General features: G+C 41.2%; 3 protein-coding genes across 17 annotated transcripts in view; all 3 read right to left on the bottom strand.

The window, feature by feature from the left end:
* Window positions 1–46,929: 46,929 nt before the first annotated feature.
* HSD3B7 (hydroxy-delta-5-steroid dehydrogenase, 3 beta- and steroid delta-isomerase 7) lies at window positions 46,930–168,092 on the bottom strand. 11 transcript variants are annotated; one of them, XM_058183506.1, is made up of 10 exons: window positions 167,683–167,932; window positions 146,603–146,677; window positions 146,324–146,482; window positions 127,277–127,475; window positions 104,171–104,335; window positions 82,679–82,822; window positions 71,478–71,586; window positions 66,476–66,575; window positions 65,231–65,393; window positions 62,255–63,478 (listed from the first exon to the last, which is right to left on the bottom strand). In XM_058183506.1, the coding sequence occupies exons 5-10, from the start codon at window positions 104,328–104,330 to the stop codon at window positions 63,054–63,056; spliced, it is 1,101 nt and encodes a 366-aa protein (XP_058039489.1). In that variant the 5' UTR covers window positions 104,331–104,335; window positions 127,277–127,475; window positions 146,324–146,482; window positions 146,603–146,677; window positions 167,683–167,932; the 3' UTR covers window positions 62,255–63,053. The 11 variants fall into 11 exon arrangements, with proteins under 11 accessions (XP_058039492.1, XP_058039489.1, XP_058039487.1 ...); XM_058183504.1 differs by lacking the exon at window positions 127,277–127,475; XM_058183507.1 differs by lacking the exons at window positions 127,277–127,475; window positions 146,324–146,482 and adding an exon at window positions 136,314–136,347.
* An 8,346-nt stretch (window positions 168,093–176,438) lies between these two features.
* SETD1A (SET domain containing 1A, histone lysine methyltransferase) lies at window positions 176,439–208,467 on the bottom strand. Of its 3 annotated transcripts, none has more exons than XM_058183486.1 (20): window positions 208,195–208,467; window positions 206,350–206,484; window positions 204,907–205,059; window positions 202,079–202,174; window positions 200,465–200,735; window positions 200,243–200,349; window positions 199,560–199,780; window positions 198,362–199,400; window positions 196,689–197,603; window positions 195,917–196,093; window positions 194,846–194,933; window positions 194,290–194,423; window positions 192,845–192,917; window positions 191,829–192,104; window positions 187,898–189,364; window positions 185,406–185,575; window positions 184,062–184,172; window positions 183,258–183,377; window positions 181,576–181,713; window positions 176,439–181,076 (listed from the first exon to the last, which is right to left on the bottom strand). In XM_058183486.1, exons 3-20 carry the CDS (start codon window positions 205,042–205,044, stop codon window positions 180,903–180,905), a joined length of 5,715 nt encoding a protein of 1,904 aa, XP_058039469.1. In that variant the 5' UTR covers window positions 205,045–205,059; window positions 206,350–206,484; window positions 208,195–208,467; the 3' UTR covers window positions 176,439–180,902. The 3 variants fall into 3 exon arrangements, with proteins under 3 accessions (XP_058039469.1, XP_058039468.1, XP_058039470.1); XM_058183485.1 differs by having other exon boundaries at window positions 208,205–208,467; XM_058183487.1 differs by lacking the exons at window positions 200,465–200,735; window positions 202,079–202,174; window positions 204,907–205,059; window positions 206,350–206,484; window positions 208,195–208,467 and having other exon boundaries at window positions 200,172–200,303.
* A 20,721-nt stretch (window positions 208,468–229,188) lies between these two features.
* Window positions 229,189–252,159, bottom strand: part of ORAI3 (ORAI calcium release-activated calcium modulator 3) — a 23,754-nt gene continuing 783 nt past the window's right edge. The window contains exons 1-3 of one of the 3 annotated variants that reach the window (XM_058183519.1): window positions 243,816–244,637; window positions 236,012–236,436; window positions 229,189–233,086 (exon numbers count right to left, since the gene is read on the bottom strand). In XM_058183519.1, coding sequence (XP_058039502.1) covers window positions 232,517–233,086; window positions 236,012–236,122 — 681 coding nt within the window. In that variant the 5' untranslated portion in view covers window positions 236,123–236,436; window positions 243,816–244,637 and the 3' untranslated portion in view covers window positions 229,189–232,516. Of the gene's footprint in view, window positions 233,087–236,011; window positions 236,437–243,815; window positions 244,638–252,159 lie in introns of those variants that run through there. The other 2 variants (XR_009155131.1, XM_058183518.1) reach the window with 2 other exon arrangements.

Raw genomic sequence — 252,159 nt, 5'->3', positions numbered from 1 at the left:
AATGCGAAATACTTTAGTACTCACGCTGGTATATCAAGCACTAGCTTAGGGCCACAACCTAGTACATTCCCCGCTCCCAATCATTTAAATGTCACATAGCAGTAGTGAATTGCTCAGATCACCAGTCCTTGCGGAGAGAAAAGAAAGGGTTATCCATACCATCAACCAATGCTGATCTTTCTCTTTCCATAAATTAAATGGGAAAAACCATGTGCTGGTGTTCCTAAGGGCAATACAGCACATGATTTCCAAGAAGAGGTGTTTTGTTTTGTTTTTAAAATTCAGACTTTTCAGAAATGTCAACGTTTTCATTCGTAGGTACCTGGAAAAAAAATTGAGTCAGTTCTCAGGGCATAGTCTACTCATCTGCTGCACCCTCCTCCATATGCAGATTTTGCTGCCCTAGTATAACCAGCCTCATCTCCTTGGCAGAAATCTGCATTAGCTCCAGAGCTAGCTAAGCATGAAGGGACCAACTCAGTTCCTCAGATATCAAGGGATGCCATCATCCTTGAGAACTCTTGTGACTCAATTTCCCAGGCGCTCTCAGTGATGGCTCCCGTGATACACAAGGTGGAATGCAACTCTAGGAGACTGACACAGCCACGTTTTCCCCAAAGAGCGTGCTTGAGCACCATTTGCAAGATTTAGCAGATAGATAAAAAAAAAAAAAGATGACTATGGTGTCCGTCCCGACGTGGTACTGTTAAGCAATACTGCAACCATCTGGTTTATTATGACGGAAGGAATGGAAATTTCAGCAGTTCAGCACCAAGTCCTCAGGATAGCAAAGCATGACTTACAATTTTATCAGAACTCTAGAGACTCATATATTTAAATGTTCAGTGATCATGGCACCCAGTCGATCCATGGACATACTAGTATAAAATTCTGAACTTCTGCTAGTTCAGAATAGTGTTGCAAGGCCGTATTGTCCTTGTTCCAGCCTTTGCACCTAGGGGCCAAGGAATAATTTGTTTCTCTGCTATTCGATTAATCAAGGAATTAAACAGAAATTAAATCCATTTTTTTAAACACCAATAGAAGGGTGGGATGAACAAGGTCAGATTAGGACTGGGAGGAGGGTGATAGAATTGGCATTTAGGGTATTCTGTTAGCATGCCAGAAGGAATTATGATCCGGGCTTCCTATTATTTTAGGAAGAAAGGGTTTTCCATGTGAGGATTCTTATGAACCTCACAGGAAGGTTGGGTGTCTTCTGCCCTCTCGAATAGACCCAACTGAATTGTCCCCTCTGCCTTTAATCTTTAAAAAAATGTATATATTAGGGTCAACCATATGACTAACTTCAGATCCATTTTGGTTTCTCAAGGACCAAAAGAAGTAGCTTCAGGCTACGATACACCTTCAGAAATATGAAAAGTGCAAGAACAACTTACAACTTTATGTTTTGGGTTTTTCTATTATTATTATTTTTTTTAAAAAACTTCTTTGCACATTAAGAAGTATAGGTTTTGCCTTCAGCTAATTTGCTCCTACTTGGAGCAATTCATTCTCTAGAGGCCCTATATCATTTGGTATTTTCGAGACTACCATTAATTCCAGAGTAACTGCAAAATAGGTCAGGCCTCTTGGGGTTCTGATGCCAACAATGAACAGTTTGGGAAAACTCTTTGTTTTCTGATAACTCACTAAACTTGACAGTGTATGATTGCTATGTGTTCTTTCATAAACCGAGAGACTGAGGAAGGCCTGCGGCCTCTGTTGTTTTCACAGCAAAATATGATGCCCACAAATGTAAACGAGTGATCCATTGATTCCACACCTTGTAGATAGCTCCCAATAAATCATCCAGAAGGTGCTGCTTCATACATTATGACAACTGCTTGGCACCATTAGGAACCATTCCTGGAAGCCTGAGTGCTGCCACCATTTTTCTTTTATTTTTACTGTGTTTTTGCCTCTGTGTGTGTGTGTGTGTGTGTGTGTGTGTGTGTGTGTGTGTGTGTATGCCTTCACAGTCTTTACATCTAACCAAATGAGGTAATATTAACACTTCCACTTTCCAAGATGGATAAGAAGGAATGCATGCTTGCTTCAGGCAGGCAGGCAGAGGAGGGAGGGAGGAAGGAAGGAAGGAAGGAAGGAAGGAAAGAAGGAAGGAAGGAAGGAAAGAAGGAAGGAAGGAAGGAAGGAAGGAGAGAAGGGGGAGGGGAAATGAAGGAAAAAAGAAAAAGGAAGGAAGGGGAAAGGGAAAGGAAGGAAAAGGAAGGAAGGAAAGAAAGGAAAGAAAGGAAAGGAGCGAGGGAGGGAGGAGAGAGAGAGGAATCTGTTTTCTTCAAGGTGGTCTCCCCGCCTCCCGTCCCCATATGCTAGTTTTCTATGGATTTTTTCTTCTTCTTTTCACTATCTCTCACTTCTTTCCCAAATTGGTACAGTCCATAAAGTATTTTGCCCTTTGAATCAACTAAATGCCAAAGTTGGCTCTTAACTCCAAATACATCTGCTTATCAGCACAGGTTTAAAATCTGTTGTGCCTATTTCTCCACCCATCCCCACCCATGTAGCCTTCCTTTTTCATACATGTAGCATCATTAGCTCCGCAAGCAGCTCTTCTATGCAAGCAACCTATTGGGGCAGCCTTCTCCTGACCTGAGGCCACCGGTTTGGGAATGGACTGTGCCATGGGATTTTGCTGCCTGTGGAAAACGTGAGCCCTTGCTTGTTTTTTCCTTCATGAAAACAAGAACAGTTGTGACTTCCAGCTAGGAAAAGGGGATCTTGGACCATCTTCTTGTGCTCCTACAAAATGTAGATGATGCAGGAACAGACCCAAAGCCCATCCACATCCGAAAGCAAGTCCATATGCATCTCAAATTCATATGCACCTCAAAGCACCCTGCATAATACAAACACACACATTAACTCAACATATTAATCAACTATTACTAATTATGCTATGCCATTGGGCTTCACCCCAAACAAAAAACAAAGTCGGGTATGTTTATCCAAAGGAGCCTCTGTGCTTTAACCCAGTCCCCCACAAGAAATTTTCCTCTATTACTGGAACTGGAGTTTCCAAACTTGGCAATTTTAAGACTTGTGGACCAACTCCCAGAATTCCCCAGCCAGCATGGGTTCAACTCTGTAGTTGAGTATCCTAAAGTGACTCTCCCCAACCTGGTGCTCTCCAAACACACTTTAATTCCCAGAATATCCGATTTTGGACTACACTGCATGGCGTTACGAGATGCTGAAGTTCAATATGGCTTGAAGGCTGCATATACAGTTAGGCTTTATAGAGTGAATGACTGTGAAAGAAGCAATCAATCAAAGGGAACGCAACTAACCCTTGCTGAGTAGTCTGCAGTGGTAGGAAATGATGTCTCTTCCCACTGGCCAAAGGCATTACTGCAGTAATTTATTGTGCCCCTTTGTAACATTTAGTGAAAAGAGATATTTGTCATACCAGGATGATACAAGGCGTGATGCAGATTTGCCAGCAACCTTAACATCGGTATAACTATGCAGTTATTTCATGGAGCATGCTCATTCCTCTCTTTATAAACACCTAGAGTCATTCTTAAATTGTTTAGCGATGACTTAAATATCAGTCATTTCCAGACTGAAATGTAAGGAGTTTCTGTATTTTCAATGCAATATGTCCACAGTCACCACCAGCTATTGTATAATATAAGCAGTGGATGTGTTGCAGAATTGTCATTTTGAAATTTCTATGTAACAACAAAACAATCATGCTATGACAATCATAGCAGCTTGGAGATTTGTTTATACAGAATATTCCATTTCTTTAGGATCTTGTAGGGCAATTCCAGTGCATGCTGTTTTCTTACATTTGTAAAGTTTTCTTGGATTGTAGCTAAGAATGAGGAAGACCTAGCATGAATTGTCCAGCATGAATTACTGTTCTGGACAAGTGTCCTTGCTGGGTAGGTAATTCTACAGAACTTCAGTGTTGGCAGTCTAAATAAACTCAGTGCAGAGATGAGGCTGAAATTACTTATTTTTAGTATAAGATTGATTAGGCAGAGAAAAACTGAGGCTATTAAAACACACAGAGACCCCATGAACAGCTACTTTGAAGTTTGGTTACAGAGTGCCCATTAAGTAATTTCTAACATCACATTAAGGTGTTCCTAGTTCTGAATGTGATTTTTTTGAGGAATTTGTGAACAGTAATCAAAAACATAACCCAGCTAAGTCAAAAGAGATTTCATCTTCACTGGATGTCTCTTTCTTAGGGAAGCTTGGGGAAGCTTGTTTCATGGGTCAGTTGGCTCTTCTCAAACTGACCCTTAAATTGACACACAGAGTCCAGCAAAAGAGCTTATCTTTTTTTATTCACTTCAATCAAGACATTGCATTTCCTATAGACAATGACAGGGCATTCCTATTTAATAGACACCTCCCAAATATTTCCTAGCTAGTTAGAAGACTGATGCTACTGGCCCCTAAAACTTTTTTACTATGAAAAAAAATGAAAAATGAAGGCCTTCAAATCTAAAATCAGAGTTGGTGATGAACTAGCAAGGAAGACTTGCAGAAAACCCTCTTGGGTATGGAAGGTCACCTTTAGCAAGCTATGGTTCCAGGCTAGTTAAGAGAGCAGAATGAAGTCTTAGAGCAGGGATCTCCAAACATGGCAACTTTTAAGACTTATGGAGTTCAACTCCCAGAATTCCCCAGTCAGCATGGCTGGCTGAGGAATTTAGGAGTTGAAATCCATAAGTCTTAAAGTTGCCAAATTTGGAGACTTCTGTCTTAGAGGGACATTGGCCAGCTATTCCATAGAAATTCTTCTCCAATTCTATTGTGATTGAACTTTGCTCTTCCCATCCTAAAATCCATCCTTGAAATGTGGCCGTTCCAAATCTTTTCCAAAAGTTTCCTATTGTTGATACCCTAAGCATAAGGCCCTGTTTACATAACTCACCCTTTTCTCCCGTGGTGGTGCCTGACAGTTTCTCTACTCCAAAACTCTCCATTTGCTATTTCTGCTGCCATCTTTAATTCTGACTTTGCAAAATCAGTGAAGGCGTGTTTATGTGTGCCTGCTTGCAGGTTCTACATATGTGATAAGGAATACATGTAGGTTACATATATTCAGTGTGGATATGTATCAGGGCTCGTATATAAATGAACTGGTAGCGATGTAGATATGAATACATAAACACACAGATCAAGTTAGTTTCCTGTCTCTGCTGCTGGCTTTGCTCATGGCATGGTGGCAAATGCATTTTGCCCCCCTCACCCTAAAGTAAAGTCAGTTCACTGCAGCTGAGATTGCAGAAAAGCTACCCCCTAATTTTGGTTTGGAAGACCCCAAATCATTTACATTATCCTTGTTAATTATCCTTCCTTGTATAGGAAGAGCTTTTTAAAAAGCCACTGAAACAGTTTCTCTGCAGGGATCCTTTCATAAACTGCAGATCTCATTTGCTGCCAGGCTTTCCCTCTGAACTTGGACCCGATCCTTATATCTGAATAAATTTGCCACAAAAGAAGTCCGCAAAGCTGTCTCTTCCAAAAAGTGTTTGGAACACTGTTTTAAGGGTCATGTATAATTGGCAATGAAACCTATTGAAAACAAGCCAGAAATAAAGTGCATAGGTGTGAAAATAAGGGGACTTTACATAAACATGTTTTGAAGAAGTGGGGGAGGGTATTTCACTCCCTCTCTATCCTGCCTTAAACTACTCAGTGGGTGATTAGAAAATGCTAAAACATAATAAATACATTCTAAGATACCTGGATATCATGCACTTGTAATATTAACCATTGTGTTGAAAACAGATTTTAGAAGGAAAGCTGATTATAATGGGCTGGATCATCATTATTTTGAAAAATGTGGCTGCCTACTTGCCAGTTAAATCCTCTACCATATACTACCATGCCCAGAATTTTCAGGTGTGAATGCAAGCCTGGGTATTGAATTATTTCACCTAATGGAAAATCAGATTAAGATGGCCCTCCTCAGAGCCAAACCCCTCTTTGAATAACTGCTTAGAAACCCATTACCCAAATCTTTGGGCTCATGTGCCATATCTTTCATTGAATTATGCTGCTTTAGATTAGAGGCAGGGGATCAGACTTCAGAACTGGGGATCCTGTTTTACAGACTTCACTCACATTAATCATATGTGTGAACAGAACACCTCCTGGAAGATAACACTATATTCAAGCATGTATTCAGTCAGCTCTCCCTTTGCAACCGAAGTGGTACATTGCCATCCCTCATGAGTCCAGTGTTTTTCAGACTTGGCGACTTTAAGAAGTATGGACTTCAACTCCCAGAATTCCCCAGCCAGTGGGGAATTCTGGGAGTTGAAGTCCACACTTCTTAAAGTGGCCAGGTTTCAAAAACACTGGTTTACAAAATCAGTCTGATATGTAATAAATTTATCAGTCAAATTCATAACAAAGTTAAAAATGTGAATCCCTGTAAATCCTGGGAAATAGGACCAGAGTACACTGTGTGGCAAATGTCTGTTCTGTGTTGTTGGCATGAGTCAGTATGCCTACTTGCATATGTGGTCCCGTTGATGCCTATGTGTAGCTTTTAATGTGCCTAAATATTATGCAATCTAACTGTCTTTGTATGCATGTGTGACTAGCTCGTTGGTTCTCAGAGTGTGAGACAAGTCTAAATGAATGGTTGCTGGGACAGATGGATCCCCTCTGGGGTGCCTCTCACTCTTTTTTCCAATTGGGTTGGAAGATCCAAAGACCTACCCACATTTCTGGTTTTTCCTTTGGAAAAATTCCCATTGCTTTAATGAATCTGCAGTTGGACAACCGGTCTCTGGTATCAATTGATAGACCTATATTTATCTATGTTATATCTTGGAGAACTGCAAGATAATGCTTATTTATATACTGGTATACGCACGAGTTTGATCTGCAGCAGACTAGTAAAATGCAATGGGCATTTAGGGGCCTATTTCTGTCTTTCACAATTATGAGCAGAAGGCAAGACTCAAACACTTACTACACCAGTGGTCTCCAAAGTGATTTAGTTATAAATTATAACTTAATTTTAAAGTTGGTCTGTTTTAGAAATAAATCAGTCTGATGGGACACATATACGCTATTGTAAATTCAGAACCTACACTATATCAGTATATTAAGATGTAGGTAGTAGTGTATAGATTGAACAAGAGTGCTGTATTAAGGTGAGTAATATGCCATTCATCTTTATTTGAGAATATGTGTCTGTGTTTGCATTCAAACACACACATGTAGATATAATTAAGGAAGCACACAGACACCTGGGATATAATTTAGCTCATATATATACACACATATTGCTACTTTCTTAAAATGTGACCTGTAATTACCCTCAACCAAGAGAAATACATGGTTCGTGGGGTGGACTTATTCATGTCTGGCTGGACAGTAAGAGACATAGTCGAGATACGACTTCTTCTCAAAGGCTACCATCTGTGAACTGACTATTTTTCCACATTGTTTTGAAAAGCGTTATTTTTAAATGATGCCTTAGACACTTTCAGGAGGTATCCGTAGGTTCAGATCCATCTTTCCATTTGCCATGAAGTGTTTTTGTTTTATTAATTGTTTCGTATTAACTTTGGGGATATCTTGGAGGGGGGTAACTGCAGCAATGACTTCAGAACCATTCAGCTTTGTGATTTTCTTTTCTTTTCTTTTGTGTGTGTATATATGTACATACTTTTCTTATTTTTCTTTTTTATAAAGTCTTCATTCCGTCATCTCTGCATAAGAGATCAAACTCCAGAAAAGAAAGAACAAAAAAAACTTAGATTTTTTGATCTTTTTTACAAAACGTATCCAATATTACACACAAACCAACAAAAGCAACTCTTCTGAAAAAAAAAGTTAACTGCATCGCAAAGACGAAAGACAAATCCTACAAATATGTTGAAATCCCCTCAACTCTCCATTTTGGGTATTGATCTGTGTATTGTTTCAATGTAGGCGGTTTATTGTAGTCTGTGGTGTATTTGCTAAAACAACAACTTTTCACAAAATTTTCTTTATTAAAAATCATTCTTTTTTTTAAAATTGACATATCTTTCTTTTCCCTTACTCTTCCATTCCCCTTCAGTTATTATTATTTTTTTGCTCAAGTTTACAATATTAAGAAGAAAAAAACCCAAACAAAATGGGGGAACAAACTCAAGCATATTTTTTTCATCTTATCACGTAACCTATTTTATGGACAGAAATATATATATATATATAATTATTTTATCAATAAAGTTCTCTTTCTTGTTCCCCCTTATCTAAAAATCACATAGTGATAGCTTTTAGTTTTGGATCAAGGGAGTTTAACAAAGCAAAAGTTCTTTTAAGGAACTTTGTTCATTTCAAAGTAACTTTACCCTTAGCCTATGTTTTGCACAAGTCAAAAATTAGCAGGACACTTTCTGTAGATGAAGCCACTCTGCATCTCTTCTTCTCTGGAGATTTCCGCTCTGGAAGCAAAAATAACCCCCATTCTTTAAATGGTGAATAACTGGCTTAGTGCTGCGATGAATTATCTGGAGCACTAGAGTCACATGTAGCTCCAATTGCATTCTGAAGTTCCTCTGAAAGTATTGCTGAAAATTGTTTAGTGCAATTTCCCGTCTTTCTTTAACAGAAAAGGCATACAAACCCTACTGTAATCCTGTTAAGCTTAACAGAGTTGGAAAAACCAAGATATTCCCCAAACTGACCAAAATTTTGCTAATTGCCCTGCACATCCCAGTACCTAAGCATCTCAAAAATATTAAATGTAGCCCCGGGGCCCAAGAAAAATTCCCACTCCCTGATTTAATAAGATCTATTGATCTTGCCAATAGGAACTGATTCACCAGCTGAGAGCAGGGTGTTCCACAGGAAGCAGTCCATATTTATGCTGACATTCTATAAAATGGTCAAGAGGGTGGCTCTAAATTTTTTAAACCAAGATGCTTATAGCAGCCTCTGATGGAGTAAGCATTGCCTGACTTTCTTTCTGAAATCAAAAGTAGGATGAAGTTTGACTCCAAAGTCCATTCTTATTTAAGCATGCCTTTGGAGATGCTCAGCACTGATACACATCGTGACACATCACTCCTAATACGGCTCTCCAGTCCTTAATGAATTTGTCCCATCAATATGAGAGAAAACTTTATTGCAAACTATGTGACTTTCCAGGAGGCAGTGAAAAGAAAACAGCTGTGATACTTAATCTGGAATAAAGCTACCAGAGACATGGTTTCTCTTGCGTAACTGTAGATGTATAACAGAATAGTATTAATCTGACATGATTAGTGTCCTCCTCTCGCTCATTAGCAAATTTGAGGTTCTCTGACAAAACTCTGAAAAGCAGCTAAAAAAGTGATGGGTACCCTGGTAAATACCATCTGCCTAAAATGATCTCAGGAGTTTCTTCTGTCCGCTTTAAATATAAACCTTCCAATTCATGAGTGAGGGAATATGTTTCTCTGGTAACTGTGTGGCCTACATACTCATTCATTAATGTTCCTATTTGCCAGTCCTTCCTGGGAGCATTTGTTTGAAGTCTCCCTTTCGATGGCTGTCTAGACATCTCAGATGGTGGCTTTTTGAAGAGGTCAGCCCTTACCCCTTTTGTAGAACTAGGGTAACATTGTCACTCTCTGACGCAAGCCAAGATTCAGCCTTAATTTTGGAACACCCTTTTCCCAGCCAAGAAAGGTGGATAACATCACACAGAAAAAGCTTCATCTACAGAAGAATTAACCCAGGAAAACCAGACAGAGATAGGGTAAATGTTTCTCAAGCTGGGTAACTTTTAAGAGATGTGGACGTCAACTCCCAGAATTCTGCAGCCAGCTTTGCTTGAAGTCCACAAGTCTTAAAGTGGCCAAGAGTGAGAAACACTGGGGTAATGGATATAACATAAGATATAACATGTAATTTATTAACCCATTAAAAACATTGTGGTCAACTAAAATTAATGCCCCAAATGATGAGACAGCAGCTTTAAAAGCTCCCTCCCCCCCAATTTAATGTAAATATTTATGGACAAAATAATCCAATGCAGTGTAAAACTCATACACTTAACAGAGATGAAAACCCAAATATGCATCTCTTGTAACATGTGAATAGATAGTTGCTTCCTTGATTTAGGAATGACGTGAAACTTGAAAGCGGGCAGTTGTGATCAAAGAGCATCTTTCCAAATCAGAAGTTGTAATTAAATTCCAGCTGTCTCTGAAATATAATTAAAAACAGAGGGTTGGAACTGGTTAAAAAATAAAATCTTAAAATAGTTCCATTGATAATAATCTAAATACGTTTCACTCTAGACCAGAAAAAAAAATCAAGTTTCTGCCTTCTTGCGTTCTTTTTTTTTTTTGCATCCAGAAGACCTCCCTCAATCCAAAGAAAAGAGGGATTTTCCCTTTTTAAAAAAGAGAAATATATATTCATCTCCTAGTTAAAATATTTTCTCTCTCCTCATCCCTCTTTTCCTCTCATTTGATGCTTTTAAGAAACAGAAGGGCTTGAGGCCCTCGAGTGCACAGAGATTTGTGGGGATATTTAACTTGAAAGATGGAATCTGGATTTAAAACTCGTAGCAAGACCCTTTGCAAAAGCGCTTGGCCAAAGTCAGCCTTGTTTAGAAACCAGTTTAGCCACAGGATTCCAGAGAAAGCGAGAGAAAGAAATGTGTGTTGTTTAGCCTGGATCCCATTGATATATATGGATGCAGCATAAGAACATAAGAGTGTTTGGACAAGGCATGTGCCAATCAATCTAGCAATGGATATAGTTTAAAAAGTGTATCTCTCCTTTACGCAAAAAGTAGGCTTGTAGTACACAAATAACGTAAGAACATAAATTATCTTACTATTATGTGAGGAATGTATCAATATATCCTGGATAGACAGACAAATCTATTACCAAACTATTTCAGGATCTCCCAATCTGAACCAGAAGAAAGATCTGCCACATTTCCTCAAACAGCTTTATATTTTTAAATGACAAAAAGGGGTGTGTGTGTCATATGAGCATCATGAGCATCGTGAGTTTTAAAAGGCTTCCCTGGTAGTCTTTTAAAACATTAACTGTCTCTTGTAATCCAAGCATCTTTCAAGGAGAGAATCCTCTGGGCATTTCAAGATGACTAGATCTTTAGTTTGCCCCATTTTCTAGATAGAAGTATGTTTTTTTCCCCATGTTTTGCTTAATCACAAATTCCTATTCTGACTTTCAACTGGTTTTGGATTAGCTTCTTGCTTTCTGTGCAAAGCATCCTGGGGAATGTAGTTTGATGTGGCACGGATCATGCTGAAAACTACCCATTAGAGAATCCGGTTCCTTTTTGTAGGGCTAAAGTTTGAAAAATGTCTCTGTAGTTGGAAGGAACAGCCTTCCATTTGCAATGTACATCTGAGGCAAAAAGAAAGAAAACCCAAGTTTTTAAACAGGGCTGATCTAGCTTTAAAGGGTAAGCGCTTTTGCAATAAACAGAATATCCATGTTCAAAACACAGGACTTTTAGAGATCTAATCAGGTATATGTGTGCTGATGCCAGCGAATGTGAACCACGTGGTAGTGGTACTACGCAATGCGGGCACAGAACTTGTCTCTGTCCAGCCTACCCTTGCCTGGGTCATAAGTGAGGTTGGCATGTGGCAGAAGTTTTAATGCTGAATTTAATCCAAGTTAGATTGCCGCATGAATCTTAGCAGCATTTGGGGCCCAAATATGTAAAGGAAACATTTCCCCACCTCTCCTTTTTCTCCTCTTCCTCCTCCTCTTTTTCAAGATTTTTTCCCCCCTTTCACTTTTTAGTTCCTTCCCTCCCTCCGTGTGTAAATACCAGCTGCTGTGTGTAACGGGTGATTTCTTCCTTCTTCTTTCTCCTCCTTCCCCCTGTTTTTTGTGGAAAAAAAAACACTTGTGTTTGTTTTGTTCTGAATGCGCTTTAACTGGCTGACTTCGGAAGGTCTGAGTGTTTTTCCCCCGGCTGGGGAATTTTTCTTTCTGAATTCGTTTGTATAGCAATTTATTAATTTTCTCATTTTAAAAAAAGTATTTATTATTATTGTTTTTTAAGAAAAGGTCTGTTCCATTTTTTCTTTCTGAAAGGTAACTCTTCGTTTCTGGATTTATTTTTTCAATGTCTGTCCATATGTGCTTAGTTAAAGCCAGTGACTAAATGCTAAATCTTTCCAAATGCTCGATGGCTTGCACGCTCTCTTGCCAACACAAGTTGGTCTAATAAAAAGGTATCACCTTTTGTCTCTCTCTGTTTGTGTGTTGAACCAACCATCTGTATTTTTCTCTCCCTTCCCTCTCACTTGCGCTTATCCTCCTTCTGAAGGTTGTAACATAATTAAATGTTTAATGCTGAAGTTTTTTGGTTGAAATCTGGGAAAACAAGAAGAAGTAGGAGAATTTCTCACTCTCATCTCCTTCCCTTCTACAGTGGGGTAAATTAACAACGTTTTCACCCTTAATGTGTCCTGTGATCTTTATAAGGAGAGGAGCCAGCAATTTCTTTCCCCATAGGGCCATTTAAAAAGCATGATTTCACTTTCTTAATAGAATATAGAATTCTTTATTGGCCAAGTGTGATTGGACACACAAGGAATTTGTCTTGATGCATATGCTCTTGGTGTACATAAAAGAAAAGATACATTTGTCAAGAATCATAAGGTACAACACTTAATGATAGTCATAGGGAATCAATCAATATAAATCTTAAGGATACCAGCAACAAGGTTACAGTTATACAGTCATAAGTGGGAGGAGATGGGCGATTGGAACGATGAGAAGATTAATAGTAATGCTATTTAAGAATTAAGATAAATTCTCAATCCTTAAAGGAAACTTCAGCTTTACTTTTCATTTTTCTTATCATTTTCTTTTGCTTTCTTCTAAAGAATTCAAAGCAATACACCTTTAGTCTCTCCCTTCTTTTATCCTCAGAAACGGAGCGAGATAAATGGACCTGAGTGCTAACTGCTTCCCTAAAAATTTTCCTTGCAGGCTTGTGCAAAATATTTCAAAATCACCCTGTTTTGGGTTCAGTGCCTTTTTTGTGAACTTCTTCAGGCTGTTTCAATCAGTTTGAAAGTCTTCTGAGCTTCAACTATCACAAATTGAAGGAAACGGGTTCTGCTGAGGTTGTGAGGGAATGAAAGCAAATACCTGAAGCAAGTCTGTCAAACTAACAAGCCCCTTAAACTCAAGTAAGATTTTTGCTTAGGCATTTGCAAATGCTGGCTCACAAAGTATCTTTGAAATCAGCAAAGGTTCTTTTTAGATGGAAACCAGAACGTAATTAATCACAAAAAAGTAATCGTATTGACCTCAACCTTATTCTCCTTATCTCTTTATAAACAAAAAAACCTAACCCCTATTCTGATGGTCATTTGGCATCATTATTGGTCAGCATTTATTATGAGCATATAAAAGGTGGTTTGTGCCCATCTTTGGTGGACTTTCCCTAGCATTGCTTGAATAACCTTGGCTCAAGCAGATCGTGGGGTCTCCACTTGTAAATTGGGTCTAGGTGAATTTTTCACTTTCCTTTGAAACCATCCCCAAATGACAGAGACATCTCATTTTGAAAGTGAATTGTTTGGAACTCAAAACAGGGTATTCCAAGTTTGAAACAGTTTGATTTAAAAAAAAGGAAAAAAGCTACATGTGTGAAAATTAGACACAGTAAGCCTGAATTCAACCTTTCCGCTCCCAACCCAAGTGAAGTGACCTCCAGATGTTTTGGTTTTATCTGACAAAGTCCAGCACATTTGGAGGGCACCAAGTTGAAGAAAACCACACCATATTTTGCAAGTGTCTTTCAGTTTTCTCTTACAGGCATGATGATATTTTATTTTTACTATTTTTCATAAAGATAATCTTTGATATAATTAATTGGATGAAAGGGTCAGGTAAATAGCCAAGTTCTGTAATTTAACTGGAGTTTCAATAACAATACAAAAGAAACATAAAGGCAAGGACTCCCAAGCCAAAGCAGCCCATGGGATAGAACTGGTTAAGGTTTGCACTGGGCAGTTCGGTGATGCAAAGAAGAGGCTGGCATTTTGGATGCTGCAATTTAGAGGTAGCTGCTCAGGAGCGTATGCAGTGAAGAGAAGAAAGAACATCAGGATGGAGGAAGAAAGATTGGAGTATAATGGAGCCTAGAAAGTCGGTGAGATGCCTGGTATCCTTTTCAAATGCTATGGAAAATGTTGACTTGGAAAAGTAGAACAACGTAATGGTTTGTTCCATTTGTGGAACAACATAATAGAATAGAATAGAATAGAATTTTTATTGGCCAAGTGTGATTGGACACACAAGGAATTTGTCTTGGTGCATATGCTCTCAGTGTACATAAAAGAAAAGATACGTTCATCAAGGTACAACATTTACAACACAATTGATGATCAATATATCAATGTAAATCATAAGGATTGCCAGCAACAAGTTATAGTCATACAGTCATAAGTGGAAAGAGATTGGTGATAGGAACTATAAAGCCTTGTTCCAACATAAAGCCAGAAAGGAAATTACCCCTGGTCCCAGGAAACAGTAACTGAGGAATCTCATAGAGGCTTCCTTTGAGGAAAAGCTATTAGAGGCAGCTCCGAGGCCTTCTCCAGAAAAAAAATATATCCAGTCCCATCTTCAAACAACAATAAATCCTCCAGAGAAGGTCTTGACATGCTGGTCATTTTCATTACAATGTCTGGCCTAAAAGTAAGAGTTACTTCTGGAGTACAGCTTCCTCATTATAGACTATTACTTGGTGACTGTTCAAAGTTATGATGGACTTCCCCAGAGTTACTTACAAACAGTTTTAGACTGCACACACATCCTTGTGGTCAAGTGATTAACATTTTGTGTGCTTAGCAATCAGCTTGCATTTATAGTTGTGTTCAACATCCCACAGTTCGATGTGCTTTACCCATTTCTGCTTTTTATTTCCAGTTTCCAGAAAAATGCCCATTGGTGAAAATGGGCTCATTTAATGACTGCAGAGTTCATTCAACAACCATGGCATTTGCTTAACAACTGCTGCAAAAAAGGTGTAAAATTAGATGAAGTCAAGTGGTGACCTCCTTAGTGACAGTCACGGTTTATGACCATAATTCAGGGCTCAATTGTTGTCATAAATGAAGAACTCTCTGCAACTCACACTGTGTCTCCCTTTTTTTAAAAAAAAAAAGTTTTTATTTTCCATTATAATTCCAATAATTTAACCAGTGTATAGTACAATCACTTATCCAACAATCGATCCTATACTCTAATTATGCTCAATCAGGCCTGCTCAGCCGCCACACCTTTCCTTAGTCCTTTCCACCCTTCTCTAGCTTCTTCTATTTTCCCCATCCTTCTTCCTCCTCGCTTTCCTACTTCCTTTCCTCCTTCCCACTTCTCACTTCCATCCTTTCTAACTCTCCCTCTTCCCCTCCTTCTCCTCGTCCTATCCTTTCTTCCCCCTCCCTTCTTTCCTACCTACCTACCTACCTACTTTCTTCCTTTTTTCTATTACTGTCTCCCTACCCTTTCCCTTCTAGAGTGGTTGCTGAGCAGCCTCGACTTTACACCATTCCAACTTATTTAGTTCTACAATTATTCCTATACAATGGCAATTAGTCAATTTATAATCTTCCCCCTCCCCCCCACCCCGCATTTCCCTTCCCACCTCCCCCACCCCGAGACTTCCCAGAACAGAATACAGGGTATAATATCTAACAAACATAATCTAAGATAAAACATAAAACATAATCCTCAATCATTTCACACCTTCACACTATCAATTCCCTTCATTCTTAAACATACTGATACAAAACAAATCCTAACTTCACTCAAAAACTAATTGGTATTTTTTAATCTGATACTTATTTTGAATATAATCAATCCACTTTCTCCATTCCAAAATATATTTTTCTTGTGTATAATCTTTCAAGTAGGCAGAAATTTTTGCCATTTCTGCTAAATTTGATACTTTACTAGTCCATTCTCCAATTGTAGGTAAGTCTTCTTTTTTCCAATATTGTGCAATCAGTAGTCTCGCAGCAGTTATTAAGTTCAAAATCAATTTAGTCTCTATAACAGTACAATCTGGAATTATTCCTCATAAAAAGAACTGTGGAACAAACTTGATCTTCTTTTTCAAAATGTTCTGCACAATCCACCATATTTTAATCCAAAAAGCTTTAAGTTTTTTGCAAGTCCACCATATATGATAATAAGTAGCATCCTCACAATCACATCTCCAACATTTTGCTTTCACATTTGGATACATACACGACAGTTTTTTCGGATCTAAATGCTATCTAAAAAACATTTTATAAAAATTTTCTCTTTTGTGCTTCCGTAGATTTAACATTCCTCACCCAAGTTTTTCCCCATGTTTCTAACATTATAGGTTGTTGAAAATTTTGTGCCCATCTTACCGTACAATCTTTGACCAACTCCATTTCTGAATCAATTTCTACCAATACATTATATAATCTCTTTATATGCTGTTGACCTTGATCTTTTATTTGTTTTACCAAGTTATCATCACTTTGCCTAATACCAATTTTCTGATCTATTTTCCATCTAGATTGCAATTGTCCATACTGGAACCATGTATAATTTCTCCCTTCATCCCTCAATTTCTTCCTAGATTTTAACTGTCATTCCCCTTTTTCTATAGTCAAAAGCTCTTTGTAAGTGATAACCTCCATTTTTTGTAATATATTTATATTCTCTATCATATGTCTGGGGATAGTCCATATTGGTATCTTTCCATCTAACTTATATTGATATTTTTTCCAAACCCTCAGCAAAGCACTTCTGACCATATTATTCTTAAATGTCTTATCAATTTTCTTGTCATATATTACATATGCATGCCATCCATATAACAAACCATAACCTTCTATATTCAAAACCCTTTCCTCTGTTAAATTAATCCAATCAGAAATTAAAGATAAAGCGACTGCTTCATAATACAATTTCAAATTAGGCATTTTTAAACCCCCTCTTTCCCTGACGTCTTGCATTATTTTTAATTTTATTCTCGTTTTTTACCCTTCTATACAAAATTACTAATCCCTTTTTGACATTCCTGTAAATTTGCATCTTTCTTCAATATTGGGATCATTTGAAACAAAAATAAAAATCTAGGCAAAACATTCATTTTTATAGCTGCCACTCTTCCCAACAGTGATAATTGTAACTTCTTCCAATTCTCCATTTCTTTAATTACTTTCCGCCACAATACCTCATAGTTATTTTTACATAATTTCACATTCGATGCTGTAATATATACTCCTAAGTATTTAACCTTTTTAACTACTTCATATCCAGTTATTCTTTCTAGTTCTTTTTTTTTGGTGTGTATTCATATTTTTAATTATCATTTTTGTCTTCTGTTGATTCACTTTAAACCCAGATACCTTACTATAATTGTCTCCTTTAAATATATAGCTGAGTGTATTAGTTGAGATAAAGTAACAACCAGGTCATCTGCAAACGCTCTTAATTTATAAACTTGATTTTTAATTCTAATTCTTTTTATTCGATCTAAACCACGTATATTGCTCAATAATATTTCCAAAGTTAAAATAAATAATAACGGTGACAAAGGACATCCTTATCTAGTCCCTTTCTCAATCTTAAAAGATTCTGTTAATCCACCATTTACTATTATTTGTGCTGTTTGCTTTTGATATATAGCCTTAATTGCTTGAATAAAATAATCCCCAAATTGCATTTTTTCCATTACTTTAAATAAGAACTGCCAATCCAATCTATTGAAAGCTTTTTCCGCATCCAAAAAAAAGAATGCTGCTGGGACCTGGCTGTTTCTTTCCAAATATTCAAGTAAATTTATAATTTGTCTCATATTATGTCTCATCTGCCTTCCCTTGATAAATTCTGTTTGATCATTGTGTATTATTTGAGTCATCAATGGCATCAATCTATTCGCTAATATCTTAGCAAATATCTTATAATCAGTATTTAAAAGCGATATTGGCCTATAATTCTCTGGTTTAATACCATCTCGATCTTCTTTAGGTATTAATGAAATAAAAGCTGTCCTCCATGAGGGAGGGACTTCTTCTCCCCTTTGTATTCTATTAAATAACTCTTTAAGTGGTTCAATCATCTCATTTTGTAAATTTTTATAATAAGTAGTTGTTAAGCCATGTGTACCTGGTGCTTTGTTCACTTTAAACTGCTTATTGCAAACAATTTCCTCTGAAGTAATTAATTGATTCAACTCTTCCCTTTGATCTACTGTAATTTCAAAAATACCTTGGTCTTGTAAGTACCTATCTATATCTTTATCATTAATCACATCTCTAGCATATAACTTAGTATAAAATTCTAAAAAGGCTTTTTTAATCAAATTTTGCTGATATACTTCCTTACCTCTATATTCTATTTTATCAATTATACGTTGTTTCTGTTTCTTCCTTAGTAAATATGCTAACTACCTTCCAGGCTTATTGGCATTATTAAACAATTTATGCTTTACATATTGTAAGTTAGTTGCCACCTGATCTTCCATCAACATATTAAATTAACCTCTTAATATATTCATTGACTGTTTTATTTTTCTGTCTCCTGGATTACATACCAATAACTACTCCTTCCTTTTAATTTCCTTTTCTAATTCCTTTCGCTTTTTCTGCAATCTATTTCTATATTTATTATTCATATCCAATAAAATTCCCCTCATATAAGCCTTACTTGCATCCCAAACTATCTCTATAGGTGTCCCCTTATCCATATTCAAAGAAAAAAATTCCTTCATTTGGATTTTACATTCATTTACATTTTGTTCATATTTAAACAAATTCTCATTCATCCTCTATGACCTCCTGGCCTCCTTTTCCCGATCAAGTTCAATCCAAACTGGACTATGATCAGACAAGTTCTGGAACAAATTTTAGTCTTTTTCACTCTGAAAAACAAATCATTAGTGATTAAAATAAAATTGATCCTAAAAAATGATTGATGTTTATCCGAAAAAAAAGTAAAATCTCTCTCTTCCTCATTACATTCTCGCCATACATCTCTCAATTCTAAATCTTCTGTCATATCAAAGAAGGCCTTTGGCAATTTAACACAACTTGAAATATTTCAAGACTTCTTTTATCTTTCTGGATATCCATCACTCCATTCCAATCACCCATTAATATATGAGTTTTATAGTCCCAAAATGTTATTCTTTTGTGTAAAAACTTATAAAACTTCTCTTATTGTTGATTTGGCGCATAAACTCCTATATACTATTAAAAGTATATTTCTCCCCTCCAATAAAAGTTCAATGGCAATATATCTTCCTTGATTATCTGCCTCAATTAATGTTGCAGTTAAATTATTCTTTATATAAACAACTAGTCCATTCTTCTTTTCTGTAGCAGAGGCAACAAAATGTTTTCCCAACCTTGAATTTATCAAATATTTCTGATCTAGTATTCTAATATGTGTTTCTTGTAAGCATACTATGTTATTTTTAAATTGCTTCAAATAATGAAATGTCTTTCTTCTCTTTTGTGGTGAGTTTAAACCATTAACATTCCATGGTAAAAGTCTAATTGCCATTATCAGCAATCGGAAACTTTTGAAGCACCAGCTGCAAACCATATTTTTCTTTGGGCCTTGCTCCTCCCACTATTTCCGTCTTAGTAGTTGTAAATTGAGCCTGTTGGGCCTTTTCTTCTTGTTCTTTACATTTAACGGCTGCTCTTGTCAATCTTTGCTCTCTTGGAATCTCTGATCCCGTCTTAGAGGCATCCAGCACTTGTAAAAGATCTTCTTCCATCACTATCACTTCTTTTTCCTTGATTTCACCTTCCTTTCTCCTACCATCCGAAGATGGTGGACTTCCAACCTTGAGCACATAAGCATAAAACTCTTGTGCCTTGCCAACTGTATTAAGACGATGTGCTTTCCCTTCATAATAAACTATTATACTAGTTGGAATATCCCATCTGTACTCAATCTGACATTTTTTAAATTCATTCACCAAGAAAGCAAATTCCTTCTTGCCTCTCAGCATTTTTGAGGGAATTTCCTTTAGTATTAAGATTTCTTGACCAGCCGCTTGAACCTTTTCTCCTTTAAAAGAAGCTTGTAAAATCTCATTTCTCACTGTTCTAGTAGTAAAATAAATAACAATGTCTCTCGGAGGATTTCTTTGTCTTGCTATCCTGGAATTCACACGATAAATTTTATCAATTTGAAAATTGATAAAATTCGCCACATCTGCTGGGTGAACTGCCAAAATCTCTGCAAAGGCCTCAGAAAATTTTTTCCTTAAATTCTCTTGTTTATTTTCTTTTAGACCCCGTATTCTTAAAGCAAATTCCATAGCTCTGTATTGTACCAACACAATTTCATCATCTACTTTATCCATTTTACTTTGAGCTTCCTCCATCTTATTTTCCAATTTTAAATTAACTTTCTTTATTTCTTCTACTTCCTCCTCCAATAAAATCACATTTGATGCCAAACCCTGTACAGCTGACATCAAACCTTCTTTGACTTCTTTATTTCCAATTTGGATTTCTAACATCTGATTTTTCATCTCTGACATTTCATCTGTAATTAATTTAAGCTTTTCTTCTATCAGAGAGGTTTGCAAATTCATAGCATCATTAAGGGATTCAATCATAAAGTCTTTCAAATTATCCTGTAGTGCTTCCAAATTTAGTGATTTTGTATCTGCTGTGTGTGCTGGAGAAACACCTGGTGTAGATGTTCCTGAGGTTTTTGTTACAGTTGTCTTTAATTGTTTTGCTGCCATCTCCTAAAAAGTTTCTCTTTAACTTAATATTACTTATAAATCTTCTAAGTCTTTTAAAAAAACAGTCTCAATATCTCATCCCCCTTCTTGTTACAATGTTAAAAAGTCTCCAACAATTCTTCAGCAATACACAGCAAACAGTAAGAGTTCTGACACTTTTGTTTTCAGCTCGTTAGCTCATTAAGGACCAGTCGTCATTTTCACTTTAAAATCAGCTCCAAAACTTAAGGTAAAATAACAGGGAATTGATTTTTGTTACTTGCTTTTATAGTTAGAGTTCTCCGTTTCTGTTCAGTCCAGTATTTTCTTCTATAAGCTAAAGTCGGTCACGGCGTTGGTCACGGCAATTAAATCCGCCGAAGCAGGAAAAAATCCTCGGATCTGGAGCGCTTCGGAATTCTGAGGGAGCTTAACCTTTCGAACCCACTGGTATCTTCCAGAAGTTCTGGGGAAGCTCTGCCTCTGCCCCTATCACTCTTCTCCTCTTCTTCACCCGAAGAAGAGGATTTAAGAACCGCTGGGCAGCCAATTGTCGCTGTCCTAGTGGTTCAACACAATCCAGAGGTTGGCAATCTAAAAGATTGCCACCATTGCCAGCGGAGCCAACCGGAAGTCTCACACTGTGTCTCTCATTACAGATGTGTGTGTGTGTGTGTGTGTTGTGTTTGATACTATAGCTAAACAACACCCCTTTTTCCTACCAATTTTTACTTCCACTTTTCTTTTTCATCTCTTCTTTCTCATTCACTGGTTTTCTACTTAGCAGAATGGAAACTGGATTTCTAAGAATTTGACCGGTGGTCAAATTCAGCGATGGCTTCATTTCATCATTCAAATACCCTTTTTTTATCAGTACATTTGAGGGGTCAAAAAAGTGATTTGATCCTCTAATTCACTTTGCTGGCTTTAAAACATCCTTGCTTGATCTTGAAATAATAAACCTATTATTAGATATTATTGAATCTATAACACTTGGATGGGAGATCCTGGATCCCATAGTTGTAAACTAGACTGGGATTAAAAAGGCACCCCAGGAGAGCAATCACCTCTATAATGTTCTAAGAAGAAACAGAATCATAGGGTTGGAAGGGACCTTTGAGGTCTTCTACTCCAACCCACTTCCCAGGACGGGAGAACTTACACCATCCCAGACAAATGGTTGTCCAATATTTTCTTGAAACTCCAGCGATGGAGCACCCACAACTCTGGGAAGCAAGCTGTTTCATTGATTAATTGTTCTAACTATCAGAAAATTTCTCCTTCATTCTGAGTTGGATCTCTATTTAAAGAACTTGTCCCGTTGCTTCTTATCCTACCCTCAGATGTCTCCTGCTCTCTGTGACAGCCCCTCAAGTCCTGAAAAACAGCTATCATGTTCCCCTAATCCTTCTCTTTGTTAGGCTAGACATACCTGGTTCTCTAAACTGTTCAACCTAGTTTTTAGTCTCCAGACTATTTGTCATCTTTGCTGCCTTTTAGAATATCATAATATTGTAATATTATATAGTCGGTGTTGAGATTGACTTAGAGGAGTCTACTTTTAATCTGATCAAAAGTTTTAAAAAAATCTCATCTTTGTTACATATAGATCACAACTAGCAAATTCTTAAATAATAGCTAAGGATTAATTGCCCCAAGGAAGATGGGCCTTAAATACACACCACCCTGATTACCTGTATAATTCTGTTTTCTGCCAATCCTGGTTCCTAAATTTTGCTATGCAAATACAATATTCTTCTCTGGTCGCCGTCCATGATACTGATTTCATAAGGAACTCCAAGTCTTTATAGTTCCAAGTTTTCTGTATAATAATTAACATAAGTTACAATACTGATAATAGCAATAGCGCTTAGACTTATATACTGCTTCACAGTGCTTTACAGCCCCCTCTAAGCGATTTACAGAGTGAGGATCTTGCCCCCAGCAGTCTGGGTCCTCATTTTACCAACTTCAGAAAATTGGAAGGCTTGAGCCAGTGAGACCCGAACTGCCAAATTGCTGACAGCTGGCAGTCAGCAGAAGTAGCCTACAGTACTGCATTCTAACCACTGCACCACTACAGTTTGCCATTCACAACTATAACTGGGACCAGAATTTCAACTGCTAAGTAAAGTGGTTGTTTAAGTGAGTCATACCTGATCTTTTTTGCCATGGTTGTTGAGCAAATCATTGCAGTTGTTAAGTGAATCACATGGATGTTAAGTGAATCTGGCTTCCCCCATTTGAAAGCTGACTGGGAAAGTTGCAATTGGCTGCAGCCATCATAAATACATGCCGGCTACCAAGCTTCTGAATATTGATCACATGACTGTGGGGATGCAGCAATAGTCGTAAGTGGAGGACCACTTGTAAGTCACATTTTTCATTGCCATTGCAACTTTGAATGGCTGCTAAATAAATGGATGTAAGTATCTAGACAAGCCTTGCAGGGTCTTGGCCACTTCACCATTTGGGCGTATTATATTGGTTAAAGTACAGCATCCAAACCGATTTAATAACAGAGTTGAGTATATTTAGGAAGGAATTTTTAACTTAAATGCTCACAGAAGGCAACCTTTATGAATATTTGAAGAGCTCATTCTATCCACAAATTATCCTCCTCACAAGTTTTTAGGGCTTAGTCCCAGATTAACCATAAAATGTATTTTTTGCTTTTATTTCTTAATATGTTGGGGATGTGGGAGGAGAATATGTGCATATTTCAATTAAAATAAAATAAAAACTTAAAAACATCTATGTGTGTTGGTGGATATGGGTAGAATAACAGATTGTCAACTTTCCTTCTCTGCCACAGGAAAACAAATAAAAATAGCAAATATAAAAGGGGTTAAAACATTTCTAAAATGGAACTGCCAACCTTGGTGGTTTTCTTAATTGTTTCCTTGCTTTAGTGACCTCCCATTCCCCGATTCTGGCATTCACACATTCTCCCTCCGATCCAAGCACCCTCAGGCACAAGAATCTCATTCCTCCTTGAATTGCAATGGCAGCTCTTTCTTGACATCCACACCACACAAAATGCAGCTTCCATTCATTTCAGACAAGTGGAAAGCCCATATGATGAGAGATCTACCCTGCATCTGGAAGACAACCGTGACTTGATGTAAACCCAGTTACTTTCTGGCTAGCATAGGAGTGTCACTGATAGCACAATTCAGTGAATTCCCATTACAGCCCTCCTGTAGTAGAATTGCCAATAGTTGGCAGACTAGGCTTGACCGATTAGGAATCTAATCGGATTGCCCACTAATCGGGTGGGGCAGATAATCCTGGATTGTGAATGGGAAATCTTGTTATTCTGATCTCATTTCAGATGTTTGTAACAGCTGGATGAGGTCTAGGCAGTGCCTTGCCATCTCTGCAGGGGATTTGAACCTTGGCCTTTATCTCCTTAGTTGCTTGATGACATGTTCTGTTGCCTTTATGCTTGCAAAGCTGCCAATTTCATTCCTCCCTTTAATATTTCTTTAGGCCTGAAAGAGACGCATAATACACTGAAAGCTGAAAAGCGGCACTTTTCCCTTGTAAATAAAGGCAGTAATCCACAATTTTCCACAATTACATTGTTAGCTGGCATAAATGGCAGAGGGGACGTGTTGAGAGAGAAGGCAAGGAGGAAGTCAAATCCCTTGCTAAGATCTGGCTTCTTACATTTCCAATTCTGTATTTTACAGACAGTCCCAATTGTGAACTGCTTTGTTGCTACGGCTTCTTTTTAATATAATTCAGAAATTATTTCCATGTGGCTTCTATGAACTAAAATTCAGACCCAGTTTTGCATGCATTCCTTCCCCATCCCCATCTACCCATGCAGAAATTTCCAGAATCGGTTTTCTGAAATACTTAATTTTGGGGGCATTATCTTTGCAGTAAATAACTGTATTTTTGCACACTAATTCCTGATTTTCTTTAAAAAAAATAATTGGAGAACTGGATTGTATTTTAGCAGTAAACCACTTAGAACCGGTTTGCAGTTATCTGGAAGGGAAAACATTAGGAAAAAAAATTGGTAAATTAAACATATATAAGGGTTGGTTTGACTGAAAGGCTTTTTTTTAATGGATTTCAATTAAATTACAGAAAGATTTTGGAATCTGACTGTTTACCATGTTTTTCAGATTTCATTAATGATTGTTGCAGCCTTGTTTCCAGGATGTGTTTCACTGAGTCATTTAATGTATAAGTGGGAACGTCAACAAGTAGGAAATTGATTCAGCTAACCCATAAAGAATTAGATTTAGGCCTAAATAGCCCCAATAATACAAAGGGTTAAAACTAACTATATTGTCAATCAACAAGGAATTAAATTTAGGCCTAAATAGCCCCAATCATACACAGGGTTAAAACTAACTATATTGTCAATCAACAAGGAATTAGATTTAGGCCTAAATAGCCCCAATTGTCCATAGGGTTAAAACTACATTGGCCAGCTGTGTCATGGGAAACATGAAGTTAACCTAGATGGAGATGGAGATGAAGTCCAAGAAAGACCTATCTAGGCACTCCATCTCCATAGTTACTTGGGCTTCCCATCTCTTCCCTGCACCCTATCCCCATAACTGCAAGGAGCAGGTTTTCATGCTGTGAAAAAGAAACACCATATCTGGCAATGTGTGCCTTCTACTCAAGGCTCAGAAAAAAGACTAACAGTAAGACAGAGATGATAGTCAGAAATGATAGATAGACAGATAGATAGATAGATAGATAGATAGATAGATAGATAGATAGATAGATAGGGGGGAAAAGAGAGAAATGCCCCTTCAGTCTTCCACCCCAGTTAGTTAATTATTCCAGTTCCCCAAAGTGGTGTATTTCTAAAATATCATAATCTGGCAAAATCCTGTTGAATGTTAGGGGCCCTAATGCTATCCTCGGCATTTCTAACCATCATGTTGTCAAATCTTGAATAGACATCTTTTTAAAAAAATTCTCATCGAAATAGCACATTTTCTCAGAAGATAAATACATCAGCAGTGATTTTTCTTCTACCAATGGCCTTGCTTTGATTCTTCACTATTCCCTTCTGGGTTGAAATCCACCTAAACCCAAATGAAAATGGAGATGAGGAAGTGTGTTATCAGTGAGAAGATTTTTCCCAAGAAGGCCACCTTGTGGGCAGTTCTTTAAAGAGTCACGTCTCACCCACACAGACGCACACACTGGACATTCTGACCTGCCAGCTCTCCCATCATAAGCAGGCGGTGCTCTGTCTGTTCTCATCTATTTTGACTTAAATATAGTTTAAAAATATTCTTCCTTCCCCCTTCCTTGCGGGCTGTTTTATATTTTATTTTTAGCTCTTAAGGTCTGGAAAGCTGTTTTTGTTTGGATTTTTTTTCTTTTTTCTTTTTGCAATGCAGTGATTTACTGCCCTCTGCTGGTCAGGAGCAGTCAATTAAATACAGTATGCAAAAATGATGTTTTTGTGCATTAGTTTCTCTCTGGGGATGGGTGAGCAGAAGGAACCGTCTTCAAAATAAGCCCTGCATTTTTAATCTTTTACTTGCGTAAATTACTTGGAGTGGCTTTGAAAAGAAGAAATAGCAACATTCTAGGGGAAAGCACCAAGGCGAAGTAACTCTTGCATATGTTCAGGTCTATGATCCAACAGACCTAGACCCATTGCAGACCTCATTACAGGTAATCCTTGACTTACAACAGTTCATTTAGTGACCATTCAATGTTACAACAGCACACAAAAATGTGACTTATGAGCATTTTTCATACTTATGACTGCTGCAGCATTTCCATGGTGACTTGATCACAATTTGGATGTTTGGCAACTGACTCATATTTATGACGGTTGCAGCATTCTGGGGTCATGTGATCCCTTTTTGCGACCTTCTGACAAACAAAGTCAATCGGAAACCAGAGTCACATAAAAACCGGGTTATTAACATTAACAACTGCAGGGATTCACTTAATAAATATGGCAAGAAAAGTTGTAAAAAGGGGCAAAACTCACATAACAAATTTCTTGCTTAGCAACATAAATTCTGGGCTCAATTGTGGATGTAAGTCGAAGTATTTGAATGGATGACCACAAAGAAATCCCAAGCCTAAACTTTCTTGACTAGTTTCAAAAATTGAAAAAAGTTGAAACAGGAAGTTTATCCCACATTTGGCCAGTACATTGCAGGTTCCTCCTAGAGCCGTGATGGTGAACCTATGGCACGTGTGCCAAAAGTAGCCCACAGAGCCATCTCTCCAGGTACGCAAGCTGTCACCTGTTGCTCTTCCAGGTTCTGGCGCACCAGCCAGCTGGTCTTCACGCACACGAGAGCACTGGAAACTGGAAGAGCAGTCGCCCGGTGAGCATGTGCATGCTGGGCAGCTGTTCTGGTTTCTGACACGCGCATGCGCATCAGCCACCTGGTGTTCCGATTTCTGGCATGCATGCATTCATAAAGACCAGCTGAACAGTGCGCATGTGCATGCCAGAAACTGAAAGATCATCTTCCTGGTGCACGCATGCGCACCAGGCAACTGCTCTTCTGGTTTCCGGCGTGCACATACACACCCGCCAGCTGGTCTTCACACGTGCATGCATGCCAGAAACTGGAAGAAACGGACCGTACGTGTGTGCCAAAAACCAGAAGAGCAGCTGGCCAGCATGCGCGCCAGGTGGCTGCTCTTCCAGTTTTTGGCACATGTGCACGTGTGTGCTCCCGATTTGGCACGCGGTGCCGAAAAGATTCGCCAACCCTGTCCTAGAGTAATAGGATAAAAGCAACAATGTAGAGAACCAGTTTGGTGTTATGGTTAAGGGTCCATGCTAGAAAGCAGGAGGCCATGATTTCTAGTCCTGCCTTAGCCATGAGAGCCAGCTGGGTGACTTTGGGCCAGTCACTCTCTGTCAACCCTATCCATCTCACAGAGTTGTTGTTGTGGGGAAAATAGGAGGAAGAAGGTATGTTGGATATATTTCCTGCCTTGAGTTATTTGTAAAGATAATAAATGTGCGATACAAATAAATAAGATAATAATATTGACTCACAAAATAGACTCTAAAATAGATGTTCTGATTTGCATAGAAAAACATTTGTGTGCTTGGAGTAAACAGGCACTGGTGGTGCTTATATTAGCCAGCTTATATTACAATTGGCAACCATTATATTTTTACATTAGCAGGGGAGATTTCACAAGGCACTGATGTAATAAGCATTTATCTATGTCCAGGTAGTCCTTGACTTACAACAGTTTGTATAATGATTGTTCAAGTTACAAGTGACTTATGGCCATTTTTCAGCTATGACCTTTGCAAGCATTCCCATGATCATGTAGTCAAAATTCAGATGTTTGGCAACTGGAACATAAGCAACTGGAACACAGTTGCTGTCTCCCAAGGTCATGTGATCACCTTTTGTGACCTTCAAAAGCAAAGTCAATGGGGAAGCTGGATTCACTTAACAACCGGAATGCTATCTTATCATCTGCAGCAATTCACTTAACCACTGTGTCAAGAAAAGTCATAAAATGGGACAAAATTCAATTAACAAAATGCTTGACTTAACAACAGAAATTTGGGACTCAATTGTGGTTGTACATTGAGGATTGCCTTTACACTACTATTTTTGTCCCAGGCTATAGGACTGGTGAAACAGTCAATATTTTATATTTTGCTCTTTTTTTTTAAATCAGTCCATTTATGAAATACTGCTCTCTCTTTCTCTCTCCCTCCCCCCCTCTCTCCTTCTTCCTCCCTCCTTCCCCCCTTTTTTTCTTTTTTCATTCAATTGGTCCCTTGCGGGGGTGGGGAATCTACCACTGGGAAAATGCTGGAGCGACAGGAGACCTGATGGTAGCTATTGGGGTGGGGAATACTAAGAAGGAAGGATGGGGGAAAGAACATCTCTCTTGTGGCTGTATGCAGGGGTGAAATTCAGCAGGTTCTGACAGGTTCTGGAGAATCAGTAGCAGAAATTTTGAATAGTTCGGAGAACTGGCAAATACCACCTCTGGCTGGCCTCAAAATGGGTGGGAGTGGAGATTTTACAATATCCTTCCTCCAGGAGTGGGGAGGAAATGGAGATTTTGCAGTGTCCTTCCCCTGCCACCCCCACCAAGCCACGCCCACAGAACCGGTAATAAAAAAATTGAATTCCACCCAATCTCTTCTTGAATGCCTCCAGTAATGAAGTTCCCACAACTTCTGAAGGCAAACTGTTCCATTGGTTGATTGTTCTCACTGTCAGAAAATTTCTCCTTATTTCCAGGTTAAATCTCCCCTTGTTCAGTTTCCATCCATTATTCCTTGTCTGGCCTAGTTTGGAAAATAGCTTGACCCTTTCCTCTCTATGACAGCCTCTCAAATATTGGAAGACTGCTATCATGTCTCCCCGGTCGTTCTCTTCACTACACTAGCCATGTCCACTTCCTGTAACCATTCTTCATATGTTTTAGTCTCCAGTCCCCTAATCATTCTGGTTGCTCTTCTCTGCACTTTTTCTGAGTCTCAACATCTTTTTTATAGTGTGATAATCAAATGGATGCAGTACTCTAGGTGTGGTCTTACTAAGGCTGGTATATGCCTGTACATGTGTGTAATGTGCATTTGTGCCCATGGATTTGCTCGTACAGGAGGACATAACAGGGAAGTAAGCAAATCTCACCCATCTTTCTGGCAAGGACATTATGAAAGGGTTGAAAAGCGCATTTCTTCCTGTCAATTCTCCCTCAACATAAACAGAGAATTCTCTGTTCTCTGCACTGGAATCCAGTAATATCTTTGAAGCTAGAGGGAGAGAACTTTTCTTGGACTAAGCACAAGAGCTGATGTGAAATCAACAAGAGTTTGCTAGCTTCCTCTTCTGGTGGAAGTGCCAGCCAGAACAGTGATTCCCACCCGTCCACTGATGGCTGACGGCTTCTCATGAATGAACAACTCCTCCATCGAGAAAGAGTGGAACTGGATGTTTTCAAAGGTCACTTCCAGCTATATGATTATTATGATTGTCAGAGGTTGTAAACGAAAAGTACTTTTTCCCCCCCAAGGAATGAAAGTGAGGAAATGAAAGTGATTGGCACTCGTTTTCCCAGCAAGGGTGGGAAGAGTAGAGCAGAAGATAAGAAGCCGCTGTAGATTTTCTACTAGTTAAATACAGCAACAGATTGTTAACAGAGGGTATTGAAGGTTAACTTTGGTGGTTTACCCATTAACGGCTTACTTTTTACATAGAGTAGTAATAGCAATAGCACTTAGATTTATATACCGCTTCATAGCGCTTTACAGCTCTCCCTAAGCAGTTTACATGGTCAGCATATTGCCCTCCCCCCTCAACAATCTGAGTCCTCATTTTACCAATCTCGGAAGGATGGAAGTCTGAGTTAGCCTTGAACCAGTCAGGATCAAACTTCTGGCAGAATTAGCCTGTAATACCGCATTCTAACCACCGAGCCACCATGGCTCTGTAGTACAACCATCTATCTATCTCGATATCTCTCTACTTCTTTAGTAGATACAGGCCAAGTCAGTTCTAAAGAGATGTAGAAGTTTATAAATTGTGGGCTTGCTTTGCAAGGAGGAGAAACTAACATTATTGTAGTATAGTTATCAGTAATCAACCAGGGGGATAATATGTGTTTTTGATTTTTGTCCTTTTAAATGCATATTTTTATTTTATGTATATTTTTATATCAATTTTTGCTTTCTTTTTGTCTGTAACTTTTTTGGAGGTTGGGTTTTTTTTAGGGAATTTGTATTTTAACTTTCTAAATAATAAAATAAAATAAATAATAAAAAAATGAAATATAATAGAAATAAAAGAATCAGGGGACCACAGCCATGAGGTGCCTTGGTAAGAATATGCAGGGTTCATTTTGTTGCCATCCAGAGAGTGATTTCTTAAGCACACTTCCTTTCCAGATAATATCAGCCTGGGAAGCAAACAGCTTAATGTTCCCTTGCAAAATATCCATAAGGACGTTCTGCAAGGGATTGCAATTTATATCTTAACTATCAGTGAAAAGTATTGATTGACTAAAGCCATGGCAGTAAAAATGTATGGGTCCGTCTAGGAATGGTCAGGGTATTTGAGAATTTGCAGCCTGGAAGATAAAGAGGAGTAGAGATACCGGTAATCCTCAACTCCAGACCACAACTGGAATTGGAACTTCCATCATAAGTCATAAGTCAAGTCATACCTGATTTTATGATCATTTTTACAGCGATCATTAACCATGATTCACATGGTTGTTAAGTGAATCCAGCTTTCCCAATGGGTGTTTTTGGCCAGAAATGATTAAAAAAAAGGTCGCAAATTGCAAACACATAACTGTAGAACAACCTGTCGCAAATGCAAGACTATTGCCAAATGTCCAAATTATAATCGTGACCATGGATGCAAGCGTTGTAAATACAAGTACAGGTTGTAAGTCATTTTTCCCCATTTTTTTCAACCATCATTGAAGGTTCAATGATGGACTACCTGTACATAGTAAAGAGCATGAAATAGATAATTAAATACAAAAAATAATAGCAGGTGTCTAGTATGCATGGAAGTTAAGGGAAGGAGGAAGGACAATAAATCTGAAGGTAGAGTGGAGCTGACAAATACATGCAGGGAAGTGAATATGGAGGCATAATTATAACTGATATGGCTAAAATGTCAGGATTTGTTTAATCTGATTTGTTAGCATGTAGGAAAGTGGAAATCCATTGGGCATGTTTTCTGTCAGTGAATAGTAACGATGGAATAACTAGGGATGAATTTGAAGAAAAAAGCCCAGAATAAATGTGATTCAAGTGGAAGATTTATCCTGTTTGGTGACATAAATTAGTGGTGAGAATGTGACATAAGAATACAAAAAAATAATAATAATAATAGTGACCAACAATTCAAGAATCCAAGAATGAACAAAAATGACAATTATGTGGATAGGATCTGCTCAGGAAAGTAAAAAATCCATTCTGACTATGTGGTTGAAGCAGGAAGGAGTGAGAGTGGAATGTCCCTAAGAAAAAAAAATGTACAAGTTCTGCATGAAAAATAAATGAATTACAGAATAACGGATGGAAACCTATCAAGAAAAGATCCAACCTAGAATTTAAGGAGAAATTTCCAGACAGTGAAAAGAATTAACCAGTGGAATGGTTTACATATTTCCAGATGTTGTGGGTACTCCATCACTGAAGGTTTTAAGAAGAGATTGGACAGTCATTTGTCTGGAATGGTACAGGTTCTCCTGCTTGAGCAGGGGGGTTGGATTAGAAGACCTCCAAGGTGCTTTCCAATTCAGTTATTCTGTTAAAAGAAAGGATGTGGACACTCCATTGATGTCAGAGGGATGAGTCTTGGTTGGTGAGCACCATTACCAAACTGAAGGAAATTAGAGCTTTCCGTCTCAGACCTCTGCATCTGTACAACCTTTTAGTTCCTTTTTCGGGAGGAATGGATGAGTTGAGCTTAGCTTTGGGAAGAATATGGGGAAACTTTTCTGCCCAGTCCAACAGTGCCAGTTAGTCTTTGGCCTTGCATTTCCCAAGCAATCCCTGCTCTAATTCCCCTTGCTGGCTGGGGAATTCTGGGTGTTGAAGTCCACCCATTTTAAAGTCACCAAGTTTGAAAAACACAACTGTAGGTCATCATTCAGTACATGTCAAGGAAATCTTGTCTTACCCCAGCTATTTCTGGGCAAGAGGTGACAAGGAACCAGATTTCCAGAGACTGAGATTTCAAACGGATGACAACCGAGCTGTCAAGCAATAGGAGAAGGGTTACACTTAGAAATGAAGCTATCCTGCCAGTTTGTTTCCCAATCTGTAACCTCTGTCTTCTGCTCACTTCTTGGAGAGGAAGGACTTAAAACATGCCCTCCAGATAAACCTGGGAATTTTTTTTCATATCAGTCTTGACCAGAATTCTTTGAAATTGATTACAGGATGACCCATTCTTCTCTTCAGCTTTCATCAAGCTTATCTCCCTGCATGAAAAAAGCACTATTATGGGAGGCATGGCCAGTGTCGCAGGCAAAACGGTTGCAACCCTGATGTCTCCGAGGTTTGCGCCAATATCCCCCCGCCCAGGGAGTCAATCTGAAATTTGGATCGGACCATAGCTGCCTCGAAGGGGCAGTGAAGAGTGGGGGAGCTGCCGGAGCGAACGGGGAGATGGCAAACTCCCCATAGCTCCGGATCTTTCCCCCCAACCCAGCGGGGAGGAATGCAGCGCCATAGTCCATCATGGCAGCTGCACCACAGCCACGGCAGCCACAAGAGCAGGCAGGAGGAAGAAGCATCAAGAAACAAATTGTTGAAGTCAGGTGAGTGATGATCTCATGAAGAAAAAAAAGAATTTAAAATAGGCACAAGCTTTGGGGAGAACTTGTAGATTGGCGGTTAATTGAATAACAAGTGAAAGTGAAAGTCAATTTGGAAAATACACATTTGGGAAGTGAAAGAGAGAAGATAGGGCTTGGAATGGAAGCAGAGCCCCATTTAAATAAAGAAAAGGAAAATAAAACTTTTTCTAACTAAATAATGGTTTGGAGATTCTTGGAAGTCTTAACAGATTATATTGAAAACTAAAGAAATTGGAGAAAAAAGTAAAAGAAACTATTGAACTGTTTTATATGCAAATATCTCGAATCCCTCTGTTTTAAATTTATGGAATATTAAAGATATCAATAGGACATAAGAATATGGAAGATAAATAAATACAATTAAGGAAAATCTTGGAAAATTGACCTCCATGTACCAAAGCATTTGAGAACAAAGGAACTTTGTCACCAAAATGGCTATTTATTATTTGTGAGCTGTAATTGTTTCAAAAGGAGACATCTAGAGGCAGAGGAAGATAGCTAGAGGATTGGTGTTGCTGGGACTACACAATAACTTTAGAAGAGAGTTTCAGATGGCGTGTATTTGAACTATAGAAATTGAATTCCCTATTTAAACAAGAATCCAGAGGCAAAGAAAGTATGCAAGAATGGAATAGCAGACTATTCTCCATGGAGAAAGTTCTGTGGGTGTGGGTACACAACATTTTTTTGAAAGGAACTTATGGCTGCCTTTATAATTAGAGGTAGAGGAAAATAGCAAGAGTTGAATAGCTTTCTTGTGACTATTCCCATGAGGATTGATGTCGTTGGGACTACAAACAGTTTTAGAAGAGATTTCTAGATGGTGTGTCTTTGGATTATTGATTTAAGTGGAGAATTCCTTACTTAAAAAGAACTCAGAGGCAAAGAAAGAAAGTAAGAATGGAATAGTGGACTATTCCCACAGAGAAGGCGCCGCTGATGTAGACACACATTTTTTTGAAAGGAACTAATGGCTGCTTTTAGAGTTATGTTAAGAAATTTATTTTAGAAAATGTTAATATCTATATTAAAATATGAGTGACAACTATGATAAAAATAATTGAGGTTCTGGGAAATGGAGGGAAAAATACTAGAATAAATTGGGATAAGAGGGAAATGAGTCTTATTATATTGAGGAAAAAATTCTCTTTTTTTGTTCTTACAAATAAGTAAGGTAATGAAAGGATTTGATAAAACTTCTAAGGAAACAGTTAATATTTTGGGGGAATAACGGGGGGAAATAATTAGTGACTACCCTTGAAAATGTTAATTTTTTTGTTTGATATTCAAATGAATTAGATGGAAAATTTTAAATATATGTTATTGATTCAGAGGCAGAGGAAGACGAAGGGAAGAATGAAATTGTCTATGTGATCTCTGGGCAGTTTTAAGAAAGAGATTTTAGATAGGATGACCTCTGATTAGTAATGTAGATATAAAGCTGAGAGTGGTGAAATTTTAAAATGTAAATAGAATTTATTAATGATGTTGAAGGGAATTAAGCACAGGGACTAGACTTCATTTAGAATAGAATAGAATAGAATAGAATAGAATAGAATAGAATAGAATAGAATAGAATAGAATAGAATAGAATAGAATAGAATTTTTTTATTGGCCAAGTGTGATTGGACACACAAGGAATTTGTCTTGGTGCATATGCTCTCAGTGTACGTAAAAGAAAAGATATGTTCATCAAAGTACAACATTTACAACACAATTGATGGTCAATATATCAATATAAATCATAAGGATTGCCAGCAACAAAGTTATAGTCATAAGTGGAAAGAGCTTGGTGAGGGAATGATGAAAAGATTAATAGTAGTGCAGATTTAGTAAATAGTTTGACAGTGTTGAGGGAATTATTTGTTTAGCAGAGTGATGGTTTTTGGGAAAAAACTGTTCTTGTGTCTAGTTGTTCTGGTGGGCAGTGCTCTATAACATCGTTTTGAGGGTAGAAGTTGAAACAGTTTATGTCCTGGATGTGAGGGATCTGTAAATATTTTCACTGCCCTCTTCTTGATTCGTGCAGTATACAGGTCCTCAGTGGAAGGCAGGTTGGTAGCAATTATTTTTTCTGCAGTTCTAATTATCCTCTGAAGTCTGTGTCTTTCTTGTTGAGTTGTAGAACCGAACCAGACAGTTATAGAGGTAAAAATGACAGACTCAATAATTCCTCTATAGAACTGAATCAGCAACTCCTTGGGCAGTTTGAGCTTACTGAGTTGGCGCAGAAAGAACAGTCTTTGTTGTGCTTTTTTGATGATGTTTTTGATGTTAGCTGTCCATTTTAGATCTTGCAATATGATAGAACCTAGAAATTTAAAGGTTTCTACTATTGATACTGTGTTGTCTAGTATTGTGAGAGGTGGAAGTATGGAAGGGTTTCTCCTAAAGTCTACCACCATTTCTACGGTTTTGAGTGTGTTCAGTTCAGATTGTTTTGGTTGCACCACAAGGCTAGTCGTTCGACCTCTCGTCTATATGCGGATTCGTCATTGTCTCAAATGAGACCAATCACTGTTGTGTCATCTGTGTCATTATTTAAATATTTTCCCAAATGGTTTGAATTTGATTTACCTTTATAATCAGATTGTGTGCAAATAAATAATTGAATTTAAAGAAGAAGAAGGAAAATGCATTGTATTAGACTATAACTTAGGTGGAACTTGATATGTTTAAAGATGTACCTGACCAATAATTTGTTCACAATGATTAAAAAAAAAAATTGGCAAAAAAACCCCCACTATTATGTTTTTTAATTTATTTTGTTTGAAAGCCACAAGCCCGATTGACCTTTGCTCTGTAGTTCAGAAGCCTTTTTGGTTCAGGCAATTTCATCTGGGTCAGAAGAAAAGCTGGTGGAGTCGCAGTCATGGTCTTGGGAGACTTGAGCCTGTTGGAGTTTTCTTAGTGACACACCTACTCTCTCCACTTTGCCAATGAAGCACATGGAACAGTCTCATTTTAATCTTTTTTTTTATAAAAAAGTTTTATTTTTACAATCTTATCAAATAATTCATCCAATGTACAGTTATATACAATTAGTCGGGCCTGCCCAGTCACCACCCCCCTTTTTAACCTTCTTCCCTCTTCTACCTTCTTTTACTTTCCAAACCTTCCTCTCCTTCTCTTATCTACCTCCTCTCCTCCCTCCACCCTACACTCTTCTCCCTCTTCTACCCCTCTTCCTTCCTCTTCTCCTCTTTCCTACCTCCTACTCTCTCTTTTTTCCCTCCCCACCGTTCTAAAATGGCAACTGGTCAGACCCGACCCTACATTAATTATACTTATACATCTTCAATAATCCCTGTACATTCACCATCACTCCATCTTCTACCCTCAACCCCCCAATTCCCTTCCCCTTTACCCCCCACCCCCCACCCCGACTTCCCAGAACAAAATGCAGGGTATCAAAACTAACAATCATAATCTAAAATAATTCCTAAATTATAATCTCTAGTCTCTCCACGCTTATTCACACTCTCAATTCCCCTCTCCTTCAAAAATATATCTAATACAAATTATTTCCTAAATTTACTCATATGCTATTTGATATTTTTTTATCTGATACTTATTTTGAATATAATCAATCCACATTTTCCATTCTAAAATATATTTTTCTTGTGTATAGTCTTTCAAGTAAGCAGAGATTTTTGCCATTTCTGCCAGATTTGATACTTTAAGAGTCCATTCTTCAATTGTAGGTAATTCTTCTTTCTTCCAATATTGAGCAATCAAAAGTCTTGCGGCTGTTATTAAGTTCAGAATCAATTTAGTCTCTATAGCTGTACAATCCATAATTATTCCTAGTAAAAAGAACTGCGGGATAAACTTAATCTTCTTTTTCAAAATATTCTGCATAATCCACCATACTTTAATCCAAAATGCTTTAACTTTTTTGCAAGTCCACCATATATGATAATAAGTAGCATCTTCACAATCACATCTCCAGCATTTAACCTGTACATTAGGATACATACATGACAATTTTTTGGGGTCTAAATGCCATCTATAAAACATCTTATAAAAATTTTCTCTCATATTTTGCGCTTAACCTACTCTCTCCACTTTGCCAATGAAGCACATGGAACAGTCTCATTTTAATCTTGTGTGAAGTTGTTCTCTAGACATCCAGAATCTCACATCTTACTAACTGTTGCTTATTATGACATTCTATAAACTGTTATTCAATGCCATCCTTTACTGTTTGCAAAATGGTCAAAAACAAGGCCGAAGAAACCCCCGAGCCAATCCATAGCATTAAGTCATCATGAACTGGGTTGGTGGTGCATATCCAAGCCGTTGCAGCTTGTAAAGTATAATATATAAAATCAGCCCATTCTGATTTATTCATTTATAATTCCAGTCTCTGCGTCTATTTGCTTTTTTTAAAAAGGGGAAGGCTAACAAAAATGGTATAGGTTGTTCTCAATTACAACCATTTCTTTGGTGACCATTGCAAGTACAAGAGAATTGAAAAAAGTGATTCATGACCATTTTCATAATTACAACTGTTGCAGCATCCCTAGGGTCAAATATCAGTAACAAAGTTGGAAGGATCTTGGAGGTCATCTAGTCCAACCCCCTGCTCATGCAGGAGACCTGTATTAGGGATTTGAACAGTGGTGAAATCCAATTTTTTTTACTACCTGTTCTGTGGGCATGGCTTGGTGGGTGTGGTGTGGCTTGGTGGGCATGGCAGGGGAAGGATACTGCAAAATCTCCATTCTCTCCCCACTCTGGAACCAGCCAGAGGTGGAATTTGTCAGTTCTTCAAACTGCTCAAAATTTCCGCTACTGGTTTTCCAGAACGTGTCAGTACCTGCTGGTTTTCATCCCTGGATTTGAACGCCAAGCTGCCAACCTTTCTGATCTACAAGCTCCGTGTCTTAGCCACTGAGCCACCTAGTCAAATCAAAATATGGATGGTTGGCAACTGGCAGGTATTTATGTTGCAGTGTCCTGGGTCATATGATGACCTTTTGTGACCTTCTGACAAGCAAAGTCAATGGGGAAGCTAGATTCACTTAACAACCATGTTACTAATTTAACAAGTGCCATGATTCTCTTACCAACTGTGGCAATGGTTGTAAAATGGGGTAAAATTCACTGTCTTGCTTAGCAATGGAAATTTTGTGCTCAATTGTGGTCGTAAATTGAGGATTACCTGTAGAAACGACTGGGGCAACATCAGTTTATCGAGCATAAATAAAATATATATAACATGGAATTTGGCTACGTATAACTTTCTAGCCCTCATACTTTTGAAAGTAATGTTGAAGTTCTGCTTGTACTGGGTTTTAAATAATGTTGTGTACCCTCACAAGTGGTTATTTGGGGCAATTCCCACATTATATTGTATGGGGAGAAGTTTCTCCCGCAATGGATGATTTAACATCTTGTTTGGCAGATCAGCCTGTTCTTGAGTTGGGAAACTTTTTCAAGAGGCAACTGGATTTTCTTTTCACCCAAAAGTCCAGTTGCCTCTTGAAAAAGTACCTTTGGGGCATCTTCCATAGACATTGAGTTGAAAACTTTTTGAAACCTGCATTTTATGCATGGACACATGATCTGTATATATTCTGAGCAGAAAGAGCCAACAGGTTTTGTGAAATTTACTTCTAAGTTAACAGATGCAGGAGAGAACATTATAGCTTCAACCCAAGGAAAAGTTAACAAGTTACCAACAGCCTGAGTTCATATGATCTAGAAACTGGACTGTTGTATTTAATTTAAACTAGTGAGGCAGAAGGCCGTTTTTTTCCAGGCTAAATTTTGCAAAAGAGCCCAGATATGTCTCATAGGCCCTTCTAACTAGTCATGCCAAAATGTCAAGGATTCCCAAGGAATGGGTGGAGAGGAGAAAAAAACATATGGTGACCACATCTGTTGTAACATTTCACCATTGAGACATCTTACTTGATTGCCATCCAAAGGTGACTCTCATTTATTGGGTTACGCCTTATTGACAGCCCACTTGATATTTGTTAGCCTTTGTTGTCAAGCCAACACTGTAGGTGTCAGGATATGACTGTTCCCTTCGGTCAAGTTGACCAAGACACATCAAACATCTTCAAGATCTCACTACTTTGTAAACAAAGTTAGGGAAACTAAACAGTTAGGGTGTCAAGGTTCCAGAAATACCTCTTCTGCGTTCAGAAAAAAGACTCAGAAGCATTCTTTCTTTTTCTCAGAGTCCTTTACTAGCATGAGGAGACTGGCACACGATGAGTGCAATTCCCAAAACTGAAGTTCCGGATTCGTTTCCCCAGTTATACAAACCCCAATAGTCCCACCCCCCTGACCCCTCGGATGATCACACGGTCCCACGTTCTTCCAGTTCATTCGAGTAACTTCTTGCCACTCTTCCTACAGACGTGAACGCCATCCGACCTTGACCCGTTGAAGAATGCTACCCTATCCCTCAACCCCCCCTCCTCCCCTCAGGATAAAAATGTGGCAGCGTCTGGAAACCTAAAGTTTAATATGGTTTCCAGGCCTGACAGGCGTCCCCTCTTGGAAAAGAAACTATATCCTAGGAAAGAAAAACAAGGAGCCGATAAAGAAAAATGCCAATGATCCACAATTCCCTTCTACCCCCCCCTCCCCCCTCCAAGAGGTTTCTTAGGTTTGTCAGGGAAAGTGTCGTGAAATTGTTTAATTAAATCGTCCGCATTCACTTTCCAACTTTTGACCCAAGTAGATTCAGATAATGGGTATCCCTTCCAGTGGACTAAGTATTGTAATTGACCTCTGTAGAGTCTAGAGTCAAGAATTTTCTTGATTTCATAGTGGGTTTCACCTTGGATTATCAAGGGGGGTGGGGGAGCGGTAGGGTGAGGCCTTAGGCGGGATTGTCTAGCAGGTTTTAGTAAGCTGGTATGGAATACTGGGTGTATTCTTCCCAACATGCGTGGGAGTTTGAGTTGGACAGTAATGGGATTAATAATTTTTACAATGGGGAAAGGACCCAAAAATTTTGGACCGAATTTCCTGCTGGGTATTCTTAATCTTAGATACTTAGTAGACAAAAAGACTTGATCTCCAATGCGAAAAGGGGGTTGAAGGGAACGGTGTTTGTCAGCTTGGGCTTTGTAATTCCGAGCTGTCACAGCTAAAGCCTTTTTTGTATTTTCCCAACCTTTTTTTAATGAGTTCATCCAGTCCGTTAGGGAGAATGAAGTGGGGGGTTGTACGGGGAGTTCAGGCATTGGAACGAAGTCCATGCCGCTGGTTACTTGAAAAGGGGTTAACCCCGTGCTGGTGTGTACCGCATTATTATATGCAACCTCTGCAAATGGTAACAAGTCGGACCAGTTTTCTTGTTGGTAATTCACATAACATCGTATGTATTGTTCCACCATGGCATTAAGTTTTTCAGCCGCTCCGTTAGTTTCTGGATGGAAACCAGAACTAAGTCCTTGAGACGACCCAATGGACCGTAGGAACTCTCTCCAGAACTTGGCTGTGAATTGAACACCCCTGTCGGATATTATCCTTTTAGGAACTCCATGCAGCCTGTAGATGTGTTTGAGGAAGAGCTTTGCTAATTTTTTAGCCGATGGCAATCCGTTGCACGCAGTGAAATGGGCCTGTTTAGAGAACAAGTCCACTACGGTCCATATCACTGTATTTCCTCCACTAGGTGGGAGTTCAACAATAAAATCCATGGCAATCTCTTCCCATGGCCGGGTGGGTTCGGCTACGGGTTGTAGGAGTCCAGGGGGTTTCCCTGGTCTGGACTTCATGGTGGCGCAGGTAGCACAGCTCCTAACGTAGTCTTCAACATCTGATTTCATTTTCGGCCACCAGAATTGTCTTCTGGCCAAGTGGAGAGTTTTTAAAAATCCAAAGTGACCTCCTAGGCGAGAGTCGTGGCTTCTGTGTAGTATTGGCAACCGCATAGCGACGGGGACATAAATTTTGGTGCCCTTCCAGGGTATCCCATCCCTTAAGGTGAGGTCTGGCGAGTTATCCTTAAACCAAGCATCGTCAGTGAGTGCTGATTTTAAGTCTGCTAGCAGTTTATTTGGTGGGATGCTAGTAGTGTGGGGTGGTCGCGGTCGAGTGAGTACTTGGTTGGCTGGTTCGGTATCGGGGATCATCGCATGAATCACCTCTTCGTGTTGGCTGTCGAATTGTGGTTTCCTAGATAGAGCGTCAGCCAGTAGATTTTGGTCGCCTGGGATGTATTTGAGGGTGAAGTGGAGGCGTTTGAAAAACTGAGCCCATCGAACTTGTTTGGGAGAAAGCTTTCGGGGTTTTTTTAAGTATTCGAGGTTTTTGTGGTCAGTCCATACCTCGAATGGTTCTTTTGCCCCTTCAAGGAAGTGTCTCCAGGAGAGGAGTGCCCAACGTACCGCAAAGGCTTCCTTTTCCCAAACTGCCCACCCGCGTTCAGTGTCCGTCAATTTTTTAGACACGTATGCGCAGGGCATAAGGTTGTTCTCGGTATCCCGTTGTAATAAGACAGCGGCTATTGCTACATCACTTGCATCAGCTTGGACCACAAAAGGTTTATTTGGATCTGGGTGTTGAAGAATTGGTTCCATCGAGAAAAGGCGTTTTAGATGTTCAAAGGAACGTTGGCAGTCCATCGTCCAAGGGAGCGGTTGGTTAGGTTTGGGTTTGGTGGGTGATGGCCCAGTTTTTAGTAAATCTGTCAATGGTAGAGCTACCTCTGCGAAAGAAGGAATGAATTTGCGGTAAAAATTTGCGAATCCCAAGAAACTTTGAAGTTGCTTACGTGTGCGTGGCGGTTGCCAATCCAGCACTGCTTTTACTTTGCCCGGGTCCATTTCGATACCTTTGTTCGATATCCGGTAACCTAGGTAGTCCAGGGATTCCTTATGGAATTCGCATTTGGAAAGTTTGACATATAGCTTGGCGGCTAGGAGCTTTTTAAGAACTTGTCTGACCAATTTGATGTGTTGTTCCATATTGTCTGAGTAGATAAGAATGTCATCTAAGTAGACAAGAACCCCATTGTAGAGATGGGGGTGCAGGGTTTCATTAATTAGTTGCATAAAAACAGCTGGAGCCCCTTGGAGGCCAAAGGGCATGACACGGTATTGGAAACTACCCAAGGGGCAATTGAAAGCCGTCTTCCATTCATCACCTTCCTTGATACGGACACGGTAATAGGCTTCCCTTAAATCCAATCTGGTGAAAATTTTTCCTTTTGATAGGTGGTTCAGCAAGTCGTGCATAAGTGGCAACGGGTAGGTGTTCTGTATGCAAATCGCATTGATATTTTTGAAGTCAATACATAATCTAAGCGAACCATCTTTCTTTTGTTTAAATAGCACAGGCGCAGCTACAGGTGATTTTGCTGGTTCAATGAACCCTCTGGCTAGGTTAGTGTCAACGTATTTTCTTAGTTCAGACATTTCTGCTGGCGTCATTGAGTACATTTTGGGTTTTGGTAATTTTGCCCCTGGGTGTAATTCAATTGCGCAATCAGTTTGCCGGTGGGGGGGTAAGAGGTTACATTCATCCTCGCTAAAAACATCCGATAAATCCATGTATGCTTTAGGGATGCGGGGTTCTTTAGGAGATGGCTTGGACATGGTGGTTGTTGGTTCCATCTGGTGGTCATTTTGGGTAAGGTTTTTCTTCGTTGGCGGGGGGGGAATTTGGTCTAAGGGTCCGAAGGTCCATATAATTTTCCTGAATCCATCCTCCCATTTAATTGTGGGTTCCCATTTGTCCAACCAAGCTAAACCCAGGATGATGGATTCTGACATTTTAGGAATTACTATGAATCTTATCAGTTCATGATCGGCACCAATTTCTAAGCGAACCAGTTGTGTGACTCGGGTTGCTGGAACGCCACCAATCAAGGTTCCATCTACCTGGTGGAATTTAATTGGGTGCTTCAAGGGAAATGTTTTTATACGGAGTTGGGCGACTGTGGAGGTTGAAATCAGGCATCTGGTGCATCCTGTGTCCACAATAGCGTCTAAAAGTTTTTTGGGCCCTCTCCCTGGAATTATTAAGTTTACTTTGATGGCAAAAGGAGGAATAGGTGCACTAACCATTGGGTCGTTTTTTGGTTGGGTTGAGTCGTCGGCAGGCGAATTGGATGATGGAGGGTCAGTGAGGAGGTTTGTGGATTGCCTCGCGAAGCGACTGGTATTAGGATTCTTTCGAGGGGGGTTGCGTGGTCGGGTAGCAGTTGGTGGTCGATACTGTGGGAGGGGTGTTGGGGCTAGGCAAACTGACGCCCGATGACCTAGTTTGCCACAACGGTAGCATTTGATTATTGTTGAAGGTTGAAAGGTGGAGGGTGTGGTTGGTTTGGAGGGGGAGGATCTTGTAGGTGGTCTTTGTGAAGCTGCAGTTGGTGATTGGCTTTGGAGGGGGTTGAATTCTCTGTCCAGAGCAATGGACACGTTGTACCAGGCATTCAGTTGTTCTGGGATTCCTCTGGTGGAGCAGGCTTTTCTGATGTTTTGATCAATGGCGTCTTTGAAGTAATGAAGAACAATGGCTTCTGGCCAATGTCTAAGATTACCAGCAACTCTTCTGAAATCCCATACAAATTGTTTGAGTGGCTTGTTACCTTGTTTCATTGTTTTTAAGGTGGTTTCACATTCTGCAGTTAGGTCATTATCTTGAAACCGGTTGCGAAGCAGTGTCATAAATTCGTGAACATTATTCAGTTCTGGTGCATGTTCATTGTATAGCTGTGCTATCCACTCTGAAGCTAGCCCCACATTCATTCCATCTGAGATGGCGTTGATTAGGCTTCTTTCTGATGGGTATAGATGTGTATATTGTTCAGCGTAAGCCTCAATTCTGCTGAGAAAGTAAGCCAGGTGGTGTGGATTCCCAACAAAGGTTGGTTTGAAAGGGGGAGGGGTTGGTGGGGGGGTTCAGGGGGGTTTAGCTGGCCTGCTTGTTGCTGGAGAGGGTATTGCGGGGGTGGGGCCGCTGCTGTTGTGGCTGGCTGTTGGCCTGCAAAGGGGGGTGGAATTCCCCCTGGTTGCTGGGAAGGAAATCCTTGAAACGCTTCAGCAGTTGAAACAAGGCTCACAGGAAAGGGAGGGGCGGAACTAGCTGGTTGCCATTGATACTGAATCCACCCTTGTCCCGGATAAAAAGCCCACCCAGGTGGGATAGAAGCTGCTGGCGGCAGCGTAGGCCTCTGCTGGCGGGAAAGATCAATTGGAGGAGGGAGGTGCGATCCCCCCCAAGCTTCTGGTGCTGCTTGAATTTCCTGCCATTTGAAGGAGGGAGGGGGGGTTCTCCTGCGTTCATCGGAACGGCTTCGAGCTTCAGTAATTTGTCTCTCTCTGGTAGGAGGGAAGGTGAATCTAGGCTGAGCCAAAGGCTCTCGAGGTCTCACCTCCAGCCGCTCAAAAGTTTCAGGGAGGTCTAATAGAGACTGGGATTTCAGGGGGTTTCTCAGGTCCCATTCCAGGGACTCTCCCGATTCTCCAGGTCTTATTGCCCTCCAGTGAGGTTGAGAAGAGGGAGGGGGCTCTCCATTCCCCCCCGGGGAAATGTTTTCTCCCAACTGGCAGCTCACCCATGAATCAGAGTCCTTGGGGCGTGCTCCAAACGGACAAGCAGGTTTTTCCTTTTCGGGGCTTCGGGTCCTGTCGTCAGATGGGAAATAGGCGATTTCTACTAAATTGTTAGAATCCAGTTTCGTGGCTCCTTCTACGCTTTCAATTTGCTGCTTTTCCATCTTCACTGGGTCTTTGCACCGCTGTGGAGGTTGCGGAGACTGGGGCCCAGCACCCCTCTGAGAGGAGGAGAGGGTACCGTTAGCAAAAGAAAGTTTTGTGGAGTTTTGGGAATAATGTCAAGGTTCCAGAAATACCTCTTCTGCGTTCAGAAAAAAGACTCAGAAGCATTCTTTCTTTTTCTCAGAGTCCTTTACTAGCATGAGGAGACTGGCACACGATGAGTGCAATTCCCAAAACTGAAGTTCCGGATTCGTTTCCCCAGTTATACAAACCCCAATAGTCCCACCCCCCTGACCCCTCGGATGATCACACGGTCCCACGTTCTTCCAGTTCATTCGAGTAACTTCTTGCCACTCTTCCTGCAGACGTGAACGCCATCCGACCTTGACCCGTTGAAGAATGCTACCCTATCCCTCAACCCCCCCTCCTCCCCTCAGGATAAAAATGTGGCAGCGTCTGGAAACCTAAAGTTAAATATGGTTTCCAGGCCTGACATAGGGAAGAGTGTGTCCAGGTCACAATGGCCTTCCCATCCTGGCCTCTGTGTCCTGAGAGTTCTTTCCCCAAAGCTCCATAAAAATGGATTCTCTGACCAGGTCCTTCAGAGGCTCCCAAATTATAAGAGAAGATAGAACATAGAATCATGTTGGATTGGAAGGGACCTTGGAGCTCCTCTAATCTAACTCTCTGCTCAAGGAGGAGATCCTATACTGTTCCTGAAAATGGCCGTCCAGTCTCATCTTGAAAAATCGCTGGTGATGGAGCAACCACAACTTCTGGTGATGGTGATGGAGCAACCACAACTTCTGGAGACAAGCCGTTTGACTGATTAATTGTACTCACTGTCAGGAAATTTCTCCTTCATTTTAGGTTGGCTCTATCTTTAATCATCTTCCACCTGTTGCTTCTTGCCCTGTCCTCAGGTGCTTTGGACAATATTTTGACTCCCTTTTCTTTGTGATAGCCCTTCAAGTACTGGAAGCCTCCTATTATATCACTCCTAGACCTTTCTGGTTTCATTAAGGCAGTATAAAGCAGTACTATCACTTCACATGACTTTGAAATTATCCCTCTGTGGATGCAACCTAGGACTGCATTAGCTTTTTGGGCAGCTGCAGCACATTTCTGGCTCATACTGAAGTGGTGGTCTACCAGGACACCTAGATACCTCACACAATTGCTGCTGCTGAGCCAGGTACCACCTATTCTATATCTGTGTATTTTTTTTTCTTGCCCATGTATTCGACCTTATATTTTTCACCACTGAATTGCATTTTGTTGGATGGGGCCCAGAGTTCAAGTCGTTGTCAATGTGTCAGATGAGGCAAAGATTGCCCTTAGCACACCATTCCCCCTTCCTATTCTGTGAATAACAGAGTTGGAAGGGACTTTGGAGGTCTTCTAGTCCAATCCCCTGTTCAAGCAGGAGACCCTATACCATTCCAGACAAGTGGCTAACCAGTCTCTTCTTAAAAGCCCCCAGCACCCACAACTTCTGAAGGCAAGCCATTCCACTGATCAATTATTCTCACGATTGAGAAATTCTCCTTTGTTCTAGGTTTGTTCTCTCCTTGATAAATTTCCATCTATTGCTTCTTGTCATTTGTTTAGGTGCTTTGGGAAATTGTTCCTCTCTTATCTGTGGCAGCCCATCAGATATTGGAACACCACTATCATATCAGCCCTAATCCTTCTTTTCTCTAGACTAGACTAACCCAATTCATGCATCCATTCATGTTTGACTTCCAGTCCCCTAATCCTCTTCATTGCTCTTTTCTGCACTCTTTCCAGAAAAGTGCAACAAAGAGCAGTCAGAAGAGAACGTCAATTACTATTAGAAAAACAGCTGGGACTGGTCAATGGCGTGGCCTCATTCAACTGGCCATTCTCGGACATCCATCCGATTCAGAATTAGATGAGTTATTTTGTAACCAGAAAGCCATAAAATGACCTTCCAGCTTGTGAAATAGCCCCCAGATTATTGGAAAAGAGAAAACTCCCAGAAATGTCTTTTCCAGCAAGGGAAAAAAAGAAAATTGGTATATTGTAATAACTCAAATAATACTGGCTGCCCTTTGGGGATGAACAAAGCCAGCAGTTGAAGTCAGCTACCTCACTTCGGCAGCTGGTAGAGCTGGATTTCTCTGCAGTGCCCTGAAGTGAGGGAAATGGACAAGGTCTTGGAAAACAGGATGTTTGTACTACAGTTGAAAGAAGGAAAACAAAATTAAAATGGAAAATACAGACAACAGGATTTATGGCATCAGAAAAAAGAATTGTCACAGACCTTTCTTGCATCTGAAAATCATTCACCATAAGATCTCAATTTTTTTTGCCTGCTGAAAAAAATATAAAAATTAGAGAGCTTGTGAGTTCAGAAATCAAGTTGGATTATCAATTTATGGAATCACAAGGTTTGTGCTATTTATGGGCATCCTGCTTTACATTTAGAAAAATGTAGAAACCTTTTCCTTTTCTCCAGGGAATTTTGGCAGATAACATTCTAGGAGAAAGCGTACCTAAGATTTGTTAAGATAAATCACTACACCCTCCCACAGTTCCTAATTTCCAGAACATTTTAGTGCAACATGTCCCAATTAAAGCCAAGGCATGCTTCTAAAAACTCCATTCTGTGTTGGTTATTATGTATTATTTACCACATGATGAGAACATAACAAAGAGAAGTAAACATCAATTGTGTTGTAAATGTTGTACCTTGATGAACGTATCTTTTCTTTTATGTACACTGAGAGCATATGCACCAAGACAAATTCCTTGTGTGTCCAATCACACTTGGCCAATAAAAAATTCTATTCTATTCTATTCTATTCTATTCTATTCTATTCTATTCTATTCTATTCTATTCTATTCTATTCTATTCTAAACACATGCACACAATTCGCGTAGTTATATACAAAGCTATAGGGGTATGGAAGTGGCCTCATAACTGGATGTCCAGTTCAGTCATCCAGACGGTCCTCTCTGGCCTTGCTTCATGCAGATATTTTAGGGAATCAGACATCATGGGCAGTCTTGCACAATATGTTTAATAGTTTGCATATCAGCACCACAGTCACAGCAGAGGGAATCTTTTCAGCCACATTAATTCAGGGCAGAGGCAATTCTTCCAGTTTCACATCTAATTCAGTTTCATCCAGACAGAGCAAGGCAGGTTTAAATTGGCTGGTTTGATACAGGGATCACTAATAGCCAAGCCACAACAAGGTAACTTGGACCATTCTTCTCTCCAAGCATTCTTAGGGGTCATTATTCACCTTGAATGGTATGTCCAGTTCTGGGCATATGACATTAAAGAAGGAATCAGGCATTCTGGAACAGCTTCAGAGAATGCTAAAAGAAAATACCAGCCTAGAAAATGTTACAGAGATTGAAGAATCTGGAAAATGCTGAATTTTGAAAAAATAAATAAATCCAGGGCAGTGGACATTCCAAATACATGAAACATGTTTCACAGAAGACAAAACCTCTGTCTTTCCAGAGTTCAAGAGTTGGAACAATTAATATAAGTTACAGAAAACACCTTCGAACTAAATGCTTGGAAATATTTTTTTTAATAAGATATGTTCAATGGTAAGATGTGTTCAATCAGAGGCTGGATAATCACCTGTGGGAGATGCTTTAATTAAGATTCCTGCATGAAGAACATGGTTGACTTTCATGGCCTCCCACATCTATATTTCTGAAAACTTACCTTTAATTTGTGCTTTGAGGTGTTGTGCAAACATTCAACTAACCCATCACATTTGAACCTAGCAGGTGTGGTTATGTCCTGATTTATGGAAACTCAGCACAAATAATGGGTTAGGGCAACTGGTAAACAAGACACTAGTGTTTATTTAAACCCAGTGGACAACGAATTCTGAGATTTTGGCTTGGAGGCCTTTTGACCTCTGTAAACCCAGAAAGAGTTCTGGCTTTTTCTTTCTCCTAAACCTTACAAAATTATTATTCCTAGAACTGCTCAGACATGCAGATCTCTCTTTTGGCAGCTATTGCAGGAATGGCCTCCCAAATTCTGTATTGTTTGTGGTCAGATATATTTTTATTTTGAAATACTCCCCCCTCTGACTCACAGGGCAAAGAGAGGCCAAGGACACAGCCACCCTCGAGTTCTAAAGCTTGACCAAATGTTAGAATGATTGTTTGCTTCTTTCACAACTAGCAGTGATGTAGGGATTTAATGGTGCCTTTGATTTTTATCATCTTTTTATTTACAAGTTCAAGGCAGTGTATGTGAGATAGCCAGGGCAGGACCAAGAGAGATTGCCCCAAAGTAACAGAATAACAGAATAATAGAGTTGGAAGGAGCCGTGGAGGTCTTCTAGGCTAACCCTTTGTTTTGCAGATTATCAAGCAGGAAACCAGTGTCATTTCAGACAAATGGTTGTCCAGTCCCTTCTTAAAAGTCTCCAGTGTTGGAGCATCCACACTTCTGGAAGCAAGCAGTCCCACAGATTGTTCTTCCTGTTGGGAAATTTCTCCTTAGTTCTAAATTGGGTCTCTCTCTGATTAGTTTTCATCCATAGCTTTTTGTTCTGCCTTCAAGAGCAGGACAAGAATCAATGGATGGAATTAATCAAGGGGGGAAACAACCTACAACTAAGGAGAAATTTCCTGACAGTTAGAACAATTAATCAGTGGAACAACTTGCCTTCAGAAGTTGTGAATGCTCCAACACTGGAAATTTTTAAAAAGAGATTGAACAACATTTATCTGAAATTGGGTGGATCCAGGTGAGAGGTCGGAGAGCTGTCTTGTTGAGACTGTTTGGGATGAGTTTGACCCTGTGGCTCCCGAGGACATGGACAGGTTATTGGGGATGTTAAATGCCACCACATGTTTACTGGACCCGTGCCCCTCCTGGTTGGTGCTGGCCACACAGGAGGTGACACGAGGCTGGCTCCAGGGGATTACGAATGCTTCTTTGCTGGAGGGGGTCTTCCCTGCTGCCTTGAAAGAGGCGGTGGTGAGACCTCTCCTCAAGAAGCCCTCCCTGGACCCAGCTGTTTTAGGTAATTATCGTCTGGTCTCCAACCTTCACTTTGTGGCGACAGTTGTAGAGAGTGTGATGGCACGTCAGTTACCCCAGTACCTGGATGAAACTGTCTATCTAGATCCCTTCCAGTCCGGCTTTCGGCCCGGATACAGCACGGAGACGGCATTGGTCACGTTGGTTGATGATCTCTGGAGGGCCAGGGATAGGGGCTGTTCCTCTGCCTTGGTCCTATTAGACCTCTCAGCGGCTTTTGATACCATCGACCATGGTATCCTGCTGCACCGGTTGGAGGGATTGGGAGTGGGAGGCACCGTTTATCGGTGGTTCTCCTCCTATCTCTCTGACCGGTCGCAGACGGTGTTGACGGGAGGGCAGAGGTCGACTCCGAAGCACCTCACTTGTGGGGTGCCGCAGGGGTTGATTCTCTCGCCTCTCCTATTCAACATCTATATGAAGCCGCTGGGTGAGATCATCAGTGGTTTCGGTGTGAGTTACCAACTGTACGCTGATGATACTCAGCTGTACTTTTCCACACCGGGCCAACCCAACGAAGCTGTCGAAGTGCTGTCCCGGTGCCTGGAGGCCGTACAGGTCTGGATGGGGAGAAACAGGCTCGAGCTCAATCCCTCCAAGACAGAGTGGCTGTGGATGCCGGCACCTTGGTACAGTCAGCTGCAATTGCGGCTGACTGTTGGGGGCGAGTCATTGGCCCCAATGGAAAGGGTGCGCAACTTGGGTGTTCTCCTGGATGGACGGCTGTCTTTTGAAGACCATTTGACGGCCGTCTCCAGGAGAGCCTTTTACCAGGTTCACCTGGTTCGCCAGTTGCGCTCCTTCCTGGACCGGGATGCCCTATGAACGGTCACTCATGCTCTCATGACATCTCGCCTGGATTACTGCAATGGTCTCTACATGGGGCTTCCCTTGAGGAGCACCCGGAGGCTCCAGTTAGTCCAGAATGCGGCTGCGCGGGTGATAGAGGGAGCTCCTCGTGGCTCCCATGTGACACCACTCCTGCGCAGACTGCACTGGCTGCCTGTGGCCTTCCGGGTGCACTTCAAGGTTTTGGTAACCATCTTCAAAGCGCTCCATGGCTTAGGGCCGGGCTACTTACGGGACTGTCTACTGCCACCGATTGCCTCCCACCGACCCGTGCGCTCTCACACGGAGGGACTCCTTAGGGTGCCGTCCGCCAGGCAGTGCCGACTGGCGACACCCAGGGGAAGGGCCTTCTCTGTGGGGGCTCCCACCCTCTGGAATGAACTTCCCCCAGGACTCCGTCAACTTCCTGACCTTCGAACCTTCCGCCGCGAGCTTAAAACACATCTATTTATCTGTGCAGGACTGGACTAGAATTTTAATTTTAAATTTAATTTTAATGGGGTTTTTACCATTTTAATTGTAATTTTAAATTTTGGCCTATTTAAATAAGTTTTTTAATTTAGTGTTTTATCTTGTATTATATTTGTATTTTTATCGGACTGTAAACCGCCCTGAGTCCTTCGGGAGATAGGGCGGTATAAAAATTTGATTAAATAAATAAATAAAATTAAAATGGTATAGAGTTTCCTGCCTGAGCAGGGGGTTGGACTAGAAGACCTCCAAAGTCCCTTCCAACAAAGTTATTTTATTCTAATCTAGTCTAGTGCTGAAGTACCTGAGATTGAGAAAAACTGCTGCAAAGGTTGACCTCTTGATGTTACAGACATACATCAGTGTGTGTAAAATATTTTCAACATGTATGTATTATGGCGGGAGAATAAAGTCTCCATTATGTATATGATGTTTGCATGCTTGCACGTACACTGATTATATTACCTTGTGGTTTGTATATACATTGAGAGCTTACACACCAGAGACAAATTCCTTGTGTGTCCAATCACACTTGATCAATAAAGTATTTTGTTCTGTTCTCTTCTGTTTGCTGGCTGTTCACACAACTCCACAAGTTCAGAACTTTTTTTTTAAACTGAAACCCCAGATTTTCAAAAAAAAAATCTCTCTTTTTCCAGATTCTCTTCACTTTCTCCACAGGTTCTTTGCAGATTATCAGCCTAATTTAATTCCCAAACTTTGTCGCCAACCAATTATCCTTAAACACAATTTACCTTTGGGTTGTTCCTCGGAACTGAATTTTTTGCAAGTTTTTGACAAGCTTGTCTGAGTCAGTTGGCACGGAGCTGGAGAATAACGGAGCTGGAGAATATATGCCTCAATCTCGTTTGCTTGTTGTTGCACAGGAATGCAGCTCCAAGGAGATGGCCTTTGTTTGGTTTTTTTACCATTACAATTGGGTTGGTAGTTTGTATCTTGTTAATATGGGAGTAGCTGGGAGGTAGAAAGATCGCATCATCTTATGCCTGGAACAGCACAAACCCCTGGGACTGAGCAGCAATAAAACTCCATAGTTTTATTCAAAGTTCATTTAAAATTCAAGGAAGCCTTTGCTGACTTGTACACAGTGGTGGGATTCAGCCGGTTCAGGCCAGTTTGGGTGAACTAGTTGTTAAATTGCTGTCCCTTCCCCTTCCCACCTTCCAGAGTCCCCATGCACCTCGTTTTGACTCCCAGGTAAGTGCAGGCCCAAAATGAGGCGTGGAGGGTGCAGGAGGCTGAATGATGCCTGTCACACACCCCTGGCCACACCCACCCAACCAGTCGTTAGAGCGGAGAACCGGTTGTTAAATTATTTGAATGAAACCACTTGTACAGGTAGTCCTTCAACATAAAACAGTTCATTTAGTGACTGTTCAAACTTAAAACAACACTGCAAAGAATGATTTATGACTGTTTTTCCACACTTATGACCTTTGCAGCAGCCGCATGGTTGTATGCTCAGAATTCAGACACTTGGCAACTGACTCGTATTTATGACCTTAGTTTGCAGTGTCCCTTAGTTTACAATCACTTTTTGCGACCTTCTGACCAGCAAAGTCGATGGGGAAGCCAGATTCACTGAACAACTAGGCTACTAACTTAACAACCGCAGTGATTCACTTAACAATGGTGGCAAGGAAGGTTGTAAAATGAGACAAAGCTCACTTCACAAATGTCTCACTTAGAAACATAAATTTCAGACTCAGTTGTGGTCATAAGTTGAGGACTACCTGTATAGCTTGCCTAGTATCCCACAGCTACTGTCACTCTGATTGGTGCATGCCAACCTTCCTCATTTATCAGATGGAAGACTCAAATGTAGGAAGTTGCCACTGGCACTTACGTAATATCTGCTCAACACTGATTCCAAATGGAAAGCCAAATAGAGTGTTGAATGTCCAGTCATAAGAAGATATATAAATGACCCTATGAAAAGGTGCCAGGCTTTGAACTACCACGCCAGCAATAAATAATCCTGGATAGGATTCATACCAGGGGTGAAATCCAAAATTTTTCCCTACCAATTCTGTGGGCGTGGCTTGATGGGCGTGGCAAGGGAAGGATACTCAAAATCTCCATTTCCTCCCCTCCTGAGGGAAGGATACTGCAAACTCTCCATTCCCACCCCACTCGGGGGCCAGTCAGAGGTGGTATTTGCCGGTTCTCCGAACTACTCAAAATTTCCGCTACCGGTTCTCCAGAACCTGTCAGAATCTGCTGGATTTCACCCCTGATTCACACCTCATACAGCATCTGCTGGGAGTCTCCATATGAATGGAGCATAGTATCCTCCCCTCAGTATGACTGTGGGATCCCACATCAAACTGTAGATTACATCATGACCATCTGTAAGCTGAGGGCATATACCGATCCAATATCTGATTATTTTTCGTATAAATGACGCTGAGCTTTAATAGTTATATGATAGACATTGGTATCTGAATATAGATCTTTTTTAACATTCATATTTTCTCTCGCCTCTTCTGTTCAACATCTATATGAAGCCGCTGGGTGAGATCATCCGTGGTTTTGGGGTGAGTTGTCATCTATACGCTGATGATACTCAGCTCTATATTTCCACCCCTAACCACCCCAACGAGGCTGTTGAAGTGATGTCCTAGTGCCTGGAGGCCGTACGGGTCTGGATGGGGAGGAACAGACTCAGACTCAATCCCACCAAGACCGAGTGGCTGTGGATGCCGGCGGCCCGGTACAGTCAGCTAATTCCATCGCTGACCATTGGGGGCGAGCTATTGGCCCCCACGGAAAGGGCTCGCAATCTGGGTGTCCTCCTGGATGTACGGCTGTCTTTAGAAGATCATATGACGGCCGTCGCCAGGGGAGCTTTTCATCAGGTTCGCCTGATATGCCAGTTACGCCCCTTTCTGGATCAGGCTTCCTTATGCACGGTTGCTCATGCCCTTGTTACATCCCGCCTGGACTACTGCAGTGCTGTTGTGTCTTGCCCGCTCTCACCGCAGCTGGGGTCTGCTTATCTGCTTCCAAACGCTGAAGAATGTCCTCCCGGCCCCAGCCCTGGCTCCATGCCCAGACAGGCTGAAGAAGAGCAAGTATCTCCAGCCCCCAGCTCTGGCTCCATGCCCAGGCAAACGGAGCAACTAGACCCCTCCCCCTCCTCCACAGCATGTGAGCCTGAGGAAGGTCAATTACCAACAGCTGCAATTGGAGTGACTCTCGCGTCAGAAGACTTGATAGGCGGAGGCAACAGAAGGAAGGGAGGGGCAGGCCTGGATAAGTGCTGAGTCATGGAGCCACACCCCATGGCCTATATAAAGGATCTGCTTTTTGGCATTCTCTGAGTCAGGCAAAGTCTAAACATATCTTGCTGAAGTCACTTTCTGGTCTCCTGCCTGCCCTGAGGACTTTGCTAGGACTTTGGCAGAGCTGCAGAGGCACACCTGATTCGGATTTCCCTGACCCGGCCGTCACCGGAGGAGTGGGACATGACAAGTGCTCTCTACATGGGGCTCCCCTTGAAGGGTACCCGGAGACTCCAACTGGTCCAGAATGCGGCTGCGCGGGTGATAGAGGGAGCACTTTATGGCTCCCGTGTAACACCCTCCTGCGCAGTCTGCACTGGCTCCCGGTGGTCTTCCGGGTTCACTTCAAGGTACTTGTTATCACCTTTAAAGCGCTCCATGGCTTAGGGCCGGGATATTTACGGGACCGCCTACTGCCACCAGTAGCCTCTCACCGACCAGTGCGCTCTCACAGAGAGGGCCTCCTCCGGATACCGTCAGCTAAAACAATGTCGGCTGGCGACCTCCAGGGGGAGGGCCTTCTCTGTGGGGGCTCCTACCCTCTGGAACGAGCTCCCTCTGGGGCTTCGTCAACTCCCCGACCTCAGGACCTTCCGCCGCGAGCTGAAGACGTTGTTTCGAAGAGCAGGACTAGCGTAAACATAGTTTTAAATTGGGGTTTTAAATCAGGGGTTTTAAACGGGGTTTTAAATTTGTATTTAAAAGTTTTAGGCCATCAATTGAATACGTTTTCTATTTTTAAGCTGTTTTATTATTTCATTTTCATTTCATTTATTAGATTTCTAGACCGCCCTTCTCCCGAAGGACTCAGGGCGGTGTACAGCCAAAATAAAACATAAACCATATACAATTAAAAATGAATTAAGAAATTTATTATACAGATGGCCGAGAAATTAAAATATTTAAAAATTTAAAAAAACCCAATTTAAAACATAGATAGAATTTAAAATTTAAATCTAGGCAATTTAAAAAGAAAAAGCCTTAAGCCAGCCCCGCGCGAATGAACAGATGTGTTTTCAATTCGTGGCGAAAGGTCCGAAGGTCAGGTATTTGGCGTAAACCAGGGGGAAGCTCGTTGCAGAGAGTAGGAGCTCCCACAGAGAAGGATCTTCCCCTGGGGGCCGCCAGCCGACATTGTTTGGCGGACGGCACCCTGAGAAGTCCCTCTCTGTGTGAGCGTACGGGTCGGTGGGAGGCATGGGGTAACAGCAGGCGGTCCCGTAAGTATCCAGGCCCCAAGCCATGGAGCGCTTTGAAGGTGGTAACCAAAACCTTGAAATGCACCCGAAAGGCAACAGGTAGCCAGTGCAGTCTGCGCAGGAGAAGTGTTACATGGGAGCTACGTGGAACTCCCTCTATCACCCGCGCAGCTGCGTTCTGGACCAACTGAAGCCTCCGAGTGCATCTCAAGGGGAGCCCCATGTAGAGAGCATTGCAATAATCCAGGCGAGAGGTAACGAGAGCATGAGTGACTGTGCATAAGGCATCCCGATCGAGGAAGGGACGCAACTGGCGAACCAGGCGAACCTGGTAAAAGGCTTTCCTGGAGACGGTCGTCAAATGATCTTCAAACGACAGCCGTGCATCCAGGAGAACACCCAAGTTGCGCACCCTTTCCCTTGGGGCCAATAACTTGCCCCCGACACTCAGCAGCGGCTGCAGCTGACTGTATCGGGGTGCCAGCATCCACAGCCACTCCGTCTTGGAGGGATTGAGCTTGAGCCTGTTCCTCCCCATCCAGACCCGTACGGCTTCCAAACACCAGGACAGCACTTCGACAGCTTCATTGGGGTGGCCCGGGGTGGAAAAGTACAGCTAAGTGTCATCAGCGTACAGCTGATATCTCACCCCGAAGCCACTGATGATCTCACCCAACGGCTTCATATAGATGTTGAACAGGAGGGGCGAAAGAATTGACCCCTGCGGCACCCCACAAGTAAGGTGCTCGCGGTCGACCTCTGCCCCCCTGTCAACACCGTCTGCGACCGGTCAGAGAGATAGGAGGAGAACCACCGATAAACGGTGCCTCCCACTCCCAACCCCCCCATCCGGCGCAGCAAGATACCATGGTCGATGGTATCAAAAGCCGCTGAGAGATCTAACAAGACCAGAGCATAGGAATAACCCCTGTTTCTGGCCCTCCAGAGATCATCCACCAACGCGACCAAAGCTGTCTCCGTGCTATATCCGGGTCGGAAGCCGAACTGGAACGGGTCTAGATAGACAGCTTCATCCAGGTATTGGAGTAGCTGCCACGCCACAGCACTCTCTACAACCTTCGCAATAAAGCAAAGGTTGGAGACTGGACGGTAATTACCTAAAATAGCTGGGACCAGGGAAGGCTTCTTGAGGAGGGGTCTCACCACCGCCTCCTTCAAGGTGGTAGGGAAAACCCCCTCCAACAGAGAAGCGTTGATAATCCCCTGGAGCCAGCCTCATGTCACTTCCTGTGAGGCCAGCACCAGCCAGGAAGGGCACGGGTCCAGTAAACATGTAGTGGCGTGCAGCCTCCCCAACAACCTGTCCACGTTCTCGGGGGCCACAGGGTCAAACTCATCCCAAACAATCTCCACAAGACGCGCCTCCGCCCTCTCATCCGGATCATCCCAATTTCGGTCCAAGCCATCCCGGAGCTGAACGATTTTGTCGTATAGATAACCACTAAACTCCTCGGCACATCCCTACAACGGGTCATCCCGCCCCTCCTGATGAAGGAGAGAGCGGGTCACCCGAAACAGGGCGGCCGGGTGGTTATCTGCCGACGCAATGAGGGTGGAAGCGTAGGAACGCTTCGCCTCCCTCATTGCCACTAGGTAGGTCTTAGAATAAGACCTAACCAGTGTTCGGTCAGCTTCGGAACGGCTGGACCTCCAAACACTCTCTAGGCGTCTTCTCCGGCGTTTCAGCTCCCTCAGCCCCTCGGAAAACCAGGGGGCCGGCCGAGATCTGCGCCAGGTCAGAGGCCGCAAGAGCACAACATGGTCCAAAGCTCCAGCCGCGGCCCGTTCCCAGGCCACAACTAGTTCTTCAGCCGTGCCGTGGGCCAGGTCCTCAGGAAACGGCCCAAGCTCCATCAGGGACCTCTCCGGGTCAATCAGGCGCCTGGGACGGAACCAATGTATTGGTTCCGTCTCCCTGCGGTGGTGGGTAGCGGTCCGAAAGTCCAGGCGAAGGAGAAAATGATCTGACCATGACACCAGTTTTGTTTCTAACACATCTAATTCCAGATCATTTAACCACTGTCCAGAGATATAAATTAGATCCAGTGTGCCTCCCCCAGTGTCCGTAGGGCCATCAATTACTTGAATCAGGTCCAAGGCCATCATGGAAGCCTGGAACTCCCGAGCCGCCGTCGATGACAAGCCGGTTGATGGCAGGTTAAAGTCCCCCATGACTATAAGTCTGGGGGTCTCAACCGCCACCCCGGCGAGCACCTCCAGCAACTTGGGCAGGGCTGTAGTCACGCAGCAAGGAGCCAGGTACGCGATCAACAAGCCCAACTGGTTCCTATGGCCCCACTTCACAAAGAGAGATTCACAGCCGGCAATCTGAGGTACAGTGGCTTCCCTCAGCTCTAGACTTTCCCTAATAACAACCGCTACCCCACCCCCACCCCTATCTTGGGCTCTCGGTTGATGAAATGCTCGGAAACCCGGAGGGCACAGCTCCACAAGGGGCACCCCCCCTCTGGACCCAACCAGGTCTCCGTAATGCCCATGAGGTCCGCGGCTTTCCCCTGAATAAGATCATAAATCAGGGGGGCCTTATTTACCACGGACCGAGCATTACATAACATCAACCGGTGACCCATGCTCTGAGGACCATGACCGCCCGGGGAACGGGTGAAGACTGAGGGGCCGGAGTGCAGGATCGCTTTGAGACAGCGAGCCCGTGCTCCCAACACTCAATATGGCCCCCCACTTCCGCCATATCTGCCTCTCCCACTTACCGTACAGATTGAACAACTCCCTACTCCTGTAACGAACCCCTCCCCCTCTGCCTTCGGACCAGATGGCGTAGTGCCGCGAACAAGCACGGGGGCTGGACCCCTCCCCGACGGGTTATTCCCCCCACCCGTCGTGTCCCTCCCCCCCCTTAAAAAACCCCTCTTTAAAAACCTATTTAAAAAACCCCCAAAATTCTTCTTCGCCTCATGCCATCTCTCTGGGTCCCAAGACCCTTCATTAAGGTAGGCTCTCGATAACCTGGAGGGCCATTCCTGCGAGGCGGGGGAACCTTGCAGTTGTAATAAATCAGTGGACGAATATCTCATGGAAGAATATCAATTTAGACAGCAAAAAGTGTACATCCCAGACTGGCATAGATGTTAAACAAATTCTGAAGTCCATCAAGACCCGTAGTAAGATGGTAAACAATGTGGGCAGATGCAGTCTCCCGTAGGCTACTAGCTTTCAAAATAGCCCCCGGGTCAGAGCCCCCATAAACATCGGGTCTTGGAAATGTAGACCACCATATTGTCTGCTTCACTCCTGTCCTCATCATAGACGGAGAAAGGGAGGCTAAAATGCAAACCCACAATCCGTCGAATTCCGGGGGACCAAAACCGTCCCGAGTCCAGATGATCCAGGAGACAACCAAAGGGACCGGGGGTCCGGCCAAGTCTAATGGCCTCCCCCTCAGGGGATGGTACAATAATATCCTCTTCAGTTGCCGACCGCCTAGATAGAAAAGCCTCCCTCGGAATCCCGGGTTAACTCCCTCCTGGGGAAGGGGCTCATGCTGCTCAGTGGTCAGATGGAACACCACACATCTCAGAACCGCCAATGTTGTCAATGCCGTCCGTGCCGCCGCCGTTCCTAAGGCCGCCATTAATACTGCTGGGCCCATGCTAAATTCATGCCCCAGCGTGCCGCCGTTGAAATAGGCCAGGCCGCCAATGTGCCGCTGATGGAGGACATGGCCAAAAATCATGCCGCTGATGACGATTGCGGCAGAGGCAAAGCCTGAACGAAAGTCAGCTAGAGGGGGGGGGAGAAATGGCCGATGTTCGGGCCCTTGAGAATTCCGACCTGAACAGCCCACCACGCCGCCGCTGATGTTACATGCGACTGGGAATCAAGGTAGGCCAGTCTGGAACGGCTTCCCCGCCCCAAAATGGCCACCGCCATCCGCTGCTCACTCAATGTGCCGCCGATGGAAAACGCGGCCAAAATCATGCCGCTGGTGACAATTGCGGCAGAGGCAAAAGCCTGTCCAAGAATCAGCTGGGCGGGGGGAGAAACAGCCGATGTTCGGGCCCTTGAAGATTCCGACCCGAACGGCCCATCACGCCGCCGTTGATGTTGCAAACGGCCGGGATCAGGTTAGGCCAGTCCGGAACGGCTTCCCCACCCGCTCACCCAGAAACTCCAGCCCCGCTCTCAGCAGCCGAGAACCCACTGAGGCCCAAAGACCTCGCTCTCGGTTGCTGGGATGATAGTCAACCCGGGATCGAAGTCCACGCAGCCCGGCGGGCGGCCAAACGGCATCTTGGCTGGAACGCCTAGCCGCTGTCGCCACGAAGATTAAATCGCCATCGCCATTACGCACATGCGCAGAAGAATTATATGTTTTCTGTTGTTTTTATTGGCTGTGAACCGCCCTGAGTCCTTCGGAAGAAGGGCGGTATACAAATATAATAAATAAATAAATATTTTATTGTGCTCTTTGATCTAGGTGAAATGTTAATATATATTGCAAGTCCATGTATGATATGCCATAAGCTAAATAAATATCACACAGCTTGGCTGGTTAAACCTAGCTTTGGTTTTGAAGAGGTACTAACATGGACAGATGAAATTCAGACAATGAATTTCCACCACCAGAGACCTGCACAGCTTCTTTTCTCCTTTGGCAGCAGGATCCATCGCAATTTCATTGTGACCTGGAATATCTTAGTTGATCTAGATCAGGGGTGTCAAACTCAAGGTGAGGTGCTTAGATCTGGCCCATGGGGTCACCCTGGAAACACCAAAGGATTGGCCCATGGTGCCTCTGCCAGTGAAAACGGCACTCGGAAGGGCCGCGGGCACCCCTCCCGAGTTCTGTTTTCACTGGTAAGAGGGTTGCAGAAGGCCATTACAGCTGAAAATGTAGCTTGCATTTATAGGGCCGCAGGCAGTCCTCCCAAACTCTATTTTTGCTGGCAGAACGCTCAGGCTGCCACAGGCACCCCCAACACGAGTGATGTCAAGCAGGCCATGCCCACCTTGGCCACGCCCACCCTGACCCCCCCCAAGGTCAAACACAACCTTGATGCAGCCCTCAATGAAATTGAGTTTGATACCTCTGATCTAGATTGTCAAGTCAAATGTGGCTTGCTACACTTGATTGTGGTCAGCTGGGCTCTTTCTGATTTGATCTGATCTGATCTGATCTGAATTGGTTCCCTGTTCCACCCATCAGTGTAGGATCTCAGCATCTGCTCAGCTTTGGACACTGTTTTCCCTTTTTCCAAAGAGTGACAAAGTTGTTTTATTTTCACCTTCTACTCAACTGTTTGTTAAACTATCCCTGATGGCAGGTTGCTGGCCATCATCTCAAATTCAGGGAATGTTCAAATGAACTTTTGCTTTGCCAAACATGTAACATTTGTCAAAATATGGAAGTTCCTTTAGGTCTTGGGCCTGTCTGGTTCTTGGAACTTAGAAGGAACTTCTCACTTTAGTGCCCAGTTCAGGTCTAGAAGGGGAGCTGCACATATATATCCAGAGCTGGATTCAAAAGGAGACTTAGTAGGCTTATACTGGGAAAGATCAAGAGGACAAAGTAACAGGCAAGCATGAAATTTGAACTGTAAGCCGCCCAGATTCCTTGATTAAGATGGGCAGCTATAGAAATTGAATAAATAAAATAAAGTGCTCTAGAACTTTGTATCAAGCAACTTGCTTTAAAAGGAGTAGGAGATTAGGGGATGATAGTTACAATCTGGAGGCTGTATTTAAATACTGGCTATCATAGGTTAAGCCATTCTGTGGAGTTCTTGTGCTTTACTGAGGCTCCTTAAGAAGCAAATGCAGCTGACATATGTGAATTCAGTCACTAAACCGCAGTTTAACTAGGCTTGTTTAATCAACAAACCATAGCCCACAACAAACTATGGCTTAGTGGCTTAAGGGGCTGTGGAGGGGAGCAGCACCTGTGTTCAGCACTTGGGATAATTTCAGGTTGCATCCAGGGCTCTCTTATAAGAGGTATAAAGTGAAAAGACGAACAATACTGCAGTTGCCTTGCTGTTTTTTTGAACTACCCATCCATAGCTATTCCCATGGAAATGAAACATGTAGCTTTCTTCATAGACAGAAGCCAAAAAACAGAGAAATTCATTGTTATGGAAGAAAGCTAAAAATAACTATAGATGATATACATGGTTTAAAAAAAAAACAACACTTCACGGCATCCAATCTTCAACAAAATAAATAAACTTGTAGGTGAAGCCCCAAAAGTGCTTTTTCAAGAGGCAACTGGACTTTATGGGTTTTCTTTGAAGACAATTCGCTTCTTATCCAAGCAGCTTCAGCTTTTCAGCTGAAAAAGCTTCTTGAATAAGAAGCCAAACATCTTCAAAGAAAAACCAGAAAGTCCAGTTGCCTCTTGAAAAAGCACGTTTGGGACAACCATGACCTGGATGACTGAGAATCTGCAGATTTCCAAGTGAAGGGCCTAAGTATTGGTTATACAGCAACAGATTTTACTCAAGGCCAATAATTCCCATTATCCACTGCTTCCAGCATGTCCCACTCAGATATGTCCCCTCAGGCTCTGTCTCGTGATCCACCATTTCCCTCTTCCTTAGTTTTTAAACTTCTCAAGACATCAGAAAAGATAACTCTAGCTCTCATGAGAATATATTTATTTGCTTGTTTAACTTAATTGTTGGCCATCAAGGAGGCTTTCCAGTCATACATTTCTATTGCACAAGTCATGTTAGATAATTGTGGCTTCTTAGTCTCCTTTCATACTTAAGAGTCTATCAGCTTACTCAGATAACTAGTGACTAGTTAGATTACATCAAAAACATGAACCTTACTGCACTTAGAGGTCATTGAGGTAGGAAGAAAAACATGGAACTGGTCTGTAGTGACATGGAATGGATCAACAATCCATCTTTCAAAGCTAAGGAATGGTAGAAGATGAGCTGGACATTACTGCCTTCCGGATAATCTTTGGAGCATGCAACACCAATAGACACACTGGTATAGAAGTAAGAAATTGATCCAGGTAGGTTGGAATGTGTGACATGATGGAATTATCATCAAAAGTCATTTGGGACTTTGGCTGGAAAAAAAAAGCCCTTGCCCAGTTGAGAATGAAACACTGATGCACTCAGCCAAAATCTAAAACATATTTCTTTGGTATTTGACATTTCCACCTGGGGAAACAGGGTCCACCCATTCTTGCAAAGCTGTAGGCCTGCTTCCAAAGGTCACCTAGGGGCAAAGGTAGCTACTGTACAAATATCTAATATCAACATATCAATACAAATATCTAACATCACTGTTTTAAACCAGTGAACATAAGGCCATAGTTTAATATTGTCCTGAGCTTAGCACATCTGAAATCCAGGAGCTTTCCAGTCCCCAACTGGGTTTCCTCTAAAGCATCACTCCATTCATGTTGACCTGTCTTGCTGGGACCTACTTCTCCACTTGCTTCTCTGCTGCGACCTCTTGGAGCCACCTGATTGTGCGATTCCGGCTCTCTTCCCAGGAGAAACAAGGTTTGTATCCAAAGTGTTTCAGGGCCTTGTCGGTCTTTACAGTGAAGGTAGTGCTGGCCACAACCAGGGTGTAGGGGTTGAGGATGGGGGCATACACACAGAAGGGCTTCAGGAGCCACTGCAGGATAGCATTGAGCAGAGCTATCAGATAAAGGACAAAGAACGGCAGCAGGGGATGGGACCCCAAGAGGCGGAAGCCACATGGCCTCAAGAACTCCATGTTAAAGTCCTCATAGCTCTTGTAAGGAGAGTTGTCATAGCAAAAATAAACTTGGCCCCCGATTGTTGAGGGGTCATCTTGGATTTTCTGAGCCACCAGGAGATGCATCCAAGCCACATTGCCTACAGAAGGGGCAAGTCAGGAGACCAGAAATATTACCAAGCGAGAGACATTTCACTAGCCAACAGTCACTTTTGTGAAAATACAGAGATAACACGGAGACACAATAATGCAACACTGTTTACTCAAGCCAACACAGCAGGGATAAGACCTCAAATGTATTTCTAAAATAGTGCTTCATACAATCTGCAAATTAAGTCTTAACACAAGATCCGATCACACAACACACTGAAATAGGGATTGTCTTTGCTTGTGCGTGTGTGGAAGTGTTTGTGCGTGTGTGTATACAGTTGTGTTTGGGTTGTTGCTGTTTTTTGAGAAATTTAGAATAATCAGTGGAATAACTTGCCTGCAGAAGTTGTGGAAGCTCCAAAACCGGAGGTTTTTAAGACGAGATTGGGCAACTATTTGTCTGGAGTGGCCTAGGGTCTCCTGCTTGAACACGGGGTTGGACTAGAAGACCTCCAAGGTCCCTTCCAACTCCATTATTCTGTTATTTCCCAGTTCATACTAGGGATGGGGATTTTGGGGAAAGGGTTAGGATAGGGTATCAAATTTGTGTCATCACGGTGTCATGTGACATATTGTGATCCCCCCCCCTTTGCTAAACAGGGCATGGCTGTGGCCAGCATGTGATGCATCCAGCCTGCAGGCTGCGAGTTTGACAGCCCTGGGTTAGGCCTTTTGGTTATACAGGAATGGAGATAGCAAATAAATCCAGCAGCTAAACTGAAGTAGTTTCCTTTTTTAAAAAAAATATTTTACAACATGAGTTTTCAAATTTCCTGTCCGAATCTCTGAGGAAGTCATAAGTAACTGATGTGGGCTACACACTTTAAAAAAATAATTGAAATCTGATCAGGCAGACAAAATGCAAACAATGTCATGACTCACTGCAAACTTTGCTCCTTTTTTTTCTTGCAAAAGGAAGGTGGTTGCTGGCTTGGAAAGTTTGAGAAATGCAACAAGAAATACTAAGGTATGAATTTGATTTTCATCTATCCTAAATAATCTAAACATTTTTAATTCATGGGGGAGAAAAGTTTGCATACATTCATTTTTTTCCTTTAAGGGCCCAGGGTATCCCAAATTTTGAGAACCTGAATAACATGTCAAATTAATATGAATCCATATCAGGCTTGTTTCTTGGGTTTGAAATTTATATCCAAGAGTTTTGACCACCAAATGGTAATTCTGAGATATACTTAAAAGCAGAGTAGGGCAATGGTTCTTAAGAAGTCTTAAGAAGAAATATAATATCTGCAGTTTAGGGTTGAATTGTGGGGTTCCTGGTGCTCTCTGAGCTTGGTTGTTTGCTTTCAGACATTTCATTACCTGATTAGATAATATCATCATTGCAAAGGAATGCAGAGTTTCCTCCCTGTTTATTTACAGGAGTTTGCCCTGCCAGTGTTAGTGGAGGTGTGACATCTGAGAAACAATCAAGTAGAAAATAGTACCCTAATCAAGGAACTACCAAGGAAAAAAAATACACACTACCAACAAAGGCAGGGAAAATTACTGCATATAAACAGGGAGCAAACTCCACCTTCCCTGGCATTGATGATATTACCTAGTAGGATAATGAAATGTCTGCAAGCAAACAGCCAAGCTCAGAGGGCACTAAGGACTTCACAGTTCTTAAGAAGTTCAGAACTTGATATACATACATACAGGAACATGCCCAAGAAGAGTAAAAGTATCTAAATAAAAGAAGGAGGGTTAAAAATGCACCAGGCACCATCATAACTTACCTACATAGACCCTGCCATGCTCCACAGAGGCTGGGATGGCCCGGATCATGTACTTCTTTGTCTTTAACCCTTTCTCATAAAACTCCTTCATCAGCAGATGGTTCTCCCCATAGATGCCCGTTGGACGAAGGGCACAAGTAACTAGCTGCTTCCCGTTCGGCATCTGCAGAAAAAAAATATTTTCTGTTGCTGATTGGCACATCTGAGCATGTTGTGGGTAGACAACCCACCATCAAGGGAAAGTTGGAAGTTGGTGGTGAAGTGTTTATCTAGGTGTTAGTTTACTGGACCTTCATCCCAGGTTTCCCTGGAGATTCAAACAAGGGATCTATCCATCCTTCCTTGTGGCTTCTCCTAACAACAAGCATGTGAGATAGGTTGGGCCAATGGAGAGGAACACCAAGGCCCAAAATCACTTCTCCTGTGAAGTTTCATAGCTGAAAGCGGACTACACCTGGGCTTCTCCAATTGAACTCCATTAAAAGCTCAACAAGGTAGATTGCGCTGAGGCAATATATGGGCCAGGGTCACCCAATGAAATTCCATCATTGAGGATGGATTTGAATCTGGGCCTTCCTTCACCACTTAATCAAAACAACAGCATTAGACCAAGGGGTCTAGGGTTCAAAGCCCACAAAAATGACTAGGGGAAAAGAACAAAGGGAAGGCAGTGTAACAGCACTATACAGCATTCTACGCTAAGACAACTAGACATTTTCTTCCCTTGTGCCCTCACTCTGCTGAACACCTAATTCTCACAGCTGACAAAATAGAATGACTACTAAGTGTGTGAGGTTTTTTGCCTGGTGTGTATGTATATGAACTCATAGGGTGTGGCTGCAGGATTATTATTTATCCCTTTTATTATTTTTACTTCCTCCTTATTGGCTGTACACTTCAGTATTATTATTATACTGTGTTGTTTGGCAAGTATGCTAAGTGCTTCTGCACCAGAGACGAATTCCTTGTGTATCTAATCACACTTGGCCAAATAAATAAACCATATAAGTATATACATAGGAACAGCTGCTTCAAATAGTTTCCTCCACCCCTGTACTCTGCAGATAACATGACCTGCTCTGCACAGATCAATCCACAGTCACCACACACTGTCTGAATCTTTTGCAGAGTGCCAGTTTCAAGGAAATCACTACAGGCAGACAGGGTTTGAGATAGAAAGATGCCAAGAAGCATGGGTCAGTTAATTAGAAGACATTCAAACTCCTCTCTCAAGTTCTAGCTTACCAGTTGCCCATTGGCTTTGATGACCAGACCCTCTGCCTTGGCTTTGCTAAGTGGGTAAGGATGGTGGTGGATGGCCTCATATGTCATGTCCTCATTGCCCCTGCAAACAAGGAAGAAAGCATCACAGGCTATCAAAACCCTGTGCTTGCAATAGGTGAGACCAAGAGAAGTTAACCAGGTTACAGTTAACAGTTCTGTGTCTTAAATACACTTTAGCACCATTCATTTAAATCCAGTGCAATTGCTACAGTGGCTGCTGCCCCCTGCATTACAGAGGAGAGGATAACACTCCTGAACCCTTAGATCAGCGGTTCTCAACCTGGGGGTTGGGACCCCCTTGGGGGTCGAATGACGATTTGCCAGGGGTTGCCTAAGAGCATCGGAAATATGGGAAGTATACTTGCGAGTTGAAGAATCGTGCTCCAATGGTTGACTTCATAAGCCAGCTGCAGGTTCTTAAAATCGCTAGCCGAATTCGGCTTCAGGCGTGATCAATTAAAAAAGAGAGAAATCTTTGCTCTGATGTCTCCCTCTCAAGCCAGCTGCAATCACTCCCAATCACTAGCCTAATCTGGCTTCAGGCGCAATAAACTTAAAAGGGAAGAAGTCTCCGCTTTAATGCCTCCGTCCTCAAGGCAATCGCAAGCAGTTCAGATCGCTAGCCAATATGGCTTCAGGAGCGATAAATTCAAAACGAAAATAATTTTACGGTTGGGGGTCGCCACATCATGGGGAATTGTATTAAAGGGGTCGCAGCACTATAAAGGTTGAGAACCACTGCCTTAGATGATATGGGGAAGAAAAGAGGAGGTGAAGTCTGTTGCTTCTCTTGACTCCCCCATGACGGAAAGTGTTGTATCTAATAGGTTTTTCCTATATGCATCCATTAAAAGTACAAGTACACAGGCAATCCTCGACTTATGACCACAATTGAGCTCCAAATTTCTATCGCATAAGCAAGACGGTTGTTAGGCGAGTGTTGCCCCATTTTACAACCTTTCTTGCAACAGCTGTTAATCACTGCCGCTGTTAAGTTAGTAAGATGGTTGTATAGTGAATCTGGATACCCCACTGATTTTGGTTGTCAGAAGGTCATGAAAGGCCATATTGACACAAATCAATCTAACTTTTGCTTCTGTTAAAGAAGCTGCTTGTACTATTTTGCTATGGTTGGGAATCATCTGTTAGGAATTCATTCTGTAAGAGAATTGTATTCTTTTCTATCTGGTTTCTCGCTTCTGCAATTTGTTTCAGAGCTAGGCACATCCTTGGAGACAGTTCCCAGGAACAATGCTGCTCCATCGATGGGGTGGGGGGCGCTGCCTAGGAGCCCAAACGTACAAGGACAAGGGATACTCTGTAAGTTAGCAAAGCATGGACAGAGACAGAGTCCTGAACAAAGAAAGATCACGTTGGTGACGAACCTTTGTCTGATTGGATAAACTTTGTTTCTATCGGCAAAAAATATATATAATACTCTGAGCCACTCTTGCAGTGTGTGTCTGTGTTTTGGAAATAGTATCTCCCAGGCTTTTTATTTTGGCCAAAGAATAAAAAGCTGATATTTTTTGCAGGCCTCGTTTCGAGTCCCACTCTCTTTGGCATTTCAGTAGCTCAGGAAATATCTGGGACTTTACAGTCGCAAAAGGGTATCACCATGACCTCGGGAATCTGCAACCGTCATAAATATGAACCAGTTGTCAAGCATCCAAATTTTGATCACGTGTGACCCTGGGAATTCTGCAATGGTCATAATAAGCATGAAAAACGGCCATAAGTCATTTTTTTCAGCGCCATTATAACGGAATGATTGAAGATCCCTTTCACCCTGCAGTGAAAATTTTTCAAATTTGCAAGCCTTGGGGTGACTAAGCTTCTAACCACGAACAACAGTCAACTTTTCCTACTTGTTAGAAGGAGAGCAGAGCCATTGGCCCACACCCATAGAGAGCGTTAGGCCTTTAAAATTCCTTCCTGGCTTGTCTCCACGGTGACTGTTAGTAACTGTATCCCTGTTGCTAGGAGAACCCAGGGAAACCCTTGATTAGGGCCAAAACATGTGGGTCTAAATCAGGGGAACTCCCTGTTATTTACAGCCAACACTGAAACTCAAGTTAACTCTTGAGAGGTTTGCTTCTATTTAAAAAAATATGCATGTCTAGGCCCTTCAATAGCTAAACAGTGTGAGAAGACTCAAAAGAATAAGAAACTCCAAAGTTGACCAAATTAAAACAGAATAGTAGGATTGAAAGGGATCTTGGTCACCTTCTAGTCTAGCGATTCTCAACCATTGGGGGTCGAATGACAATTTGCCAGGGGTCGCCTAAGACCATCAATGTTGTGTTCGGCTGGAGAACACATGACCAGTAACCAGCAGTTGATTGGTTAACTGCTGATGCTATAGCCGGCAGGAGAATTAAGGAGCTCCTATTGGCTGAGCTGTTGACAGCTCCAATATAAAAGGGCTGTCAGTTTAGAGCTTGCTCGCTTGCTCACCTCAGTTAATTGTTTGTAGTTAATAAAAGAACTGTTAATGGTTCTCCTGCGTTGCCTCACTTCTTGCTGTTGTTTTGCAAATACAACACTGGTGACGAGGATTTTGTTAGCGGAGATCGCAGGGGAACAAAGCCATTCATGAGAGCTAGCCAGAGAGCAGAGCCAAGGCAACAAGACATTGAGGACTAAATTGCCTAAATACTAAATACAACAATCAGAATATGAATTAAAAAAGAGAGAAATCTTTGCTCTGATGTCTCCCTCTCAAGCCAGCTGCAATCATTCCCAATCGCTAGCCTAATCTGGCTTCAAGCGCGATAAACTTAATAGGAGAGGAGTCTCCACTTTAATGCCTCTGTCCTCAAGGCAATCGCAAGCAGTTCAGATCGCTAGCCAATACGGCTTCAGGTGCGATAAATTCAAAAAAACAGTTTGCCGCTTTTTTTCCCCTTCTGCGGCTGCTGAGGCATGTTGAGATCGCTGCCTAAAAAAAATAATTTTACGGTTGGGGTCGCCACATCGTGGGGAATTGTATTAAAGGGGTCGCAGCACTATAAAGGTTGAGAACCACTGTTCTAGTCCATCCCAAGGGAAATTCAAAGAAATTATATTTTTCTTGTTTTTTCTTCGAAGATGTTTCGCTTCTCATCCAAGAAGCTTCTTCAGCTCTGACTAGATGGTGGGGAATGGAAGGATTTATACTCCTTGCAGACAGCTGATCATTTGCATTCTTTTTAGAGAATAGTTGAGGCCACTTGGAAGTTTTTTTGTGTCCTCAGGGTCACCTGAGTAGTGCAAATGGGTGTGTAGCCTTCTTGGAACTGCTGCAAGGACTGTGTTGTAGAGCTGTGCTTTCTGAAAGATGTTTTTCACTGCTCTGTGTTCCTTCACTGTTGAACACAGGCGCAGGCTGTCGGGGATGAGTCTGTGTTGTCAGTTTGAGGTGCAAACAACAGAGAAAAACAACCTACAGAAAGCAGAACTTCACAACACAGTCCTTTCAGCTGTTCCAAGAAGGCTCCACCCACATGTGCATTACTCAGGTGACCCTTAGGACACAGACAAGCCTCCAAGTCAGCGGTTCTCAACCTGTGGGTCGGGACCCCATTGGGGGTCGAATGACGATTTGCCAGGGGTTGCCTAAGACCATCGGAAATATGGGAAGTATACTTGCGAGTCGAAGAATCGTGCTCCATTGGTTGACTACACAAGCCAGCTGCAGGCTCTTCAAATCGCTAGCCGAATTCGGCTTCAAGCGCAATGAATTAAAAAAGAGAGAAATCTTTGCTCTGATGTCTTCCTCTTAAGCCAGCTGCAATCACTCCCAATCGCTAGCCTAATCTGGCTTCAGGCGCAATAAACTTAATAGGGGAGGAGTCTCCGCTTTATTGCCTCCGTCCTCAAGGCAATCACAAGCAGTTCAGATCGCTAGCCAATACAGCTTCAGGCGTGATAAATTCAAAATGAAAATAATTTTACGGTTGGGGTCGCCACATCGTGGGGAATTGTATTAAAGGGGTCGTCACATCGTGGGGAATTGTATTAAAGGGGTCGCAGCACTATAAAGGTTGAGAACCACTGCTCCAAGTGGTATCAACAACTCTATAAAGAATGCAAATGACCAGCTGTCTGCAAAGCAGGAGTGAAATGCTCCCGTTTCGGATTGGATCAGCTGATCCAGTAGCGATGATGGCAGGTGGTTCGGAGAACCGGTAGCAAAAATCCCTGCCCCCCTGCCCATGCCCACCCAATTGCCCAGTCGCCTGCTTGCCGCTTGCTGCTTCTTTTAAAAAATGCTTTTAAAAGTAAAAAAAAAGAGGGTCTGACGATCACACCTGAGCTATGCGATCATCGGAGCCTTTTTTTTTACTTTTAAAAGAATTTTTTTTACAACCTATTCGATTGAATAGATTGTAAAGAAATGCTTTTAAAAGGTTAAAAAAAGGCTCTGATGATTACAGCTGAGCTGCCTGATTATCAGCCTATTAAAAGCAATTTAAAATGCTTTTAAAAGTTAAAAAAAAGCTCACACGCCACAGCTGATCATTCTCTCCTCATGCTGTTCTACTTACTCCATGCCTCCTTTTGGTGTGCACTGCGCACGCATGCACCTTGCATTTGCTGTGTAGTAAGATGCTGTACATGTGTGCACAGCGCACATGTACAGCCAGCGAAACCGTAGTAAACGGTTTCAGATTTCACCACTGCTGCAAAGAATACAAATCCTTCCATTCCCCACCATCCAGTCAGAGCTGAAGAAGCCTCTTGGATGAAAAGCGAAACGTCTTCAAAGAAAAAATGAGAAAGTTCAGTCTCCTCCAGAAAAAGCACCTTTGGTGACTGAGAATCTCTATAGACAATAGAAATTGTAAAAAAACTCCTCAGTTCTCTTGGTCTATTGGAGCGCTATATTATTATTATTATTATTATTATTATTATTATTATTAGTAGTAGTAGTAGTAGTAGTAGTAGTAGTAGTAGTAGTATAAAAATAAGCAATTCATACCTGTAGAAAGGATTGCCTTTTATGTTAGGTCCTACAACCTCCATGCTGCTGGTGTAAATCAGATATTGGGTTCCTTGAGTGACACAGGCCTCAATTATGTTTTTGGTTCCTAGTGGGAAAAAGAAGGGGTGAGGAGGAGAAACAATACGAAACTTGGCTGTCCACCACAGCCCTCGCCTGCTGGAAAAGAAACAGCTCTGCCAGGAATAAAAAAGGAGCAATGAAATCTGTGGGGTTTTCATTGCGTAGGAACCAATTCCCATAATAAGCAGGCAGAGCACTATTGCAACTTTGGTCACTAAATGAACTGCTGTGAAGCCAAGGACTACCTATACTGCCTTTGGTGATTGAACGCCATTCTACCCACCACCGTGTGTCTGAGTTTCCTTGAGTAATATTAAAGGTGATTTGCAAAGCAAAATGAAAATGAAGCCATACCAATTTGCAGACTACCTGCTTGCCAGGATCCTACAATTTGTGATTGTGTAACTCCGGCTTCTGCATCCGAGACAAATTCCTTGTGTGTCCAGTCACACTTGGCCAATAAATTATTCTATTCTATTCTATTCTATTCTATTCTATTCTATTCTATTCTATTCTATTCTATTCTACTCTACTCTACTCTACTCTACTCTACTCTACTCTATTCTATTCTATTCCATTATTTGCAGCCGATATCTTGGAAGGAAGTAACTGGGGAAGTCAAAATTATTTTGTAAATGCCAGGATTCCTTTGCTCAAGTAGCCCTTTTTTGTTTTGCAAATCAAGCCATTTCCTACACATTTGTCTCATATCGGACATTGGGAATGATTCAGCTAACGAAAAGGCATATTGTTGTAATTCAACATATCCATCGCTGAGAGTGGTTGCACACCCCACCTCTGCTGTGGTCCTGAGAAAAGAAACAAGCCGCCAGGGCTGCCTGGAATGACAAGGTCAGCCTGTGAATTTTCCCATGCCACGATTGTATGACAAGGATGCAAGCTATCTGCCAGGCCCTGTGTGTCTTTAGACTGCAGGCATGAATGATAACAGGAAAAGATTTGGAAGGGATTTGTGGCAAAACCCAAGTTTGTGAACCACAAGAAGCCTGAAGCTGGGACTTCCAGACGGCCCTTAGGAGACGTGTGGGACTCAGAGGCTATATTCACGCTAGGTTACGGAAAACAACAGCTATCTTTCAAATTTGGCAGTATAATGATAACTTGATCCAGTCTAAGCCTCTGAAGAGATAATAACAGGACGTGGTCAGGTGGTCCAACCAATTATGAAAGCTATTTAGTATTCCTATGATCTATTCTTCTAACCCTGATCCTACTCTTTCAGGGAATAAGTGATCTCGGGTTAAAGAAGTGTTTACATTTTTGGTCAATTATCTTTTTTTTTGGGGGGGGGTCTCTTTCGTCCTCCAAGTTACTAATTCTGTGTGTATTATGGTAGGTCTCTCGGCTATTTCAAAACACTCTTTGACTCAGTTCAGAAGTTAGAGCAATTCTGTCTTAGACCATGTAAATATAGCACTGCCATGTAAGAATAGATTGGATCATGCATTGCTTAGTCTTAATTAGTAGGTTGTCATAAGCAAATTGTCAGTGTCAGAAAAAACAGGTGTTAAGTCAATCACTGCAGTTGTTAAATTAATAAAACAGTTGTTAAGTCAATCACTGCAGTTGTTAAATTAATAAAACAGTTGTTAAGTCAATCACTGGAGGAAGGGCTCTCCTTTTCTGGCTTGCAAATGAAAGTCTCTTGTTTGTAACAGATTAACCCAGAGAAGGAGAATTTTGTCCCTTTTGTGACCTTTCTTGCCACAGTTGTTAAGTCAATCACTGGAGGAAGGGCTCTCCTTTTTCTGGCTTGCAAATGAAAGTCTCTTGTTTGTAACAGATTAACCCAGAGAAGGAGAATTTTATAGGGGTTGAAAACTATTCTCTTTAAATGACTTTGCTATTAAAACCATCTTGGACTTATCCAAAATGTTTGGCGTTTTGAAATAAACTGGCTTTCAGATCAAGTGAGTGTCAAAAGTCAAATCTCAACCCAAGATATCCTGACATACTGCATTCATTCATTTATTTGTTCATTCTAGGAAACATTTTCGAGCAGAGCTTCCTTGAATATAGATCGTAACAATTAAAGAGAGACAATAAGAGTATTGAAAATGAAAATGAAGCCATACCAATTTGCAGACTACCTGCTTGCCAGGATCCTACAATTTGTGATTGTGTAACTCCGGCTTCTGCATCCGAGACAAATTCCTTGTGTGTCCAGTCACACTTGGCCAATAAATTATTCTATTCTATTCCATTATTTGCAGCCGATATCTTGGAAGGAAGTAACTGGGGAAGTCAAAGTTATTTTGTAAATGCCAGGATTCCTTTGCTCAAGTAGCCCTTTTTTGTTTTGCAAATCAAGCCATTTCCTACACATTTGTCTCATATCGGACATTGGGAATGATTCAGCTAACGAAAAGGCATATTGTTGTAATTCAACATATCCATCGCTGAGAGTGGTTGCACACCCCACCTCTGCTGTGGTCCTGAGAAAAGAAACAAGCCGCCAGGGCTGCCTGGAATGACAAGGTCAGCCTGTGAATTTTCCCATGCCACGATTGTATGACAAGGATGCAAGCTATCTGCCAGGCCCTGTGTGTCTTTAGACTGCAGGCATGAATGATAACAGGAAAAGATTTGGAAGGGATTTGTGGCAAAACCCAAGTTTGTGAACCACAAGAAGCCTGAAGCTGGGACTTCCAGACGGCCCTTAGGAGACGTGTGGGACTCAGAGGCTATATTCACACTAGGTTACGGAAAACAACAGCTATCTTTCAAATTTGGCAGTATAATGATAACTTGATCCAGTCTAAGCCTCTGAAGAGATAATAACAGGACGTGGTCAGGTGATCCAACCAATTATGAAAGCTATTTAGTATTCCTATGATCTATTCTTCTAACCCTGATCCTACTCTTTCAGGGAATAAGTGATCTCGGGTTAAAGAAGTGTTTACATTTTTGGTCAATTATCTTTTTTTGGGGGGGGTGTCTCTTTCGTCCTCCAAGTTACTAATTCTGTGTGTATTATGGTAGGTCTCTCGGCTATTTCAAAACACTCTTTGACTCAGTTCAGAAGTTAGAGCAATTCTGTCTTAGACCATGTAAATATAGCACTGCCATGTAAGAATAGATTGGATCATGCATTGCTTAGTCTTAATTAGTAGGTTGTCATAAGCAAATTGTCAGTGTCAGAAAAAACAGGTGTTAGGCCTGACTTCTGGAACGATAAACCAGCTACAGCAGTTATGTTTGCAGCACACAGCTAGAGGGGTTGGCTGGTTTGTGGTTCAGGGTGTCATGAGAAGACAGACAACCAGGATTACAGCACTCCCTTTCTAGCATCTCTGGAAGGGCTTTTTAATGTTGGCAACTTTAAGATGTGTGGATTTCAACTCCCAGAATTCCCTAGTCAGCATGCTAGTTCAGGAATTCTGGGAGCTGAAGTTTACACATCTTAAAATTGCCAAGACTGAGAAACACTGATCTATGGATTTGCTAAGGGAAAGTGTGGGGAAGGGAGGGACACAATTTTTTTGAGACAAAAATTAGGTTTGTCATGGAAACAAAATAGAATCATCTAAACAATTGAATTTTAGGTGGGCTTCCTTTTATTAAAAAAAAACAATAGGAGACTGTTATGTATCTTTAAATATTTTGGCGGGAAACAAGCACGTTGCTGATTGGTTGAAGCCGCCGGTTAAACAGTATATAAGGAGAGGTTTTTCCCCAGCCAGGTTGCTGGGTTCACCCTATATTAAAGAGCTGTTGTCACTACCCTGGTCTCCAGCCTCGTTACTTCCCGAACTTAACAGAGACTGACAGGTGTCAATCACTGGAGGAAGGGCTCTCCTTTTTCTGGCTTGCAAATGAAAGTCTCTTGTTTGTAACAGATTAACCCAGAGAAGGAGAATTTTATAGGGGTTGAAAACTATTCTCTTTAAATGACTTTGCTATTAAAACCATCTTGGACTTATCCAAAATGTTTGGCGTTTTGAAATAAACTGGCTTTCAGATCAAGTGAGTGTCAAAAGTCAAATCTCAACCCAAGATATCCTGACATACTGCATTCATTCATTTATTTGTTCATTCTAGGAAACATTTTCGAGCAGAGCTTCCTTGAATATAGATCGTAACAATTAAAGAGAGACAATAAGAGTATTGAAAATGAAAATTAATGCATTTTTTCTACGACGACTTCTCATGCTTGTTTGATGGGATTTTAATATGCTATTACAGGTAGTCGTCAAGTTGTGACCACAGTTGAGCCCAACATTTCTGTTGCTAAGTGAGATAAGGAGAATTTTGTCCCTTTTTGTGACCTTTCTTGCCACAGTTGTTAAGTCAATCACTGCAGTTGTTAAATTAATAAAACAGTTGTTAAATGATTCTGGCTTCCCCATTGACTTTGCTCGTCAGAAGGTCGCAGAAGGTCATCACATGATCCCAGGGAATGCTGCAAAGGTCGAAAGAGTGAAAAATGGTCATAAGCCACTTTTTTCAGTGCTGTTGTAAGTTCGAATGATCACTAAATGAACTGTTGTAAATCAAGGACTACCTATATAGTTCAACATAAGTTGGAAAATAATTTCAACTTGAAGGCCTCCTGGTAGGATTATAGGAGGGCCTAGGCCACATTTTAACACAGTTTTCCTACCTAAGTCTTCAGATTGTATGAACTTCAACTCCCAATAATCTTTAAAACTAGAACTCAGGAAAAGCCTAATGGAAATTCACTCTGAACAGTTTAGCTGTGATCCTACCTCACGGGGTCATTGTGAAAACAAGAAAATGTGTGTGTTTAAAATATAATAAATAGAACAGCAGAGTATTTCTCCTCTAAAGACCTCTCAATTCTGCTTTCCAACAGGTTGTTTCTTTTGAAAATTGAGCATTCATCATCCTGACAACTGAGCCTGTTAGTTGATTCCAGACTATTGTTGCAAAAGTCTAAATGGAAAACAACAAAATGCTTCTTGGATCATCCTTTTCTTTGCTTGTTTGATGGGATTTTAATATGCTATTACAGGTAGTCGTCAAGTTGTGACCACAGTTGAGCCCAACATTTCTGTTGCTAAGTGAGATAAGGAGAATTTTGTCCCTTTTGTGAACTTTTTTGTCAAAGTAGTTAAGTCAATCACTGCAGTTGTTAAATGATTCTGGCTTCCCCATTGACTTTGCTCGTCAGAAGGTCGCAGAAGGTCATCACATGATCCCAGGGAATGCTGCAAAGGTCGAAAGAGTGAAAAATAGTCATAAGCCACTTTTTTCAGTGCTGTTGTAAGTTCGAATGATCACTAAATGAACTGTTGTAAATCAAGGACTACCTATATAGTTCAACATAAATTGGAAAATAATTTCAACTTGAAGGCCTCCTGGTAGGATTATAGGAGGGCCTAGGCCACATTTTAACACAGTTTTCCTACCTAAGTCTTCAGATTGTATGAACTTCAACTCCCAATAATCTTTAAAACTAGTGGATTCGAAGAAGGGATTTGGGGAGATTTAAAACTAGAACTCAGGAAAAGCCTAATGGAAATTCACTCTGAACAGTTTAGCTGTGATCCTACCTCACGGGGTCATTGTGAAAACAAGAAAATGTGTGTGTTTAAAATATAATAAATAGAACAGCAGAGCATTTCTCCTCTAAAGACCTCTCAATTCTGCTTTCCAACAGGTTGTTTCTTTTGAAAATTGAGCATTCATCATCCTGACAACTGAGCCTGTTAGTTGATTCCAGATTATTGTTGCAAAAGTCTAAATGGAAAACAACAAAATGCTTCTTGGATCATCCTTTTCTTTGCTTGTTTGATCCACCCTGGGACATTAATCATGCAAACAAAAGAATAAAGATGCCTCATATGTGGATTTTGTTATTTTTGCTCCTGACTCATCCTAGGCACAATCTTTAAAAGTGAAATGTCTCTCTTAAAAGCCCCTGAAGCTTCTCCCAAATGCTCAGCAGGATCATTGCGTTGGGGCTCCGGAGGCAAGCCAAATTAGCTCCAGAAAGGGCAGGAAAATAGGCAAGGATCTTGGAGGCTGGCACACAACAAAAGGCGAGGGCGGAAGCCTGTGGCATTCCAGCTGGGGCCTGGGTGGAGAGATGAGCAACTTTCTTTGAGGTCAGGAGAATGCCAAAAATAAAATCAAGCAAAATAATACAAAACTAGAAGATATATTTCAAATACAATTTTAATTTCATTCAATTCCATTTTTTGTTCTGTTCTATTCTGTTCTGTCCCATCCTGTTCTATCCCATCCTGTCCCACCCCATCCCACGATGTACAATTTAACATTTGTATCAACACTGAATATCACTAGGGGTGGGCTTCAAAAATTTTAGCAAGGGTTCTCTGCCCGCCTGCTGAGTGGGTGTGGCCATGGTGGGCATGGAATAGTCAGCCTCCTGCACCAGGGGGCAGGCAGTTTGCCCTCCCCGGGCTCTGGAGGCTTTCCTCGAGCCTCTGGAAGGGTGAAAATGGCCTCCCCAGGCTTCGAACCTCCAGTATGCCCATTTTTTGCCCTCCCCGAGCCTCCGCGCAACCCTGCACTTATCTGCATCCAAAACAGGCCGCGTGGAGGGGTGGGGTGGGATGGGTGGGGCCATACAGGAGTGGGATTTGGGGGTTCTCCGAACTGCACAGAATCTTAGCTAGAGGTTCTCCCAAACCCCTGCAACCCCCAGCAGCCCACCCCTGAATATCACTAATATGATTATACCCCGTACACCAATTTGGAAGAGGAATTATCATTTCAGTGGAAAAAATTTGGTGAGGAAGACTGAACTCAAAGCTTCTGCCCTTCTCCTCTACCAGGTTTTCATCAGTTCTGATTCTTGGGCTTCCTAGAAGACCCTTCCCCAGCCCTACCCGGCACCCAAGGAACTGAAGAAGACACCTCTGTTCTCATAGAGTAGTTAAGCAATATTTCCAGCTACAAACTATAATTCTTCCAGGCCTGTATAAATATTTTGTTCTTGGAAATGTTGATCACATTGGTTGCACAAACAACTTCTACAGCTTTCATCTCATTTTCTTTTCCCATCACGTTCAATGAGCCATTCTGGTTGTTTATTCCATTCTACATGGAATAAATCTCATGCTATCATCATCAAAAAATATTTTAATAAAAGCAAATGGAATTATTTCAAGAGAATTGTTTCAGTGGCTAAGACACTGAGCTTGTTGATCAGAAAGGTCAGCAGTTTGGTGGTTCAAATCCCTACTACAGGTCTGTGTGAGCAGAGAGTTTGACTAGATTACCTCCAAGGTCCCTTCCAACTCTGTTACTATTTCCTGCATTTTCTTGTCTAACATCCAGGAGTGAAATCCAGATTCTGGAGAATCGGTAGCAGAAATTTTGAGTAGTTCGGAGAACCGGAAAATACCAGAGTGGGGTGGGAATGGAGATTTTGCAGTATCCCTCCCCTGCCATCCCACGCCCACCAAGCCATGCCCACAGAACCGGTAAAGAAATTTGGATTTCACCACTGCTAACATCACATGCATAAAAATCAGCCTAAGGCCATGAAATCCTTTTTAAAAACCCATTCCTTCTCTTGGTGGAACCAAAAACTTTATTCATTTATTTTAAAAATAGCAAGCGAATCAGAAAATGGAATTATCTTCCTCAACCAGAAAGTGCTAGAAGAGGTATGAAAGTAAGATTTACCCTTCTGGGAAATTTCAAAATGAGGGTGAGATTATGCATCAAATGTTTCCATATGGAAATATTCTGCAATTTGGGACAACTGTTGAATTTTGGAGAAAGCAGGGATGGAAGCTTTTATCCCAGATAACATTTTGGGAATGCACAAAGTTGTATGCATCTGCTACAATTGGCGGATCTGAGGATCTTTGAATTTTGAGAAGATGGAAAGATAGCTCTTCTTAAATAACTGCCAAAAGGACTTGCATGTTTCCAAATTGGTGCCACAGAAGACACCGCCTCTTAAAAATGTGCTATCGATTGGGGTACCATTATCAAGGTTGCAAAAATACAGATCAACACTAGATGGCAGCAGAGAAATGCAGAAAAAATCCAACTCTGCTGCTTTCTAGTGACTGACGGGATTTTCCCAGCTATAACCCCACGTGAAGTAACCTAAACCAGTGTTTTTCAACCTCACAAACTTTAAGAGGAGTGGATTAATTCCCATAATAACCCTGGCAGCATGCCTATCCGTTTCGGATGGCTGTCACCTCAATCTCATCCTATTAATATTGTCAGGCAGCTTTGTTGCTTTGGATACAATGAGAAGCAGTTTGTGTGTGTGGTGTGCCTTCAAATCAGTGTTAATTCCTAGTGACTGCCTGGATAAGATCCCTAAAGTTTTCTTGGCAAGGTTTCAGAAGTAGCTCACCATTGCCTCCTTCCTAGGGCTGAGAGAGAATGATTGGCTCAGAGTCCCCCAACTCTAGCCAGAACTAAAACTCACAGTCTCCTAGTGTCTAGCCTTATACTTTTAATCATTACACCACACTGGCTCTCATGAAGCTTACAGGTAATCCTCAACTTACAACAGTTCATTTAATGACCATTCAAAGTTACATCAGCACTGAAAAAAGTGACATACGACCATTTACCAGAGGTGGGATTCAAATAATTTAACAACCAGTTCTCTGCCCTAATGATTTCTTCCAACAACCAGTTCACCAAACTGCTCAGAAAGTTAACAACCGGTTCCCCAGAAGTGGTGCGAACTGGCTTGAATCCCACCACTGCCATTTACAACCGTTGTACCACCAGCATGGTCACAAGATCAAAATTCAGATGCTTGGCAACTGATTCATGTTTATGACCGCTGCAGTGTCCTGGGATCATGTGATCTCCTTTTGCAAACTTCTGACAAGCAAAGTCAATGGGGAAGCCGGATTCGCTTCACAACGTTGTTACTAACTTAGGCAAAAAAAGTCATAAACTGGGCTTAAAACTCACTTGGCAACTTAGCAACAGAACCGTTGGGCTCAATTGTGGTCATAAGTCGAGAACTTCCTGAATATATCCAAGTGAAAATCCACCTTCAAATACCATAGATTTCAAAGTATCTATGAGAATAGTTGTTTCAGTCCACTTCCCCACCATTTCTCAGGCTAAAAAGCCATGGATGTTATATCATGTCATGTCCCCATATTCAAGGTTTTAAGAAAATAATCAGTGGGTTGGTTCTCTGGCACATCTACTCCAGAAATCTATTCTCGCAGGGGACAGACCAGTGGAGAAATCCTCTGTGGATTGACACTAATTTGTTGCCCCCGCATGCGTGCTGTGTGCATCAAATGCACTGTGTGCGTGCATGCACAGTGCGTGCCAAAAGCACGCTGCCTGCGCATGCACCCAAATGCGCACTTCGCACAGAAAAAGAAGCCTTTTCTAAGGTAAATAGAACAGCGGGGGGGGGGAGCTGTGCTATGAGATTTAGATTTGCTAGAAAGCAGGATTTCCTGCTTTCCTGCAAATATCAATCGCTTGGCAGAGCTGATTGTCAGAAATACCAGTTCCGATGAACCAGTAGTTTTTTTTAACTACCGCTTCACCTAAACCGGTAGCTTTTTTTATCACTACCGGTTCACTCGAATCGGTGCAAACCAGTAGCATTTTACCCCTGGGACAAATTGTAGAAGGAAGCCTATCAATCTCCCAGCAGTGGGTTTTCAGGGGCAGTCCAATCAATGAGTCATTGATCTACTTGATTTCCATTAATTGCTCCAGCCTTCTTGGGAATCTAACCTAGTTGATCGCCAACACCCCATCTCAAAGCAGCCAATTCTCAAGTTGAATTAGACACTGTATAAAAAAAGAAAAGGGGGAAAAAAGACCGTCCTTTTGGCTGTCTCCATTCTTCTAGTATTCAGTTTCACCCAGTGGTGGGTTGCTACCGGTTCGCCCTGAATCAAATGAACTGCGGCAGCAGGAGGCTCCACCCACCCACCCGGACATCTCTGCACATGCGCAGAAGCGCTGCACGTGTGTGTGAGTACCCGCATGCCCGCAAACAAACCAGTAGCAACCAAAATTGAAACCCACTATTGGTTTCACCTCTGGTTCTAACAAAATTTTTACTTGATTTGCCTATTGCTTCCTGGGGATCAAAAAGAGAGAGTGTGTGTTTTTCTGGAGTGACTTGACCACTTATGAGACAGATCTGTCCAGCAGCCACATTAGCAGCTGAGCACTTTTCTTTTCTTTTTTATCAGGGTTTGAATTGTCTATAATTGTACTTTAAGTTGTACTGTTTTAGATTTACCGTGGCCTAATTTTTATCCATTATTTTATTAGATTTTATTGTATATATGCTTATATTCAAATTGTGCCGTATGGTTGGTGTTATTATAAATCACTCAGGGAACTTTGGTTACTGAATGGGCTAAATAGACAGACAGAGTTACCTGTAGACTTTAAAAGTAAGTGCTATCATGGATGTAGCAAGTAGTCTAATTCCTGTTGTTCTAATTCAGGATTCGGGCAACCAAAGAGTTCCTTTCTTATCTTAGCGTTACACTAAGAAGTATATTCTGGGTTCAGAAAAATTGCAAACAAATGACTCAGAAAAACTACAAATGATTTTTCAGATTCATTAATGCTGCCACATCATTCTACACCCCTTCTGACCACAGATGAAAGAGATAAATTAGAAAAAGCAAAAACATTTTTGGGAAGCCAATTCTTTTTATTTTTAAAAGCTGGGATTCAACTAAAAAGGATCATGTTTGGCCTAAGCCTTGGAATATACACCCAAGTTCCTCCAGAAGTTTCTACTAAATTAGACATGTTTGATGTGACAGATGGAATAAACAACCCAACATATAACATCCCCTTAATCAAATCTAAACATAAAAAAGACTTTCTCTGCTTCCATCTGCTTTGTGGAGTGGAATCTTCCCCACAGGCTTAAAAAAGCACAGCATTGAAGGTTCCATTCCACAAAATGGAGGTGTGCGTGAATGGATGCAACAATGACAAAATTCCATCAACCTCTATAAGGTAAGCAGATCCAGCAGCAAAAAATGTTTTTCCTTCTGCAATTAATTTCTGTGCACCTGCCACACCCTTGCTGCTGGGACAAATTCCACAAACTCAGAAGGGGCATCTTGATCTGATTTGCGCTGTGTAGATAAACATTTGAAGGTTTTCCCGTCAAAACTTACCTTGCACATTAACTGCCATGATCTTCTTGGGTGGGACTCTGCCCCAGACGTCCACCAGACCAGCCGTGTGAATGACCACATGGGCGCCTTGGACTGCTGGCTTCACATCTTCTGGTTTGCTGATGTCTCCTTGGATAAGATTCACTTTAATTTTCAAGAGCAAAATGGAGAGAAAGAGATAAATTAACTTTTTTAATTAGAGAAAAGACAAAATCCACATCAATGGGTGACTAGAAGCTTGAGGAATTTTTGCGTGAAAATGAAAAGAAAAATGAAGTTGTGATGTATGGCTTTGATGATTAGACTAGATAGATTATAGAAAATAGAATATTATGAAATAACTTTAGAGACAGGGGTTAAAATACAATTGTTCCTAAAACTGCTGTGAAGAATATCAGAAGCCACTTCTCTTTATCTTTATCTTTTCTTTTTCTTAAATATTCTGGCCCTTTTTGCTTTTTGTTTTCTTCCTTTTTTCTATTTTCTTCTGTATTTTATATTAATTTGGAAAGAGAATGAATGGATGGATGGATGGATGGATGGATGGATGGATGGATGGATGGATGGATGGATGAATGAATGAATGAGGTTTTTAAGTGACACCCAGAAGCCTGCAGCACTGTACCAACAGAGAATAAGACATAGAAGCGAGAAACACACAATGGAATAAAACAGATACAGTATTGTTGACTCATTCTCTTCCTTTCCCCAGGCAAGATCAAATGGGCAGAAGAGAAACAAGAAGACATCAAGAATAGAGCAACAGTTCCAACTTGGGAGGTTGGAATATGAATGGTGGTTGAAAATAGCAATTGAAAAACCTTGCCAGAACTCTTCCATCTAAGAGTATGTGTAGGAGCCTCTGTTCTGCCCTTCTATCATTTACATCCTCTTCTAAGGGGGGGGAGGAGATGGAGAGCACCAAAAGTAACTCTAAACTACCAGAAAGTTCATTGAGGGAGCAATATTTGGCTGCAACGTCTTTTAATGTCAGTGTTTTTCAAATGGGTTTTAATGTTATTTTTAATTTGTTATGCCTCTCAGGGTCATTTGTTAAGATGAAAGGAATCTCCAGGAAGGGAGGAAGGGAGGGGAGATGGGAGTGAGAAAAAGGGAAGGAAGGAGGAAGGGAGGGGAGATGGGAGTGAGAAAAAGGGAAGGAAGGAGGAAGGGAGGGGAGATGGGAGTGAGAAAAAGGGAGGGAGGGAAGGAGGGAGGGAGGAGAATTAGGGAGGGAGGGAAGGGGCTGAAAATGAGAAAAGAGGAGGGAGGGAGAGAAGGAAAGTGGGAATGAGAAAAAGGGAGGAAGGAAGGAAGAATTAGGGAGGGAGGGAGGAAGATTGATAAATGTAGTGTCGGCCAAATACTGACCTATTAAAGCAAGTGCTTGATAGGATTGGATCCAGAAACTTGAGGAGGAAGACTATTAAAAAGGGAAGCATTGATAACTCTTCCAAACCATTATTTGTTACTGAGAATAGAATAGAATAGAATAGAATAGAATAGAATAGAATAGAATAGAATAGAATAGAATAGAATAGAAACTTTATTGTCACTTTAAATCAGTGGTGGGATTCAAATAATTTAACAACCGGTTCTCTGCCCTAATGATTTCTTCCAACAGTTCACCAAACTGCTCAGAAAGTTAACAACCGGTTTTCCTGAAGTGGTGGGAACTGGCTGAATCCCACCACTGCTTTAAATGTACACTAGATCAGGGTTTGACAGCATCATTTATTTTAGAGAGTTCACTTGGTTACTTCTGACTTTGCTCTCAATGGATTTCCCTTGGAATCCCTAGAGAGCTCACTTGGTTACTTCTGACTTTGCTCTCAATGGATTTCTCTTAGAATCCCTACGGGAAAACCATCCTCAGAATGAGGGGCATATGTCTCAGGGGAACTACAAGGCAATTAGCAGGCGTGCAGAAAAAAAGATAAATTGTCTATATTTATTATTTAATCTTAAAAAAGAATGAAAAAAATAAGCTTTATTTATAGCATAACAGGAGGTACAAAATATCCAATGGGTATGTTTTAGAATGTAGATAATCTTTTAGTAGCATCGTACAGGTATACTATATAATTTCTAAATAAATACACATAGCATATTAAAGCCCCTTTATTGCTCAGGGTAAGATGATCAAAAAAAGTTTGGAGACCCCCAGTTTAGAAAACTTAGGCAACTTTCAGTCGTTTTTCCTGCTTGGAAGAAAATGAAATACAGATAGTCCTCGATTTATGACCAGAATTGGGACCAGCAGTTGTTAAGTAAGTCACGGCAAATTTTACAACCTTTTCTAGCCATGGTTGTTAAACTCAGTTAAGTGAATTGTATGGTCATTACGCAAATCTGGCTCCCCCTCTTGACTTTGTTTGTCGGAAGCTGGCTGGGAAGGTCGCGAATGGTGATCATGTGATTCTGGGATGCCGTAACCATGAGAGACACATGCCAATTGCCAAGCAACTGAATTTTGATCAGGTGATCATAGGGATGCTGCAATGGTTGTGTGAGTACCGGTCATAAGTCACTTTTTTCAGTGCCGTTGTGACCTTGAACCAGAGATGGTATTCAGCAGGTTCTGACCAGTTCTGGAGAACCGGTAGCAGAAATTTTGAGTAGTTCGGAGAATCGGTAAATACCACCTCTGACTGGCCTCTCCCCATCTATTCTCTGCCTCCCAAGTCCCAGGTGATTGGGAGGAAATGGGGATTTTGCAGTATCCTTCCCCTGGAGTGGGGAGGGAATGGAGATTTTACAATATCCTTCCCCTGCCACGTCCACCAAGCCACGCCCACAGAACGGGTAGTCAAAAAAATTGAATTCTATCACTGTCTTGAATGGTCGTTAAATGAATGGTTGTAAGTCAAGGACTACCTATATTCAAAAATTCAGATCATGGTATGGAGTCCTGAAGGGAAGGTGAATAATGGGAATAAAACCCCTTTGCAGTTTAGCAAAACCAGGCCCTCGATTCTCCTATTTCCTCTTTCCTTATCAAGCACCTCTGTACATATTCTCAGCAAACAATTGTAATTATGAACTATTTCAACAGCTTCAATTAATCCTAGTCACAAACTATGTTAACCACCATGCTCTGGAAGAGATTGTGCTTCAAGAGGAAGGAACAGATACCAGCAGGGCGATAGAACAGGTGTTTCCTCCCTAAAACAGCATTGCCTTTGGGTTGTATAGAAGTGGGGAGGGCGAAGCAAGAACTGTGCGGTGGGATGAGAACTCCAGGCAATACCATCCATAAACTACACAATACAATTTTGTAACTCTGGATGACAACATGATACAATTCTAGGGTGCTCTGCTGGAGACTATGTAGCAGTTAGCACTTGTTCTGAGAGAGATTAGCAATTGGGGCCCAGAATGCCCAAACTTCCCTCTTTCCTATTCACTTCCTTTCCTTTTATGTTATGTCTTCTGACATCTTTACAAGTAGTCCTTGATTTACAATCACAATTGAGCCCCAAATTTCTGTTATTAAGTGAGACAATCTGTTAAGTGAGTTTTTGTTCCATTTTGCGATCTTTCTTTCTTTTTTAGAATAGAATAGAATTCTTTATTGGCCAAATGTGATTGGACACACAAGGAATTTGTCTTGGTGCATATGCTCTCAGTGTACATAAAAAGAGAAAATACATTCATCAAGAATCACAGGGCACGATGCCCAGTGACAGTTATATGGTACAATAGGCAATCAAATCATACTAGGAAACAATCCATATCAATATAAATCGCAATGATACAAGCAACAAAGTTACACTCATGCAGTCACAAGTGGAAGGAAATGGGAATGATGAGAAAACCAATAGCAATAGTAATACAGACTAATGTGAATAGTTTGACAATGTTGAGGGAATTATTTGTTTAGCAGAGCGATGGCGTTCAGGAAGAAACTGTTCTTGTGTCTAGTTGTTCTGGTGTGCAGTGCTCTGTAGTGTCGTTTTGAGGGTAGGAGTTGAAACAGTTTATATCCAGGATGCGAGGGGTCTGTAAATATTTTCACAGCCCTCTTTTTGACTCGTACAGTATACAGGTCCTCAATGGAAAACAGGTTGGTAGTAATTGTTTTTTCTGCCATGGTTGTCACGTGAATCACTTCCAGCTATTTATTTATTTATTTATTTATTTTGTCACAACATCATATAAAAAGATTATATAGTATATAAACATATATATGAGTAAATATTGGGAGGTATAAGCATCTATATATATATAGGAAGAAGAAAAGAAAAACAATAGGACAGGAACAGTAGGCACGTTTGTGCGCTTATGCACGCCCCTTATGGTCCTCTTAGGAATGGGGTGAGGTCAATAGTAGAAAGTTTTTGGTTAAAGCTTTTAGGATTATGGGAAGAGACCACAGAGTCAGGTAAAGTATTCCAAGCACTGATGATTCTGTTACAGAAGTCATATTTTCTGCAATCTAGATTAAAGCGGTTAACATTAAGTTTAAATCTGTTGATTGCTCTTGTATTATTGCAGTTAAAGCTGAAGTAGTCTTTAACAGGAAGGACATTACAATAGATGATTCTATGAGTTAAACTTAGGTCTTGTCGAAGGCAACGGAGTTCCAAGTTTTCTAAGCCTAGGATTTCAAGTCTGGTGGGATAAGGTATTTTGTTGTTTTCAGAGGAATGGAGAACTCTTCTTGTGAAATATTTCTGGACTCGTTCAATTGTATTGATGTCAGAGATGTGGTGAGGATTCCAAACAGGCGAGCTGTATTCTAGAATTGGTCTAGCAAATGTTTTGTATGCTCTGGTTAGTAGTGTAGTGTTTTTGGAAAAGAAGCTACACAAGATTAGGTTTACAACTCTTAGAGCCTTTTTTGCTATGTAGTTACAGTGGGCTTTGGCACTTAGATCATTTGACATGAAAACTCCAAGCTCTTTAACGGGGTGGGGGTCATCTGTAAGGTAATGTCCATCAAGTATGTACTTAGTGTTTGGGTTCTTTTTTCCAATATGTAAGACTGAGCATTTGCTGGTTGAGATTTGGAGTTGCCAAGTTTTAGACCAAGTGGTTAGATGATCAAGGTCTTTTTGGATGATAGATGCATTGTCTATGGTGTTAAATAGTTTGACATCGTCAGCATCGTCTTTGCTGACGATGTCAAACTATTTACTTGTGATATGGTCACAAAGATCATTAATGTATAGTATGAAGAGTTTGGTCCAAGGACGCTGCCTTGAGGAACGCCACTCTTGACAGGTACAGGATTTAATAGAGCATTGCCAATTTTGACCACTTCTTGTCTGTTAGACAGAAAAGCAGATATCCATTTGTGAAGGGGTCCTGAAATGCCATAGGATTTTAGTTTTAGGAGAAGTTTATCGTATACTACTGAGTCAAAAGCTTTGCAGAAGTCTATGTAGATTGCATCTATTGTTTTGCCTTGATCAAGATTTGTAGTCCATATGTTTTTACAGTGAAGAAGTTGTAAGTTGCATGATAATTTTTTCCTGAAACCAAATTGTTTGTTGGAGAGTAGGTTGTTAATTTCTAAGTGTGAGGTAATGGATTGGTTGATGATTGATTCCATGACTTTGCAGGTGACGCAGCACAGAGAGATCGGTCTGTAATTTTCAACTAAGCTGGGGTGTCCTTTCTTGAAGATAGGGATGACTGTGGCTAGTGACCAAAGTTTGGGAAGGGAACTGGTAGTGAAAGCTTTGTCAAAGATTATACTTAGGGGTTCTGCTATATTAGTGGAAAGTTTTTTTAAGAAGTATGCGCATAGTCCATCAGGTCCAATAGATAGCGATGGTTTCAAGTTATGAAGAGCTTTTTCAATGTTATCTTCTGTGAAATCTATATGGGTTAAGTCATCATATTCAATGCTGGTGCGTTTGTGGAATGTCGGATATGTGTTATTGCTGTTAACAAAAACTGAGCCAAAGAAAATGTTGAAGAGGTTAGCTTTAACTGTTTCGTCATTATATATAGAATCTTTTAGTGGTGAGATGGATCTTGAGTTTTTAAGTTTATTGTTAACAAAATTATAAAAGGCACGATTGGAGTTTGTGCGCAGAAGGTCCTCTTCTTGCTTGGTGTGGTAATTTGTGCATTCAGTTTTTATTTGGTTGCATATATTTTTGTAGCGGTTTTTGAAATTTGCTACATAGCCTTTTTTGTTTCTTTTCCAGAGGAATTTTTTTTTGATTGAAGCTTTTTTATTGATATGTTTGCTTAGTAGTTTGCTTTTCCTGGTCATGGTGGTCATTTGTGGTACATATAGTTTAATGACTTTATTGATTTCAAGTAGGAAAACTCTATAGTGGTCTTCAGCGGTTGTGCAGGTTGCAAACAGATTTTGCCAGTCTAAAAATGAAAGATGGTTGTTTATAAGATCGTAGTTGGCTTTTTTGAAGTTGTAGCTGGGAATACTATTGTTATTGAAATCTAAGTATGGACGTATATTGAGACGAAAATCAATCATGCAGTGGTCACTGTTGGAAAAAGGTTCTTTAATTTCTAGTCTATAAATTGAGTTGGAGTTGTTGCAGAAGATGAGATCAAGGCAGTTGTTGAGCTGTTTAGTTAGAAACTTGGTTGTTAACTGAATCTGGCTTCCCCATTGACTTTGTTTGTGAGAAGATCACAAAGGGGGATCACATGACCCTGGAATACTGCAACTGTCATAAATAGGAGTCAGTTGCTGCAATGGTTGTAAATGTGAAAAATGGTCATAAGTCACTTTTTTCAGTGCTGTTGTAACTTTGAATTGAACTGTTTAAGTCAAGAACTACCAGTATATTAAAGAGAGGACTACCTTACTATGTAAGCTGCTCAGGCTAAGAAGTATGGCATAAATTTTGGACATAAGCAAAAAGCAAAACTATTTTAATCAAATTATCTTTGTATCTTTCCCAGGCCTGCCTTAAATCCCTTTTTGCAACACCACTTGCATTTGATATTCACCAATACCCCAAGTTTTAGAGGAGAAATGTGGGGAACTTTTAAACTCAGTTTGGTGTAATGGTATGTGGGAGAGGCCTTGGAAGAATGGGTGGAGGGACGCTATCAAGGAAGCAATCAGATAAGAAACAGCATAGCCAGCAGCAAGATAGTGGACAAGGAACAAGGGCCTCTGATGGCTCAGACTGCTAAGACAGTCTGTTATTAACAGCAGCTGCTTGCAATTAATGCAGGTTCAAGTCCCACCAGGCCCAAGGTTGACTCAGCCTTCCATCCTTTATAAGGTAGGTAAAGTGAGGACCCAGATTGTTGGGGGCAATAAGTTGACTTTGTATATAATATACAAATGGATGAAGACTATTGCTTGACATAGTGTAAGCTGCCCTGAGTCTTCAGAGAAGGGCGGGATATAAATGCAAATAAAAAAAAACCAAGGAAACACCCTCCCTAATTTCTCAGGATGTAAAGGAGGGGGGCGGATTATACTTTCATTTTTGCAACACTCTGTCAATGTAGCTTTACAATAAATAGAATACAGGTAGTCCTTGACTTATGACCATAACAGAGTCCCAAATTTAGGTTGTTACGTGGGAAATTTATTGAGTGAGTTTTGCCCCATTTTTACCACTCTCCTTGACACATTTGTTAAATGAACCCCTGCAGTTGTTTAAGTTAGTCACATGGTTGTTAAGCAAATCCGACTTTCCCAAATGACTTTGCTTGTTAGAAGGTCGCAAAAAGGGGACCGCAAGACCTCCCCAAGCCCCTCCCCTGGGGACACTGTGACCGTCAGAAATGTGAACTTTTAAACTCAGTTTGGTGTAATGGTATGTGGGAGAGGCCTTGGAAGAATGGGTGGAGAGACGCTATCAAGGAAGCAATCAGATAAGAAACAGCATAGCCAGCAGCAAGATAGTGGACAAGGAACAAGGGCCTCTGATGGCTCAGACTGCTAAGACAGTCTGTTATTAACAGCAGCTGCTTGCAATTAATGCAGGTTCAAGTCCCACCAGGCCCAAGGTTGACTCAGCCTTCCATCCTTTATAAGGTAGGTAAAGTGAGGACCCAGATTGTTGGGGGCAATAAGTTGACTTTGTATATAATATACAAATGGATGAAGACTATTGCTTGACATAGTGTAAGCTGCCCTGAGTCTTCAGAGAAGGGCGGGATATAAATGCAAATAAAAAAAAACCAAGGAAACACCCTCCCTAATTTCTCAGGATGTAAAGGAGGGGGGCGGATTATACTTTCATTTTTGCAACACTCTGTCAATGTAGCTTTACAATAAATAGAATACAGGTAGTCCTTGACTTATGACCATAACAGAGTCCCAAATTTAGGTTGTTACGTGGGAAATTTATTGAGTGAGTTTTGCCCCATTTTTACCACTCTCCTTGACACATTTGTTAAATGAACCCCTGCAGTTGTTTAAGTTAGTCACATGGTTGTTAAGCAAATCCGACTTTCCCAAATGACTTTGCTTGTTAGAAGGTCGCAAAAAGGGGACCGCAAGACCTCCCCAAGCCCCTCCCCTGGGGACACTGTGACCGTCAGAAATGTGAACCGGTTGTCAAGCATCCAAATGCAAATCACACGATCATGGGGATGCTGCATTGTTAAGTGTGAAAAATAGTCTTAAACCCCCTTTTTCCTCCCTAGTCCCATTGTAACTTTGAATGGGCACTAAATGAACTGTTGTAAGTCAAGGGTGATCTGTAAATGAATAGAATTAGCTCCTCTGATTGTGTGATTGTGATTCCTATCTGGCTAATCCTGTGAGAGCAACATTAATTTTGCAGCTTGTGTTGCAACAACACTGCTGCCAAATGCTTGGCTGGCAACAGAGTCTCTTGAGCATTAGGAGCCTGAAATTCTTCTCATTGGAAGAGAGTGGATTAATTGCAAGATTGATATGGGCCTCTTAATCAAAAAGCCAAGCTTCATCCTAAATCTGATGAACTAGATCTAAGAACAAAAGAACAAAGTTAACAAGCATAGCCTGAACTGTAGTACTAAGCAATTACCTGCAAATTGGATATGGATAAATGTTTAATTATTGTGTACTAGCTGGATCCCTGTGCTTCCTACAAAACTATATGATCTGGCTTGATAAATCGACACTTACAGCTTGACTCCTCCCCTATCCTATACCCTTCTCTCCCTCAGCCTTGCCCCACAGAAATGTCTCCTATGCTATCCCATTTTCTCCAGAGTTATTTTCAAGTTGGGAGGGAGAGTAGAGCATCTAACTAATTAGCATCCAAGCATGTTATAATAATATAGGAAATACTAATGCTCTGATGGTCATTTTGAAAAATCCTTTCTTAGTGAGCACCTAGAAGCCAAGAAGAACATACATGGCAAATTTCAAGTTTGTAGGCTTTACGGTTCTAGAGATTTCATGATTAATGCATGAGTGGTTTTAGCTTTTATATATATAGATTTGGAAGAACAATCTTTTACCAATCTTTTAGTTCACTGACCTGACTTGTTTTGGAAATGAACTGGTTGCAATACAGATAGTCCTCAACTTACAGCCATAATTACCACTGCCATGATGGTTGTATACAGGGTAATCATGTGATCAATCCAATTTTGTGGCCTTTTCTTGCAGAAGCCGTTAAGCATGGCAATTATAAGGTGAACACCACACATGGCAATTATAAGGCAAATGCCCTAGTGGTTAAGCAAACTCATTGCTCAACATGGACGGGTTTTTGCTGGAAATTGGAAATAAACCCTGGATTCTGACAAAAAAATATGACTCATTTTCAGTCATGTGATTACAGGACACGGCAAATAGCCATAAATATGGCCTGGCTGCAGTGTGTTCAAAATGTAGTCATATGACCACGAGGGGCATCCAGCTGTCAGAACTTTGGAACCAGGTCATAAGTAGTTTTTGGTGAGTCCATCGTAAGTTCAAACGGGTGCTAAATGACCGTCATAAGTGGAGGACTACTTGTAGAATCCTAAAACGGGAAAAAAAACTAGTGCAGAAAATTCTGGTTGCAGTCTGTGTATGAACGGGCTATGAGGATTTCTTAAACCCTGTTATAATCAAGGTCATGTATTTATTACCTCCCTCTGACAGGTAAGTGACTTAAAATTTTGTTTACCCACCATTTTAAATTGGAAAGAGACAAGGGAAGAATGTAGATTAAAAGTCTCCAAACGCTTCCCATGATTAAAATATGATTAGCTTTTGTCCCTTGGAAGATTGCATGGGACATATTTCTGGAGATTTTCAGTCATCCAGGACATGGTTGTCCCAAAGGTGCTTTTTTTTTTTAAAGAGGCAACTGAACTTTCTGTTTTTTCTTTGAAGATGTTTCGCTTCTCATCCAAGAAGCTTCTTCACCGCTTCTATTCTCCATCATCCACTCAAAGCTGAAGAAGCTTCTTGGATGAGAAGCGAAACGTCTTAACAGAAAAACTAGAAAGTCCAGTTCCCTCTTAAAAAAGCATTTTGTAAAAAGTTTTTTATTTTTTCTTTCCTTATACACATATTGTAAATGTACATTTTCTTATTCAAAATATTAAAAAAGGAAAAGAAAAAGCATTTTGGGACAGTCATGACCTGGATGACTAAGAATCTCCATAGACATTCACATAACATTGTTCACTCCAGTGCTATCCTGTGCTGAATTTGTACAATGTGCAAAAAAATAGTAGCAGCAGTAATAATAGTAGCAGATGTACAGGTAGTCCTCGACTTACAACAGTTCATTTAGTGACCATTCAAAGTTACAAAAAAAAAGTAACTTATGACCGTTTTTCACACTTACGACCATTGCAGCATCCCCACGACCACATGATCAAAATTCAGCAGCTTGGCAACTGACTCATATATTTATGACGATTGCAGTATCCCCAGGTCACTAAACAGGATCCTCTTTTGTGTCTCTCTGACAAGCAAAGTAAATGGGGAAACCAGATTCACTTAACAATCCTGGCATTACATTAACAACTGAAATGATTAACTTAACAACTGTGGCAACAAAGGTTGTAAAATGGGGCAAAAAAGAACAAATGTCTCACTTAACAACAGAAATTTTGGGCTCAGTTGTGGTCCTAAGCCGAGGACTGCTTGTAGTGATAATAGCTCGTAGTTGCTAGTCTTGCAGGTGGCTCAAGACTGATGAATTTTCAGGGCAGAAATTCAGATCCCGCTGATGTTTAACAGAAAGAAAATTCTGGTGGGGCTTTGAGGTGACAAAGTGGCCAGGGGAACAGGAAAACAAAAATCAAAACAAAACAAAACAAAATCTCCCTGGATTTTATGGAGATTTATCAGGTTCAGAAAATAATTCACTCTTCCTCTTCCATTGCGTAGAACGGAAACCTTCTGATGCCCTCCCAGGAAATCCTGCCGTGACAGCACGCTCTCAACATCTGCCAAGAACCCAGCTGTCAGGGTTTTTCCATGGCTATTCCTGAAAACAGGTCTGTTCCATGGATCTGTTTCATTTTCCGTCCACCCATCTTCTAGGCCCTCAGTTCAGAGAGGGCCTCGCACTTGTTTCTTTTTCTCCAGATGGACAGAAGCTACACTTCCACCTTTATATACCTCTGGGGTCCTGGGGTTTTCAAAAACACAGTCTTGAACACAGACTCATGATGGCAAACCTATGGCACGCGTGCCGGAAGTGCATAAAAGAGCCATCTCTCCGGGCGCACGAGCTTTTGCCCATTGATCTACTGGGTTCCAGTGCGCTGGCCAGCTGGTCTTTACATGTGTGGAAGCACCGGAAATGGAAGAGCAGCCACTCAGTGCACATGTGCACGCCGGGAAGGTAATCTTCCGGTTTCCGGTGCACGCATGCACCCCGGCCAACTGGTCTGCTGCACGCACATGCCGGAAACTGGAAGATTATCTTTCCAGCACACACATGCACACTGGATGGCTGCTCTTCCAGTTTCCTGCATGTATGCACATGCGTGTGTGCATGCGCTCCCATTTCAGCACTCAGTGCCAAAATGGTTCACCAACATTGCTATAGGCCACCCAACCAAAAGGAGGAAATAGATGAACTTTTTGCTAAACAGCTAACTAAGGTATGTAGGAAGCACATCACAATAGTAATGGGGAATTTTAACTATCCTGATATCAACAGGGAAACAAACTCTGCACCAAGTGGAAGATCCAACAGGTTCCTAACAACCCTAGCAGACAACTTCGTTTCCCGAAACGAAAGGGAACAAGGACATCAGCCATGGTGGACTTAATTCTCACTAACAGAGATGAAATGATAGAAGGTGTTGAAGCTACAGGAACCTTGGAGGGAAGTATGCAGTGGGGCACCCCAAGGCTCTGTTTTAGGCCCAGCACCCTTCAACATCTTCATCAATGACTTGGACAAGGGGATAGATGGGGAACTCATCAAATTTGCAGATGACACCAAGATAGCAGGAATAGACCAACACTCCAGAAGATATAGAAGGATCTTGACAGATTTGAACATTAGGTGCTATATCTAACAAAATGAAATTCATTGGTGAAAAAAGTAAGGTTCTACTTTTAGGCAGGAAAAACAAAATGCACAGGTACCGGATATGTGGTATCTTCCTCAACAGAAGTAACTGTGAGAGGGATCTTGGAGTCCTAATGGACAACCATTTAGATATGAGCCAGCAGTCTGCAGCAGCTGCCAAAAAAAGCCAATACAGTTCTAGGCTGCATAAATAGAGTGATAGAATCAAGATCATGTGAAGTGTTAATACCACTTTATAATGCCTTGGTAAGGCCACACTTGGAATACGGCATCCAGTTTTGGTTGCCATGATGTAAAAAAGATGTTGAGACTCTAGAAAGAGTGCAGAAAAGAGCAGCAAAGATAATTTGGGGACTGGAGGCTAAAACATACAAATGGTTGCAGGAATCGAGTATGCCTAGTTTTATGAAAAGAAGGACTAGGGGAGACATGATAGCAGTGTTCCATTATCTCAGGAGATGCCGCAAAGAAGAGAGAGTCAAGCTATTCTCCAAAGCATCTTAGGGTAGAACAAGAAGCAATGGGTGGAAACTAATCAAGGAGAGAAGCAACTTAGAACTAAGGAGAAATTTCAGTTAATCAGTGGAACAACTTGCCTCCAGAAGTTGTGAATGCTCCAACACAGGAAGTTTTTAAGAAAATATTGGATAACCTTTTGTCTGAAGTGGTGTAGGGTTTCCTGCCTAAGCAGGGGGCTGGACTAGAAGACCTACAAGGTCCCTTCCAACTCTGTTATTCTGTTTTCTGTTTTTCTGGTAGCCCTCAAGACAAGCTTGATTTCTAGATGCACCCTAGCTCATTACATAGATAGTCCTTGACTTATGACTGCAATTGTGACCAGAATTTCTGTTGTTAAGGCTGTTGTTAAGTAAGTCAGGCCTGATTTTATGACCCTTTTTGTCATGGTTCACAGCAGCTGTTAAATCACTTATGCTGTCATTAAGCGAATCTGGCTTCTACCATTGACTTTTTTTATCAGAAGCTTGCTGGGAAGGTTGCAAATGACCATTATATGACCCAGTTCTATTGTGTTCAGTCTCTTTCCTTCATAGTCTGGTCATTTAAAAAAGCATAGGAACGTTCTCTGATAATGGACAGTTAAATTAACCTTTTTCCATCTTCAGATCCTTCCTGACATTGTCTTGTTCACCTTAGCTTAGTTAGCTTGGTTTGGATCTGCTAGCCAAGCTATAAGAACATGTAATCTGGTTGAACAATGGAATATGAAATAAGCCATCTTTAAGAATAATCTCACATCCTTTTTTTATTCCCTGAATTACCTTCACTTTCTCTTTTCAATGACCTGCCATGAACCCCTCAATGACAGCTGGATTTATAGTGAAACCTAAACAAGTCACTACTTTCTGGAAATGCTTCAAGTGCTCCTCCCAACTGGCCCTAATAGCTATTAGGTCCTCTACAGTTCATACCATCTTCCATAACCTGGTAGGACCTAGATGTTTTAGAAGCATTTAGGTGAAGAACCCTTATTAAGCTGTTTTAAGTTGAGAATTAACTGTATTCCTGGGCTAATTGTCTGGTTGTAAGTAACCTCCCTCTGGAAATGGATGACTGGATGGATAGATGATAGCTGAAGGGAGGAAGGGATGGTAGATAGATAGATGATAGATAGACAGACAGATGATAGATAGATAGATAGATAGATAGATAGATAGATAGATAGATAGATAGATAGATAGATAGATAGATAGATAGATAGATAGATAGATAGACAGATGATAGATAGATAGATAGATAGATAGATAGATAGATAGATAGATAGATAGATAGATAGAAGAGAGACAGAGATATGATGGATGGATAAATAGATTGATAGCTGGAGGATAGCTGGCTGGATAGATAGATGGACGTGGGGGAGCAGGCAGGCAAATAGAGATAGATACATAGATATTTATTTATTTATTTATTTTATTTATTTGTCACAACAGTATATATAAGTATAAGCATGAAATAACAATATGATATATAAGCATATATATAAGCATAAGCATAAAACTATAGAGATATAGATACAAGAGAGACAGAGACAGACAGACATAGAAAGACACATAGATAGGCAGACACATTGATAGACAAGTCTTTCACTTATGTATAATTGTTTTTACAATCTCTAGGCCTCATTTTGCCCACTTGTAAAAGAACTAAATCCTACAGACATTTGGAGTGCTAAGTCCATCTGTCCCAAGGTTTACGTCCTGCTGTATTACATTATTACATTAAAGGTAATTACATTATTGTAATCACTGTATTACATTACATGTACATCTCTGTAGAGAACCACAGAGAAATAAGGCAGAGATGACACTTCCAAGGATATCTGATTTCAGCCTAGTTCAGGTTTGTTCTAACATCATTCAGGGGGCTAAAAGGGGGAGTGAAGGGGAAATCAGTTTTTGTTACTACAGCTGATATTAATAACAGAATTCTGGTTAGAGTCTGTTTCCTGACCTGGCCTACCTTGAAGGGTTGCAATCTGCATTCTTTCCAAGCATGTTTGAATTTTGATTCATCCCCCAATTAAACCATCAAACCAAGGACTGAAGCCCAGTGTTATGAGCTTCAACTTTTCAATTATTGCGAAGAATGTCACATAACAGTACGAAGCATCCTTCAATGGCCAAAAGAAATGACACACAATGGGTTGCATGATCAGCTGGTCAGCATTCACAAGCCTCTGGGGCAGGGGTCCCCTACCTTGGCAACTTTAAGCCTGGAGGTCTTCAACTCCCAGAATTCCCCAGCCAACTCCGGGGCATGCGCCTATTGAGTGTGTTTATAAGCCAACTGTTTGCAGAGAAAGAGATGGTATCTAATGATGATATATTACAGTGTAGAATTTAAATTAAAGGCTACAGCATTGAATATTGACCCAAAAGACTTCAGTGGCTTTCCTGTGCTGCAATTTCTTTATTCAACTGTTTTCATCTTGCAAAGTTGATGGAGTTTAATGGGCTTCACTTCCTAGAATCAAAGTTAAATACATTTTTCAGGCTGAGTATGACTTGTCTTGGACTGAGACCAAGCTGGTTTGCAGCAAAATCAGAAGAGGAAAGGGTCTAAATGTGAGTTCACGCCATCTCAGCCGAAGCCAATCCTATTGGGCGTTGATCCTAGGCAGTAATCTTATGAAAAAATTGTATTGTCCATATTTTCCCTTCTTCCCGTTTATCATCTCTCTACAGAGTTGCTAGCTACTGAAGGCGGTTTGCACTTTGCCAAAAATACTTTTTCGAAAAGGGATGCAGGCCAGGCGTGTGTCTGAGAGCAAACTACAACCATCTGCTTTTCAGCTCTGACTCTTCTCTACTTCTTCTCTCATACGCACATATATATTTGCCGCTGGCTTGGCTTTGTGTTTCTTCTATCACAAAGGTCCTAACGAGGGCAAAGCACTTCCTTGCGTGACCGAACCCTCTTAATATACTTTAGAGCAGTATCTCATCTCAGGATATCATTGTGCTTTTAACAGCTGGTCAGCAGCTGTGAGGTTGTCAGAGGGCAATTCAGTGATAAAAATAAGCCATATTATTTCGCTGTTTTTATGGAAGACATCACCTTCTGGACATCACCTTCTGGACTGGGTGATGTCCCAAACTTCCATGACTGAAGACCGGAGTTTTTCCATTGTCAATTCATCTTAACTATAAACCCAATGTTGTTTCTTTTCTTTTTTTATTATTCACAAATCAAGAGTTAGAGTTATAAGCATGCTTATTCTGAATAGGACATAAAGTTCCACCATAAGAATTTTAAAATAGTTATATTGTCTCAGGCTAAGACTCCTCTTGGTCAAGAAAGCCAACAGGGGCTTGGTTTGTCGCAACAATCTTTCCAAGGTTACCATTTTCTAAATATAAAATTTGTTTTAAAATATGCCCCAACGTGCCAATTTCAGCTGTGCCAAAGTGATTCAAAGGTCAGCCATTGAGGAAGAAATGAATTATTGGCTGCCAGTATGCATTTTTTATTTTTTTTATTTTTTTAGACAAACATAAATATAAGATTTCTTTTAAAATATGCCCCAACGTGACAATTTCAGATGTGCCAAAGTGATTCAAAGGTCAGCCATTGAGGAAAAAATGAATTATTGGCTGCCAGTATGCATTTTTATGTCTACAAGCTACAAATCATATATACAGACTTTACTGGTAAGCTTATTTTTGAAGAGACTGCTTGAAGACAGAGAAAAATGAAACCAGCTGCCTTTTTTAAAAAAAAGAAAAAAAGAGGATCTTTGTATCTGAAGATGCCAGCGTCATTTAAAGAACAGGATCTCATCCAAAGACTTAAAAGAAAATTAGCATTGTTGGGTTGATAGACTGTAAAACATACTGTATTTTTCGGTGTATAAGAGCACTTTCCCCCCCAAAAATGTGGGTGGAAAAGTCTGTGCATCTTATACAGCGAATATTGCTGAAGCCCTGCCCACCTGCTGGCCCCCACCCTTCAGCTTCTGCCTCCTAGCAGTTTACCTCCTTGCAGCAAACAGCAAACAGAAAACAGCCTGATCAGCTTCAGCACAGCCTGATTTAGCACTAGCAGCTGATTGGCAGTTGGATCGACCTCAGCTGTTCTAGGCTGCAGGCATCGCTCCCGCCTGTTGCCTCTGTGCACCCCATTTTCAGCCTCTGTACGCCCCATTTTTAGCCTCCACGTGTCCTCCACGCAAGGATGGGTGGTGGCGATCCCCGCCACCTGGAACGGGCCAAAAATGGGACATGCAGAGGCCGAAAATGGGACAGCAGAGGCTGAAAATGGAGCACCCAGAGACAGCTATAGGTGGCAGCAGCGATGGGCGGTGACAGTGGCAATGTCTGCAGCCTGAACAGCTGATAAGGCAGTATTTGGGAGGCCGATCCAACTACCAATCAGCTGCTTGTGCTAAATCAGGCTGTGCTGAAGCTGACCAGCCTGTTTGCTGTTTGCTGCAAGGAGGTAAATTGCTGGGAGGCAGAGGCAGATTTTCCCCCCCTTGTTTTCCTCCCCAAAAGCTAGGTGCATCTTATACTTCAGAGTGTCTTATAGTCCGAAAAATATGGTACATTCATCACCAAAAGTGGTGGGAATAATATTTTATTTTTCCACTTATATAAAAGCTTACAATTTAACCTCTGTAAGAGAATCTGGAAGAATAAGATAGAACAACAACTTCTCAAAGGCTAGATTACCTTTTTAAAGCAAATTCTATTTTAATAGCTATATTTTTATAGTTTTTATTGGCCAGTTTTTATATAGTTTTTATTTTTTTTAGCCAGATTGATTTACTGCTGAATTTTTTATTAAGTTATTTTTACTGAAGGTTGTTTTAATGTTGTTTTTCCCTTTGGACTCTGCCCTGGGCTCTTTCCGAAGAACAAATGGTATAAATATAAAACTAATAATGCTAACAAGTAATAACTTGGAAATAAAAGAAAATGACCTAAAACACATTCTCCACACTGCCAAGCATTGGCAAGTAATATTTAACCAGCAATTTGGGGTACAAAGTTTTTCAAGGACCCGGATTTTGATTCAAATGTTCTATGAGTTCACAAATTTCATTTGCTTCTTAAAATCATTAGAAATGAAGAGTCTAAATAAATCCCACACAAAATATTTTTTTTAAAAAAAATGCCTCCCCTGTAATGCTGTCATCCCTTTAATGCTTATCACACCCATGCCAGGGATATTGGGATGGAGAGACTTTTTTGTACTGGACAGCGGTTTGCAGAAGGGATCCTAGATAAAATTATTGTTTTGTTTCATGGAGAAGTGCCTCCTATAATTGTTAGAGAGCCAGTTTAGTCTAGTGGTTATGGCACCAGACTAGAACGTGAGTTCAAGTCCTGCCTCAGCTATGGAAGCCAGCTGGATGATTGGGCCAATCACTCTCCCTCAACCCAACTCACCTCATAAGGTTATTGTTGTGGGGAACATAGGAGGAGGAAAGTGTGTTAGATATGTTTGCCACCTTGAGTTATTTGTAAAAATAATAAGGGCAGGATATAAATAAATGGTGTTGGAGAAAATTCTTGAGAGTCCCTCAGAATGAAATGTGATCAAATCAGTCGATCCTGAAGGAAATCAACTCTTTTTTTTTTTTTTATTCAAAAAGTTTTACAAAATTTTTTTTCCCCCTTTCCCCCCCTCCTCCCCCCTCCCTTCGCAACCCCCCTCTCCCCCCCGACTTCCCGGAACGAGCACAAGGTATAGTTAAAAATAAAACAAACATATGCTAAAAAATTTTCATCCCAACTTAGTTGTACCCCTACAATCATCAATTCCTAACTTCCCCCAAAAGCAATCAAAAATAATACATCATAATCATTCAAAAACAGTCTGATAACTCTTAGTCTGATATCTACGTTGAATATAGTCAATCCATTTTTCCATTCCTTTAAGTATCTTTCTTGCGTATTGTCTTTCAAAAGGCTGATATCTTCGCCATCTCAGCCAAATTGGCAACTTTCAATATCCATTCTTCTATTGTTGGTACTTCTTTTTTCTTCCAATATTGTCCTATTAGTAATCTTGCTGCAGTTATTAGATTTAAAATCAATTTAGTCTCAATTACTGTACAATCCGTAATAATTCCCAACAAGAAAAATTGCGGCAGGAACTTTATCTTCTTTTTCAGAACATTTTGTAAAATCCACCAAATTTTTATCCAAAAGGCCTTTATGTCCTTACAAGTCCACCAAATGTGAAAATATGTAGCGTCATCACAATTACATCTCCAACATTTTGCTTGCATTTCTGGATACATACACGAAAATTTTTAGGATCTAGATGCCATCTATAAAACATTTTATAAAAATTTTCCCTCAGATTCTGTGCCTGCGTGAATTTAACATTTCTAACCCAAATTTTTTCCCACGTTTCCAATAATATTGGCTCCTGAAAATTTTGTGCCCACTTTATCATACAGTCTTTTACCAAGTCCCTTTCAGAATCTATTTCAAGTAACACATTATACAATCTCTTTATATGCTCCTGAGACTGATTTCTAATTTGCTTTACCAAATTTCCCTCGTTCTGCTCTATACCAATTTTCTGATCTCCCTTCCATCTAGCACGTAGTTGCTCATATTGAAACCAAGTATAATTTTTCCCTTCCTCTCTTAATACTTGCAGAGATTTTAACTGCAAATTACCTCTTTCAGTATACAAAAGATCTTTATATGTAATCATTTCCTGATTCTGTTCTATGTTTATATTTTCTACTGTATGTCTAGGACTTGCCCATATAGGAACCTTATAATTTAGTTTATAAGAGTATTTTTCCAAACACGCAGAAGGGCATTTCTTAGCACATGATTTTTAAAGGCCTTATCCACTTTTTGTCATAAATTAAATATGCATGCCATCCATATAGCAAATCATAACCTTCTATATTCAAAATTCTGTCCTCTGTTAAATTAAACCAATCACTTATTGCAGAGAGAGCAGCTGCTTCATAATATAATTTAAAATTAGGCATTTTAAACCTCCCTTTCCGAGAATCTTGAATTATTTTCATTTTAACCCTAGCTTTTTACCTTCCCATATAAATTTGTTAATTCCCTTCTGCCATTCCTCAAGATTCTTATCTTTCTTAATTATTGGTATCATCTGAAAGAGGAATAAAAATCTAGGTAAAACATTCATTTTACTAGCAGCAATTCTCCCCAGCAAAGATAATTGCAATTTTTCCAAACAATCAACTCCTTCTGAACTTTTGCCATAAAACCTCATAGTTATTCTTATACAATTTCACATTTGATGACGTAATATAAACCCTAAGTACTTAACCTTCTTTACAATTTCAAATCCTGTTACTTCCTCTAGTTTTTCTTTCTGTTGTCTGGCCATATTTTTATTATCACTTTTGTCTTTTCTGATTTACCTTAAACCCTGAGACATTCCCATATTGATCAATTATTTCCAACAAAGATTTACTAGAATTTATAGGGTTTGTTAAAGTAATCACCAAATCATCTGCAAAAGCTCTTAACTTATATTCATACTGTCTAACTCTAATTCCCTCTATCTCCTTTACTTCTCGTATTTTATCCAATAATGGTTCTAGAGTTAAAATAAACAATAATGGTGATAAAGGACATCCCTGTCTTGTTCCTTTCGCAATCTTAAAAGGTTCTGTTAAGCTACCATTGATTATAATCTGTGCTGTTTGCTCTCCATAAATTGCCTTAATTATTCTTAAAAAACCATCTCCAAATTGAAGGAAATCAACTCTTGAGTGTCCTTTGGAAGGACAGATACTGAAGTTCAAATACTTTGGCTGCCAAATTAGAAGACTCATTGGAAAAGACCCTGCTGTTAGGAAAGATGGAAGGCCAAAGGAGAAGAGAAGGGGTGAGATATTTAAATAGTGTCATTAATGCAATGAACATGAAGACAGTGGAGGGCAGGGAAGCCTGGCATGCTCTGGTCCATGGGGCAGTGGTGAAATCCTCCCTGGTTTGCCACCGGTTCCCTGCCTGCTTATGCACAGTGTGTGCCAAATGCATGCTGTGCATGCACAATGTGTGCCAAACGCATGTATGCACATGCACACTGCACGCCAAACACGCGCTTCATGCGGAAAAAGGAGGCTTGGGAAAGTAAGTAAAACAGCAAGGGGGAGGCAACAGCTGTGCCGAGCAATTTAGATTTTCTAGAAATTAGTATTTCCTGCTTTCTAGTGAATTTAAATTGTGTGGCACAGCTGGAAATACTGGTTCGGATGAACCGATAGCTTTTTTTTTACTATTGGTTCACTCAAACTTTTATCACTACCGGTTCGCTCAAACTGGTGCGAACCAGTAGCATTTCACTGCTGCCATGGGGTCGCAATGAGTCAGACATGTCTTAGCAACTGCACAAACAAAGAACATGGAGATATAATAAGTGGAGTTTCAGTCCCAAACTCAGAAACAGAGCTGGAGATGCAAATGAACAATCCTTCAGAGAACAGGGGAACAACTCAAGAGATATAATGATGATTTAATCCAAGTGAGCACATACCAATGACCAGGTATGCGCACTTTCCTTGTGCCTAGAAAAAAAAGGACTGACTCACCTCTGTCCCAGCTGCGCATACTTTGATCCAGATGCAAGTCAAAGACCCGTATTTCGGAAAGTTTGGGTTCTTGTTCCAGAAGCATTTCAACCAGATGTTTTCCCAGGAAACCACAGCCTCCTGTGACCAGATAGATCTGGTTTTTGCTAGCCAACCTCATCTGTGCTGGAAAGGGAGAATCAAAAAGCACACTTAAATCAGGACTACAAGAAGTCAGGATGAGTGGAAGTAGCAAACCAACAAAAGCAGAAATAGTATATTTCCTAGTCGGTGATTAAGAACATGAGATCAAGAGCAACTGTAAGAACTACACGTGTAACATATGGGAAAAAGGAAGGACCCAGAGACAATACTCCAGACAGAAGGGTGGGGGGAAGGAATTAAAAAAAAAAAAAGAACCACTGGAATGCATCTGTTCTTTCCCACCATTTCTAGGTAATTCACTGACTTTCCAAGGGCATTTTCCAAGTAGAAAGGCAGTGAACCAATAGTCATGGATCATCGCTGTCTTTCATGCGATTGCTCCTAGAGATTGTTGGCATCACTGCTGTGTACCAAAAGGACAATGGCTTTACCAGAAGGAAAATAACTTTGTCCAAGTTCTCAAATGTGGAGTATTTTTTCTAAATTGTTTGTTTTGGAACTCCTGAATGTAGGCTATAGCAGGGAGGGAAAATGGATTTGAATCAGTTCTTAGCTATAGTTTCAATTGGGAAACTGTGACCGTCCTAGACCAAGCCAAGTTCCAAAATACTAGGGAATTTCTAGAAGCCTGGCACTGGCTATCAATAGGCAAACATGAATACCACCTATAGACTGTGCAAAAGAGATAATAAGTCAAAAGGGAGAACAAAGAGACCTCAGCACCTCTCCACCAGCATTCAACATCCAGATGAGCATAGATTAACATTAGACCAACAATCAAGTAAACAATACCCCAATCAAGAAACTGTTGGCCAAACAAGCCAACAGTAAACAGCCCAGCCAAAGAACCTCTAAGACCATTCCAGGGCAAACCACCACTAAAATATAAACTGAGAGCAAACCCCACTCCTTACCAGCACTGATGATGTTACCTAGTCTGGGTAATGAAACGTCTGCAAAAAAAAATCAACCAAGCTCAGAGAGAACCAAGAACTCCATGAATCAACCCTAATTGCAGGGTGTGTGTGCTTCTCTAATTATTGCTGAATTTATAAGCCAGGAAACTTACTAGAATGCCTCCATTTACAGTCAAGGGCTATGTGACTTTGTGCTTGAGACATAACCAAAAGAAATATTAGACTGCCTACAATGACAATAACTCTACAACTCATTTGTAGCCAGCTATTGTTCTGGGTTATTAGTCTACATATACAGGCATTTCTTGACTCACAATCATTCATTTAGTGATTGTTCAAAGTTACAATGGCATTGAAAAAAAAGGACATTACCAATTTTCATATTTACAATCATTGCAACATCCCCAGTCATGTGATCAAAATTTGGGCGCTTGGCAACTGGCATGTATTTAATATAGCTGTGATCACTATCTTCTCAGTCAGCTTCTGACAAGCGAAATTAATGAGGGAAATCCAGATTCACTTAACAACTGCAGATTCACTTAACAACAGTGGCAGGAAGATCATAAAATGGGGGCAAAACTCATATTTAACTGCCTTTCTTAACAATATAAATTTTGGGCTCAATTCTGATTGAAAGTCAAGGACTAACTAACTATACCTTAGTTTAAAAGACCAAAGAAGAGGACTTTGAAGAAGTTTAGATTAATTTGCCTGCGTTCTGTCTTTTTTCTTTAATTTTTATCTCTTATCATCTTATCAACGGTTCAGAGAACACATTTTTTCCTCCTAGTTGCGAAAAACCCCTCCAAAAACTTCTCCACAATATCTTAGTTTGCTCTGGATGTTGAAAAATATACATTATAAATAAAAGGATGCTGACAGATAAAACTTTCTGGTCAATGCTAATGCTATGCAAAAAGGAAGAATGCAGGAGTGAAATCCAGCAGGTTCTGACAGGTTCTGGAGAACCGGTAGTGGAAATTTTGAGCAGTTCGGAGAACCAGCAAATATGGTCCCAGAGTGGGGTGGGAATGGAGATTTTGTAATATCCTTCCCCCAGGAGTCAGGAGGGAATGGGGATTTTATAGTATCCTTCCCCTGCCACCCCCACTAAGCCACACCATGCCACCAAGCCATGCCCACAGAACAAAAATTTGGATTTCACCACTGGAAGAATGGTAATTCAAAATTGTTCTGTTTTGAATGTTGGACCACAAACAAGATGCTACAGCAGTTTTTTCTCAACAGCAGCCAATTTAAGATGTGTGAACTTCAACTTCCAGAATCCCCCCCACCCCCCGTTATCATGGTCAACAAGAAGAGAAGCCAGATCTCTAAAAATACACCTGTCTTCTCCAATTCACTACCTTTCAGATATAACCATCTGAGAAAAGATGCTAGCTAAGAGCCGGGGGGGGGGGGGATTCAGACAAGCAGGCTGTAAACAAAACACAAAACCAGATTTCCCTTCACCAAAACCAGTCCGCTAACATTCCCCTTTTAACAAGTGCAAAAAAAGGAAAAAGAGGCCCAAATAAACCACTGATATTTCTGGTATTCAGATCAACATGGGTGGCGCTTCTTTAACCTCGGGTTCCGGCTGCTTTCTGGAGAATCACGATCCAGGATGTCCACAGAGAGATCTTTGGGCTGAACATACCATGGAAGGATCACTTTAACAGGAAGGAATGCAAGCAGTTTAGCCAAACTTTAGACTGTACTTGCCAAGTGGAACCTCCCAGTCTTTTCCCAAGTATTGGATGCTCTGAGTTAATTGAAACACCAAACCCAACTATTTCTTTGCTAAGCTACTGCTGACCGGCAAATAAATACAAAAACAAGATGTTCCTTACTTATGATTTATTTATTTTTTGATTTAGAAGATTTATATGGCCGCCTACTCACTCTCAGTGATTCTGGGCGGCTTACAATCAATACTTTTTACTCTCCCATTTGTCTGTGTGTGAGCATTAACGGGCTGAAACGGTGCATTGTAGGGCAACAATTTTTTGAATCAAGGTACCTCAGATGGGCTAACTTACAAAATGTGTCCAAAATCAAAGACAGATGACTACTGTGGAATTGAAATTTGGCAAAATATATAAAACGTTTCACAACATAATACAAAATGTTATAAGATATTGATTCTGAACCTGTGGTCTGCAGACCACTGGGCCCCCCGCGATGTCATCACAGGGGATCCATGAAGAAATGTTATGATTTAAATCTTCAGTTAAATCTTTGGGGGTCTGTGGCCATACTCTGTGGCCACAAAAGGTATTTTAAACGGGTCTGAGAACTGCTGATAAGTCGTCTTCTGAGGACAAAGTCCTGATCATTAACTATGGTATGTACTTCACTGGGGCTATTTGCAAGGTAAATACAACTCTGAAAATCTCCCTGAATTTTTAAGTACTTTTTCTAGTGAAGGCAGTACATTAGAGAATCTATGGGTCCCCAACGTGTGGGCCATGGACCACTACTGGGTCATGGCCCGGTGTCCATATGCATGCACACACAACCCCACTCAAGTGATCATCACAAGGGTTTCGTCCCACTCACATGGGCACTCCTAGGCTCACTTGTATGAGTGCCACCATGAGTATCATGGGCACTTATGGCCCCACTTGTGTGGGTGCTCAGAGTTCATTTTCACGCAAGCATTGCCACGAGCATTGTGGGTACTCATTGCCCTACTCACATGAGCATCATTGCAGGCACTCACAGCCCCATTTGTACGAGCAATGAGTGTTCATGAGTGTGCACACACATGCACATGCGCCTACCCCTCCCACATAACCATCCCCTCTTTCCCATCTCCTTCCCTTTGGACTACCAAATCAGAAAGATTGGGGACTCTGGCCGAGGATATTAACCACAGCCAATTTGCCCTGGCCATTTCACCACGGTCATCTCACCATGGCCAACTCACCACAGGACAACTGGCCAACTTGCTGTGGGACAACCTGCCACAGAAAATTCCACACGCGATAACTCAATGCCATCAATTCACAAAAATGGAAATTATGTCAAAGAAACAGTGGCGGATAACATTTATTCTGTTGAGTTATCCCCTGTGGAATTTTCTGTGGTGAGTTGTCCTGTGGCAAGTTGGCCACGGAGAACTGTCTCCTGGCTAGTTGGCTGCACCGAAATGGCGATGGTGAATTGTCCCTGGCGAATTGGCCACGGTGAAATGGCCACAGTGAGTTGGCCACAGCGAATTCTCCCATTCCATACATTAGAAGCTCTGTCAGTGTTGAAGGCATCAAGAAATCTGGTAATGAAATATCTCAGAAATAATAGGTCAATAGGTTACCACCTTGAAAGTGCTCCATGGCTTAGGACCGGGATATTTACGGGACCGCCTTCTGCTACCACTTTCCTCCCACCGACTGGTGCACTCCCACAGAGAGGGTCTCCTCAGGGTGCCGTCAGCCAAACAATGTCGGCTGGCGACCCCCAGGGGAGAGCCTTCTCTGTGGGGGCACCTACCCTCTGGAATGAGCTTCCTCCAGGACTTCGTCAACTTCCTGACCTCCGGACCTTTCGCCGCGAGCTGAATACGTATTTATTCTTCCGCGCAGGACTGGCATAAAATGGGTTTTAATAGGATCTTAATTGGGGTTTTACGATGTTTGTATTTTATATTTAAATTATAGGCTAAATTGAATAAGTTTTTTAATTTTGGTTTTATTGTGTTGTATGTGATTGTTTTTTATCTGGCTGTTAACCGCCCTGAGTCCTTTGGGAGAAGGGCTGTATAAAAATTAAATAATAATAATAATAATAATAATAATAATTATTATTATTATTATTATTATTATTATTATTATTATTATTATTATTATTTGTTTAGTCTCTGTTTTGAACCGTTCATCATCAGAAGTAAAAACATATCTAGACACCAATTTCATTTCATTCCTTAACATAGTCTCATCATCTAACCAGAGGCGGGGGATTGTAGGGAGGGAGACAGTCACATCTAGCAAAACACCCTACATAACTCCACAAGAGTAATAATGTTCTGATGAAGAACATTTGGAGTTTTGGATAAGCGACTCCTGGAGAAATTTCCTTATTTCAACAGATGCCAGCTGCAGAGATATTTAATTTATTAATTAACAATGTTATCAGCAAGATAAAATAAAATAAGATAACTTTATTGTCATTTTTTTTTTACTGTGAGCACACTGGTCCACCTTAAAAATGAAATTCTATTGCATAGCAGAAAGAGGAAACTTGTTCCATATAGCACAAGTTCAGTGCTATATGGAACAAAACTGTGACTGAATCTAGAATAGATGTTCTACTTTGGATACCATGAAGCCCCCTCCCTGAAGGTAACAAGGAAAACAGGTCGTGAAGAGGATATGTAGCGTTCCAGACAATCCGGCGGACTCTACTCAGGCATCTTGGAGGTCTTCTAATCCAACCCATAACCCAAACAGGAGACCCTATATACCATTCTGGACACATGGCTGTCTAAACTCTTCTTGAAAACCTCTAGTGATGGAGCTGTTTGAGAAACTGCGTATTTTAAGCATGAAGCAATATAACTGCTGTCTTTATTATCACATACCAATCACTCAAAGAACCTTGACTTGCCTTTTATTTTATTTGGCTACACCAGGCAAATGTTTAAGAGAATTCCTCAAAAAGACCAAGGCACATACAATTTAGATAATAAGAAAAATGATGTCAGATTACTTAGATGGTGTTAAATTCCTCAGTTATTTTTTAGTGACTCATATAACTTCTTTAAAGCCTCTGTATGCTCATTCACATTACACATTATTGTTTCAAAGCACTCTCACACAATTTAAAAAACAAAACAAAAAACAATGAACTGAGCACAAAACAAAAATGTTAGCAGAAGGGGTTATTCGCAGCTGTCTTAAAAACAGCATCCTTTATTAGATGCCCTTGATTTTATCCTGGCCTAATATTAGCTGGTAAAGATCCAAATGCTGCATTTGCTCCGATTACACAAATTAAACTATTTTATGGTTCACATTGCGCAGGGGCATTAAAGACAATGTTAAACATAGAAATGTTACAAATTCCCAAGGGCTGCAGTTCATGCAGAATGTAAGCAAGGTTTACCATGAGTGCATTAGCGCAAACAACAAAGTAAATTTTTTGAAAGCCTTACCAGCCAAAGCTCAACGGGGAAAATAATCCAAACAATCAGCAAGCAAAACAAAAGAGGCGGTTGTCACTTAGACAGTTCTTTGCTGCATATAGACTTGAACCTCAATCTTAGTCACCAGGTGCAGAAATGTGGCTTAGAACCCCGGGCACATCACAAGTTCTCATATAGGAGAGCAAAGAGGAAGCGAGAAAGAAAGGAAGTGCCGTAATGAGAAAGGTGTAATACTACTCATTTCCTTCCTTCGTTCTAAGTTCCCATCACAACCCCGAATGTTTGGAATTGCTCAAAGAGATGGGTAACCTGATGGACTCCAGATGTTTAGGCAACTTCCTCTAGCCAGTTCCATCCATGATTAGGAAAGATGGTGAATATGGTCCAAAATGCAGGTGGTCCTCTACTTACAACCACAATTGAGACCAACATTTCTCTTGCTAAGAGTGATGTTTGTTAAGTGAGTTTTGCCCCATTAAGTGAGTTTTTGCTGCATTTTACAATCTTTTGTGCCACAGCTGTTAAGTGAATCACTGCAATTGATAAGTTAGTAACCCGGTTGTTAAGCGAAACAGACTTCGCTGTTGACTTTGCTGATCAGAAGGCTAGAAACAGACTTCCCCTGATCAGATGACCTTGGGACAACGGTCATAAAACTGAATCAGCAACGGTCATAAAAATGAATCAGTTGCCAAGCATCTGAATTTTGATCACGTGACTATGGGGATGCTTCAGAGGTCGTAACCAGGGATGCTATTCAACAGGTTCTGACAGGTTCTGGAGAACCGGTAGCGGAAATTTTGAGTAGCTCAGAGAACTGGCAAATACAACCTCTGACTGGCCCCAGAGTGGGGTGGAAATGGAGATTTTGCAATATCCTTCCCCCAAGAGTGGGGAGGGAATGGGGATTTTGCAGTATCTTTCCCCCGGGAGTGGGGAGAGAATGGGGATTTTGTAATATCCTTCCCCTGGAGTGGGGACAGAATGGAGATTTTACAGTATCCTTCCCCACCAAGCCACATCATATCCACCAAGCCACGCCCACAGAACTGGTAGTAAAAAAAAATTGAATTTCACCACTGGTTGGAGGGAAAATCTAATCCAACCCTCTGCTCAGGCAGGAAGCCCTCTACCATTTCAGACAAGTGTTGTTCAATCTCTTCTTAAAATCCTCCAGTGATAGAGCACCTCCACTTTCTGGAGGCAAGCCGTTCCACTGATTAATTGTTCTAACTGTCAGGAAATTTCTCCTTAGACTACCTATACAGCCCGCATGCAAATTAAGCTGTCTTCGGTTCTCATTTAAGAATTGAAGGGGACAAATCAAATAAACATGGCTGAAGTTCTCCTTTGCTGGGTTATTCCTCATCTGCCCTACCTTGAGATGGAGAAGTCCAATTTTTTATCTTAGAATCAGACTATTTCCCGACCTGTTTAGCAGAACAGAAGAGGAAAGGCAAGCTAATGCGGTTCAGGTTTCAAAAAGGCTTGATGCACCTTTCAAAATAAAATTTTGGGATCTAATACCATTTACAGTTCCTCAGCATTTTCTTCCACATTCCTGGTGAGAAACACATTATAATAGTTTACTCTGCATAAATTGCACAACCAATTCACACGCTGTAAACTACAGAGTGTGCCAAAAAATAAAGTAAAATAAAATAGTAAATAAATCAGCCATTTTTTTATAAAAGGAGGAGGGAAATCACACTTGGTACTATAAAATACCCCAACCACTTTTTACCCACCAATTTCCATGAAATAATAGTATTTTAATTGACTTGTTTTTATTTTTATCTACCTTTATTATTTTCATAAATTACTCAAGACAGTGAATATACTAATTACTCCTTCCTCTCATTTTCCCACAACAACAATCCTGTGAGATGGGTTGGGCTGAGTGAGAGTCACACCAGTCCAACATCACCCAGCTGGCTTTCATGCCTAAGGTAGGACGAACTCACGTTTTCTAGTTTCTAGCCAGGTGCCTAGACCAAAGTGACTCAAGCTTTTAAATACAGTAACTGCTACTCTGTAATAAATTCAGGTGAAATCAATTTCAATTGCCTTGGAAGTGATTTCATAATTTTGCAGGAACCTTCTCAAAGATTTTTATCCTCTTGTATTTCAAATATTTGGAAGACAGCAGTTGCCAACCTGTGCATAAACAAAAATGAAGACAATATTCCATGCCAGGTAACTATAAAATAAACTAAGTAAGCTTTTGTATTACAAAGTACCAAAGTACTGATTAAAATACAATCTGATTTCATTGGAATTTCTTTCCTGGCCTGAAGGAAAATCCTATTTTCTCAAATCTTTTCCATTTGCGATTGTTATTTATCTGGCACCTTTCCTGTTTACACCACAGATCAGAACCCTGCCCATTTGTCACCAATGTGAGAATGTTATGTTGGAAAAATAGAGGAAACAGCTTTGGTGCGGATTGGCAAAAGCAGCTGTAGTTACATTTCCCAGGAATCTGAGGGAATAATTTCTCTGGCCTGTGTTTTTGACAGATTAGATTGGGTTGGGCTTTATTTTTGTTTTTATGAGTGAGAGTTTCTCAGAGGCCTATCTATCGTGTACTGTAAATTAGTCAAGTCATCAAGGGGTTGCAAAGGAAAGGAAGCACATGGACTTGGTTGCTCATGAAGTTGGAAGAGAACTTTTCCGTCCTCTGGATGATGACTCTCCTGGCAAATCCATTTCGGAATAATTTATCCTTCCACATACTATTCATAGACTTAGTCAATAGCTAACTTTCATGCATTTAATTTCTGGGAGGAATCATGATCCAACAGAAATCCTGCAGCCTAGATTCAATCCATTTTTCTCCAAATCCTGCAAACACCATCAGTGGAAATGCTTGTCTCATGTATAGTCGGCCCTATTATACACATTGAATAGAATAGAATAGAATAGAATAGAATAGAATAGAATAGAATAGAATAGAATAGAATAGAATTTTTTATTGGCCAAATATGATTGGACACACAAGAAATTTGTCTTGGTGCATATGCTTTCAGTGTACATAAAAGAAAAGATACATTCATCAAGAATCATAAGGTACAACACTTAATGATAAACATAGGGTACAAATAAGCAATCGGGAAACAATATCAATATAAATCATAAGGATACAAGCAACAAAGTTCCAGTCATAAGTGGAAAGAGATGGGTGATGGGAACGATGAGAAGATTAATAGTAGTGCAGATTTAGTAAATAGTTTGACAGTGTTGAGGGAATTATTTGTTTAGCAGAATGATGGCATTCAGGAAAAAACTGTTCCTATGTCTAATTGTTCTGGTGTGCAGTGCTCTATAGCGTAGTTTTGAGGGTTGGAGTTGAAACAGTTTATGTCCAGGATGTGAGGGGTCTGTAAATATTTTCACACCCCTCTTTTTGACTCGTGCAGTGTACAGGTCCTCAATGGAATGCAGGTTGGTAGCAATTTTGGCTGCATTTTCAGAGTTTTACAATGGGAAGGAGATTTTGGGGATTCTTAATGCTTAATAAGAAAGGCCCAGCTCTTCTTTAAGGTGTGGATCAGTGGTGGGTTTCAAAATTTTTTACTACTGGCTCTGTGGGTGTGGCTTGTGGGATGTGGCATGGCTTGATGGGTGTGATAGGGGAAGGATACTGTAAAATCTCCATTCCCACCCCACTCCAGGGGAAGGATACTGCAAAAATCCCCATTTCCTCCTGATCAGCTGGGAATTGGGAGGCAGAAAATAGATGGGGGCGGGGCCAGTCAGAATTTTTACTACCAGTTCTCCAACTACTCAAAATTTCCACTGCTGGTTCTCCAGAACTGGTCAGAACCTGCTGAAACCCACGTCTGGTATGGATGTGTCTTTAAGACTGGTTGGAGAAGATTGACTGAACTATTGTATAACAGAGGCCTCATTCAGGTAGTGCTAAACTACAGCTCCCAGCAGCCCTCACGACTGGCCAATGCTCTTTCAGATTCCTCTTTCAGCCAAGGTGCACTGATTGGTTTTAAATTATGAGATTTATGTATATCGCCCTTTGTTTTATTGCTACAGCAACTTTGTGGGGTAGGGTAGGCTGTTTTTGATAACTAAAGTTGGATGTAATTCTAATCCAACAACCTAACTATTCCATCATACATCAAATCATAAGCTTTGTTTGCTCTTTGGCTTGTCTTTGCCCTCAGATTATGCATTTTAAGGCTCTGTCTCAGATTTCTCAACTTTGGTAACTTTAATGTAGACTTCAACTCCCAGAATTCCCCAGCCAACTTCCAGAATTCCCCAGCCAACATATGTATGACTTCAACTCCCAGAATTTCCCAGCCATCTTCCAGAATTCCCCAACCATCTCTCAAAATTCCTCTGCCACCATATGTGTTACTTCAACTCCTAGAATTCCCCAGCTATCTTCTAGAATAGGGGTCTCCAACCCTGGTCCCTTTAAGACTTGTGGACTTCAACTCCCAGAGTCCCTCAGCCAGCTTTGCTTAAAGGGACTTAGTCTTAAAGGGACTAAGGTTGGAGACCCCTGTTCAAGAATACCCCAGCCAGCATATATGTGACTTCAACTCCCAGAATTCCCCCGCCAGGATTTGCTGGCTCGGGAATTCTGGGAGTTGAAATCCACACTTTTTCAAGTTGCCATGGTTGAGAAACCCTACTCTATGCCATGGTTTGTACAAAGTATTCTCTGCATAAAATCTAAAGAAAGGAAAACCTACATTAGAATAGAATAGAATAGAATAGAATAGAATAGAATAGAATAGAATAGAATAGAATAGAATAGAATAGAATTTTTTATTGGCCAAGTGTGATTGGACACACAAGGAATTTGTCTTGATGCATATGCTCTCAGTGTACATAAAAGAAAAGATACATTCATCAAGGTACAACATTTACAACACAATTGATGAGGTTCCGGACGGAGCTTGGGCCACTTCCTGAGGGTCTGGCTCACGGCACGGCAGAGGAACTAGCCGTAGCCTGGGAACGGGCTGCAGCTGGGGCTTTAGACCGTGTTGTGCCTCTGCGGCCTCTGTCGTGCCTCTGCGGCTTCTGACCCGGCGCAGATCCCAACCGGCTCCTTGGTTCTCCGAGGAGCTGAGGGGGATGAAACGCCGGAAAAGACGCCTAGAGAGCTCCTGGAGGTCTAGCCGTTCAGAGGCTGATCGGACACTAGTTAGGTCCTATACTAGGACCTACCTAGTGGTACTGAGGGAAGCGAGGCGTTGCTACGCCTCCTCCCTCATTGCGTCGGCAGATAACCGCCCAGCCGCCCTGTTTCGGGTGACCCGTTCCCTCCTTCACCAGGGGGAGCGGGATGACCCGTTGCAGGGACGTGCTGAGGAGTTTAACGATAAAAGGGCCGGTGAATAGCGCAGGCTGGTAAAGCCTGTTATTAAGAACACAAAGCCTGCAATTACTGCAGGTTCGAGCCCGGCCCAAGGTTGACTCAGCCTTCCATCCTTTATAAGGTAGGTAAAATGAGGACCCAGATTGTTGGGGGGGCAATAAGTTGACTTTGTAAATATATACAGATAGAATGAGACTATTGCCTTATACACTGTAAGCCGCCCTGAGTCTTCGGAGTAGGGCGGGGTATAAATGTAAACAACAAAAAAAAATCGTTCAGCTTCAGGACGGTCTGGACCAAAATTGGGGCGATTCAGATGGGGCGTCTGAGGGTGGTCTTGGCGATATTGTTTGGGATGAGTTTGACCCTGTGGTTCCCGAGGACATGGACAGGTTGTTGGGTAGGTTGAATGCCACCACGTGTTTACTGGACCCGTGCCCCTCCTGGTTGGTGCTGGCCACTCAGGAGGTGACACGAGGCTGGCTCCAGGCGATTACGAGTGCTTCCTTGTTGGAGGGAGTCTTCCCGGCCGCCTTGAAAGAGGCGGTGGTGAGGCCCCTCCTCAAGAAGCCCTCCCTGGACCCGGCTGTTTTAGGTAATTATCGTCCGGTCTCCAACCTTCGCTTCGCGGCGAAGGTTGTAGAGAGTATGGTGGCATATCAGTTTCCCCTGCACCTGGATGAAACTGTCTATCTAGACCCGTTCCAGTCCGGTTTCCGGCCCGGCTACAGCACTGAGACGGCTTTGGTCGCGTTGGTGGATGATCTCTGGAGGGCCAGGGATAGGGGTTGTTCCTCTGCCCTGGTCCTATTAGACCTCTCAGCGGCTTTTGATACCATCGACCATGGTATCCTGCTGCGCCGGTTGGAGGGATTGGGAGGCACCGTCTATCGGTGGTTCTCCTCCTATCTCTCTGACCGGTCGCAGACGGTGTTGACAGGGGGGCAGAGGTCGACCCCAAGGCGCCTCACTTGTGGGGTACCACAGGAGTCGATTCTCTCGCCCCTTCTGTTCAACATCTATATGAAGCCGCTGGGTGAGATCATCAGTGGCTTCGGTGTGAGGTACCAGCTGTACGCTGATGACACCCAGCTGTACTTTTCCACACCGGGCCACCCCAATGAAGCTATCGAAGTGCTGTCCCGGTGTTTGGAAGCCGTACGGGTCTGGATGGGGAGAAACAGGCTCAAGCTCAATCCCTCCAAGACAGAGTGGCTGTGGATGCCGGCATCCCGGTACAGTCAGCTGAGTCCACGGCTGACTGTTGGGGGCGAGTCATTGGCCCCGATGGAGAGGGTGCGCAACCTGGGCGTCCTCCTGGATGAACGGCTGTCTTTTGAAGATCATTTGACGGCCGTCTCCAGGAGAGCTTTCCACCAGGTTCGCCTGGTGCGCCAGTTGCGCCCCTTTCTAGACCGGGATGCCTTATGCACGGTCACTCACGCCTCGTGACGTCTCGCCTGGATTACTGCAATGCTCTCTACATGGGGCTCCCTTGAGGGGCATCCGAGGCTTCAGTTAGTCCAGAACGCAGCTGCGCTGGTGATAGAGGAGCCCTCATGGCTCCCGTGTGACACCTATCCTGCGCAGACTGCACTGGCTACCTGTGGCCTTCCGGATGCGCTTCAAGGTGTTGGTAACAATCTTTAAAGCGCTCCATGGCATAGGGCCGGGCTATTTACGGGACCGCCTACTGCTACCGAATACCTCTCACCGACTCGTGCGCTCTCACAGAGAGGGACTCCTCAGGGTGCCGTCAGCTAGGCAGTGCCGTCTGGCGGCACCCAGGGGGAGGGCCTTCTCTGTGGGGGCTCCCACCTCTGAACGAACTCCCTCCAGGACTTCACAACTTCCGGACCTCCGAACCTTCCGTCGCGAGCTTAAAACACACTTATTCATCTGCGCAGGACTGGATTAGATTTTAAATTTACTGGTTTTAAATGGGTTTTATTATTTATATTGTTTTTAACAATTCGGCTATGTGGAATAAGTTTTTTATTTGTTATTTTAGTTTGTATTTATATGTATTTTTTTTTTTTTTTTTTTTTATTCAAAAAGTTTTTATTGGTCAAAAAGGGTTTATACAAATACATATCAGGTATGGTAAATTTTCATTTTTCTTATCCAAAATAAGAATTTTACTCAAATTTTTTAACACATACAACAGCCATATGGCAAGCAGGTGACACGAAGTAGCTAAGTTTACAAATCTTAAATACGTAATAAAGAAGGGTCAAGAATAAACGGAATATCGTACAAAAGAGAATAAGGAAAACCAACATAATCCCAAATATCTTTATCACTTCCTAGTTTTGGATCTCAGAACTCTGGGTTCAGCCTGACCCAACTCCAGGGCCGCAACAGCGGCAGCCGCCTCCGCCCCATGGTCTATAACCTCCCCTTCTTCAATTCCTGGGTCATCTAATTCCAGGAGGGCTTTGTGTTCCTCCACGAGGCCGTAGCCTCCGCAATTGTACTAATTTTTTCGTAATGCCCTCCCGAAAATCATCAATCCTCTGGCATCAGCCATCTGAAGCCCACTCCTTCTGGTACAATTTGCTTGACAAAAATAATATTTCTTTCTCATTTCACGTACCTGTCTGGGAATCTGCCTCAGAATGGCTATCTCCCTGCCCCTGTAAATCAGTGCCCTACTCCTATGTTTTCTAAGAATTTCATCTCTCGCCTCTTCTCACAAATTTGACATGAACCTCTCTGGGAACTGCATGCGTGCGTGCATATTGTGAATTAACTCTATAAACTCGATCCACATCCCAATTCATGAAATCAACACCTCTCCCAAGAAATTCTCCCAACAATTTAGTCACAACATCTCTCAAATCTTCTTGGTCCACTTCTTCCAAATTTTGAAACCTAAGGAAATAAGACATTTTATCCATCTGTAGTCCAAGCACAGCATTGCCTGTCGTCTCCTCTCTTTTCTGCACTGCCCGCATCTCACCCTCCAGACCTTCCACTTTCTGCTTGTTTTCTGCTGAGACTTGTTGAGTATCCTTTAAATCCTTTTGAATAGTCACAATTTCTACTCTTATTTCGCTTGGCCTCTTTGCAAATCATCCAATTTCTTGTCCATATTAGATAACTTTTCCAAAATTCTCCATCTCTCCAGCAGTTGGTCTCTGACCTTTGCCATTAAAAAAAAATACAAAATCCTCAGGCAAGCACAGTATCCTTATAATTTCCTCCGGATCCACCAGGGGCACTCACAGGAGCAACGAGTCCAGAGTACAGTTAGTCAACCAGGAAGTCAAGGGAAGTGATGTCATCAAGATTCTCATAGTGAAGGCGGAAGCTGGACTCCACCACTGTTCCTCAGAGGAGGGGGCCTCAAACCTCCCTCCTAAATTTCTCCATCACCTCTTCTCTCCAGAGCTCCACAAAACCGTAATCTTCTTATTATATGTTCTCCTGTCTACAGAATGACTTGTGCTCCTTCCACCCGCAGGGGAGAAAAACCCCCGCACTCGGAGCACTCCACTCGCCACCGATATCCCTTCCTTCTCCATTCCTCAATTCTTCTCCGCTCCTGTTCACCACCAGGCTGCTGCGTGGCCTCCAAACCCCGCCGAGCCTAGGACGCGCCAGCATCGGTCCCCGCAGTCCTGTAAGTCGGCTGGGAGACCCCTGGCGAGCCGTCCGTGCGGCAGGTGTCCTTTTCGGAACACCTGGCCCCTGAGGGCCTCGGCGGCGGCCGGATTTGGGCGCTGGAGGCAGGAGAAGCCTTCCAGACGACCGTTGCCGCTGGACACCGGAAGTCGTCTCCTATTTATATGTATTTTTATGTGCCTGTGAACCGCCCTGAGTCCCTAGGGAGATAGGGCGGTATATAAATGTGAAAATAAATAAATTAAAAAAAAAAAATATCAATATAAATCATAAGGATTGCCAGCAAAAAAGTTACAGCCATACAGTCATAAGTGGAAAGAGATTGGTGATGGGAACGATGAGAAGATTAATAGTAGTGCAGATTTAGTAACAGTTTGACAGTGTTGAGGGAATTATTTGCTTAGCAGAGTGATGGCCTTTGGGAAAAAACTGTTCTTGTGTCTAGTTGTTCTGGTGTGCCGTGCTCTATAGCGTCGTTTTGAGGGTAGGAGTTAAAACAGTTTATGTCCAGGATGTGAGGGATCTGTAAATATTTTCACGGCCCTCTTCTTGATTCGTGCAGTAAACAGGTCCTCAATGGAAGACAGGTTGATAGCAATTATTTTTTTTTAGATTGAGGATGTTCAAGAATTACCTATATGGACAGTTATTTTCAACAAGCATGAGACTAGAAAGGATTGAGTTTTCATCTGCCAAATGTAAGTGCTGCCTTTGTTTCAAGGAGCAAATGATGGTACCCATCAAATTCCTTTCTCCACTTGTTCTGCACAACAACCTTGTTAGATGGGATGAATTAAAGAAGGATCTGTCTCTAGAGCAGGGATCTCCAATGGCTGGTTGAGGAATTCTGGGAGTTGAAATCCGCAAGTCTTAAAGTTGCTGAATTTGGAGACCTCTGTTCTAGAGGGAATAGTCTCCTTGGTTTTACACTAAGACCTAACTACTATGCCCCAGATATAATTCAGCACCCATTTCCACCATGGTCAGGCAGAAATAAAGCATCTCACAAGGACCCACTGCATCCCCACTAGCTCTTACACCCCACTGATGTCAATCATTCACTTGCAAAACAAATTGCCTCAAATCTTCACAAGAACACCAGTATCTCATACATATAGAAGGCAAAAAGGGATCCACATGTCAAAAAAGGCAAGACGGCGGTCATAACCATAACAGCCATGGAGGTGCAGTGGTTAGAATGCAGTACTGCAGGCTACTTCTGCTGACTGCCGGCTGCCATCAATTCGGCAGCTCGATTCTTACCGGCTCAAGGTTGACTCAGCCTTTCATCCTTCTGAGGTAAATAAAATGAGGACCCTGATTGTTGGGGGCAACAGGCTGACTCTGTAAACCATTTAGAGAAGGCTGTGGAACTCTGTGAAGTGGTATATAAATATTTCTATTTGATTACATGGTTGGGACCGTCATCTTTCCCTCCTCTTCTTTGTGACAATTTATTAAATGTATTAATGGTAGTATGCTGTCTAGATTTGCCATAGGTTTTTTTCCCAGGAACAAGTGTCGTTTAATTTCTTGGCTGCAATCCCCATCTGCAGTGATCTTAGAGCCCAGGAAAATAAAATCTGTCACTACCTCTATTTCTTCCTGATCTATTTGTTTAGAATTGAGAGGGCTGGATGGCATGATCTTAGTTTTTTAATATTGAGTTTCAAGCCAACTTTTGCACTCTCCTTCTTCACCCGCATCAAGAGGCTATTTAGTTCCTCTTCACTTTCTGCTATTAGAGTGGTATCATCTGCATATCTGAGGTTGTTGATATTTCTCCTAGCAATCTTAATTCCAACTTTTGATTCATCTAGCCCTGCCTTTCTCATGATGTGCTCTGTGTATAAGTTAAATAGGCAGGGTGACAGTATACAGCTTTGCCGGACTCCTTTCCCAATTTTGAACCAATCAGTGGTTTCATGTCCAGTTCTCACTGTTGCTTCTTGACCCGCATATAGGTTTCTTGAGAATAAGATGGTCTGGTACTCCCATCTCTTTAAGAACTTGCCACAATTTGTTGTGATCCACACAATCAAAGTCAATGAAGCAAAAGTAGATGTTTTTCTGAAACTCCCTAGTTTTCTCCATGATCCAGTGTATGTTGGCAATTTGATCTCTAGTTCTTCTGCCTCTTCGAAATCCTGGCTGTACTTCTGGTAGTTCTTGATCCACATACTGTTGGAACCTAGCTTGTGGGATTTTGAGCGTAACTTTACTAGCATGTGAAATGAGTGCAATAGTGTGATAGTTTAAACATTCTTTGGCATTGCCTTTCTTTGGAATTGGAATGTAAACTGACCTTTTCCAATCCTGCTGCCACTGTTGAGTTTTCCAAATTTGCTGGCAAATTGAGTGTAGCACTTTTACTGCATTGTCTTTTAAGATTTTGAATAGCTCAGCTGGAATACTGTCACTCCACTCGCTTTGTTGTTGCTCAGATTTCCTAAGGCCCATTTGACTTCACATTCTAGGATGTCTGGCTCAAGGTCAGTGACCATCCCATCGTGGTTATCAGGGATATTAAGCTCGTTCTTGTAGCTCTTCTGTTTAAATTTGCCACCACTTCTTAATCTCTTCTGCCTCTGTTAGATCCTTGCCATTTTGGTCCTTTATCATGCCCATCTGCATGAAACGTTCCCTTCATACCTCCAATTTTCTTGAAGAGATATCTGGTCCTCCCTATTCTATTGTTTTCTTCTATTTCTTTGCATTTAAGAAGGTATTCTTATCTCTTCTAGCTATTCTCTGGAATTCTGCATTCAATTGGGTGTATCTTTCTCTTTCTCCCTTGCCTTTTGTGTCCCTTCTTTCCTCAGCTATTTGTAAAGCTTCCTCAGACAGCCATTTTGCTTTCTTGCATTTCTTTTTCTTTGGGATGGTTTTAGTTGCTACCTCTTGTACAATATTGCGAACTTCCATCCATAGTTCTTCAGGCACCCTGTCTATCAGATCTAATTCCTTAAATCTGTCATCTCTACTGTATATTCATCAAGGATATGATTTAGTTCATACCTGAGTGGCCTAGTGCTTTTCCCTACTTTCTTCAATTTAACCCTAAATTTTGCAAGGAGAAGCTCATGATCTGAGCCACAGTCAGCTCCTGGTCTTGTTTTTACTGACTGTATAGAGCTTCTCCATCTTTCGCTGCAAAGCACATAGTCAATCTGATTTCTGTGTTGTCTGGTGATGTCCATGTGTAGAGTCATCTCTTGGGTTGTTGGAAAAAAGTGTTTGCTATGACCATCATATTCTGTTGACAAAATTTGATCAGCCTGTGCCCTGCTTCGTTTTGTACTCCAAGGCCAAACTTGCCTGTTATTCTGGTTACTTTTTAGCTTCCTACTTTAGCAGTCTAATCCCCCATGGTGATCATTTTTTGGTATTAATTCTATAAGGTGCTGTAGGGCTTCATAGAAACTGTCAATTTCATCTTCTTCAGCATCAGTGATTGGGCATAGACTTGAATTACTGTGATATTGAATGGTTTGCCTTGGATTCGAACTGAGATCATTCTGTCGTTTTGGGGATTGTATCTCAATATTGCTTTTCCTACTCTTTTATTGATTATGAAGGCTACTCCATTTCTTCTTAGTGATTCTTGCCCGCAGTAGTATACCTGATGGTCATCTGAATTAAATTCACCCATTTTTGTCCATTTTGGTTCGCTGATTCCTAAGATGTCAATGTTCAGTCTTGACATCTCTTGTTTGACCACATCCAGCTTGCCTTGATTCATGGATCTTATATTCCAAGTTCCTGTGGTGAAAAAATCTTTACAGAATCGGACTTTCCTTTCACCACCACATGCACCTACAGCTGAGTGTCCTTTCGGCTTGGGCCCAGTCGCTTCACTCTTTCTGGCACTACTAGTACTAGCCCTCCACTCTTCCCCAGTAGCATATTGGATACCTTCCGACCTGAGGGGCTCCTCTTCCAGCACCATATCATTTTTCTTTTTGGTACTGTCCATGGGGTTTTCATGCCAAAGATACTGGAATGGGTGGCCATTTCCTTCTCCAGTGGATCACATTTTGTCAGAACTCTCTGCTATGACCTGCCCGTCTTGGGTGGCCCTGCACAGCATAGCTCATAGCTTCATTGAGCTAAGCAAGCCCCTTTGTCATGACGAGGCAATAATCCATGAGGGGGAGTTCAAAGTTACAACAGTATTGAAAAAAGATGACTTATGACCATTGCATTGCAGCATACTCGCAATCATGTGATCAAAATTTGGATGCATGTATTTATGACGATTGCAACATCCTGGAGTCATGTGATCACCATTTCCCAGCTGGCTTCTGACAAACAAAGTCATTGGGGGAAGGCAAATTTGCTTAATGACCGCATGATTCACTTAACAACTGCCATGATTTGTTTAACAACAGTGGCAAGACAGATTGTAAAATAAGGTGCAGTGCATTTAACAATTGCCTTGCTCCATTGTGGTCGTAAATCAAGGATTATCTGTATATGGATGCAATTCCTCTGGTGCAAAGGATAATAATGTATGCATTTTTTTATATAGCCCTGTTCAGCTTAGAACAGGGGTCTCCAACCTTGGCAACTTTAAGCCTGGCAGACTTCAGCTCCCAGAGTTGGCTGGGGAATTCTGGGAGTTGAAGTCTTCCAGGCTTAAAGTTGTCAAAGTTGGAGACCCCTGGCTTAGAAGAATTTTTTTTTCTTTTTAAAGGAAGGAAGTGAGAAAAGTTCTTTATTCAAAAGATGGAAAAGCTCTCAAAAAAAATTCCTTTTTTTCCTTTTTTTTTTTTTTTTGACAAAAGCAGCTATTCCTTTTCTGGCTGATTCCTCCCCTCTTCTGGAACCAGTAAATATCAGAAAAGAAAAAGGAAGAGATTTTCACTTTCTGTCCAAACTGCTGTCATCACTTTTTTTTCATTTATTTATGCTGATTTATCCATAATTGACCAGAAGAAGAAATGGGTGTGACACATCTAAAGTTTGAGTTTTTGTTTATAAGAGATTTTGAAATACGAGATCTTGTCTGAATGGTGACAAAACAAGGACAGATTGTTTTTCAAAATTCCTAGCTTTTTTTCATCCTGATTAATGAATCTTGTCATACCAATTGCCTTTGCTCATTAGTGAACAGTGATTTGGTTTTAATTACTCTTTCAAAGTGATATGATTGATTATTTTGATATAAAAATCATCTCTGTGTTTAATACCTAACATCTAACAAAATGAAATTCAACGTACAGAAAAGTAAGGTTTTACACTTAGGCAAGAAAAACCAAATGCACAGGTATAGAATAGGTGGTACTTGACTCAATAGTAGTAAGAAGTGAGCGGGGTTTTGGAGTCCTAGTAGATAAGAATTTGCTCAGTTTACATATAAGCCGTACAATAAAATGAGCCATGTGCAGATCTGTATATTGGGGAAACAAAACAACTACTTCATAAACGCATGGCACAATATAGGAAAACAAACCCATCAGAACTAGATTCAACAGTATCTGCATTTAAAAGACAAAGGCCATTCTTTTAAATACAACAAAGTCCACATTTTGGACAAAGAGGATCTCTGGTTGAAAGAAGGGTCAAAGGCATGGGTGAAATGCTCCTGGTTCGGACCGGATCAGTGGATCCGGTAGCAATGACGGCAGGTGGTTCAGAAAACCGGTAGCAAAAATCCCTGCCCCCTGCCCAATACCCAGCTGATCCAAGCGATCATCAGATGTGTTTTTGTTTTTTTACTTTTTCAGCCAAAGAGGTTGTAAAAAATGCTTTTAAAGGGTTAAAACAAGGCTCTGACGATCCCAGCTGAGGTGCCTAATCGTCAAAGCCTTTTTTTTTTAATTTTTAAAAGCATTTTTTAAAAGGTAAAAAAGCTGAAGCCTGCTAGGCAAAAAATGGAGGGTGTAGGCAAAAAATGGGGGGAGGGTTCGTTTGAGAGAGAGAGAGAGAGAGAGAGAGAGAGAGAGAGAAAGGAAGGAAGGAAGGAAGGAAGGAGGGAGAGAAGGAGGGAGTGAGGAAAAAGAAGAGGAAGGAAGGACTACAAACCTGGCACTAGACACAGCTTCAGAGGGTAATCCAGAGCTGGAAGGGACCTGGAGGTCATCTAGTTCAACCCTGCTCCAGCAAGACATTGTTAGTGAGTTTCTGTCTTTTGATCGCCCAATCACATAGCCACGCCCATGCAGTCACATGACACCCCCCACCAAGCCACACCCACAGAACCGGTAGGAAAGAAATTTAGATTTCACCACTGGTCAAAGGGGCCGTCTGTGTCAAAATTGAACCGCCCTCTCTCAAAAGAGGGGGAAGGATATGATATCATCTATTTCCAGACTACAACACAGTCCTTTCAGCAGTTCCAAGAAGGCTCCACACTCATTTGCACTACTCAGCTGACCCTGAGGACACAGATAAGATCATCTGAAATGATAATTATTTGTCCTTTAATCAGAAACGTTGCTATCTGTGCTGGAATCATTTAGCCAATGCTTCCCAGCAGTAAAAACTGAGCAGATCTGGGTAATCCTCTACGTACGAAAAGAATTGGAACCAAGTGTTTGTTAAGTGAGTCACACCAGATTTTATGACCTTTTTGCAGATGTTAAGTAAATCATGCAGCTGTTAGGCAAATTCAGCTTCCCCCATTGACATTGGTTGTTGGAAGCTGGCTAGGAAGGTCACAAATGATGATCACATGACCCCAGGATGTTGCAAACATTGAAAACGCATGCTAGTTGTCGAGTCCTCAAATTCTGATTACTAGATCGTGAGATTCTGTGACAGACTTAAGTACAAGGACCGATTATAGGTCATTTTTTTCAGTGCTGTTGTAACTTCAAACAGTCACTCAAGAAATGGTTTTAAATCAAGGATCATCTGTAAACATATGAAAAGGGGATATAAATTTATTTATTTTGTAGTAGCCATGGTTTCAAACTCCCAAAGCATGTGAAATTTTATTTTTATTTATTTTATTTATTTATATTGTCACAACAGTATATATAAGCATAAGCATGAAAATAGCTATATAATATATAAGCATATATATAAGCATAAGTATTTAATAACTATATTAATTGGATATAATGAAAGGAAACAATAGGACAGGAACGGTAGGCATGCTTGTGCTCTTATGCACGTCCCTTACAGACCTCTTAGGAATGGAGTGAGGTCAATAGTAGACAGTTTTTGGTTAAAGCTTTGGGGATTTTGAGAAGAGACCACAGAGTCAGGTAGTGTGTTCCAAATATTAATAAATCTGTTACAGAAGTCATATTTTCTGCAATCAAGATTGAAGCGGTTAATATTAAGTTTAAATCTATTGTTTGCTCTTGTATTTTTTTTTTATTTGCATTTATATCCCGCCCTTCTCCGAAGACTCAGGGCGGCTTACACTATGTTAGCAATAGTCTTCATCCTATTTGTATATTTATATACAAAGTCAACTTATTGCCCCCAACAATCTGGGTCCTCATTTTACCTACCTTATAAAGGATGGAAGGCTGAGCCAACTTTGGGCTGTTGTTGTGATTGAAGCTGAAGTAGTCTTTAAATGGCTAAGATACTTTCAATTTTTGAAAAAAGAATGCAAAACTCTCAGTTGGGCTTAAAAACCATCTTTAGACCACTGTTTCGTTTTTGTTAGGGACAGAAAAAAAAAAGTATACTGACTGGGAATAATGGAAACTGTAGCCCAGCATTCTTCAAAGGTACAGGGAAAGGTACCCAGCTGATAACAGAACCCATGTTTTCTGACATAATTCCAACAGAGAGGTGGAAGAGGGAAAATGAAACTTCTGGACATTGACAGCCATTTAACAATCAACCTTACAGGAAATGGTAGGTCTGCATTTTGCATTTTTCTGCATGCTACACTGCATAACGAAGGGACATTATGTCAACAAGGAGAGGGCAGCAATACAACTTGATTGAGTAACCTGATTAACTGAGTAACTGTGGTTACACCATCATTGTTCCATGTGAGTTAATGATCACCAAATCCCATTCACAGGTTTCTGGTGTGATGATTCCCCGTGGATGCTTCCCGAGATACTTCTCCAGATGTTAGCTTGGAGGAGGATGAACCACTTCCAGACACATCTGGAGGGGAGTTGGTCAATGGCGCTCAGCAGCTGTCTGAGAGGGATTTAGAATAGAATAGAATTTTTTATTGGCCAAGTGTGATTGGGCACACAAGGAATTTGTCTTGATGTATGCACTCTCGGAATATATAAAAGAAAAGATGCCTTCCTCAAGAATTCTAAGATACAACACTTAATGATAGTCATAGGCAGGGGTGAAATCTAAAAATTTTCCCTACGGTTCTGTGGGTGTGGCTTAATTGGTGGGCATGGCTTGGTGGTCAGATGACTGGGTGGGCGTGGCCAATAACAATAAATAATAAAAATAATTAACTAAGTATACAAAACAATAAGAGGTACCAAAAACCAACTTTCACACTTTACACACACACAACACAACACAACTGACTCACACACAATGTAAAAGCAGCTGCACTTCACCCAAAATGGCCCCTGCAACAAGCAGGAACCTCACACTTTCACATTTTACACACACACAACACAACACAACTGACACACACACACAAAATGCCACATACAGCTTTGTGAGATTTTGTGTGTTTGTGTAGTTAGAGTGAAACACTATAGGAATACACCAAATCTCAGAAAGCTGCACAAATATTTTATTTTATTATTTTATTTTATTTTATTGTGGACTTCAAATCCCAGAGTTCCTCAGCCAGCAAAGCAGGAAGTCAAAGCAAGCTTTTTTTTTTCTTCAGTAGCTGAAGAAAGCATAGCGTTGCCAGCCCGAAAAAGCAGTAATTATAGGTAAGTGAGGAGGGGGCATTGGGTGGGCATGGGTGGGGGCTCTTGTAAGTGGGGGCTGTTAAAAAGTGAGTTTAAAAGCCTGCTAGGGTCAGGAAACTCCTCTGGGATCGCCAGAGGGAAAAAAGTTTTAAAGTCAGCTCCTCTGACGATCTCAGCTGAAGTTCCCTCATAGCAGCCCAGAACCTCTTAAAATAATTGTTTTAACATGTAGAAAACATGTTTTTTAAGGTTCTGGTGATGAGGAACTCAGCTGGGATGGTCAGAGAAGCCTTTTAAAGCCCCCCCCTTTTTTTTTCCTTTTTCCCCCCTTCGGCTGAAGAGATTTTTTTAAAAAAAACTTTTAAAGTGTTCTGATGATCTCTGCTCAGCCCCGCGATCATCAGAGGTTTTTGTTTTTCATTTTTAAAGGTATATTTTCGGCTGAAGAAAAACTTTTAAAAGTAAAAAAAAACAACCCTCTGCTGATGGTGCGGCTCAGCAGGGGCGGGGGGGGGCAGGGATTTTTGCTACCAGTCCTCCGAACCAGCAGCTGCCATCGCTACCTAATTGGGAGAGCCGGTGCGAACCGGGAGCATTTCACCCCTGGTCATAGGGTAAAAATCAGCAATCAGGAAACAATATCAATATAAATTGTAAGGATACAAGCAATAAAGTTACAGTCATACTGTCATATGTGGAAGGAGATGTGTGATGGTAACGATGAGAAGATTAATAGTAGTGCAGATTTAGTAACAGTTTGACAGTGTTGAGGGAAATATTTGTTTAGCAGAGTGATGGCGTTCAGGGAAAAACTGTTCTTGTGTCTAGTTGTGCAGTGCTCTATACATTGTTTTGAAGGTAGGAGTTGAAACAGTTTATGTCCAGGAAGTGAGGGGTCTGTAAATATTTTCACAGCCCTCTTTTTGACTCGTGCAGTATACAGGTCTTCAATGGAAGGCAGGTTGGTAGCAATTATTTTTTCTGCAGTTCTAATTATCCTCTGAAGTCTGTGTCTGTCTTGTTGGGTTGCAGAACCACACCAGACAGTTTAGCTGAAGCACAGCTGCAGCAGGACAGCCCTGAGGTTTTAGGTGGGGAAATTGTGGATGCTTCATCACTGGAGGTTTTTAAGAAGACACTGGACCACCACTTGTCTGAAATGGTATGGGGGTGTGTATCTCCTGCTTGAGCAGGGGCATGGACTAGAAGACCTCCAAGGTCCCTTCTAGCTCTGTTCTATTCTAAAGCACACAGCTGCAGCCTGTCAGTGATCAGGAAGAGGAACTGCCTTCTGCACCTGATCCCAGAACAGGTAGAGCAGAGCAAAGGCAGGATCAACTAAGGTCAGCCTGATTACTCATGAGGAGGTAGCCTTGCCCGTCTTGATGGGCTTCACCAAAAGCTGGCTATTTAGCACAGCAGACAGATGGAGGTGATACTGGAAACAACATATCTGTTTCCTAGCTGTTTTTTCTGGTCATGATTCCTGCCTTGCTTTGGATTTACACCATGCCTTGAATTCAATTGTGCTTTGTGAACCCTCTTGTGGATTTAGTTTTGCCTGGTAGACTGATTGGCCATTGCTGTATGGACTAACGTTGGTCTGCTTTTGGCTCAGTTCTGCGGTTTTGATAAAGGGAATTGCTGGGGAATGTTAATAAACTCACTAAACCACTGGTGTGTGTGTGTGTGTGTGTGTGAACAGCACATCTGAGCACAATTCAGAAACTTTACTTTTCATGCTCTAAAAGAAATGAGGCTGGCAAGATGTGATAGATTACAGGGCACGGCTAGTCTAGTGAAGAGAAGGACCAGGGGAGACATGATAGCAGTGTTCCAATATTTGAGGGGTTGCCACAGAGAGGAAGGGGGCCAAGCTATTTTCCAAAGCACCTGAAAGCCAGACAAGGAATAATGGATGGAAACTGACCAAGGAGAGATTCAATCTGGAAATAAGGAAACATTTTCTGACCATGAGACAGGGGTGAAATCTAAAAAATTTCCCTACCGGTTCTGTGGGCGTGGCTTAATTGATGGGCGTGGCTTGGTGGTCAGATGGCTTGGTTGGCGTGGCCAATAACAATAAATAATAAAAATAATAAACAAAGTATAAAAAAACAATAAGAGGTACCAAAAACCAACTTTCACACTTTACACACACACAACACAACTGACTCACACACAATGTAAAAGTAGCTGCACTTCACACTTCACATAGCCACAAAAAGCTCAAAAACCAACTTTCACACTTTACACACACACAACTAACACGCACGCGCACGTGCACACACACACACACAATACAGCTTTCTGAGATTTTGTGTGTTTGTGTAGTTAGAGTGAAACACTACAGAAACACACCAAATCTCAGAAAGCTGCACAAATATTTTATTTTATTTTATTTTATTTTATTTTATTTTATTTTATTTTATTTTATTTTATTTTATTTTATTTTATTTTATTGTGGACTTCAAATCCCAGAGTTCCTCAGCTAGCAAAGCCAGCCAGTTGATCACCGAGGAAATAGATTAGCTGAGTGATTGATGCTGTCTGGCTGAATCTGAAACTTCTTTTGGGCTGTGGCCATGCGTTCCTCAGTAATCAGGTAAGTGCCTTAGAATCTCTACTCTTACTTGTAGAAAACATGTTTTCTACAAGTAAGAGTACAAGTAAGGTTCTGCTGATTTTTACTTTTAAAGGCCTGTTTCGGCTGAAGCAAAACCGGCTTTTAAAAGTTAAAAAAAAAAACCTCTGCAGATGGTGTGGCTCAGCAGAGGCGGGGGGAGGGGAGGGATTTTTGCTACCGGTCCTCCGAACCAGCAGCCGCCATCACTACCAGATCGTGCAATCCCGTCCGATCCGGGAGCATTTCACCCCTACCATGAGACCAATCAATCAATGGAACAGAAGTTGCCTTCAGAAGTTATGGGAGCTTCATTACTGGAAGCTTTCAAGAAGAGACTGGACTGCCATCTGTCAAAAATATAGGGTCTCCTGACTGGGGGTGGGCTAGATGACCTACGATGTCCCTTCCAACTCTGTTAATCTGATTACCACTTCCATTTTCTTGTGATAGGATAATGATCACAGCAAATTAAACCTTTGCCTTCCAAGGTGTTGCTAGAGTTTTGGCAAATGATCTAAGCGATTTTAACTCGATTTCTGGTGGAGCCTTTCTTTATATTCTAGATGGCTTTGCATCCACACCCAAATGCATAAGGAGGCGAAACAGATTCCAGTTTTTGTGATACTTGAATAGGATAAAGAAGCAAGCCTGTTTGGCCAATTTGATCATATGATGTAGATGCAGATCTGTAAATCACAGAAACCAAAACTCTCTGACCTACATTCTTTTTTACCTAGATTTACAGAGATCAGCCATTAATTATCATTATAACTCTTCTTCAACGCTCCAAAGAGCTGAAAAACATGCTAAGGCTTAGACACCCACTAATATTTAACAGAAGCAGCAAGAAATCTGGAGGCACATTTATCATAGAAATCAAGATCTATAAATCATGAGGGTAAAAAAAAAAAGCAGATGACATTAAAAAGAACGAAGGATCTTTGCTATTTATTTTCCTGCTTAAATACGTAGAAGGGAGGGATTTTTAGTTATTCCTTTCTTGGTAATCCGACAATCTCATCTGGCTTCAAATATTCTAACAATTTTTCACAAACTGCAAAAAACAAGAGCAGCTTCTTCTAAAAGAAGTGTTTTTAACTTTTTTTTAAAAGCAGAATCTTGAATGATTGAAGTTCTGGTTCATGAAAAAAATATATGCCTGTTTAGTGCCCATTCTAAATTAATTATTGGCTATCTCAGATCCAAGTTTAATGGATAGAGACCTGCCAACAACTGCGTAGGATAAATATTTGGATGGAAAATAAACGGTCTTAGCTCAATTCAGGAAGAAACAACCTTATTTTGATTTACGCTTTTTCATCTTTTAGCTTTTAATTGAATACTGATCTACTTGGGAGTAGTTTATTTGATTTGGCTTTTTTAAAAAAAAAAATATTACAAGTCTTCTCAAGAAATGTTTCGGATGGTTGAAGTGTTAAATACAAGATATCACGATATTTGGAGCATGCCACGCAGCCCAGCTACCAAAATGAATAAGCATTTGTTGGCAGTTTCAGCTTACATTGAGTTCTGAGAAATGTCAACTCAGGAAATCTAAGAATATAAAGAAGTCTCTTTTAGCAGCAGACACAAAATAAACAAGCACAGAGAAAGTTCAAATACTATCCACCATTTCGAAAATAGGAAACTCAGGAAAGAAGAGAACGAACTTAGAAACGAAACTGGAAATCTTTTCTAAAAATCACCATGGTGCAGAAGAGGATAACAAAAAAGTGTGTGTTTGTGTATGCAGGAAAGATTAGTCAGCTTGATACGGAAAAAGATGTTGAGGATCTAGAAAGAGTGCAGAGAAGACCAACAAAGATAATTACGGGACTGGAGGCTAATAAAATTTATGAAGAATGGTTACAGGAACTGCGTATGTCTAGTCTAACAAAGAAAGACTAGGGGTGATTTTAATGAATGAATAAAATGAATAAAAAAGAAATATTGGCATCTCCCAATATATCACAGAGATGAAAGGGTCAATTTATTCTCCAAAGCATCTAAGGACAAGACGAAGTAATGGTTGGAAACTTATCAAGAGAGATCCAACCTAGAACTAAGGAGAAATTTCCTGACACTGAGAATTATTTTATTTTACTTTATTTTTTGGCACACTCCATAGTTCACAATGCATGCATGAATTGGTTGTGCAATTTTGCAGAGTAAACCACTAATGTGTCTCTAACCAGGAATGTGGAAGAAAATGCTGAAGAACTTCAAATGGTGTTGTTAGATTCCAAAATTTATTTTGAAAGGTGCATTAAGCCTTTTCCCCCCCCATCAAAGCATTTATTTATTTATTTATTTATTTTGTCACAACAATATATGTAGGTATCATACAAAAAGATTATATAATATACAAACACATATGTGAGTAAATATAAGGAGGTATAAGCATATATATATATATATATATATATATATATATATATATATATGAAGAAGAAAAGAAAAACAATAGGACAGGAACGGTAGGCACGTTTGTGCGCTCATGCACGCCCCTTATGGTCCTCTTAGGAATGGGGTGAGGTCAATAGTAGAAAGTTTTTGGTTAAAGCTTTTAGGATTATGAGAAGAGACCACAGAGTCAGGTAAAGTATTCCAAGCAGTGATGATTCTGTGCCACATTAATAATGATCCTGGGCCATTAATGATTATTAATGATCATTATTAATGATCCTGGGCCACATTAGCTTGGCTTTCCTCTTCTGTTCCTCTAAACAAATTGGGAAAATCGTCTGATTCTAAGATAGAAAATAGAACTTTTCCATCTAAAGGTAGCTCCTTATGAGGTTCTTCAGCCATATTTATTTGATTTGTCCCTTCAACTCTTAAATGAGAGCTGAAGACAGCTTAATTTGCATGCGGGCTATATAGGTAGCAGAGGTGGGTTTCAGCAGATTCTGACCAGTTCTGGAGAACCAGTAGCAGAAATTTTGAGTAGTTTGGAGAACCGGTAGTAAAAATTCTGACTGGCCCCACCCCCATCTATTCTCTGCCTCCCAATTACCAGCTGATTGGGAGGAAATGGGGATTTTGCAGTATTCTTTCCCTGCCATGCCCACCAAGCCACAACCCCCAAACAATGCCACGCCCACCAAGCCACACCCACAGAGTCGGTAGTAAAAAAAATTGAAACCCACCACTGATAGGTAGTCTAAAGAGAAATATCCTGACAGTCAGAACAATTAATCAGTGGAACGTCTTGCCTCCAGAAGCTGTGGGTGCTCTATCACTGGAGGATTTTAAGAAGAGATTGGACAACCATTTGTCTGAAATGGTAGAGGGTTTCCTGAAGGGCAGAGGGTTGGACTAGAAGACCTCCAATATCCCTTCCAACTGTTATACTCTTACCGTTACTGATGTGTTCAGATGAACAAAACTCTTGCTATTCAGATACATATCAGCTGGACAGCTGAACTTAAAAACACAGCTCCTGAACAAAAGGATTTTAACCTTTGATCTGTTTTGGCAAGCACAGCAAGAGGAAAACTGGGAAAGGACATGGTTCACAACACTTATCTTCCTTGGCCCTTTTGTCAATGTTCTCATACAGTTTTGTAAAAGCCAAGCCATTGCAAACCTACTTGTCTGATAAGTTCCCAGCAAGAAGAACCTTAAGTTACAGCAGAAGGTTTAGAATTATGATGTCATCCAATGTTTAGAATTATGACATCGTCCCATTCTAAACTACTTTAACCTTAGTAGGTGAGAGCATCTGGGGAAGTTCTGGTTGGGAAGCTAAGCAGAGTCAGGTGAGGTTAGCTGTTGGATGGGAGGCCAGTGGATCCCTTTACAACAGGGGTGTCAAACCAAGGCCCGGGAGCCAAATTCGGCCCGCAGGGTTCTTAGATCTGGTCCGTGAGGCCACCCTGGAAAGAGTGAAGGACTGGCCCACAGTGCCTCTGCCAGCAAAAATGGAGTGTGCGGATCTCCTGAAATCTGTTTTCACTGGCAAAGAATTGCAGGAGTCCATTGCAGTCGAAAATGGAGCTCGGGAACCTGTTTTCTCTGGCAGAGCTCTCAGACCGCCACAGGCGCCCCTGACATGAGTGATATCAAGCTGGCCACAACCACTCTGTCCACGCCCACTTCCCTCCCCCCGAGGTCAAACAGAACCCTGATGCGGCCTTCAATGAAATTGAGTTTGAGACTCCTTCTTTACGAGGTCTAAAATGAGTTCACACAGTCAAACACAAATGGCAATGGCAAAAAATACAGATACACATCAGTGAAATCAACAGACTTCGAGCATGTTTTGAAGGAGAATACTTTTTAAATGATTTTGAGACATGGGAATGAAAAAAAACCTATATGGCTAGTTCTTGACTTACAACCACAATACGACCAACATTTCTGTTGTTAAGCAAGGCAGGCAGTTGTTGTAAGTGAATGTTGCCTCATTTTATGACTTTTCTTGCCACAGTTGTTAAGCGTATTATTGCAGTTGTTAAGTTAGTAACAGACAGTAGTTAATTGAATCTGGCTTCCCCATTGATTTTGCTTGTTGGAAGGCCTCAAAAAGTGATCACATGACCCTGGAAAATTGCAACCGTCAGTCAGTTGTCAACATCTGAATTTTGATCATTGTAGCAACCATGGGGATGCTACAATGGTCGTAAGTGTGAAAACAGTCATAAGCCAGTTTTTTCAGTGTCGTTATAACTTTGAATTGTCACTAAATGAATTGAAGCCTATCTGTACATATTACTCTAAACCAATATTTCTCAATTTTAGCTATTTTAAGATGAGTGGACTTCTAAATTTCCAGAATTCTCCAACAGGCTAGAGGAATTCTGGGAACTGAGGCCCATAAATCTTAAAGTTGTTGAGTTGAGAAGTACTACATTAAACAAGAGAACTTGAAAAAAACCATTAAGAGACTCGGGATTATGTGGCTGTATTGTCCACGTTAATTTATTATGCTTCGCTTATTTTTTGGTTATATTATAATAACTTTGGTTCAGCTTCAGTGGTGGTGGGATTCAGCCAGTTCGCATCACTTCGGGAGAACCGGTTGTAAACTTTCTGAGGAGTTTGGTTAACTGGTTGTTGGAAGAAAGCATTAGGGCAGAGAACCAGCTGTTAAATCATTTGAATCCCCCCACTGGCCAACCTACTCCCTTTTCCAATTATTCTGAAACCTAGCCAGACACTCTTCCCCCACTAAGGTCCAGAAGTTTAGTTCTTCAAGATTACGAGGCTGCAAAGTTTCACACAATATCCTATTTATATGCAGTGAGATACAACTGGCATCACTGAATCCTTGTAAAAGCTTAATCTTTCACTGGTTCATTTTGCTGATTTCGATAATGAAACTATATATTACTCATCAAGCAATACATTAGGAAATCCATGCTAATAATTTATAAACTCAATCCATTCTAAGATACAGATCTTCCTATGAGATTCCCACCTTTGCAAAACAGAAGAATTCATTAGTCCTTTGCTAAACATTGATGGATGGAATTATCTGACCTTAAAGATGAACAACATCATATCATATCTCACCTCACCCAACATCAATCTTGGTATCTGGGGATGTCTGAGGGAACAAATGATATCACACTGATTATATACAGTTCTGGCTCAGAAATAAACATTTTCAATATTTCCAAGAACAGAAGGGTTGATAAATCCCTGATCAACTTCATTTCTGCTTCCAAGTGTGATCCCTCCCTTTTAAAAACATTTCTCTTGGGGACTGCAAACTTGAATACTCCCCTTTCAACATTTTTAAAGCCCCAAGAAAGTGAATTTGTGTACTGTCAACAAATGAGGCACAAATGATTAAATGTACATCTTGCCTCTGCCCTAAGAAATGAGTTGACTAAATAAAATGACTAAACTCTGATTTGAAATATTTCAGCAGGCAGCAGGATCAGAGTAGCCATATCCGGCTGAGAAGCTAAGCAGAGTTGAGCAACAGAAGAAAATAACGGGATTATAAAGGGTTATAAATAATTGAGGAGTCCAAAGAAATCCAAAGAGAGAAAGCAATCCGTACTATTGCCAAAATAATGAGATGGACATTTTGTAAAGATCAATTTGAAGATTTTTTTAAAAAAAAATATTAAAACAAAGGCAACAGAAATTAGAACTATAATTTTACTCAGGTTGTGAGAATTTCAGGATTGGGGCCATTTGGTGAGAAGAACGCTGTATTTTGCTTTCCAAACATATGTACGAAGTTATTGTAGACTACAGATAATCCTTGATTTACAATCATTCATTTAATGACTGCTCGAAGGTACAATCACACTGAAAAAAATGTTTAATCACAGTTACAACCGTCATAGGATCATTCAGCTATCCATCCATGCATCCATCCATCTATCCATCCATCCATCCATCCATCCATCCATCCATCCATCCATCCATCCATCCATCCATCCATCTATCTATCTATCTATCTATCTATCTATCTATCTATCTATCTATCTATCTATCTATCTATCTATCATCTATTTATCTACCATCCATCATCTATCTATCTATCTATCTATCTATCTATCTATCTATCTATCTATCTATCTATCTATCTATCTATCTATCTATCTATCTACCATTCAGCTATAGTCTGGCCAATTTCTAGTGCCATCTACATTCTCCAGCACTTTGAGAAAGTTCTGTATTCACACAATCATTTGCACAGATGATTTCTATGTGTTGCTACTACCCTTTTTCTTGTCTTTTGCTCCTGACAGAATTCAATTGACCCACTCTCTTCACTAGGATTACACGATCAAAATTCAAACGCTAGGAAAATAGAATGTACTTATGACAGTTGCAGTACCTCCAGGTCATTTAATCTCCTTCTGGGATCTTCTGACAAGCAAAATCAATGGAAATCCAGATTCACTCTCAACAATTGTGTTACCAATTTAGCAAAGGAAATTTCAGTCTCAGTTGTGGTCGTAAGACAAGTATTGCTGAGGGGCATACAAGATGGACTTGTGATATGAGTTCTGTAGTATTGTTGCACTGGTTAACTACCATGGATTTATCTTCTTTAATTTAGCTCACATTTTGTCCATAACCTTGTAAGAATGGAATGCTGAAGTTTTTCCCTGGCAATAAACTCACCATAACTTAACAAAATAGGAAGTTTCTCAGGCTGAATAATAAAAAATGTTGTTTTTTTTCCAACTGTGTGTTAAGAAGCCTCAACTTAGCTAATATTGTATCTTTTCACCACAGATTCTGTGGGACTCAGGATGTCTTTTCCTGCTGCTAACGTTTTACTTTTTTTATATACTTTTCATGCAATGCTCTTTTCAATTGTTATCATTAAATATTACTGGGTGCTTTAATTCTTTTGATGTAATTGGACAGATGACTTTTCCTTATCCAATCCAATCAGTTATTAGGTTTTTATTATGCAAATTATAAAAGGTGTGATTTCTCCCTTTTGTTCTTGCTCTCTCCTGAAATCAGTAAAATAGAGAATCATAAATATAATATAATATAATATAACAACAGAGTTGGAAGGGACCTTGGAGGCCTTCTAGTCCAACCCCCTGCCCAGGCAGGAAACCCTACACCATCTCAGTCAGATGGTTATCCAACATTTTCTTAAAAATTTCCAGTGTTGGATTCACAACTTCTGCAGGCAAGTCATTCCACTTATTAATTGTTTTAACTGTCAGGAAATTTCTCCTTAGTTCTAAGTTGCTTCTTTCCTTGATCAGTTTCCACCCATTGCTTCTTGTTCTACCCTCAGGTGCTTTGGAGAACTGCCCGACTCCCTCTTCTTTGTGGCAACCCCTGAGATATTGGAACACAGCTATCATGTCTCCCATAGTCCTTCTTTTTATTAAACTAGACATACCCAGTTCCTGCAACCGTTCTTCATGTTTTAGCCTCCAGTCCCCTAATCATCTTTGTTGCTCTTCTCTGAACTCTTTCTAGAGTCTCAACATCTTTTTTACATCATGGCGACCAAAACTGGATGCAATATTCCAAGTGTGGCCTTACCAAGGCATTATAAAGTGGCACTAACACTTCACGTGATCTTGATTCTATCCCTCTGTTTATGCAGCCCAGAACTGTATTGGCTTTTTTAGCAGCTGCTGCACACTGCTGGCTCATATCTAAATGGTTATCCACTAGGACTCCAAGATCCCTCTCACAGGTACTACTATTGAGCAAGGTACCACATATCCAGTACCTGTGCATTTTGTTTTTTTTGCCTAAATGTAGAACCTTACTTTTTCACTGTTGAATTTCATTTTGTTAGATAGCACCCAATTTTCAAGTCTGTCAAGATCTTTCTGTAACTTGAGCCTATCTTCTGGAGTGTTGGCTATTCCTGCCAGCTTGGTGTCATCTGCAAATTTGATGAGTTCCCCATCTATCCCCTCGTCCAAGTCATTGATGAAGATGTTGAAGAGTACTGGGCCTAAAACAGAGCCTTGGGGTACTCCGCTGCATACTTCCCTCCATGTGGATATAGTTCTGTTGAGGACTACACGTTGAGTGCGGTTGGTCAGCCAGTTACGAATCCATCTGGTGGTGGTGCTGTCTAACCCACATTTTTCAACTTTATCTAGTACTAGGTTATGGTCTACTTTATCAAATGCTTTACTGAAGTCCAAGTAAATTATATCGATAGCATTCCTCTGGTCTACTAATTTTGTCATTTTGTCAAAGAATGCAATAAGATTAGTTTGGCATGATCTGTTTTTGACAAACCCATGTTGGCTTTTGGTTATTACTTTGTTTGCTTCTAGATGTTCGGTGATTCGTTGCTTGATTATCTTTTCCAGAATCTTCCCCGGTATTGAGGTCAGGCTGATAGGTCTGTAGTTTCCTGGATCTGTTTTTTTCCTTTTTTGAAGATGGGAACTACATCAGCTCTTTTCCAGTCCTCTGGCAGCTCCCCTGTGCTCCAGGATCTTTGAAAGATATAGTTCAGTGGTTCTGAGATCACGTCTGCCAGTTCCTTCAGAACCTTGGGGTGTAATCCATCCGGTCCTGGTGATTTGAACTCGTCTAGGGTAGACAGGTGTTCACTTACCATTTTCTTCCCTATTTTAACTTGTGTTTCTAATCTGTTTTTTGTAGTGCTGTTTTTGATAGGTTGGATTGGTTTTTCCTTTTGTGTAAAGACAGATGCAAAATATGAGTTAAGTAGATCTGCTTTCTCCCTGTTGCTTGTCATCTTCTTGCCACTTTCTCCCAGCAATGGGCCAATTGTTTCCTTGACTTTTTTCTTGTTTTTAACATGTTGGAAGAAGCTTTTTTTGTTATTTTTTACTTTTGTCGCTAGCCTTTGTTCATTGTGAGCCTTAGCTTTCCTCACTTCATCTTTACAGGCTTGGGCTATTTGCTGATATTCTGCCTTAGTTATTTTCCCCCTTTCCACTTTTTATATTTGTCCTTTTTGTCTTTCAATTTGTCAGATAGTTCTTTATGCATCCATGCTGGTTTCTTTTGAGATCTATTATTTTTCTTCATTGGTATTGTGCTAGACTGCGCTTCTATAATCTCACTTTTCAAAATTTCCCAAGCTTCTTGAGTTGTTTTCCCCCTGAGGATTCTCATCCATTGAATCCTTCTCAAGCTCTCTCTAAGTTTATTGACATTAGCTCTCTTAAAGTCCAAGACTCTAGTTTGACTTTGTTCTACTACTTGTATTTGCTTAATGTCGAATTCCAATATTGCGTGGTCACTTGCCCCCAAGGTTCCTGTAGCTTCAACACCTTCTATCATTTCATCTCTGTTAGTGAGAATTAAGTCCAGTATGGCTGATCCCCTTGTTGCCTTCTCTATTTTTTGGGAAATGAAGTTGTCTACTAGGTTTGTTAGGAACCTGTTCGATCTTCCACTTGGTGCAGAGTTTGTTTCCCAGTTGATGTCAGGGTAGTTAAAATCCCCCATTACTACTGTGATGTGCTTCCTACATATCTTAGTTAGCTGACTAGCAAAAAGTTCATCTACTTCCTCTGTTTGGTTGGGTGGCCTAATCAAATGATCAAATGATCTTCTTTGTCTTGGTGTTATAATTGGGGTCTAGGCAATAGCCTTCAATTCCTAAGAGACTAGTATCATCATCCCTGAGTTTAAATAATTCAGATGCTAAAGGATGCTAACATAAGTATATTTATGCCAGAAGTGGGTTTCAGCCGGTTTGAACCGGTAGCGGAAATTTTGAGTAGTTCAGAGAACCGGCAAATACCACCTGTGGCTGGCCCCGCCCATGTCTGCCCCCGCCTGCCCCTGTTCGACCGCTCGGACTTATGGTCATGGACTTATGACCATTTTTCACATTTATGACCTTTGTAACATCCCCATGATCATGTGATCAAAATTGAGATGCTTGGCACCTTGCTGTGTCCCAAGGTCATGTGATTCTCTTTTGCCAATGGGGAAGCCAAATTCACTTAACAACCAGGTTACTCGCTTATCAACTTCAGCAATTTACTTAACTAGCACGGCAGGAAAGGTCATAAAATGGGGTAGAACTCACTTAACAATTGTTCTCACTTAACAACGGAAAGTTTGGGCTCAATTGGGGTCATAAGTCGAGAACTACCTGTAGTACAAAATGATTTATCCTCACTCTTCAAGTATCGATGTCACATAGAAGATGACAAAGATCTGTTCCAGAACACAAAGCTAGAATGGATGGAAGCCATAGGAAGGCAAATTCCAACTAAACATTAGAAAAAAATTAACAGTGGATGAGCAGTGGATGGAGTCACCCAAAGAAGCAAGTGGCTCTTCACTGGACCTCTTCCAGCAGAAGTTAGGTAGTCATCAGATAGAGATGCAAACAGGGCTTCCAATTTCGTGCTGATTCAAGGAAGAACGGTTCAGTCAAGAGGCAGAAAATGTTTCTAAAGAAACTTCTAATCAGGAGAACATTGAGAAATGAAGAAATGCATCAGAATTTGCCCCCATTCTTCCCTCAAGTCTGATTCCACAGGTCAAAAGCTAAGAGGAAAGCACATTAAGAGCCAGTTTAGTTTAGTGTTAAGCAGGGGTGGGTTCTTCTTACCTTTACTACTGGTTCGTATTGTGCCCGTGTGCATAGGCTTCTGCGCATGCGATGAGTTTTGATGATGTTTGGGTCACTGGGTGGCGCCTCCCACCGGTTTTACTACTGGTTCTATAGAACCAATCCGAACTGGGAGCAATCCTACTGGTGTTAAGACATCAGGCTAAAAAGCGGGAATTCAAGTCTCACCTTAACCCATAACCACAGACCTGCAGTCATATTGACTGCAATAGTTTTCAAAAATATTTGGAACACCTCTATTTTTAGAAATGGACCATTCTGATTGCAAATAGCTTTTGTTTTCCCGCCAATAAGAGTGTATGCAGCATCGTGCTTACGTAAATTATTTGTTGTTGTTTTTTCTGTAGCAGCGCTTGAATTTGAACTGCAGTCATTTTGGCCACGGATCTTTGTTAACATATATATTTTCTATAATGTCAGAGCCCCATTTTCTGCCAAAAAGAGTGTGATTTGTTGACCCAAACTTCAAAGAAACTGTTCTAATGTGGTATAAAGAAGCAGAGAATGATCTGAGTGAAGTGGAATCGGATTGCAACCAAAATTTTGTAATAGACAATGAGGAACCCACAGCCACTGCTGATTCTGACATCAGTGATAATGAAACTCCCGATGAAATTGATGACCAGGTACAATCTACGTTGTGCAATAATTTATATAGCAGGAACAAATTCAAATGATCTTCTGCACCTTTTGGAAGCAATAGATCTAGAACAGAATAGTCACAATATTGTCGTGCAATTACCTGGACTATGGCCAACAGCTTAGAACGGTCATTATGACCTCATGTCTATAATAGCATAGCCAGAATAGTACATCTGTGGTTAAGGGTTAACCACGAATACTGGTTGGGTGACTCTGGGCCAATCACCAGGAGATATTGAGTTCTGGTTCCACCTTAGCCATGAAAGTCATCTGGGTGACATTGGGTCAATCATTAGAAGTCCCTGAGTTCAAGTCCCACCTGAAAGACATGTGGGTGACGTTGGGCCAAACATCTGGAGAGTGTGAGTTCAAGTCCTACCTTTAGCCTGAAAACTGGCTGGGTGATCTTGGGCCAGTTTATTTATTTATTTATTTATTTAATTAATTAAACTTTTATACCGCCCTTCTCCCGAAGGACTCAGGGCGGTGTACAGCCTGCATTAAAACAATTTATATACAAACTAAAATAACAATTAAAAAACTTATTCCAAAAAGGCCGAAATTAAAACCGTCCAATTGACCATATAAAATACCCAATAAAATACAATTAAAATTTAAGATTTAAGAATTTTAAAAATTTAGCATTTAAAAATCAGGCCAGTCCCGCTTGGATAAATAAATAAGTTTTCAGTTCCCGGCGAAAGGTCCGGAGGTCAGGCAATTGGCGTAAACTGGGGGGAAGTTCGTTCCAGAAAGTAGGTGCTCCCACAAAGAAGGCCCTTCCCCTGGGGGCCGCCAGCCGACACTGCTTGGCGGATGGCACCCTGAGAAGACCCTCTCTGTGAGAGCGCACGGGTCGGTGGGAGGCATGTGGTAACAGCAGGCGGTCCCATAAGTACCCGGGCCCTAAGCCATGGAGCGCTTTGAAGGTGGTGACCAAAACCTTGAAGCGCACCCGGAAGACCACAGGTAGCCAATGCAGACTGCGCAGGAGTGGTGTTACCCGGGAGCAACGTGGTGCTCCCTCAATCACCCGCGCAGCTGCATTCTGGACTAGCTGAAGTCTCCGAGTGCACTTCAGGGGTAGCCCCATGTAGAGAGCATTGCAATAATCCAGGCGAGAAGTGACGAGAGCATGAGTGACCGTGCATAAGGCATCCCGGTCAAGAAAGGGGCGCAACTGGCGGACCAGGCGAACTTGGTAAAAAGCTCTCCTGGAGACGGCCACCAAATGGTCTTCGAACGACAGCTGTCCATCCAGGAGAACGCCCAAGTTGCGCACCCTTTCCGTTGGGGCCAGTGACTCGCCCCCAACAGTCAGCTGCGGTTGCAGCTGACTGTACCGAGATGCCGGCATCCACAGCCACTCCGTCTTGGATGGATTGAGTCTGAGTCTGTTTCTCCCCATCCAGACCCGTACGGCCTCCAGACAACGGGACAGCACTTCAACAGCTTCGCTGGGGTGGCCTGGGGTGGAAAAGTACAGCTGAGTATCATCAGCGTACAGGTGATAACTCACCCCAAAGCCACTGATGACCTCGCCCAACAGCTTCATATAGATGTTGAACAGGAGAGGCGAGAGAATCGACCCCTGCGGCACCCCACAAGTGAGGTGCCTCGCGGCTGATCTCTGCCCCCCTGCCAACACTGTCTGCGACCGATCAACGGTGCCTCCCACTCCCAACCCCTCCAACCGGCGCAGCAGGATACCATGGTTGATGGTATCAAAAGCCGACGAGAGATCTAACAGGACCAAGGCAGAGGAACAACCCCTATCCCTGGTCCTCCAGAGGTCATCCACCAACGCAACCAAAGCTGTCTCCGTGCTATGCCCGGGCCGGAAGCCGGACTGGAACGGATCTAGATAGACAGCTTCCTCCAGGTACTGAGGAAACTGTCACGCCACCACATTCTCTACAACCTTCGCCACAAAGCGAAGGTTGGAGACTGGACGGTAATTACCCAAAATAGCTGGGTCCAGGGAAGGCTTCTTGAGGAGGGGTCTCACCACCGCCTCTTTCAAGGCGGCGGGAAAGGTCCCCTCCATTATTTTTCTCTCAGTCCAACTCACCTCATAGGTTTGTTGTGAGGAAAATAGGAAGGTGTGTTGGATATGTTCGCCACTTGGAGTTATTTGTAAAACAATTATGGCAGGATACAAATAAATAAATAAATAAATCTTATTCCTCAGGTGTCCGTGTCGCGGAGGAGGTAGAAAAGGGAAGGATATTAACAGACATTTTAGCATTAACAAAAACTATCAGTGGGCCTAGGTAATTCAGACAGGAAACAAAACTAGAGCTGATTCTACTTTATTGTAAGGTTACATTAACAAGAATCTTGCAAATCTGAAGGTACAAATTTCCCACTGTGACTTTTAACTGTCTGATTGATTCGGGTAGGTCCTTCCTAAGTTTCTTCTTCTGACTGTTTAATGACCGAGGGCTCCTTTCTCTCTTCTCTGATCATTTCCTTGGCAGTATAGATAGTCCTCCAATTACAACAATTCATTTAATGACCATTCAAAGTTACAACATCACTTAAAACAGACCTATGGCCATTTTCACACATATGACCATTGCATCACTTCCATGGTCACGTGATCAAAATTCAGACTGTTGGTAACTGTTTCACATTTATGACGGTTGCAGTATCCTGGGGTCATGTGATCTGTTTTTGCGATTTTTTTTTTTTCCGAGCGAACCAATAGCAAAGGTAAGTGAAACCTACTACTGGTACATAAGCGCACCAGCGTGCCTACCATCCCTGTCCTACTGTCCCCATTTATTTTTACTCATTTCCTATGTTCATGTCCATGTTTATACTTATACCTGTTATCTTGTACATGCTTGACAAATAAAAAAACAAATAATAAATAAATAAAAGGAAACAACCTGAAACCAGATGCGTTTGTTACAGTAACAAGGGACCCATCTCTTAGAACAATTAATCAGTGGAAGGGCTTGCCTCCAGAAGTTGTGGGTGCTCCAACACTGATGATTTGAGGGGCTGCCACAAACGAGGGGGTCAACCTACTCTCCAAAGCACCAGAAAACAAGAGATGAAGCAACTTTGGATGGAAACTGAACCAAGTGAGAAGCAACTAGAACTAAGGAGAAATTTCATGACAGAACAATCAACCAGTGGTACAACTTGCCTTCAGAAGTTGTGGATGCTCCAACATTGGAGATTTTTAGCAAGAGACTGAACAACCATTTGTCTGAAATAGTATAGGGTTTCCTGATTGAGCAGGGGGTTGGACTAGAAGATCTCCCTTCCAACTGTGTTTTTCTATTATCCCCCTGCCCCTTATTCCAGACCGAAAGCAAGAGACTTAGAGCTCCTTGTGATATTCAGGCAGGAGAGAAAAACAAAAACAGGAACATATTATAAAAATTCTTTTCTCACCCATGTGGATGATTTGTGTCTTCCTCGATTTTAAGTCCTCTACCAGAATCTGGGAAATTAAGAGTTCTGTGCAGGATCTTAACACTTTCTTCTGGATAGAGAGCTCTGATGTTGTTTCTGGGAACTGTTGGAGCCTCTTCCCCTGCTTATTTATATTACAAATAGATTTGTGTATAAAATTCCCACAACAGTTTTCATGGAGGCTGAGCATGCTGCATTGTAACTGTCCGCACAATACTTAATCTATGTTTGAAAGTGACTCACAGGGAACATCAAGACGTCAATCCACCATGAAATTTGGTCAATAAATTTATTTATCCAGAATTGGAGGACCATGTTTCTAGAAGTAACAGTGCAGAAATTCCATTTCCATTATCCAACCATCAATTTCCACATAATAACTATGTAGTTGAAAAAAACTGGGAGATACATATAATTTTGTTCTTACTGTTGTGTCTTTCTTCTTTCTTTCTTTCTTTCTTTCTTTCTTTCTTTCTTTCTTTCTTTCTTTCTTTCTTTCTTTCTTTCTATTGTTTCCTTTCTGTCTTTTTTTCTGTACTATTTAATTATATAAAGGATGGATGGAGAAATAGATCTATAAAGTTCACTAGTATAACAGGAGAGAGAAAAAGAATGAAAAGACAAGACATTCACTCTAAGGCATTTAATAATTGCAGTTACTTTTTTTCTTTCTTACAGCATTCCTAGTATCTTGTGAGACACTTACCAGGAATTTGCATTCTTACTGCCTGGATGGCTTCCAGTTCTGGAATCAGCAAAGACAAGTCCAAGACTTCAAATGCTAGAAAAAGAAAACAATTAAGGTGAAGAATGTGTCCAGCCTTTCCTCCTTAAATGCACCTTATGATTCAGATTATTTTAATTACATATGTGTTGCTCAGAAGAGAGATACGTAGTAGGGGTTCACAAACAACACACTAGCAACCCAGGGTTTGGTGATACCAGCTGCCAGTTCTCATCAGGGGGGGAGGGATAAGACGGGTGGGGGGGAGAACCCGTCGGGGAGGGATCCAGTCCCGGTGCCAGTTCGCGGCATTACTACATCTGGTCTGAAGGCAGGGGGGGAGGGGTTTGTTCCAGGATTAGAGGGTGGTTCAATCTGTACGGTAAGTGGGAGAGGCAGATATGGCGGAGGGGGGGGCCGTATCGAGTTTGGGGAGCACGTGCGCGATGTCTAAAAGCGATCACGTGCTCCGGCCCCTTAGTCCCTACCCGTTCCTCGGGCGGCCGTGATCCTCAGAGCCTGGATCTTCGGCTGATGTTATGTAATGCCCGGTCCGTGGTAAATAAAGCCCCCTTGATCTATGATCTTATTCAGGGGGAGGCCGCGGACCTTATGGGCATTACGGAGACCTGGTTGGGGCCAGAGGGGGGGGTCCCCCTCGTTGAACTATGCCCCCCAGGTTTCCGAGCATTCCATCAGCCGAGGGCCCAGGGGAGGGGTGGAGGGGTGGCGGTTGTCATTAAGGAAGATCTAGAGCCGAGGGAGGCCACTGTTCCTCAGATTGCTGGCTGTGAATCCCTTTATGTGAGGTGGGGCCATAGGAATCAGTTGGGCTTGTTGATCGCGTACCTGGCTCCTTGCTGCGTGACCACAGCCCTGCCCGAGCTGCTGGAGTTATTGGCCACTGTGGCAGTTGAGACCCCCAGACTTATAGTTATGGGGGATTTCAACTTGCCATCAGTTGGCTTATCATCGACTGCAGCTCGGGAGTTCCAGGCTTCCATGACGGCCTTGGACCTGATACGGGTAAATGATGGGCCCTCGCACATGGGGAGGCACGCTGGATCTGATTTATATCTCTGGTCAGTGGTTAAATGATCTGATATTAGACGATTTAGTAACAGAACCAATGTCATGGTCTGATCATTTTCTCCTTCGCCTAGACTTCCGAACCGCCGCCCACCATCGCAGGGAGACGGAGCCTCTACGTTGGTTCCGTCCCAGGCGCCTGATGGACCCTGAGAGGTTCCTGATGGAGCTTGGGCCATTCCCTGAGGATCTGGCCCGCGGCACGACTGAGGAACTAGTTGCGGCCTGGGAACAGGCCGCGGCTGGGGCCTTGGACCGTGTCGTGCCTTTGCGGCCTCTGACCCGGCGCAGATCTCGACCGGCCCCTTGGTTCTCCGAGGGGCTGAGAGAGATGAAACGCCGGAGAAGACGCCTAGAGAGCACTTGGAGGTCCAGTCGTTCCGAAGCTGACCGGACACTAGTTAGGTCCTATTCCAGGACCTACCTAGTGGCAATGAGGGAGGCGAGGCGTTCCTACGCCTCCACCCTCATTGCGTCGGCAGATAACCGCCCGGCCGCCCTGTTTCGGGTGACCCGCTCCCTCCTTCATCAGGAGGTGCGGGATGACCCGTTACAGGGACGTGCCGAGGAGTTTAGTGGTTATCTATACGACAAAATCGCTCAGCTCCGGGATGGTCTGGACCGAAATTGGGATGATCCAAGCGAGGGAGAGGAGGCACGTCTTGTTGAGCCTGTTTGGGATGGGTTTGACCCTGTGGCTCCGAGGGCGTGGACAGGTTGTTGGGAGGCTCCGCCACTACATGTTTATTGGATCCGTGTCCTTCCTGGCTGGTGCTGGCTACTCAGGAGGTGACACGAGGCTGGCTCAGAGGATTATAAATGCTTCTTTGTTGGAAGGGTTTTCCTGCCGCCTTGAAAGAGGCGGTGGTGAGACCCTCCTTAAGAAGCCCTCTTTGGACCCGGCTATTTTGGGAAACTATCGGTTAGTCTCCAACCTTCGCTTTGTTGCGAAGGTTGTAGAGAGTGCTGTGGCGCGTCAGCTACCCCAATACCTGGAAGAATCCGTCTATCTAGACCCGTTCCAGTCCGGCTTCCGACCCGGTTACAGCACGGAGACAGCTTTGGTCGCATTGGTGGATGATCTCTGGAGGGCCAGGGACAGGGGTTATTCCTCTGCCCTGGTCCTATTAGATCTCTCAGCGGCTTTTGATACCATCGACCATGGTATCTTGCTGCGCCGGCTGGGGGGATTGGGAGTGGGAGGCACCGTTTATCGGTGGTTCTCCTCCTATCTCTCCGACCGGTCGCAGACGGTGTTGGCAGGGGGGCAGAGGTCGACCGCGAGGGCCCTCACTTGTGGGGTGCCGCAGGGGTCGATTCTCTCGCCCCTTCTGTTCAACATCTACATGAAGCCGTTGGGTGAGATCATCAGTGGCTTTGGGGTGAAGTACCATCAGTACGCTGATGACACTCAGTTGTACTTCTCCACCCCAGGTCACCCCAATGAAGTTGTCGAAGTGCTGTCCCGGTGCTTGGAAGCCGTACGGGTCTGGATGGGGAGAAACAGGCTCAAGCTCAATCCCTCCAAGACGGAGTGGCTGTGGATGCGGCATCTCGATTCAGTCAGCTGCAGCTGCAGCTGACTGTTGGAGGCAGTTATTGGCCCCAAAGGATAGGGTGCGCAACTTAGGTGTCCTCCTGGATGGCGGCTGTCGTTTGAAGATCATTTGACGGCCGTCTCAGGGGGCCTTCCACCAGGTTCGCCTGGTTCGGCAGTTGCGCCTTCCTTGATCGGGATGCCTTGTGCACAGTCACTCATGCACTCGTTACCTCTCGCTTGGATTATTGTAATGCTCTCTACATGGGGCTCCCTTAAGGTGCGCCAAGGCTTCAGCTAGTCAGAATGCAGCTGCGCGGGTGATAGAGGGAGGGTCTCGTACCTCCCATGTAACACCCCTCCTGCGCAGACTGCACTGGCTACCTGTCGCTTTTCGGGTGCACTTTAAGGTTTTGGTTATGACCTTTAAAGCGCTCCATGGCTTAGGGCCTGGGTACTTACGGGACCGCCTACTGTTACCATATGCCTCCCACCGACCCGTACGCTCTCACAGAGGGACTTCTCAGGTGCCGTCCGCCAAGCAATGTCGGCTGGCGGCCCCAGGAAGGTCCTTCTCTGTGGGGGCTCCCACACTCTGGAACGAACTTCCCCCGGGTTTACGCCAAATACCTGACCTTCGGACCTTTCGCCGCGAACTGAAGACGCATCTTTTTATTCGCGCGGGGCTGGCTTAAATTTTACGGATTGTATAGTTTTATTATTAATTTTAAACGGGGTTTTAATTTTTATATATTTTAAAATTTTAGGCAAGTATAATAAGTTTTTTAATTCTGCATTTTATAGGTTATTGTCTAGTCTGTTTTTATTTGCCTGTACACCGCCCTGAGTCCTTCGGGAGAAGGGCGGTATAAAAATCTAATAAATAAATGAATGAATGAATGAATTTGGCTCCACAGCTAGCATCCGCAGTAATTATAGGGTTAGCAACTCCTTAGTCAGGTTTACAAAAATTGGTTTCACTACAGATATACAACCCAGGCTGAGCTTTTGATGGGATCGAAGACAACAGCTTCTTGAGAAAAGGCAAGAGCTCTCTACCTATCGGGTGGTGGCAGAAGAGAGAGATTTAGAAAGAAGCCAAGCGGTTAGATCAGCGGTTCTCAACCTGTGGGTCGGTACCCCGTTGGGGGTCGAATGACGATTTGCCAAGGGTCGCCTAAGACCATCGGAAATATGGGAAGTATACTTGCGAGTCGAAGAATTGCGCTCCAATGGTTGACTCCACAAGCCAGCTGCAGGCTCTTCAAATCGCTAGCCGAATTCGGCTTCAGACGCAATAAACTTAATAGGGGTCTCCACTTTAATGCCTCCGTCCTCAAGGCAATCGCAAGCAGTTCAGATTGCTAGCCAATACGGCTTCAGGCGTGATAAATTCAAAACAAAAATAATATTACGGTTGGGGTTGCCACATCGTGGGGAATTGTATTAAAGGGGTCGCAGCATTATAAAGGTTGAGAACCACTGGGTTAGATGGAAAGACTGGAGATGGGGGTGGCGGGGAGGATCAAGGGCAATAGGATCTGGCTAAGATGTCCATCGGGAGTCCTGAAAACAACACCCTGCTTCAAAGCAGAAAGTCTTCTTGGCTTTGGGGGTACAACTGAAAAGAAGAAAGGAAGGAAAATGGAAGAGGAAGGGAGAGGGGGATGAAAATGGAGATGGAGAAGGGAAGGGAGAGAGGGAAAGTGAGGAGAAGGAGGAAGAGGAGGGAAGGGTAACAGAGAGGGGAGAGGAGAGGAGAAGAGAGGAGGAGAAGGGAGGGGGAGGGGGGAGAAGAGGAGAGGAGAGGAGAGGGGAGAGCAGGGGAGAAGAGAGGAGAGGAGAAGATGAAGGGAAGGGAAGAGGAAAAGGAGTATTTGCTCTACAGAAGACTCTCAAATGCAAAGTGGGTTCCCCAGAAGTATAACTCAAAGGTTAGCAGGCAGCAGAAAGTTGGGAAACAGAATAAGCCACTCTTTTTGCAGGCAAAACCACAGTTAAGCCACAGTTTCTGGGGAATTCTGGAAGTTGGAGTCCCCTCATGCTAAAATGGTTGAGAAACATGGGGCTAAACTGTCAAAGCTGCAGAATCGATTCCCCACTCCACAAACACACACACACTTTGGCATTAAATCTCCAGAAAGGCACCTTCAAAGCAGTTGAAGGCTGGAAAATGCAGCACCTGCTGCCAGAAGAGGTTGCCAAATAATGGGGAGGAAGGGAGGGAAGCAAAACTAGAGAAGGAAAAAAGTAGGGGAAGAGAGAAGAGGAAGAACAGACAGCCAGTGGCTGGGGCAGGCTTGCTTGCTTGCACAGTGACCGTCAATGTCCCCCAAGCAATGAGGAGGAGGAGGAGGAGGAGGAGGAGGACAGGGGCACGGGAAGAAGCTCCAGCAACGGAGAACAGGAAGCAGATTGTCTCCAACGATTTGAGCAGTACTAAGCTGTCATTGTGACTGATGGTAGTGGCAGCTTAATTACCCGCTTTATTTCTAAAAACTTGGGAACAAGAAGGGGAGTTTTGTTCACTGTGGTTTGTCTGCTGGTTCCTGAAGCATAAAGTTACCTTCCCTTCTCTGTAATCAAAACCCACATTTATTTATTTTTTTGCTGTAGAAACCTGCAGCCACAAACATTTCATGTAGTTTTCCCCAGCTGTCGAGATATCATAACACCCGAAATACTATAACTCCCAAAATACGATAACTCCCATCAACTCCAGGATAGCAAGAGCTCAAAATGACAAACCCTAAATTGCAAAACATTATGAAGATATATAACAAAGTGGATTGAGGTTTGGGCTAACTATGATCCAGACTGGGATCTGAAGCACATCACTAGGGAGAAAACTAAGACCATTCCTGTGCAATGGTTGTTAAATCCTGACAGAAATTGGCAAGTAGGGTGTTGACTGTGGTTTCTTCAATAAATCCATAATGGCCACGTTTGTCATCACACTAAGCCAAAAACAAGGAACGTCATGGCTAAAGATTGTGTGTCAAGTACAAGAAGAAGAAGCATATTAAAGGCAATACGTTTCACACAGATGACACATACAACCTTATATAAGAGTTAGGCAAGTTCCTGCTGCATGTGATGGAAAAATATCTGCTTCTTTTATCATTAATTGGATTCTGAGAAGGATCTACTATAATGAAATGCAATTAGATAGAGAAGATTTCTTGGTTTGTCTGGCCTGCACATTAATTCACTCTTGTGAAAAATAAAGTGTGCATATTTTCACGCACTCTAACCGGGGAGCTTGCACAGAGATGAAGTCTGCAGAGCATGGGTTTTTGCTGCTCTTAGCTAAATGGGTAAATTAATTAATTTCAAGATCTTCTCTGTACCCCAAAAGATTCTGGAACATTTCCTATGAAACGGACACTTTGTCTTCTGATGTCTACGGAGATTCTCAGTCATCCAGGTCACAGATGCCCCAAAGGTGCTTTTTTTTTTTTCAAAAGGCAATTGGATTTGTTTTTCCTTGAAGAGGTTTCGCTTCTCATCCAAGAAGCTTCTTCATTTCTTTTTGACTTCAGTCAGAACTGAAGAAGCTTCTTGGATGAAAAGCAAAACATCTTCAAGGAAAAACAAAATCCAGTTGCCTTTGGGAAAAGCACCTTTGCATTTCCCTTTTAATGTTTGGGTGGACTCTTAGGCTTGGAATCCTACGAGACAACTTGTGAGATTTACAAAGTGGTAGATGAAAATAAACTGGTTTTATTTACAGAGGATATTTTTCTGTTCATTTCTAAACCTCGCACTACTATTCTTGTATTAATACAAATGATAGATGCCTTTAGTAAAATAGGAGGATATTCTATTAACTGAGCATGACAATAGGTGAAAATATAGTTACCACTTAAGTAATATCAATTCTGCATTTATACCAAATGCATTAAATATTTAGGTATGTAGGACTTCCGGTGGCAACGTAGGTGTTGAAGACGGTCTTTTCAGACCGCCAGCCCTGCAATCGCATACAGCCATTCAGACAGCGAAAATCAGCTGTCTGGCAGCTCGGAAACTTTTCCCTTGGGAGAAAAGGGAAAGGTGAGCATTTGGGCAGAGGTAGAGCTCCCCAAAAAGCCCCAGGAATAACTCTGGGGCTAGAAGGGTGAGAGGTCCCTGGAAAGCCCAACAGAGCTCCGGATCTGGGACACTTCTGCTTTTAAGCAGAACAAAACACCACAACCACCTCTGCTTCAAGATGAAGATTTAATTTGATTAAAGCAGACAGAGCAATGACTGGAGCACTGGCAATGGCAAGTACCAGACCTTAACTCCGTTCTTGGACTGCATTTAAGAAGAACAAAGGAAATGGTGCATGTACTTAAAAGGGTGTGAAAGTGAAACTTAAGGAAATCTTTGTTAACATTTTTGCACTCTCAGTCCTCTTTAAACTTGCCAGATTTTACATTTACATGAAGAGATTTTAAACTGAAAAGTGGAAGGACTATAGAATTGATTTACCTAACCCAAATACAGAATTTATGAAAAGATTTGAAGATTTATTGAATTTATAGAGACGGTATTAAAGTGAAAAATGGCTTCCAACAAACAAAGCTTGGTGTTATTAAGGATGATGGGATTTTACCAGTTCAAATGCAAAAGCTACAAGAAGATTTGAAGGAATTTTTAAAAGATTTTAGAAGAAGCTCTAGACTTTCAAACCTCTGTTATAGATTAAAAATTTATGGAGCTTGAGGAAATATCTCAAATAAAAGATATTATCGAAACTAGGAATAAGGACATAAGGGAAGATATAGTGGCAGTATTTCAAAGATTGTTTGAATACACGGTTCAGTTGGATGGAAGAGTGGAAGAAATTAATCAAGCTAATATGAATTTGGAAAAAAAAATAGAGGAGGTCCAGACAAAGATGAACAGGGCAGATGAAGAGTTGGTTTTGTTGAAATATAGATTGATGGAGTTTGCCCTGAGAGAGAGAGAGAGGTCTCAAAGAAAACAAGTGTGAGAACCTAAAAGATATTTTTGCAGAGGCTTTTGCTCATATATTTGGAGAACAACCAGCAGAATTTGTAACTCAAATCGAAAAAATTGATCGTGTTAAATTCTGGGTTGCCAGACAGGGACAGTTACCAAGAGACGTTGTTATCTATTTTACAACTTAGGAGGATTTGGAATGAAATTTTACAAGTATTTTATAAAAATAAAATTCAAATATCAGGACAAGAGATATTAGTGTTCAAAGAAATTCCTCCTAAAATGTTAAGATCTAGAAAGGAGTTTACTTTCTTGGTGGATGAACTTAGAAATCATCAGATGCAGTTTAGATGGGATGTTCCAGCTGGACTAACAGTTAATTATAAAGGAAGAAAATATCGTCTTAACACAGTTTTTAAAGCAAGAGATTTTTATACTAATTACTAATATACTAAATACTAATTAAAGGCTGGAAGTCCACCACTGCTAGAAGCTAAGATGGGAAGCAAAGTAGAGATTGGAAAAAAGCGGGAGAAGGAAGCAAAGCACACACAATTTAAAGTTGGGATGGCAATTGCTGAAGAAGAAACACTGGAAAAAGCAGGGAATTTAAATGAGCAAAGACTGATTCGAATAGACATTAAAAGAAAAGAACAAAGAGTAAAGAAGCAGCAACATCAAGCGAAAAGAGTTTCTTTTTATGGGAAAGGGTAAATCATAACCGAAATTTTTGAATATATTTAAAAAGTACTGTGTATGTGTTTAAATCTTGAAGAAGAATTTGTAATAATGTCATTTGATTATAAGTGATGGGTCTATTAGAAAATAAGTTAAAAATTGATTTTGGAAACATAAGGTGTTGATAAAAATAGAATAAGGACTGGAATTAGTTAAGTTTTAAATGTTTTGTAGATGGTGTTTGGAATTTAAATGCAATGTTATTTGATTATATATGGTGGATTTATTAAAAATTAAGCTATTCTGGGTAAAAATTGATTAGGGGTTATATAAGGTGTTGATAAAAATAGAATAAGAAATGGAATTAGTTAAGGATCGTATGGTAAAAGGGGAAATTGGGTTAAATGTTAAATTTATATAAGTTAAAAATTTAAGAGGAAAACTTTGTAAAATGTCTCAGAGATGGTATCTAGATTCTAAACACTGGCGTGTACGTATTTGAATTTATAATTTAAATGTTGGAAATTTGGTTGGGCTGATACTATTTATCATTACATATGGTGGAAACATAAATTTGGTGGATTATATAAAATATTTTGAAGAAGAAGATACCGTTTAAGGGCGTAAATTGATTTTAAATTAAGTATTAGTAGCTAGATTACCGGCAGCGCAATATTAGAAGATGGAACATTTGCTTATCATTGAAGACTGGATGTTAAAAGCAGTGAACTTACTGGAGATGGCAGAAACTTCAGTGTACCAGAAAGATTATTTACAAGAAAGATGGATATTGGAAAGGAGAAGATGGATCGACTATCTTTAAAACAAATATTGGATTAAGAACTATCAAATAGCCTATGAATGAATAGAATGTACTGTATACTTTTTTTCCCTTTTTCTTTACTATGGAGAAGGGGAGTTAAAGTTCTAGGGGATGGATGGGAATCTATGGATAGTTTGCGTATTCTAGATTATGATTGTTAGATATTATATCCTTATATTGCTCTGGGAAGTCTGGGGGATGGGTGGGGGGATTGAGTGAAGGGGGGAGGGAGGAGGGGGAAGGGTGTAGGCTGGTGGGAGGAGGAGGGGATGTATGGGTAAAAATTTTTGTAAAACTTTTTAATAAAAAAATATTTAGGTATGTGTATAGCAAAAGACATACTGGCTTTCATGTGTAAGGCATGGTTTCCAGGACAGCAATTTAACAATTTGTACTAAACTGTCTCTCTAATGACTTATAATTAAAAAGGATACAAAAATAACAACCTAAAGAATGATTAAGATGAAGCAATGGATGGAAACTGAACAAAGAGAAGCAACCTAGAATTAAGAAGAAATTTCCTAACAGAAAGAACAATTAATCAGTGGAACAACTTGCCTCCAGAAGTTGTGGGTACTCCAAAGTGGAGGCTTTTAAGAATGGATTGAACAAGCAATCTAAAATGATGTAGGGCTTCCTGCCTGAGCAGGGGTTGGACTAGAAGACCTCCAAGGTCCCTTCCAGAGTCTATTCTATTCTATTCTATTCTTATTCTTATTCTTATTCTTATTCTGTTCTACTCCACTCCACTCTACTCCACTCCATTCTCAAACTCTGCACTGATTCTCTAAACTTTCAAACAGGGCGAACTTTTCATCTCATGTTGAGACACAAATTCAGGAATTTGCTCTAAATAATGCAATTTAACAAGAGTTCAGCTGAACTTCTTAACAAATGCAGCTGTTATGGAATGTACAACTAAAAGAAAATAAGTCTTCCTGTTCAGTTGTTATTCCCAAGACCATCCCAGGAGGCCCCTCTTCCTGCAGATGGGCTTCCACATCCTCCACACTGATCTCGAAGACCCATCCTCCACACTGGCTTTTAAAAGAAGCTTTACAAAATTCAACTCTCCCAAGCAACCTTTAACCACCAATGCGAACTGTTCAAACCTTTGCCCCAATGATAGTTTTATTCTATTTTTAATCAAGACCTTCTGATTTCCGAATGCTTTACACTTCCACTTTTATTTCTTTCCTTTCATTGAGGAGCTCAAAGCAACAGACAGCACTCAAATCTTCTGCTTTTCTCCACAACAACCTTGTGAGGTAGGTTGGCTTGGAAGAGAACAATGAGCCTTCTTGCTGCTAATTTAACTCCTTAACTACTACACTCCATTGGCTCTCTTTTAAGACTTTTTAGTATTGTGTACCCTCCAAATCAGTGAGGCCTGATCTTAAAGTCAAATACAGGCAGTCCTCAACTTACAACCATTTGTTTAGTGATCGTTCAAAGTTATAAAGGCACTGAATCCGCTCAGATCTATTCAGATTCCATCCATCCAGATCTATTCAACCTATTTTCCTGAAGGCAAGGCAACAAACAGCAGATGTAAACTAAGCAACGAGAGAACCAACCTAGAACTAAAAAGATGTTTCCTGACAGAACAATTAATTAATGGAATGATTTATGGGTTGTTGGAACGAGGTTGTGGGTGCTCCATCCCTGAAGGCCATAGAGAAGAGAAGGGGAGGGAAGGGAAAGGAGGAGAGGGGAGAAGAGAGAAGAGAGAAGAGAGAAGAGAAGAGAAGAGAAGAGAAGAGAAGAGAAGAGAAGAGAAGAGAAGAGAAGAGAAGAGAAGAGAAGAGAAGAGAAGAGTGAACAGCCACTTGTCTGGAATGGATCTCCTGTTTGAGCAGGGGCTTGGACTAGAAGACCTCCAAGGTCCCTTCCAACTCTTATTATTCTAAAGAAAATAAACAAAACAACCATTGCAGCATCCCTATGCTGCACATGATCAAAATTCAGATGCTTGGCAACTGACTCATATTTACAGGGCCACCTGTAATCCAAATAATTGCCTACTTGTTTATAGAAAGAATCTAAGACCAGTGACAGGGCAATCTGTAAGCTCCTTGAAAACAACTCAGAGGTTAAGAGAAGTTGGCAAGATTTGCAATAACAAATATTTCCACACCTCCCTTACCTTATTTTTTGATTGGAGAACCATGTTAACCAATGCTAACAAAGCTATCTCCTTGCTGCAAAAGTCTCTGGGCCAGCTGGCACAAAGGGTTTTGAAAGACAACACGCCCCATCCTCCTCCTCTTTCCCTGAATTGTGGGAGTTGTAGAATTGTGTGGAGGAAGAAACAAAACCAAGGCCTGCTGTGTTGTTTCATCTTGGATGGAGAGGGGGAAGAAGTTCTTGGAAAAAGATCAGCAAAGCACAGGTGGCATGTATGCCAAGACTATACAGGTAGTTCTCAACTTATAATTGTTCCTTTAATGACCATCCCAAGGTGCAACAGCACCGAAAAAAAGTGACTTATGACCGTTTTCCACACTTTCAACCATTGCAGCATCTCCATGGACCACGTGAAGATAATTCAGATGCTTGGCAACTGGCGGCCCGGGGCCCCTTTTGCGACCTTCTGACAAACAATGTCAATGGGGAAGCCAAAATCATGAGCCACGATGGCACAGTGGTTAGAGTGCAGTACTGCAGGCTACTTCTGCTGACTGCCTGCAATTTGGCAGTTCAAATCTCACCAGGCTCAAGGTTGACTCAGCCTTCCATCCTTCCAAGGCAGGTAAAATGAGGACCCAGATTGTTGAAGGAAATATGCTGACTCTGTAAACCACTTAGAGAGGGCTGCAAAGCGCTGTGAAGCACTATGTAAGTCTAAGTGCTCTTGCTATAGAACAACCGTGTTACTAATTTAACAACTTAACAACCTTAGCAAGAAAAGTTGTAAGATGAGACAAGACTCACTTAACAACTGTCTTGCTTCACAACAGAAAATTTGGGCTCAACTGTGGTCATAAATTGAGGATTACCTGCATTGGTAGTGGATCAACCATACCTGATCTCCCCAATACTTTTCACCTGCCCAAATATCCCAGATCAAAGAAGGCTAAAAATTGGTGGAAAAAATTCAGTAGGACACTTTTTTCTCAAAAAAAGACGGGATACAGTGAGTTCCTGTACAGGACTACCTGTATTTTTTTTTAAATTGTTGCTTAATAATCTTTCCAATATTTTTATCAAGAAAACCACATGGATAGAGAATATCTGGAAAAGGCTCTAAGGCTGGGAAAGATAGAAAGAAGGAGAACAAGAGGATGATTCACAACTTGTTGGAAGGACTCAGTTATGATTAGACTGCCATTTGTCAGAAATGATGTACGGTCTCCTGCTTGGGTGGAGGGTTGGACTAGATGACCTACAAGGTCCATTCCAACTCTGTTAATCTCTTAATCTGTTGGTAATGGAGACCCACATTGGAAGAAGGGAAAGACAAGGTTAGGGACCAATCCTGATGGAGAAAATATATTGTATTTTTTGGAGTACAAGATGTACCTTTTTCCCCCAAAAAAGAGGGTGAAAATCTGGGTGCGTCTTATACTCCGAATGTAGCCCTGCCCAGCTTCTCAAACTGAGGTTTCAGAGGCTGAAAAAAGCATAAGAAACGGAGCCTCAGAAAAAAAGCCCCAAACAGAGCTTATCGGAGCTTAGAAAAAAACCCTCAAATGTAGCTTGGAGCTTCAGAAAAAAGCCCCAAACAGAATTCAGAAAAGAAGCTCCCAAACAGAGCTTCAGAGGCTTTTTTTCTGAAGCTCTGTTTCGGAGGCAGAAAAAAGTTTTTCTGAAATGGAGTTTCAGAGGCAGAAAAAAAAGCAAGGCAGAGTTCACAACCAAGGAACCTGTTGCTAAAATTCACCTCTGGGAACAGCTGATTGGGGGCATTCCAGAAGCCCATCCACCTGCCAATCAGCTTTTTTCTTATTTTCCTCCCCAAAAAATAAGGTGCGTTTTATACTCCGGGGCGTCTTGTACTCCGAAAAATACAGTACATAGGTGGCCACTTGAGAGTCGAAAATGACTTGGTGCCACAAAATCAATAAAATAATCAATGCAGGGGAAAGCAGTACCATGTACCGAGATGGAGATTTGCAGAATTGCATGCTGGGAAAGACAGTGTCAAATAAGGCCGGCATTACGAGATTTGCAGCCAAGATCTTTGGTATACTACTGCCTGTTTCATCACATCTTTCAGCGATTTGCACAACCTGAAAATAGACAAGTCAGCTCTCTCTCTCTCTCTCTCTCTCTCTCTGCCTCTCTCCCATGTCACCTGACATTTATATCTTCCAAGCTATTTGGCTGAGTTCCCCAGTGGGAAAGGTCAGTGCGCTTATTATACTCACAATCTTTCTCTCTCCTAGGAAAGGAGCCCTAGCTTTCTCTATGGATGTCATAAAACAGTGAACTAGGGTTGGAACATTCAACAGCTGGATGTACACAGACAACCAGGGGTATCAAACCCGTGTTGTCATGACATCATCACATGACATATCGGGACTTTCCCCCCCTTTGCTAAACCGGGAAGGAGCGGGGCCACTAGGTGATGCATCTGGACCGCAGGCCACGAGTTTGACATAGGCAGACAAGCGGTCAAATTTCTTTCAAGGATCCCCTACACTGTAAGACACCTGGACTTCAACTCTCAGAATTTGCCAGCCAGCATAGTCACCACTTTACAAAAAAGATGTTTGAGACTTTGGAAAAAGTGCAGAGAAGAGCAACTAAGATGATCAAGGGCCTGGAGACCAAAACATATGAAGAACGGTTGCAGGATTTAGGTTTGGCTAGTCTAGAGAAAAGAAGGACTAGAGGTGACATGATAACCGTATTCCAGTATTTGTGGGGCTGCCACAGTGGTGAAATCCAATTTTTTTTCTACCGGTTCTATGGGTGTGGCTTGGTAGGCATGGTGTGGCTTGGTGGGCGTGACAGGGAAAGGATACTGCAAAATTCCCATTCCCTCCTCACTCCTGGGGGAAGGCAAATGCAGAATTTCCATTCCCACCCCACTTTGGGGCCAGCCAGAGGTGGTATTTACTGGTTCTCCAAACTGCTCAAAATTTCCGCTACCGGTTCTCCAGAACCTAGAACCTGCTGGATTTCACCCCTGTGCTGCCACAAAGAAGAGGGAGTCAACTTATTTTCCAGAGGGCAGGACAAGAAACAATGCATGAAAACTAATCAAGGAGAAAAGCCACCTGGAATTAAGGAGAAACTTCCTAACAGTGAAGACAATTAACCAGTGGAACAGCCTGCCTCCAGAAATCATGGGCGCTCCATCACTGGAGGTTTTTAAGAAGAGTCTAGACAGTCACTTATCTGAAATAGTATAGGTTCTCCTGCTTGAGCTGGAGGTTGGACCAGAAGATCTCCATGGTCCCTTCCAGGTCTATTGTTTCTCTTAGGTTATTCTGTTAGGACAGTATTCTGTTAGGATAGTGGTTCTCAACCTTTATAGTGCTGCGACCCCTTTAATACAATTCCCCACGATGTGGCGACCCCAACTGTAAAATTATTATTTTTTAAGCAGCGATCTCAGCATGCCTCAGCAGCCACAGAAGGAGAAAAAAAGCGGCAAACTGGTTTTTTTGAATTTATCACACCTGAAGCCGTATTGGCTAGCGATCTGAACTGCTTGCAATTGCCTCGAGGATGGAGGCATTAAAGCAGAGACTTCTTCCCTATTAAATTTATTGCGCCTGAAGCCAGATTAGGCTAGCGATTGGGAGTGATTGCAGCTGGCTTGAGAGGGAGACATCAGAGCAAAGATTTCTCTCTTTTTTAATTCATCGAGCCTGAAGCCAAATTCGTGATTCTTCGACTCGCAAGTATACTTCCCATATTTCCGATGGTCTTAGGCGACCCCTGGCAAATCGTCATTTGACCCCCAACGGGGTTGCGACCCACAGGTTGAGAACCGCTGTGTTAGGATAACAAGTGCTCTAGAAGGTAGACATCATGAATTATCTTGAAACATCAGTGAAGTAGCTGAAAATAACTCAATGTTCCTGAATGAAGATGGGTAGGATAGGATAGGATAGGATAGGATAGGATAGGATAGGATAGGATAGGATAGGATAAGATAGGATAAGGGAAGGGAAGGGAAGAGAAGAGAAGAGAAGAGAAGAGAAGAGAAGAGAAGAGAAGAGAAGAGAAGAGAAGAGAAGAGAAGAGACTGAATAGCCACTGCTGTTAATTTAACCCCTTAACTACTACACTCCACTGGCTTTCTTTTAAGACTTTTTAGTATTGTGTACCCTACAAATCAGTGAGGCCTGATCTAAAAGTCAAATACAGGCAGTTCTCAACCTACAACCATTTGTTTACTGACTGTTCAAAGCTATAACGGCACTGAGCGGATGAGGAGAGGAGAGAAGAGGAGAGGAGAGGAGAGGAGAGAATCAGAGTTGGAAGGGACCTTGGAGGTCTTCTAGTCCAACCCTCTGCTTAGGCAGGAAATTTATACCAAGGGTCTGCAACCTTAAACACTCAAAGAGCCATTTGGACCTATTTCCCACAGAAAAGAAAACACTAGGGGCCACAAAACCCTTCCTATGCCTGACTATTTCTTGAGCAGCCACAAAACTAGCATATATAGTTGAATTTAATGTTCTGTTTTCTTCTGAAACTTTTCTTTTCTTGGATTTATCCATGGTTGGCCTACCGGGGAGTTGAAAAGCTCAATAAATCATGTTCTAGCGGGTGTTGCACTTTGGTGGCTGTGACTCATATTTTGAGTGACAGGGAGCTGCAGTAGAGGGGTAAAAGAACCACATGCAGCTCCAGAGCCGCAGGTTGCCGATCCTGCCCTATGCCATTTCAGACGAAGGATTTGATTTGAATTGATTTGAGAATTGAAATCCACCGGTCTTAAAGTTGGCCACAGTTGGGAAATTGTCTTACAGGTATCTCAGCCCTCTGATGGGGATCTCACCAAGCAGACGGGAATAGCCCTGTAGCTTCAAACTATTTTGGGTAGCAAACTTGATTTCCATCCAACAGAGAGCTATTCAACAGGTCTTGCAGGAATGCACACCTGAAAGCACACAACCAAATGCAGCTGTAGGAGTGTTGTCTGGGCATGTCCAGACTAAGGTGGCATTAGCGTGGGTACCAGTCACAGCCTGATTGTTGGATTTTGTGTTCAGCATCCTAAGCCCTCTATGAGCAACAAGGACATCTGCAGAGGGAAGGGGAGGGTCCAACATCACATCCACAACCCATACAACTGGTGTTTTGGCTCTTTTTTTTTTTTAATGTTCATTAACTGCACACCTTCATGGCTGCTGTGCTCACTTTTGGACTCTAAATAATAGCAATAGCGCTTAGCCTTATATACCGCTTCACAGTGCTTTGCAGCCCTCTCTAAAGTGGTTTACAGAGTCAGCCTATTGCTCCCAACATTCTGGTTCCTCATTTTACCGATCTCGGAAAGGATGGAAGGCTAAATCAACCTTGAGCCTGGTGAGAATCAAACTGCCAAACTGCCGGCAGCCGGCAAGCAGTAGAAGTAGCCTGCAGTACTGCATTCTAACCACTGCACCACCGTAGCTTGTGATAATAGCACACTGAAGATAAGAGACCCACTGTATAGGTAGTCCTCAACTTATGAACATAGTTGGGAGCTGAATTTCCATTAAGGCAGTTGTTGAATCGCGACCAAGGCATTATTAAAAACAAGGAAAGGAAAAGACCTTTTTGTCACAACTGCTGAGCAAATCCCTGGCGCTCTTAAGTGAATCTTCTGGTCATTAAGTGAATACAGTTTCCCCCATTGATTTTGCTTGTCAGACGTTTGCTGGGAAGGTCACAAATGGCAGTCACATGACCCTGAGATACTTCAACTGTCATAAATAGATACTGGTTGCCAAGCACCTGAATTTTGAGCAGTTGCCCAGAGGAATGCTGCCAGAATTGTTAAGTGCAAGTCATTTTCTTTTCAGTGCCATTCTAACTTCAGACAGTCACTAAATGAATGATTGGAAATCAAGAACTACATGAAACCTGTCAGGATAACAAGTGCTCTAGAATAGGGGTCTCCAACTTTGGCAACTTTAAGACTTGTGGACTTCAACTCCCAGACTTCAACTCCACAAGTCTTAAAAGTTTCAAGTCCCAGACTTCAACTCCACAAGTCTTAAAAGTTTCCAAGGTTGGAGACTCCTACTCTAGAAGGTAGACATAACATTCTGAATTATCTTGAAATGTCAGCAAAGAAACTGAAAATAGCTGAATGTTCCCAAATGAAGAGAAACGCAAAACCTTCTTTGAAGAGTTCAATGGGCAGAGAAAAGTAGTTTGGTAATAGTAGAAATCTAAACAGCATACTAGAAAGCAGACACATCACCCTGCCAACAAAACAGGGATGGGTTTCAAAACCCATCGCTACCAGTTTGCTCATGGACGTGCGCGCACACTTCCGCACATGTGCAGAAGCATACAGGTGGGTGGGCGAAGCCTCCCACCACCACTGCTATTGATTCGCCCAATCTGAGGCGAACCAGTAGCAACCCACCACTTCAACAAAAGTGTATATAGTCAAGGCCATAGTTTTCCCAGTTGCAATGTATGGCTGTGAAAGTTGGACCATAAGAAAGGCTGAGAGTCAAAGAATTGAGGCCTTTGAACTCTGGTGCTGGAGAAGACTCCTGCGCGTCCCTTGGACTGCAAGGCAAACAAACAAGTCAGTCCTAGAGGAGATCAACCCTGACTGCTCTTTAGAAGGCCAGATCCTGAAGATGAAACTCAAATACTTTGGTCACTTAATGAGAAAGAAGGACTCACTGGAGAAGAGCCTAATGCTGGGAAAGATTGAGGGCAAAAGAAGAAGGGGACGACAGAGAATGAAGTGGCTGGATGGAATCACTGAAGCAGTTGGCGTGAGCTTAAACAGACTCCAGAGGATGGTAGGAGACAGGAAGGCCTGGAGGAAAGTTGTCCATGGGGTCACAATGGGTTGGACATGACTTTGCAACTAACAACAACAAAATAGTAGAAATGAAAAAGATCTAAAACTAGGAACCAATTGAGAACAGAGGGTTGGACTAGAAGACCTCCAAGGTCCCTTGCAACTCTTACTAATCTATACAGGTAGTCCTCGATTTACAACAGCTTGTTTAGTGACCGTTCAAAGTTACCTGTTTAACATTTTTATTGAGTTATGAAATATTATAAGGTACAAAATGCAAAAGTAAATAGGAAAACGGTGGGGAGGAAGAGTGGGAGGAGAAGTGAGGGAGGATAAGCAAAGAAAAAGAAACATTGACTTCCAATTCTCTCTGTTGCAGTAAAATAAGGCATTAACACCAAATGACAACTTTTTGCTTTTTCATAATAGTATGAACAAGCCATTTCTATAAAAATCTATCAGCCTAATCGATAAAACCCAAAGTCAGAGTTTCATTCTTTTCCACATCAAGCGTGAAGTTCAGAAGCGGTTTCCACATAGAAATAAAAGTGCTTATGTTCTTTTCTTTAACCAGAGTAGTCAGTTTTGCCATTTCTGCCAACTCCATCAATTTCTGCAACCTGTTCATCCACAGTAGCGATCGAAGTGTCCTTCCATTTTTGTGCATACAATAGTCTTTCTGCTGTCAACATATATAGGGTCAAAGTTCCAAATTTTTTCTCCAGTTCTTTTTCCATTAGGTGCTGACTGTTCAAAGTTACAGTGGCTCTGAAATATGTGACTTATAACCATTTTTCACACGTATGACCTTTGCAGCATCCCCATGATCAAAATTCAGATGCTTGGCAACTGGTTCCTATTTATGACCATTACGGTGTCCCGGGGTCACGCAATCCCCTTTTGTGACTTTCTGACAAGCAAAATCAATGGGAAAGCCAGAGTCACTTAACAGCTGGGTTACTAACTTATCAACTGCAGTGTTTTGCTTAACAACTGTGGCAAAGAAAGGTTGCAAAATGGGGCAAAACTCACAAATATCTCACTTAACAACAGAAATGTTTGGGCTCCATTGTGGTCATAAGCCAAGGACTATATTCTGCATGTAAAATTTAAAAATTTTAAATGACCAATGTCCCTTCTGGAACACAGCCACTGAATGAAAGTAATCAATCACTGGAAACAATTGTGCAATTTGATTCTGTGGTGGCCTGATTGCATCTCCCATACTATGCCAAGGATTGGGCACCACGAAGAACTACAAAGGGCAGCTGGAACAAGCGCAGAGAAGTACAAGCACATCTTGAGCAGATTCACAGTATTTTAAACAGCATCTTCAGAGCCCACCAACCATGGTTGGGCCAAAGTATAACAGCAACGTGGAGAGTGGCTTTACAGATAGTGCTCGTCTTATGACCAAAACTGAGCCCACAATTTCTGTTACTGAGAGGGACAGCTGTTAAGTGAGTTTTGCCCCATTCTTGCTGCAATTGTTAAGTGAATCACTACAGTTGTTAATAAAATAATTGGTGAACCTAGCTTCCCCATTGACTTTTGCTTGTCAGAAGGTTGCAAAAGGGACCACATGACCTCTGGGGCCACTGCAACGGTCATAATTATGAACCAGATTTGCCAACCACCGGAGTTTTGATCACATGACAGTGAGGATGCTACAATGGTCATTAGTGTGAAAAACTACCATAAGCCACTTTTTCGGGTGCCCTTGTGACTTTGAACGGTCACTAAAAGAATAATTTTAAGTTGAGGATTACCTGAATGTCCCAGCACGGATGGCCCTGGGTGATCTTGGGAAGATCCTTGGGAAGAGAAATCACCTGTGCGGGGTGTGAAGGTATGGCACAATTTATCTTGGGGGAAAAAAGACAAAGATGGAGAGCAGGGACAGGAGATGATAGCCAAGTAATTGTTTCCATCCAAGCTGTTTTCTGTATAGCCATAGTTTGCCACTGATTTTCTCTTGTTCTCTTGGATCACAGCCCAACCCACTTTTGTGGCATTTCCTGGTGGTCCTTCATCCAATACTAATCCAGTCCAAATTTTTGCATGTAAGGCCAAAACAAGGGTTCTTCCACCCCCCTTCCTCTCCCCCCTCAGATGTGACCACCTGCAGAGAAACACTACAACCCTAACCTTCCTTTGATAAATGACTGCCCTCCTTCCAAAGAAAACAGAGAGCTTGAGCAAGAAAGCCAAGCCAAAGGATATCCCAAAGGTGCTGAAAAAGCACCTTTGGGACAACTATGACCTGGATGACTGAGGATCTCTATAGACACCCCGCCCCAGGCCAAAGGACTTCTCCAAAAGAACAGAAGGACACCTTGTCTCTGTTCTTTGCGCAAAAGAGATCCTAGCAAGCCTTTTCCCCAAATTAGGAAATGGAATTCTTTCTTCCAACGCGGTGCAAACTGTGATTTATGAACCGAGCGAACGCGGAGAATCATAACGCCCTAAACTGGGAAAGACAAATTAATTTTGCAAATTAATATTTCGATGGAAAAAAAACGCCTTTCAACGTGCAAAAGAACAGGAAACCAACTTAAGCGCGCCCCCACCCCAAACGCCGCCCTTACTCCGGATCAAACTCGTGCGTATCCCCGGGTTCAGATGCAGCTCCCATCACCTGCTATTCTTAGCGGCCAGGGATGATGGGCAGTGTAACTCGTCACCTCCAGAGAGCGCCTGGCGGGCGGCGGGAGAGACGAGAGAAGCTTTCAAGAAAAAGGAAGATCGGTTTAGCTGAACTGAGCCGAGCTAAATTGTTCAGCGCGGGCGAGGGGGGCAGCTCGGTCCGGGGGCGCCTCGTATATTGCGGTTGCATCTTTTGCCAAGAGATGCCGGGAAGGGAGGGGGGGGATGGGGGGACCGCGGGAGGGCAATCGGGTTTGAAAGTCGGCAGCTATCAGACCGACATTCAACTCCCCAAACTGGCTGCAATCGCGGCGGAAAGGCGCTCTGCACGCGCTCAGAGGCAAGAAGGCAGCTGCTCTCTGCATGGTACTCGGCCCGGCCACCGTCGTCCTCCGCATACGCACCTGCAACCCACCGCAGACCGTCCGGTTTCTCTGCAAAGATCGCAACTCTCTCCCAAGTTGCTTCCCGGCTAGCGCTGCCTCCTTAGCTGGTCAGCTCCCCGCCCATTTGTTGAAGTTCCGCTCCTACTACACTCGCTCCCCTGGCATTGATGGGGTAGAGGCCGTATACCGCGCATTGATCCCTTCTGTCGGCCAGCCACCTTTTAGTCTCGCCCATGGATCAGCCACTCTGGCTAGGTCCAGATTGACAAAAAATTGGATTAATTTCATATACTCAGGGTTACCCACCAGCACGGAGACGGCCACTAGGGGGCCACACCGGTCAGGTGTCTCAATAAAGAAGAATATTTGTAGCTCCGGATTGAAATGAAGGGTCCTTGGTGCTCTCTGAGCTTGATTGCTTGCTTGCAAAGGTTTCCTTACCCAAACTAGGTAGCATCATCAATGCGAGTAAGGAATGGGGTTTGCTCTGAATTTATATTCTAGTGGCTTGCCCGGTCGGTAGGAATGCTTTTTTTTTTTTTTTTTTGAGGCGGGGGTGTTTTCGGTTGTGTTGGAAGACATGAATTTTTTTTTAATTTCACAACATGTGGGCAAACTTAACCATACTTTTGATTGGGAAAATAAAAGTAACAAAGTTGGAAGGTTCCTTGGAGGTCATCTAGTCCAACCCACTGCTCACACAGGAGACCTGTAGTAGGGATTTGAACCACCGACCTTTACTGGTCGACAAGCTTAGTGTTTTAGCCACTGAACCACCTAGTCAGGTTTAAACTGTGACCATCCTAGAACAAACCAAGCCCCAAAACGCCAGAAAATTTCCAGAAACCTGGCAATCTGATAAATTGTCCCATCAATGGACAAAGAGACATCTATATACTGTGCAAAAGAGACAAAAAGGAACGAAAAGACTGAAATACCTCCCCACCTGCAATCAAGCATAGACATTAACACCAAGTTTATCAATCAAGAAGTAAACAATACCCATTTATGACTGTATGACTGTAACCCTGTTGCTGGTATCCTTAAATTTATATTGACTGTTTCCTAATATGATTTGATTACTTATTTGTACCCTATGACTATGGTTAAGTGTTGTAAGTGTTGTACCTTGATGAAGGTATCATTTCTTTATGTACACTGAGAACATATGCACCAAGACAAATTCCTTGCGTGTCCAATTATACTTGGCCAATAAAGAATTCTATTCTATTCTGTCTAAGTGGGGGACTACCTGTACTGGTAACCTGGAATTTTTTTGTGGCCATAAGTAAACTTTAGAAGGTGACAGTGTCTTTGTGAGGAAAACTTACATCATTCTCCAATAGTAAGAGTTCCAGGCCAATCTGACCCTGCTTCTTAATTTAGATGTGGAATAGCGTTTTTGGCCGCAGCACTTGGAAACATTTGGACCTCTGAACGTCTATAAGTAGTTCTTGACTTACAAGCATTTATTTAGTGGCATGGTCCTCACAGTTACGTCCACTGCAGTGTTCCCACAATCCATGATCCAGATCCACGTGCTTAGCAATCAGCTTGCCTGTACGACATTTTGAGCATCCTTAGATCTCAAAGTCAATGTGAAGAAAAGGTTACAATGACGTCATGTGACGTCTTGATTAACAACTGCACCACTTAATGAATTTTCTGTTCCCAATTTTGGTTGTATGTTGTATGTTGAGGCCAAAAGAAACAGGTTCCTAATTCAGCCATGCTGAATAGTGACACGTAGCTAAAACTGGAAGGAGGCTACATGCAACGCAGAATGAAAAGGCCTAGAGATCATTCAGTTCTGCTCTTTGGACGTGGCCTTGGATAAGATTATTTGCCCAGGATCTAATCTTGCTAATCCAGCAGTAAATTAACTGATTGGAGGGTCACTGATAAAAGCCCAGCTCAGTGGAATTTACATTATTTGGTTTTTCTTCCTCCCTTCTCCCTCCCTCCCTCCCTCCCTCCCTCCCTCCCTCCCTCCCTGCCTTCCTTCTTTCCTTCCCCCCTCCCTCCCTCCCTCCCATGTAAATTTTAAACCTGAATTATTTTCATTAGGTATAACCTCAGAAAAAATTGATAAGAAAGGTATGTACTTAATATTATATGTCTTAACAGCAGCAAGGATTATATTCACACAATACTGGAAAAATGAAGATATACCGCGAAATGAAGAGGTAATCAGGAAGCTATAAGATTGTGCAGAAAATGGATAGACTGATATTGAAAATTAAACAGAAAGAAAATGTAGAATATTATCAAACATGGAATCTATTTTACCAATGGTTGGGAAAAAGGGGTGGAGATTAAGAATGTAAATTTGTATAATTAAGCAAATTAAATACCGAGACAACACAATGTTTATTAAGCACTAAGAAATGTATTTAATAGAAAATCAATTTTAAAAAAGAAGATTTTTCTCTGCCTGTGTCTTTTTCACAGCCCAGAATTTTAACAGGATAACATAGTTTGAGGCTGCATAAACAGCAAGATTATGTGAAGTGTTAATACCACTTTATAATGCCTTGGTATCAAGATCATGTGAAGTGTTAATACCCCTTTATAATGCCTTGGTAAGGCCACATTTGGAATACTGCATCCAGTTTTGGTCGCCATGATGTAAAAAAGATGTTGAGACTCTAGAAATAGTGCAGAGAAGAGCAGCAAAGATGATTTGGAGACTGGAGGCTAAAACATATGAAGAACGGTTGCAGGAACTCCGTATGTCTAGTTTAATGAAAAGAAGGACTAGGGGAGACATGATAGCAGTGTTCCAATATCTCAGGGGCTGCCACAAAGAAGAGGAAATCAAACTATTCTTCAAAGCACCTGAGGGCAGGACAAGAAGCAGTGGGTGGTAACTAATCAAGGAGAGAAGCATCTTAGAACTAAGGAGAAATTTGCTCACAATTAGAACAATTAATCAGTGGAAAACTTGCCTCTGGAAGTTATAAACACCCCAACACTGGAAGTTTTAAATAAGGAATTGGATAACCATTTGTCTGAAATGGTATAGCGTTTCTTGCCTAAGCAGGGGGTTGGACTAGAAGACCTCCAAGGTCCCTTCCAATTCTATTCTATTCTATTCTATTCTATTCTATTCTATTCTATTCTATTCTATTCTATTCTATTCTATTCTATTCTATTCTATTCTATACATAACAGTTCCTTTTCTCTTGCACACTGTTATCACTGGTGCTAACCAGAGATCTGATGAAGGCATGAAGCTGCAAGCATTAGAATATCTGTGTCTGCATCCTGCATAATTAAAGCAGGAGAGGAAAAGAGATAGGAGGACCTCATTTGCAATGAAATGAAGGGTGGCACTTGCCTTCTTAGGCACTTCCCCTCCATTCAGTGAATGTCAAGGTTAAACAACAAAAAAAAGACCAACTGCTTTTTTGACCAAAGATACAATATGTTTATTTAGTTTGGACATAATGTACTATGTGATTCTGGCTGTACACCTTGAGATTGGTTCATTGTGTTGGGCAACTCAGCCATTACAAACTACAGCATGGTGTGAATGTGATCACAGAGCCAGGTAAGATCTACTAAGATGAAATCTGTTCCCATTCCTCATGGAATATGCCCTAAGATGAAAACAATCATTTATTTTTAGGGAGAAGAGATTCTATGCTTCTGAACTGGCCCTTCATTCCATATTTGGTAAACAGGTTATGATTTCAAAACTCATCGAAAAAAATACAAAAGTACAGAACGTAAAAGCTTCTGTTGCCTGCTTTTTATCATCCTAACTGGATTTTAATCATCTTTTTCTACTTTTTCCCCCAGCAAAAGTTGGAAAAAGTTGGGTCTAAACTAGGAGTGTCCAATATTGGCAATGCTAAAATTTGTGGACTTCAACTCCCAGAATTCCCCAGTCAGCATATGCTGGCTAGAGAATTCTAGGAGTTGAAGTCCACAGGTCTTAAAGTTCCAAAAGTTGATACCCATGGTATAAACTTTGCAATCCAATGGATATTCCATCATCCTTATTGATGGACTGCATTAAGAAATGTTTCAATAAAGCAGATGGGGGAACCAGAGGTTTTCACAGGCTGAGTGGCCTTAAAAGAACCACACGAAGTTGCAGTCCACCTTAAAAATGACCACAGATAGTGTTGTAGTCATTTCTGCATGGCTGTTGAATCAGACAAGACTCTAATCCATGAAAATGTGTGCAATAATAAAAAGGCTTGTTTTTACAAGGTGCCAGGCGCACATAGCTGCTTTTGTGGTGGATAGATTGGCTGATAAACTTTGAGCTGATCTGTTGGAGGCCAAAGGCATTTCCACATTAGGAAAGTAGTTTGTGTGGAGGGAACAAGTTAACCCTTGTTCAAGGTCTCCATGACTGCACAAGACTTTAGATCTCTGTATTGATTTGAGCAAAGAGAAAGCACGAATAGAGTTTGAGCAAAGAGAAAGCATGAATGTATCCCATGCTAAAGACGCAGTATTTTCCATAACTAGTGCAGTAAATTAAATTTAAATGTACATTAAAAATTATGCTAGAGGTTATGGTGCGCTGCAGGTGTTTGAGCATTACATCGGTTGAGAAAAAAGAGGCAATGAACATACAGGCAGTCCTTGACTTACAACAATTTGTTTAGTAACCATTTAAAGTTACCAATTGGGCTGAAAAAAGTGCCTTATGGCCATTTTTTACACTTATAACTGACAAGCAAAGTCAATGGGCCTCTGGTGGCTCAGCAGACTAAGTCTGTCTGTTATTAACACAGCTGTTATTAACATTACTGCAAGTTCAAGTCCCACCAGGCCCAAGGTTGACTCAGCCTTCCATCCTTTATAAGGTAGGTAAAATGAGGACCCAGATTGTTGGGGGCAATAAGTTGACTTTGTATATAATAAATGGATGAAGACTATTGCTTAACACAGTGTAAGCTGCCCTGAGTCTTCGGAGAAGGGCGGGATATAAATTCAAATTTTAAAAAATGGGGAAGCCAGATTCACTTCACTTAACCATGTTTCTAACTCAACAACTGCAGTGATTCACTTAACAACGGTGGCAAGAAAGGTGGTAAAATGGAGCAAAACTCTATCTTAACAACTGTCTTGCGTAACAACATAAATTTTGGGCTGAGTTATGATCATAAGAACTATCTGCACTGGACGTTTTGAGAATGTCATTTAGCAGATGGTTTAGCAATGGTCTGTGAAACAATGAGAAATAGGATAAAGAAACATATGAAAACTTCCTGCAAATACCTGCAACACAAAAGATCTGATTGGCATTTTCCATTAACCCTTTTCTCTTTCCTTTTCCTAGGACCTTTCTGTTTTATTTAGGTTTGCCTGTTTAAAGGCCATAGATGGGCATGAAAAATGATTCCGTAAATTTAAAAAAAAGTGGGAGGTTTCAAAGCAAACAGACTCAAGGTTCTTTTAGGCAGAAGTGGGAGACTAAATAAATAAAGAGTGTATCTCCTGAATGAAAGTCAGTAAATATGGCTGATATAAATGGCCTCATTTGTTCTGATCACAATGTTACAGATAGTCTTGGACCACGACCAGTGGTGAAATCTGAACCGGTTTACCGTTTGCTGGCTGTGCATGTGCGCTGCGCACGCATATGCAGTGAGCACCAAATGCGAGATGCGCACATGCAGTGCATGCCAAAAGGAGACATGAGGTAAGTAGAACAGCGCGCTGATGGTGTGTGATCAGCTGTGGCACACAATCTTTTTTTTTATGTTTATATTTATATATTTATATATTTTTATTTTTATTTTATATATATATATTTTTAAAAGCATTTTTTTACATCCTATTCGGCCGAAGAGGTTGTGGAAAAAATGTTTTTAAAAGTAAAAAAAAAAAGCCGCTGACGATCAGGCAACTTGCCTGTGATTGTCAGAGCCTTTTTTTTTAACCTTTTAAAAGTATCTTTTACAACCTATTCAGCCGAAGAGGTTGAAAAATAATGCTTTTAAAAGGTTAAAAAAAGGCTCTGACAATTGCGTGGCTCAGCTGTGATCGTCAGAGCCTTTTTTTTATCTTTTAAAAGCATTTTTTACAACCTATTTGATTGTGTGGCTCAGCTGGGCATGAGCGGGGGGGGGGATTTTTGCTACCAGTTCTCCGAACCACCCACCGCCATCACTACCGGATCGGCCTATCCAGTCCAAACCGGGAGCATTTCATCCCTGCCTATGACCAAATTGAACCCAAAATTTTCCTTGTTAAATGAGGTAGTTGTCAAGTGAGTTTAGCTCCATTTTATGATCTTTCTTGCCAACTGAATCACTGCAGTTGTTAAGTTAGTAACATGGTTGTTAAGTGAATCTGGCTTCCCCATTGATTTTGCTTGTCACAAAAGATGATCCCATAACCCTGGGACACTGAAACCATCATAAACATGAGTTAGTTGCCAAGCGTCTGAATCTTGATCATGAGACCATGGGGATGCTGCAATGGTCGTAAGTGTGAAAAATGGTCATAAGTTGCTTATTTTCAGTGTCATTGTAACTTCAAACTGTCACTAAATGGATTGTTGTAAATCAAGGACCTGTGCTTCCCTACTGGGTAAAGTGTTTTAGCTTTTATTCCCATATAATTTTAGATAATGTGGACTATTCCCATCTATCTGCAAAAAAACAACACACTATTTTGTGCTTGTTCGCCTTTTTCCTTTGTGATCCTGTGGGAGGGATGGGGAGGGGGGGAAAGATTCTTAAGCCCCTGGAAAGTAGGGTGCTTGAGTCTCTCACTCCTCCTTTTTTATATGTACATGAGGCTCCTGGTAGAGGTTATCTGGGAGCACAGAATGCAGTATCTCCAATATCTTCATGACAACCATTAACACATCTCAACCTAATTAGCCAAACAACATGATTGCGGTGCTGGCTCAATTCCTGGAAGCTATAAAGGTTTGGATGGAGAAGAATTGGTTTCGACTCAACCATAGTATCCAATAACATGTCCATCTACAGAGGAATTATTGAGTCTGTCATCTGCACCTCTAGAACTGTCTGGTTTGGTTCTGCAACCCAACAAGACAAACACAGACTTCAGAAGATAATTAGAACTGCAGAAAAAGCTATGGCTACCAACCTGCCTTGGTTCAAACTGGTTCTTGACGAATATATCTTTTATGTACACTGAGAGCGCATGCACCAAGACAAATTCCTTGTGTGTCCAATCATACTTGGCCAATAAAGAATTCTATTCTATTCTATCTAAGTGGGGGACAACTTGTATTGGTAACCTGGAATTTTTTTGTGGCCACAAGTAAACTTTAGAAAGCCACTGTGTCTTTGTGAGCAAAACTTACATCATTCTCCAATAATAAGAGTTCCAGGCCAGTCTGACCGTGCTTCTTAATTTAGATGTATAATAGCATTTTTATGCACCAAAGACAAATTCCTTGTGTGTCCAATCTCACTTAGCCAATAAAGAATTCTAATTCTAATTTCTTTGGTTCTTGTTGGGGTAGCACTTCCCAGACATCACTGATGTGTGATTAGGGTCTTCCTGAACACAGGGCTCCAATTTGAAGAGCAGAAGGTAGCTGTGATTAGGGCGCCCTTTGCACAGATCCATCTTGTGCACCAATGGTTGGACTGGGAGACTTCTTCAGAGCTGAAAAAGCTTCTCAGATGAGAAGTGAAATGTCTTGAAAAAAAACCCCAAAGTCCAGTTGCCTCTTGAAAAAGCACCTTTGGGACAACCGTGACCTGGATGACTGAGAATCTCCATAGACATTTTTTCCGTGCTTGCTCTCCAGTTGGATTACTGCAAAGTGCTCTGCTTGGAGCTGCTCTTGAAGACCATCCGGCGGAAACTTCAAGTGGTCCAGAATGCAGGGATACACACAGTTCTGGGTATCCATGATTCACCCATATTATAATCACTGCTTTGAGAATTGCACCAACTTCCAGCTTCTTAGAGCCATGATGGCGCAGTGATGAATGCAGTATTGCAGGCTAATTCTGCTGACTGCCAGCAGTTCAATTTTCACTGACTCAAAGTTGACTCAGCCTTCCATTCTTCCGAGGTCGGTAACAAGAGAACCTGATTGTTTGGGGACAGTATGCTGACTCTGTAAACTGCTTAGAGAGAGGGCTGTAAAGCACTGTGAAGCAGTATATAAGTGCTATTGCTATAAGATGGTATTATTGGTCATATGTGAGCTTTTCTAAGTTTTTCCCTTCTCTGCCTGAAATTTTTTTTAAGTTTTTAGTCCTTCTTTGAAAAAACATTCTACTTTCCATGAAAGGAAGAATTATTTCACTATAATCAGATGGGACATTCCTAAAGCAGCTACAGATAATTAAACATGCCAAAACTGCAGACAAATAAATTGCATTTTTCTCCAAAATATTGTGATTTAATTAGTGTAGAACTGATTGATGTTCAGACTTAATTATCATGACTTGCAAAGAACGGAATGTTGGCACAGATATATTATGCACTAGTAAGAGATCTGGATAGATGAGTCCTAGAATTCTTTTAAAAGAGAAAAAGATAAATCAGTGTAACGATCTTCTGTTATTTCATGAGAATTTAATTTTAAGCTTGCAATATGCTAGTGGGACCTATGACTAAAACAGGTTAAATCACACAGTGAACCTCTCAGTTGAAGTGACTTCAATCCAGTTGTTTCTACCTATAGTTCCCCATCATGCCACCTTTATATATTTTGGAGCCCACTAATGGAATTTTCAGCATTATTCATGAAATTTGAAGTATTTCCAGGAAATGCAGAGCACAGAAATAAGGACAAAAGCCATACATTTTTGTACAATAAAAGTTTAATGACTTTTATAAAAATGTGCTATCTGGCACCAAGTAATGAATCCACAAATTATTAACATATTTACAAGTAGGAAGCCAGTAAGATCAAACGAAAATATATTTATATATTTATATATATCTCTATATATAATATTTATATAGACAGAATAGGTATGCAAATTAAAAAAAAAACATCCATCCATTGGGCAGCTAGGAAAGAGGGTGGGGAAGGGGGGAATCTATCCATCCATGTCCATACATTTCCGTCCTTTGTGTTAAAACACAAAACCCCAGGCAAACTGCCTTTGCTGCTAGAGAAGATTAAATAGCTTAACCTGCTCTGGTATAAAAATTTTTTGTATTATCTATTTTTTTTCCTTGTTTTCTTTTTACATATATGTACACAGGAAAAAAATCCCATATATAAAGAAAAATGAGTAACAAAACATTGAGTTTTAGAAGTTGGTAAGGAGTCAGGAAAGAGAGGGATGAGAGCGCCCAAATTCAGGGATTTATTAAAGCATATAGAATAATTTACACAGGTTTCATTGCTTTATTTAAAATTTAAAACTATCTCATCCATCCTAGCAGGAGGTATGTGGTTAAATTGTATGCAGGAAATTACCACTGTAGAGGTGATTGTGTAGATCAGTTGAGACAATGTAGATTTTGGCAAGAAGGGAAACACACACTGGAACCAAAATGTCTACTTTTCACAATGAACAGATGAGAGTAACGAAACTTCCCACAACTAATTTAAAAAGGCACATATGTAATTAAATGGGAGGCAAATGGAAGATGAGATTTCTTGAAAATATGATGGCTATTGTAAGTACATGATCAATTAGAAAACTAGCCACCATGCGTAAATAAATTGAGCATCTGGAACACTCAGGTTAGGATATACGCAGAGAAACAGTGTGGATTATTACTTTTTTTTTTTCATGACTCAAGAACACAACCGGGCATCACTACTTAAATTTTTTTTTAAAATAAATTAAAACTGATGAAATATTGCAATAAAACCCACTGAGCAAAATTCTTTAGCATATTTTTACTGATGCAAAGTAAATAATTTTTCCCAGCTGTAATCCTCTGGCTAGCCCTGGTAGGCTTTTATTTGCAAATCTAAAATAAGAGGACGCGTATTTTTTTAAAAAGGTCACTTTTTTTTCCAAAACACAGGAATTCAATATTCTGTGGTTCTTTGATGAAAACGTTTCAGTGGAAAATATTTAAATCTGATAAAAAGCAGAAGTTTGGTGTATCATAACAATTTGGTGCAATTTAATCTGCTTTTAAAAAATGTCTCAATTTAGGAAAATTGTGCGGCTAAATTTTTTAAACCCTAAAGGAATGTGTGTGAGGCAGCTTTTTTGGAATTAACAGAGTAACATTAAACTGATATTATGTTGCCAAAGTTTCAAGCAAAAGCTATCAAGGCTTTATCTAATAACCGCACAATTCAGGAAGAATTTGAAAATTCTTAATCCATGAGACATTTTACACAATGATGTTCAAATCTGACTGGCCCATGGATGGGTATTTATAACAAAACCCCAAAGAAAAGCATCGCAAAACAAAGCCAAAATTTTGTCACTTTACACAGAGACTTGAGGGACAGACTAGATGGAACGGGTGATTCCAACTATAACTGCTTTAATTCACAACTTAGTCATGTAGGTTACACATTTGTCCCTAGTACAAGTGCACAGCCATCTGAGCAGAGGAAAATCACATTTGGAAAGTAAGAAATAGAAAAAGGGGAAATGGTTGGAATTGTTTCTAGGGTCAATTCTCAGGGCCAGCCAGAAAGCAGCTGCAGAATCACCCAGACACAAATATCTGGAAGGATGTGGTTAAAACAAAGCAACGAATTCCGCTATTACAGAATGTGATATCAGTCCTCAGCAGCAAACTAGGGCCTAGAGAGATTGGTGGTTTAGAACCAAGACCATTATGAAGCTGCATATTTGTGTGAATGTTTACATTACTTCGCCACATTCACCCATACTCGTTTCTCAGGTGATTTAGCCTTTCCACTTCTCCTTGCTAAACTGGGTGGCCGCAACTTCCTTATTTTCAACATTTAGGAACATTGCAAGGGGGAAAATGTAGACAACAAAACCACATGACATGAGAAGCAAAAAGGTTATCCAACTCAGTTTGGCAAGTCCGTGCAAGGCTTCCACTGCAAATTCAAACCCTTGAAAATTTCCTTTGGTCTCTTTAAGCTCGATGCAGCCTATAAAGCAAGACAACGGGTTTCCTCGTACTTCTTTAGCTGGTTAAGACCATTAGAAGAAAATTACGACCCCAAACAATCTTTTTTGGGTAGTTTAAGCCAGTGGTGGGTTTCTATCGGTTCACCCCGGTTCGGGCAAACTGGTAGTGGCGGTGGCAGGATGCTCCGCCCACCCACCTGGAAGCATCACGGATGCTCTGCACATGCGCAGAAGCACCCTGCGCACGAGCGCTCACAGTTCCAAACCCGTAGTGTTACAAACACTACTGGTGTAAGCTATTTCTCTAATGCATTATGTGAAAGAAACAGATCTAAAAGGATTCGAAAATATAGAAATTTCTTCTCCAAGGGCCCAAACTAAGCCAGAGCAGACTTCCACCAAAATAAAAATTCAGCATAAAACACTGACCAGCATATAGTGCAGTGAGAAGATGCCATTTAACTATCTCCTTCATTAGCCTTCAAATGTTGAAATAAACTTTAATTAAAACTACATTCCAAATGTAATTACTAAATAATAACAATATGATGAAGGAGCCATTTTCAGGAAGGAGATAAATGGGACACACTTAAAAAACTGGTTTATAGCTCCCATTCTCACTACCTAAAAAGGTTCATCTCTGCTATCAGGTTACTGGGATGGGCAAAAAACAGTTGAAAAGCTGTGGGGAACTGACAAACCAACACAATCCAGTTGGTGTTATTAGGTAACACTTATCCCACAAATGGGATTAGCTTGTTTAGCCATCTCAGTACAGCAGTTCAGAAACATACACCAAAAACAACCACAATGATGAGAAGACATATTAAAAACAACAAACCCTGCTAAAATAGCTTGATGTGCCTAAAGTCTTTTGTTTTAACTGACTCCATTGTAAGTGGTTAATGAAATACGCATTGCTGGCCTCCATTTTCTCCAGGATAAGAAAAAAAAATTAAAAATTCCATGTTGCATTAAAAGAGAAAGGTGGCACGATGCAAATACAGATAAAAGCAGGAGAAGGAAATACAATGAAACATTATTTACAGCTATTTTCAGTATGAAGTGGACAACAAAAATAAAATATTTACATACCGGTAAACATGTGTTTCTACAAGAAACAGCCAATCCATCTGGACTAGATATATACACAACTTTCTTCTCCTAAGAAAAAAAATATGGAAGGAGGGGGGTTGGGGTAAAGTCTTAGTTTATGCTATAAGCCAGATTATTGAGGCCATACCTGTAGGAAAGAAACAGTTCCCTTAATTATGTGGGTTCTGGATTTTTTTCCCCTGCTTCTTGATACCTATTGCAAGGCAAACTCAACACAAGGAAAGGAGGTTTCATCTGAATGGCACCAAACAATGACTTTTCAGAATTTGCTATTATAACCTTAAGTGTGTGGCTGGAATAATACATGGCCGATGGATAGGAATAAATCATTTGAAGCCAGAAAAGTTTCAAATCTTTGCACATGGTAAAAAAAAATATAGCTAAATGGAACCGGGAAGTGATAATCCCCAGGTAATCTTGGCTACATCTAGCAAGGGTTCAGGGGAAACTCTTAAAATCAGAACAAGTCCACTTAGGAAAGGATTTGCTTTCAGAACTGTTTTCATATCCATCTCAATAAACCTAGAACGTTTTATAAAAGAATCCAATGGTTTAAAAAACTCAACTATAAAATTTCAAGGATTCTTAGCAATGTGTGTACCATTATGCCCTTCAAGAACATTGAACATTAAATGGTCTCTAAATCCTTCATGGGCTTTTCTTGGACCTTGCAATTCCTAACGTTTTATTAACTGACCTCAACACGCTGAATATCCTTAAACTGAAGGGAATCAGTTTTGTTTAGCGTACCCCTAAGTGAACAGGAGACTCAAACTTTTTGCCAAGTTTAAAAGCAGAATTGACGTATAGGCGATTAAGATTAAAGCTGTTCTTAATCCAAGGAGGGAGAGGTGTTTAACTGCCACCTGTTTTGGAATTGGATAAAAAATGACAGAAACACCAACGTAAAAGAGAAGGAGAGAACCATTTCTGATTGACTGGAAGAAAAAGAAATTTCTCACTGATTAGGAACCTGAGGAGAGGCAAATGGAAAACTTCTAAAAGATTCCAGATGGGTCTTAAGGCGACTGAGAACTTTCCCACGGCAGCTGTGTGGGAAGAGATGCTAAACTACTGGTGAAAAATGGGGTGAGCAAACAAAATAAATAGGAATGCCAGGCTTCTGTTTCAATTCAGGGTCCCCCGACAGTTCTCTGTGCCACATAAGCAGGGAATCTTGTTCTCTTCAATTGGGAACTTGTAGTCATATGTAATCTCCTCATTGATGCCGATAGGCTGCTTGGAGTAGATAACGATCTTCTTCTGGGACTCTATCGTGATGACTTTGGCATAGCAGTTGGGCTAAAGAAAGGAAACACAGACCTAAGTGAAGAGGCTCTTAAAGAAAGCAGTAGGCCACCTTTCAAACTCCATTCTGCGGCTTCCATTGTATTAGAAAGGAAAGGGAACCCAAAGGCCACTTGGGGATGAAACAAAAAGATGCTGGGAGCCGGGGAAGTGGCAAGGGAAATGTACATTCCTGATTGATCAGCATTCTGTGAATGAGTTCACGAGGGCTCTTCCCCTTTCCCTTACGCCACTGTCCCAAGACATTTATTGATGGCACAGGTAAGACACCTAGAGTCCTGATCCTGGCAAGACTTTAAATGCAATTAGGCAGAGAGCAGAATAGGCTGCCCTATTCTAAGGAGTGCCAATATATTAAATGCCAAGTCTGTTGAAGAAATCTTTTCTCTCTCATGCAGCCATGTACCCATCCAAGATGTTTTCTGTAAAAGGCTAAATTTAGCACAGAATGAGCAGCAAGAATCACAACAAGGGACTATCCCATATAACTCACCGTGCAGCAATGATTGATGAAGCGAGCAAGATTGCCACACTTGGTAGCATCGATGATTGTGTCATGGTCCACACGGAAAAGATAGCTGCTCCCGATACCTTCCTGGGCGTACCGCTTCTCACGCATATCAGCCACCATCTTTGAAAAGGAATGAGCATAGCAGAGACTCAGAAGTGAAAACTCCTTCCTTGGGGAAAGGGAAGGGGGGAGGGGAGTCACGGGACTGTGCAAACTGCAACTGTGCAGCCTTCCAACTAGTGCTCTCCATGCTTTTATTCAGGTGGATGCAAAATCAGCTGGCATTTATTCAATCCACCCTCCAAACAAGCTCTCAGCATTGAGAAAGAAGACTGTTCCATGCAGCCTTCACAGTGCCCTCTAGTGCCAATTAAGCTGCATGTGCCTCTCCCACAGACCAACACTAAAAGCCTTAAGTGAATAAATTCAGGTCAAGTTCCCCTCAATTTCACTATAGTCTTCTACTCCAGCTGCTGCACATTCTCACCATTTATAAAAAAAATACATAGGTAATTTAATTACAAAGTAGAAGACAGGCAAGTGATGAGGTCAGCTTCCAAATACGAGCCAGATAGTTCTCTTGATATTATATCACAATCAGAAGCATCAGAGAAAGAATGAATCTGTAACTATGGCAGTAGCTGTCTTGGAAACCATTCAAACTTTATATTTTATATTTTTAAAGGGCTTATATATAGGAAAAGACTGCGGACTTCCTTAACTTTATAGGGTTTAGCATCTCATATGAAGCTTCAAGAAAATAAAAGCTATGGATTGAGGCTGGAAGCACGATTTGGACTACTCCATGGATGGGGAACCTGAATCAGCCCACAAACTCATTGCTGAATGCTCACGATCTGATTTTTCAAAGTAAAAACTGAATTAAGATGCCCTAAACTTTTAAATAGGCTAAGCACGTCTAAAAATCAAGCAAGAAACAGAAAAGAAACGTTAACAAAAGTAGGAACTTGAAAAATATGAAGATTAAATCATGAAAAACTCTGCTCTGCATATCACTGCCAGTTATCTACTACCCAACTGAACTGAAAAAGAAAAAGCTTTTGTTTGCAAAACTTTTAGAAACAGCTATCACCTGCTAATCAGAAAATATGATGAAGAATAATGAAAAGTACAATTGTGCTATTAAAACTAGAAAACAGCATAAATGCGTGACATTTGTAAAAATTAGAAGCATGATGATAGAATGTTGATATAGGACTAGGACTAGCATATATTATTAAATCTAACCATATTAATCATCTAGTGTTCCATCTTCTAGGTTTAGTACACTGTGTTATTTTAATTTGGTGATATTTATATAATAGATTCTTAATATTCTCTTACATGGGGGCTTTTGAGTATTAAATGCAGATAAGAGAGAACAAAATAAAAATAAAAATATATTCTATCTATATTAATTGCAGATGTTCAGATGTTAATGTTCCAAGCATTATAACTGTCTTTTCTTCAAAATTAAATAAAACCAATGTATTAAAAAACAACACACATTAAATTACAGTAATAGTTATGGTCTTAAGGTATATTACTTGTTATTAAAAATCTCCATCATGTTGTTGCATCCGACATCTGGCAGGACTGATCAAGGTATTAAAAAGCAGAAATAGTGTTACTTTACAGAGCTCGGCCTGCTTTTGCTTGCTTACCTGGCGGATGTTCTGCCCCACATATTCAATGACCATTTCATCAGCAGCGATCGGCTCCATTGCAAACAGGCCCCACTCATGAATTCGACTCCGTCCAAACCGGAGTTTCTTTTTCCGGAACTGCAGGGAAATATAAGGAAGAGGGAAACCCCAGGAATGAAGTGTAAGTTCTTTATTCTGCTGCCTGAGAGAAACTGCCTTGTGTACACAAAAAATACCAGCATATAAACTGGATTTTATTATCTCCAAAGATGTTTTGTTCAAGAGGTAACTGGACTTTCTGGGGTGTTCTTTGAAGATGTTTCACTTCAACTCCATTTTCAGATCTGAAGAAGCTTTTTGGATGAGAACTGAAATATCTTCAAAGAAAAACCAGAAAGTCCAGTTGCCTCTTGAAAGAAAACATCTTTGGGGCAACCATAATCTGGACGACTGAGAATCTCCATAGAATTTTATAATGGTTTTATCATTTTTTTAAAATATAGGATGATCAGTCCTCAAAATTCTAAAGGGAAGTTGCACCAAAAAGAAAATGTGTCTTCAATTTTGGCCAATTATAAAGTAAAATACCTAAAATAAATGAAAAGGGGAAAGGGAATTATTTAATTTACAGTATTATCACTGTTCATCTGCTTAAATAAAAAGATGCTTTAATATATCTAGGCTCAATGGAAAATATTTAGGCAATATATTTAAACTAAAGGTTACTGTCCCAATTTTTTCCATCCACAATGTTCTCAACCCTAGCTGACATCTTCTCTTCTATTTTTTTTTTCAATTTGCTTAATAAAATTGCTCTGGTACCTTCAGTTGGTTAAGTTTCAGAAGGTCACTATCAAGGATGGCAGAGGTGCCGATGGCACTCAGCAGACGCCTTTGTTCAGATCGTCGTTCTGACAAGATGCGGTTGGTGCCCTGGGAAGACACAGCAAGCTTGTTAGAAATAATGAAAGTAAAGGAAGCAATCGGGGGGGGGGGGGATCTCATTATTTGAATTATGGATGTATCCATTCTTGGCAAGATGACAATATCTTAAAGGTGGACAGTGTTTCGCTATCTTGGCAACTTTAAGGGTGTGAACTTTAACTCCCAGAATTCCCTAAGGCATCTATCTGGGGAATTCTGGGAGCTGAAGTCCACATTGCTTAAACTTGTCAAGGTTGAGAAATACTGTTCTACAGCAACAAATATGATACCAGAATTTCTCACATATACTATTTATCGCACAAGATCCAAAATAAACATACAAACTAACAATCAATTTGCATATTATACAGTTAAAGGTTTTCATATAGTCTCCTACTGATAGTACCTTAGGAACTACATGTAATACTTTTAAATTTTGCAATTTGAATTTCTTTTCCATAATGCAGTAAGGCTTAACTCATATACATTGATAACCTATATGCCTATAAAATGATAACATGTAAGCCAATAAATAACTAAATCTAAATACTTAAAAATCTATAAATAAATAAATCTAAATATCATAAATGAACCATAACTACTTCTAAATCATGGTATGGCTAACATATGCATGAACCATAACGTAAAATAACATTAACAAAGGTTGTTCCTTCTATAGTTGCTATATTAATTAGTTGGAGCAATGATATGACATAAAATGAGAGCATACTCAACATTTCCACTTCACATAAACTGCACTTCTGCATTATCTTCCCATTCTTCTGCTTTCTGCTATTGGATTTTCAGTTTTAAAAACAGCTCCAATCTTTATTAATAAAGGAAAATGACTAACAAATTTAAGCAATGTCTTCTGAAACCTAAGAATATTGAAAAATTGCTGAAAAACATTCCCAGGTTGCTGGTGGTGGATCTTCAGCATCTTAATCTTAACACCTCACTTTTCAATGATTACAAAATGTAGCAGTAGAAAATTTCAGATTTAAGAAAAACCCAGTTAGACCACAAAGCTGAAAATGATTGTGAGTGCTTCTCTTGCACAAGGTTTAAGAATTATCGTGGTGCAGAATTTTTCACTGTGGTTTATAGCCAGTTCTAGTCTTTATAATGTATGAAGGTCTACCTATGCTCATTGTGTTTTGATGGTCCCATCAGCTATTCTGGAGTCAGTGTTGCACAGAACATGCTAAACAGATGAACACATCACAAGAACAGGGGGCAAACCTGGGTATCAGTGGTGTCCAACTGCTGCACTGTGACTGGGCACATGTCAAGGTATTTGTCCTTCTCCTTCTTACTGATGTGGTAGTAGCCCTCACTACGGGCACAACCTGTTTGATGTTCCCGAAGGTCAGATGATTTCCTCTTCCGTTTGGGATTTGCGATGTTTGTGAGTGGAGGCAGGGAAATCAAGGAGAAGTATCATACAGAGCTGATGACGTTACCTAGTTAGACAGTAAAATATCTACAAACGAACAATCAACCTGAGAGCACCAAAAACTCCACAATTCATCCCTGAGCTACATATATTCTCATCTATTGGAAGACAAATATGAGCAGGAAGTATTGCCACAAATACTTCCTGCTAATACGATTCTCCTTCTTTAAAGACCTTGGACCAACAGGAAAGGACAAGAAAGTAGCCATTCCCCCCACCCTCCAGAATTCATATCTTTATATGTAAATAATCACAAAAAGAAAAAAAGCCTCCCCATTGTGTATCCTACTGTTTTTAAGGCAGCATTAAAGCTTAATATGCAAAACTGAAATCTTGCAATCTTTGATTTTTATGAATTTTTTTTTAAAAAAACAGGCAAGACCCCATTTAACCACCACAATTGGGACTGACCACTTGGTTAAGTGAAGCAGTCAACGTGAAACTTTTACTGTGCTTGTGATATTGCTTCAGCTGATCCTTTGTTTTACAAACCCACGAAGGTCTTAAATGCTAGGATTAGTCATAAAGTTACTTTATCATCACAGTCATAATGGAAAACAGTCACTAATTCAGCCAGCTGCTAAATAAGGACTATGTTTATCTTCTGCAATTTGTTTTAACCAGGTGGTCCAAAACTTTTGAATCTAGCATAGTAGTAAGAAGTAATCCCAGTTCTAATATTTGTCATCAAGCACAATCCAATCATCAACCGCAATTTGGTTAAAAAAAAAAGGGAGGCTGAGTATCTGTGGAGATTCTCAGTCGTTCTGGTCATAACTGTCTCCTGGGTGCTTTTTCAAAAGGCAACTGGACTGTTGTTGTTGTTTTCCTTTGAGAAATAAGAAGTTTCATTTTTCATCCCAGGAGCTGCATCGGTTTTGGCAAGATGGTGGGGGCGATGGAAAGAGGGACTCCCTCAATCGCCTCCACCATCCTGCAAAACCGATGAAGCTTTTTGGATAAGAAGCAAAACGTCTTCTTCCTCCTCAAAGAAAAAATAGTCCAGTTGTCTTTAAAAAGCACCTTTGAGAGGAGACTGAATAGCAGCTCTGGAGGAGAGATAGTATCATTGCACTTAAACATGATCTTGTACATCAAAGGTTCTGTTGTTTTGGAAAATAAAATTCTTCATGCTGTATACTCCATGTTTGATAGAATTTCATTACATTTCCCAATGAAGTCTAATAGAATCTGGAAATTAACTCTTTTCCTACTTCCTTTAAATAAAAGAGGTAATACAGTAGGAGGGATAGAAAGCCCTAGATCAGGGGTGTCAAACTCAAGGCCTACAGGCCAGATCTGGCCCATGGGGCCGCCCTGGAAACAGCAAAGGATCGGCCCGCAGTGCCTCTGCCAGCGAAAATGGAGTTCAGGAGAGCCATGCACGGCCTTCCCGGGATCTAGCCACAATGGCCTCCTACAGCCCTCTGCCAGTGAAAATGAAACTCAGGAAGAGGGGCAAGCTTTGTTTTTGCTGGCAGAGTGCTGCAGGAGGCCATCGCAGCCAAAAATAGAGGGCGCACACGGCCCTCTGAAGCTCCATTTTCACTGGCAAAGGGCTAGCAAAGTAAACTAAAAACAAAACAAAAGGAAAAATGTTTCCCCTTTTGCATTTGAGATGCAAGAAGGGTCAGGAAAGGAGAGAGGGAAAGAGGAAAGAAAAAGAAGGAAAAATAGGAAGAGAGCAATGAAGGAAAAATAAGGAAAGAGGGCAAGGAAGAAAGGAGAATGAAGAGAAAGTCAGGCAGGCAGGAATGATTATAATGAATGGGGGTCTGACCACTTGCCCACCAGATACCTCCAACATGAGTGACGTCAAACTGGCCATGCCCCCCCCCGCTCTCTCCCCCCTGCCCCCGAGGTCAAACACAACCATGATGCGGCCCTCAATGAAATCAAGTTTGACACCCCTGCCCTAGATGTAATGACACTACAGATTCCATCTTGGTTAACAGCCAGTCCTTCTATCTAGAGAATTGCAGATCTTTGAAGGAAAGGAAGGAAGAGGACTAGAATATGCAATAGAGGATTCCCAGGAGAAGTCAACAAAATACAATACCCAGAAATCTCTGCTGACGGTGTAATAAAAGAGTGCTAAAGTGGGATAGAGAAGCTGTCCATATGCTGAACTAGAATTCCCAGCCTGGCCTGTGCTGAAGAACACTGAACACTGTAGCACAGAGGCACCTGGAAAGGCGTAGGTTTGCTATCCTTTCAAAACAAGTTCAGGAGATCCACAGCCTACCCACAAATCTAACACATATTTCAGGAAGGATATTGGTATGCTGGACCCAATGAGTGTCATTCAGCCAGTCTGTGCTATTGTCCTCATGCAGCAAGCGCTCGTACATCAGCCTCAAGTATTTCATATCTTCAAAATCTAGCCCTGAATTCCAGATGTCATACAAGATTGTCATCTGTTCAAATTCACTGCGTGTCTCATAGACTGGGGGCGGAAATGGGGGCTGGGCAGGAGTGTGCTTATGTGAATGAGAGCGCAGAGATCTCCTACGAATCTCCCCTTCGTCACTGCTGTCAAGGCTCTCATCATCCTCTTCCTCTTCCTCCTCCTCCTCACTCTCAGAAGCGAACAGAGTCTCTGGGCCAAAAGGTAATGCTCCTGGATCCTTTATGGCCTCCTCCTTTAGGCCATGTGGAGGTTTCTTCAGTGGCTGCTGCTGGTCTGGGACAGCAGGTACCTTAGGCTTTTCGAGAGGTTGGGGAGGTGGAGGTGCCAGTGCTACAAGATCGCCCACTTCAGGTTCAGTTCTGACTTCATTGCCATCTGCCACAATCTCCTCAGGAGCCTCCAGAACCTCACCAATGTGCTCATTATACACGTCCATCTGCAATAGGTCAGCAGAACCAAGCAGTGTTGCTTCATCTTGTTTCCGGGAGACAGTTACTGGTGCTGCACGTACTGCCATGGCATAGTTATGCTCCATGAAGATGCTGCTGACTTCATGGGATAACATGGGTGGCAGAAGCAGACGCTTCGGCTCCTGAGATTCATCTGAGGTCTCCTCCAAATCCTCTCTACCTGCAACAGTGGGCATCTTGAGAGCCACATCTGCCAATATGGTCAGATCTGGCTGATTCGCCAGCTCCAGTAATGAGGAAGCCCCCATCTGCTCCCGCATGAGCAGTCTATCTTCCTCTGGGGGTTGTGGTACCCTCAAATGTTCTGAGCTTCGGGAGCGAGAGCGGTTTCGGGACCGACCAGTTGGCATATCCTCTGACCAACATTTGACAAGAGAAGCGTGGTCTGCTGGCAGGTTGCTGATTGTCCTTTGACTGGCTTTTGACGGCTCCCGCCTGCGGCTCGGAGGACCCACTAGCTTTACCGGGGTGGCTGTGGGAGGCAAGGGGCAGATGACTGGAACCGGGGCATCTGAGGTTAAGGACACTTGGGGTGGTAGCATGGGTTCCACAGGAACTAATGGAGTTTGTGCTTCCTCTGTGGGGATAGGAGGAGGAGGAGGAGGAGGTGGGGGCGGTGGGGCTAGGAGACCCAAAGGTGCCGGTTCCAGGGGCTTCTCCAAGATCCCTTCATCCTCACCAGGAGCTGAGAAGGACACTGTTTTCCGGCGCTTCTTGGGTGGCGGCAGAAGTGGGATGGGCGAAGAAGGTCGTTCTTCTTGTCGTGTTCGCTCTTCTGGGGCTGTCCAGATGCCTTTCTCCTCTGTTGCTGGGACTAGCAAAGTATCATTCTGAGGTAAAGTAGGCTTCTCCTCAACAACATGGCCTATATGAGGGAGATAAATTTTATGTTAGTGATTTAACGAGACCTTTCGGGGTTAGGTATAAAGATGTAAAAAACATTCTTATTTTCAGCAATGAAGAGACAAAAAGAGAAAAAAGTCTTTATCTATGGATTCTTGATTTGGTCTATTTATTTAAATGGAGATTTTAATATTAGATTGCTAAACACTTGTAGCTGAGCATTAAAGAAGCAGGACAGAAAGAGTCTTGATGCTTTTGAATTGGTGTCTGTCAGCCCTCCCGAGTAAACCAGAGACAACACAACTAGATGAACTAAACCTACCTTACTGAAAGTCTATATTAAGAGAATTAAAACATACAAAGATTGGCTGAGGAATTGGGTGTGTGTAGTTTAATGAAAAGAAGGATAAGGGTGACATGATAGCAGTGTTCCAATATCTCAGGGGCTGCCACAAAGAAGTGGGAGTCAAGCTGTTCTCGAAAGCACCTGAGGGCAGGACAAGAAGCAATGGGTGGACACTAATCAAGGAGTGATCCAACCTAGAACTAAGGAGAAATTTCCTGACAGTTAGAACAATTAATCAGTGGAACAACTTACCTCCAGAAGTTGTAAATGCTTCAACGCTGGAAGTTTTTAAGAAAAGACTGGATAAACATTTGTCTGAAATGGTATTATAGGGTTTCCTGCCTAAGCAGGGGGTTGGACTAGAAGACCTCCAAGGTCCCTTCGAACTTTGTTAATCTATTCTATTCAGTTTATGAGAGTGGGTCTTTTCTAAGTTTCTTCTCTGACTGTTATGGCACTGGGATTTCCTCCCTCTCTTGTCTGACTGTTTCCTAGGCAGCATCTCTTCCCCCCTTTCTCCACATTCCATTAGTGTTGCAGAATACCACAGGCAGTCAAGGAAACAACCAAATGGATCCTCTAAAGAAACCCGAGGCACAATGACAAATTCCAAATTCTCAAGATGATCCAAATGACCAAGATTCCCACCCCCACAAATATGATTTTTAGATTCAATGACCTACTGTAATCCCTGTTTTGGCAATCAAAGAAATCATAGCTTCTCCTGGGGAAAGATTTAATGCAAAATCATATCAATACCATGATGGGAGTGTACAACATTCCAGCAATTCAGACCTGTTTTGAGATCAAACACTTCTAACACGGTTAAAACAGGGAAATTGGGGACACTGACATCTCCTAAATTCTGCTGAAGCTGTTATCTAGCCTGGTAACAAACTGTTCAGAAACCAACCCACAAGCCCAGAAAATGAACCTCAACCCTCACGGTTAAATTAACTTATTTCACAGTCAAAGCAGCTAGTTTGCACAAAAAAATTAGCCATTCTGAGTGTGACCATTTGGTGTTTCAAATGCAGATAGTCCTCGTCTTATGATCACAACTGAACCAAAAATTTAGGTCGCTAAGCAAGACATTTGTTAAATGAGTTTTGACCCATTTTACGACCTTTCTTGCCACAGTTGTTAAGTGAATCGCTGCAGTTCTTAAATTAGTAACACGGTTGTTAAGTGAATCTGGCTTCCCCATTGAGTTTGCTTATAAGAAGGCCACAAAAGGTGATCACATGACCCCAGGACACTGTAACCATCATAAATATGAGTCAGTTGTCAAACATCCAAATTTTGATCACATGACCATGGAGATGCTATAATGGGCGCAAGTGTGAAAAATGGTTTTAAGCCACTTTTCAGTGCCATTTTAACTTATGTCACTAAACGAACTATAAATCAAGGACTACCTGTATGAAACGTTCCACATTTCATTTGGAATGTTTTGTATTTCCTTTAATAATATCATATCCGAGCAAAATGAACCCTTCTCCCTATTCCTATTCATGATAATTTATTATTAATTAGGCTGATTTGTAATCTATCATTCAGCATGGTCAGCTTCTGTTAAAGTCTGTCAAAAGAATCTTAGGCTGTGAGGGCTCCAAGTGCAACAATAGTGATAGTGATAGTGATATGAAAGAGAGACAGGAGAATTTCTGTAGGAGTGTAAAAAAAAAAAGATGCCACATGATTTGGTGACAAACTGAAGATGGAAAGACAGATGTCAAAAAGAACATTAAGGCTTTGTCTCTGATCAATAAGGCAGATTATATCGTTGTCAATGGGCACTGAAAGGTCATACAAAGTGGCCAGAGTTAAAATGGGTTAATCTTGGACATATCAGTTCCGAGGCAGTATCAGAAAAACACTTGGAAATGTCTCGTGCAGAAAGATAGAAAAATGACACCAAAAATCGCAATACAGAATTAAGTCATCTAGGGACAGCATACATGTGTACAAAGCCCGGAGGTTGTTTTTGAATTAGTGGCTGCAAACAGGTCAGATTACTCCTAGCTTCAAAACACAGGAATCGCGATAAAATGCAGCTGCTGTCCTCCCCATTTCTCAATCTTCATTCTGAAAGAACCACTAGGCTTTTCCGAGGGAAACCCAGAGCTTAGCATCTCACCTTGAAGCAGAGCTGCTTCTGACTTCTTCTTGCCCAACTCAATGTCTGTTGCTGGCCATATTCTCTCTTCCGTGCGTCCCAATGACTCCGATGGATGGATATCTGTGGCAGAATCATCTATTTCCTCCATGCTCTCAATCTCATCCTCATCAGATGATGACGAAGATGACAAGGAAGATGAGGAAGAAGAGCTGCTTTCGGAATCAGAGGTGCTGTCACTGTCCTCGTCAGACTCTTCGTAAGGTGAATACTTGGACGAACCATCGCTATCACGATCTGTGCCAAGATAAAGAACAAATAAAATAATCCTAAGGTTTTTCACATGTTGCATGTTGACGGGTCCAGAATTTAGCTTTCTTATTACTATTGTTTCAAATGAAAACAATGCATTTCAATGTGAGAAAACTGAAGAAACAGGAAGGCTGGATTCTAGACACTTGAATAATTCTTTGTCCTTCCTTCTGAACTGAATATACCTGCACAGTATTTTCTTTTATACACTTATAGGAAAATAAATAAGGCCCAAACTGAATACTTTAAATAGTTTAGTTTGGGGTTTTAAGCAGTTTAAGCAGTGAGTAGCACATGGATATACTTATATTAGTAACACTGCCAAATATTGATGTCCTGATGACCTGTGGGACAGAGAAATGCTCTGAAACTGATATGGATGTGGTGATTATCTTGAAGCGGTGGAGGTGATGAATGCACTTTTGGAAGAAGTGAATTCATTAAAAGCTGTATTAAACACATTTCTAAGAATTTGAAATGACTTGTTTAAAAAATTCACCTGGCTACCCACTGCAGCTCTCCAGACAGCATGCATTAAACCAACCAACAAACAAAAACAACCCCAGCAAAACAAGATAAACAGTTTCAATTTAAACCCAGCTTTAACTTCCACACGTATCAACAACAAACTGTTATTACAATTAGCATGATGATGTAGATAATGGCATGTCACCATGTATGCCAGCTAATGAGGTCTCATCAATTAATTATTAATTGAAAAATACCTTCAGATTGTTCCCTCTTTCTGCTGTGTCCTTTGGCACGTTGTTCATCTTCGCGTCGCCCTTCCTCTTCCTCCTAGAAAGATGGTGATAAAAAGTTCCTCAACAACAACAACAACAACAACAACAACAACAACAACAATAATAATAATAATAATAATAATAATAATATTAATTTTTATACCGCCCTTCTCCCGAAGGACTCAGGGCGGTTAACAGCCAGATACAATACAAAACAATACAATACAATACAATAAAATCACTATTAAAAAACTTATTCGATGTGGCCAATAAATTAAATTACAAAATACATATTATAAAATAAAACCCCATTTAAAATCAAATTTTTTTTAAAAAACCCTTTTTTATGCCAGTCCTGCTCGGAAGAATAAATACGTCTTCAGCTCGCGGCGAAAGGTCTGGAGTTCAGGAAGTTGTCGAAGTCCTGGGGGAAGCTCATTCCAGAGGGTAGGTGCCCCCACAGAGAAGGCTCTCCCCCTGGAGGTCGCCAGCCGACACTGTTTGGCTGACGGCACCCTGAGGAGACCCTCTCTGTGAGAGCGCACCAGGTGGTGGGAGGCATGTGGTAACAGAAGGCGGTCCCGAAGATATCCCGGTCCTAAGCCATGGAGCGCTTTAAAGGTGGTAACCAGCACCTTGAAGTGCACCCGGAAGACCACAGGCAGCCAGTGCAGCCTGCGCAGGATAGATGTTACATGAGAGCCACGAGTGGCTCCCTCTATCACCCGCACAGCTGCATTCTGGACCAACTGGAGCCTCCGGGTGCTCCTCAAGGGGAGCCCCATGTAGAGAGCATTGCAGTAGTCCAGGCGAGAAGTGATGAGGGCATGAGTGACCGTGCATAGGGAATCCCGGTCTAGAAAGGGGCACAACTGGCGAACCAGGCGTACCTGGTAAAAAGCTCTCCTGGAGACGGTCGCCAAGTGATCTTCAAAAGACAACCATCCATCCAGGAGAACGCCTAGATTGCGCACCCTCTCCATTGGGGCCAATGATTCGCCTCCAACAGTCAGCAGCAATGACAAGCCATTATCCACTCGTCCCCCAAAATGCATCCATAGCAATGTCTGGGTAGAATTCCCAAATCACACAGCAGTAGATTTATCTCAACGACATTTAAGGCTTGCAAAATTATTCTGAATTCTACAGGGGAACAATTTCCTTTTGGAGGCTTTTTTGGAGAAACATGACAAGAAAAGAAAGGAGTTAAAGTTATCCTGGGAACCAGCATGCCATCTGACCAAGCATACAAGGGTAACAATGTGACTGTGTTACAGAAGCTAAGCCTTCTGTAACACATACACATTCAAACTGTTTCCAAGCTAATTTGTGGTGGGAACCAATTGTACATGGAAGACCAAAAAATATCAAGAGTACGTGAACATAATGCTGGCAGGAGCAGCTCAACAATGTTAATTTCCTCTCACCTTCTCTGAGGAGGAGTCCTCAGATGCCTCCTCTCCTTCACTATCCAGACAAAAAAGTTTTCGACGCTTTCCTGGACCTTTGATCCTTTCATCGTCCCTCTTGGAGGTCTTGGGTATCTGTAAGGATTTTTTATCTGCAAAGTGGAATAGAGAAGGAAAATGAAACAAGAAACACCAAGGAACTTCATTTCCCTTTCCTGCTGCAGCCACATAGGCTCAACCTCTCCCAAGACAATGAGAAAAATGGCCCAGTGAGGAAAAACAACATTAGCATTCTCAAGGGGGTGGTATTCTCTAAACCTCCCTGGGCAGCCCATTCCATCATAGCTGACCAAACCTAGCTTGGTTTCATTTTTCTTTTTTTTATCCATTTCTGCATCACATCTATCCAGACTAAACCAGAGAGAAGGGACAGCCTGGTTTTTATTCAGATCATGGGAACTTCCCTGGCTAAAGCAAGAGATACCAGTGCTTTGTAAGGAAATAAAAAATGCCATCCTCTGGCTGATTGTGAAAAGTTAAAGAGTATAAACAACCTAGAGGTGAGACAACGTACCTTCTTCATCCTCTTCGGCAGGAGTAGAAGGGTGGGGCTGCTTCACTTCGCTGCACTCTGAGATTTCAGAGGGTTCTTTCCTTTTCACCTGTAACAAAAGGAAACAGTGAGTTTTCTGAGCACAGGACCATGTTTCAGATGGCAGTCAAACTAAATCATTTGCCCCTGAAGAAATATGAGTCTCACTCCGTACAGCTTCCTGAACAGGCTTCCAGCCCCAGAATACCCTGGCCTTTAGAATGGAATGGAATAGAATAAAATAGCAGTTGGAAGGGACCTTAGAGGTCTTCTAGTCCAATCCCCTGCTTAGGCAGGAAACCCTATATCATTTCAGACAAATGGTTATGCAATCTCTTCTTAAAAACGTCCATTGTTAGAGCATTTACAATTTCTGAAGGCAAGTTGTTCCTGATTAATTGTTCTGTCAGGAAATTTCTCCTTAGTTCTAGGTTGGTTGTCTCCTTGATTAGTTTCCACCCATTGCTTCTTGTCCTGCCCTCAGGTGCTTTGAGAATAGCTTGACTTCCTCTTCTTTGTGGCAACCCCCGAGATGTTGGAAAACTGCCATCATGTCTCCCCTAGTCCTTCTTTTCATTAAACTAAATATACCCAATGCCAGCAACCGTTCATGTTTTAGCCTCCAGTCTCCTAATCATCTTTGTTGCTCTTCTCTGCACTCTTTCTAGAGTCTCAACATCTTTTTTACATCGTGGTGACCAAAACTGGATGCAATATTCCAAGTGTGGTCTTACCAAAGCATTATAAAGTGGTATTAACACTTCACGTGATCTTGATTCTATACCTCTGTTTATGCAGCCTAGGACTGTGATGGCTTATTTTGGCAGCTAATGCACACTGCTGGCTCATATTTGAATGGTTGTCCACTAGGACTCCAAGATCCCTCTCACAGTTACTTCTGTTGAGCCAGAAGTACCACATATACTGTACCTGTGCATTTTGTTTTCCTTGCCTAAATGTAGAATCTTACTTTTTTTCACCACCGAATTTCGTTTTGTTAGATAGCACCCAATGTTCAAGTCTGTCAAAATCCTTCTGTATCTTAAGCCTTACCTTGAAGGAGGGGAGCCCGAGGACTCCTCGAAAGCCAGTCCCAAATCCAAAGCTCTCCAGGCCGCCGGTCCCACCACTCTTCGCCCAATCCACTAGAGACAGAAGGGCAGGATCTTTCAGTTTGGTTTTGTCCTTCTCTTCTTCCTTGGCTAGTTGTTTAACAGTGTTCTGGAAAGGCTAAAGACAATAAGATTGCAGCATTGATTATCGAATGATTCAGGGCATAGCAGAAAAAAAGTGGCATTCTGGATGTGGGGAAGAAAAGAGGGTACACAACAGACATATCTTCCAAAGTAGTAAGCTGGCCTACAGAACTAAAGTCTGAGAACTGTTTTATTAATCTCAAAGTTTATGAAAGAACTCACTTCTTATAAAGGTTGCCGACCTATATACCTAAATACTATTCTCTCTCTCTCTCTCTTTCTCTTTCGCTCTCCCTTCCCCTCAGGCTCAATATTGCTAAACTACTCAAATAAACAATACAGGTAGTCCTCAACTTACAACCACAATTGAGCCCAACATTTATGTTGTTACGTGAGAAATATGTTAAGTCATTTTGCTCCATTTTATGACTTTTCTCACCACATTTGTTAAGTGAACCTGGCTTCCCCATTGACTTTTCTTGTCAGAATGTCACAAACAGGGATCACGTGACTCCGAGACCCTGCAACCACCACTAAATTAACTGTTGTAAGCCTAGGACTACCTGTATAGGTAACCTATCTCCCATTTCCTTCCAATTTGCCTCGGATGGGTGGCAACCCAAAATCACCTTGGCCTTTTCCTCTTTGCACTCCCACCACTTGTCAAAGGTGCTGAAAGCCACGTTCTCGACCATCTTGCGATTGAGGTCTCGCTGCATGATGTTCTTCATCTCCTGCATGAGGGTTGCAAGGACACTATCCACAACAGAGGCATGTGGATCTTCAGGAAGTGGTGGGAATGGAGCCACCTCTTCCTGATATCCCCATGGAGCTGTCCGGAAATCAAGCAGTCTCTGTGGAGGGGGGAGAGGCGGTTGCTCTGAGGAATGTTGTTGTTGCTGTTGTTGTTGCTGCTGCTGCTCTGAGGTCCCAACTGCTGATGGCTGCTGCATGAAAAGCTGGTCTCGCTGGAAGTGGTGACTGCCCTGCTCCAGTAAGTACCCAGCACCATACAGAGGACGGCCACAGAAGGAAGCCGCGTCCCGATGATAGGAGAAAGGGTCCTCATACTGGCCTTTGCTTTGACGCAGCTGCTGAAGACGGCTCAGCATCTGAGTTTGCATCTGGAAAGACATGGGCATCCCACCCCACTGGTTGCCAAGCCGGTTCATGAGCTCCATGGAGTTGACAAAGTCATAAATGTGGGGGGCACCACGGCCTCCACCCACCACATTTGCTCGTCCTCTGAAATCGGACAGGCGATGACCGAGCCGGGGACCAACTTGGCCAAAATTAGAGAGTGAATGGGTTTTACCCGCCAGGTGAGGGAGGGAGACGGACATGAGAGGCTGGATTGGATAAGAGGGTGGTGGTTCTGGATGATGGTGGGAAGTAAAGGAGGACACCCCCAATTGCATGTGGCCCAGAACTGATGGCATAACAGAAAAATGAGGGTCGGACACCCCTGCCACAGGAGTTGGAGGCTCAACTTCGGCTTCATCTTCGGAAATTTCCATATCTTCACCTGAAGACTGCTGAGATGCCTGATTAAGAATCAAAAGGAAAGAGAACAGCAAAGAAAGCGGTAGAGTGAATAAATTGGACAGATAAGCTATTCACCTGAAGGCAGTTCAATCAACTCTCACTTGCAGCTCGCAAAATATTCCCCATTCCTGCATTCTCCTCACCTGCCCAATCTAATAAAGCTACTGGTATTCTCGGCTTAAAAATCAAGAAAAACAGAACCATCAGCCAAACTTTAAAATGCTTGATTACCGAAAGGTTACTACTCTGATTTCTAGTTCTAAACGTTGCCTGGTTAAATAACCCATTTAGTTCCCAAGAACTGATTATCTGTAAGATTAACAAAATCACTATCTGATAAGCATGCTAATTAAGCTGACATATTATTAAAATTCACATTATATACACTTAAAACTGCAAAGTTTTCAGTGAATACAGAGAGAGGAAAAGTACACCTATGCATCTAGCAGGCTTGTGTTCAAAATTGCAGAATAAAGCTATTCTCTGGCTCCTCCGTTTTATTGTCCTAATATTCTTTGGGCACTAAACTTACTATTTTTTCAGACCACTTTAGGGGTTTTATCCTAGATCCTTAAAAAAACAAAAACCATTTTATGTTAGCAAACTTCCATAGACATCAGCCCTGAAACATTCTTTTGTGTGAATGGTGCTGTTCTGCCCCAGAAGGTTGCTTGTTCAGAGACTGCCAATAAGAGAACCACTTGCATCAATTCTATTAAACAAAACAAAAAGCAGATTCCAAATCCTGAAAACTTACTCTGTCTTGCCCATTAGCCTTTGGGGATTCGTCTCCTACTGCCGCATCCATGGCTGGCATCACATCTTCAAAGCTGACTGGAAGAGGTGGTGGTGGGGTGCAGGGGCCATGTGGCTCTGCTCCCTTGGTCCCGCCTTTCTCTTCCTCTTCCTCTTCGGTGTCTGAATTGAGAAAAGAAAACTTGGACCGCTGCTCCTTCAGGAGCATCTCGATGCGGGAGTCCAAGCTGCTGTGCTGAGCAAAGGGTACACTCTCATTGGTAGTCTCAGGGACAGGGGAACCAGATCGGGCCGGTGAGATCTGCACAGCAGGAGAATGGGATCGGTCATCAATTGCTGGGGCTACGGTCACTGCTGGACTGATGTTCTCTTTAGTTTCCTGAGCAAGAAATTCTGTGGGAGGGAGGGAGTTGGCTGCAAACGTTTCTGCCGTGGGGAGCAGCCGGTAATCCTGATCCACAGCGTGGGGTTCTGCAGGCACAGAGAAGGGCTCTGGCGTGGCTGTGTAAGATGGGTAGAGCACACTGGATGCTGGGAAGTGTTCCACACTCTGCTGGGCAAAACCATGACTGTTCTGGAACTGAATGCTTTCTGATGCCGTTGTCACAGAGGAGGAGCAAGCTGCAGTGACAATGCAGGTGGAAGGAGTAGTGGTGGTGATGGTGGATGAAAGAGTAGGGTCATCCCGTTGAGAACGTTCTCTGTGTCGGGAATGGAAGCCAGAGTCCTCCCTTGGATGAGAGCGGTGAGAGGAGGAGGAGGAGGAGGAGGAGGAGGATCGCCCTGAGGTGGATGAGAGGCGCTGATATCGGCTACTACTAGTTGTGACTGCACCGCTGCTGCCGCTGCTGCCACCAGCAAACTGCTGACTGTAAGGGGGGTAGTGATGGTCATTGCTGCGGTAGTGAGTGGAGGAAGATGAAGAAGAGGATGAAGCATAGTGCCGGCGGAAGTACGAGTCTGAAAAGCTGTTCTCATGCCGAGAGGATTTGTAGGACGTTGACTCTGGCTGGTAGCTTGAGTAGCCTGGGGTCCCTTGCCTTGGAGAGGAAAAGAAAGAAGCAGTTCCATGAGCACCTGCCATCTGTTCTGTCCCCAGTGAACTGGCTCTGAAAATCTCATATATTATTTAAGATCATTTCCCCAAATTTCGTCTCAAGTGGGGAGGGGAGGGAGGGGGAAGAGAAACCCTTATTTACCTGCTAGAGTAGGCAGAATCCTGTGAATATGGTGTTCCTCCCCGAGGGGTATATGGAGTCCCCTGGGACTGCGGTGTATACTGGCCAAAGGAAGAAGGTGTGTCTTGTCGGCCACTGGAGTACGGAGTGTCCTGAGAACAAGGGGTGCCGTTTCCGGGGGTTGAAGGCATTGCATTACTTGGGTACAATGAATTGGCTGAATGGTGTCTTCGAGACTCTGACTATAAAAAGAATAATGTTGACAATCGCTTGATATCACTTCTTGACCAGAGCTAAATTCACATGCAATGCAAAGCCAAGTGGTTCATGCCACACTGCCTAATAGGTAAGCATCTGTCTTAGATGACACCTAACATTTTCTTAGCTCAGCTACTTCATTTACCAAAATGCACATATAGCAAAACTGAAGACTGTGCTGCCTAAAGCAAGGCATCAGTTACTACCTATAGGACACAGGAGAGTTGTAGGTAGGGAATAAATGCAGTTCAGCAGAGGGAAGGGAGCAGTATACTAGTTGTATCAAGAAAGCAGAAATTAGTAAGAATTTTTCTCTTATTGGGCGATCAAACAATTCTTAAACATAGCAAGTTTTAAACAGAGAAGAAAACCTACAGGGGAGATCTTGTGAAGAAAAAGGGGCACCTAAACTAATCCAGTAGATTCAAATAAGTTTCGAAAGCTACCGAATCAGCTGAGAACTTCTCATTCAGCATTTTGCTTCCTGTTGGGACGGTCTGGGGTGTGAAAGAGCCATTCACAATCAGTTCATAATATTTCATACGTTGTTGACCTGTAAAAACAAAACAAAAAACCCCCACCAGATTATAGGAAGCAGATGCCTTTCAAAATCGGGGTGGGTAGGTGTGATACTAAATTAGGAAAGTGACTAAAGGAAGGTCATTTACCTTTGATGTCAAGCTGGGCATGGATGATGTTGCCCATGACTGAAGTGTTGTGCAGGTTCTTGACTGTCTCCTTCGCCCCCCTTGTGCTGGTGAAGAGCACCTTGGCCAGGCCCAGATGCTTACCATTCTTTGGATTATACAGAATTTCAATCTCCTCAATGTCACCATACTTTTTGCACATCTCACACAGAAAGGATTCCTTGATGTTATCATTGAGCCGGGCAAAAGTCACCTCCTTCAGAGGGATCTGGCCCACATAGTACTCATCTAGCTGCAGCAATGACAGAAGGCAAGATGGGATGAGGAAGCTAAAATCAACCCCCTGTTATTTTACATCACAATAAGTAAGAAAATATTCAACTGGCAGGTGGCAAAAATTTTAAAGAATGCCGATAAGGATAGAAAGCCCCTCCACTCAGAAATCACAGTTCTGCTGGACTAAACTTTGGTCAACTGGTTCCAGGTGTCTGGTCCTTGAAGTAAATGAAGCATATATTTCTCCATTTAAATCCCTGATCATATTATTTCAAGTACAATTTATTACCATTTCCCTGGCAGCAATTTCTAAAATTAAAATGGACACTTTTATATACACCCACACACTTTGGATATCCTTTATTTACATGTTCTGAAGATATCCTGTACTTCTTTGAAAGATTCTCGTCTTCTTTTATTTTTTACAGTTGAAGGACACATTTATTATCCATTGATATTTCACCAAAATGCATCCAAAAGAAATACATAAAATACATAAAGTCTAACAAAATGCAACAAAATGTGGTCCATCCTCCTGGGAGCCACTATTGCTGTTCTTGCTCAGTTTTGAGAATTTTAGTTTTTATAAAAGCTCTGTAGCAATTTCCTTGAATACTACTTTATTTTTCAGAATCAATGCCAAAGGAGGTGGACATAGATGCTTTGTTTTAGTTGTGAAGTCGTGTCCGATCCATCGCAACCCCATGGACAACGTTCCTCCAGGCCTTCCTATCCTCTACCATCCTCTGGAGTCCATTTAAGCTCATGCCTACTGCTTCAGTGACTCCATCCAAACATAGATGGAGGGCCTTCTCTGTGGGGGCTCCCACCCTTTGGAACGAACTTCCCCCTGGTCTTCGACAATTGCCGGACCTTCGGACTTTCCGCCGAGAGTTGAAGACCTATTTGTTTGTTCGCGCAGGACTGGCATAGGATTTTAATAGGATTTTAATTAGTTTTAACGTTTTAATATTTTATAAATTGGGGTTTTATTTTAATTGTTTTAATTCGGCCATTTGTATAATAAGTTTTTTAATCATGTTTTTATGTGTATTTTGCTGTTGTTTTTATTATGGCTGTAAACCGCCCTGAGTCCTTTGGGAGAAGGGCGGTATAAAAATTTAATAAATAAAATAAATAAAATAAATAAATAGATGCTTACTTGGGCTCAGTTTCCCTATCAACTTACTCTTATTTTTGAACCTTCTTTATCCTGAGGAAATCTTTAGAAATGAAAGGAAATCCCAGAATGCATTTCCAAGAAATACAGGTATAATGCTTGGTGTTGTGCTAATGGATCTGGAAGCTTTAAGAGAACTGGGAAAAAAAAAGATCTATAACCAAGTAAGTGTAGCTTACCTTAAACTTTGGGACAGGAAGAGAAAGATCTCTGGTTTTGGACCATTTCCTATGCCTTGGATCCTGCACAACTTTTACAGAAGTGTGACCTGAATCCTTAAGAAAAGATTAGAAAGTAATGATGATTCAAAAGCCTTATTGACAAAATGGCATTAAGTAGTTCTTGATTTTTATCAAATTAATATAGTTGCCCATTTCACAAATCTGACTCTAGGTGGTGTACAATGAAAACAGAATTACAAATAATTTTAAAGTCATTAAACGATTAAAACATAAACACAAACATAACTATTGTACACAATCCAGATTAAAATTATTCTGAGATGGGCAACACATCAATAAATATCATTTGCCAAAAAAAGCCATACAATCAAGCATGACTCACTTAATGACTTTATCACTTAGTAAGTTGGGAAGCTTGGTTCACAACTGTAGTCATAAGTAAAGTACTACCTGTATATGGATTCACAAATGTCAAATATATAAGGCAGTAAACTTTACAAAAGGTTTAAAAATCATTCTGGAATAATTTTCTTTCCAGGTTCTCAATGTCTGTGAAATTATTTTGTCACTATTAGTTCTGTTGCTTGGAGACATACCCAGGCAAGCAATGTTTAATAAAGAAAAACCTCACAGGCTATAATGAATGTGAAATTAACATTCTGTACAGGAAGAAAAAAAGCAAATAGTAGAGAAGATTCATTCCACTTCAAGTAACACTTTATTTCAAGGACACAACAGCTTGAAATCCCTCTGAATTATAGAATGCAGAATTTTTTTGAATTTTTTTGATTTTGTTTGTGCTGTACAGTGCAAGCTAAAACTGGCATTATGAATTTAAGAAAAATTAAAGATGCATGTAATTTACATGACTCTATATTCACATTATCTCCTGCCTAATCTAGAAGTAGAATAGTATTAAAAAATACATTCAGGCAAAATCAGATAACCATCTAAAACTGAATTATCAGAAAATAAGTTCTACCAAACTTCAAGCATGGTATATTAGAAGAAATGAAATTTAGAAAAAGGAAAGTAGTGTTCCAATTCTAGGGGTGTGCAAAATGTTTCAACCACAAATTGTGAAATGTCCCATGCTGAGTGCAAGATAGTCTGTTGCTTTTTAGAAGTGTTTTAAGCTTCAGAGTTAAAACACTTCCAGTGTTTGGCATCAGCCATAAATTTATTTCTGGATTCTTCTCAATGGTACTTTTTTCACAAATCAAACAATAGACAGACAGACAAACAGACAAAACATTCCAAACCTATATTAGCATACATTATATATTTCAGATCAAACCATACTGACCTTAAAGTAGACTGTTCTAGTCTTTATTTCACAACCTGAACTGTTTGTTTTAATACTGGGAAACTCGTAGTAGGATGCCATTGGCATATTTAAATGTTTCATGATGCAAATATTTTGACTGAAAAAATTTGCATACTTCAATTTGATACAGATTACAGTGGAATATGTTTTATATTTCAAAATTTAAAATTTAAAAATATTTCCTTTTCAGGAAATTAGAATAACAGCATGCTGAAGAAGACAATGTTAAGCATCAACAAATAATTATATCATGGATGGCTTAGTGTGTAAAAGAGAAAATATGTAAGTATGATTAGTAACTAAGAAACAAGGACTGTGATTTTCACAGTGCTTCAAGGCCTGTTCCCATTTCTAAGAATATCTTCAAAGGAAGCCAATTCTCTTTTATAATAGCTCTTATTAAAGAATTGATTGGGACTTTAAAAACTAACAGAGAATCTTATTTATGGAACTCAGGGCCTGTCTGTTGCTTGAACTAGAAAGGAAAATATGGTTGTCCTGAACTTCTCCATTTGCTGTTACACAGTACACACTATGAATAAACAGGCTTGGAAACTACCAAGAACCTTGTGCCTTCAGTATTATACCAGCACTCTTTCATAAGCCTTAATTATAATGCACTTTTCATAATGTTAAAATACATAAAAATTAACTTTCTAAGAAACATTCTTGGAATTTTTGCCTTCTTAGTCTACACAGAAAAGCCTATGATCAGCATGTGTTAGAAAAACAAAGTAAGTTAAACTCCTACTGATTTTAGTGGAGTTAAATGCTTGAGCATGCTAAGAAAATCACTAGCTACTATAAGATTTAAGCAAAAGCCTAGACACTACCTAAATCCAGTCAACTCCTACCTTCCCTCTCACTAAAATCACCTTTTTTGGATTCCTAGACCATCAGCAGGTTCAAATGAACCACAGGTCTCTTTATCAGAGACAACACACAACGTCTACTAGCTAAGTTTCACAGCAGAAATTTAGTGCATGCTGGATAGTACAAAATATTATCAAAACTGGCAAGTGGTGGAATGTAGATGACATTCCTAAAAGCCAATCTCAATATGACAGAAGGAAATACCAGAATTTCTGGCAATGGCCCTTTTGAAAACTATGGGAAAGTATTCAGGTTCTTGTGTTAGTTAATTTACATAATCTAAATGTATAATGACACAAATAGAAAAAGAGCAGTATGGAATGGGGAGCTTGTGGCAGCCATGAAAAAGCTGGACAAGGATCAGTACAGAGCTGACTCATCCAAAGATTTGTGTCACACTGTACTAGATCTGTTCTCATGTAAGAGATGGAAAGCAAACTAAAATGCCAGCAAAATACAGTGCATGAAGAAAACAGGAGAAGCAATACATAGAATTTGGAAAATATATTAAAAGAGGACCTTGAGATATTACCAAATATTAGACCATCCATCCTCATCGATACTCACATGCTTTACAATTTAGTAAAAATATTTTTTTTTTAAAAATCCAATACTGTCCACTTACGTTAGTGCTGAAATGCACTCCGTCATATCGGTAGATCTTGTGGGGGCCATCCTTAAGCATAGGATCAACAATGAGCTTGTAGTTTCTCCACTGGAAGTTAGGGGTTTTCTGGAAGTCACCCCCACCTTCCTGATCCATTCTGACTCATTTACACTGCAGGATGCACATGGAATCAAAGGAATATATTAAATCACGTGCTCATTTCCAGCAGAATTAATTTCAATGAGAGATTCTACTGCCATCCATCTCTGAAACTTTCATACTCAGAATCAGCTATCTAAGGATATCTTCCTGTATATAAAGGAACCAGAAGTTTTAATATTAAGCACTATGAAACAATCTGCTCACAAAATTTCTCCTGCATCTATTTCAAGATCTGTTTAGCATTCCCAGAGCTACTTACAGCATTCAGAAGGCTCAGTGGCTTATACCAAAGTACCCGAATGTGCAAAGTTGACTTTGAAAATAGCTGAACTCCAGGTGCTTTGTTTACATGATATCTGAAGTTATAAGGCCTAGTTAATGTATCTGCTCACCCTTCCCTTGAATAGTGCTACTAAATCTCAAATACTTTGATATTCTTTGTCTAGCGTTCTATGGTCAGTTTACCATAATTGTCTCAATACTTCTGACTAGAATAACCTATTAAAAGCTGAGGTCATTTTTTTTTCAAGGAACCAGTAGACATATTTATACTAAGCAAGGCTTGTAGTCTACAGTACAAGGCTAATGTAATTCAATATACTTAGAACAGAACTGCTGGGACTCATGATTCTGTAGTCTTATTTGTTCAGAGCCAGAGTAAATCTGCAAAATGTAGCAGATAGAAATTTGCTTAAAAATGTTTAAACGAGAACATTCAGATTTTTTAACTTATCTTTTTCTGAAAAGAAAAGTAAACCTCTATTTCTAATGATTGAAGAAATATTTGGTTAGCAAATGATGTGCAATCTCAGAAACTGAAGTATGATCAAAGTAAGACGGGACTTTTGTTATATGAAGAAACAAAGAAAAATAAGCTGATACCAAACAGTTCTTGAAAGTCAGAAAAATAACGATTCTTTAATAAAAGTATACTATTGCCTTACGGAGATATTTAGAAGTGAGATATCTCCTCTATTCAGATATCCATCCCTGAATTAAACCATCTTAGAATTGAAGTAATATAAAATCATTATATTTTTAAAAAATCTGACTACAAGTTTCAATTTATTTCATTTTCACTTGACCCTAAATCATATTTTGTGTCAATGTATCCATAATCTGCCAGATGATTTTTTTTAAAAAAATATTGAATTAATTTTAAGTAGCAATGCAATCTTGGAAACCCTTTTAACTTACATTCTACTCTTGTATGCAGCTGCTAATTGCATAAGGACAGCCATACATATCTCAGAATATATAGAAATTATATTGCAGTAAAAGAAAGGAATAAACTTAAACCTGATGTAGATGATCTCTTCTGTGGTCAAACTACTGGTAAATTTCAATGTATATATACAAGTATTTTTTCTCCTTCTCAATAAAACCAGGTAAGAGTTGGTTCAATCCATAACTTGAAAGAGAATATCTGAGAGACTAGGAAGAAAGTAGAAAAGTGTTTTAAAAAACAAGCAACATGACATATTCTCATGAGGGATTCAAAGTTGAATTCTGAAATATTTTCAGGCAGTAATATTATAGCATTCTGATTTTATATGCAAAATTCTGATGATAGATTAAATCTAAATATGGGGACCCAAATTTGAACTTTTGGGGATGACCACTTTCATATGAAGACATTTATATGTTCACAAAAAAATAAGATAACCAAATTATTCAAATAATGAAAAATTGAATATTTATTATTTATAATCAAACAAAATGGAGCAAACTAAACCCATAAACAATAAGCTATGTTATAAAATTTCCTGTGGGGAAAATTCCCACAATTCGGTTCTTTTGCCAAGGGAATAATAAATAGCATAAACATATAATATTCTCTAAGCCTACAAAGCCTACTGACAAGATTGGCCCTCTTGTTTCAGTTGTCTTTGTAGACAACTGAATGTTTCTACCTCAAGTATTTACCCCCTATTTTCTTTACAGCTAAGAAAGCCCATCTTCAATCACTGATCTGCTAATTTTAATTTCTTGATGCTCCTTTATCTTACAGAGAAGCGTCATTTCCAATTTCCTGCCCTTCTCAAGCAATTCTCTTAATTTTCCCATCTCCACAAGGAAGATACCATCTGTTTCTCCTTATCTCCACAACTCAAGTTTATTCCCTTCTCTATTCTTATCTTTGACTTCCAGTGTCTCATCTCTATAGAATATTGCTCTCCCGCTGTATTCCTATCATATCACTGCTTCTGTTCCCCAAGGCACACAAGAGAAAGAACTCTCTTACCTCATCCTATCTCTTCTAAATACCTGCTAGATTCTTTTCCCCAATTCACCTGACCGCTCAGTTTATCAGTTGGCATAAACCTATGAAGAGAGGTGAGTTAAAACTGGCTGAAGGAGGGTGCTTGGGGACAGGGGCCGGATTGGAGGCTGATCTACTTTGAGAAAAGGGTTCCCTTGACAGGAACCCCTCAAAACCATCCTTCCTCCTCTGGCCAAACCCCTCCTGATAGCTTCTCACATCAAAAGCTCCTCCTTTTTTCAGTCACCCTCCTCAGCGGGACCGTCTACATTGCAGAGTCCCATCCTCAGAAAAGTGTCCAACTGTCCACAATCACCTCTCCCAAGCTTCCCTGGTTCAGGAGACCTAAGAAACACAACCTTCTGTGAACGTGAGAACGATTTGTGTGTGTGTGTGTGTATAGAGGGGCTGCTATCCGGCCTCTCTCTTTCTTCCCTCACAGCCAGGATTCTCCCCCACCTGCCCCGCCATCACTGAGGGCTTTTTCTCTTCTCTGCACCTCCTTCTCCCTGGACCCCATTTCGGCTATTTCCCCCCCCCCCAATATTACACCTTCCCTTAAGCCCTCCCATTTCCAAATCCCCTCCCCCTCAGCCTCCTCTTCCTCAAACCCGCCCCCCTCCCCTCAGGGTCTTTCCCTCTCCATCATCAGGTATCCCCGACCCCGCCCACCAGATGCGCGCTCCCTCATCCCATCTCCGCGCGCGCGCCTACCCCCCACCCCGCCGCCCAACACACTCGTCACTCAGGCGCGAGCCGCTCCTCCGCGGCGTCCCGTCCCCCCGCCCCGCGCGCACACACAGACTCCCAAGTGGGTGTGGGGGAGGGGTGTCTCGCGCTGCGAACCCTTGTCGTGGCCCCCCCACCTCCGTGCGCGTCACCTGCTCCTACCCGCTCCTCCCCCCCCTTTCCTCCGCTCAAGGGGGCGCACGCGCGGCCCTCTCCTCCTCCTGCTGCTCCTCCTCCGGTCCGGCCTCGCGCTCAGCCGCTGGCCTTGCCTTTCCGCCTCGCGCCCTGTGAGGGAAGGACGAGGGGAAGGGGGAGAAGAAGAAAAGAGGGAAAGGGGGGAAAAAGGGTGACAAGCCGCCGCTTCCACCGCCACCGACAGGGACCAAGGGGCGGGGCCAACGCACTCAGGAGAGGGCGTCTCGCGTCAGAGCTCGCGAGATTCGCGGTCCTTTTTTTTCTTTTTTGCCCCACTAACCCCGCCTCCGCGCGAGACTGGGCCCGCCGGATCTCCTTTGTTCCTGTAATCGGTACTTTCGAGGCAAGCGAAAAGGAAAATAAATCCACTTTTCGCCGCCTGGCCCTCCGAGCACGCCGGGATGTTTGGTGGGACGCTTTCTGGCGGCTCGGAGGCGCTCTGGATTTTTTTCCGGCGTTCTCGCCGGGGCGAATCAGTGGTTCCGAAATGGCCGCTAGATTCAGACGAAAGGAAGCGAGGCGGCGATTCCGTCCTCGCAGATTCTTTCCTGCCTGACAGAGAAAAAAGAGCCGTCATTTCAGGGACCCTCTGGTTCGCTCTGGCGTCGTGATGCCTTATGGGGCGAGAGGTGGTCCCGGTGGAAGTTTTTCGCTCTGTTCGGTAGAGGGCGAAAGGGCGAATCGGCGTGAGAGAAGCCGCCGCTCCTTCTAACGGGACAGGCGACACTTTTCGCCTCAAGAGGAGAAGGGCCGGTGCTCCTTTTGCCGCGAGAACGAAGCCAAAATGGAGACGTCGGTCCCTCGAGAGCCGCTTTTGGCTCGTTCACTCCCAGCTAAAACGGTGAAACCTTCGTTTGATTTGAGTCCCAGAAGAGAAACAAGACGGAGAGGATGCCTTGGCTAAGCTACAGAGCGGCTTGGAGACAGTGGGATCTGCTCAGGTCCCAAGTCCAGAGGGACAGATCTTTGAAAAGATATTTTAATTCGTCATGTGGCAGAATAGTGGTTTTTCAACACAGGTGCGTGGGCCTCAGTTTCCACTGGGGAATCCAGCAAGGAAGAGCACAACTATTTCTCTGCGGTATTACATAAAAATCTATTGGCTTCCAGAAGTTTTCTTAGGAATGGGAGACATGCAGTTGGAAAAACAAAAAGTACAGGTAGTCCTTGACCTAGGACCACAAGTGAGTCCAAAATTTCTGTTGTTCAATGAGGCATTGAAGTGAGTTTCGCCCCATTTTACAACTTTTCTTGCCATGGTTATTAAGTGAATCATTGCAGTTGTTAGTAGCATGGTTGTTAAGTAAATCTGGCTTCCTCATCGATTTTGCTTGCCAGAAAATTGCAAGAGGGGATCACATGACCTTGGGACACAGCAACAATCATAAGTATGAGTCAGTTGCCAAGCGTCTGAATCCGTGGTGAAATCTTCCCGATTGCCACTGGTTCGCTGCCCATGCATGCACAGTGTTTGCCAAATACATGCTGCACGCGTGCGCAGTGCATGCTACACGCGGGCACACATGCACAGTACACACCAAACAAACATTGCACACGGAAAAAGGAAGCTTGAGAAGGTAAGTAGAACAGCAAGGGGGGGGGGAACAGCTGTGCCGTACGATTTAGATTCACTAGAAAGCAGGATTTCCTGCTTTCTAGCAATTTCATGCAGCACAGCTGATTGTCAGAAATACTGGTTTCGACCAACTGATAGCTTTTTTTTAATTAGCTTTTTTGATAGCTTTTTTTTACTATCGGTTCGCTGAACTTTTATCACTCCCATTTGCCCAAACTGGTAGGATTTCACCACTGGTCTGAATTTTGATCACATGATCATAGGGAAAGCTACAAAAGTTGTAAGTGTGAAAAACTGTCATACGTCACTACTTTTAGTGCTGTTGTAAGTTGAATGGTTGCTAAAGGAACTGTTGTAAGTCGAGGACTACATGTATTGCAGTCCTGTCAAATAAAGATACATTCATCCCCCACCCTGTAACCAAAAAAAAAAACAAAAAACCATGCCTTGAAGACTAACAAATTTAGGAGGCTCTGTGCCCTTAAAAGATGTGGGACAAGCAGAAATCCATCCCATGATTAATATGCTAGAAAAGGTGTTGCTTCATTTGTACCACCTTAAAGTAGAATGTCAGTAATAATTTGACCTGTTACTGAATTTTTAAAGCTTTGCCAGCTCTAGAAAATACGAGGCTGGGAAAGCTCATGGTAAAGCCAGAGATAAAGATTGCTTTGCTTCATTTCATGATTTATTTCCATGAGCTTTCTGGAACTAATAGAATAAACATTCCCAGATATTCTTTCTAATTAATGGCCAAGGAGCCTGTTGAAGTCTGTACTAGATGTGTAATAATGCATATAGGAGGTAAAAATTTAACAATAGATTATGCTTTTCTGAAAAATGATATTCAATGCTTACTTATTATAATAACAATATTTTAATATAATCACTGTGGCATGATGGTGGTTAGATTTTTATATTATAGTCCTTGTTGACACATTGGTTTAAATATATAAGTAATATATATTTAAACCAATGTGCACTTTAAAGTGTTGGTTATGACCTTTAAAGCGCTCCATGGCTTAGGGCCTGGGTACTTACGGGACCGCCTGCTGTTACCACATGCCTCCCACCGACCCGTACGCTCTCACAGAGAGGGACTTCTCAGGGTGCCGTCCGCCAAACAATGTCGGCTGGCGGCCCCCAGGGGAAGGGCCTTCTCTGTGGGGGCTCCCACACTCTGGAACGAGCTTCCCCCGGGTTTACGCCAAATACCTGACCTTCGGACTTTCCGTCGCAAACTGAAGACACATCTTTTCATTCGCGCGGGGCTGGCTTGAATTGAATTTTATTAATTTTAAATTTTAAATTTTTATTAATTAATTTTAAATGGGATTTTTTTAGTCTTGTATATTTTAACCTATCAGGCTAATTTTAAAATAAGTTTTTTTTAATCTGCTTTTTAAATTGTATATTGTATTATCTGTTTTATTTTTGCCTGTACACCGCCCTGAGTCCTTCGAGAGAAGGGCGGTATAAAAATCAAATAAATAATAAATAATAATAAATAATAATAATAAAATAAATAATAATATATTCTTTAATATGCCCACAGAAAGTTACTTTTCTGGAAGGTTAAGCAAATAATGTTGGATGGTGTGGAGGACAGTGCGGAATTTTGATCAAAGACTGGGATCCAAAACAGGGGTGTCAAACTCATTGAGGGCTGCATCAGGGTTGTGTTTGACCTGGGAGGGCCAGATGGTGGTGGTCGGGGGTAGGTGTGGCCATGATGGGCAGTTGACAAAGGCTTTTTTTCTCTTTACTATAACCATTTTCCTCTCTCTTCTACAAGATATTACTGGAAAATATTTATTACTTATTCTTCATACTCCACTAAACATTTTGTTTCTAAATTTATACTTCATTGTTTAATAGTAAATTACTTTTCCAGCCGGAAAAACTTATTTATATTATTGTATTTTTATTATTCAACTAATAAAAATACAATAGCATAAATAACAGGATAATAATACAAGATCTAACACAGGTAGCTTTTCAGGATAGTAAATAGAAATAGTTGTCAATTATAGATTGATGGTTGTAGATTAAATGGACCTATAGTAAAATCTGGCATTAAACTGTAGTAATAACACAGGATGTTGCTTGTTTTCTATCCAGATCAGGCACTTACTTGAGGCCACATAATTGTAATCCAGTCCTCCTATAGCACTCTGCTGGCCAAAACTGGGCCACATGGAGTCCACACGGTCAATTGTGAGACTCAAATAATTCCACCATCGGTTTGCCAAAAGTGCGAGCATGCGCATGCATGCGTATGCAGCTTCTGTGCATGCACATGGCTTCCGCCACGCTGCGAGGCTCAACCAAGCAGCCTTTTGGCGCCTGCTCCTCTCCAGGTCTGCTCTCTGGGGCAGTTGCTGCTTTTTCTGGACTGTGGGAGAGTGTCTTGTGCAATTTAGCAGCTGTGAGCCACCACTTTCCTCTTAAGTCCCATCCAGAAAGCTATGTGACTGAGAGAAACAGCATTCAACATGGCTGCTGCTTTTCTGTGCTGCAGAGGAAAGCAGCGGCACAATTACACAAGACACTTTCCCAGCAAGAGCAGCAGTAGAGAGAAGCAGCTGCTGACCTGGAAAGCACGTGGAGCATCTCCCCGAGCGACCGAGGCTCGGCAAGGGACAGAAGAAGCGGCTGCAAGATCTCCACTGCAACACTTTCCAGATGGGACTTCTTACAGGTAAGAAGAACTGTCCTGTCGTGTCCCACTCCTCCTGTGACAGCCGGGTCGGGGAAGTCTCTATCAAGCGTGGCCACAAAGCCTCTGCAGCTTTGCCAAAGTTCTGTCAGAGTTCTCAGGGCAGGCAGGAGTCCAAGATGTGACTTCAGCAATCCAAATTAGACTTTGCCTGACTCAAAGAATGCCAGAAAGCAGACCCTTTATATAGGCCATGGGGCGTGGTTCCATGACTCAGCACTTATCCAGGCCTGCCCCTCCCTCCCTTTTGCTGACGTCGCCTCTCCATTCTCCGGAAGTGTGGATCCGTCCATCCTCCAGCTGCCGGCAATTCCAGCTCGTGACTGGCTTCATGCTCCTCATGTTCACATGCTGTGGGGGAGGGTTTATTTGCTCGGTCTGTCCGGGCATGGTGCCAGGACTGGGGGCTGGAGGCATGCCAGGCCGTTCGTCTGCGCTATCAGTCCCTGGCTGAGATAATAGGAGATGAGAGGGGCCCGGCTGCAGAGATGGGGGCGGGCGAGGCACAACACATCCAGTCCATTCCCAAACCGCTTTTGTCCTCCTGCACCCACGCCGCCACTCCTCCCCCCCATGGCCTTTTGGCCTAGAGTGGCAGGCCGCAGGCCAAATAAATTACTTCGGCCCGGAGGGCTATAGTTTGAGGCCAGAGGGGGGCAGTGGCATGCCAGCGGAGGCCCGGGTCAAGGCCGGAACAGGGGAATGGCACGTTTCCCCGGCTGAGGCGAACGGTGAGCGGGCAGAGGCTCTAGGGCAAGGCCAGAGCTGGGAAATGGCACATTCCCTGACCCAGCTGAGGCAAACAGCAAGTGGGTGGAGGTTCCGGGCCAAGGCCAGAGCCAGGGAATGGCACGTCCCTGGGCTCTGACCGAGGTGAAGGGCAAGTGGGCGGCATGCTTACCTTTGGTGAGCAGAACAGGCGAGGCATGGAGATTAGCTGGGCCACGTGGCGAAGGCAAGATACATAGTGCAGGGTGGGGGTGGGGCAGCCAGGGGTATTATTCGCTGGTTCCCCAAACTATTCAAAATTTCTGCTACTAGTTCGCCCGAACTGGTCTGAACCAGCTGAATACCACCTCTGCACAGGGCCCGTTTTCGGCTGGCAGAGTGCTGCAGGAGGCTGCGGAGGCTGAAAACGCAGCCCCTACCCCGTGGCTCATTTTGGCTAGCAAAGGCACCATGGGATGGTCCTTTGATATTTGAGCCAGAATTAAGTACTCTGCGGGCCGATCTAGAACAATGTTTCTCAACCTCAACAACTTTTTTTTTTTATTCAAAAGGTTTTACAGAAAATTTTCCCCCCTTTCCCCCCACCTCCCCTCCCCTCTCCCTTCACAACCCCCCTCCCCCCCCGACTTCCCGGAACGAGCACAAGGTATAGTTAAAAATAAAACAAACATATGCTAAAAAAAATTCCATCCCAACTTAATTATACCCCTACAATCATCAATTCCTAACTTCCCCTGAAAACAATCAAAAATAATACATCGTAATCATTCAAAAACAGTCTGATAACTTTTAGTCTGATATCTCCTTTGAATATAGTCAATCCATTTTTCCCATTCCTTTAAGTATCTTTCTTGCATATTGTCTTTCAAAAAGGCTGATATCTTCGCCATCTCAGCCAAATTGGCAACTTTCAATATCCATTCTTCTATTGTAGGTACTTCTTTTTTCTTCCAGTATTGTCCTATTAGTAATCTTGCTGCTGTTATTAGATTTAAAATCAATTTAGTCTCAATTACTGTACAGTCCGTAATAATTCCCAACAAAAAAAATTGCGGCAGGAACTTTATCTTCTTTTTCAAAACATTTTGTAAAATCCACCAAATTTTTATCCAAAAGGCCTTTATATCCTTACAAGTCCACCAAATATGAAAATATGTAGCATCATCACAATTACATCTCCAACATTTTGCTTGCATATCTGGGTACTTACACGATAATTTCTTAGGATCTAAGTGCCATCTATAAAACATTTTATAAAAATTTTCCCTCAGATTCTGTGCCTGCGTGAATTTAACATTTCTAACCCAAATTTTTCCCCAAGTTTCCAATAATATTGGCTCCTGAAAATTTTGTGCCCACTTTATCATACAGTCCTTTACCAAGTCCCTTTTAGAATCTATTTCAAGTAACACATTATACAATCTCTTTATATGCTCCTGAGACTGATTTCTAATTTGCTTTACCAAATTTCCCTCGTTCTGCTCTATACCAATTTTCTGATTTTCCTTCCATCTAGCACGTAGTTGCTCATATTGAAACCAAGTATAATTTTTCCCTTCTTCTTTTAGTACGTGCAGAGATTTTAATTGCAAATTACCTCTTTCAGTATACAAAAGATCTTTATATGTAATCATTTCCTGATTCTGTTCTATATTTATATTCTCTATTGTATGTCTAGGACTTGCCCATATAGGAACCTTATAATTTAGTTTGTAAAAGTATTTTTTCCAAACATGCAGAAGAGCAGTTCTTAACACATGATTTTTAAAGGCCTTATCCACTTTTTTGTCATAAATTAAATACGCATGTCATCCATATAGCAAGTCATAACCTTCTATATTCAAAATTCTTTCCTCCGTTAAATTAAACCAATCACTTATTACAGAGAGAGCAGCTGCTTCATAGTATAATTTAAAATAGGGCATTTTTAAACCTCCCCTTTCCCGGGAATCTTGAATTATTTTCATTTTAACCCTAGCTTTTTTACCTTCCCATATAAATTTATTAATTCCCTTCTGCCATTCCTCAAGATTCTTATTTTTCTTAATTATTGGTATCATCTGAAAGAGGAATAAAAATCTAGGTAAAACATTCATTTTAATAGCAGCTATTCTCCCCAGCAAGGATAATTGCAATTTTTTCCAAACAATCAACTCCTTCTGAACTTTTTGCCATAAAACCTCATAGTTATTCTTATACAATTTCACATTTGACGATGTAATATAGACCCCTAAGTATTTAACCTTCTTTACAATTTCAAATCCTGTTATTTCCTCTAGTTTTTCTTTCTGTTGTCTGGCCATATTTTTTATTATCACTTTTGTCTTTTTCTGATTTACCTTAAACCCTGAAACCTTCCCATATTGATCAATTATTTCCAACAAAGATTTACTAGAGTTTATAGGGTTTGTTAAAGTGATCACCAGGTCATCTGCAAAAGCTCTCAGCTTATATTCATGTTGTCTGACTTTAATTCCCTCTATCTCCTTTACGTATTTTATCCAATAATGGTTCTAGAGTTAGAATAAACAATAATGGTGATAAAGGACATCCCTGTCTTGTTCCTTTCGCAATCTTAAAAGGTTCTGTTAAGCTACCATTAATTATAATCTGTGCTGTTTGCTCTCCATAAATTGCCCTAATTATTCTTGTAAAACCATCTCCAAATTGCATCTTTTCTATTAATTTAAATAAAAGATCCCAATGCAATCGATCAAAAGCTTTCTCTGCATCAAGAAAAATAAATGCTGCTGGAATAAAATTTTTCTTTTCTAAATACTCCAGTAAATTAACAATCTGCCTAGCATTATTCCTCATCTGTCTCCCTTTTATAAATCCAGATTGATCATTATGAATTCTTCGCTGCAAAATCAACATTAATCTATTAGCTATTATTTTAACAAAAATCTTATAATCATTATTTAAAAGCGAGATTGGCCTATAGTTCCCAGGTTTAGAACAATCCTGTTCCTCTTTTGGTATCAATGAAATAAAAGAGGTTCTCCATGAGGGGGGAATTCCCCCTCCTAATTGTATCTGATTAAATAATTCCTTAAGTGGACCTAACATCTCATCCTGTAAATTCCTATAATAACTAACTGTAAGCCCATCCGTACCAGGAGTTTTCCCCATTTTTAATTGTTTAATTACCAAAATAATTTCTTCAGAAGTTACAGTCCGATTCAGTTCATCCGTTTGTTCTAAAGTTAAATTTTTAACCTTATATTCCTTCAAATATCAATATCCCTGTTCAATATATTATCTTTAAGACATAAATTTGTATAATATTCTAAAAAAGCTTTTTTAATTTTATCCTGTTGGTATCTCTCTTTACCTTTATATTCTATTTTTTCTATAGTACGTTGTTTTTGTCTTTTCCTTAAGGTATATGCTAACCACCTACCAGGTCTATTTGCATTACAAAAAGTATTATGTTTGGCATATTGTATATTTATTGCCACCTGATCAGCTATTATCATATTAAATTGATTCCGTAATAACTTTATTGCATCTTTTTTGATCATGCAGGTTATGTATTAATAATTGTTGTTTCTTATAAATTTCCTCTTCTAGATACCTATGCTGTCTTTGTTGCTTATTTCTCTGTCTATTATTAATATATATTAATACACCTCTTATAAAAGCTTTACTAGTGTCCCAAACCATTTCTATCAATGTTTCGTTATTCAAATTATAATAAAAAATTCTTTCACCTGCTTTTTACATTGATTTACATTATCCTGATATCTAAACAAATTTTCATTTAATCTCCAAGTTCTTCTACCTTATTTTCCATATTGCAATTCCATCCAAACAGGACTATGATCAGACAAACATCTTGGAAATATCTTAGTTTTCTTCACCTTAAAAAGCAAATCATTAGAAATTAAAATAAAATCAATACGTGAGAAGGATTGATGCCTATCAGAGAAAAAAGTACAGTCTCTTTCCTCCAAATTCCGCAGTCTCCATACATCTCTCAACTCAAAATCTTCTATCATGTCAAAAAAGGATTTAGGCAGCTTTGCATGTGCAGGTATCTTCTTAGAAAAAGTTCTCTTGTCCTTTCGTGTATCTATTACTCCATTCCAATCTCCCAATATAATACACGATTTATAATCCCATAGAATCAACTTATCATACAACATTCTATAAAAATTTTCTTGTTGCTGATTGGGTGCATATATACCAAACAAAAGGGTCTTTTTTGTTTCTATTGTAAGTTCAATAGCAATATATCTTCCGTGAATATCTGCCTCTATTAACTTGGCTGGTATATCTTTTCTCAAATAAACCACTATGCCATGTTTTTTGTCCAAAGCAGAGGCAACAAAATGTTTACCTAACTTTGAGTTTATTAAGTACTTTTGATCTGATAGTTTAATATGCGTTTCTTGTAAGCAAATTACATCATTTCTAAATTGTTTCAAATAATGAAATATTTTTCTTCTCTTCTGAGCTGAATTCAAACCATTGACATTCCAGGTCAAGATTTTATTTGCCATTACTGGCCTGCTGAAGGTTTTTTTTTATTGAAAGAGTTTTAAAAAACAAAAACATTTTTCCCCCTTTTTTCCCCCCTCCCTCCCAAAACCCCCCCCCCCTCCGTCCCCCCCCCCCCGGCTTCCCGGGTCAATCACAAGGTATTGTTGTACATAAACCAAACATAGAATAAAATTTTCCCTTCCAATCCAAGTAACGTCATCCAAAGCTTTTCATCTCCCGACCCCCTCCCCATTACATAAAATAACTTTCTAATTATTCAAAGGCAATCTGATATTTCTTAATCTGATATCTATTTTGTAGATAATCAATCCATTTTTTCCATTCAATTAAATATCTTTCCTGCGTATTGTCTTTTAAAAAAGCTGAGATTTTAGCCATCTCAGCCAAATTAATAACTTTCAGTATCCATTCTTCTATTGTAGGTATTTCTTCTTTCTTCCAGTATTGTCCAATCAACAGTCTTGCTGCTGTTATTAAATTCAGAATCAATTTAGTCTCAATCCCTGTACAATCCGTTATAATTCCCAAAAGGAAAAATTGTGGCAGGAACTTTATCTTCTTCTTCAGTACATTTTGAATAATCCACCAAATTCTTATCCAAAAGACCTTAATTTTCTTGCAAGTCCACCAAATATGAAAATATGTAGCGTCATCACAATCACACCTCCAACATTTCGCTTGGATATTAGGATACATACATGATAATTTTTTGGGATCTAAGTGCCATCTATAAAACATCTTATAAAAATTTTCCCTTAAATTCTGTGCTTGTGTAAACTTAACATTTCTAACCCAAATTTTCTCCCATGTTTCCAACATTATTGGTTCCTGAATATTCTGTGCCCATTTTATCATACAATCCTTTACCAAATCCTTTTCCGAATCTATTTCAAGCAACACATTATACAATCTCTTTATATGCTCCTGGGTCTGATTTCTAATTTGCTTTATTAAATTTTCCTCCTTTGCATTATACCAATTTTTGATCTTCTTTCCATCTAGCACTTATTTGCCCATATTGAAACCAAGTATAATTCCTCCCTTCTTCATTTAATACCTGTAATGATTTTAATTGCAATCTACCTCCTTCAGCATACAAAAGTTCTTTATAAGTAATCATTTCCTGTTTCTGTTCTATATTTATATTCTCTATTGCATGTCTGGGGCTCGCCCATATAGGAATCTTGTAATCTAATTTATAGGAATATTTTTTCCAGACCCGCAAAAGAGCACTTCTCAACACATGATTCTTAAAAGCCCTATCCACTTTTTTTTCATAAAATAAATATGCATGCCATCCATATAACAAGTCATAACCTTCTATATTCAAAATTCTTTCCTCTGTTAAGTTAAACCAGTCACTTATTACTGAAAGGGCTACTGCTTCATAATATAGTTTAAAGTTAGGCATTCTTAAACCACCTCTTTCCCGTGAGTCCTGTATTATTTTCATTTTAACCCTTGCCTTTTTACCCTGCCATATAAATTTGTTAATCCCAATCTGCCAATCTTCCAAATTTTTATCCTTTTTAATTATTGGTATCATCTGGAACAGAAACAAAAATCTAGGTAACACATTCATTTTAATAGCCGCAATCCTTCCCAATAGCGATAACTGCATTTTTTTTCCCGACACTCATATCATTCTGAACTTTTTGCCATAGCAAATCATAATTATTCTTATAAAGTTTCTTGTTCGATGAGCTAATATAAACCCCTAAGTATTTAACCTTTTTTACTACCTCAAATCCTGTCATTTCCTCTAATTTTTGTTTCTGTTGTATAGACATATTTTTAATTATCACTTTTGTTTTATTCTGATTTATTTTAAATCCTGATACCTTTCCATATTTATCAATTACTTCCAACAAAAATCTACTTGAATTTATAGGATTTGTTAAAGTAACCACTACATCATCTGCAAAAGCTCTAACTTTATACTCATATTGTCTAATCTTAATTCCCTCTATTTTCGTTAATTCTCGTATTTTATCTAATAATGGTTCCAGAGTCAAAACAAACAATAATGGTGATAAGGGACATCCCTGTCTCGTTCCTTTCGCAATCTTAATAACTTCTGTCAAGCTACCATTTATTATAATCTGTGCTGTTTGCTCTCCATAAATCGCTTTGATTATTCTAACAAAACAATCTCCAAATTGCATTTTCTCTATTAATTTAAATAAAAAATCCCAATGCAATCGATCAAAGGCTTTCTCTGCATCCAAAAAATAAGTGCTGCTGAAGTATTCTTCTTTTCCAAATATTCCAATATATTAATAATCTGTCTAACATTATTCCTCATCTGCCTCCCTTTTATAAAACCAGATTGATCAGTATGAATTCTTTGTTGTAAAACTAACATTAATCTATTTGCTATTATTTTTAGAAAATCTTATAATCATTATTTAAAAGTGAAATCGGCCTGTAGTTACGGGTTTAGAGCAATCTTGCTCCTCTTTTGGTATCAGTGAAATAAAAGATGTTTTCCATGACGGGGTATTCCCACCCTAATTGTATCTGATTAAATAATTCTTTAAGTGGGCCTAATATTTCATCCTGTGTTTTTTATAATAAGTTGCTGTAAGACCATCTGTACCAGGGTTTTCCCATTTTAATTGTTTAATTGCCTCCACTATTTCTCCAGTAGCTATCGGCCGATTCAGCTCCTCCCTCTGTTCTAATGTTAGAATATTAATCTTATAATCTTTCAAATAATCATAAATGTCCCTATTCAATATTTTGTCTTTTGCATATAGTGCAGTGTAAAATTCTGAGAATGCCTTTTTAATTTTATCCTGTTGATATATCTCTTTACCTTTATATTCTATTTTTTGTATGACACGTGCTTTCTGTTTTTTCCTTAAGTTATATGCCAACCATCTCCCAGGTTTATTTGCATTACAAAAGGTATTATGTTTAGCATATTGTATATTCATTGCCACCTGGTCTGCCATTAACATATTAAATTGACTCTGTAATATTTTTATAGCCTCTTTAAGTTTGTGATCTTGTGGGTTTTGAATTAATAACTGTTGCTTCCTTTGAATTTCTTCTTCCAAGTACCTACGCTGCCTTTGTTTATTATTCCTTTGCCTATTATCCAAATAAATCAATATCCCTCTAATAAATGCTTTGCTCGCCTCCCACACAGTTCCTATAGGTGTCCCTTTGTACATATTAAAATCAAAAAATTCTTTCAACTGTTTCTTACAATAATTTACATTATCCTCATATCTAAACAGATTTTCATTCAACCTCCATGTTCTACCACCTTTTTTCCCTTGTAATAATTCCATCCATACTGGGCTATGGTCAGTTAAACACCTCGGAAATATCTTCATTTTCTTCACCCTAGAAAGCAAGTCATTAGAAATTAAAATAAAATCAATACGTGAGAAAGATTGATGCCTATTGGAAAAAAAAGTAAAATCTCTCTCATCTGTATTCCGTAACCTCCATATATCTCTAAACTCAAAGTCTTCCATCATTTCAAAAAAGGATTTTGGTAGTTTTGCATGTATAGGTATCTTCTTGGAGGAGGTTCTCTTATCACTTCTTGTATCAATTACTCCATTCCAGTCTCCTAATAAAATAAACGAACTATAATCCCAGAGGGTCAACCTCTCGTGTAACATTTTGTAAAACTTTTCTTGTTGCTGATTAGGTGCATAAATACCTATCAGCAAAGTCTTTTTTGCATCTATCACCAGTTCAATAGCAATAAATCTTCCTTGAATATCTGCCTCAATTAACTTAGCTGGTATATCCTTCCTGATATATACAACAATTCCATGCTTCTTTTCCAAAGCTGATGCAACAAAATGTTTACCCAATTTTGAGTTAATTAAATATTTTTGGTCTGATAATTTTATATGTGTCTCTTGCAAACAAATCACATCATTTTTAAATTGTTTCAAGTAGTGAAATATTTTCCTTCTCTTCTGAGCTGAATTCAAGCCATTAACATTCCATGACAAAATTCTATTTGCCATTACTGGCCTCCTGAAGCTTTGAAGCAGACAACGGAAGCTCCTCCTCCGGTATCTTCCGTCTAGCTCCTCCCACAGCTTCCATACTGGGATCCTGACTTTTACTTTGAGACTGTTGCTCTTCTTTACGCTTGAGAGCTCCTCTTGTCACCCTTTGCTCTTGTGGTTCCTCTGATACTGGCAGCAATGAAGGCTCTTGGATCACCACGCCTTCTTGAATCTCTTGAAGTTTTTCTATCACTTCTATTTCGACTTTCAAAACTGTAGAAAGAAAATCCTTTGCCTTTAAAACAGTGTCAATTCTATATCTCCTTCCTTGATAGAATACTGTCAGTCCAACTGGCACCTCCCATCTGAATTGAATCTGATGTTTTTTAAGTTCTTGTGTAAAAAAAACAAATTCCTTCCTATCTCTTAACATCTTTGAAGGAATCTCTTTCAGCACCTTCAGCTCCTGTTCTCCAATTTTTAAAGTTGTCTGATATGAAACTTGCAGAATCTGATTTCTCATAGTCCTTTTCACAAAATAAACCACAATGTCCCGAGGAAGCTTTCTCTGTCTTGCAATCCAGGAGTTTATCAATTTGGTAAGCTACCTCTTGGGGTTCCACTTCAATAAATTCAGCCAATGCTTCTGATATAATTTTTCTTAAGTCTTCTCCTCGCTCTTCTTGCATACCACGGATTCTAAGAGCTCCTTCCATAAGTTTATATTGTAATATCACAACCTGATCTTCATTTTGATCCACTTTTTTCTGAACACCTTTCATTTTGTCTTCTAAATGCTTATTTGACTGAGAGATCTGTTGCATTTCCTCTTCCAATCCCTCAATTTTTTTACTCAGTCCTTGAACTGCCATGAGAATATCTTCTCTTATTTTTGCATTAAAATTCTCCATCATCTCTTTTTGCCTATCTTCAGAAAGTTTTAATTGTACTTTCAATATATCCTCAAGACTTGGTTCAGATCCCCTTCTTCCAGAAGGCTTTAAAGGTTTAGCTGCCATTCTGTCTTCAAAAGAATCAGGAATTTAAACTTAACAACTTTCCTTCCCTCCTTTCAGTATAAAAAAACTCCGTTTGTAACAATCCACAAATAACGCTACTTTATCGTACTAAAAATTTTTACTTTCACTTTCAGACGCCATTTTAAAAGTCAATTAATCAAAGACAAAGAAAGGTTTCAGGTTTCAGAAAGGGAGTCGGTATACTTGCCGTGCTGATTCTACATCAAAGATTGAACGCTTGTGAAATTCCCGTCTGCTTAGAAAATCAATCAATTTAATAAGTCCTTTTGAGCAGAAATGACCCCCTACTCCTTTTTCCTGAAAAAAAAAAACAGGAGCGTGTTTGAAGTTGGAGATAGTGGAATTCGGTGGGACCATAAATCCAGGAAAATTCGCTCTTAAGAGCAAACTCCCTGTCAGGTCTGCCACTTTTCCACAACTCTGCATAACCCCCTTTTTCCCAAAGGGTATGCTAAGCTCAGTGAACAGTGATTTTTTCTGTTTCACTGACTTACAATCTTCTAACACGGAGTGCTCTGTTAGAGCACCCGGCAGGAGCGGTGACATCACTGGAGCCCTCACCTGCTGAAGGTTTTGACGATCAGCTGAAGATCGTCCTCCCGTATCTTCAGCCGTGCTCCTCCCACCGCTTCTGTAGCAGAATCCTGAACTTTACTTTGAGTTTGTTGCTCCTTTTCTTTACGCTTAAGGGCTCCCCTCGTCAGTCTTTGTTCTTGTGGTTGTTCCTCAGATGGTAACATCACTGGAATCACCTCGGCTTCCACACCCATTTGAGTCTCTTGAATTCTTTTTTCTATTATTTCTACTTCAAATTTCAGCACGGTGGAAAGAAAATCTTTGGCCTTAAGCACTGTATCAATACGATATCTCCTTCCTTGATAATACACTGTCAAACCAACTGGAACCTCCCATCTCAATTGAATCTGATATTTCTTAAGTTCTTGTGTAAAAAATGTAAAGTCCTTTCTATCCCTTAACATCTTGGGAGGAATCTCTTTCAAAACCTTCAGCTCCTGTTCTCCTATTTTCAAGTTTTTCTGAAATGCAACTTGCAAAATTTGATTTCTCACTGTTCTTTTCAAAAAATAAACCACAATGTCTCTAGGAAGTTTCTTCTGCCTAGCAATCCAGGAATTAACTCTATAAATTTTGTCAATTTGATAAGCAACCTCTTGTGGATCAAGTTCAATAAATTCAGCCAGAGCTTCTGATAATTTTTTTTTTAAATCTTCCCCTTTCTCCTCATTCAAGCCCCTAATTCTCAGAGCTCCTTCCATCATTCTATACTGCATCACCACCACTTGATCTTCATTTTTGTCCAATTTAATTTGCATTCCCCCCATTCTATTTTCTATTTGCTGATTTAACTGAGCAATTTCTTGCACCTCCTCCTCCACCACCTCCAGTCTTTTTGCCAAATCTTGGAAAGCCATCAAAATATCTTCTCTTATTTTTTTATTATTCTCTTTTATTTCTTCTCTTATTTTCTCATTATTATCCATCATCTCCTTAAACTTTTCTTCAAAAACTTTCCCTTGTTCTTTAATCAAATCTTCTAAAGCTGGTTCAGAATCCCTTCTACCCCCAGTCTTAGGTGGTTTAGTAGCCATTTCAGTTTTTAAAATTCACAAAATACAAGTCTAGAAACTTCTCTTTTCCCCTTTAAGTATAGGAGAGCTCACTTCACTTCATTAGAATCCACACATAACATTTCTTAGCTTCTTAGTTACACAGGCTATTTAGAATTCCATTCTTCACTTTCACTCCCTTTCAGGCGCCATCTTAAAGAGTCAGTTGAAACAAAGAAAAAAAAGTTTCTCTTTTTAAAAGGGTAGAAGTCAGGAAATCAAAAATACTTGCAATCCAGTAGTTGTTCACTCGTGCTCATTCCGTCTGCTTATAGAAATCCATAAAGATAAGACAATTAGCAGAGATGGACACTTTCTTCTTTTCCTGCTTTTGCAGCGCGCACTGAGGTCGGAGCTTGGCAGGATTATTTATGGGACTCGACTCAGGGCTCTGCTTAATAAAAAACAAAGCCCCTGGGGAGGTCTACCACACCCCCACAGCTCTTATCTTTCCCTTTCATCCAGGGAAGAAGATTAAAGCCGGCGTTTTCCTGGCTTTTACAAAGTTCAGTACGGAGCTCCTTAATTAGGAACTCAGCGAAGAAGGTGGCGCCACCGGAAGCTCAACCTCAACAACTTTAAGATGGGCGTCCCAAAGGTACTTTTTCAAGAGGCAACTGGACTTCCTGGTTTTTCTTCGAAGACATTTTGCTACTCATCTCAGAAGCTGCTTCAGCTTCTTTAAGATAGGTGGACTTCAACTCCCAAAATTCCCAGCCAATTGCAGGCTGGGTGATTCTGGGAATTGAAGTCACACAACTTAAAGTTTCTGAGGATGAGAAGCACTGATCTAGAAGATCCAGGTATATGTCGCCACTCACTGTAGATGTTTGCTGGGTGATTTTTGGCCGGTCACTCTCAGCCCAATTTACGTCACGAGATTATTGCTGGGGGATAAAGCAGGAGGTAGTATTTATGCTTGTGGTATTTGAGCTCTTGAAAGAAAAACAAGCTATGATAAGAAATCATTTCATGAACAAACAAAATTCTGTGGATGGCTTATAAGACATGGGAATTAAAATGGTGAAGCAGTTTGTTCATTGTACTGGAACATATGAAGAAATTTCACTAAAGTATTAGCAAATCAGAGAACAGGCCATAATGGAAATGAGTGTTTTTGTATAAAAGGAAAAAAATGGAGATGATTTTAGAGAAAAGAAGGTGATTGAGTAAAGAACAGGCAGAAATTAATTTCCTATAGTTGAACTCAGTTGAACTGAGTTTTTTACTGTAAGCCACCCAAAGTGAGATGGGTAGTGTAAAAATATGATGATAAAAAAAATTATGGATTATTTGTAATTGTTCTGTAAGAGTTTCATATTCCCAATATAATAGTATATTTGCCTAAAAGAAAAAACTGGAATTCTTTTTTGCAAATTTTCCTGAAGGCTGGACATCTGGGTGAGTGGGTGGGTGGGTGGGTGGATGGAAGGAAGGATGGATGGATGGATAGATAGATAGATAGATAGATAGATAGATAGATAGATAGATAGATAGATAGATAGATAGATAGATAAAAATAAAGTATGGTAAATAAAATAAGCCTTGGGTTATTTCCTTCAAAAAAGGAGAAGCAAACATGAATAAATTCTACGGTCCTGGAACTTTTGACCATTCAGAAAAACCTGGTTAATATCATTGCTTCGACACCCAGCTAAACTGTAAAGTTGGTAAACTGCTTCCCAGCTTTGAGGCATAATTATTTTAATGCAATAGCTTTTTAAATTTAAAAAGCATTTCTAAACCTTTTTTTCTTTAAATGGCTTGATATCTAAATATATCTAGTTGTGAATGATGGTGAACAGCAGCATTCTAAAATTTAGAATAATAAACCCAATTTTCACTATGTATCAATTTATTAACCTTGAAATTCTTTTGATGTGATGCCTAAAGAAGTACCTGCCATCTCATTCCTATTGTCCTTATCAAAAGGGGATATAAATTGGGATTACAATTAACATTCACATTATCAAATTAAAAATTAACATTTGAGCCAGAAAAATTATATGTGTTTGTGTGTGTCCGTGTTCATACAGTGAAAGCAGACATCTGATTTCAACATACCATGGTATCTTGCTTCCTAAAACCTGCTTTGCTTTTGAAATATTGCGTGTATATTGCGTGTATACTATTATTTTTTTCCACTAGATGGCAATACTGTTGAAGTCTAACATTTAGCTTCTGGCTGATCCTTAAAAAGATGACCGACAGGCAGAAATAGGATGGTTCTTTCTGGTTTTGGCTTCCATCTCTTCTCAGAAATAATCCCTTTCATCTAGTCCCTTATTACTGTAGTTTTCAAAACCACTTTTGTAGTTGCTTTAGCTGCATGATTTTATTTCATACGTAATATAACTTTAGAAAGAATGGCCAGTTATACACAGACAACCTGTTCCATACTAACAAGAATCCTTTAAAATAGATTATGCTGATTGAAGTATTGGCTTGAAGTCTTCATTACAGGGAGCCTGCTGAGAGAAGATCTGGTTCTTCCTAATGCTAGTTTGATTCTTGCCATGATTGATTTTAACAGAGTTCAATTTAGGTATTTTTGGAGTTTCAAGAGTAAAGTGTATTGTCTTATTCTGCACTGAGTAGGCTTCATACATGCTACACTTAGACTAAAGGGTGTGAGAATGGATGTTTAAAACTTCGCTGTCTCTTGAATGTAAATTACAAGGTCTTTACCCAATGAAGCCCAAATAAATACCCATATCCTACAAGCAGCAGCGATTTGAAGCAGCAGCAAACAGGCTCAGCCTAAATACCGGCTCCTACTTAACTGACAGTAAAGAAGATGATTATAACATAAATAGGCAGGAACTATTACCTAAACAAAAGCGGTTAAAATACTGTTTAAGTCCAAAACAGTGAGAGAACATTTGGAAGTGGTTCAGGCAGATGCCATCCTTATTCACTTAAATCTAAGGAGGAAGTGATATAGCACAATAGTATTATTACAGCCAATCTCAATATAGTTTTAGCCTTCTTATGGAATTTATTTTCTGGTCTAATTTATTTAGTGGAACTGACGCACAGCTATGCCAATAACCCTTGAGCAGAACTGATTGCCACAGCAAACTTTTCATTTTTACAAAACGTTAGGGAATAGCAGCTAGAGAGGGATATATATAGTTTTTTTAAAAAATGACTTGTTGACATGAAGATTGACTCCTGGCCAGTACATTGTCATTATTTTCTTGGGAACAGTAAGGATATGCCATCCCTTTGCTTTCTTCAGCATGCTTTTTGGGCTTCCTGACCATCCAGAAACTTCTTAGTGGTTTCAGATCCAGTTAACTCTTGAGATCAGCAAGGTCAACTATGTGTACAACCTGCACTTACATATGAGGTAGTTTCTGCACCCCTGGTCAAATTGTATAATTTTAACAAATTCCTAATTGAATGCAAGATAACATTATATCTATGATACTAAGCTATATGTGATGTCTTTCTGATAATTTGAATAATGTTTATTCTTTATGTGCAGTTTTTAATAGATTTAAAATAAATGCAAAAGACTGGATACCTTGATTCACTGCTGTTTTTCTCTATACTACAGGTGTTAAATTCGCAGTGTCAGGCCATTATGTGACGTATTGCAACTTTTTTTCCCTTTGCGGAGCTGGGGTGGGCTTGGCCTGCGCATGATGCATCCAGCCAATGGGCCACTAGTTTGACACCCCTGCTCTATACAGTAAACTTGTATTGTTAGGCCCAATTGACTTGTCAGGCCCAAAATTAATTGGACAAAGCTAATTCCACAGATGAACACTTACTCTAACCCTTCTAATCTTTTGGACTGTAAACAGATTGTCTGCTTTCAATAACTATGGGTTCCCCTAAACAGCTGCCTTAAGAATTTGAAAATGCAGATAATATATTGTGACAAAGTAAAGGAGAAATATCTATTTATTCTTTCTTTCTTTCTTTCTTTCTTTCTTTCTTTCTCTCTCTCTCTCTCTCTCGTTTCAGTTAGCATGTGAATTGTGAGAAATATTAAATGAAAATTATATGGAACTATTGAAATCAAGGAAAGATTTGGCAAGATCAAGAAAAATTTCTGATATAACTGCCTGAAAACTTTGAACAGCAAAGCAGAACCCACAAATCACAAATTCTGAATATCCCGTGCTCCATACCATCTTTTCACTAAACAGAGCAGATCCGGAGTTCAATCTGTCCAAAATGCTATTCCAGTAAGCATCTGTCCCGATTGACCACCAATCTGGTCTTTTAAACTTTACAGCCCCTGCAGTAGGAGAAGTCCCTTAGGAATCTGATCTGGATTTTTTTTCCAGATTAGGGATGAGTCTACATCTCACTGCCCCCCCCACCCCAAAGATGCAACATAAGCATCAACAATAAAATATTTTGAGTATGTCTGCAATACAACAGTGGCAGATGAGAGAGAACACCCATTCCAGATTGAGCCATTCCAGCTGCATGTCTCAATTTGGGTGAATCTTCCTATACACAATCCCATGTAATAAAATCTGAGCATGTCGAGGATGTTAGTGCAAAAGTTGGGTTAAAGAACGCTAATGATCTACCTTTCTAAATGCAGGGATACCTGTTGGGGAAGTCATGATATATGCAGACCTTGTAATAACCCTGGGAGTGACATATTATTTAATTTCAGCCTATTATTTTAATAATTTGACTTAGACAAACTTCAATTTTTTTCTTTAAAAACATTTTATTTTAAATATATATATATATATATATATATATATATATATATATATATATATATATATATAAACATGCCCCTATTGGCAGCCGCCGTCCTTAATTAATAAAAATGAGTCTGAAAATACATGGTAAAGCGTGTACCAAGCTCTTAATTGTGTACCATTCACAAGTGTAAAAACTCTAACTCTGCATGATTAAGATGTAAACCACTTTAGCCCCTCAGATGCATTGGACTACAAAACTTATGATCATTCCAACTCAGAGTTAAGGAAGCTGTGTTCCAGTGCATTCAGATGAAGCCAGGCTACACAAGGCTGATGCAAACTGAACTGGTTTCCCTAATACTTTTAAAAGCCAAGCTCTGAGACGTACAAGTAATTGAGCTGGCCTCGTTAAGACTAAATTCATTTTTTAACAGGAAAGTAAAGCATTGCTTGATATAAGAAAGTGTTGAATATTTAGCAGCTGCTGTACTTCAAATATTTTTAGCAGTATCCCCAGCCAACTTCCATGCATTTTCTTCTCATTACTGCTTGCATGATCTAGCACTCTTGCTTTTCCACCTCGGCAACTTTTTAAATGCATGGACTTCTTCAACCCCCAGAATTGAAAAATTCACCCTCCCATGCTGGCTGAGGAATTCTGGGAGTTAAAGTCCATGCATCTTAAAAGTTGCCAAGGTTGAGAAACACTGACTTCCAGCTCCTGGGAATGTCAACTGGGCTTTCTGTACATCTAATTCTGTTTCGATCCCCCTCCCCATCTTCCTACACACACATCTTGAAGTTGCGTTTTTCTTTTCCAATAAAACAGCTGTAGAATCCATGATAGAGAAAGAAAGGGTTATTTTTATCCATTCAAAAATCTCTTTTTAAAAAAAATTTGCATTTATATCCCGCCCTTCTCCGAAGACTCAGGGCGGCTTACACTATGTTAAGCAATAGTCTTCATCCATTTGTATATTATATACAAAGTCAACTTATTGCCCCCAACAATTCTGGGTCCTCATTTTACTTACCTTATAAAGGATGGAAGGCTGAGTCAACCTTGGGCCTGGTGGGACTTGAACCTGCAGTAATTGCAAGCAGCTGCTGTTAATAACAGACTGCATTAGTCTGTTGAGCCACCAGAGGCCCTTTCTCATCTTCCCAAATTATCTCCAACTACTTTGCTTCCCAAAAAATAACCAATGGGTCCATGTGGCTCCTAATCCTGAGGAAGCAGAACTCTTAAAGGAGAACATCTGAGCATTCCTGAAGAGATGAACAGCTGAAGACTGAAGGCTTAAGCTGCTCCACTTCCTGTTCAGCAGGAAACCTGCTTCCACTGTGGCCGTTCTGTTGGATAAAGGCCCATATGTACGTCTTGTGATATATTTCATAGAGAGCTGCCTGTGATATCTTGTTCTAACGTTCTTACTTCAGGCACTGCCTTCTAGAATGTGGCATTTCCTGTCTACAACTGCCGCTCTCAGCATCTTCATCCATGAGATAAGATTCTGGTCCACATCTGTGCAGGACAGGAAGTTGAGGAAGATGGAGAGGGAGAAGATTGGTTTTAACATTCAGTGGCTCTCCCCACCAAGGACTGAGACCAAATCTGTTCTTGAAAGAAAACACAGCAGGCAAGCAAAATTCCACCCAAATCCCCAAATTCCTAAATTGGTGTTAGATTTATTTAACTTCTACCACATCCCAATAGTCTGCTTCCTCCTCTGGAAAAATACCCCAAGTAATGAAGCCATCTCCCAGTGGAGCCAAGCAGTCTGTCCTGCCCTCCCCCAGATACTGTGTGACCTTGTCTCTATAAATAAGGATCTCTCGGGAGGGGCCGACAATTTATGACTGGGGGCAGAGCACATATATGGGGATAATATGCACATCTCAGGAATGCCTAGGTCAGAAGTCCAACTTTCTGTACTGACCCCAATTCTGACAATGATCCAAAACTGATGCCAAGTTTCCATAGAGGTAAGCAAACAAGCATTTGAGGAATGGCATAGCCTGCATGCAAGAATTTGGCTACAGCACAGTGTCCTCCATCCTAGTCCCTTCCAGATGTGCTAGATCAGTGTTGGTAAACCTTTTCGGCGCCAAGTGCTGAAATGGGAGTGCGCGCGTGTGCATGCCAGAAATGGAAGAGCAGCTGTCCAGTGCGCATGCACGCACCGGGAAGATGATCTGGTTTCTGGTGCACGCATGCGCACCAGCCACCTGGTCTTCCTGTTTCTGGCACGCATGGACATGCGAAGACCAGCTGGCCAGTGCACATGTGCACACCAGAAACCAGATGATCATCTTCACAGCATGCGCACCAGGCAGTTGCTCTTCCAGTTTCCAGCACTCCCGCGCATGTGAAAACCACCCAGCTACTATGCCAGAACCCAGAAGAACAACGGAGAACAGCTCGCATGCCCGGAGAAATGGCTCTGGGTGCCACGTCCGGCACACATGCCATAGGTTCACCATCACGGTGCTAGATCAAACGCTCTGCCTGGGAATGTTGGATTCAGGGCATCCCAAGAAGGGTGGGCAGGGGAAGGGACCAACTGGAAGAATTGCATTTACAATGCCGAATCAAAGATGCAAGTACTTCTTACCCCCTTTGAGCATCCAAGGCCAGGCCTTCTGGAGACTCAGCGACTTTCCGTCAAACTGATGAAAAGGTTTGGTATTAGGCATATTTTCAGATTGTCCAACAAGCAGCAAGGGGAACTGCACAGTGAAAGCTGAAGAGGACGCCAGCTTGAGAACGTCAGGGCTAATTAGGCCACAATGTTAGACCTCTTTCTTGGCACCTAGCAGCTCGAACACCTGTTCAAAAGTTAGCCCAACCAATCTTGGTTGGTGAACTCTACCATTCCATATATACAAAGATGAGAAAAGAAGCAAAATGGACTGCAAATGAACAGACTGCACTAACCTTTTCAAACCCACCCATTTTGAAATGTCAGAAACACCAAAGACCTTTTGATTATCTTCTCCAGTTCTGCAGACAAAGTTGAAATCTTACAGGACAAAGTAAAAATCTCACCCCTGGAGAGACTAAAGCTGTCCTTTCTCTCCCCCCCAACAACTGCCTCCTGTAAACATTTTACCATACGATCAAAAATCTACCCAACAGGAAAGTTCCCCAGGGAAGCCTCCCTAGATTTCACTCCCTGCTTTTCAGGAGCAGGTCTATTTCAACAAGTTCTCCTGGTCTTGAAAATTGTCTCCTAGGAAATGCAAACAAATGTTGGGATATTGGAGACTGTGGAGTGACATCAACATCACAGCTTTGGGGTTAAATTCCAACAGTGGCAGTTACATAACAGTTTTTCTGTCGAGACAAAATGATACAACCGACGGCAGGGCCTTTCTCTCTAAAAGTTCACATCGATTGCAGTTCAAGTGAGGCTGCCAACTCACACCACTTGCAGAGATGTGGCTTCTCCGTCCAACTGATATTTGATCTGGTTAAGTTCTTCCAGCTCTTGTTGGTGCCTATCAGTTTTGTGCCCCACCAAGGAGCGGTAGAAATGCAAAGCAAAGATGATGAACACGACGCCAACTGGAACCATAATCACCGTGGAGGCCATGGCAGCGTTCCAGCCAGAGCTGTCTGTAGAGGTTGTGGCGTTACCATCATGGAGCCTTTCTGGCGCGCAGCACTTCCTGCTCGTCGCCATGTTGCCGACAGGCATAAACTTTACCCAGCAAATCAACACCACTTCAGTGAGGAAGAGGAAGATCCCCAAGGCCGTGGAGAAGCCCCAGGCCAGCTCAATATAGTGGTGCATTCGTTCGTGGGGAGACTCGTTGACTGAATTGAGGTTGTGGATGTTACTGACGGCTTCAATATTGGGCAAGATGCAAGTGCTGACCATAAGGGCAAAGAGGTGGACGGCCACCAGCACCGTCGTGCAGGCACTGAAGGCTACCAGCAGCTCCCAAGGGTAGTCATAGTCTTCCAGTTGCACCTCCACCATGGCTACCTGCAGAAGGACAGATTGTTGTAATTTAAAGGAAAATAACCACTGGAGGTCATTCAGTGAACTTCCTGGCTCACTGCAAATGTGAACCCAGCTTTTAATTATTTTTCCCCGCTGTCAACTTGTTTTTAAAAAGCCAAATATCTTGGCGCTGTCTTTATTCCACTTCTTATAGCCCACTATTCTCTAGTTTTACTAATCTTAGTTCAACAGAGCAGATAATTTTGGGGGTGGGTAATGGCAGATTTGAAATTAGAGACCTTCTTGTGAATGTTCAAACCTTCAGTTGGGCTAGGGACATTCACTGGAAAGTAAATAAGGTTTCCCCCCATCACCAGTTTTTCCTTCCACTGTGCCTCCAGATGTTTTTCCTCACCCAAACTACGTTTCAGCTAATTAGATGTAGTGATTAAGGCAGTGTTTCTCAATTTAGCAACCTCAAGATGTGCGGACTTCAACTCCCAGAATTCCCTAGCCAGCCATGTTGGCTGGGGAATTCTGGGAGTTGAGGTCTGCACTTCTCAAAGACGACAAGATTGAGAAATACATCAGGCTAGAGACTAGGAGACCAGGAATTCTAGTCCTGTCATGGACATGAAGTCTTGAGCCAGCCACCATCTTAACCCAAGGAAGAAGGCAATAGTAAACGACTTCTGAAATCTTGCTAAGAAAATTGCAGGGACTAGTTCAGGAAGTTGTCACTGATCAGAAGACATCATAAAAATCAAACAAGTAGAACAAGCCACCTATGTTTGTCTTGGGGTAAAGAGGCTGAATGGTTGGTTTTGCAAAAAGCACTAGAGTGATTAGACTCTATCTATCCACACCCCCTTTTTTTATTTCCATGAATGCAAGACGATCACTGTCATGCTTGGAGACCTTGAATCAACGAAGTAACCAAGATTGGTGCTTTGCTTCGCTGCATGCAACTTCCCTTTCTCTATACATCCTTTTTTTTTAAAAAAAACCAACTCATAATACCAAGGAAGCTTTGTTGTAAACACAGCACAATTTGCCTAACTTTTTTTTTTAACCCACCCTGCTTTGAACTCAGGAGAAGCCACAGGAGCAAAGTTATTCTAACCCTGTTTGTTCAGAAATAATTCCCTGAGAGATCAAGGAGTCCTGCTCCTCAGTAGATCTGTTTAGAAAGCCAGCTTCCAGTTCCTTCCAGAGAGATACACCAGCTTTGTAATGTTTTCTTTTTAAACTATTAAAAGAAAAATGAAAAACATAGCAAGGGCTGAAGGGAAAATGTGTTAGCTACACTCACATTGATTTATGCGATTTATGCTCCCATGTCCAGATCTAAATCAGCCTTGACAACTTTTAACCTTAACAACTTTACATTGGGTGGACTTTAGCTCCCGGATTTCCCCAGCTTGCATGGTTGACTGGGGAATTCTGGGAACTGAACAACTTAAAAGCTGCCAAGTTTGAGACTCCTTCAATCTGGTGCCATCCTGGTTTGATGGCCATCTCTAGCTACCATAGCCTGGATAACAGGAGCTTAAGTTCAAAACATCTGAACCAGAGGTGGGTTTCAGCAGGTTTTGACCAGTTCTGGAGAGCCAGTAGCAGAAATTTTGAGTAATTCGGAGAACTGGTAGAAAAAATTCTGACTGGCCCCGCCCCACCTATTCTCTGCCTCCCAATTCCCAGCTGATCGGGAGGAAATGGAGATTTTGCAGTAACCTTCCCCTGGATTGGGGAAGGAATGGAGATTTTACAGTATCCTTCCCCTGGAATAGGGTGGGAATGGAGATTTTACAGTATCCTTCCCATGCCACGCCCACAGAAGCAGTAGTAAAAAAATTTGAAACCCACCACTGATCTGACCAGTTAACTTATTTAGGTAAGCATCTCTCTCTTCCTCTCTCTCCCTCTCTTTCTCCTTCTCTCACTTTCTCTCTCATCCACATCTACACATGAAGTCCTCAGTGGGGGCCGTTACAGGCAGCCCTTGACTTGGCAACAGTGTTTAGGGATCGTTCAAAGTTACAACAGCACTGAAAAAAAGTGACTTACGACCATTTTTCACACTAATGACCATTGCAACATCCTCGTGATCATGTGATCAAAATTTAGACACCTGGCAACTGATTCTTATTTATGACCGTAGCAGCATCCCAGGTTGGTGTGATCCCCTTTCTCACAAACAAGCCAATGGGGAAATCAGAAGTCACTTAACCATCTCGAGTTTCCAACTTTACAACTGCAGTGATTCACTTAACAACTCTGGCAAGAAAAGTCATAAAATGGGGCAAAGCTCACTTAAATGTCTACGTTAGCACGGCCCGCAACTATCAGCCCTCAGTTATGCCCTGGCTGCTGGTGTAATGACAGAGGCCCAGCCAAGTTTGATCAAAGCCTGCTGTTTTTAACCCAAACATGCTTTTTTCAGGAAGCAACTGGATTTCCTTGTTTTTTTTTCCTTTGAAGACATTTCACTTTTCATCCAAAAAGCTTCTTCAGCTCTGACAGGATAGTGGGGAATGGAAGGGTTTAATTCCTTCCTTAAGCACCTTTGGGACAACCATGACCTGGCTGAGGAATTCTGGGAGTTGAAGTCCATAAGTCTTAAAGTTGCCAAGGTTGGAGACCCCTGACCTGGATGACTGAGAATCTCTACAAACTCGTTTTAAAGCTTCCTGGGAGCTGCTTAGATCAGGGAACTCCAAACTTGGCAACTTTTGAGACATACTAGGCTGAGGAATTCTGGGAGTCGAAGTCTCCAAGTTTTAAAGTTGCCAAGTTTGGAGAACTCCTGTCTTAGATGATGATCCCAATTCTCTATGAGTTGATTGGAACATGACGCAGAACAACAGTAAATAAATCTCCGCCGGTTGTGTTGCAGATCCACCACCCCTATAGAAATCTCAGCTGCAGAAAGAGGAGAGACCATGTGCAATTTGTCCTGGTGCTTACCTCTACAGCCAAGCATGATCCGTAGTGCCTCTTAAAGCTATTAATCCGCAACTTGGCACATGCACATGAGCGTTCTGCCTGAAGAAAATTGGGGGAGGGGCAGCATCCCATATTCTGGTCTGACTGGTTATAGCTCCAGCTTTGGCTTAAGTTCCAGTTCCTTGGCAGTTTCCCCAGATAATTTGGGGAGGGGGGGAGGAGAGGAGGGAGATGGAAAAGGCGGCTGGCTTTAAGCCTCAGCAAAATGGTTCCCTCCCTCCATCTGATTCAACAGATGGAGACGGGTAAACAGGAGTTTCTTGAAACGGGGAGCCTCTCCAGACCCACAAAAGGAAGTCTCTCCAAGCATTTCGGTGGGTCTCCCAACAAGAAGGAGGTTAATATGTCCCAGGAAAGCGCCCAACTGGAAGCCATGAATCAAGTTACTGGATAGGAGGGGGAAGAGAGACAAGGATGAGCAGTTTATTTTCAAAAAGTGGGCCACAGTTAAATGGAGTAGTGACAGCTGGTTGGCCCAAAGTCTAACAAGGTAGCATGTGCTGCCTGACTGGGGATAAATAAGAAGACTTGAAGGAGAAGGTAGAGGACACCGACTTCACACTCAGTTCCAGGGTGGGAACATAAAGCTCTAGATTTTTTAATGGTGCCCTCCCCAAATCCTAGCATTAAAAACCCCATTTTGGAGTCTCTTCTCTTCTACTTCCTGCTTTGCAAGAGAAACAGGAATCTTCCCCACTGCACAGATGCCTCCGTTTAAAATGTTGGGTGAAAGAACAGGTAATCCCTCGATTTACAACAGTTCATTTAGTGACCGCTCGAAGTTACAACGGAACTAAAAAAAAGTTAACTTTTTCATAGTTGCAACTTTGGCAGAATTCCCAATGATCACTTGATCAAAATTCAGATGCTTGGCAACGGGTTCATACTTAGGCCAGTGGCTGTGTCCCAGGGTCACGTGCTCCCCTTTTGCGACCTTCTGGCAATGGGGAAAGCGAGATTTACTTAACAGCCGAGTTACTGACTTAACAACTGCAGTGATTCACTTAACAAGTGGCAAAAAAGTTCAAAAATGGGGAAAAACTCACTTAACCAATGTTTCACTTAATAACAGAAATTTTGGCCTCAATTGCCCTTAATCGTACTTTGAAGGCCACCTGTAATGATATCAGAAGACGAGTGTTTCTCAACCTAAGGCACTTAAGATGGGTGGACTCCCAGAATTCATGCTGGCTGGGGAATTCTGGGAGTTGAAGTCTGTCCATCTTAAAGTGGCTAAGGTTGAAAAATGCTACACTAGACTTTTTTTTTTCTAAGAATTTGAAAATCTGGCCCTTCGGCTACCTACCATGTTTTAGGAATGACCCAGATGACAATCTCATCAGTAGGTTGTAGTTTAGCTTCATCAACTTTATTACAACTAGCCTTGTGGTGCAACCAAAACAATCTGGAACTGAACACACTCAAAACCGTAGAAATGGTGGTAGACTTTAGGAGAAACCCTTCCATACTTCCACCTCTCACAATACTAGACAACACAGTATCAACAGTAGAAACCTTTAAATTTCTAGGTTCTATCATATTGCAAGCTTTAAAATGGACAGTTAACATCAAAAACATCATCAAAAAAGGACAACAAAGAATGTTCTTTCTGCGCCAACTCAGTAAGCTCAAACTGCCCAAGGAGCTGCTGATTCAATTCTACAGAGGAATTATTGAGTCTGTCATTTGCACCTCTATAACTGTCTGGTTCGATTCTGCAACCCAACAAGAAAGACACAGACTTCAGAGGATAATTAGAACTGCAGAAAAAATAATTGCTACCAACCTGCCTTCCATTGAGGACCTTTATACTGCACGAATCAAGAAGAGGGCCGTGAAAATATTTAGAGATCCCTCACATCCAGGACATGAACTGTTTCAACTCCTACCCTCAAAACGTCCCTATAGAGCACTGCACACCAGAACAACTAGACACAAGAACAGTTTTTTCTCGAAGGCCATCGCTCTGCTAAACAAATAATTCCCTCAACACTGTCAAACTATTTACTAAATCTGCACTACTATTAATCTTCTCATCGTTCCCATCACCAATCTCTTTCCACTTATGACTGTATGACTGTAATTTTGTTGCTGGCAATCCTTATGATTTATATTGATATATTGACCATCATTTGTGTTGTAAATGTTGTACCTTGATGAAGGTATCTTTTCTTTTATGTACACTGATAGTATATGCACCAAGACAAATTCCTTGTGTGTCCAATCACACTTGGCCAATAAAAAATTCAATTCTATTCTATTCTATTAAGATGTTCCATTCTGAGAGCAACTGGGTGAAAAATGCAGTTCAGTTCCCAGAGGGACTTTGACAAACATTCCAATTTTGGCTCCTATAAACCCTGACGGGCCTCCTGCCAGTAGCGGCCTCTATTCCCAGAGACTGAAAGCTGCCTCATATTTCTCTCATTTCTATTTTTTGCAGTTGCTTTTAAAGATACAATCCTATTTTCTGAAACCTAGGGCTGCCTTGTTAAAAAAATAGTCATTGACTTACAGCCACAATTGAGGCCAACATTTTTGTTGCTGAGTGAGACAGTTGTTAAGTGAGTTTTGTCCCATTTTACAGGCTTTCTTGCCACCGTGGTTAAGTGGAATCACACCAGTTGTTAAGTTAGTAACACGGTTGTTAAGTGAATCTGGCTTCCTCACTGATTTTTCTTGTCAGAAGGTCACAATGGGTGATCACATGACCTGGGGGCACTGCGACCCTCCTAAATATGAACTGATTGCCAAGCGTCTGAATTTTGGTCACGTGATAATGGGGATGCTGCAACAGTCGTAAGTGTGAAAAAGGTCGTAAGTCACTTTTTTCAGTGCCGTTGTGACTTTGAACAGTCACTGAACTAATTGTTGTAAATCAAGGACTATAAGAGGTTCTTTCTGGATCACCATATATGATCCCATTATACTCCATCAGCATCCTAGCACACCTCCAGGTGTGTGGAATCTGCTGAGAAATACAATTTTTGAAGAGAAGGACTAAGGGCGACATGACAGCAATGTTCCAATATCTCAGGGGCTGCCACAAAGAAGAGGGAGTCAAGCTATTCTCCAAAGCACCTGAAGGCAGGACAAGAAGCAGTGGGTGGAAACTAATCAAGGAGAGAAGCAACTTAGAACTATGGAGAAATTTCCCGACACTTAGAACAATCTATAAGTGGAACAACTTGCCTGCAGAAGTCATGAATGCTCCAACACGGGAAATTTTTAAGAAAATGTTAGATAGCCATTTGTCTGAAATGGTGTAGAGTTTCCTGCCTGGGCAGGGGGTTGGACTACAAGACCTCCAAGGTCCCTTCCAACTCTGTTATTCTGACTATACCAGGAGACATTATTTCTCCAAATTATTGTATTTTTCGGAGTATAAGACGCACTTCCACTCCTCCCCCTGAAGAGGCTGAAATGGGTGCATCTTGTACTCCGAATCAAAGCATTTTTTTCAGCCCTTACGAGGCGCTAGCAAATAAAAATCTCCGTGCTTTGCCTACTTTTCTCATTGCTCCTGCCTCTCCGCTGTGCTTAATGAGGCGCTAGCAAGTGAAGCGATCTTCGGAGCTTCACCTGCTTTTCTCATTGCTTCTCTCTCCAAAAATCAGCTGTGCTTTAGAAGCTGCTTTTTATCTCCAAGCGAGGATAAAAAGCAAGCATGCACTCGCAAAACCAGCAAACTAATGTGCTGAAGCTGACCAGACTAAAGAAGCTAGCCAGATTACCTCGTAGGCAGATTTCCCCCCCCCCTATTTTTCTCCCCAAAAACTAAGCTGCGTCTTATACTTCAGTGCATCCTATACTCCGAAAAATACGGTAAGTCCTGCGGGCTAACCTATTTTCAAAGTCTGTAGGGGCTGTTTTCTCTCAGTAGGTTGAATGAGAAATCTCTCTCCACATGTTCTGTAGGATTTCCACTCTTCAACAGTCCTAGACTCTGAGGCAGGATTCAGGCCAACAACAGAGAAGATCAACAACAACTCAGTATATTGTTGCTGGTTTCTCTAAACCAGTGATTATCAGCCTTAGCCACTTTAAGAGATGTGGACTTCGACACCCAAAATTCCTCAACCAGCATGCATGCTGGCTGGGGAATTCTGGGAGTTGAAGTCCACATATCCTAAAGTTGCCAAGATGGAGAAACACTGCTTTAAAATATACAAATTGGAGCTCTGGTAGAGGAACTCTGGCAGCTTGCTTGAACCGAAGTGAAATGAGAATTTACAGTATTTTTCCCTTCCTTAAAATGCCACTTTCCCCCAATTATATATATTTTTGGGAGATAAAAAACATACACACATTTCCAAAACAGAAATTGTTGATTCTGGAACAGGCCTTGCGACCAGTTCAATATTCAGCCTGAGCTCCCTGTTGCTTTGGTTTCCAACAACTAAGATCAGACAGTTTTTGCCTTAAGGTCTGGCAAGGTATGTGGCAAGGCTTCTAAAGAGTTGTTTGATCCCACCCTTCCTGCAAGAAATTATGGGCAGTATCCAATGACCCACCCGCATTTTGTAATCCCAAACAACAACCAAGTGAGGTACTTTATGCTGGGCTGAATGTCAACCTCCAGGTCACTCAGCTGCCCTCACAACTGGATTTGAACTTGTTTCAAGGTTGGTTATAAGTGGGGCACCCACTTATAAATATTTGGAATAAATAAATAAAGTTGGTCAGCAATCCAACCAGTCAGAACTCTTAAGCTTTTAGCTTTACCTCTGGATGTACAGACTTCAATTCCCAGAATTCCCCTATTAGCAGGGCTGTTTCTAAGAATTCTGGGAGGTGAAGTCCCCATATTTGGAGGGCACTAAGACTGGGAAAAGGCTGCTCTACCTGCTGTCCCTCGCTCTCTATGATGAAAATAAAGCAATGCATATTAAAAACTAATCTGATGAAGCTACACAGGATCACTATATGGGTGAAAGAAAATGTATTTGATACAGGGCTCTGTAGAAGCAGGACACACATACTCATACACACAAGTATTTACACCTAATAAATAATTTACTAATTTACACACACACATGTATTTACATCTAATAAAAGAATTAAAATTCCTTAATAGGTATGGATTTATGCAGTAGCATAAAATCCAGCAGTTTAAATAATAAATATTTAACATACATATGTTTGTATGTAACATGTCTATGTATGTGTTATGTATGTGTATACTTTTTAGAGTAGGCAAAAGAATTTCATTTTTAATGTGTGCCAATCTGGCCACAGAAAAGATGACAACCTTATCTTGTCTTATTTTACATATACACATATACATATTTACATACATGCATATACACACACATACATACACAGTTCTCAAATTACAACTGTTCATTTAATGACCATTTGAAGTTACAGCGGCACTAAAAAAACTGGCTTATGACCGATCCTCACACTATGACTGTTGAAGCATCCCCATGGTCATATGTTCAAAATTCAGGCATTTGAAAACAGGCAGGTATTTAACAACTGCAGTGATTTGCTTAACAGCCTTGACAAAAGGTCGTAAAATTGGGTGCAATTCACTTAAATTCTGGTCCCAATTATGGTCATGAGTCAAGGACTATAGGTAGTCAATCATATCTGAGGTCCCCCAGCTGGTTTTTATGTCTAAAAGAGGGTGGCTGGGTTACTTAAGAACTGCAGCCTAAATCCATCAGAAGAGTGCCAGGTTAAGGGGAGCTGTCCTAGGAAACAGTATTCCAAATCCAGCAAACAGATAGAGGAGGCTGAGCCCCCAATTGGCAGGAGAAAGCGAAGCATAGGGGTTAACATGCAACCTCATATTTACAGTAGTGGCCAAAATTATGGAAATTTTTTGGGAAAAGCATTTTTGAGGTTTGATGACTAATAACCACTTTTTTGGGGGAGTTTCAAGATAATCATATTCCACTGCTAGAATGGCCTGGGAATAGCCCAGACCTTCACCCAACTGAAAATCTATGGAGCCGACTAAAGAAACTTGTTAGTCAGAAACAACCCAGCAAGAAAACCCAGTTAATAGAAGATATCATTCAATCTTAGTTTCACATTACAACAGCTGCAGAACTAAAAGACTTGGTTCACTCCATGGGAAGACGTTGTAAGGCTAAATGTTTACCCAACTAAGTATTAACTGACATGATAATTTTTGTATATCTCATTTTTGCTACGTGTTTTACTTTTCTTTACTGTAAGTGCTATTCTAATAGCAAATCCTTCATAAAAGTTATTGCATTGCATTCTTGATTAAATTATCTTTCCATTGATATATAATTTTATGGTGCTACTCCGAAAAAAAGTGATGTTGTTAGCTAGTTTTAGAAAATACACTTTTCCCAAAAGGTTTCCACAATTTTGGCCACTAGTCTCTGTCTGTCTGTCTGTATTTATTTATTTATTTAGGAGATTTATATTGCCATTTATGGCGACTCAAGGCGGCTTACAAGAATATAAAAACATCATATAAAAACGATAAAACTAATAAGAGAGAATCCTATAATAAATTAATAAAATAATATAATAAAATAACCCCCTGCCCTGGCAACAGCACATCATACGAGCCACTTAATGGCCTCTATCCTGCTCTGTGTTCCCTAGGTACGCTGGCTGAACCAGGTCTTCAGCACCTTCTGGAAGAATGTCAGAGTGGGGGCCATTCTAATCTAGGGGGGGGAGATGTTCCAGAGAGAGGGAGCCACCAGGGAGAAGGCTCTTCTTCTGAGTCTCACCAGGTGTATCTCCCTAGGGCATTGTTAGCAGATTGGAGCTTAGAGATTTGTCGATGAAGATTCTCAGTCATCCAGGTAAAGTTATCTGAATGTTGTGTCATGCCAACTTCTTTTCTTGTTGGTCCAAAACATTTCACTGCTTTTCCAAGTAGCTTCCTCAGCCTGATCAAGTTGGTTAGGGAGGATTCCATAAATGTCTTCCAGGGTAAGAAATGAAACCTCCCTAGAGAACACCTATGGGGTCCACCCAGGGCCTCTGGTGGCTCAGCAGACTAAGTCTGTCTGTTATTAACACAGCTGCTTGCAATTACTGCAAGTTCAAGTCCCACCAGGCCCAAGGTTGACTCAGCCTTCCATCCTTTATAAGGTAGGTAAAATGAGGACCCAGATTGTTGGGGGCAATAAAAGTTGATTTTGTATATAATATACAAATGGATGAAGACTATTGCTTAACACTGTATAAGCCGCCCTGAGTCTTCAGAGAAGGGCGGGATATAAATTCAAATAAAAAAAGGTGTGAAATCCAGAAGGTTCTGACAGGTTCTGGAGAACCGGTAGCAGAAATTTTGAGTAGTTTGGAGAACCGGCAAATACCAGCTCTGGCTGGCCCCAGAGTGGGGTGGGAATGGAGATTTTGCAATATCCTTCCCCTAGGAGTGAGGTGGGAATGGAGATTTTGCAGTATCCTTCCCCTGTCACGCCCACCAAGCCATGCCACGCCCACCAAGCCACACTCACATAACACGGTAGTAAAAAAATTTGGATTTCACCACTGGGTCCACCTAATCAACTTGCTCAGGCTGAAGACGCTACTTGGATAAGCAGCGAAATATTTTGGACCCATAAGAAGAGACATCCAGTTGACAAGATTGGAGTTTCTTAGCCTCCAAATTTGGCTCCTCTGGCCAAGGATGAGAAGAGAACCTACTTACACCTACTCTGTTTCCCCCCAAATAAAGCATCCCCTGATAATAAGCCCCATTGGGCTTTTGAGCGCATGGCAATAAGGCCAAGCACTTATTTCAGGATTCAAAAAAATATACCTAAGACAGGGTCTTATTTTTGGGGAAACACAGGTAATCCCAATCCGATGAGTGAGATGGTAGCGGAGATGGGTACAACCCAGGATTGCAGGAGGAGAAGCAAATACAAGATCATCGAATTCAGGAAGCAAGTAATTGATTGGGTGGTTCGTGCAACACCCAGCAGTGGAAATCCAGGCACATCCCTCGGATACCAACAGCGGGAAGAAGACACATCAAAGGTTTTATCATCAAGGCTGTTTCTGTTTCCATGATCTCCTAGGAAGAGCATCACAGCAAGCAGGAAGACCAGCCTCATCCCTCTCACCAGCTGAAGGTGCGGCTGCAAGAGACGTTTCTTTACCCTTCCTGTAGATCTGAAGAAAAGAGGAAAACCGCCCCCCCCCTAATATAATAGCCAGAGAAAAAAGACATGCTGCGTTGGCTGGGATCTGAATATCTTTTCAAAGCCACCTTTGATCTAACAATTATTTTTGGTGGGGGGGGGAAGGGAAGATAACAGCACTTCTTTTTTTCCCCTTTTCATACAACCACGTCCAGTTTTTCAAAGATTCCGTGGACTTCTCTGCAGTTTTCTTGGCAAGGTTTTTCAGAAGTTGTTTGCTGTTTCTTCAGGTTGAGAGAAAGTGACTGGGCCAAGGTCCCCTTCCTGGCTTTTATACCTAAGGTAGGATTAGAATTCATGGTCTCCTGGTTTCTAGCCCTGATGCCTTAATCGCTAGACCGAACAGCACATTACCTTTGACCATATATGGAGCATAACGGTCTCCGAGGAACACAAGGAACACAATTCCCTTCTGAACAACATAAATTCTCTTTCTCAGGGTTGCATCATTCCAAACCCTCTGTGCATTTAAAAATAAAATATAGCCACACTCATGTTTTTGCCAACAATGAGGTATTTTCTGTTCCAGCAGGATTGATAAATTAAATCTGTCCCGCTGCCTATCCAGTTAGAACCAATATGTTAGAACCATATTTAAGACTTCTGGAGAAATTGCTGGGAAAATACTACTTTACCCCAAGGAGTATATGTAATTAATTAACTGTGGCCCAAATTATGGCTTTTTAGCTATCACTGCCAAATTAGAAGCATTTTCAATCTTGGGAAGGCTGTGGAAGATTCCAAGACCTGGAAGAAACACTAGAAAGTTGGTCAAAATGTAGACAAATATAAAGTTTTATTCTCTTGAAATGTTTTCACATCTGTACAAATTCCTTTTCTCCAGTTTTGTCATTGTAATCACCTATTTGGTGACACCAGGAAGGCAGTTTCCTAGCTCCCATAATTGCTACTTATTTGAATTTTTTTTAAAAAAAAAACACAAAACACTTTAGATCAGGATTTTTTTCTTCTTCTTCTGCCTGTTAAAGAAGCTTTTGAATCTCTAAATCAGTGTTTTTCAAACTTTTAAGAAGTGTGGACTTCAACTCCCAGAATCCCCCAGCTAGCATGCCAAACATATTAAAGCTACCAAAATTCTGATCTAGATAAATGGAAGAGGCATTTGTTGCTATTAAAAAAAATCAACAGCAAGTGAACAGGTAGTCCTCAATTTATGACCACAATTGAGCCCAAAATTTATGTTGCTAAGGGAAACGTTTGTGAGTTTTACCCCATTTTACAACTTTTCTTGCCACAGTTGTTAACTGAATCATTGCAATGGTTAAGTCAGTAATACAGCTGTTAAGTGAATCTGGCTTCTCCGTTGTCAGAAGGTCGCAAAAGCAGATCACATGACCCCAGAACGCTACAACCATTATAAATATGAATCAGTTGCCAAGCATTTGAATTTTGAGTATATGACCATGGGGATTTTGCAGTGGTCGTTAAGTGTGAAAAAGGTCATGTCACTTTTTCAATGATATTGTAACTTTAAACAATTGCTTAACCCAATGTAAGCTGCCCTGAGTCTTCGGAGAAGGGTGGGATATAAATTAAAAAAAAAAAAGGGGGGGTCACTAAATGAACTGTTGTAAGTTGAGGACTACCTCAACTTACAACAGTTCATTTAGTGACCCCCTTTTTTTTGTGGTTAAAAAAATCAAATATGCTTTGAGGGAAAAATAATTCAGGAGACTACTGTGTTCTAGCTAGACCTGTTTTTTCAGAGCTGGAAATAGAAATAGTAATAGAAATAATTGGGATGGGATAGGATAGGATGGGATCAGGAGTGAAATGCTACCGGTTCTTACCGGTTCAGGTGAACCGGAAGTAATAAAAGCTACCGTTTTGGGTGAACCGGTAGTTAAAAAAAAGCTGTGCCACACGATTTATATTCCTCCTTTCTAGCGAATATAAATCATGCACCACAGCTGTTCCCCCCACCGTTGTTCTACTTACCTTCAAATGGCTTATTTTCCTGTGTGAAGCACATGTTTGGTGAGCGCTGTGCATGCGCACACATACAGCATGCATTTAGCACGCACTGCAGATGTTCACGCAGCATGCATTTGGCACACATGTGCATGCATAGCTCACATTTGGCACACAGCGTGCATACGCAGGCAGCGAACCAGTGGCAACCCATGGAGGATTTCGCCACTGGATAGGATAGGATAGGATAGGATAGGATAGGATAGGATAGGATAGGATAGGATAGGATAGGAAAGAAAACAGAGTTGGAAGGGAATTTCGATGTCTTCTAGCCCAACCCCCTGCTTAGGCAGGAAACCCTATACTTAAAAACTTGAAGAGCCATTTCGACCCATTTCCCACAAAAAAGAAAACACCGGGAGCCACAAAACCCTTCCTGTACTTGACTATTTCCTAAGCAGCCACAGAACTAGCATATGTAGTTGAATTAAACGTTCTCTTTTCTTCTGAAATTTTTCTTTTCTTGGATTTATTCATGGCTGGCCTACCAGGGGTTGAAAAGCTCAATAAATCGCGTGCCAGTGGGTGTCGCACATATTTTGAGTGACAGGGAGCCACAGCAGAAGAGTGAAAGAGCCATATGCGGCACCAGAGCCGCAGGTTGCTGACCTCTGCCCTATACCATTTCAGTCAAATGGTTGCCCAATCTGTTCTTAAAAACATCCAGTGTTCACCTACCAGCTGAAACTGGTAGGATAAATGGCAACCTATTCAATTAGCTTTCTAAAACTCTAAAGCAACTTTCCCTCCATTTTGGTTCCTAATGAATGATGCAGGAAAACAAGAAACCAAAACCCTGATTAATTTCCTTCATCTGCCGTCCAGCTCAGCAACCGATTGTAATCAGACAAGCTGTGTCATTAAACACAGTGAAAAACTGATTGCTTCAGGCGGCAGGTGTTAGCAGGAACAGCGATGTCAGCCTTCAATATTCTCCTGATCATTCCAGGCCTTCCCTTCTACTAGAGCCCAAAGCTCTGCTTCACATCAAGCCGCCCTTATAGCCTGCGAAATTACCCTTCTGTGTTGGGTGTGGCCCCAAATGCGGAAATATAAGGCTCTCAGCATGTCTGGCCTGGAGAAAGGAAACTTCTTATTTTTGCTTCAGGCCACCTCTGTCTTGGTCACCATATTATACAAAAAGGTTGTTGAGACTCTGAGCAACTAAAATGATTCAGGGCCTGGAAACTAAAACATGTGAAGAAAGATTGCAGGAATTGGGACACAGCTAGTCTAGAGAAAAGAAGGACTAGGCCAGGGGTCAGCAACCTGTGGCTATGGAGCCGCATGTGGCTCTTTCACCCCTCTGCTGCGGCTCCCTGTCATTCAAAACATATGTCTCAACCGCCAATATGCGACACCCGCTGGCATGTGAATTATTGAGCTTTACAACCCTTGGTAGGCCAGCCATGGATAAATCCAAGAAAAGAAAAGTTTCAGAAGAAAACAGAACATTTAATTCAACTACATATGCTAGTTCTGTGGTCAGGCACAGGAAGGGTTATGTGGCTCCCAGTGTTTCCTTTTTTGTGGGAAACGGGTCCAAATGGCTCTTTGAATGTTTAAGGTTGCAAACCCCTGGACTAGGGGATGACATGATAGCAGTGTTCCAATATCTCACGAGCTGCCACAAAGAAGAATGGATCAAGCTATTCTCCAAAGCACCTGAGGGTAGAACAAGAAGCAGTGGACGGAAACTAATCAAGGAGAGAAGCAACCTAGAACTAAGAAGGAATTTCCTGACAGAACAATTAATCAGTGGAACAACTTGCCTCCAGAAGTTGTGAATGTTCCAACACTGGAGGTTTTTAAGAAGAGATTGGACAGGCATTTGTCTGAAATAGGGTTTCCTGCCTAAGCAGAGGGTTGGACTAGAAGACCCCCCAAGGTCCTTTCCAGCTCTATTCTCTGGTCCCAGTTTTCCACCTAACCCAGCTAATAGGACTATTACAAAAAAAAAAAAAAAAAGGAGTGGGTGTAAAACCTTATCGGTGAATTTGAGTCCTCCCAGAAGAAAGGAGGGACAAAAGTAAATTAAAATATACTGAATACCGAAATTGTGGCAAAAGAAATGATCTACATGGGCTTTAGGCAAAAGATCCTCTGATGTCCAAATTTTATTTATTTATTTGCAAAATTAATTGGCCATTCATCTTATGCACGATAACGCTGGGTGGCCTACAATCTTAAGAATATAAAAACTATGCAAAAGACAGGGGGAAAATACTGTATTTATCGGCCACAGATAGCAATCCTACATACAGGTAATCCTCGACTTACTATCACAATTGAGCCCAACATTTCTGTTGGTTAAGTGAGACATTTGTTAAGGGAGTTTTGCCCCATTTTACGACCTCTCTTGCACAGCTGCTAAGTGAATCAACCAGAGTTGACGAGTTACCACCCGATTGTTAAGTGAATCTGGCTTCCCCATTGACTTTGCTTGTCAGAAGGTCACAGAAAATGATCACATGATCCTGGGACACAGCAAAGGTCATAAATACGAACCAGTTTCCAAGCATCACGTGACCCTAGGGATGTTTCAAAGGTCGTAAGTCTGACAGATGGTCATAAGTCACCTTTTTTCAGTAGCGTCGTAACTTTGAACAGTCAATAAATGAGCTGTTGTAAGTCGAGGACTATCTGCATTCTCAGAAGGCACAGCATAGCCACTGCTAGCATGCCAAGACGGTTGGACAGTGGACGGTTGCAGGGGAAGATTCTCTGTACAGCTAGTCCTCAACTTAAAAACATTCATTTAACGACCGCTCACGGTTACCGTGACACTGAAAGTGTGGCTTATGACCAGTCCTTGAATTTACAACCATAGCAGCATCTCCAAGGTCAGTTGATCAAAATTCAGGGACTTGGCAATCCACACGTATTTACAACGCTTGCAGTGTCCTGGGCTCACGATGGAGGCAACCAGTGCAGCCAGTTTCGACAGGCAAAAGCAATGGGGGGAAGGAGCCAGATTCACTTAACGACCACATGATTCGCTTTACAACTGCAGTGATTCACTTAATAACTATGCACACACTCAGAGGATAATGGGGCTTACGACATTAGCAGAAGCCTAGCACTCCAGAATTAATGTGCGGAGGGATTGAGCACCGTGCAACGAAAGAGCAAAAAAAGTTTCTGCAAACGAGCTCTTCCCTTTTCAAAAAGTCTTCCGTGGCAGCATCAAATAACTTAGCTTTTGGCCCTGAGAAGTGGGAAAGTAGCAGTAAAGAGAAAGCAAAGTATCTGGGCCTTCATCAGTGGTAGTGGTGAATTTCCTAGTGTGTTTTAAAATTGGTTTATCAGTTTTCCTTTTTGTTTTTGAAAACAAAGCAAGGCCTATTTTAAGGTCTGTAAATAAACAATAGAATAGAATAGAATTTTTTTTAATTGGCCAAGTGTGATTGGAAACACAAGGAATTTGTCTTGGTGAATAGCTGGGGGTGGGTGAGGGTGGGGCAGAGGTGGGTTTCAATAGGTTCTGACCAGTTCTGGAGAACCGGTAGCGGAAATTTTGAGTAGTTCGGAGAACCGGCAGTAAAAATTCTGACTGGCCCCGCCCCCATCTATTCTTTGCCTCCCAAGTCCCAGCTGATGGGGGGGAAATGGGGATTTTGCAGTAACCTTCTCCTGGATTGGAGAGGGAATGGAGATTTTACAGTAGCCTTCCCCTGTCACGTCCACCAAGCCACACTCACCAAGCCATGCCACGCCTACCAAGCCACACCCACAGAACCAGTAGTAAAAAAATTTGAAACCCGCCACTGGGTTGGGGGTCTCAAAAGGTAGAGAAAGTTAAAGCCCCTTAATCCAACACATCTTCCTCCTCCTATATTCCCTACAATCACAACCCTGTGAGGTGGGTCAGGCTGAGAGAGGTGGGGGGGGGTACTGGCCCAAAGTTTCCTAAACTGGCTTTATTTTATAGCTAAAGTAGAACTTGAACTTACAATAGAATAGAATTGAATAGAATTTTTATTGGCCAAGTGTGATTGGACACACAAGGAATTTGTCTTGGTGCATATGCTCTCAGTGTACATAAAAGAAAAGATACGTTCATCAAGGTACAACATTTACAACACAATCTCCTGCTTTCTAGCTTGCAGCATTTACCATTAGACCAGGGGTCAGCAACTGCGGCTGTGGAGCCGCTTCAGGCCACCTCTGTCTTTCTCACCATATTATAAAAAAAAGTTGTTGAGACTCTGAGCAACTAAGATGATTCAGGGACTGGAAACTAAAACATGTGAAGAAAGATTGCAGGAATTGGGACTCAGCTAGTCTAGAGAAAAGAAGGACTAGGCTAGGGGTCAGCAACCTGTGGCTCTGGAGCCGAATGTGGCTCTTTCACCCCTCTGCTGCGGCTACCTGTCATTCAAAATATGTGTCACAACCACCAATGTGCGACACCCACCAGCACACGATTTATTGAGCTTTTCAACCCCTACTAGTCCAGCCATGAATAAATCCAAGAAAAGAAAAGTTTCAGAAGAAAAGAGAACGTTTAATTCAACTACAAATGCTAGTTCTGTGGCTGCTCAGGAAATAGTCAAGCACAGGGAGAGTTTTGTGGCTCCTGGTTTTTTCTTTTTTGTGGAAAATGGGTCCAAATGGCTCTTCGAGTGTTTAAGGTTGAAGACCCCTGCATTAGACCAAATTGGCTCTTGGATGGCTTTTTTATATCGTTTCTTAAATTTCAGATAGTTTTTAATTATGGCAAGCTGCCCAGAGTCATGAATTTGAGAGGAGTGGGCCACATAAATTGAAATAATAAATACAGTATCCAGAAAGGTTGGGCTGACATATTTGGGCACCCCGAACTTTATAGAGAGATTCAGACTACGTACCCGAAAGTAGCCTTTTCCCAAGCAAAATGCTCTTGGAAGTTTTGGACTATAATACCCATCATTTTAGCCAGCTATATTGTGGACCATGGGATCCGCACACCAAAGCTTTTTGAAAAGCATGCCTGGGTTGGGAAAAGTCAGAAAGGAGCCTGGAAACTGCACATGGCAAACGCTTCTATCCCACAGCCATATTTTAAGGCGATGTGAAGTCAACCTCAGACACTTTAAGGCATGTGGACTTCAATTCCCAGAATTCCCCTGGGAATTGAAGTCAGCACGTCTTAAAATAGCCAAAGTTAACACAATGTTTTATGGCTTACAGAAGATGCCACAAGGCTGTTCACGAGGGGAACCACTGGACTGAGCCACAGGAAGAAAAACAGTTCTGAACACTTTTGCAAAGCTCAGGTTTTCTCCCAGTCATGAAACCTGCTTCCAATTTCGCACCCCTTTGGGGAAAGAAAGCATATAGATTCAGAAAAATCCTGAGCCTGCTTTGATGATCAAGATTAGCCAGTCTTGGATTGATCTGCTTGGGTCAGATAAAAAAAAAAAAAGCACTGACTTCTAAAAAATTAGATTGGGGTCACCAGAGGCATTCACCATTGGAGGAAAAGCAACGGAAAGGGGTATTATCTGGAGTGGGAAGAAAGGCCCAGAGATGCCTGGAAGGAATTTCCCCCCCCCACTTCCTTTTGCAGGAAATAAGGAATGTGTGAAATGCGCACGCATTTTCTACCAGCAGTACCCACAGATGGTCCTTGATTACAACAGTTCATTTAGTGACCATTTGAAGTTACAACATCACTGAAAGAAGGGACCATTTTTCTCTCCATGACAGCATCTCCAGGGTTACATGATCAAAATTCAGATGCTTGGCCACTGACTCACATTTATGACGGCTGCAGTATCCCAGGGCCATGTCATCACTTTCTGCAACCTTGTGACAAGCAAAGTCAACAGGGGGATCAAGATTCACTGAACAGCCCTATTATTAATTTAACAAGGGCTGTGAGTGATTCGCTTAGCAACTGCAGGAGAAAGGACCTCAAATGGGACAAGCAAACGTCTCACTTAGCGACAGAAATGTGGGGCTCGGTTTTGATCGTAACACAGA

Source organism: Ahaetulla prasina, chromosome 4 (genome assembly GCF_028640845.1).
Source record: "Ahaetulla prasina isolate Xishuangbanna chromosome 4, ASM2864084v1, whole genome shotgun sequence".
Taxonomy (NCBI): Eukaryota; Metazoa; Chordata; class Lepidosauria; order Squamata; family Colubridae; genus Ahaetulla; species Ahaetulla prasina.
The sequence above is the reverse complement of the archived record's forward strand: the minus strand, read 5'-3'. Positions and strand labels throughout refer to the sequence as shown.

Excerpts from the sequence above, each read along its gene's own strand:
- HSD3B7 (XM_058183498.1), bottom strand. The coding sequence starts at position 146,086 with ATGCTCAGCCTCCATGAAAACTGTTGTGGGAATTTTATACACAAATCT. Across the intron at positions 104,336-145,875 it reads GACACAAATCATCCACATGG|CACAGATGAGGTTGGCTAGC; the intron begins GTGAGAAAAGAA and ends CTCCCTTTCCAG. Across the intron at positions 66,576-71,477 it reads AAAGGCAATCCTTTCTACAG|GGGCAATGAGGACATGACAT; the intron begins GTATGAATTGCT and ends CCTTGTTTGCAG.
- SETD1A (XM_058183486.1), bottom strand. The coding sequence starts at position 205,044 with ATGGATCAGGAAGGTGGGGGTGACTTCCAGAAAACCCCTAACTTCCAG. Across the intron at positions 194,424-194,845 it reads TGCCGAAGAGGATGAAGAAG|ATAAAAAATCCTTACAGATA; the intron begins GTACGTTGTCTC and ends TCCACTTTGCAG. Across the intron at positions 189,365-191,828 it reads AGAAGCAGCTCTGCTTCAAG|GCCATGTTGTTGAGGAGAAG; the intron begins GTGAGATGCTAA and ends TCCCTCATATAG.